The sequence below is a fragment of the Microcebus murinus genome, chromosome 2 (genome assembly GCF_040939455.1).
Source record: "Microcebus murinus isolate Inina chromosome 2, M.murinus_Inina_mat1.0, whole genome shotgun sequence".
In the NCBI taxonomy this organism is placed as follows: Eukaryota; Metazoa; Chordata; class Mammalia; order Primates; family Cheirogaleidae; genus Microcebus; species Microcebus murinus.
The window spans coordinates 29,737,299-30,023,302 of NC_134105.1; the positions used below are offsets into that span (position 1 = coordinate 29,737,299).

The window sequence follows — 286,004 nt, forward strand, 5'->3', positions numbered from 1 at the left end:
TACACTTAATGTTGGGATGAGGAAATTTTGTTAATGCCAGGAGCAGAGGACTGAGCTAACCATTCTCCCTAGTTCACAACCTACTTTTATCATTGGCCTGTGCAAGGCCCCTCTCTTATTTACTTATTCATTTTTATGCTCATTTACCAGTTCTCCCTTTATTAAAAAACTCTCAAAATATTTTGATATGTATATGTACATATTCTTATAAAATATGACTTCTCTGTCATAGGGACATATTTTCAACATATTTTCCTTTATTTTGTGGGCTGTATTTAAAATTTTTGTGCACATTATTCTCTAGACTTGCTATTGTTTTCTGCCTTTTCACCTAGGGTTCTATACTTAAGATCTGTCTGTGTGTGTCTATGTCATCTGTGTTTCTGCCTTCTGTCCTCTATCCTTAGAGTGCCTCTGCCATGTTATCCTCGTCGACTTCCCCAGTGACAGCACACATTGAGGCTGCCTCTAACTCTCCATCACGACAGATGGTTCTGAGCTGACCATCTTTATGTGTGCCCACTACTGATACCATCCGACAGGTCTCTGGGGTAGATACCCAGGACTGGCTGAGCTAAAGGAAAATGCAGGGGACCACCCTCAGAGAGACCATGACTGACTTTCTTAACTTCCTTCCAGATGTGCCATCTGATCTGTTCCCAGCAATAACCAAAATGATCTACTGTGACCACCGAGGCTTTCCCACTTCGAGAATCCACCACCTGTAGGAAGAGGGAAGGTTTCCCATGTTCCCATGAAAGCTGTGACCCTCTCCAATGACCCCAGCTCTGGAATTTACCAGGTGGCAGGGTTTGGAAGGTGATTGGTGGTCTACATCTTACACAACTATAGACATCTGATTTTTGGATATTTTAAAAGTAGACATACATGAGGTAATAATTTCCATAGAATAAAATGTACTCATTTTAAGGGTATGGTTTGATGCATTTTGATAAATGTATACACCCATGTAATCACCACCATCCAGATATAGAATATTTCCATCATCGCCTCAAATTCCTTTGTAATCCTTTTCAGCCAGTACCTCCACCCACCTCAAATCCTCAGCCAACACTAATTGACATTTTGTCCCTATAGATTAGTCTTGTGTGTTCTAGAATTTCATTTAACAGTATTTACCCTTTGTGTCTGATTTCTTTCTTTTTAAACTAAGCCTAAACTGAACAGATGATTTCTTTCATTCAGTATGCTGTTTTTGCAACATATCTAGTTTGTTGACTACAGTCCTACCTTGGCATCAGCAGGGAATTGATTCCAGGAGCCCCTCGGGTACCAAAATCCCCAGATGCTCACGTCCCTGACATAAAATGGCACAGAAATCGCATGTAAACTACCCACATCCTCCTGTATACTTTAAATCATTTCTAGATTACTTATAATACCTAATGCGATGTAAATGCTATGTAATTGGTTGTTACACTGTATAATTTTTACCTGTATTATTTTTTATTGTTGTATTGTTGTTTTTATTGTGGGATTTTCGTTTTTGTTTTTTCCCCAGTATTTTCAATCCTTGGTTGGTTGGATCCCCAGATACGCAACCCATGGATAAGGAGAGCCGACTGTATTGTCAGTAATTCATTCTCTTTAGAGCTGAGTAGTATCCCATTATACTACTATTTCACAGATCGATTCTGCTAGATTGCTAGATGTGACAGTTATCAATGTGTTGCCTCTGCACTCCAGATCTACCCTTCACGACTGCTGTCAGGATGGCATCACCCCTTTGAAAGCCTTTCTCCTTTGCAGTGAGAACAAGGCTGGACTTTGTCAGTAGGTGGCGCTGGAGGGACATTGCAGGAGGAAGAAACTTGTCCTGGAGTCAGTGTGCTCCTGTTTTGCTGCTGCCAGAGGCACATGCACGGGGGACGTCTATTAGCGCTCTGCTCCAGCGTGCTAATGCCAGCGAGCTCACAGCCCCAGCCCTAGCCCTGTGCCCACCTCCTACAGCCTTCCTGACGTGGACAGTGCTCAACCCCGCCCTGCTCTGGGGCTGAGCCGCCTGACACCCTGACTCCCTTGGGTGCGCCCAGCCGCCAGCCAGAGCCCACCCGCCGCTCCCTTGGAGGGTTGTTTCCAGTGGCCCTCCAGACACCGACACCATGACTCCCATGCCTGGCACCGTTCTGCCTGCAAGTAAGGACATGCTTGACTCTCGGACTCTGTGCACACACCAGCCAGCCTCTCCTGGGCATGTTGCCTGCTTACCTGGAGACTCAAGACCACGTCTGGGCTTGGCAACCCAGCACACTTCACATCATAGTACACGTTTTCCAACAGTGTTCAAATCCCAGATTTAAGGAGAGGGCCCCTTCCAATTTGTTGCTTCCTTGGCAAGTTTCCTGACCCTTAGGATAGTCTAAAGACTCCAAAGAGTTCTTTTTACACCTTCATAGTTGCTCCCCCGCTTGAGTTAATCTTTTTTAAAAAAATAAATTTTATTTTATATTTAAGGCATACAACACGGTGTTAAATAAGATACGTGTACATAATAAAATGGTTGCTACAGTGGAACAAATTAACACATCTATCATCTTACTTCCTCTCTCCTCCACCCCCTCCCCCAGGGCAAGAGCAGCTATAATCTCATTTAGCAAAAATCCTAAATACAATGCACTACTATTAACTATAGTCCTCGTGTTGTATATTAGATATTTCAACTTGCTCATCCTATATATTTGCTACTTTGTATCCTTTGACCTATATCTCCCCATTTCCTCTCCACCCCCCCCAACCCTGGTAATCACTGTTTTATTCTCTGTCTCTGTGTGTTTGACTTTTTTTTTTTTTTTTAAGATTCCACATATAAGTGAGATCCTTCAATATTTTTCTTTCTGTATTTGGCTTATTTTGCTTAATGTCCTCCAAGTCCATTCATGTTGTGGCAAATGGCAAGATCTCTTTGGATTTTTTTTAAGACTGAATAATATTCCATTGCATGTGTGTCACAGTTTCCCTTCATGTATTGTTTCCGTATCTTAGCTATTGTGAGTAATGCTGCAGTGAACATGGGAGTGCAGATGTCTTTACAAGCTGGTTTCCTTTGGGTATATACCAAGAAGAAGGATTGCTGGGTCATATGGTAATTCTATTTTTAATTTCTTTAGGAACCTCCATAATGTTTTCCATAATGGGTACACCAATCTACATTCCCACCTACAGTGTACAAGAGTTCCACTTTTGTCACACCCTTGCCAACACTTGTTGATTCTTGTCTTTTTGATAATAGCTTTCCTAACATGTGTGTGGTACTATCTCATTGTGGTTTTCATTTGCATTTCCTTGATGATTAGTGATGTTGAGCACCCTTTCACATACATATTGGTCATTTTTATGTCATCTTTGGAGAAATGTTTATTCAAGTCCTTTGCCCATGTTTTAGTTGGCTTATATGTTTTTTCATATTGAGCTGTATGAGTTGTTTACAAATCTTGGCTATTAACCCCTTATCTGATACATAGTTTGCAAATATTTTTCCCAATCTGTAGGTGGCCTTTTCATTTTGTTGGTTGTTTCCTTTGCTGTTCAGAAGCTTTTTAGCTTGATGTAGTCCCATTTGTTTATTTCTGCTTTTGTTATTTTATTTTATTTTATTTTTGAGACAGAGTCTCACTGTGTTGCCTGGGCTAGAGTGCCATGGTGTCAGCCTAGCACACAGCAACCTCAAACTTCTGGGCTCAAGCAATTCTTCTGCCTCAGCCTCCTGAGTAGCTGGGACCACAGGCATGTGCCACCATGCCCGGCTAATTTTTTTTCCATATATTTTAGTTGGCCAATTAATTTCTTTCTATTTTTAGTAGAGACGAGGTCTTGCTCTTGCTCAGGCTGGTTTCGAACTCCTGACCTTGAGCAATCCACCTGCCTCGGCCTCCCAGAATGCTAGGATTATAGGCATGAGCCACCATGCCCGGCCTGTTTTTGCTTTTGTAACCTGAGCTTTTGGTGTGTTATCCAAGAAATCACTACCAAGGCCAGTGTCAAGAGGATCTTCGTGTATATCTTCTTCTAGGAGTTATATGGTTTCAGTTCTTACATTTAGGTCTTTTATTCATTTTGAATTGGTTATTGTGTGTGGTGTAAGATAAGGGTACAATTTCATTCTATTGCGTGTGGAAATCCAGTTAATTTTTATATTAAAATTTCTTTATTCAAATTACTGTGTGGCTTTTATATTCTGATTGAATCCTAACAAATACATTAGACTTTTGTATCATTTCCAATGTGGGGCTATTACGAATGAAACTTCCTTGAATATTCTCATTTTTAGGTGTACATATTTTTTCATTTTTTCTGATAAACACCTAGGAGTGCAATTGCTAGGTCATGTGATAAGTGTATGTTTACCTTTGTAAGAAATTGCAAAGCTGTTTTCTAAATTGGTTGCACCAAAAATGCTGCTCCACATCTCCACTGACACTTGATATTGTCAGTCATTAATTTTAGGCATTCTATTGGGTATGCAGTTCCCAGATGACTAATGGTGATCTTTTCATGTGCTTATTGATAATTTATCTTCTTTGTGACATGTCTGTTTAAATCTTTTGCCCATTTTTACTTGTGTTGTCTTATTATGTTGTTATAAGTCTTAAATGGTATCTTTAAAAAGAGAAGAAATTTTCATTTTTATGAAATCCAATTTATCTTTTTATTTTAGGGTTAATGCTTTTTATATTCTAAGAAATTATTGTCTGTCATAAAGTTGTAAAGACTTTTTTCCCCTATATTTTCTCCTAGGAATTTTCTAATTTTGTTTTTATGCTTATATCTGTGATCCATTTTGGAGTTCATTTTTGTTCATAGCGTGTTTTTTCCATTTAAATATCTAGTTGCAGCAGAATTTGTTTAAAATATTATTGAATGACTTTGGCACCTTTGTTGAAAATTGATCTGTGGATTGGGTATGGTGGCTCATGCCTGTAATCCTAGCACTCTGGGAGGCCTAGGCAGGAGGATCACTGGAGCTCAGGAGTTTACGACCAACCTGAGCAAGAGTGAGACCCTGTCTCTACTAAAAATAGAAAAAATTAGCCAGGTGTAGTGGCATGCACCTATAGTCCCAGCTACTTGGGAGGCTGAGGCAGGAGGATCACTTGAGCCCAGGAGTTTGAAGTTGCAGTAACATATGACGACACCACTGCTCTCTTCCCAGGGTGACAGAGAGAGACTCCATCTCAAAAAAAGAAAATCAATCTATCATGTGTAAGTCTATTTCAGTACTCTCTGTTCTGTTCCATTGATCTATATGTCTATTCTTAGGCCAATGTCACCGTTACTTTATAGTAAATCTTGCCATCAGGTAACATAAGTCATCCACCTTGGTTCTTTTTCAAAATTGCTTTAGCTATTCAAGGTGCTTTGCATTTCCAAATAAATTTTAGTATCAGCATGTCAATTTCTAAGACAAGCCTGTTGGGATTTTTATTGAAAGTGTAGGCCAAAAGGTCACTCCATGGTATGGGCTATACCTGAGGAGAGAATGTATGAGATGAAAAAAGAACAAATGTTTTATTATTGCTTGAGCACAAGTTAAGTGCAACCTAAATATTTGTATATTAAAGCTTAAGGTACTTTCTTAAAGATGCCAAAAGTGCAATAAGGTCATAACTGCATTTATCATGAACACTAAAAATGTACATTTTTTAGTGAATGTGCATTAAACTGTAAGAAGGCTTCTGGCAATTGTAGATCTAGTTTGATGTTCCCCAAACTGCATGAGATACATGCTAAGATTACAAATAAAAATTTGGGGTCAGATTTTGCCATTAAAAAAAAAAAAAGAAAGTGTAGGCCAGGCACAGTGGCTCACACCTGTAATCGCAGCACTTTTGGAAGCCAAGGCAGGAGGATTGCTTGAGGCCAGGAGTTCAAGACCAGCTAGGGCAATATCCAGAGACCATGTCTCCACAAAACAAAATAAAAACATTAGCCAGGCATGCACCTGTAGTCCCAGCTACTCGGGAGGCTGAGGCAGGAGAATTGCTTGAGCCCAGGAGTTTGAGGTTGCATTGAGATATTATAATGCCACTGCACTTTAGCCTGGGCAACAAAATCACCTTGTCTCAAAAAAAAAAAAAGAGAAGAGAAAAGAAAAGAGAGGAGAGAAGAAGAAAAGAAAAAGAGAAGATGGTGTACTGAATCTAGACATCCTTTTCTTATTCTTGATCTTAGAGGAAAGTGTCCAGTTTTCATCATTAAGTATTAAGTATCACATTATTTCTAAGTTTTTCCTTTTTTTTTTTTTTTTTTGAGACAGAGTCTCACTCTGTTGCCTGAGCTAGAGTGCTGTGGTGTCAGCCTAGCTCACAGCAACCTCAAATTCCTAGTCTCAAGCGATCATTCTGCCTCAGCTTCCTGAGTAGCTGGGAGTGCAGGCATGTGCCACCATGCCCGGCTAATTTTTTCTATTTTTGGTAAAGACAGGGTCTCGCTCTTGCCCAGGCTGGTCTCAAACTCCTGAGCTCAAACGATCTGCCCACCTCGGGCTTCCAGAGTGCTAGGATTACAGGCATGAGCCACTGCACTTGGCCAATTCTAAGTTTTTCATAAATGGAATTTTTGAGGTTAAGCAAGTTCCCTTCTATTTCTAATTTGCTGAGAGGTTTTTTTTTTTTTTTATTATAAGCGAGTATTGAATTTGGCCAATTTTTTTGTGCATCTATTGAGATGGTTCTATGGTTTTCTCCTTGTTTTTTATTTGTCCTATCATTCTTTGTTCTTTTTTTCATTTTTCCTACCTTCTTGTAGATAGTGTATTTTTAGTATTGCATCTAACTCATCTCCACTATAATAAGCTTCTTGGCTAACTGCTTATATTTTTATTGTTTTATTTCTTTTTATTTTCAGTGTTTATGCATCTTTTCTTTTCTTCTGGTCCTTGCCTCAGGATACTCTGTGCATCTTTAATCATAGTCTACCTTCCAATAATATTATACTTCCTCAAATATAATGTAAAAAACTTACATCATATACTTCTATTTATTCTCTCCCATTCTTTATGCTATTGTTACCATACAATTTTTTTCTACATAAGTTAGTCACCCCCTAATAAATGGCTATTGTTTTTGCTTTAAACGGTTATCTTTTAAGAAGTTAAACAAGAAGTATTTTATATTTACACACATATTTTTGGTGCTCTTAATTCTTTTGTATCGATCTGAATTTCCATTTGATATCATTTTCCTTCCACCTGAATAATTTGCTTTAATTTTTTTTTTTTTTTTTTTTGAGACAGAGTCTCACTTTGTGAGGATAGAGTGAATGAGGCTAGCCTTTGCCTAGGCTAGAGTGAATGCCGTGGTGTCAGTCTAGCTCACAGCAACCTCAAACTCCTGGGCTCAAGCAGTCCTACTGCCTCAGGCTCCCGAGTAGCTGGGACTACAGGCATGTGCCACCATGCCCGGCTAATTTTTTCTATATATTTTAGTTGGCCAATTAATTTCTTTCTATTTATAGTAGAGACGGGGTCTCGCTCTTGCTCAGGCTAGTTTCGAACTCGTGACCTCGAGCTATCTGCCCGCCTCGGCCTCCCAGAGAGCTTTAATATTTTTTGAAGTGCAAAATTGAGGGCAACAAATTATTTCAACTTAACCCAAGCCCTAAGAAATCACTAACTACATTTTATCTCTATAGATTTGCCTTTTATGGACAATTCATATAAACAGAATCATACAATATGTGATATGTGACTGGCTTCTTTCACTTAGCATAATATTTTCAAGGGCATCCATGTTATAGTATGTACATCTTCCTTTTTATTGCTAAATAATCTTACATTGCATGGACATGTAACATATTTATCCATTCATCAGTTGATGCACATCTGGGTTATTTCAACTTTTTTGGCCATAATGAATAATGCTGCTAGGAACATTCTTGTATACATTTTTTTTTTTTGTGGACATATGTTTTCAATTATCTTTTGCATATACTTAGGAGTAGAATTTCTGGATCTTTTGATAACAATGTTTAACCTTTTTTTTTTTCTTTTTTTTTTTTCCTTTGTCTCTCCGCAATGTTTAACCTTTTGAGGAACTGCCTAACTGGTGTAGCTGTATCATTTTACATTTTCAGGAGATTCCAACTTCTCCACATCCTCCCCGTCACTTGTTATTACTCTTTTTTATTATGGCCACCCTAGTGGGTATGAAGTAGTATCTCACTGTGGATTTGATTTGCATTTCCCTGATGGCTGATGTTGAACATCTTTTCATGTGCTTATTGGTCACATGTGTATCTTCTTTGGTTAAATGTCAATGCAAATCCTTTGCCCATTTTTAAATTGGGTTGTTTGTCTGTTTATGATTGATTTGTAAGAGTTCCTCATAGAGGCAATAGGGGAGAACCTACTTCCTTGCTTCTTCCAGCTTCGAGAAGCTGCTCACATTCTCTGGCTCATGCTCCCCTTCACCTTCGAAGCCCTGTAATACTGCACCTCTTTGACCATTCTGCCGTCACGTCTCCCATGACCACAGCTGGGAAGGATTTCCCACTTTTAAAGACCCATGTGATTAGACTGTGTCCAGATCATTATCCGAGTTAATCTAGGGTAATCTCTCCATCTCAAAGTCCTTAAGATAATCACATCTACAAAGTCCCTTTTGCCATGTAAATTAACATTGTCACTGATTTGAGATGAAAATGTGGACATCTGTAGGGGGCCACTATGCTACCTACCACACCACCACCACCAATAAAGCTTCAGTGAATATCCTTGTACATGTCACTTTAATGGATATCTATCTATAGATTTACTGGTCATAGGGTCTGCATATAACTGGACCAGGTAGTGTCAGAGGTTGCTCTCCAAAATGGCTGCACCAACCTACGTTTTAAGCAGAATCTGAAGTTCCTGTATCTCCATGTCCTTGCTGTCATTTGGCATCATCCAGCTTCTTCATTTTTGCCACTCTTTTACATGTATAAAGTTATGTCTCATTATTGCTTTATTTTGCATGTTAATAATACTAAAAGTTTTTCCTTGCCTTTAATTCACAAAACTATTTATCTTATATTTTCTTTTATTAGCTTTATATTTTACCTTTCAATTTTAGATCTATTAAGCATCTAGGGCTTATCTTTATATCTTGGTGTAGATAGGGATGCTTTCTTTGTCCAGGTAGTGAAGCAGTTTTCCTAGCATATATTTAAACAATCCATTTCCCCTGTTGTTTTAAGGTATTTATTCCCTTTTTTCATGTATTAATTTTCCAGATACACAAGTGCCAATCTTTGGATACTCTCTTTTTTTCTTAAACACAAGCTGATCTAGCCATTCATGGACTTGTATTACTGCATATAATTGTAAATTTAATGCTTAACCACTTCAGTACGGCGCTCACTGGCCTCGAAACCTTGCCCACAGCCGGCACTCATAGTCTGCACGGTAGTTTGTGCTGTGCATTGACGATGAATCCGTTTTGCTCTTGTGTGATGAGGAAAGCTTTAAAGCACTGAAAGCTTGTTTTACTTTACAGGCAGCTTTACTTGTAATGTAAATCAGAATAGGTAACATATACATATATGTTTTTATTACGCTATTTTTAAATGTTCGCAATTTTATTTTGCTAAAAAAGCTGTAAAAGTAAAAGCTTTTGGCTGTCAACTGAAGTCGATGCTCGGCTGTGCGCCTTCATATCACGGCTGTAGGCTAAAGTCGCTGTGTGCATTCATCTGTAGTTATCGACTATAGTCAACGCTCGTGCCGAAGTGGTTAAAATACTAACTGAAGCCGGCGCGGTGGCTCACGCCTGTAATCCTAGCTCTTGGGAGGCCGAGGCGGGCGGATTGCTCAAGGTCAGGAGTTCGAAACCAGCCTGAGCAAGAGTGAGACCCCGTCTCTACTATAAATAGAAAGAAATTAATTGGCCAACTGATATATATATAAAAAAAAAAATTAGCCGGGCATGGTGGCTCATGCCTGTAGTCCCAGCTACTCGGGAGGCTGAGGCAGAAGGATTGCTTGAGCCCAGGAGTTTGAGGTTGCTGTGAGCTAGGCTGACGCTACGGCACTCACTCTAGCCTGGACAACAAAGCGAGACTCTGTCTCAAAAAAAAAAAAAAAAAATACTAACTGAAATTTCAATTAAAATTACATTGAATTTATGGATCAATTGGAGAGAGTTACCATCTTTATATTAAACTGTCTCATCCAAAAACAGGGAATGTCTCTTCATTTATTCTTTTTTTTTTAAATTTTTTTCCCTTACATGTTCCTACGGATTCTAAATTTATTCAGATCAACTCTTTTATAAGAGTTTAAAAGTTCTCTCCATGGAGATCTTATATATTCTTAAATAATCCCTAGATACTTAATAACTTTTATTGCTATTGTGGATAATATTTACTATTTATTGGCTTTAGCTGTTATAGGAAATACAATTGATTTTTGTTGGGTGATCTTGTATTCACCAACCTTGCTGAATGTTCTTATTAGTTCTAATAATCAATACTATTTTAAAAAGTAGGTGGTTATCAAATTATCTATAAATGATAGTTTTATCTCTTCTCTTTCAGTCCTTACACCTTTGTTCTCTTTATGGCATTGGATAGGATTTCCAGAACTATGTAAAATGGTAGCACTGATAGTGGGCCTCCTTCTATTGACCTTAATCTTAAAGAGATTGTGTCCACATTTTTTCTATTAACATAATATTTGCTGTAGGTTTTTTGGTATATGACTTTTATCAAATTAGGAAAGTTACCTTCTGTGTGCTAAGTCTTATTATGAATAGGATTAAACCTGTTAACAAGCAAAGACATTAGGATAATTATATAATTTTTCTCCTTTAGTTTATTAATGTGGTGAATTACAATGATGATTTTTTTATAATGGACCATCCTTGCATCCCTTGGATAAACACTACTTAAGTATGATATTTTACTTTCTAATACGCTGTTGTATTTTATAGTTTATATTGAGGATTTTCACATCTACTAAATTCTATTTCTCTTTTCTTAATATTTACTCTAGAGATTTTAGAATGGATACTTAGGAAGATCGAAGTTACTCAGTATCTTTTATCCTTCTCAAGAACATTCCAAGGACTAATTTACGTGCTGCTGTTTGTCAATATTTAGGAGGAGGCATCCTCCTCCTCTTTTTAGTCATGAGGACTATCTTTACTTTTACAAAGCATGACTTTAGTCATGCTTATCTTTACTTTTACAAATTAAAACATTATTAGAGTTTTTACAATCTGTGTATGTTATTATCTACTAATATTTTAAATCTATTTCTTTGTTCACTTTTCCTTCTTGCATCTCAGCCCTTCCATCTAAGATCATTTCCCTTAGTAATAGAGAACATATAGGATTTACTGTGCTTCAGGTGCTGTTCTGAGCACTGTAAAACATATTATCGGGCTGGGCACAGTGGCTCACGCCTGTAATCCTAACACTTTGGGAGGCCGAGACAAGAGGATTGCTTGAGCCCAGGAGTTCGAGGCCAGCCTGAGCACAAGCAAGACCCTGCCTCTACAAAAAATAGAAAAAAATAGATGAGCATTGTGGTCCCAGCTACTCAGGAGGCTGAGGCAAGAGGATTACTTGAGCCCAGGAGTTTGTGGTTGCAGTGAGCTATGATGATGCCGCTGCGTTCTAGCTCAGGCGACAGAGCAAGACCCTGTCTTAAAACAAAAGAAAAATTTTATCTTATCTTAATCCCCCAATAAGCCTGCAAGGTACATACTGTGCTCTTTCTGTCTGAAGAACATCCTTTAGAATTTCTTTCTTTGGATCTCAGTTTTTGTTGTCTGCCCTTTTCATTTTGTCTTCTTTTTGGAAACAATTTTGCTGAATAGAAGCATAGAAATTCTTAAATTCATGAGAGTATATGCCAGAATCCTGGCGAGCACCAGAGTTCATGTACTAGACTCAGTGCTTCTCTAAAGGAATGGTGCCCAAGGGGACTGCAAAGCCAAGAGCCAGAGCCAAGGCAGTCCCCCTAGAGGAGGTCCCCCTAGAGGGCTCTTGGGATGGAGGATGCCAGTCTTGTGCCAACAAGCACGTGCCAAGACAATGCTATCTTTCTTTATCCGTATTCTGTACCCCCAAACCCAGCCTTAAGGGGCAATGGTTCTGCCCAGAAATTACTCAATGTTGACATATTTTTCTTCCTCTCCATGAGGAAAGGAGGGTTAGGGGTGCTCCAGGAGTCCACAATTGATGTAGTTCACAGCACTAGAGGTGATTGCTATTTATTAATTATATTGGGTGTGGCTGAAATAAGGGAGACTGACCCAGCCATATGCTGTAGCAGAGCTGCTGGACCCAAGAGCTCAGAAAGAAATGAACAGTGGGTCAAGAGCAGTGGCCTTAGCCTCTGTGGAGTCTCGCTGTGGAGCCGCTTACCCTTGTGGAGTCCATGGGAATAGAAGGCTTTGAGGGCCTGGAGGCAGGGATCTTGGGAGACACAGCCAGAAGCTGCCTGGACCAAGCAGATTCCACAGCCCAACGACATTGCTTTGGCAATAGAGTTCCCCAAATAGGAGTCAGAGCCCCATGTCACAGCTTTCATGCCTTTTCCGGAGATAAACTGCTCTCTCCTGCCTCTCAACCAAGGCACCCTCTTCCTCCTCCTTTTAGTCACCTGGAACCCTATTTTCTCTCTCCTAGAATTAAGAACTGTCTACAGAAAGCCACACGTGAAACCACTTTCAAAATGACTTTAATCATGTTTTGCTGCCCAAATACTGTACATGCAGAAGCCATGTGAAGAATTTTCTCCCAGGGGAATTGGCAAGAACGTTGTATGAAACAGCCGGCAGTCCCTCCCAGCTGTCCACCTGCCACCCAGGAACCACAAGTTTGGAAAGATGCTGCACATAGAAAATGTATAGAGCACAGATATAAAAGGCTAATTGCTTCTTATCTAAACAGTGTGCTTGTCAGTCCCTATCAGCTATCTTCTCTCTTCGCAGGATGCATTTGGAAATTCTAAAAAAAGGGGTTCCCACCTGCTGTGAGTTTACATGCTGAAGGAGTTGGTAGAGCCATCAGGCCTGCTTTCCCAAAGGAAGCAGCCACTCTGCCTTCTGGGGTGATGTCTGGTAAAAGGCATTCTGGAGGGAGAAGTGGTTTTAAGGAGCAAAATATTTTGAAAGGAACTAAGTTCTCTCTCTCCTCCCATCACAGAGCATTTCCTTTAAAATTCTCAGATCTTCAACTCACCCACTGATACCACCCTAGAAGCAGAAATGAGGAATGACCTGGCCTCATCTGCTGGTGGGGACACTGACCTAACTCAGGGTGCAGCTGAGTCTGTGACATCACATCAGCACCTTGAAAATTGTCCATTGTAGATAACCCTTAATTATCTCTCGTCATTACACAAGCGTAAAAGAGGGAGGACAAACCACGAAGAGGGGAAAGCAGGGTCTGTTAGGATTCCCAGAGTTCTTGTCAGAAGCAGCATCTGGGCACGGACCAGATGAAGACCTGCGCCCAGTGGGGGCACCAGGGGCTGGAAGAAACCAGCCCATGGAACCGGGCACCAGGTGCACCAGGCTGGCAACCCTCATCAGCTCCGGATCAGAGACTTTTAAAACCTGGAGGGAACCATGGAGCAACTGGCAAATGCTGATATTGCAGATGAGGAAGCTGAGTCCCAGAAAAGTGAGAAGTCTTGCCCAAGGTCACGGCTTCTGGCAAAACTATACAGAACAGCCTTTGATTTCTCATAGCCAGCTATCCCTTTCCAGGCCATTGTCTATGGGGCAGATGCTCAGTTGCCCCTGAAATTCCCAGGTCCCATTTCTGGTAGCCAAGCTGTCTGGGACCCAGACCCCAAGAAGGGTCCTGGCATCAGCGTGAACTCCTTGGGAGGCCCAAGGCCCTGTCCTTACGGGCCAAGTTTCCAGAGCCCTGGTTTTCCCAAAGCAGAAACACTTATATTTTTCAACGAGCACCTGCCCCACGCCAGTCTAGGCCCCAGAGAGAATGCAAGTTTCTCTCACTGATGTGGCTTCCCTCGCAGGCACAGCCATGCCGGGCCCACAAAAGCCCAAGCTCAGGGTTGGGGGGAGGGGGAGTTGCTTTGCTACATGGAAAGATTAAGCCCTTTGTCAGAGAACAAGGTCCCACCATCGGGCACGCCAACATCTGAGCCACATTTTGTGCAGCTCAGCCAGCGGAGTTGGTGCCCAAGGAGGCCAAGTTGCTCTCTTTGGCATCACTGACATTGCTCTGAGATGCTCAGGCACGCTTTCAAAATAACCCTTTCCCAGCCAGACCAGGCCAGTGCAGCCCCTGCCAGGCCTCGCCTGATTGTGGGGGGCTCCCCTGCTCTTCAGGCATGCTTGTGTTGCCCCAACCTCTTCTGAGCTAAGCGAAAAGCAGACTTGAGAGGGAGAAGGCAGGGGATGTGTCCACCTTTTCATCTCCTCCCTGATCACTCAGTGAAAGACAGTCCAGTAGAGTAAGCAGCATTTTAAAGAATCTTATGTGTCAGGATATTGGAGAAGAAACTTCTGAGGAGAGGAAGAGGAGGGTAGGAGGCGGCAGGGAAGCAGGCCTCTTCTTTTCCATCACCCTGCGGCCACTGCAGAAACACTGCTGGACAACCTCCTGGCCCCGAGTGACAGGCCATCTCTCCCCAAGGTGGAGAGCAACTCGTCTACAACATCGAGCGAAGGCAGCAATAATTTCTTGCAGAGTTTGCACAGTGCTAGAAGCAGTCAGAGGAACACAGAAGAGCAGCCTTGCTAAAGCCCTGCTGCGCTCTGGGCTGAGGAAGGTGGGGAGAGTATGAGGTATTAGGAGCTCTGGAGCCCCAGGGGAAGAGGAGCTCGGCATCTCCTGGGCAGCAGGGCCTGCAGGAGGGACCCTGGCTGCACATCAGGGCTCCGGGGAACGCAAGCTGAGATTGTGCTACATTTCATTTCCAAAGAAATACCCTTGGAGGTCTTTATTGTCTTTAAAAATGGAGGCTTCCGCTCTCCTCAAGGCTGGCAGTAAAGAAGAGGTCAGGCATGCTGCCCTGAGAGGTGTCATGCCCCCAGGAGGCCTGGCTTGACCTCAGTGCTCTAACTGGCAGTGATTCCACGAGAGATGAGCTCCATGGGTGCCCTTTCCCTGGAGCTCCTAGGTTCTGCCTCAGCCCCACGAAATGCTGGCATTGCCTGGGACTTGCTAGTCCCAAGAGCCTCCTAAGTGCTCCTTTCCTCATAGAATTGGGTGGCAGAAGAGATGGGGTAGGGAGGAGTTTTGGAGATGGTTCTTTTTGAAGGATCAAACTCCCCTTGTCAAACCAAAACTTGGCTCCTTTTACTGGAGCCTGCCTCATACCAAAGCCCACTGCAGGAAAAAGGAGTCTGTGAAGAAAGTGGGGCAGACTGAACAGACTACGAAGACAGATGCTCTGAGTCACCCATCACTGTCCCTGCCCACAGCCCAGCATCACTGCAGGGCCACTCTTGTCTCTGTCACATCTGTGATGACCCTCCTGACTAGAGCAGATGGAATGACAAAGATTCCCATCCTGTAACCACTGCAGGATTTCATGTGGGGTGAGGGGACATGTCGGGAGCCAGGACACTGAACCCAGCAGTGAGTTGGCCCCAAGGTAGAGAGAACTCTGGAGGGATCAGGCTCCTTCCTTCCCCACCATCCCTTCCTCAAAGAGCACATGCTCTCCCAGCCCAGGGAAGGCCAGGAATCACACCTGTGCACGCTCCTCGTCTGGGACAGACTAGCTCCAGAGTGGCCTCTCGGACAAGCCTCTGCATCCAGGATGCTGAGAAACTCTTAAATTCAGCCACTCCCATCGCACATGCACAGCAGCCTCACACATCCTCACCCTCGTGGGGGAAATATAGGTGGGGATTAGTAATTTATTTGGCGAAGAAGAATAATTCCCCAAGGTCAATTTGGAGAGGAGTTACCTTCCATTAGCAAGGTGGGACAGTGGGGTGGCCCAACGCCTGGCCATTCTGACAGCTGGGGATTGTAGGCGGGTCAGCCCAAGTTACCAGCACATCAGGCCCCTCCTCTGGCCAGACCCTTCCTTCCCTGTGCTAACTGCCCCCCAGAGTCAAAGGGCACTGTGGCCTAGAGCTGCCCAGTGGCAGCCATGCTGCTGGGCAGCTCCCCACCTTCCTGGACCCCTAGAGAGAGGAGAGTATTGTGTTGGTAGCCCCCATTTCCTGGGGGTGACTATACAGTCTGGGTATCACCCTTGGTGATACACTAGCAAACATCTACGCTACCCTGCAGATCACTAACAATCCCATCACTCCAGAGATGTGGAGTGTTTCCGTACCATCCTGAGAGCAACTGCTCTACAGGTGAATACCTCACAAATAGGAGATAAAAATACCCTTTTGCAAGCGAGTTTCCTCCCCCCACTAGGGTCAAGGAATACAGAGCCCTTTGCCCCACTGGTAGGAACACGAGAAAGGCATGCATTACCCAGTCTGAGCACTGGGACTGGGGAGAGCATTTCTGCTAAAAGAAAAGCCAACCTGGCTGCCTTCCCCACTCCTCTATGCACACTGTGGTTCTCTTCTCTGACAATACCAGAATGGAGGCTCAGGTGGGAGACAAGCCCAGGAGCTAACTCTGCTTCTTTCCTTCCTGCCCTTACCCCCTCATGTCCTGTGGGCAGGACAGGTGGGGTCCTGGCTTCTCCTAGTTTCCCTGGGAGGGTGGTGACTCTGGCTTCAGCCTAACAAGCAACCCTGCCAGGCAAGGAGGCCCTTTGGGCTGAGATGGCCCAGGCACCACCCCCCAACTTTGGTTATGGATGGAGGCCCAGCACCAGGCTGAGACCTCTCCACTGCTACCTGGGGGGCGCCTCCCTGCCTCAGGTACTTGGGCCACAGTCATTTTAGCACTTGGGGATGGTGTCTCAGGAAGAGGGAGAAAGAGAGCTTTCCCCCAAGCCCTGAACCCAAGGGCTGCTCTGCCCATCTCCTGGGCAACCTTTCACCTTTCACCCTAGAGCCCGAGGAGGGAGAGGGACAGATTTGGGCATCCCTGAGCCAGACGTCAAGATTCCCAGCAAACATACCTCACAGGGGGTCCAGCCCAGGCACTGGTCCCCACCAACAGGGCCCAGCGGTCAAATCAAGTCAGGGTATGAGTAGCTGCGAGAAGCTCCAACCAGACAGGGTGGGGGAGAAAGCAGAGGCAGGCAAGGTGCCTGGGCAGGCCACTTTCTGGGGCAGTGGTGGAGCGCGAGAGGACAGGGAGGCCGAGGGGGAAGTATTGCTTATACAGAGCTGGTGACGGTGGCAGACTAGAGTCCGGAGCCAGGCTGCTCATGGAGCCAGAAGGCTGGAGCCCATGTGAGTCTGAGCTCCCAGACAGGGACCCTGGTTTGGAAATGAGCAAAACATAGAACCGCAAATGAACAATTTCATGCAGCTAATCACAAAGGTCAGGCAGGATTCTCAACGGTGTCTCAGAACAAGTCAGCCGTAGCCTGGCTTATTCCAGCAGAAAGCCCTGCTCTCAGCACCTCCTTACCAAGTCACATCCTGCCAGGCATGAGCCCAGAGGGGGACAGGGCCACCCTCAGGGCCTAGAGGGGACTGTCTGCTTTGGCAGGTAACATCCCCTCTGAGGCTGACCTCCTGGTCCCGCTGGGAGAGCTCCTTTGGCATGTTGGAGAGGAGGAGGCTTGAAGAGATAAAGGAGATGAAGGACAAATGCTCAGGGGGCACCTGGCCAGCTGCCCTGGGGACTAAGACCTCCTTGTGGCTCACTGTAGGAAGGAGGTGGTTCCAGCCCCACAAAGAAGATGGTCTCCAAGCCCCAGCACCCCGCATCCTCTGCCTCCCCCGGGGCCCTGGCCAGGGTGCTGGATGGCATGCTACATGCTGCAGGACACATTCAGTGGACAAAGGAAGAGCTGCCCGAGCAGCTCACATGGGGAGGAGGGTGTGTGGGGGGGTTCCCAGAGGGGCCTCGGTATGGCCAGCTGCAGTGGGTGCTACATTCCTCAGGAAATAGCAGCGGTGCTGGGAGAGGCAAGGGCGGAACAAAAGACAAGACAGAAAACAATGGGGAGACCACCAGGAGCGGGCACGAGCAGGAACACGCAGGCGCTGCTCTGGTTCCTGAACACAGCAGGACCGTCCAGTGGCCACATCCACCGCCTCCACCCCTGGAGACCCCTCAGGGTGAGTCATGTCCCCACCACACTCCTTTGGGTTTCTTTTCAACAAGACACAAAGAGACATGAAGACATTTCAGCCCATGTAGTCACCAGGTCTGACTGTACCCAGACAGGTGAACAGATAGAATGTGGACGGACACACACTCACACACACACACACACACACCACAGTCTCCACTGCCAGCTGGGACAAGCCCAGTAGCCAAGAGGCATGCAGCAGGACAGGGGGCCAGAAAGACATGGAGACTATGTACAGGGGAGGAGGTGGGGTCAGCAGGCACCCCTTCCCACACCACCATCCCAGCCTCTCTTCCCGACATCCTTAGGAGCACGAGGGACTGGTGGCACTCTCCAGGGAGGACTGGGACAGGCGCCTGGTGAGGGAGCCGAGCGTGGAGTCTGCCACTGAGGAGGTGGGGAAGAGTCTGTACCAGCCGGCGACCGCAGCACTCAGGTCCAGCTCATCCAGCATGATCTGGGCCATGCCCATGAAGCACTTGTGGTCCATGCGGCCATAGTCTCCCCAGACGATCACCTGCCAGGAGGAGAGGAGGAGAGGGAGGGACTGAGCTCCTTCCCTGACTCCAGGATGGGACAGTGGCCCCAGGAACCTGTAAGTTTCACCTGGGCACAGAGGGGACAGAGAGAGCCAGGACTCAGACTGAGTCAGGGCAACAACTTACTGAGCATGTCACATGTGCCAGGTGTGACCCTATGGACTTTATATTCGTCATTTCAATCGTTACAGCAAGCCGTGTAGGGCGGGTGCTGTGTATTATTACATCCACTGAGGGGAAACTGCAGCTCAGAAAGGTTCATTAACCCAAAGAGACACAGTAATTTGTGGCAGAGCTGGAATGGACGTGGGTGTGTCTGACTCCACAGCTTCCAGCATTCCCCACGACAGCGTTCCCTCGGAAGGGGCAGACTGAGAGTCCAGGACCTGGATCACAGCGCCAGCCCTGCTGCTGGCTCGCTGTGGGGCTGCATAAGCCACTGGCGCTCCTCGGCCCTCGGTGTTTCTGCCGTAATGTGTGAGAAGGGACAGGTTAGCCCGGTGGTTTTCACACGTTTTTTTTTTTTTATTGGTGATTCTTTTTTAAACAGACACCCAAGACCATGCCCCACTACCCCGGAGCCCTCAGGTTCTGCAGGTCTTTAAGTTTGCAAGTCCAAGGGCCCCTACCACAGAGCCAGCTCAGCCCAGAGGAACAGGCCTGCATGAGAAGTCAGACGGCCCAGACAGCCCCGGCTCTAGCCTCTTATCTGCCACCCGTGTGGCCTCAGGCAAGACCCACAGCCACCACGGCCATGTCCGCTAATACTTGCCGAGTAGCATCTAGGTGCCAGGCCCCGTGCCAGGCCCTCTACGTGCCATCTCTCGTTTAATCTTCACTACAGACCACCTGCAGCTAGCGAGTGTTGGGCTGGAGTTTGAACTCAGGACTGAGCCCGGAGACAGAGCCAGCACTGTGCAATGTCCTCACATGATCTCAGGTTCTCCACCTATGAAATGGGCATGATGCTACCTCTCTCCTGGGACTGTCATGAAGGGCCAACAACACAAAGTGTGCAGAGGGTTTGTTACTCTCAGGTGGCTGAGATGAGTCACTGGCCTGGGTTCAACTCAGCTCTGCTGGTTACTAGCCTGAAACCTCAAGCGAGTCACCTCATCTTTCTGAGACTGTTTCCTCGTACGTAAAGTGGGGAGAATCATAGCCATTTCGCAGGATCATCTCGAGGTTGAAACAAGGCCACATTTGGGAAGCACCTAACGCAAAGCCTGGCGCTGAGCAGATGTGCAATAAACGTCAGCACCAGGGGAAGCAGAAGGCAGCGGTCAGACAGGTCCTGGTTCTACCCACCAGCTGTGCAACCTGGGGAGCAATTCGTTACCCCCTGAACCTTGGTTCCCTTATGAATCGGCTGGAGACAATAACACCTCACTGGGCTGTGGAAAAAAATGGGTGATACAAATCAACACACCTGCACAGTGCTTGGCACAGGAGAAATCATAAATGAAAAACTTGAAATTGCAACAACTTCCAGTCTTTGAGAGCCTGCCCTGCCCCACTTGCCTGTGACACTTACCTGTAGCACCTTGCCCGGGGGCCCCTCGTCAAAGAGCAGGGCCTGCTGGTACAGTGGATCACAGGTCTTCTTGGCCACCTTTGTCTTCTTCTTGGCTAAACAGGCCCCATTCTCAAGCAGGTAAACCTTGATATAAGTGGCTGAGGGACGAGAACAAGCATGATGGGGAGGGGTCCAGGAGGGACTGCTATGGCCCGCCCTGTCCCTGACCTGGAGGTGAGCAGGGTGCATAGGACGAGCCAACCAGTGGACAGCAGATGGGGGAGGCAACCAGAGCACTGACTTCTCCACCCTCCCCTACCCCACCCTAGTCACTGGCTGTCCAAGCAAGCTGTGACTCCACTGTCAAGAACACTGATTTTGGCCAACTGGGAACTTGCTAGACCCACAGCCTCCCTGCCAAGGACCCCATTTCCAAAATCCCTCACCTGGGAGGGATTTGGAGCCTGGTTTGGGAGTCAGGCCCCGAGCTTCAATCACTTCCACCTCCAGCTGGCCACTGCGATCCATGATGGCAATGTGCACGTCCCCTGTGAGGGAGAAGAGGGTGAGTCCACGCAGAGCCAGGCCAGGGCGGGCCAGCCCGCGCCATGCAGAACACCAGTCTGCGGAGGATGCTGCATCATTCTTGGAAAGGGAACAAGATGGAGCCAACCGCATGTGCCAGACCAGCTCTCGGGAGATCACTTTAAAGTGGCTGAGAGATACTTTGGTAGGTCCCTTGGGGTGGGGTGGGGGCATGACCCTTAAGGGGCAGGCTTGGGTAAAAAGAGACCACCAGACTCCCAGCTAGGTCTGGCTAACCAGGAGGCTTCTGTTATACTGAGCAGAATGGCAAGTTTGGGGACAGAGCTTCCTGTGTCAGGTAGACAGGAGGAAACCTGGGCTCAGTGGCTCTTTTTCGCCTTCCTCTACACATATGTTGAGCAAATATCGAAAGGATGTCAGTATGAAGAGATGCCGAGCTACAAGACTGCACAGGACATGAGGTGCCACCTGACAGCCAGGACCTGCTTGCATGTTGCCAGCGGAGGGCGGGAAGGCCAGCAGGCTTCCTGTGTGCAGAGAGCTGAGAACGTCTCCCTGCACCCGGTGACAAGTTAGGTGTTCCCACAAAACAGATTATCTCGCTGGGGCAAGATCTGTGTGTGGAGTCACATCATTTATCTGATTTCTAGGAACTCTTAGCTCTGTTCAACATGGGTTGGCAGAATTTGGAATTACATAGTAGCTGCTCGGAACACAGGGAAGTCCTTCAAAGGGGCGCAGGATCATATGCCTGATCCAGAAAAATTAAATGGGCCAGACTTTGCGTTTGGCCACCCATTTTAGATTCTCTGAGCCATCATGGCATTGTTTGTGTTGGGGAAGATGGGAATTTACTACTTTCAGGTGATATCTGGAATTCATCCCCTCCATCCAGCTACTCCTGACCTCTTCATGGGGGAGGGGGAAAGGGAAGGTCCTGGGAATTAATGTCCTCGGCTCACTATAACAAGCAACGGCTAGGCCGGGCGCGGTGGCTCACGCCTGTAATCCTAGCACTGTGGGAAGCCGAGTCGAGGCGGGCAGATTGCTTTGAGGTCAGGAGTACGAAACTAGCCTGAGCAAGAGCGAGACCCCGTCTCTACTATAAATAGAAAGAAATTAATTGGCCAACTAATACATATAGAAAAAAATCAGCCGGGCATGGTGGCGCATGCCTGTAGTCCCAGCTACTTGGGAGGCTGAGGCTGAGGCTGAGGCTTGAGCCCAGGAGTTTGAGGTTGCTGTGAGCTAGGCTGACGCCACGGCACTCACTCTAGCCTGGGCAACAAAGCGAGACTCTGTCTCAAAAACAAAACAAACAAAAAAACAAGCAATGGCAAACCTGTCCTTCCCATGATTGGACACCAGGGGGCACCACACACAAACATTTCAGGCCACCATAGTGCATTAGCCAGGTGGAAGTGGCTGGCTCTGCTTACTGCCTCCCAGCCCGTGGCTGGGTGGCTGGGTTGAGAGCTGGGAGAAGCAGCTCCCCAGGCCCTTAAGAGACTGGAGCGAGGGCTGGGAATTAGCCAAATCCAATCCAAGGGCCGGATGAGAGCTGCCCCTCACCCTGTGAATGTCCTGTGGACCCCTCTTCCAGCAGTGGGCACTTTTGAGGGCAGCGCAGGGCAGAGCATCCTGCCTGGAATGGAACCCCAGTTCCACCACATGACTCATAGCAGGGCATTGTCTGCACTGGCTTCCTCATTTGCTGAGGGTCAAAGGTCAAACACGTCCAGATGAAGGCTAAGCAGGGTGCCTGGGTCAGACACTGCTCAGGGCAGACTGAAGGGGAAGGAGTGGAGGTGAGGAGGCAGCTCTGGGGAAGCTAGGCTGGGGAGGAGCTGCTGGAAGCCAACACAGCCCGTACCTAAAGGAGGGAGTGAGGATCCTTCTGAGATCTGGAGAAATAAGCAGCCAAGAGGACCATGTGTAAAATTCAGGAAGCACAGTCAGCCCTCGGTATCTGGGGGTGGGGGTGGTTCTGGGACTCACCTCCCCCCACCAAACCCATGGATACCAAAAGCCATGGATGCTCAAGTCCCTTATATATAAGGGCATAGTATTTGCATATAACCCATGTGCATCCTCCCATATCCTTTTTTTTGAGACTGGGTCTCCCTATGTTGCTCAGGCTGGTCTTGAACTCCTAGGCTCAAACAATTCTCCTGCATCAGTTTCCTGAGTAGCTGGGACTGCAGGTGTGAGCCAATGCACCTGACTCCTCCCGTATACTTTAAATCATCTCTAGGTTGCAGTCATGTCACATAACGACATTTCAGTAAATGATGCATCACATATATGACAGTGGTCCCATAAGATTATAATGGAGCATATTAAAAAACCTGATATATGGCATTTGATATTGGTATTGCAGATCAAGTAGGGGAAGTGACTGATGTTCAGTAGTGATGCTGGGATATTTGACTTTCCAGATGAAAATATATATATAAATGAAAATCTATATACCATCTAGGTTTGTGTAAGTACACTCTATGATGTTTGCACAATGACAAAATCACGTAACAACTTGTTTCTAAGAATGTATCCCCATCGTTAAGTGTGACTGTCCTTATATCTAACACAAGGCCTACAAATCACTTCATTTGTGTGGATTTGACATAGCATTTGGCATGCAACAAACTCAAGTTTTGCTTTTTGGAACTCTGTGGAATTTTGTTCCCACCAAATGTTTCCAATCCAAGGTTGGTTGGGTCCATGAATGTGGACCCATGGATGCTGAGGGCTCGCTGTACTTCGCAGCTGCAGAGAGAAGGGGTGAGAAAACGACTAAAAGGCTTGTTCTATGAGGAGTAACCAGTCAAATTAGCCACAGTGCCGAAGGAGTATATTGAAATACTTCAAGCAAAGCATCTAAGAGGAGCCCAAGAAAGTGTTGTGAGATTGCAGATTCCCATTTTACAGATGAGGAAACTGAGGCTCAAAGAAGGGAGGCAACTTGCTTAAGGTCACACAGAGAGTTGGTAATAGAATAAACCGTGGCAGCCAATGCTGTGACATTTTTGTTCAGCACTTTACGCCCGGCCGTTAGCACTGCCGGGCACACAGTGGGCGGTGGGAGAGGGGGCGAGTGTGTGGTGAAGTGACGGAGGGGACGTGCTGTGAAAGCTGCTGCAGGGTGGCCAGCTGGGAAAGGCTGGGGCCCGTCGTGCCTCTGTGATGGGGGAGGGGTTGATGAGTGTGCCACTAATTCCTCCTCGCTGGCAAGAACGCCTGAGTGAGGACTCCGTTTTGCTGCTCACACCATATCACGCAGGGACCCCATTGCCCCACTCACCCTGCCCTCAGCAAGACTCACCCATGGGTGGCGTTGCTAGCGTCTGTCGCCCCACAATCTGGGCTGGGCCCAGCCCATCCAGGAAATCGCTGAACTGGCTTTCGGCCCCCAGCCGGGTGGTGGGGAAGATGAACCTGCAGAGGAGGCAGAGGGGCACATGAGGGTGTCAGGGCAGCCTTGGGGTGGGCTGTGGCTGGTGGGTTTCGGGGCTCTGCCCCTGGGGCACTGGGCACACCCCTCTGTGCCTCAGTTTCTCCTCTACACAGCATTGAGTATGCTACTCTGGCTGGGGGCAAACAGAACTGTTCATTTCTGCACACTACAGAAAAATAATTTGATGTCACTAGAGAAAAGAGACTAACAACTACAGACTGATGATGGTATTTAAGCCTCCAGCCCGGGGGGTATCTGAGGTGACTCTTACAAGGCAGGGACTGTTAGACACCTGTGTCCTCACTGGGGGATGCCAATGACAGGAACCAGTGACTTGGGCCAGACATTTCAATGCCTGAAACAAGTTCTAAGAATGGAAGTTTGAGTTGACCATAAGTTTGAAATCCAAGTCAAACATGAGGTGGTGCTCCAAACAGCACCTGAGACCCAGACGCCACAGTCGCAGGGTTGGGATGAGTGGCAAGCGATGGGGGCAGGCCTGGAAATAGTAATAAAAACTGACAGTGACTGAAAGCTGGCCGGGTGCCCACACTGCACTAAATGTTCCATGTGCATTATATCATGGAATCCTGTGTGATAGGAGCTGCCATCCAATTTCACAGATGTGAAAACAGAGGCTCCAGAGGTCAGAGACTGGCCTCACCTACAGAACAGAGATGATGCCCAAGTCATAAGGTTATGGTGAAGATTAGGGCAGATGGTGCATGAAACATTCCAGACAACCAGAAACCACTAATTGGTAGTTATTGCTGCTGCTGTTTTAGCATCAAAGGAAACACGCTACTTTTTCATGTCCCCAAGCCTAGATGTACTGGGTGTGGCCAGCAGAGAAAAGACAGATGAGGGAGGGTTGGCCCAGGTCTGCTCAGGGGCTACAACGGAACAAACAAAGTTCTAAGATCTCCTAGAATGGCCAAGCTCCTGGCTAGAGAACTAAAAGGCTGTCCAAGAAAGAATCCCCTACTGCACAGTTGGCCTTGAGTTCCCCTTGGCCAGTGACAGGCAGGGAGGGAAGAGCAGGCTGTGTATACTTGTCAGAGAGAGCCTGCGTCTCCTCGTTCCCCAGGAAGGGGCTGTAAGGCCCACCCACTTTTATTGGCCACAGTCAATAATAGCCTGATATCACATTCTTAGGACAATGGGATCTGAGAAGGTTAAAGAAAGAAACTTGGTCTTCTGAGGTTGCAGAATTGTAGTTTGGTATAGAGAGTGTAGGGACAAAGGTTACAGAGTCAATGGCCTTCGGTCCAATCCTGACTCCATCACCACTGAATGGCTGTGACCTTGGGTGGCTACTTCGCCCTTCTCTGCTCCTTCAGTTTCTCCACTTGCTGAATGGAGATCATCATATGATGCAGATCCCAGTGGCCAATGCCCCTGATCTGATCACAGCCAGTAGATCCCAGTGTAAGGATAGCTAATCTGAGGTGCCCACGGTGCTGGCCCCATGGTGGGACCCTATTATATATGAATGCTAGCGAGTACTCATGTTCATGGAGAGCAAATACAGCAGAGAGACACACAATCGCTGAATCTAAGTGGTGGAGCCCCAGAATCCTGAGCCGGGAAATCACTGGGCCTTGATGAAGCACAAGCGAAAGATCTTAGTCATACAGCTATAGTTTCGTAGATTTAGAAGAAATCGGGTAATATCTAACCCAGTGACTTGCAAATTTCTGACTGCAACCCACAGGTAAGAAAAAGATTTAACATCATGACCCAGTATAAATCTATGCATCTGTACATAAAAACCTGAAACAAGGGTCACAAGGTAATTAATCCTTACCTCGCAGGATACACCTGAGTTATCTATTTCTTTTTCTAATGCTGGTTTTGACCCACTAAACCGATTTTACATCCTGCCTATGAGTCACCATCCAGTTTGAAAAACACTGATTTAGTCCAATCTCCTTCCCTAAGCTCCAAGCAGGGCTACTTGTGAGAACTCCACTCAGCTAAGCCACAATGACGGTTTCAGATTTAAAAGGAATTTAGGATCACAGTTTCCTTTCCACACTCTCCACTGGAGCAGGGCAGTATGTAGGTGGGAGGCAGGAGGCAGGGTCCCTTCCTGAAACATACAGAAGGAATGAACTGCTCTGGGTCCCTGGGGTATTCTATGGGGGTGATAGGAGGGCCTGGGGCCCAGACGCTGACTGTCCAGGGGAGGGGGACAGACGGAGGCAGAGACTAGAGGAACCCAGACATCTCAGCTGGAAACCAAACAGGGAGATTTTCCTGCCCTGCCCCCTGGCCGTGACTGGGGGAGCAGGGCGGGCCGGGACCGTGGCGTGGGCTGCACGCACGTGCCGTCAGAGCTGTTGCTGTTGGTGCTCCCGTCGGTGGACTCCCGGCTGCCCTGGCGCGTGACCCGATTCCGCATCTCCACAGCGATGCCCGTCTCTGTGCTCCGGCGGATGTTGCTGCGCAGCTTCTTGCTGGCCCCTTCTGTGACCCTCGCCCCAAGCACAAAGAGGGAACAAGGTCAGATCACAGGTGAGGCTTCTCCAAGAGCCCTCCCAAAGTCACCCTCTTGGGAGGGGCAGCACGAAGGGCTCTGAGTGGGGACGTGGCTGAGCTGCCCTCAGAGCTGGTCTGCAGCCTGACACGTGGTGGCCCTGCTCAAGGCAGTGACACAGACAGAGCAGACCAAAGGACGGCTGGAGGCAGAGTGGGCATGGCAGCACTGGGGGCCTCGCCCTCATCCTCGCCAGGCTCCCCGACACCCTCCTTCCCACCTGAGTTCAGCACTTGCCCCCGAGCTTAAGTGCTCTTCCTTCCTCCGTCTTCTAGAAAGTTTGTCTTCTCTGGGATTCCCTCTTCCTGATATCCTCATAGACACTATCATACCCAGCCCCCACAACTCACCTCTCTGATACCTTCGCTGGCCCCATAAAACCCCCCACGTGAAGCCTGACCATTCTCAAAGAGACGCCTTCTCGATGGGGGGTGAACACGGAGAGGGAGGGGTGCAGAGAGGCCATCAGGGAAGCAAGACTGAGCGAGGGACTGCTCGGCTGACCCAAGCCGACTCTGGCTTTGAGAGAAAGGGCTGCAGGAGAACCCAGCCACTGCGCCGGGAGAGCAGAGGCCATCTCCCTGCACATCCCGGCGCCTCCCAGCCTTGCAGGGAACACGGGGCACTCTCTCTCCTAGCTGCGCATCATCCTGCCTGGGTTTCCATGGCAACCTGCTCAGCATTGCAGTGTGGTCCCTCTAGACACCCTCTCCTCCTGAGGGCGGGGGTTTGGGGGGTTGAGGGTTTGCAGGGACTTCCCCACTGAAGCTTGGCTGCTGGAGGAGCTTGGTGGGGAGGGAAGTGTGCTCAGATAGGAGCTGTACCAAAGGAGCCATTTGCTGTCGCTGGTAAGAGGCCAAGCAGATTAAGAGTGGAGTTGCCTACAGGGATGCGGAGAGGCCAGGGGCGGGGCAGGCAGCACAGCCCCTGAAAGCAGTGTGGAGTGGGGAGCTGGCTACCCTAGCGGTTCCCTCTCCCACCACACCCAACAGTGGGTCAGGGAGGGGGTGTTCACGACCCCAGCCTGGGAAAAGGGGTGCCCTATTCCTCCTGCTTCACCTACTTATCTTCCAGGAAGTCCCCGATGGGGGAGGGAAGGCCAAGAGGGCCAGGATCACCAGCGGATGGGATGGTTGGGGGTGAGGAGGAATGTCTTCTCTGAAATTGTCCTAGCTTCCAGGATACTGGAATAGCTATCACATCCAGGAATCAATGAGACCACCAAAATGTCCATTTGTCACACATACACACGCAGAGTCACCTTAGCTCACACATATTTCTTTCACACGGACAGGCATAAGCAGACATATATAAGCATCAAAAATCACCTATATGAATACAGTAACCTATAAGATCATGTGTATATGTCTACAACAGTCACAGTCACACATGGTCCTAGCAGGTCCTAGTCCCATGGACACAGGACATACTCCATTGCAAACACTCAGGTCAGGCGCGTGTGATCTCCACATCATAATGGAGTTGAACCTGTCCACTCAAACACTACATTGTGCAAACCCACAAATGGCGTGTGACCCACCACACATGCAGAGGCCTGGGTAATAATGGTGGGTGTGGGGGGTCTCTCCCTGTCCCTGGTTCCTAACTGCCACATCTTGTCTAACACAGAAGAACAGATGGGCTGTGGGGGCTGCAAATCGCTCCCCCATCCCCATTCCCAACACACACCCTCATCCAGAGCCTCGCGATCTCACGACCCCAACCATCCTCTTTTAGAACTTCTAGAAGCTTTGAGCCATTTGGGAGCAAATCTGCCTTCTTAGATAAGACATGCCCAACCCAATGTGGGCCCCGAGTGGGGAAGTCACAGAATCCTGGAATGTCAGAGAGACTTTGGCCACCCACCCCCCGCCTCTGCAATTTCACAGATGGGGAGCTTGGAGTCTAGGCGCTAAGAGAGCTGGGACTAGACCCCAGGCCCACAGACTCCCAGTCCACTGACATGCTACTTCCCATTCCCCTCCCCATCCCCCATGTATTTGAGATGTGATTCAGAGGAGGTTACGTTACATGTCTTCAGGGGGAGGAGAAAGGTCTTGCAATCTCAGAGAAAATCCCTCTACTGGCTTCGCATGTGTTCTGGCTCAAATTCAGTTCATCTGGGGAATAACTTTATGTAGCCTGTCACTCTAGAGAACCAGGCCCAGTTGCCTGCAATAATTCTGTGGGCCCAGAGACTGAAAGACTCCAGGAACCATCCCATCTGTCCCATCACATACAGGGGCGGGCAGCCACATCTGCAGCAGCACTCCCCAGGCACCTTCTGGAATGGCCCTGAGCCCTCTCCTCAACCTGACCTGACAGAGAGCCCAGAGCCCAGGACAGAAGAGACGCTGTCCCCGGTACTGAAAAGATGAGGTCCATTTGGGCAAGGGCTGAGACAGCCCAGGATGGCCCTGTGTGGATCCAGCCTATGTCCTGGACCTCAAAGCTCTTATGTCACCCTCCTCACTGGTTCCACAACTTCACAACTTAGGAAATGTTAGATCTAGAAGGAAGCTGACAGAGAGCACTTTTAGCTCCATTTTACAGAAGAGGAAACTGAGGCCCAGTGGGAAAGTAACTTTCCCAAGGTCCCATAGGAAGTGATGGAGCCAGGACTAGCCATCTAAGGTGTCAAGGTGAGGTTTTGTAAGTCCAATCTAGGGTAACATGAGGAACAATCTGGAAGGGTGCAGGCAGGAGGCAGGGAAGCCAGAGAGGAGGCTGGTGCAATAGCCCAGACTGGATATCATGGCCCCTGAGAGAGGGCAGAGGCTCTGAAATGAGGGGGGAAGGGCAGGGCTCTAGCTAATTTAGGGTCCAGATAAACTAGGAGGAAGGAGGCTCCTAGGAAGGGTAGACCGGAGCCCTGAAGGCTGGGCCCAGGAGAGGAATTTCTCCCCACTTCCCACAGCCCAGCCCTGCAGGGAACTAAGCCATCCCCCCTGAGCCTAGGGGGATGCCCTTGTAGGCTCTTTCCCAGAACAGCTTTCAGGGCCAATGTCCAAGATGAGTCCACCCCATACATCCCTCTGGCACCAGATTCTCCCACCCAGGAGGGGGCTCCGAGCTGGGACACTCGGAGAAAAGGCCTGGGAGAAAATTAAAATGGAGAATAGGAATTATAGATGGAGAGGAGTGTGCTTACAGGGAAGGGGCCGAAGTGTGGAGGCAGAGAACTCACTTCACATGGGCTCTGCTGTGTGACCGAGGGTAATAGTAACAGCATCCACACTTCACTGAATCTAAGATGTGCCAGGCACAAGGCTGGTGCCTTCGCATACCCAATCTCATTTAACTCTTGGACGATCCTGCAAGGCGTGTATTATTTTCCTCATTATACAAAGAAGCAGACTCAGAGAGGTGAAATAGCTTCCCCCAGTGACCCAGCTAGTAAGTGGCAGGGTGTGGCTCTTGGGAGAGAACTTGAGGTCGTTCTCCAGGAACATGATTCTCTCCAGGCTTTGGATGCCTCAGCGATAAAATGAGCACACCGGACCAGATGATCTCAAGGGACCCCTCCTGCTCTGACATTCAGCAATTAGATGATTCACAGAGACCTTCAGTTAGAAGAGCATCTGGGCAGTTCCCCCGGCTCCAGGCACCAGGCATCAGTCATGCCCTTACAGACCATGGAGACAGGGACCCAGAGCCCCGTCATCATTCATCTCTTCTCAAGGTGAAAGGTCTTCCTCGTGTCTGCCCCAATCCCTGCCTGCTGGCGGTAAAGTCTCAACAGATCACCAGAACGTCTCCCGATGACTCAGGCCCCTGCCTTGGCCTTGGGAGACCGTCCCTCCAAATCACCAGGCATGAAGAAGGCTTTGGGTCCGAAGCTGAACCAGCTGGAATCCTGGGTTTAGTCCCCTGGAGCCAGACTCCTGGGTCCAACACCTCTGTGACCTCCCGATCTTAATCCCCTATCCCTAATCCCACCCTTGGTCCTATCCCAGCCCTCCTTGCCCCAGCCCAACTCCAGGATCCCCACATCCCTGCCTCCCCAACTCCCAGGCACCAGGACTACACTGCATGTTCCCAGAGGCCACACCCACCCTAGGACACTGATGATCTCAAGCCCCTTCCCCATCCAGCCTTGCCCTGTGCCAGAAACCATATCTCAGCCTGACTGCTGGAAAAGACCAGCCCACAGGCTGGGGAGGGCTTTGTAAATATCTATTTTAAGGCTTAGAGAAGTCCCCCGCCCCCAGCCCCAACTGGAAGTCTCCATGAGCGTTCTCCCCAATCCCCCAGCGCCCTGCCCCCTCACTGCCATCCAGCTGCCTATTTGAAGGTTTCTGGGGAAGTTGTTACTCTGAACAAAATAAGCAAGAAGAGATTTTAAAACAAAACCAGCTGGTGTCTGGGCTGATGCCACAAAGTGAGGAGGTCTTGGCTGGGGAGGGCTGGCCCCTCTGAGATGCGGGGTCTATATGTGTGGCTGTGTCACAGGTGGTCACCCACTCTCTGAGCATAACTGGGACTTCTGTGTCTGAGCAAGTATATCATATTGATCAGGATGTAGGTGTTAAGGTATGTGCGAGTGAGGTTGTATGAGATACGACCGTACATGTGTGATGTCTTTCTGTGATCTGGGTCTGTGCGCCTGTACTCAGAGGACTGTGTTTATGTGATTTGCATGACTGGTTTTATTTGTGACTATGTACAGAGCAAATGACTGTACTGTGCTTTCCTGGAAATATGGGCGGCTTACCTGAGCAACTGAACCCTCTATTTATGTGGCTGTACAAGCCACTATCTTTGTGTCTGTCTCACTTGTGACTTTGTAATATATACGTGTGACTACATTTGTGTGGCTACTTGTATTTAGGAGACTTGGAGATTACAGGTGACACTGAGTCTTGTGAATGCATATGTCTGTAAAACTCTGGTGTCACTTAGCACAGTGCCAGGAACATATGACTGTTTCATAAATGATTACTGACAATAAGTCCAGGTGTGGAGGCAGCAGAGCATAAAGAAAGGTTAAGAGCATGGACTGGAAAGCCCAACTGCTAGGGTTCAAATTCAGGCTCCACCCCTAGCTGTGCAGTCTGGGGCATCTGACTTCCCTTCTCTGTGCTTTGGTCCCTGCCTCATGGAGCTGCACGAGGATTGAGTGAGTCAGTGCACAAGCTGGACCTAGCACAACAGCTGGTCTACAGGAAGTGCTACAGTGTGTTTGTGGGTGTGGGAGTGCAGACCCACCATGACAGTCCCTGCTTACTCTGTCATTGCAAAGTGACCCCCACCCCCACCCCTTGATGTCCCATGCCCCCTCACCAGGCTGGGGCAGCTGGAGTGTGCTCTTGCTCCACTGAGTCAGGCCCACGATGGCCACCATCTTGGCGCCCAGGCTGCTGCGCCGCTTCTTGGCAGTGGTGGTCCCAGTCCCGCCCCCAGCTTGCTGGGACGCACAGATTTCACCGCTGATGCTGGAGCTCCGCACCACGTTCCTGGAGGCCCCGGATGAGGCTGGACCTGGCTCCCCGTTAAACATGGTCCCTGGGGCGGCAGGACCTCTGGCAACTCTGGAGGTGGGTGGGAGGCAAAGGGGTCCCACGTCAGACCTGGGTGACTCTACCTCAGCCACCCCACTTCCTAGCTGTTTCCAGTCTCCTTCCTATGGGTCTTTAAAAATAATTAAACTGATACTGCAAATACAATTTTATATCCTGATATTTTTCATTTAACATTATATCATAAGCATTTCCCAATGTCATTATCACTTTGTATCACTGTGTATAAATGGTTCAGTGCCACCATAACATTCCATTGCATAGAGCTAGCACAATTGACTTACATATTTCAATACACTTACCTCGGAGATCAGGTCCAAGTTTCTCCCGTCTCTCTTTCCTTTAAATAATTACTGCAACAAATACCTTTCTATACTGATTTTATCTGCTCATTTCCTTAGGGTTGATTCCTAGAAATGGAGTGACTGGGTCAGAGCTTGTGGATACTGCTGGCAGCTTCCCCAACATCTGTTCCCCCTTCCTGATTCCTGACACAGGTTTTGCCCAGGTACCACCCCTGCCTTGTTTTGGAGGCAGTTCCTTATTAGTTTAAGAAAATCTGAGAATGGCGTTCGCCTTGGCAACTCTTACTTGTCCAAGGATGGGAATATTTGGATTCTATGCTTACAGAGAGGTGGGAGGCTCTCTTCCTATCTCTCCCTCTATCTTTCCCTCCTTCCTTCCCCCACCCCCATGAAGACCCCAACCCTAAGATGAAGCCAGGGTAGCTGAAAATAGCCCAGCACACAAACAGAAAGGCTCTCAGGCCATACTTGGTCTACCAGTTATGTGAGATGATATATTTTCCATTGTCTAAACCAGTTTGAATCAGAGTTCTCTATTATACCCAAAAGCACCCTATCTGATACCAAGGGCATAAATGTGTTTTGGATTCTTGAAATATATTACCAAATTCCTTTTGACAATATAGAAATTTATACTCCCCATGACATGCATTCAACAAATATTTAAGTCCCGAAAATTCCCAGGCCAGTGCTGACTGCCAAGAATATAGCAGTGAGCCAGGCCGACTTGGTCCTGCCCTCCCAAAGCCTCCAGTCCAGGAGGGAGGGAGACAGTAAATAACTAATTATACAACTAAATATTTAATGAGGGTTATGGTAAGTGCGAGGGAAAAGGAGGACAGAGGGCTCTGAGAATCACTCTGGGGGAGGGGGGACAGCAGCGCCAATGGCTCTGTTTTGAGCAGAGGTAGGATCTGCAGCTGTCAGCCTCGACAACTGGGCTGCAGAGGCCACTGCTGCAGGCGGCCTCCTCGGCTCGGGCAGAAGCTATAGAGCCAGACTCTCCAGGCTGCCCTGCACCCAGCAACTTCCTCGCTGTGTCCCAGCCCCCAGTGCTTCTCCTGGGGCAGCTGCCCATCCCCGCGGGTATGCTGCCCTGAGGCAGTCTGACTTGTCAAAAGGACAAAAAGAAAGGGAGGGAAAATGGAGGTGGGAGAGGATTGGCACCACTCTGGCGGATGAGGAAGACAGTCTCCAGACCATTGAGAATGGTCACCGGGTCTCCTGGTCAGCATGGCTCCTGCCTGCCTGGCAAAGTAGAGCTGCAGAGGGGATGAGTCAAAGCTTGTTTTGCTTCTTTGTGACTGTCTGGACGGTTCTAATACACCCCGTGACATTGCAGAGCCCCAGATTATATTTCTCCATCCTCCATCAACCTTGTAGCTAATGGAAAGTCCCCCTAGACTTTGGCCTGCGATGATCTCTTCTCTTTAGTTTCCAATTCTGGTGCCAGTTGGTGGTGTTTTTTTCTTTTTCTTTTTTTTTTTTTTTTGTGTGGGGGGGCGGTATCTGCATGGTCTTTTGGTGGCAGGCAGAAGACTGCTTGTCTGAGAGTGTGGCTCTGCCACAGGGTCAGTCTTTATAGTGTTTCTGTGAGCCGTGTAGTTATCTCTATAGCATAGATGAGAAAACTGAGTCTCAGAGAAGTAAAGGATTTGCCCACCCTACCCAGCTAAGAAATAGCAAAGCCTGGACTTGAACCCAAGCCTCCTGTTTCCACAAAGAAACAGACATGCTCGGCAGCCCCTGCCCCTGCGACCCAGAGCTCGGCCAAGGATGTGGACCCATCCTCCAGGCTTGGGCTCTGCCCTGGGTCCTGGGCTCTTTGAGAAAACTGCAAGGAAAGTGTCTATTATGAGAACACCCCTCTGGCCCAGGTTCCCACGGCTGGCCTGAGCATCTCAGTGGCAGCAGAAACCCCACGCAGACCAGAGCTGGAGAAGCAAGTGCTCCCTTCCCGCAGCCCCCAGGAAGCTTGAGAGCACCATCCCAGGGGTGAGAAGGGAAGGGGGTAAGGGACAAAATTCCTGATGCTGCCAACCCAGGGGCTCGTGTTTCCTCATGAATAATAAACAGAACTGACAAGCAGATGGTTTGGCATCCAGGACTCTGCACCATCCAGAGCGGTTTTCTCATCTTTAACCACCCAGGGGGACCTGGAGAACTGATAAATGCTTGGGAGGGCTCTGCCTGCAGGCCACTCCCCAAGGGGACAGGAAGAGCCAGACCCAAAGCACTGGACCCAAGTCCTAAGGCCTGACCCTCTGGTCTAGGAGTCCTAGGGCACAGCCTTGGGAGGGTTAGGAATCAGGACTTGGGATTAGAATGTGAACAGATTCCCTGTGTGAACTTCTCTGGGCCTCGGCTTCCCCATCTGCATGTAAAACAAAGGGGTCAGATTAGGCAATCTCTGAGAAGCCTTCTGACTGGGAGGACTGAGTCTATGAGTGCATATTGCAGAGGAGGGCTCGGAAGTGGGGCTCCAGTTCTTTCTCTGGCAGCCAGTCCAGCACAGGAAGAACATGCCAGAGATACAGACAGGGCCACTATAATAAAGGACGTCCACTGCACAGCAACCCCTGAGCCATCAGACCACAGGGGTGGGACGGGGAGGAAGTAGAGAAGGGACAGACTGTGGGGGGCCGGCAGGACACAGAACACAGCATGGCACATTAAATGGTGGTGGTTCTAAGCAATTGCAGCCCAGGTCATGGCACCTGAAGGAAGGAACCCTCCTACAATCTCAATGGGTCACAGAGACTTCACTCTGAAGTGCTCTCTGCTGACTCCCAGCTGCTACTAGAGCAGTAGAGAAACCTTGATATGATTTATCCTCCAGCGAGAAGGGCTACTGCCCCAACTCCTGTCAAAACTCCATGCCAGAAGATATCTTCCAAGCTCCCCAGGAATAAGCCTTGTGTTTTCTTTTCAGTCCTTGATGTTTGGCCTCAACCCTGATGTTTCAGTATCCTAAGGGCTCTCCAAACCCTCTCCTGAATCCTGACTACAGCAGGTTTCAGGGTCCTACCAGACCACCCTGGGCCCCTTGGTCCCCTTGACTATGTGTCTAATCAGATAATGAGCCTATTTTTGAGAGTCAGATTCCAATCCAAAGCCCAAGATGAACCTATCTACCCAACCATTCAACAGGAACGACCAAGGAATCTATCACAGGGTTATGGACTGTTAGGCTAGAAGGGATTGCAAATAACTGAGGCTCTTACCACCCCTCCCTATTCTCCATCCACAGCAGACATTGCTAATCCATCTCTCTTTCCCATCAAGGTCAGACTGAACCTCAGAATCCCTCTCAACACAGTGTTCTAGCACCAGCTAATGAGAACCAGCTCATGAGCTAAAACTGACTTGTCATCTCTATTCAAGCTGGGCCTTTCATTTTGCAGAGTGGAAAATCAAGGCCTAGAATGGGGAAGAGACACACAAGGGTCACACAGAAAATTGGGAGCAAAACCAGAGCTCTAGCTGGGCACAATGGCTCATGCCTGTAATCCTCCTAGCACCTGGGAGGCCAAGATGAGAGGATTGCTTGAGGTCAGGAGTTCAAGACCAGTCTGAGCAAGAGTGAGACTCCATCTCTACTAAAAATAGAAAGAAATTAGCCGGACAACTAAAAATAGAAAAAGTTACCCGGGCATGGTGGGGCATGCCTGTAGTCCCAGCTACTCTGGAGGCTGAGGCAAGAGGATTGCTTGAACCCAGGAGTTTGAGGTTTCAGTGAGCTATGATTTTATCACTGCACTCCAGCAGGGCAACAGAACAAGACTATCTTAAAAAAGCAAAACAAACAAACAAAAAAACCCCTTGAGCTCCAAACTCCCAGGTTCCACATCACCTTTCATGTGCTCCCACCCCACCAAAGAAGAAAATACAAACTCACCTAACTGATGAATCAGAGCTTGGTGTTCCGCATCACAGGGGGCTGTGCTCCTCCCAACAGCGCACCCCTAGGGCATCTGTACAAGGCTTCAGTCAACTTCTGCCAAGACATCAAGTTTTAAGAAATGAGGTGAAGGTAATCAGGGCAGGCTCCAAGGAGAAGGTGATATGATAAGAGGGTCTGGAAGGGAATGGGGACTTAGAGGAGGGGCTAGGAAAGACATCTGCCCTCAAGAGCTTCCAATAGCTTGTGAAGTAAAAAGATAGATTTTGGAGAGTTTCTCCAAAGTGACCTTGAGCTGTGGGACCTTGAGCAAATCATTTAGTCTTTCTGATTCCATTTCCTCCTTTGCAATACTGTCCAAATTCCTGGGTCCCCTAGTCTGCCTTTAGGCACTTTAATGCCAAACTGCTAAAGTCCTACAACTTTAAGATCTTTAACATATGAGGGACTTATCCAGGACCAATTTCCTCAGGAGCTATTCTTCTTCCATCCTCTCCCTGACTAAGGGGGTCTGTGTCCCTCCCCAGAAACTCTGTGCCATGCTTGGGGGGTCACTTCTAGCCAGCCATGTGACCCTGAGCAAGTCGTTCAGCCTCTCTGAACCTCCGTTTCCTCTTCTATAAAATGATCCTAATCACCACCTGGCCATGCCTCTCCAGGTGGGACCTGGATCAGATGAGATGGTGAGGAGCAGGAAAGCAGAGTGGATAAAAACATGTGCTTGCAGGCAGACAGGTCTGGAACCTGGATCTGCCACTCCTTAGCAAATCCCCCGAGCTACCACTCCTCATCCCTAAAGTGGGGAGGATAATGTCTGCTTTAGGATTGTTAGATAAAATATTACCAAACAAGGATTGGTACATGCTAAATGCTCAGTTGGGCAATTATTATTATTACTAATAACAGTGCCTTTGTAAATGGTGAAGGATTGGCCATGTGTTCATTCTTACTGGTCTGGAGTCCACACCAGGTACAACCACTTCAGGGGATGGTCCAGAGACTAACAAGGTCATCTCCCACTGCAGCCCTGGGCGCTCAGAGTAAGTGCAGGACCAGGGTACCCGCACCTCTCAGTTGAGGTGGGAGGTGGCCCATGAACTGTCCCAGCATGTCAGGTTCCAAACCCTTGCTGGATGCTGGCTCTGGCATTTGAGACCCCTTCCCCAGGCCCAACCCAGCACCAGGACTGCCCACCGCATCACATGTGCCAGTCTGTGCCCTCATCAGAGACCAGTGCCAGATGGTCAGTGAGAGCTTGGGGGGTGACAGGGGTTGGTATGTGGTGGGAGAAGAGGGCTGCACCAAGGAGGCACACACATGTACACGCACCCAGGGGAGACACAGGGCACAGAAGTTCAAGTGTGTGATCACATACCATACAGACCCACGCAGATGACATGCACTTAAAGACACAATCACATGTACACAGATATGTGCACACACCCCCACAAAGACACTCATCCACACAAAGGCATACAGAAGCAACCACAGGGACAGCCACAGGCCATCACAGACTCTCACGTTTGCACACATCTGCACACACACACACCCTCCCCTCAGCCCCGGCCAGGAGGGGCAGGAAGAGCCCCACAGCTTCAGTGGGCAGGGAGCAGGAAGTCCCTTACCGGAGTGAGCGGGGGTCCCTTGGCTGAGGCACACACACCAGCCCTGAGCAGGCCCTGTGCAAGCTTGCACACACACGCTCACGCCCCAGCCCCCAGTCTCGCCCTCCTGGCCCCCATCCCTGCCAGACCGGACAAAGGAGCTCATCGCTGAGGTTTGTGGTGAGGAGATGAGAGGCTGGCAGGGAGCAGCTGCTGTCACCATGGCTACCAAGCTGACCCACTTCTCCTCCACCCAGCCTGGGCCACCCAGCCCAGGCAAGGCGGCGACAGGCAGCTTTGGGCAGGGTGGGCCCTCTCCCGTCACCTGCAGTAAAGGGGCAACCCTCTGAGGGTGTGATAAGGGATGAGCTGAGCACCAGAAAGGCGGGGTCCTGTGCAGGGAGTCCATACAGACTCCAGACATCCCTTGAGGAGCACAGGGTGCTGAAGGCATGGCCCCCGCGGGAGCCCCTGGCTTCCCTCAGCACGGGGACCTCTGGCCTCAGGGAGCCACATGGGCCCTTGCTACATTTCGAGTCACAGTTCTCATGGCAGTGCAGGGAGTGGGGTTGCCAGGCCCCAACCTGTGTCCCCCAGACTCTGAGGACTCAGGACACCCAAGGGTGAGGCAGACCCAGCACCTGGTGAGCCCTGTCTCCTATTCAGAACAAGGTTCCTGAAGGCAGGGCTCATCCCCCACCCTCCAACTGGGGGTTGCTGGGGACATGGCCATGCCTCCTTCCCTGGACAGGGTTGCCAGTGCCTTCGCTCAGCCATGGGGCTCCTGAGGACTTGGCTGTGTGTCCTCCCTTAGGACCTGGGACTTAGAGGAACAACACAGCCTTTAGAGAGCTCTGTCTTGGGAGAAGACAGCCCATGAGGAAGCAGAATAAATCACACCCACTGGGCACCCTGCCATAGCTTCCCGTTCCTTCAGCACAAAGGAGAAGCCCCTCACCGAGGCCCATGAGCCCACAGGACTTGGCCCCTGTCTTCTCCCATCTCCTAGCTTGTGCCGTGCCGCTTGCCCCTACTCTGTATTCCAGCCACACTTGCGCTCTTTCATTCCTCAAAAGTGCCACTTTGTCCCCTGTCTGCTTGGAATGCTCTCCCCCAGCCCGCTCCCACCTCCACGACTGGAGGACTCTGTACTTTCCTGTCGCTCCGCCTTTGAACCTGGCCAATCCCTACTCTTGGCTCACTCCCAGTTTGAAGGTCATTTCCTAGGAGAGCCTTTCCATATGAGGTTAGTTACTCCCTGCACTCTGCACTGCCCCTGCCTGTTATGGGTTGAATTGTATCCCCTCCCCCTGCCAAGCTGAGGTCCCAACCCCCAGTACCTCAGAAGGCGGCCCTGTTTGGAAATAGGATTGTTGCAGATGTGATTAGTGAAGTTGAGGTCATGCCGCAGTAGGGTGCATCCCTAATCCAACATGACTAGCGTCTTTATAGGAAGTTGGCCATGTGAAAACAGAGACACAGGAAGAATGCCATGTGACAATGGAAGCAGAGATTGGAGTGATGCATCAACAAGCCAAGGAATGCCAAGGATTGCCACCTGTCACTGAAAGCTAGGCGAGAGGCATCGAACAGATTCTCCCTCACAGCACTCAGAAGGAGCCAACCCGACAACACCTGATCTCAGACTTGTAGCCCCCAGAACTGCGAGACTATAAATTTCCGTTGTTTTAAGCCACTCGGTTTGTGGTAGAATACTTCGTTCAAGCCGCCCTAAGAAATGAATACACTGCTGTTCTTAACTTGCTCAGTGCCTGTCTCCCACATCCCACCCCCTGGTTGCGAGCTGCTTAAAAATAGGAACCTTGTTATCTTCTTCACCCAGAATCTTTAGTACCTGGCGCAGGTCGGGCATATAGTAGGGCTCTGTAAATATTTACAGAATGAATGGGTGGCAATCTAATACATTAAATAGCAGTATTTATAGATGGATACTAGACTTGTGAACCATTTTTATTTTCTTCATGTGACATATTGTGTTTCCTAAAATTACTACTTTAGAAACTGTATTAATGTTATAACAAAGAAAAAAACCAGAACTACATATTTTTATTTTCGAAATATACATTAAAATAACAGGCCTTTTCACCAATGTGTGTTTTGTGAAGAGGGAAAATTTCTGCTATATGCTTGATAACTGCTTTTTTAACTGATTGATTGATTGTTCCTCATGCCATTAGAGCACTCTCCAAAGTCACATTTACAGAGTTTAAGCTCTGGGGCCTTGTGGAGTATAGATTCTGGGTGGGAAGGATCCAGCCAGGGTACATGTCCTTCTTAGCCACCTCCACCATCCACCATAGCTTGTGGGATTTGGCCAGATATGGCATCTGTCTGTCACCTGACAGGGGCTGCTACAGTTGGCATTTGAGAATACCACCATCCCTAGCCAAAGCCCCTCCAAAACAGAAGCAAGGTCCTGCCTTCAATGACCACACTGTCCAGTGCTTCTCAAACTTAAGTGTGGGCCGGGCGCGGTGGCTCACGCCTGTAATCCTAGCACTCTGGGAGGCTGAAGTGGGCGGATAGTTTGAGCTCAGGAGTTCAAGACCAGCCTGAGCAAGAGCAAGACCCTGTCTCTACTATAAATAGAAAGAAATTAGTTCGCCAACTAATATATATAGAAAAAATTAGCTGGGCATAGTGGCGCATGTCTGTAGTCCCAGCTACTAGGGAGGCTGAGGCAGGAGGATTGCTTGAGCCCAAGAGTTTGAGGTTGCTGTGAGCTAGGCTGACACCACAACACTCACTCTAGCCTGGGCAACAAAGTGAGACTCTGTCTCAAAAACAAAACAAACAAACAAACAAAAAAAAACATGCACACAAACCACCTGGGGATCTTGTTGAAATGTACACTCTGACACCATAGGTCACAGGTGGAACCTGAGGTTTTGCATGTCTAACAAGGTCCCAGGTGATGCCCAGACTGGTGGTCCATGGACCACCTAAGGCACTGAGAATTAAAGGTAAAATAAATACTCTGGCTGTTCTGCAGAAGGAGTGAACCCTTCAGGATGGGGGAGACCAGAGAAGGTATCACAAGGAAATCCACTACGGAGCACCTCAAAAGACAGGTGAGGTTTGGAGAGGCAGAGGTGGCCCTGAAGGAAAGAGGTAGAAACTAGTGGGAAGGCCCCAGGGAGAATATGTCATGTTCAGAGGCTGGCGACTAGGGCAGTGCGGCTGGAGCAGGCCGTGCATGTAACTGTGGGGAGAAGGCTGGAAAGGTAGGCTGGGAGCAGCCAATGAAGGGCTCTGAAAGTGGGGATGAGAAGCTTGGCTTTCATCCTACAGGAGTGAAAGTGACATGATTTAGATGTAATGTTTTATGGAGAGCAATCTGACACAGAGTACAGAATCAGACAGAAGTCTGACAGCAGGCAGAGCAGCCAGAAGGCTGCTATATCCACACAGGTAAGAAGGGCTGCGCTGCTTCAGACAATGCAGTGTGAAGAGGGAAAGGGCGACCAGGAGTCATGCATGGGGTTAGGGGACTGTCTAGAGTTAGTGAAGGGACAAAGTAGGGGAGAGGGAAAAAATGAAATTCAAGGTGATCTGCAGGAAGGATGGGGGCTGACAGGTGCCATCAACAGGGCTTCAGGTCTGAGAGGGAAAAGCTGGCTTAAGGAAAAGATGAATCCCATTTTAGTTATGACTAGTCTGAGATAATACGGCATCTCCCACACGGAAGTGTTGGGCAGGTAAGCAGATCCACTAGAGCTCAGGGGCGCAACACGGGTGGACAAGAATTGGTGTACTCTCCAGAGAGAAAAGTAGGGTGTGGAAAGGAAGAAGAGTGCCCAGAGGAGAGCACGGAGTGAGGAATGGTCGAGAGGTAATATCCCCAACAGTTAGAATTAGGAGGAAAATGGAATACACTGAGAGAAGGAGAGTCAGTGGTTAAAAGTAGGAGGGGAACTCAGAGAGGATGTCATGAGTATACTGATGCCCAACCCGGAGGCCCCATAATGCCCTGGTATAGAGACCAGGGAGAGGCCTGCCCAGCCCAGGATGCAGAAGGAAGGCAAGGAGAGCACCCTGACTCTTCCCTAGTGGGCAGAGGAAGCCCAGGCTGGAGAAAGAGCACAGCTTGAATGGGGAGCAGAATTTAGAATGGAAGAGAAGGGGGCTGCATCTCCTGGGAGGCTCTGGGCTGTAACAGGAGCCCAAGGGTCCTAGGGCTCCCAAGTGCTTATTCTAGCTCAGCCTTAGCACAAGAAGGGCCAATCCCCACACATGTAAGCACACGCACACTTGTACGCCCACATGGCTACAGAACCCCCACGGCAGAGCAGGGGTGGTCAGGGAAGAGGTCTTTGGATCAAAGCCTTATGGCAAATGAGCACATAATTTATCATACAACAGGGGCCCTTTGGAGAGTGAGCAGAGACACTACTAACAATCACACCACAGGTGAAAATTAGGACTGCACCAGGCAAACCCAGCCATATGATTACCCTAGCTCTGGGGGATACCAGATCCCAACAAGATACCCATTCGGTTCCTGTGCTCCCACGTCCTAGATGGGGTGGGGGCCTGACAGACAGCGGTAGGGACAGGCAAGCTTGTCCTGAGAGCAGGGGCCCTGCTAAGGGTGTTGGTGGTCGGGGCAATCTCTCCCCCTCCCTGGCCCACCCTCTGCTGAGCACCACGCCCCTAAGCAGCACCACGGACAGCGGCCGCGGCTCGCCCCTCCCCTCCCCTCCCCTCCCCTCCCCTCCCCTCCCCTCCCCTCCCCTCCCCTCCCCTCCCCTCTCCAGGGCCACCGCGAGGCCAGATCAATATTTCATGCGGGGAAGGGGCTCCGGTTACCAGCCCCGCGCCAAGCCGGAAGGCGCCGCCAGCGCCCACTGCCCGCCCTGGGGACCCTCCTCAGGAACCCAGCACAGCCTTGTACACAGCCCAAACACCGCCCCTCAGACGCGCACTGCATTCCCTGCACCCCACTCCACCCTGACCCTACCGGGGCACAAAGACCCGCGGCACGCCACACACCTTCCCTCGGCCACTCAGAGCCAGACACACAGCTGTACAGAGATGATGACGTACGCAAAACAACAGGCACACACCACACCCAGTATGCAAGCCACCTAGACAGGCGCTCAAACACACACGCACACACACACACACACCATATGCACCACAGACACACATGGCATGGAGATGCCGGTACCACAGACTCACATGCACATCACACACAGGCGCGAGACGCCCTGCCACATGCAAACTCACACGCTGCACAAAAACTCCCTCACAGAGAACCTCAGACACGTCACATGAAGATATATTCACCACGGACGAACATACACATCACCCACGGTGCGCACACACACACAACATGCTCTCATAGACCCTCAGACATATCTAGGAACCACAGAGCTTCATTCACCAGGGATACATATGTACATCACAACATACATCCAAACTTAAATTCTCTAATACACACATACACACATACACACACACACACACCATGGATACACAAGCACACGGCCCATACTCTACCAGGCCTCCCACCCTCTCGGTGCCCAGGCTGTCTCCACTGTGAACGTGGGACCAGGGAGGGAGCAGACAGGACTTACCTCCCTCCCATCTGCCTTTTCTGCTTTGGCCCTGGTCTTGGGCTCTGTGGATAAATCCACTATGTCCTCAGACGCCTCTCGGGGATCTGCTGCGAGTCCCCAGGGACAGGTAGTCAGCACAAAGGGGCAGGTAAAGTGGGGAGCAGGAGAAAGGCAACGCTTGAGACTCCAAAGCCTCCTGGCTCACTGTCCCTGGGCCCCAAGCTCTGAGGCATGAAGCTCCAGGGACAGCCTCACCCTCATCTGCGGCTCTCAAAGCCTCACTGCTCCCTGGGACTCCAGGACTCTAGGAAGCCTCGAGACCTGCGTTGTACCTGGGGACCAGGAGAACTGTGGAGTCTGCAGTCCTGCTCTCCCCAGGAGGTCTCAAGTCCTGGCCTCAGAGATGGGGGGCATCTTACCCCTCTGCAGACACCCCCTCTTGATGAGCCCCTCTCAAGCAGGTAGTGAGGACAGTGGCACAAATTCTGTCTGCAAGATAATCATGGTAGGATTCTTCAAAAGAAACCCAAGCCAAGGCCCAAGGTGAGCAGAGGGAAACAGGCTGGCACAGCAGGGAGAAATGCCCAAATTTGTCAGGTAGGTGGAAGGACCTTTAAAACTATCTAGGCCAACCGTGTGTATCTCTGACATTCCTGTAGACTTTCCAATTTTGCATTATCCAAGTAACACTGGGTGCCACATCAACAATTGCTGCCAAATCTGTATATTCCTGCATTGCTACTCATTATTTTCTTTAAATTGACACTTTTAAGTTAAATGCAACTATTTTAAATAGAAATTTTGTGTTGCCACTATAAACGGAAAGCCAATATCACTTTTTTCTTTTTTAAAATTTTTTCGACTTTTAGACAAGACAATATCACTTTTAATAAATAGAAAATGACAATAAATACAGTAAAAACAAAGCTATATTGTTAAATTTAAGCTACATGGAGTTACCAGCCAATACTCCATGCCTAGTCTCAGATCTCCCCATTAGAAAAAGAGGGCAGCAAGTGTTGGAAAACTGTTAAAGACACACTAGCAACCTCACTGATAGTTTCTCCCTGGGACAATCTCGGATTTGATAGAGTTGAAAGGGAACCAACTTTCTCACTGTGTGCACTAGTGCTATGCAATGGCAGGTCTACGAGTCACTGAAAATCATCTCGGGTCGCAATCCACGTGCTGGGAAGCTCTAGGCTTGTCCACTTCTTGCAGAAGCTTGGGCACAGTTTCCAGCTAGCACCCTATTGCCACAGTTGACCTGGTAATAACAATCCTTTAGAAATTGCTCAGTCCTTTCCTATTTACCAATTGTCATCACAGCCACCATCTAACATGAGCTTAACAGCAGGAATTATCACGTCCATTTTTGAATGAGAAAAGTGAGGCCCAGACAGCTTAAGAGACTTGTCTATAGTCACACAGCTACACAGGGTAAATCCACAAGTAGCAGACTTGACTCCCACCTAGATGTCTTTTCTACTGTCCCTGCATCCATCTGTCCCACAGTTGGGAGCCCTTGCTCCAGGCTGGCCCTGTGCTGGGCAGTAGGAAAAGAGGAAGGATGGTAACCTATTATCTGCCTGTAAGGCCCCCATAGTCCCAAAGGGAAAACAGGCAAATAAGTAGTAGAGATTAAAAGAGATTAAAAGCTTTAACTCTGGAATCACATTGCTGTGTGTCCCTAGCTTATAAATGCCACCTCTCTGAACCTCGGATTCCTTGTCTCTAAAATGGGGACAGCACCCATCTTATAGGGGGTGAGGATAACATATGAGCACAGTGTATGGCACAGAGTAAATGCTAAAAATATGCTTATTACCAGGGAAGTACAAAGAACAGAATCAATATATATAAAGGATGACTGACTGGACGGAGTGGGTAGACATGGTATGGTTCTTCACTGAGGAAAGGGATCGAGTTACATCTTACAGGATGAAGACGATTTTGGTAGGAAAAACTATTGTGCTTATGTCTTTCTCCTCTCTCTCCCTACTCCAAAGAAAAGTGAGAAAATTCAGGGCCTCATCTCCCTCTCTCTCTTCTCAGGCCTCTGAATGACATTTGACAGGTTCTTCAGAGCCTGCTGTGGGCACTGCTGCCCTAGGAAAACACTCCCCTTTAAGTCGCAATTCCAGGTCCCTATCGTCCAGGTGCTGTCCAGATGGAAGGTTGGGGCTCAAACCCAACTGACTGCACTCACCTTGGCACTCTAAGAATTCCAGCAGCTGTCATTTGAAGTACTTGCCCAGCTAACAAAGACTCCTTTTCTCTGAGGTGAGCACTGATAGCCATGTTCACACATGTCTGAGTTTGTGATCCTTCCTAGTAGGCTACAGTGGATTGGACCAGGGCAAGCACCTAGCCCACTCATAGCCAATCAGATTCTCTCCTGGGAGTTTGGGATTGGATCTGCCATGCCCTGAGTTCTATCTCTGAATGTGGCTGAAACTGAGGGACACGATACAGGAAGCATAGGTGGCTTGGTGCCTGAAAAAGCAGAGAAATCCAGCCTGCGAAGACACAAAGGCAAAGGTGGCCAGTGGAGCACCGAGAACGGCTGCTTCAAAGTTCACCTTCCCGGCGCTAATGTATTTCCTTCCCTCAGTTCCCAGGAATCCCCTGTGTCCTCATAATAAACCCTTCTTTATTACTGAAGCTGGTTTGAGTGGGTTTCTGTATATAAGCAAAGACCTAATTAAGACAAGAGAGAAGCTGGGAGCCGGAGGTACAAAGATGAACAATCCTGAAAAAAATAATCACTGAGCCTGCGTTGGAGGAGCCCAGTTTAGTGGGAGACAGCACGTAAGCGACGTAGACTCCGTACAGATGTGGGCTCACTCTGTCCAGGGAGGGGCGGGAGGGTTACAGGCTTCACAGCGAAGGTAGCAGCTGAGCTGACTTTGAAGAATTAAGGACGTTCTCCATGGAGACAAAGGAGGGCTGAGGAGGCAGTACAAGCAAGGGAACAGCAAGTGCAGGTGCACAGGGACATAAACAGCCTGGAGTGTTGGAGGGACTGCCGGGAGTTCAAAGAGCAGTGGGGAAGCAGGGGAGGTGAGGTTGGCCAGGCAGTCGGCGCAGGTCATAAGGGGCTTTGAATATCATGATAGGAAGCGGAGGCCTTTTCCTGTCAGCAATGGGGAGCTATTGAAGTATTTTAAGTAGCAGGAGAGGACAGGGTCAGTTCTATGTTTTAGAAGGATTGTTCTGGGACTGTATGCAGGCCTGGAGGCAGAGAGGCTGGTTAGGGTGCTGCAGCAATGATTCATCTGTTCTTTTCACTCACGGAGCAACTCCCTGGGCACCTACTATGTGCCAGGCCTAGGCAGAACAGGATTCCTGGCCCGACAGAGTTCATGGTCCAGCAAGAAGGAGCGATGACGGAAAAGCAATTCAAGTGTGCTTAGTGTCATGAAGTATGAGGTCCTGTGGAGGGGGGAGGAGTTTGTTTTCTGGTTTTTAGGCTTCCCTCCAGAAATGACGTTCAAGCTGGTATCTATGCGGAGGATAAGTAGGAGTTAGCAGGGCCCCAAGAGGGGGCGTGCATTCCAGGACTGGGGACAACACATATGAAGCCCTGCAGCTTAGGGAGAGGGAGAATGGTAGAAGACGATGAGAAAAGGTAGGCAAGGACCAGATCACACGGAGCCTTGGAGACTGTGTCAGTGAGTCTGCCTTTGATTCCAAGAAGTCTTGGAAGGGTCCTAAGCAGGCAAATGACATACAAACATTTATCTAAAGAAGATCACTCTGGCTACAGTGTAAAAAATAAAATGAGGTGGGGCAAAAACAGAAATGTCAGGAGACCAGGGAAGAGGCTGTCACGGTAGCCCAAGTGAGAGCCCTGGTGGCCTAGAGCAGGGCAGTGGGCAGCAAAAGAGCCCAGGGGCTGGAAACAAGGATTCGGGAGAGCTAACGGGGCTCGCTGAGGATTGGCTGTGGGATGTGGGGGTGAGGACGAGGGAGGTGTCCAGGAGAACTTCCAGCTTTCCAGCTTGAGCAAGTGGGTGGATGATGGCACCAGATAAGCTGGGGCCGCTAAAGGCAGAGCAGGTGCAGGCAGGGAGCAGGGGACCTGGGTTTGGAGCTGAGGCTGATTGTCTGTGACGCATCTAAATGTAGTCCAGAAAGCAGTTAGCTCTGAAGGTCTTGAGCTCAGCACAGATAAAGTCAAGAGAGTAAAGGAGATTACCTGGGGGGAGGGGTTGGGAGGGGAAAATACAGGGAGAAGCCACGTGGGGCAGCTTTGAGGAGCCATAGTAGCAGGGACCTTGGGGCAGAGTGACCAGGGGCTCTGAGCTTGGAAAATCGGAATCATGAAATCCAAGGGTTACCTTCTCTTAGCTTGAAAAGCATCTGGCTTTGGCTCTCCTCCTGGCCAAGCTCCACACACTTCCCACTGCCTTTTCCTCCCCCTGGGCAAACTCCAGCTTATCCTTCAGACCCGGTTCAGGTGGCTGCTCCTCCTAGATGATGACATCCCTGGTACTGGCCTGTGCTCTGCTGTTGGACAACCCAGCTTTGAATCCCAGCTCCACCACTTGATAGCTGTGTGACTCTGGAAACAACTTAACCTCAGTTTCTTCATCTATACAATGGAGATAATAATAGTACCTACCTCCTAGGGCTGCTTGAAGATGAGCCTGTAAAGTGATTAGCAGAGAACTAGCACACAGTAAGCACTAAATAAATGTTACTATTATTAACATCCCGCCCACCTTGGGACAGTTAGTCATGCCCTCCACCTAAGCATCCTCCACTTAGGAACTATTTGCAGGTCTGCATCTCTCCCTGCCTCTTCCTACCCCTGCCGACTTGTGGGGCTATATAATATGCAGGGCACCTTGTTCAAAATCACTAAGAATTTTAAGACGGTGATAGCAAAACATTAAACCAAGTGTAGGGTCCTAGCCACATGGCCCTGTGTGGCCACAGAACTCTTGAAACCAGCCCACCCCAGCCAACCGTGGGCCTGGCCCAGAGTAGGTGCCAGCCGCAATGCAACAGAGCAAAAATGCCAACTGACGTTGAGATGGGGCTTTATGATTTCCATCTAGAATTTCACTTTCTCCTTCCCATAGAGAGATAGCATCGACTCCATGTCACAGTTGAAGACACATGAACTGCAGAGCTGGGACATGAATACAGGCCAGCCTGGTGCCAAAGCCTTGCCTCTTGCCCTCTGGCAACCTGGCCCCAGGGGCTGAGCTTTGTCAACAAGGCTGTGCTGCCGCTGGGCCCAGAGAGAGGGAGCTGGAGGGACTGGGACTGGCCCCCTCCTCCTGGGGCAAGCTGCGTAAACAACCGGCTCCCTGGGGCCAAGGCTGTCACACAGGGAAAGGGTGTAGGAGACGGCAAAGGGTCACTCTCAAGAAGGCTCTGCCATAGACTCCAGCCCACACTTTAGAAATTTGACTCTGCTCCCTCTGCTTAAAATGCTCTAGCGGCTGCCATGGGCCTCAAGAGAAATTCCCAAGTCCTTAGTACCCTGCTAGACCCCCAGGTCAGGCCTGGCTGTCCCGGGGCTCTGCTCTCCCCCCACCATCACCAGGGCCTTAGACACACTGTCCGCCTCCCTCTCCCCTTCTTTGCCTCTTCAACTTCCTAGCACCCTTCACATCTCAGCTAAGATGTCACCTTCTCCAGGAGCCCTTCCCAGACCCCAGAGGGGAGGAAAACACCTCCAGTGGTAGACTCCAGAGCCTCCCGGAATCCCTCCTTTCAACACTTGTCACATGTGTAATTACCTGCTCTGGGTCACGTCCCAACTAGGGCAAGGGCCGCCTGGCTCACAGAGCTTGGCACATCGGAGGTGCCCAGTGGACTGAAAGCATCATCCTGCTACAGAGGCAGGAGAGCCATGCATTCTTCTCCCCTTCTCTCCATGACGCCCGGACCCTCCTTTTCTTGACCAGGCTTCTTGAGCTCAAGGTGTGAAGAGCCCAAACTTGCAAAGGGAAGAGAACCCCCATAGAGTATGCACCCTCCCGCTGCCAGCCCTGGACCGGGTGCTGTACATCCAGTTACTACACGCAATCCCCTCACTGCCTTCCTGATGTGGGGGATAGCACGCGTATAAATTATTCCTATTTTCCAGAGAAGACTAAAGCTCCAGAGTTGAGGTCACCTGCCTGAGGTGGTAACAGGTCGGCAGTGGAGGACACAGGATTTGAACCCTGGTCTGTCTGATGCCCAAGTAGCTGGTCTTTTCTCTGCCTAAGACCACACAACCCCTGTGACTCACCATTCCTAGCCAGAGAGCAGTTGTGTCTAACCCATGGCCGGTTCACACATCCCAGCCAGCAAAGCTCTCCTGTCTTGTCGCAATATACCAGCGTAGGAGACAGCCCTCTGTCAGTGGGAGCCCGTGTAAAAGTCACCCCTCCCCTGGGTCAACAAAATGCCAGTGTGAAAGAAACACCCCCAGGTCAGCCAAACACTATGGAGGAGACACCCCCATTGAGAACAAAATGCCAGTACAGGAGACGCACCCTGCACCCCAAATCAGCAGAATGCTAGCGGGAGGGACACTGCCACAGCGCCAAGTGTCTCTCACACTGCAAAAGGGCCATGACATGGGATGGGGGTGCACACAGAGAAAGTCCTCCAAGGAGATGCTCCCAGGGTGGGAGGAGGCAGAGGCTGCGGCTGGGGAGTGGGGCAGACTCAGGTGAGAGTTCTCACATGGCACTAATGAAATCAACCACTAGCCTGCCCCCCCCACCTCCCCAGGGACCCTCCAGGCTCCAGCTGATGCAATGCCCAGGCCAGATAATTGTTTTCTTCCCTCCTTAAAGGGCCAGCTGCTATTGCAGCTGCAGACATCACCCAGACCCCTGACAGACCCTGCAGAGTTCAGCACCTGGGCAGGAAGACAGGGAGCCCAGAGAGTAGCAGCTTCAGGCCTGGGCTCCACAGAGTAAAATCCAATTAAAGTCCAGAGACTAGAAGTGTCGATGAGCAAGGAGGGAAGGAGAGAGAATAGTTAAGCAGTGACACAGACCACATGCCCCGAGGGAAAGGGACCACGGTCCCTGCTGGGTCCTCAGCACTTGACTCCTGCACGCCTGCCCTAGCAGTACTTGGCACAGGGGTGGTTTGTGAGTTCAGCAGTTACCTTCTGAGCTCCCCTGAGTGCCAAACACTGTGCTAAGCAGCTAAAATCCACCATTTCATTTACTCCTTCCAGGGACATAGGAGGTAGGTTTGTTTTACGGAAAGGGATTCAGAGAAGGGAAGTGATTTCCTCAATACCACACAGCCAGGAAGTGGCAGAGACTGGGTTTGAGGCCGAGTTTAGCTGACTCTGGGCTTCATACCCTGCAAAGGGCCAGGTAAGCGTATAACTTCAGGGCTGGAAGTCCCTAAGCCAGGCAGCCAGACAGAGTGGCCAGAGAAGGGGTCTCTAGGCCCTAAACAAACTCTAAAAAGGCATGGTGCTTGGTTTAAGCACAGGTTGCACTTGCCCCCTCTCCAGCAGGCCCCTGCCCAACACGCCCCTCCCCAGCCAAAGAATTCCCCATTAGGGTGCCCATATGCCCCCAGGGACAGTTGGCAGCTGCCTGATTACAGTCTAATTGGTGGCTGGCAGCAACTATGGGGATGGCTGATTAACCTCTTAATCACCAGGTCCAACCCAGAAAGACCCTCGACCTCCCACCACTTCAGGCCCCAAACCCAAGGGACCTAGACGTAAGAAGTCATCATGGGTAGAGGACAGGACCAAAGGGGCAGCAGCCTTCTTCCCTACACTCAGACAACACCTTTAGGTCTCAGGTTGGACACTGACATTCTCCCAGGTTCCCAAGCCCCCTGAAGGGCCACATTCAAACAGCCCCCAGGTGGCAGCATCAGCCAGTGCCCCTTGTTCTCTGGCCTTGGGTATGGCATTGCCCACCCAATCCAGGACCACAGGAGCAACGGGCTCTTCCTGAGCTTTCAGGACGAGGACGCTGTGAAGAAACCCACTCCTGAGGACTGGGTTGTCCAGAGGGGATGGAGGTATGGGGTCCAGGCAGCCAGGAGGCCAGCTAGGGAATATATCCTCCCTATGAATGAGAGAATGCCCACCAAGGGTCTTGCCAAGCCTCCCTGAACCCTGGGCTCCCCACCATGCTATTGACCACTGCTTTTCCTAGCTTCCCAGAAACCCCTCTCTTACCCCCCCCCAAGGCTGGAGTGAGCGCCACCCCTTTTCTTTCATGGGTGGGGGGTTCTCTGGGCACCACAATGGTGTCACATTGGGAGGAAAATGTGGCCGCTTCTCAACCAGGGCACCGGCAGGAGGGAGAAGGCAGGCTGCCTTCCAGCTCCCTTTCCAGGAGGGATCTAAGCACTTTGCAAAATGCCATGCGAGGCAATGCTGTTGAAGACCAGGGCCCCAGGTGCTCTGAGCATAAGCAAAGAACTCAAGACTCTGAAGCCCCTACCCCATTTTCCAGGTTTCCCCCCCCCCGCACCCCATGTCCCCCTCTCACATTTCAGCCCTCGCCCCAGAGCCCTCACACACACTAAGCTCATCCCCGGGCCCCCAGCGCCCCAGACCCTCCCTGCACACTCACATCCCTACATTGCGCTTCACGGCCAAACCCCCTCCCGTGGTCCCCCAGACCTCCGCAGCCCCCTCCCCACGTCCACTCCCAGGCGAGCAAGGCCTACTGACTTACCCGGAGGTGGGGCCGGGGTCCAGACAGGAAGGGGGACTCCGCAGGCCGAGGCGGCTCCGCAAGGCGGGGCAGGTGCTGCCCCGGGACCCCGCCCCGCGGACCCGGCGGTAGGCGCGGCCCGGCCCCAGGCGGGCGCGGACTCCGAGTGGGGTAGGCACGCGGGGCGGGGAGGGGCGGCGAGACAAGCTCACGGGGGCATCGCCCGCCACGGGGCCGGGCAGCTCCGCTCCGCCCGCCTGCGCTGCCGGCTCCGCAGCAGACACCGTTCTCAGTCGCCGCCGGGTGCAAAGCCCGAGCTCCGGCTGGCGGGAGGCGAAGAGGGAGGCGGGGCCTGGTGGGGGCGGGGCCTCTGCTGCGGGGCGGGGCCATAAGGACAGGGCGGGGCTAATGGGGCCGCCTCCTGGTAGTGGGCGGGGCCCAGGGAAACAATCCGGGTTCGCCTGGTTGGGGGAGATCTATGTTAACGAGCCCTTGAAGGGGGTGAGCCTCGAAGGAAGGCGGTCTGTGGACGCCTCAAATCTTTCGATGCCCCTGGGATGCTCCTGCCTCCTGCCTGGCCCCCCTCTCCACCGCCACCCCTATCTGTTCTTTCTCATCTGTCCCTCCCTTTGGGGCACCTCCCAGGATCTCACTGGCACCGCGGCGCCCCCTGCCCTACCCTGGGCTAGATCCAGGAACGTCAGATGGTGAGAGAAGGGAAAATGACTTACAAACATTAAGTCCACTTTATAGATGAAAAAACCGAAGCTCAGAGAGAAAAGACACTTAGGTGCCTGCTATGAAGAAAAAGACTTCAAAATGTCCCTGTCAGAGGATAAGGGAGTAGAGAGTGTCCTACCCTGAGACCCAAGTTAACCTCCTTCCCCTGTTCCCTCTACTTCTCCTAGGAGTGGTTTGCAACTTGGGGCGATTTTTGCCCCCCAGGGAACATTTGATGATGTCTGGGGACTTCTTTGGTTCTCACAACTAGGAGTTGCTATTGGCATCTCATGAGAAGAGACCAGGGATGCTGCTAAATCCCTGCAATGCACAGGACAGCCACACACCAAGAACTGTCCAGCTCCAAATGTCAACAGTGCTGAGGTTGAGAAACTTTGTTCTCGTGACTGGCATCTGCCTAAATGAACTTCCAAGTGGACTTCCTGAGTCCTGGGTTCCTCAGCAGCTTGGGTCTCGAGGGGGATACCGTATAAAGTCTCTCCTAGGGTCATGGCTGTCCCCAACTTATGTGTTTAACCTTTGTTGGAACTGGTCAATTCTACTCTTGGGCTCCAGTGTTTTAATTCCATTCATTTACAGAGAGGACAGACAGTATTATTAATATTTGCTAGAGGCAGGTAAAATGAGTAGCTGAGGTCATGAATTAAAATGTGAATGAGGAGTGGGCAGGTGAGGGGAAAAAGGAAAGTTATTGGGATTAAAGGACCCTCCTGGAGACAGCTAACTCTGTCTTCTACATACCCTTCATCCTATTTCATCCTTGTCACCTGGAATATGAGAAGGGTAAGCTGAGGCCCAAAACTGTGGACCCAGCTTTAGACTGGGTCCCACAGTGCCTGGAGGGGGAGCTGAGACTCGTGACTTCATTTTACTTATTAAAGTTGTGTTATCATCTGATCTATATCAGGCCTAGGCCTAGAACTAGGGACTGTGTGGTAGAATGGTTGCTGCTCGGGAGCAGCAAGGGGGATTAGATTGGGGGAGGCAAGATGGAAGCCAGGGAAGCGCCTGGAACAATGAGGGAGGTAAGGACACGGTGAGTGGAGCCCAAGGATGTGGGAGAGGGGAGAGGAATCGGGCTCCCTCTGTGCTCCTCCTGTGCCCCTTTCACAAAGACATGTAAGCTGGGGGCTCCCTTTGGAATCATGGTCCCTTTGAATATCTGATGAAAACTTTGGACTTTCTCTCCAGAGAAATGTGCAAACGTACATTTTGCATATAATTCCAGGTCTCCAAAGTTCAATATTGACTTCCAGAAAGATTGGGTGGGAGATGGGGGGGCTATTAATTCTTAAGTGGGTATAGAAGAATAAACAGGCAGGAATAAAACTCTAAACAAAAAATAATGAAAGGCCGGGCGCTGTGGCTCACGCCTGTAATCCTAGCTCTTGGGAGGCCGAGGCGGGCGGATTGCTCAAGGTCAGGAGTTCAAAACCAGCCTGAGCAAGAGCGAGACCCCGTCTCTACTATAAATAGAAAGAAATTAATTGGCCAACTGATATATATATATAAAATTAGCCGGGCATGGTGGCGCATGCCTGTAGTCCCAGCTACTCGGGAGGCTGAGGCAGGAGGATCGCTTGAGCCCAGGAGTTTGAGGTTGCTGTGAGCTAGGCTGACGCCTCGGCACTCACTCTAGCCTGGACAACAAAGTGAGACTCTGTCTCAAAAAAAAAAAGAAAAAAAAAAGAAAAAATAATGAAAAGGAATTCAGCTTACCTGATATTAAAACATATTATAAAGTCAATATATTTAAATCAGTATGGTATTGGAGTAGGACTAGACAGATGGTTGGAACAAAATGGAGCATAGAAATGGTTCCAGCCACACAAGGGAATTCATGTATGAAAAAGATAGCATTTCAGATGAGTGAGGGGAAAGACAAGCCTTTCAACAAATGAGTGGAATAACTGGCAAGCCATTTGGGGAAATAGAAGAAAGCTCTGTCCTGGCTGGGTGCAGTGGCTAATGCCTATAATCCTAGCACTTTGGGAGGCCAAGGCAGGAGGATTGCTAGAGGCCAGGAGTTTGAGATCAGCCTGAACAACATAGTGAGACCCCATCTCTGCGAAAAATAGAACGTTTAGCCAGAAGTGGTGGTGTGCACCTGTAGTCCCAGCTACTCAGGAGGTTGAGGTGGGAAGATCGCTGGAGCCCAGGATTTGGAGGCTGCAGTGTGCTATGATTGCATCACTGCACTCCAGCTTGAGAGACAGGAAAAAAGAAGGAGAATAAAGCTGTATCCTTACCCTACACTGAAATAAATTCCAGGTGGAGCACATATTTAAATAATAACACCATAATGCATCAGAAGAAAACATGAGTGAATGTTCCAATAACCTTGGAGACTTTCTAAGGATGATGAAACCTAGAAGCCATAAAAGAAAACATCAATACATTTGACTATGAAACTTCTATACAGAAGAAATGACCATAATCGAGTTTGAAAGACAAATGACAAACTTGAGGGGATAAATCCTCGCTCTCCACTCTGCTTGTTCTGGCCCGCCAGCCCCTCCCCAGAGCCGAGACCAGGACGCGCAGGAGGGACTGCCCAGGCTGAGAGTCGAGACCAAGCACATGGCAGAGGCTTCTCCCGCGGAGTCCTGGCCAGCGCCCACCTGTTCAGGACCGGGAAGCCCCGGAAACCCCAGCCTGGCCATCTGGGTCCTCAGCAGGTGCCTTAGCACTGCCGAGCCAGTCTGCACGGAGGTTGCTCACCATCTGGGCCCTCACGTGGCCATCCTGAGAACTGCAATCCTCTGTTCCAGCTCATGCGCCTTCCTGACGTTAAAGAGAGAATTTTTTTCCTTAAAATAAATAACAGCTAATTTTTGAGGGAACTAATCATATTCCAGGCACTGTGGTAAACACTTAACACAGAGCATATCATTTGACCTTCAAAACAACTCTTCGAGGTAGGTCTGCTGTATTAGCATCTGCGTTTGACAGACAGGGAAACAGAGGCTTGAGAGAAGTGACTTACTTGTTCAAACTCTAGGTGATGGCACGAGGATTTAGTGTCCCATTTCTGGCCTCAACTGTTAATGTGATAAAGCAAAGCCCTTGGGAAAACTCAATAAGACAAACTTTTTTGAAGTTTACCTTGATCCAGACTTTGTACCAGGTGCTAGGAATTCAGAATTGAGGAAAACCATCATCAGGGGTGACAGCAGAGAAACACTACTGGTACAGTGAATCCCAGACATGGCATAGGGGCAGAGGATAGGGTGGAGAAGCAGGGAGGGCTCCCAGAGACGGTGTCCTTGGAGCTGAGTCGCGTGGAGTGAGGGAGAGGTGGGGGGCAGGCCTGTACTTAGGAAGGCAGGAAGGAGGACAGGTGGGGCTTGGGGGAGGAGCCGAGTTTGGGCGGTAGGTTGGGGAATGCAGCTGAATAAAATACACCAGGACCAAGCTAAGGAGTTTGAGAACGGTTCCACCTTTCAGTCGACTTGGTCTAGGGGTGCCCTGCTCTGGCAGCCCAACCTGGCTCTTTCCTTCTAGATTCTTCCTACCCCAGTTCAAGGTATACCTGGAAATCTGAGAGTCACTCTTGACTGCTCGGTCCTCACTTCTATCCACTTCATCCTCAGGGCCTCCCTCCTCCACACTTCCCAGGTTCACCCGATTCTCTCCATCCCTAAGGCCATTCCCCAGTCCAGCCTGCCCTCCTCTCACTCCTGAAGTCAGCTCCTGCCGGTGACTTGGTCTCACCACCTCCAAACTTCCACACGAAAGAACTCCTGAAGCAAATCTGACCACATCCCCTCTCCTATTGAAAACACTTTTCATTGATTCATTCAGCGAATATCAAGTGAGTATTTATTATAGGTTGAACACTGAGAAGACAATCATGAGCAAAACAAACATAGCATTTAAAGCCTATTGGGGTGACAGACATCAACCAAATGATACCCCTAAATAATTACATAATGAAAACTGAGACTCGTGCCATGGTGGGCGGGGAGCCTGACCTAACAAGGGAGATCCTGGGATGCTCCCCAAGGCAACACATCTGAAGTTTGGAAAGCAGTCAGCCGAGTCAGTGAGCCAAGGATGGGGTAAGAGCTTATGCAAAGTCCCTGAAGTTGCTTCTCTGAGTCTCAGTCTCCTTATCTGCATAATGGTGATATTTAAAGTTGTGAAGATTAAATGAGTTAAAATGTGTAAAGTCCTTATAAGAGGGCCTAGGACATAATAAGGTTTCCATAAGTGTTAACTATAATAATAATAATTATTATTTTTAAAAGTACAGAGCCACTGGAAGTCTTTCAGCAAAGGAGTTAAATGAGAAAGTAGCATTTTAAAAAATGACACTCCAACTGCAGCGAGGCAAACGGATTGGTACAAGGAAAGAGCAGATTGGGGGGAACTAATGAGGAGACCTTTGCAGAGGTCCATTAGAGCCGTGGGGCATTTGGTCTAGGGAGGCCAAAGGAATTGAATTTTGTGGTTTGGGTGGTAGACACTACTGGGCTTGATGTTTTATTGGTGGTGGGAAGCCGTAGGAGGGAGTAAGGAGGACTCTCAACTTTTTGGTTCCAGCAGCAGGGTGGGTGGTGATGTCTTTCATGAAGAGAGGAAAGCCTGGAGGATGACCAGGCGTGACAGAGATGCTGAGTCCAGTTCTGTATGTGTTAGATGCTGATACTGTGGGACATCCCAGATGAGGGGCTACATAGGCAGCTGCTTCGTTTTGGAGTTCAAAGGAGAAATTGTGGCTGGAGGAAAAACCTGAGAGTATTCACAAATAAGTGATAATTGAACCACCCTCACCTCACCTGTGAAATGGCAGGAGGAAGGAGATAGCTGATGTTTTTTTTTTAAGGCAGGGCCTTGCTCTGTCACGCAAGCTAGAGTATAGTGGTGTCATCATAGCTCACAGCAACATCAAACTCCCGGGCTCAGAGATCCTCCTGCCTCAGCCTCCCGAGTAGCTGAGACTACAGTCATGCACAACCTTGCCCAGCTAATTTTTCTATTTTTTTGTAGAAACAGGGTCTTGCTCTTGCCCAGGCTGTCACCAAACTCCTGACTTCAAGCGTGCGCCCAGCCAGTTAGATGATTTTAAGGCTTCTTCTGGCTCAAACATGTGTAGGATTCCAAATGTTGAGGTCAATAGGACCCCAGACACAGAGAAAAATTGACATGATCTGAAAGACTTGGCAGAACCTCCTTGGAGACTATTTGTTATTCTTCCATCTATCTTTTGCTGAGCAGCTACTGTGAACCACTTGCTATCCTGGGGATGAAGGGTAAACAAGACTCAGCTCCTGCCCTCACGGAATTCACAGAAAAGGCAAAGGTCAATTACAAAATTGTATCCCAGGTGCCTTAAGGCAGACTCGGTAGACCAAGTAAGGAATGCTTCCATGAGGAAATGACATCTAAGAGAAGACCTGAAAGTCACGCAGAAGCAAGCTGTGTGGGGAATCCAAGGCAGGGAGGGCTGTTAGTGTTGTTTCAGTGTTGATATTTTAAAGATCATCCTCCTCTTGCATTTGTCACTTTGGACTCTACCCATATACCCTGAGAGTCCATTCTAAGAAAAGAGGCTCAGGCAGTAGTGGCTGTATTTTTTAGGTTCTGTTGAATTTGCCTTCTTCTCCTAGATCCTGCTTTTTAGTGCTTCCCTGGCTTCATCTTCACACTCCCTGCCAGGGCTGAGAATTGGGTCCAGCAAGTGAGGCACCTGGGGTACAAATGTAGGGAGGTAGTCGCTCTCAGGTTCTCAGTGTGCTCCCTGCCCTGCTCCTGCTCACACCCCGACTCCAGCCTTTCCTAGGGCTAGGTGCTCTGCTCTTTGCATCTTGCTATTCCCACATGTGGTTTTGTCTGTTTACAATGAGCTCCCTCCATTTGCCTGAGAAAAGCTTGCTCACTTGCTGAGCTCAGATGTCACCACCTCCTGGAAGTCTACTGCTTTCCTCCATCATCCCTGCCCTCCTCCCTAGGCCAAGATGGTCCTCATGCTCTAACAGCATGGTAAAGACTGCAGGGCACAGTGGTTAACAGAGCAGGCTTTGGCAGCAGAGCCCTGCTGTGCTATTGATTATCTGTGAACCACTCTCTGAGCCTGTTTCCTTCCACATGTGTGAAATGTGGTGCTGACTTCACAGGGGAGTTGTAAAGATTAAATGAAGAATTGTATGCAAAGTGATCAGCAGCGATTGGTACATGGTGCTCAGTAAGCGGTAGCTATTGTTATCACTTTGTGTATACTTCTTCTAAAGGGCTTGTGTATTATAATTAGTTTCTGTGCCTTTGTTTTTACTATGTCATAAGTTCTTCAGGTTAGGGGGCATGAAGGGGGGGAGATATTCATGAATGACATTTAGCAGGCATTAAGACATGTCTGCTGAATAAAGGAAAGAAATGACAATTTCATGGGGGAAAGTTCTGGGCAGGAAATCTGGAACCTTGGGCTCCAATCCGTGATGGTGCAGTTTCTGCCTCATTCACATCCACTTTAAGGAAAATCCGCCCAAACCACAACCTGTTGGAGTCATGCCTTAGACCACATGGCCCCTCTAGCCTCTAGACTTGAGCACATGGGGCCAACACCTAGGTCAAGGGTCATCATTTCATATATTACCTCATGACCTCTGACCAATGGCCTATGCTATGGTTTGGATGTGTAACACATGCCTGACAAAGATGGTCAAGGAAAAAATAATAATAATAAAATAAAATAAAATAAAATAAAATGTGTACCACAAAGTTCATGTGTTGGAAACTCAGTCCCCAATGGAGCAGTGTTGACAGGTGAGACCTTTCAGAGGTGATAAGGTCATGAGGGCTCTGCCCTCATGAATGGATTAATTCTATTAATTCAAGTGTGGGTTAAATTATGGCACAAGTAGGTTCCCGATAAAAGGATGAATTCAACCTACTTCCTTCCTCTCTCCATCGCTTTTGCTCTCTCACTCACTTGCCCTTCTCCCTTCTGCCATGGGATGATGCAGCAAGCAGTCCCTTGCCAGATGCAGGCCCCTTGACCTTGGACTTCCCAGCCTCTAGAACTTAAGAAATAAATCTCTGGTTTTTGTAAATTACCCAGTTTCAGGTATTCTGTTATAGCAGCAGAAAACAGACTAAGACAGCCTAGTACAACAATCTGAGATGGGCCAGTTAGACCCTCTCTTGAACCAAGAAACAGAAAGAAATTGTCAGGTGGCAGAGGAAGTTGAAGTAGAGAGGTCAGTAAAGGCATGTGCAAGCCCAGATAAGAGGGGGAAGAGACCAAGAGGAAGCAGAAGGCTGAGTGTCAGCAGAGGAGAAAGGAGCAATCCTATCCGGGGATGGAGAGGGGGTGAGGAGATAAAGATAGTGAGACCAGTGAGTCCTAGGCCTGTACCTTTCCTGCTGGCCTTTCAATCCCAGTTCTTACAAGAAACTCCTTTGTATTTGAGCTAGATTAAGAAGGCTTATGTTCCTTACAGCTCAATAGCATTGACTTTACTGTGTTATTTTGGCAAGTCCCTGCCCTTCTCTGGGCCTCAGTTTGACTAGATTATCTCTAAGGTCCTCTCCAGATCAATGTTTTTTTTGAACATTGTATAGATGGAATGATTTTTAGGTTGTTGGCAGCTGAGTTTAGTATTAGTTACAGAGAGACATCCTGGCTCCCAAAATAGCTTGGTGGCTGGTTAAAGAGCCTGTTAGAGGCTCCAACACACACCTGGCTTTGAACCGGAGACCTGCTGATGCAATCTGCCTCCCTCTTTGATTGTATCTTTTGTGGGATCACGAAGGAACTGAGAACCAGGGCTGGTGTTTCTCCAGTATCTTTTGGCTGCTGAATGCCCTGCCTGCCCCCTTAATACTTTCCTGGACCCAGCAGCTCAGGGGATTTCATTGCCAGGTCTGCTCCAAAGAAAGTGCCACTCCAGGAAGAATCTGAACAAAGAAAGTTTCCTTCTTTGGCATTAAGATTCCTGCCTTCCAGTTGTTTGGTTCTGAACCTGGCCCTGCCTTGATCCTCCCCAGCTAACAGCTATGTTGAAAATAGTACTTCCTTGCTTTTGTACAGTGCTTTGTACTTTTCAGAGCATTTTAATGCTTATTGTCTTATTTGATATTCACAGAAACATAGGAAGGGTGGGCAAGAAGGAGAGGTAGAGGATACCTATCACTTCTCCCATCCCATCCACCCCCTTAACACAATTTATTTAAAAAGATCCTTTTTTTTTTTTTTTTGAGACAGAGTCTCACTTTGTCGCCCAGGCTAGAGTGAGTGCCATGGCGTCAGCCTAGCTCACAGCAACCTCAAACTCCTGGGCTCAAGCAATCTTGCTGTCTCAGCCTCCCGAGTAGCTGGGACTACAGGCATGCGCCACCATGCCTGGCTAATTTTTTCTATATATATTAGTTGGCCAATTAATTTCTTTCTATTTATAGTAGAGACGAGGTCTCCCTCTTGCTTAGGCTGGTTTTGAACTCCTGACCTTGAGCAATTTGCCCGCCTCGGCCTCCCAGAGTGCTAGGATTACAGTCGTGAGCCACCACGCCCAGCCTTTAAAAAGATCTTCACAAATTATTCCTCTGCTCTTCTTAAAAGAGATGGAAATATTCAGATTGAGTTTGATTAAGTGACTTGCCCAAGATCACAGAACAGGTTAATGGCTGAGTAGGATCTAGAAGGTTTCCAATCAAAGATCATATCTAATTCTTCTTCTCAGGACTTGCCTAATCCCACCTTGCAAAACATTACTGGTGATGGCAAGGGACCTCAAAGAAAAGTAGTGTTCTTGGCACTTATGTCCTTTTGGGGCCTGCAGGGGTTATTCATAATCTTAACTCTCCACTTTATACAGAGACTTAGCTACCCCACAGTGGCTTGGGTAGTACCAGGAGGCCATAGAGGTAAGCTAGGTGGGATGTAAGGGTTTTGTAACAGCTCCTCAGGTATTGGCAAGGATAAGTGCTATTAGAAGTCTCAGTTTTTGTGTTTTGATTACAGAGCCCTTGGTGGAGGGTAAGACAGAAAAGGTTGAAAGCCATCAGTGTATCCCTCCATCAGCACCTCTAAAAAAGATGAAGAGGTAATGGCCTCTTCCCTTCCTCCCCCCTAAACTCTACTCTGCAACAAGGACATACTTTCCTGGCCACTCTGTTTTGGGACCCCTTGCCAACTGTACCCATTGCTACACTCCCACCTGGTCATTCCAGAGCCCATCCCTCCCAGCCACAACACAGAGTCAAGTTATCTTGGGAGGCAAGCAGTCAGCACTCCACACCCCAGGTCTAATAGTTAGAGGCACGTGTGGAGGCAGACGGGAGTAGGCAGCTTCACCAGTGTTTGCTCCAGGGTCAGCCCTCACTCCTTTCCCAATGCCCCAGCTGAGAGCCTAGTGTGCTGCTCTTATGCCATTGCCCAGCCCAACAACTGCAAACAGCCTAGCTGGGAAGTTAGTAATTGCGGTCAGTCTATCCCATGGCCAGGGCAACACTGTGTCAGCTGGGGTGAAGACAAGAAAATAGATGTGCTTGGAATTTCAAACAGAGGGTTTTTATTTCAAAGGACTGGTTAGGAATGTGTTAGAAGGCCTGAAGGAGCAAAGAGTGTAGGGTGGGGTAGAATAGAGATTGGTAGCCGCAACTTCTACCACCCCAAAGCCTGGAGGATCAAACAGGAGGGTGTTACTACACCCAGAAGTGCACTTGGTGCTGACACTACTGGAGCACTGTTTTTGCAATGATGCTGCTAGCAGAACTGAAGCCTGCAGCTACCCACTGCTGCCCTTCCATACCACCACTACTGGAGCATGTAAAGTTGTCCACCACCACCGCTGGAATTGCTGACGTTCTCCAAGCCCATAACTGCCAGCTGCTGCCAGAGTTTCCAGCAGAGGCAGATGTGGAGGCAAGGTGGAGGCAGGTGTGGCCCCCTTTCAACTCTTGCTTCTTCCTTGAGTTAAACCAGAGTAGATGTGGTTGGATGGGACAAGAAGCAGAAGCAGGGCCTAGAGATGAACTCAGTAGAAGGGATGACGAGCTTGGCAAGAAGGCAAGTAGTGAGCATGGAAGGGAGAAGAAGGCATCAAGATTGGTATGAATGGAAGGAATTAGAATTTTGAGCCCAGAACTGCCTTGGTTAAGCTCCACTTTTGAGCCTCCTTCTGCTTCCTGGCTCCCAAACCTTTGCTGATGGAGCCTGGATGCTGTGCTAGCTTAGGTTCAACACCAGTCTTGCCATTTCTGAGCTGGGTGACTTTTGATAAATTAAATATCTTCTTTAAGTATTCTTATCTGTAATATTAGTCTAATACAACCTAACTCATTGAGTTGGTTTAAAGATTAAATGAGGTCAACATATGTTAGCTCTCACATATTGCCAAGGCCTTCCCCCAACCTTTCACAAAACTTTATTCCCCATCTAATAATAATTACCACAGTGATCACTTGTTGAACAATTCCTCTGTGCCAGACAATATGCTAAGGATACAAACACGGGTTTCAAGCCAAGAAGGAGTCCCTGGCACCTTCTCACTGCAGAATTTTCTCCCTCTAATGACTTAATTCACATTATATTACAGAATGTCTACTATGTACCAGAGAGTAGACTGGCCTACTTACATTCATTCATTCAACAAATGTTGATTAAGTACCTACTATGATCCCAGGCACATACTAGGTGCTGGAGATACCAAGATGCACTTAGCCCTGAACCTTGAAGGACTTACAATCTACCACTCTGTAAGTACTATGTAATGAGTATATATTCTTTCCTTGTGGGTTCCTTGATTTGGGCAACCCTACCTTTGGCTCTAGACACTATGACTGACAATCTTTCTCATTCTGTTGCTCTGGCTTGACCTTGGAACTCTACCTTCAGGACACACCTCTGAGTTCCCACTCCCCATGTGGCTACCAGGATTAAGAGAAGAGAAAATTTTTGCATTCCTAATCTCTGCCTGCTGGGATTCCCCTCCAGAGGAAAGGAATTTAGCAGATGTCCCAAACCTAGGTGGATAGCTGCTCTGGGTTTTACCCCATCACACTTTTGACACTGCTCTGTCTTAATTCACTAATAGTTTCCTAATTGCCAATCTAATGCATTCTTTGACCCTCTGCAGATCTTTTGTCCCTTTCTCTCTTTGTGGTATCACATACCGCTGAATTTTCTTTACATTTTTCACCTCTCTAGCTCAGAGAGGTTAATTAAATAGAGCAGGGACTCAACCCCAAATCAAGCTGACTCCGAAGCACATGCTGTAGCCAATACTCCATCCTGCCTCCCAAGGTGAACCAACAATCTAGACCTGTGCTGTCTAATATAGCTACATGCTATGGTTTCAAAGTCCCTTCAAAACACACATTGAAATTTAATTGCCATTGCAATAGTGTTGACAGGTAGAACCCTTAAGAGGTGATTAGGTCATGAGGGCTCTGCCCTCATGAATAGATTAATGCATGATGATGGGTTATTGAGGGAATGGGCTCCTGATAAAAGGACAAGCTTGGCCTCCTCCCTCTCTGTCTCACACATGCCTGCTTCCTTGCCATGTGATACATTATGCCATATTATGATGTGGCAGGAAGGCCCTCATCTAATGCTGAGCAGATGCCTGTGCTATGCTCTTGGGACTTTCCAGCTTCCAGAACCATAAGTCAAATAAACTTCTTTATAAATTACCCAGTCTTTAGTATTGTGTTATAACAGCAGAAAATGGACTAAGGCACCACATGTAGCCATTTAAATTTAAATAAAAGGAAATTTAAAATTTAATTTCTTGGTTGCACCCACCATCTTTTATGTGCTCGATAGCCACATGTAGCTATTGGCTACTACATTGAACAACACAGATATAAAGCATTTCCATAACTGCAGAAAGCTCTATTGGCTAGCACGGGTTCTGTCCTCTGACCTCTTCTCTTTACCCTCTTTCCCTTTATTTATTCTCAGGGAGTGGACAGCCATTGTTTGGTCTGTCCAGTCCTCTACTCTCACTTTTCAGGGACGTGTTGCTTTAGCCTCTGCCCTCCAGCAACCTTTATTCACAGGATTACAGTGGATGCAACTATGTTTATGCATAACCCTGTTACCCCTCCACAACAATGTTGTTAGGTTCAGTGGTTGACATTTGGCCAAAGCTAGCCCAAGCAGGAGCTCTTCCTCTCCAGAATTTGGAATTCAGCCTAAGAATCTAGTCACCTAGATGATCTTTTGAATGGAGGCAACCTGATAGGCATAAGTAACCATGTTTTCTATGATATAGATTGGGAAACCTGGTTTTCAGAGAGAGAAAGAAATGGCAAAAGAGTTATGCATATTGGGGAAAGTTGGATCTAAGCATTCAGAGAGTGTCAGGGCTCTGTCTCCCTCACTTTCTTTGAGCTCTGCCTTCCTCTGTGATGTGTTCATGCTCAGGCAGGCACTCTTCATGAAGTGGGAGTAATGACCACTCTCAGCCACTCATGGCCTAAGATCTCTAAAACAAAAGCCCTATCTCCCCTATGTCTACATTTCAAAACTTTAGGAAGGCTTTGCATTTCCTAGTTTGGGTCATGTGCCCATCTCTTGAGAAACTATGACCTGTCTCAGCAAAGTTTCCTAGAAAACAAAGCCTGAAGAAGGGATTATGTGCTAAGGCTTTATGTGGGAGGCACAGCCCCGAGGCAGTGAGAACGAGGAATAAAGGAAAGCAGGATGAGATGGAAAGCAATGCAAGGAAATGTGTGCTGGCTACCTGGCTACTTCACAATGAGCTGGAAAGAAACACAGCTAGTCTCTTTTTTTTTTTTTTTGAGACACAGTCTCACTTTGTTGCCCAGGCTAGAGTGAGTGCCGTGCCATCAGCCTAGCTCACAGCAACCTCAAACTCCTGGGCTCAAGCGATTCTGCTGCCTCAGCCTCCCGAGTAGCTGGGACTACAGGCATGCACCACCATGCCCGGCTAATTTTTTCTATATATATTAGTTGGCCAATTAATTTCTTTCTCTTTATAGTAGAGACGGGATCTCGCTCTTGCTCAGGTTGGTTTCGAACTCCTGAACTCAAACGATCCGCCCGCCTCGGCCTCCCAGAGAGCTAGGATTACAGGCATGAGCCACTGCGCCCGGCCCACAGCTAGTCTCTTGACAGGTACACCTACTGGCCAAGCATAATGTCTCCAGAAAGGTTATATGGAGAAATCATGTCTTGAAACAGTCCATCAGAGGAGGGAAGGGAGAGTGGATTGTTTTATCCTGCTCCTTCTTGTTTCCCATTGATCAGTTTGCTTCAAGGGTAGATAAATTCCCATACTAGGTTGCTTCACTGGCCCCTTCATCAGCTGCTGAGGAAGCCAGATCCCACAATCTATGAAGTGGTATGTCACCAGGGTCTGCAATTTGAAGAAGAAGCCATAGACCCCACGTATGCAACTAGCTGGCCTCAGGCAGCAGAATGTGAGGCCTCACTCAGACGTGGTCAGCAATGTCTCTGGTTAAGGTAAACCAAGTGGCTAATGGTCTGGGAACCAAATGGCCCTGAGAGACTCTGAGGAGGCACTGGGCCAAGATGTGGGGATCATTATGATTGGTCAGATTGGGTCATGTGCCTAACCCTGTGGCTGATGGAGTATAGGAGATACACTATGGTAGGAAGCATCCTGTCCTCCCTCCCCTCACGTCAGTTCAGATCCTCAGGAAATCAGACACCAAGAAAGGATAAAATGCTAGAAATTTATTATGAAAAACACCTGTGAGAGAAAATGGGCGTGTGCAGGGGAAGACTGAGAGAGCCATCACACAGCGATGCAAGTCTGACCCTACATGAAGAAGGGAGGGAAAGGAGTTCTAAGTGGAAGTGTCTTAGACCACAGTGAGGTTCTAAGGAAAGTTTGGCAAGGCTATTGAGCAGTCCTTGAGTCAAAGTCATCCATCAGAAGAGTATCACTTATTCCAGGAACAGGCCTATCTTAAAACACCTATTGTGCTCAGTTGTTGGCTAGGAGTTGCCTATGGGAAGTAAGGCCTCAGTGTGAAGGGCAATGGATTTCATAGCTCAGGAGCTGGACTGCTGGTAAATTAAAATTCCCCTAATCAGAGATCTGAGAAGTGCATTCTCGTGGCCACACACCCTCAAAACCCAGCCTACATAGAGATGAAAGATACGTTCTACAATCTAAAAGAAAGAAAAAAGGTAGAGTGCCATTACCAGTTGAAAGGGCAAGGGGCATTGAGCAGGTAAGAGAACAAATGTCTACCCCATAACTTACAATGTGTCTCTGGTAATTCAAACTTCACATATCCAAACCTGAAATCATGAATTCTCCACACTCTGACTGGAGACTGCCATCTTCCCAGGTATGAAACACCCTTATTGTTCTTGTTCCCCACCCCCTCCTCAATAGCCAATCAATGGTCAAATCCTTTCAATCTTACCTTGGCAATATCACCTCTGCATCTGTATGTATGTATGTATGTATGTATTTATGAGACACAGTCTTGCTCTATTGCCCAGGCTAGAGTGCTGTGGCATCGGCCCAGCTCACAGCAACCTCAAACTCCTGGGCTCAAGCAATTCTACTGCCTCAGCCTCCCAAGTAGCTGGGACTACAGGCATGCACCACCACACAGGGCATATTTTTCTATTTTTAGTAGAGACAAGGTCTCACTCTTGCTCAGGCTGCTCTGGAACTCCTGAGTTCAAACGATCCTCCTGCCTCGGCCTTCCAGAGTGCTGGGCTTACAGGCATGAGCCACCACGCCCAGCCATCCTCTTCCTTTTATTCTCATTGCTGCTGATATGTTCAGGCCCTTATTACATTCTGCCTAAACTATTGTGGAAATTTCCAACTGGTCATTTCACAACTCTATTCCATCCTACTCTCTCTTCCAGATTTCCTTTTTTTTTTTTTTTTGAGACAGAGTCTCACTTTGTCGGCCAGGCTAGAGTGCTGTGGCATCAGCCTAGCCCACAGCAACCTCAAACTCCTGTTGCTCAAGCAATCCTACTGCCTCAGACTCCCAAGTAGCTGGGACTACAGGCATGTGCCAACATGCCTGGCTAATTTTTTTCTATATATATTAGTTGGCCAATTAATTTCTTTCTATTTGTAGTAGAGATGAGGTCTTGCTCTTGCTCAGGCTGGTTTTGAACTCCTGACCTCGAGCAATCCACTAGCCTCGGCCTCCCAGAGTGCTAGGATTACAGGCGTGAGCCATCGTGCCCAGCCCCAGATTTCCTTTAAACATAGTATAGACCATGCCCTTTGAAAAAACTTCTACCATTGAAAATATAAAATGGTGCAGCAGCTATGAACAACACTATGGTGGTTTCTTAAAAAAAAAAAATAAATAAACATTGAATTGCCATGTGATCCAGCAATTTCACTTCTGGTTATATACCCAAAAGAGTTGAAAACAGGGACTCCAACAAATACTTGTATACCAATGTCCATAGCAGCATTACGCATGTAGCCAGAGGGTGAAAACAACTCAAATTTCCATCAATGTATGAATGGATAAATGAAATGTACTATATACAAACCAAAATGCTATTCAGCCATAAAAAGAAATGAAACTTTAGTGCATTCTACAACATGGATGAACCCTGAGGACATTATGCTAAGTGAAATAAGCCAGACAAAAAGAACACGCATTGTACGACTCCATTTGTACATGGTTCCTAGAATAGTAAAATTCACAGAGACAGAAAATAGAATGATAGTTACCAGAAACTGGGGTGGGAGTGTGTAGAAATGGGGAGTTAGTGTTTAATGTGTACAGAGTTTCAGAATGGGATAATGCTAAATTCTGATAATGGTTGCACAACAAAGTGAATATACTTAGTGCCAATGAACTGTACCCTTTAACATGGTTAAAGTTGCTTAAAAACAAAACAAAAAATTTCCACCACTAACTTCCCATAGCAGAAAATCCCAGAGCCTTAATCTGACCATAATATATCTTTCCATGTGATTCTTCTTCCTTTCCTTCCCTCTTGCTCTATACTATTTTTGTCAACTGATCCCTTGCTTCTGTTTGCTCTAGTGGCTGCCTACACATGGTATGCTCTTCTCCAATTCTACTCACTTTTCAAGACCAGTCTTTAAATGTTACATCCTTGTAAATCTTTCCTGAACTATCTCCACTATTTTGTACTAAGTAGAAGTAATCTATCCCTTTTTTGAACTCCAAAAGCTCATGAACTTTATCTTTCTTTAGCACTAACTGCTTTTCTTTTGGGTCAATGAGATAGTGGGGTGTGGCTTAAGGAAGTCCAGCTGGCTGTCTAGACAGGTCCCTCTACAGGTTAGTCCTGTCTAGACAGTTCCCTCTAAGGTTAGTCCCTCTAACCTTAAGGAATTTACCATCATCCCAGAACTGGTCATCAACCTTGCAAACTAAAAAGCCTAATTAAAAAAAAATTTTTTATTTGAAAGATAGAGTCTCAACTCTACCACCCAGACTGGAGTGCAATGGCCCAATCATAGCTCACTGTAACCTCAAACTCCTGGGTTCAAGCAATTCTCCTGCCTCCGCCTTCCAAGTAGCTGGGACTATAGGCACGTGCCACCATGCTTGGCTAATTTTGTTTGTAGAGATGCAATCTTGCTGCATTGCCCAGGCTGGTCTCAAACTCCTGGCCTCAAGCGGTCCTCCCACTTTGGCCTTCCAAAGTGCTGGGATAACAGGTGTGAGCCACTGTGCCTGGCTGAGAAGCTGGATTTTAATAGTAAGCAGAGAGTGGAACCATTTCCCAGAGGGGCTTTTGTATTCACTAAGCTCACATAAACTGGTATTTATATAAAATGGAATCCAACTGATTAATTTACAATAAGAAATACAATTATCAAAAGAACTGGAATCCTCTAGATGGCAGATCACTAAATTCTGTCCCAACCGGCAAAACATTTGCTGGGTGAGCATAATATCACACCAGGAAAGCATGTTGATCTTAAGAAGCATTTCTTAGCTGAGGCAGGGTGAGACACTCTCATGCACTACAGGATGACATGGACAAAGAAATCCTGATGCACAGGTTGGCTTGACTGAGACAGGGCTTAGAGGGGCAATGGTAGTGCTAGCCTCTATAATTGCTTTGTTTGGAGATGTCATGGCTGATCAAGGTCTTTGGTTCACAGAATCTCTCTCCAAATAGGATACAGAATGATTAGTTGACAAGATCAATTAGGCTTCTGTGTATTAAATTACAATCATATCTGCCTTCTTGAGATTCTTCCCATATTACTTAGATCAGGATTTGGTTTGTTTTTTGATCATGTTTGTAGACAAGCTCTTAGCTATCTTCCATGGATAGCTACTGTGTTTCCCTGAAAATAAGACCTATCCATAAAATAAACCCTAGCAGGATTTCTAAGCATTTGCACAATATAAGTCCTACCCTGAAAATAAGACCTAGTGATGGGCGTGGCTATGCGGCATATCTGCACAACCCATGCATTTCGTCACATTGCGGTAAAGAAGATGAGCAACCCTTTTCATCTGCCCCATCGTGACTGCTATTATCCTAGAGGTGACAGGAAAGGTGCAGCAGCCTCACCAACAAGGTCGGCTCCCCCTGTCAGGTCTGGCCATCCTGTGCATGCTGCAAGCTGAGGAGGCTTTGAGGGGAAAATAACACATCCCTGAAAATAAGCCCTAGGGTGTCTTCTTGAGGAAAAATAAATATAAGACCTGTCTTATTTTCAGGGAAACACGGTAATTTCATGGTTGTATTAGTCAGCTTAGGCTAGCTAGGTTATATTGCAGTAACAACCAACCAAAACAATCTCGATGGCTTACAGTAACAAAGGCTTATTTCTTGCACACATGACATTATATTTCATGTGGGTCAGCTGTGGCTGTGCACATCTTCCTTCTTGGACCAAGGCTGAAGTAGCTCTATATGACATCTGCTCTCTCATGGCAGAGGAAAAATAATATGGTAGAATCATGCAATGGCTCATAAGTTTCTGCTCAGAAGTGACTTATACCATTTCTACTCACATTTCATTGATCAAAACAAGGCCAAACTTGATGACATTAGGGTGAGAAGTCTCTCACCCTAATCTTCTAGGGACAGGCCAGATATGGAGGGGCAGAGAATATTGATAATAATACAGACAAGTCTACAGCAAGGATTAATTTCAGCATGTATGTACCAGTATGATTGTTGTTAGTTATAATACTAATAAATTTTGAAATACTTTAATACTATCTAGTAAATAGCTGTTATTCCAAGCCTTCTGACAACTCCCTCTCTTGAGGTCCTCTGGAATCCACTGTTCTCAACCAGCAACTGAAGGGTTAAGACCTAGCAAAGGGGGATACTTATAGGACCCTACTTGGACTTCTAATCTATTTGATCAATGCTTGAGCACTATTTGTTAAAAACACTTAAATCACTTTTGGCTAATTTCTACTAATAAGTAGATTTTTGTTAGTTTAATTCTGAGGGCAACCTTATTTCTAGGCTCTTTTTTTTTTTTTTGAGACAGAGTCTCACTTTGTTGCCCAGGCAAGAGTGAGTGCCGTGGCGTCAGCCTAGCTCACAGCAACCTCAAACTCCTGGACTCAAGCAATCCTGCTGCCTCAGCCTCCCGAGTAGCTGGGACTACAGGCATGCGCCACCATGCCTGGCTAATTTTTTCTATATATATTAGTTGGCCAATTAATTTATTTCTATTTTATAGTAGAGACGGGGGTCTTGCTCTTGTCCAGGCTGGTTTCGAACTCCTGACCTCGAGCAATCCGCCCACCTCAGCTTCCCAGAGTGCTAGGATTACAGGCGTGAGCCACCACGCCCAGCCTAGGCTCTTGAATGGAATCTGACTGTAGCTCCCATGTGTAGTTCAATACTTAATTATAGGGCGACTTCCGGGGCCCCGCTCTTGGGGCCCCAGAACCTCGTCCAAAATAAAAAAAATAAAAAAAAAAATAAAAAAAAAAAGGAAAAAAAAATACTTAATTATAACAATAATCACTAACTTGTGCTGCTTCCTACACATTTTTACATATCTTTGGCAAGTATAGTATATGCAGTATTTTCGCTCTATAGGTATTTGTAGAAAAACTTACCTAGCTTTTCTACTCATCTAAGTTTATCTTTCTACAGTTGCAACATACTATTTCTCATTTTGAGTCTCTCTTATTTTTATTTTTTTAGAGACAGAGTCTCACTCTGTTGGCCAGGCTGGAGTACAGTGGTGCAATCATAGCTCACTGCAGCCTTGAATTCCTGGTCTGAAGCTATCCTCCTGGCTCAGCCTCCCAAGCAGGTGGGACAACAAGCACACATGCACCACCAAGCCTGGCTAATTAAAAAAATTCTTTGTTGTAGAGATGGGGTCTCGATGTGTTGACCAGGCTGATCTTGAACTCCTGGACTCTAAACAATCCTTCCATCTCGGTTGGGAAAACAGGTGTGGGCCACTGTGCCTAGCCTGAGTCTCCCTGTTCTTAATTTTATGTTCTTAATTCTTGATTTTTTTATGCTATTTCTCATGTACAAAAATGTCGTTATTATCTCCAACTTATTTATAACACTTTTTTTTTTTGTAATTTACAAAGCATTCTCACATTATTTCAATCTCCCCAACATTCCCAGGAACTAGGAATTAGATCATCTTACAGATGAAGAAATTGAGACTTGGTGAAGTCAGGTGCCTTATAGTTAGTTAGGTTCTGTTCATTCATTCATTAAATACTTATTGAGTGCCTGAAGTGAGATTTATTGAAATTGGATTTGAAAACGTTTTCCTGAGTTCAAGTCAAGGGTTTATTGTTCCATTATTCTCAATTACTTTATTACCAGCGTCATAAACCCAAAGGAAACGAATGATAATAGTGTGTTGATTTTATTGTGATTTGTAAATTCAAGGATATCATCAGTAGAGGCAGTACCATTTCTCTCTGTGCTTGCTACCTAATGCACTAAATGTCTCACTGTAGGTAATTCCATTCAAAACTTATTTGATGAACGTATCTATAGGTTTTGAAGTTATTCAAATTGGGTTTGGACATTTACTAGCTGTGGAGCCTGGAACAAGTTACTTAACCCTTTCGAGCTCCAGTTTTATCATCTGTAAAATGTAAATAATATTAATGCGTTTAGACTAAGTGGTTGTAGAGATGAAAGAGGTATGAAAAAGTAGATGTCCACTGTAGCTGTGATTTCCAACTGTCTTTGATAAACTATTAAACTCTGCATTCAAAATGAGAAAGACAACTTCTACGTCGACATAAGGTTACCAGCTAACTTTTACTATTCTTTATTCCGGAGATATCACTTTACAGGTTGGTGTTAAATGCCCTCTTTTGTGAATTTAAGGTGCTAGCAGCTGTCTTCTTTAACAGCGTGCTTAATAAGCACGCCTATGTCGTCTTCCTCCCCAGATTAAAAAAAAAAGAAAACCTTCAAAAACTATTCACTAAAATTCAACTGTACACACAACAGACTGGTATCCACAAGGATAGAACGCCCTACGGAGGTCACCAGGCAACGCCTCCGGATTCTCTGAAAGGAGGCGGGGCCCCAAACTCTCAGATCTCATTCTCTCTCACGCGGTCGTCGACCCTAACCAATTCTCGCGAGACTTTAAGCAACTCCGCTTCTACGCATTACACGATACTGAGAATCGAGGCGCCAGGAGAGGGGGAGGGGAAGAGGGGAGACGGTGCAAACGGCGTGGCCGCCATCTTGTTTGTGACCCCGCTTTGCGCGCGCTCCGTTCTCCGTGACGCAGGCTTCCCCCTCCCCTCTGCCGTGCCCGGGCCTCTGCATTGCCGGACTCCGCAGGAGCGCGGGGGCGGTTCCTGTTCTTCCCTGGACTTCTGAGCAGAGGCGTGTGAGTGTGCGGGAGCTTCTGTGGGCAGGAGGGTGAGAGGGAGCGGCGGCGGGGGGAGGGGCAGCGCTTCCCGCCTTCGGCGGAGACCTCACTTCCCTCGCGCGGCCGCTGCTGTAGTTCGGTCCGGCCTGCCCGCCGCCATGTTATGTCCCCGCCGGGCCCGCCGCTGTCGCCGCCGCCGCGCTCGTGGGGTCCGTGCGCCTAGTCGGCCCGGCCCGCGGGCTTTCTCCCATTGGCGGAAGGCGACAGCGGGGGGGCTCGCTCGTGATTGGTCGGTGGCGGGGAGGCCGCGGACCTGGCACCTTATTGGTCGCGCCGGCTCCGGCCTTGGGGGTGATGAAGGAATCTGAGGCTGCGGGGTTAAGCGCGTGTTGGGCATGGGCAGCTGGGACAGTGACCCCTTTTCGCGCAGGCATGGGTTGGAGGCTGGGGACGAGCCTTAAGGGAGGAAGAGAGCGTGATGGCCTGGCTGGTGCTTTGGGGGGTAGCCTGGGGTATGGCTCGGAATGGGGGACACTCCTAGTTTTGGAGGTGACCTCTCTGATACATGCACAGCCGAAATGAGAGTGTGCAAGCCCCTGGGGTCCCAGGCATGGAAACACCGAAACCCAAGTTACAGGCTGAAAGGGTCTTCGAGATTCAGGGGTGCTGGACTTGGAGTGTGACCCAGTTTGAGAATGACCCTGAAGGCCATGGTCTGAGTGCATGGTATAGGAAGAAAGGCATCAATCAGGGCTGGGGACACATTTGAATGATAGAATCAGATCAGGGATTTTGCTGGAGAGTGCGAACATTTAAACACTGAGGCTTTGGTGAAGCCCTGGAGTCCAAAGTTACCTGATCTGGCATGTGATGTGAGGAGCGAGCAGGTAAACAGAGAGGGATCCTACTGGATAGGTGTGCCAGATCTTAATTAACTGAATGCCAAGCCTAGGAGGCATAGCATTAAGTAGTGTCAGATCTAATATGAGAAAGTGTGATATAGGAAGCAGTTTGGGGAACATTTTCTGGCTTGGGAAGTATATTAGGAGAGCAGTAAATAAGTAGATTGAGTCTCAGGACCGTGCAGTCGGTTTTGAGATGTTATATATGAAATTCTCTGTTCTAGAAGGAATACAAGTCATGGCTGAATTTCCAAAGCTACATTTCTAGCAAGTGTTAGGTACTTAGCAGTTATTTGTTGAATGAATAGTTAGGTTCCCCTCTAAGAGGAAGGTAGCTACCCAGATTTTCTGGATCTTGGCTCATTTATATCCTTGTATACATGCCTAAAAATACACCTGTTCTCATATGCACTTTTAATTTTTTTTAAAAAAATAAGCAGCTCCAAGGAGAGAGGGAGAGTCCTGGTAACACTGTGAAGCCTCTGGGTCCATTTATGTAAACCAATAAATTCTCTTTTTTTACTTGAACCTGAGGTAGATTTCTGTCACTAAAGCTAAAAAGTTTTGACTAATACAGCCTCCACTTAATGTTTTTCCATAGTGTCAAATCTGCTCTTTGTTGCCTCCAATAAAGATTTGAATTCCATAAAAAAAAAAAAAAAAAAGTAAGCAGCTCCAAATGAAAAGAAACTACTGCATAGCTTCTTGCATCTTTCGGTAACAGGATTTGTCAATATTTCTGGTTCATTGATTTTTGGGTGTTAAGAGTATATTTAATAGGAGAGTATAATTAATAAGAATTTGCTATACTTTTCAGGGATTCAGACCACAGAATTGTAACCATACAGAATATGGGTTCTTTTTTTTGTTGTTGTTGTTGGAATGGCATAGGCAGAGAACAGAATATGGGTTCTTGAAGTAGATACTTAAATCATATCCCTTAGTTTCTTTTTTATTTTATTTTATTTTATGTAATTTATTTATTTATTTTTAGAGACAATGTCTCGCTCTTGCTCAGGCTGGTCTTGAGCTCCTGACCTCTAGCGATCCTCCCTCCTTGGCCTCTCAAGAGTGCTAGGATTACAGGCATGAGCCACCGCACTTGGCCCATATCCCTTGGTTTCTAGAGTGGAAGGGAAGATTCACAAAGTAAATAGCTGGACCTTTCCTGAACCCAGGTAGATAATGGGTAAAAATATGCACAGAAACTTTAAGAATCTACATTTTTTAAAAATCTTCAGAATATTGCTGACGTAGTCTTTCTGTATATGGAAGTATTAATAATATATGCCAAGCAGTGAGGAACTACCAAGTGCATAGTGTAAAGAGCTCATTGGGGAGGTTTTTCAAGCATCACCAGTTAGTTCCTTATGTCTCCAAGTACCAGGACCTATCCAAAGAAGGCCTAGTTCCTTCTTCAAATTGTGGGATACTGATTTCTGAAACATGCTTATCCTGAATGATGTGTAGAATTAAAACTGAATGTGACAAAATATTTGCAATTCCAATTTTGTATGGAAACTTTTAAATCAGGTTTTGAGGGGAAACGAGTGAATTGGAAGTCTTGATAGCTTTATGTCTTGGTGTGATTAGGTGAAGGTTCCCCTCCCCCTGCTTTATTTGCAATAACATTGCAGTGTGAAACGTAGAGTTAAAACTACAAGCGGAAATAGGGCTTGCTGTGCATTTTGTGCATTGGTCATCTCAGCCTTGTTTGGCTCAGTCATGAAGTTAACCAAATATGAAGAATGTGATGGCATCTATAACTTAGTTTGCATTTTACTGAGTCTAGACAAGGTTGCAAAAACAAGCATATACATAAATCTTTTTTATTTAGCAAGCATTTCTTTTTTTCTTTTTTTTTTTTTTTTAAGAAATGGGGTCTTTCTCTGTCACTCTGGAATGCAGTGGCATGATCATAGCACACCGCAGCCTCGAATTCCTGGGCTCAAGTGATCTTGAGCCTCCAAAATAGCTAGGACTACAGCTGCGCCCTGCCACACCTGGCTAATTCTTTTTATTTTTTGCAGAGACAGGGTCTTGCTCAGGCTGGTCTTGACCTCCTGGCCTCAAGCGATCCTCTCACTTCAGCCTCCCAAAGTGTTAGGATTACAGGCGCGAGCCTTTCTGCCCAGCCAGCAAGCATTTCTTGTACAATGTGCTCTTCAGTGCCATTGACTATCTTCATTCCACAATAGCCCCTTACACCTGTGGCCACCTTGTTATGCTCTGGAATTGACTACCCTGGAAATGTTGAACTCTCAGGATGTCTGAGTAGGTCTGAATTTATGTTTAAAATTTGTGAACCTCAGCTTTGTCTTCAAAGCAGAAATCATACTAATGCTTTATATTTTTATAGATAATGTCCATGTAATCTAATTTAACACATTAACTGCCCTGTGAGTTGTATTTAGCTCACGCTAGTTTTGAGCCCCAGGCCTGGTGAAGCATATGTAACTCATGGTGCTTCATGTTGTGAGCCGTATTGTTACAAGTGTTATAGTGGATGGTCCTGAGGACAAACCGAGCGGCACATGGAGAGTGGCAGAATCAAAGTTTATTCGCTCCATCTACCTGATTTTTCCTGCTTTTATTAAGTTGGTGTGGTCCAAGGGGTGGGATATCAGGTGACTAATGCCTGCCTGGTAATAGGTTAGTATTATGTTGATGCACCAGGTAATAGGTTCAGTGTTAGGCTGATGCACCAGGTAATAGGTTAGTTGATAGGCCAGGTAATAATATTATGCTGATGCAGGTCTTCCCTGAGGGGTAGGGATCTCAGGTGGCTGATGTGCTGCCAAGTAGTAGATGGGGGTTTTCCTTATCAATGTGAACTATTTTTCAAATTGCATATAACTCACTACAGAAAACAATAAAAAATAACAATTTTTTTTTTTTTTTTTTTTTTTTTGAGACAGAATCTCGCTTTCTTGCCTAGGCTAGAGTGAGTGCCATGGCGTCAGCCTAGCTCACAGCAACCTCAAACTCCTGGGCTCAAGCGATCCTCCTGCCTCAGCCTCCCGAGTAGCTGGGACTACAGGCACAAGCCACCATGCCCGGCTGATTTTTATATATATATATATTAGTTGGCCAATTAATTTCTTTCTATTTTTATGGTAGAGACGGGGTCTCGCTCAGGCTGGTTTTGAACTCCTGACCTTGAGCAATCCGCCCGCCTTGGCCTCCCAGAGTGCTAGGATTACAGGCATGAGCCACCGCGCCCGGCCTGTTGTTTTTTTTTGAGACAGAGTCTCACTCTGTTGCCCAGGCTAAAGTGGTGTGGCGTCAGCCTAGCTCACAGCAACCTCAAACTTCTGGGCTGAAGCAATCCTTCTGCCTCAGCCTCCTGAATAGCTGGGACTACAGGCACCATGCCCGGCTAATTTTTTCTATATATTTTTAGTTGGCCAATTAATTTCTTTCTGTTTTTTGGCTGGTCTCGAACTCCTGACCTTGAGCAATCCTCCCACCTCAGCCTCCCAGAGTGCTAGGATTATAGGCGTGAGCCATCGCGCCCGGCCAAAAAATTACAAATTTTTCATTAAATTAAAAAGGATTGTTTGTTTTCGAAGTTTTTATTCTATTTTTGCAATAAAAAGCTGTGACCCCAAGGAGAAAAATTTTTTTCCTACTGTGGCAGTCATTGTGTTAATTCTTATAGGAGATATTTTCTGTTATCTCATTTATGCTTTATACGTTATTCATTTGGCTAAAACTGATTTGTTGTACTAGAGAAGATACAAGATAATTTTAACTGCATTTTATTTACAAAGAAATGGAGGCAAAGTGAAATGAAGAGGCCACGATAGATGTCTTTTTGAAGCAATTTTGAAATTCACATTACATCTTTTTTTTGTGCCAATTTCTGTAATAACACATTTTATCTTTTAGTTCGAAGGTACTGAGTCCCTAAGGGTCTATGTCTCAAACTCAGGAATAATATCATAGTTAGTACTTTTATTGAGTGCTTACATTGTACCAGTGAGGGTATAAATGTATTACATATTTTCCTCACATACTGTACTATTACCACCCTAATTTTTACATGTGAGAAAACTGAGGAGTTAAGTATAATAATTTGTTTAAGGTCTCACAGCCAATAAGTGGCAGAGTCCAGATGCAGACATGGGTATGTAACTCTAAATTCTTACCTAATTTGTGGAGCTCTTACTCTTAAACACTGTGTTATCTTGATACCACAAAATGTTATGGGAAAAGAAAAAAATCCTTTTGTCCTAGCCCTGGAAGTGACCTTCGGTTTTTTCAGGCATATCTTTTGTGCTGAGGCCCTAAAGAGTGAGATGACCTTGACAAGGTCACTTAGCTATGCAAGGGCAGGGCCAAGTCTTGCCAGATCATTGGATTTCCAGAAAGTGCCATTCTGATAAATAGCATTGCCTCTCCTTTGGAAGCATTGACTTGATGGGAGAGATGACTTTAAGTGACAAGTTTACTTCCTTCACAGGAGAGAGAATGGCAGAGGACGTTATTAGGGTCACAGATGACCTTCTTGAGGTTCATTTTAGCCTCAGGCATACAACTTAGGAAGAACATTCCTTAGCTAGCAAGTTTTTCTTTTCCATTCTATTTCTTGTTCTCAGAGGAAACTGGTTGTGAGTTATCTGATGTCTTATAGTCTCTCTTTTCATTTTGTTTATTTAGTTTTTCATGCATGCACTCTGACAAGTTAGGAAGGCCACAAGGTCATTTTAGTATTTTCCTGCAGAGACTCAAAGCACCAAACATAATTTAAATAGATTAATTAGAGGAGGAAATGGATTTTAAAAAACTTTGGCCAAAAAGTGCCCTTGGGAGGGGGCAGCATAGTTGCTGATTGGAGTGAGACCTAGAAAAGAATTCTGTCTCTGCAATGCATTTACCCTCTCTGTGGACTGGGGCAGATTCTTAACTTCTCTGAGCCTTAGTTTCTTACTTGGTAAGGTAGCAGTAATAATATCCACCTTATAGGGTAATTATGAGAAATGAATACAGTAGCATATGGTAGATGCCTGTTACTGAGAGAACTTTAGTAAGTAAGAGAACACATTTTCTTTTTAGAACAGCTTATCTGTCCTGACAGCCAGTTAGTGCTTCCTTGATAAGGAAGGAGGCCTTTTGTGATTTCTCTGTTATGTACAGTAAGATTTCCATACAGAAGAACAACCACTTGATGTGAAAAAAAGAACATAATTTAGTTGTACTGTTGTGGTTTAGGAGCTGATTTTCAGTAGGCTAGTGTGGGGTTAGTCTTTCTTTTGAATGCACAAAGTAGTAGGATCATTTGTTTCAGAGAAAGTTGTCTCCTGATCTTCTCTGTTAATCCCCAAGTATTCAGTGGTATTGATTCTTATGAGATGAAAACTTTTTCATATTTGCTAAATAGCAATGATTATCAAAATCACAACAGTGGTGGCCAGGTGTGGTGGCTCACACCTGTAATCCTAGTACTCTGGGAGGCTGAGGCAGGAGGATTGCTTGAGCTCAGGAGGTGGAGACCAGCCTGAGCAAGAGTGAGACCCCATCTCTACTAAAAATAGAAAAAATTATCTGGGTGTGGTGGCAAGTGCCTGTAGTCCCAGCTACTTGGGAGGCAGGGCAGGAGGATCTCTTGAGCCCAGGAGTTTGAGGTTGCTGAGAGGTAGACCGATGCCATGGCACTCTAGCCCAGGCAACAGAGTGAGACTCTGCCTCAAAAATAAATAAATTAATAAAATCACAACAGTGTTAACATTTTGACCAGAAGGAGAGATTTGCATCATTAGTCATTTTTAATTTTTCTAATTGTAGAAATTATCACTTGAAGTAGTAATGTTGATTTACTTTGTGTGATTTGTAGTCACCAGGGTAACATTTTCTTTGAAGTAAGCAGAAAGACAACATTGTGGAATGGTTCAGGGAAAAAATCTCTCTGCCTGCAGAAATTTTTGCCAGGTTGCAAGATTTGCTGTGCTCTTTCCACACTTCTCCATGTTTTAGCAGTGATAAACCTGATAGCAATGAGACAACACCTGCACTCATTTTCAATATGGGGGTTGTATTTTCCATTTTGGTATTTTGCTGTCTGCAGACTGATTAATTCTAAATATAGTGTACTTTCTTTTATACACTGAGAGCTTTCTAATGGATAAACTTTAGGTGTAGTTAAGAGAGCTGGACTAGAGTGTAACCTTTGCATTTGAATGTTTCTAGTAGAATAGGTTTAAACTAAAGGTTCAAATATCTATGTCCACAGTATGTAAAGTGTCTTATTTAAATGAATATCCTCCATTTAAAGTCAGTAGTATATCCTTATTAATAAGGGTCAAGAATTGTTCTATTCTTAAATACATTCAAGAGTATGAATTGTAAATAATGATTTTGAACAGTGTTTCAATAAGAAGAATAGCATGATTTATAGGAAATGATATTATAATATATGTAATGATATATTTTGTATCATGTCATTGGCTTAAATCCCTAATTACTGTTATTCCTGTCCTCAGGAGCTGTAAATTGTCCAGGAATCTATATGAAGTGAGATTTTTTGCCCAGTGTTAAGAAAATATCCTTTCTACACTGGCATTATCCGTTCGTTTTAAAAGAGAAAAGATAAAGGGCTAATAAAGTACATACTATCTGTACAGTTGAACATCCTTGTCATTTTTAACTGTCTTAAAAATTATTACTTTACCCTGAAGGTAAGTAGCATAGAATTTGCTCATTATCAAATGACAAAGTTGGGGCCTTTTAAGAAGCAAAGCATGCTTGGTTGGCAATAATTTGGGAGGCAAAGGATTGCTATTTATGGTGGTATTTAATGTCATTTTCAGTAGTACTAAATTAAAAAGGGAAATGCCATAATATGTGTAAAACTAACCATTTTGGAAGGTTGTCAGAGTAGAGTTGCCTTGAATCTTTTCATTCCGCAAAAATTTGTAAGTTGGCTTAGAGCAGCATTTCTCAAGCTGTTCCGTTGAACATTAGTTCTATATGATGCTAATAAGTATCCTTAGGTGATGAGGAAAGGATCCTTGACAAAATAATGGCCAAAGTGAAGTACATTTCTTTAATGCAGAATCCTTATTCAGAGCCTTTGTGCTCCTGTGCCTTACGACCCTTCAAGATGGAAGGTACATTATGCAGTGTCACTTGAATTTATTTGGTCATGGAACTCTGTAAGAACCCCTAATAAACATTTTAATGTTATGACTGGTGTGTAGTGGAACCCATTTCATAGTTTATGAATAAACAAATGAATCATTTTGTATAGGATAGCTTGGCCAGTAGTGGAAAAGGACTTTTCTGAGAACAAGATAGATCTTCAAAGTAACATAGACTCTTAGGGATGAATGTGACTTCATAGGTCATCTAATCCAATTGCCAACAACAATGATAATAGTTGTAGCCATCATTTTTTGAGCACTTGTTGTTTATCAGGCACAGTGTTGTCATTCTACATGCATTATTAACCACTGAATATTACTGATTTTTGTCGTCTTAATATTTCTCATTCATCTAGTTTTCAACATCTTCTCTACTACATTTTCCAGTAACCAGATTACTGCAATATGCTGTTTTCCCTGTCATTGGGCTAGAGTGCTGACATCGTCCTACCCTTCCCCCTTCTCTAGCTTATTCTCTGTGTACCCAAAATGATCTTCTAAAAGCGTAATTCTGATTTTGTCAATCCCATAGTTAAAACTCTTTAGTTCCTTACCATTGTTTTAGAATAAGGTCCTAACCTGTAATCTCAGCCAAGGTGGGATTTGGGAGGCTGAGGTGGGAGGATTGCTTGAGGCCAGGAGTTCAAGATCAGCCCTGGCAACCTAGTGAGAACCTCTTTCTACAAAAAATTTTTAAAAATTAGCCAGGCATGGTGACACACACATAATAGTCCTAGCTACTCGGGAAGCTGAGGCAGGAGGATTGCTTGCATGCAGGAGTTTAAGGCTGGAGTGAGCTATGATCACATCATTACACTGTAGCCGGGGCGAGAGAATGAGATTCTCTCTAAAAAAAATCAGAATTAAAAATTACTTGAAAAGAGAAAACACTTCTAATATCCTAGCTTTGTTCAACTGTTTACCTTTTAAACGTCTAGCCTCTTGCCTCTGGGCTGCTTCTGTACCAAACTACAGCCCTTCTGGGAATGTAGTGCTCCCTTACCCATGCAGTTTGCTTTGTCTTAGTAGACTTCTATTCTTAGGATTTTAAATCTCCCAAGAAGCCTCCTCTTACCAGCTGAAACTTAGGTAGGGCCTGGGTTAGGTACTCTGTGTATGTCCTCCAATAGCATGATTGCATTTGCCCATGTTAACTCTTAACATACAGCATTATGATCGCCTGTTTTAACTCTTCTCTTTCTTACAATAGACTTTAATCTTCTTGATAAGGACTGTGTCTTGTTTAGGATCCCCAGAAGTAATTTAGCACAATGCCTATGCTTATAAGTATTTATTGAACAAATGAAATTACCCTAATCCTTACAATATTGCAAGATATTTTACAGTATAGGAAACTGGCCTCAGTGGGGTTAAGTAGCTAACAGGTCACTCAGCTAAAAAGTGGTGAAGAGGGATAAGACTCTTAAGTCCATCTAGCTGCAAAGATTGAGCTTGTTTTCCTGCCACTGCACATGGCTGCTGTTTTTCATCTTGTCTTTACATATCCCTATCAAGTATTCAAACAGCCTGTGTTTAAGAACCCTATCCATAGCTTCTGAGGCAGGTTGTGCCATTTTTGGACAACTCTGAGAGCTGAAGTAGGTCCCTCCAGAATAGTTTTCCATCCCTTAGCCTTAATTTTTGCTTTGGAGAACATAACTTATTTTTAAAAAACAAATAATACAGAATTGATAATCTACTTAAGGTCTCATTTATTAATTTTTTTTATTTATTTATTAACCATTTACTGAGCAACAGTGCTATGTTCCTTTATTCTAATGACATCATCACTCAAAATGTTTCTGGGCTTTTTTGGAGGATTATCTTCATAACTTCTGTCAGATTCTTTTGAAATATGTCAACATTTTCTTTTGGTTTTTTAATCTTGAAGGTGAGTTTGATTTGGGAAATAGCTAATAGTTGTTTAGGACCAAGTCAGGTGAAGGACATGGGTCAGAAGTTGTATTCTGGCAGCCCTTGATTTTCTTCTATTTGATTATTGGGTTTTTTTTTCCCCCTTTAATTTGAACCAACATCTAAAATGGAATTTTGACTTGACATTAGAACAATCTGGCTTTTGCTTCTTTTAGAGAATCTGAAGTTCTTACTGCAGTGGACTGACATTCCTACATAGCCCTTTTCAGTTGGAGCTGAGTAGTGGTTGTTCCTTTAGATGGGACACACATTCACCAGTTCTCAATCCCTGCCATTCCCTGTTATTTCACTGACATTATGGGTAAGGTTGAGTTTGATTTCTGTCTTTGTACTGAGCACTGGAAATAAATGTGGATATAAATAAGACACTATTGCTGCCTTCAGGAAGCCTTTCTTTGATATAGCAACATGTTAAAAAAGTAGTTATTAATATGTGTAAGTGCTATATTCGTGTGTATATTTAGATATTAATTGAGCACCTGCCACATTCCCAGGTTAGTATGCTGAGTGCTTTCACTTATTTAAGCCTCAGAACTCCTGTGAGTTGATGTTATTTTTTCCATTTTATACATGAAGAAATGAGCTCATAAATGGTCAGTAACTTGGCCAAGATCATATAGCTAGTACGTAGGTAGCTATAGCCCAAAAATCAGTCTTCTGACAAAAAGCATCAGTTCTCACTCTGAATTTGAGAACATTGAAGCTTGAACCATGTAACCAGAGTTACTGGTTTTGTCTCACAGTGATCTGAGCATTTAAGGGTGAGAAGATGCAATTGTGTGGTGTAGAGGACTGCTGAGATCCAGGACCAGGGAAGATTGTGAGTTGGAATCCCAGAGATTCCAGTCCACAGTAATGACAGGCTAGAGAGAGAAAGCTATAGTAAGGGAATGGTTTCAGCTGTCAAATGGAAATTCAAGGATAATTTGAGTTCTCTTCCCACTGTAGCTTGAATTCTACTAAGGTGACTGTTGATGAGCAATGGTTGTTGAAGTGTTTTTCTTACAAACTGCTAAGAACTAATAAAAACTATACTGAAAACCTTCACAAAGTATCAAGGGACATGATTGGTTTAATCTGATACATCAAAAGTAGAGTAGAAGGGGAGACTTTTGGAATAATAACCAGACCTTGGCTGAAATTGGTGGTGAAAGGCATGGATTTCCAGCATAAAAACTGGGGAAGATTTTTAGAAGTACCTGGTAGTCCTCTGGTACTGATCTTTAGGGCTAAGGAGTTGCTTTCTGCAGGGTATGCTAGAGATAGAAGAGATACATTCCCTCAAAATAGCTTTAGGGCCTTAAGCAGGTCTTGTCCCTCTCTGAACCTTAACCTGCTGTAAAACAAGGAAGTTGGATTGGATGACATTTAGTACTTTCTACTTTTCAGTGCTTATTCAGGCACTGCACAGTACAAGTGTATTAACTCATTTAATCCTTACAATGGCGCTGTCATATAGATAGTGACAGTTTTACATTATAGATGACAGAACTGAGGCTCAGGGTTAGTCCGGTCATACAATTAGTAAGTAGAGTCAGAATTTGAAACTAGCGCTACCTGACTCCCAAGTGCATAGTTTTACCATACTGACACTAATTAATAGTGAGGTTGCGAACACATTTTCACTACTCTTCTGTGCCTCCCCACCCCCAGCCCTACTCCTCTGATGAGCTTCTTTGCCTCCTGGCAGCTGAACGGCCCTCAGTGTTGTGGGGTTAAGAGAGGCAGTAGTGTGGGTAAGGCACACAACTGGCCCACTGGCCTTCTCCCTTCTCTTCCCAGGCTGGGAATAGATATTCAGAATCTGTGATCCAAACCTGTCTTGCTCTGTAGCTTAGGCTGGGGTGCAGAGTGGTGTGATCACAGCTGACTGTAACCTCGAACTCCCAGGTTCAAGCAATCTTTCTGCCTTAGCCTCCCAAGTAGCTAGGACTATAGGCATGTGGCACCACACCCAGCTAAGTTTTCTTATTTTTTATAGTGATGGAGTCTCTCTGTGTTGCCCAGGCAGGTTTCAAACTTCTGGCCTCAAGTGATCCTCCTGCCTCAGCCTCCCAAAGTACCAGGATCACAGGTGTGAGCCACTGTGCCCAACCCTGATCTAAATTTTTGAGAAAAGAATTGTAATATTATACCTGTAACTATGTAGCTTCAGGAACCACCTTGTAAGGCATCTCGTTAGCATATCCAAACTCTTATGTGGATATCATAGTGAAATTGCCTCACAATCTCTTAACATTTTAAAATCTATCATTAATTTAGTTGTTAGTTGTTTCAAGTCCTTATAAATTATAAATGTGATTTGTTACTGGTTAAATGTTCCTAATAATTAGTAATAAAATTTGTATCAACTTGGCCAGGCACAGTGGCTCACGCCTGTAATCCTAGCACTTTGGGAGGCCAAGGTGGGAAGACTGCTTGAGGCCAGGAGTTCCAGGCCAGCCCAAGCAAGAGCAAGACCTCATCTCTACAAAAAATAGAAAAAAAATTAGCCAGGCATGATAGCTCACACCTGTGGTCTCAGCTACTCAGGAGGCTGAGGCAGGAGAATTGCTTGGCCTGGGAGTTTGAGGTTGCAGTGTGCTATGGTGATAGCCACTGCACTCTGGCCTTCATGATAGAGTAAGACCCTGTCTAAAAAAAATAAGTTTGTATCAACTTGTAGGGTACTGTTTTGTCATATCCCTAGCTAGGTCTCTAACTGGCAGACAAAATTTAACATTAGTCGAATTTCTAATTTTTATTTATTTATTTAGAGACAGAGTCTCCCTCTGTTGCCCATGCTTGAGTGCCATGGCGTCAGCCTAGCTCACAGCAACCTCAAACTCCTGGGCTCCAGTGATCCTCCTGCCTTAGCTTCCTTAGTAGCTGGGACTACAGGCAGGCGCCACCATGCCCGGCTAATTTTTTCCATATATTTTTAGTTGGCCAATTGTTTTCTATTTTTAGTAGAGACGGGGTCTCGCTCTTGCTCGGGCTGGTCTCGAACTCCTGACCTTGAGCAGTCCACCCGCCTCGGCCTTAAAGAGTGCTAGGATTACAGGTGTGAGCCACCTTGCCCAGCCAAATTTCTAATTTTTAAATTAGTGAAGTTGGATAATGGCTTATGTTATCTGTACATATGTAGCCCTTGAGAATTTCCTTTGATGTGCCCTGAGGTGTTCCATGTCTTGGTAACCAGTGTTGTACAGTAAAAGGAGTACCAGTCAATGTGGGACCTGAGTTTGAATCTAGATGTATGATGAGGGACCAATTATTTAACTTCTTTGAATCTTACTTTTTCTCACATGTAAAAGGAAGTTACACTTAGAGTTAGAGTGGTAAAGCCTAAAATATACCTAGCACAGAACCTGGCAATAGTTGGTGTTCAGGAATTATTTCATTGTGCGAAATGAGTAGAATGTATGTAGAGAAATTAACATGGCAAGGTGGGCAGGGTGTGGTGGCTCTCGCCTGTAATCCTAGCACTCTGGGAGGCCCAGGTGGGAGGATCGCTTGAGGTCAGGAGTTCGAGAACAGCCTGAGTAAGAGCGAGACCTGGTCTATACTAAAAATAGAAAAATTAGCCCAGTATTGTGGTGCATGCCTGTAATCCCAGCTACTCAGGAGAATGATGAAGGAGAATCACTTGAGCCAAGGAGTTTGAGGTTGCTGTGAGCTAGGCTGACGCCATGGCACCCTAGCCCAGGTGACAGAGTGAGACTCCAAGTCAAAAAAAAATAAAAAATAAAAAAATAAAAAGAATATGTAATATCACAAGGGGATAGGACAAATCATCTATTTCAGGGCCATGCTGAATCTCTGCATATGCCAAGGATGAGTTCTCATGTAAGGTCAATTGAGGAATTTCTAGAAAAGATCTCATCTACCAGGCAAAACACTGTGTTGTTTGGACCTAGGATACTCAGTTCTGATGGGAGGAAGAAGATCTAAGGAGAATGTTAAAGGCCTCAGGTAATGGTGAGATGCTTGTTGGATTTTTTTTTTTTTAAAGGGCATGTTAATTGATTTCCCCCATATTAGGAGCTACCTCTTAAAATCTAAGCAGTTAGGTCCAAAATCCATAAGCAAATCTTTGACCACCACTGGTGAACTTCAGCACCCCTGGAATATCTTCAGTAACCACAATAAGTCAAGTAAGAATACTTATTTCTCTGCTGAGATGAGCACTGCTGCTTATTCTTGAAACTGTGGTAGAAAAAGTTGTTTATCCTCTGATATCAAACATTAAAAGCTAATCAGCAACATTTTGTGACTGTCATAAGTAAATTAGTTAATCTGTCAAACTCTAAAGTGCTTTTAACAATACACAGTGGGTTCTCTATCCATAGATTAAACCAACTATGAATTGAAAATATTTTTTTTTAAAAAAATTACATCTCTGCTAAACATGTGTAGACTTTTTTTTTTTTTTTTTTTTTTGAGACAGAGTCTCACTTTGTTGTCCAGGCTAGAGTGAGTGCATCAGCCTAGCTCACAGCAACCCCAAACTCCTGGGCTCAAGTAATCCTACTGCCTCAGCCTCCCGAGTAGCTGGGACTACAGGCATGCGCCACCATGCCCGGGTAATTGTTTCTATATATATTAGTTGGCCAATTAATTTCTTTCTATTTATAGTAGAGACGTGGTCTCGCTCTTGCTCAGGCCGGTTTTGAACTCCTGACCTTGACCAATCTGCCCGCTCTTGCTCAGGCTGGTTTTGAACTCCTGACCTTGACCAATCTGCCCGCCTCGGCATCCCAGAGTGCTAGGATTACAGGCGTGAGCCTGTAGTCTCCCGGCCTGTAGACTTTTTTTCTTGTCAGTATTCCCTGAACAATACAGTGTAACAGTTACTTAGTATTTACATTATATTAGTTATTATAGGAAACCAGCAAATACCTGTAGTCCCAACAACTCAGGAGGCTGAAAGGATCCACAGAGCCTAGGAGTTAGGCTGTAGTGTGTTGATCCCACCCGTGAATAGCCACTGCACTCTACCCTGGGCAACACAGTGAGACTCTGTTAAAAAAAAAAAAATAGGAGTATGTGCATAAGTTATATGCAAATACTGCACCATTTTATATCAGGGACTTGAGCATCCAAGGTTTTTGGTATCCACTAGAGATCCTGGAACCAATCCCCTGTGAATACTGAGGGACAATTGTATTCAATGATCTCCCTTTGCCATCTCTCCTCCCTTATCATTATATTTCTCTCTTTGATTTCTGGTAGACTTTTTAGAAATGACACTGCCTTTGCCACTAACTTCATACATTACCTGAAAATTTTTCTAATTGGATTAGTTTGTGTTTTAAAATGAAGTGTTTTGCTGTGTTACTAATCTGTGATTTCAGGATTACCAGTAACAATGACAGATGGATGCTTTTTAGAAATTCTGCAAACTATTGTTTGGCCTTCGGCATCACTCTTTGTTAGTGTTAAAGAAGCTACATTTTCTTTGGGTTAGCCCTACCCAGTTTTCTTTTTCTTCTGTTAATGCCTCAACAGAAAACTGAAGATAGTCACAACTTTCCGACCTTGTGCACATTGCTTTTCTGGTTTACTGCCATAGGATACTGTAGCAGTATCATACAGACATCTTTGATGGCCAATCAGAAGCAGTTAAATTACCTTAAATTTTTTAAATGGAACTCAGGCAGCCAATAAGGAATCCTGTGGGTGGGAATTGTAACAGCCCTTTCACTTGGTTTTAAGAACAATTCTAAATTTGCAGTATCCTGTTTTGGAAGTACATGATGCCCTAGTGCATCTGCTATATGCATTTGCTGGGCATTTCCAAGCCTTAAGTTCCCTGTAGTTTGAAGGCTGAATCTGACCCCTGTTCTGCTTCTCAAGGTAACTTTAAAACAGGAAGTGTACAAAAGAGGTAACTGATGACGTGAACAGCCAATCATGGCTTTGTGTTCTTAGCTGATAAAGCAGCTCAGCCAATGGGACCACTGTGGAGGCAAGGTTTGGTGTCAAATAGCATGCTAGATTGAATGCCTTTGACTGTTAAAGTGGAAGGAGGTTGCAGGGCTTCATTGGAGCCTCGGAGTTTTTCACTGAGGCAGGGGTCAGCTGAAAGACAAAGAAAAATGGCGAATAGTTTGCTGGGGGGTGGGGGGACAGCTGTTCGGGTTTTCACTGGAGTGGACATTCCAGACTCAGGTTTCTTCATCTCCTGCTGCCTTTTGTTTCCTCCGTCCTTTTGGGGGGGAGGGATAGGAGTGACTTTAATTCTCCCTGTCCGAGGAGATATAAATAACTACATTTAAAATTAATGCAGTTCCCGGTAAGTTTAATTCTTTGTTTTGTGTTGAAATGATAGAAACTGTTTAGCTTCAGAGAGTGTAGACAAGTTGCACTGTTTCAGAAAATGGCCACTTTACATTCCATGCATACCTTTTGGTGCACCTAGAATACCTTGCTCTGTTTAGATTTTGCATGTCCTTCAACTAGGATTTCTTTTCCTAGTTCAGTATTGACCAGATCAGATACATGAAGAAAGGATAATCATTTTTCAGGGGCACACAGAAGCAAAGCACTTTCTCTTTGCATTGGGTAAACTTAACTGTTTTCCAAATAATTTTCCTTTGTTCAAGTGCACTGAAGCTTTCCTACAGAATAAGCTGAGTTATTGTAAGAGTTTTTCTATTTCCATGCACTTTGTTGACATCTGTATTTTCAGAGATGGAAGCAACACTATTGCTGTTCGAAATTTGTGTAAAAATATGATTTGCACTGATGCAGGGTCTGATGGTGAAGGCCCACATGCCAATGTGAAATTCTCCCATAACTTCCTTGATTTACCTGTCTGCCTCTAGATTCTAATAAGTACTAATTAATTTAGGAATAATCTTTGTTTTAAAATGCACATTTTAGCTTAGAATGCTGGTTAGAAACATACTTATCCACTCACATTGACAGTGACAAGAGCAAATCTTTATTCACCAATTTCACACATTTTGTCAGGTGTTGATTTGGTTCTTTAGAATGATGTGAGCAAAATGCTTTTCATTTTCTGTATGAAATATTTAAAATCCTAATTTACCTGCAGTTTGTAAATAGGAAAGTTAAGAGTACAGGCACACTATCTTTTGCCCTTGATATATTTTTTTCCCCTTTAAGGATATGAAGCTAATGTAGGTTGCTAATTAGTAATCAGTCAGTTCTTGTGAATAGTAAAATCTTCAGTCCCATGTACTAAGATCTATAATACACCTGATTTTAAAAAGCAATTCTTTGTTTTCTTTTTATTTGCAAGTACGAAATGAAGGTCATTGGAACATTTCTGCAGCAGACTCAGTGTGGAGCAGTGAGCCAGCAGCACTCAGTCTCTGGATAGGGAAAAGGAGCAGGCCTTGTTAGGGAAGTTTCAAGGGTGTTGATTTGCCTTCCCTAGCTTCCCCTCTACTAAAGGATTTACCTGAAAGGATTGATAGGGATTTAGATTTGGGGCTTTTTGAGTTACAGTGGTATAGCAGTCAAAGTTCCTGGATGCAGGCCTCTGTCGTTGCTTGAAAAAGTGACCTTGAAAAACTGCCGAGGAGTTTAAAGATTGAAGGACAAAGTTTGTTTATACAGATTTAGACTGAAAAGCTCTATTTAAGATGAAAAGAGACTATACTTCTGATGTTGATGTTGAGTGGTTAGTAGGAGTACCTTATAGATTCAAATTAGGAGTTTTCAAGCAATAAGACAATAGGACTGCATTCATTCTCTCTCCCACTCTGCTCAGTTCCCTCCCCCTAACAAAAATATTCTAAATCCTTTTAGTATGATAGTTGAGTGAACTGCCCAACAGATTCAGAATTCCTTGCATGCTACCTTGTCTTCTTTGTAATCTAGTGGGTTCTTACTGAAGGATAGTATTTTAGGAGTTCAAATGGTATTTGTGAAACTTCTTTTGGGAGATTGGAATACTTATATAAGAAAATGTTAATTCTGTGAATTTAAGTCCTAACAGAAAGAGTATGTGTTAAGGATTATATTTTAAGAGATAATTATTATTTTTTTTTCCTTTTTTTTTTATTTCGGCATATTATGGGGGTACAGATTTTAAGGTTTCAATAAATGCCCATTCCCCCCCCCAAAAGTCTGAGTCTCCATCATGACCATCCCCTAGATGGTGTGCAGAGAGATAATTATTTTAAGTTTATTTTTTACAAGTCATTGATTTATGTTACTGATGATTCCAGGTTTTATGTATGATTTAAAAAACAGTTGTAGATACTGAATGACCTATTGGCCCTGGGAGGCCTGGAGCAGGGGAGGCAAAAGTGAAGATGGGGCACAGTATGAGGCCGAGGTAAAACTCTGTAAATTTAATAACTTTATGGGTTTAGCTTCTTGGAAAGATGCTCGGCCACTGCCTCTAGTTGAGATGCTTCATAACCTTTTTAGGGTCATGGACTCTGAGAGTCTGACCCACTACCTGGATGCACATGGCCATGCCTGTGCAACACCTCAGGTGACTAAGATGTTTTCTAGTGTATTTCGAATAGTGTTTGTATGATCTCCTCCTATAACACTTTAGCCAGATAAATGTTCTCCAGAGAAATGAAGAAAACTTTACTTCCACAAATAGCAGAGATCTTCTAGGGCTATCACTTGGGCTGTAGGTGGTTATGTATATGGACGGGTAGGCTTTGCTGGTGTCTGAGATTGGGACATTTATTTGCTCTGATTGCAATCTTAGAGACAGCATGGTACAGGCCATTTAAAGTCAGTAAACCTGTGTTCAAATCCCACTTGGTTCTATCACCAGCTTCGTAGGCTTGGGCAAGTCAGCCATTTAGTGTTAGCTTCCTCACATGGAAAAATGGGACCTAAAAATAGCACCTTCTTATTTAGTGGTGAGTCTTGAATGTGATCTTGTATGTCAAAGTGCTTTCAAATTGTGAAGTGCTATACAAATATTAGTTGTTGTTAATCCAGACTATTGGGGATGAAATGTTTATGAAGATAGATGTGGCATCAAAGAAAAAATGCCACTATTTTAATATATTTACAAAGGAGTTTGTTTAAACCTGACACGTCTCTTTTTAAACTTGTTCCACATGCCTTCACCTGCATCTTCCTATTTATGCTGACATGACTGTATCTATTTAAAGCATACATTGAAACCATCAAACCTTTACCCATCAAGATTCCTATGAAGGAATTTTGACCCCTTTGTCGAAAATGGAGGGCCTTACAGAATAAGATGAAATGAGAATGCTGATTTTTTAAAAAACTCTTAATAGATTTAAGAACCTCTCAGAATAAAAACTGTGAGTCTGTTCTGATTGGATTCTGAGATTTGCATTATAATGCAGGTAAGTTGTAATGGTTGCAGATGTTTACCAAGCAGAGGTTACAGTTTTAGTTTGTGCACCAAATGTTTATAAAGTAAACTGGAGTCATTTTTTTGGTTTGCTTTGTGGTCATCCTTTCTGTCAGTTTCCAAGCTTGAGAGGTAGTTACACCATGCAGAGGAGTAGCAAGTAAGTTAATGTTGGGATGAGTACTTTAAAAAAAAATTGGTCTGTCATCAAAAATCTCAACTCTGGCATAAATTTTACACAGTTGATACTTATTGTAAAATACTTTTCTAACATAAGTGGCGGAAATTCATGGGGATTTCTTTCACCCATTTTACATGCATAGTGTTGTCTATTTTTAGGACTTCCTTTTTTTCCTCCTGGGGTGGGGTTGATATTTTGTGATCTATTTGATTTCCTGTCCTTATTAAGTCACTTCCTCTCTGGCATGGTCAGTCAGCGTTGGTATCTACCTCCTTTGTGTGCACTGAAAGAATCATATTCAGACAGAATGAGGTTTGGCAAAATTGGTGTTGGCCTTATCAAACAAAATTCCATTTCCAGGGATGGGTATATTTCAAAACAGCAATCAAGGTCACTGTGGGCTTTTGTTCCTAAAAAAAGATGAGGTTTCCTTTTAAAGAAGCTGTATACTTTTATGAGGGCTTCAGTAACCCAAAAAGCATTCTTAAAGCTGATCATGAATAAAATGATTCTTGCCCATCCCTATCCCCCAAAATATGTGCATACAGAGTTCAAATACTACCAGATTAAGTAGATGGGAATCATTTAGGGATCTAGTCTAGTTCCCTTCTTCTTCTTCTTTTTTTTTTTAATTTTTTTTATTTTTGCGTATTATGGGGGTACAAGTGTTGAGGTTACTTATATTGCCCATGCCCCCCTAAAGTTCCCTTCTTATAAAGTGGGGAAATTGTGGCCCAGTCAGGTTAGGTGTTCTAATCCAAGTCTTACAGCTTTTTAAGACTGGCCAGTGCAAGTTCAGAGATACGACTCCCACTCAACTTGTTACATGTTTCTTTTATTCCTCTAGGTTGTTTTTACTTTTTATTTTTCATATTTCTCTTCGTTTTGGTACATCTGTGTAGGTTGCAGTTTGAGCACAGAAGGAACAGAGAGAAAATGGGTCATGGGAGAGGTTCGGAAGTCCTTATGTGTGGAGTCTGTTGGTTAGAAAGTCTGCTGTGGCAGCAGACTTAGTGTCCCCTGTGGGATCTGAGATCTCTTGCCTCAGCCAGTTGCTTATTCAGAAAGCTGAGAATCAGCTAAGAAACTAATGGTGCCCACCTGTCTGAGGTGTCCTAGAGAGCTGGGTTACTTTTATGCATTATAAAGAAGTAAACTAACATATGAACACAACATCTGTATGTCAGTTAGTGGTTTTGTTTTTTGTTCATACATTCAAAAATAAGAACAAGTTGGGCTTGGTTCTTCAAGTGAGTCAGACTCCGGGGTCATTTTAAGCATTTGACAAGACTAAAATAGGAATCATTTTCTATATATGCCCCAAATAATATCTTAACTATATCAACTTTACTCTTTCCCACCAGCAAAGTGGCATTTCTATATGTGCTTGTGTGTGTTTTGTTATTTTTTGTATTCTTTGATAGACCATGATATACTTGAAAATTCTTAATTTTTCTTACCGCCTTCATATATTTAACAAGTTACAGTTTAATGAAAGAATGAGGGCTTGAATGATGTAAGTTATGTAATATTTAAGTCCTGAAATGTACTGTAACTGAAAATTATAATAGACACAGCTGGATAGTATATACCTCATATCTGCATTTCCCAAAAGTTTAATTATCTTTTTAGTCTGTTCTTTTTGCTACCTCAGTATTGTGCCTAGCTCTTTAGAACTTGTCAGATTCTATTTACATTATCACCCTCATCTTCCTGCCTTTCCTTTGAGCATTCCAAAGCCAGGCCCCATTGTTTGATGATTGACCAAAAGTTTTTCTCTACTGAGAGTATTTATTATAAATTAAATTACAGTCCAGCACTTGCAGTGGAAAAGGGCAGTTGAAGGATAAGAAATGAAGGTAAATTCCAGTATAAAGGAAGAACTAAATAAAAAAACACCTAGTAAATGTTTAACTTGAAAGTGGCATAACATAGTTTGTGACCTTGTGTTCCTTGGTTCAAAGGAAGAAAGAAGACCAAAATAACCACAGCAAACAACAGTGCTAATTCAGTTGGTTGTCCTTTTTTCTTGGAAGTACTATCATTTTGTTCTGTTTACATAGTTTCAAATTACATAGAAAACTAAAGGGAAGACCTGCTTGATGGAAATATACAGACAGAATGAATTTTTCCTTTATTTCCCTAAGTTGTATAGTTCTTACCTTCAAGGAAATACTACAGTTGGATGCTGTTTACACGTCCTTTCAGTAGTACACTATGCATCCATATCTTTATGTAGAGAATTTAAAAATGTATACAAGTAAAATTTTACTCCAGGATCTAACAATCTGGTAGGGGAGACTGATGATGTGTATCAATTATTGGAAACTGATATGGAAAGTACATGCAAAATGCACACAATTCACAGGAGGAGAGACTGGCTTAGGAATGAAAGGCAGTTTAACCGGGTGTTGGACTCAGGGACAAGGACATTTCAGGCATGGGAAGCAGCAGGAACAAGGTCATGATTCAAAAAGTGCAGCTTGGACTGAAGAGAGCAGTAAATGATCTACTCTGCTTAGAGCAGAAGGAGTTGAGTTAAGGACAGGAAGGATTTGTGAAGAAGTATGGAGAAATCTGCCGGGGTGCGGTGGCTCACACCTGTAATCCTGGCAATCTGGAAGGCCTAGGTGGGTGGATCGTTTGAGCTCAGGAGTTTGAGACCAGCCTGAGTAAGAGCAAGATCCTGTCTCTACTAAAAATAGAAAGAAATTAGTTGAACAACTAAATATATATGGAAAAATTAGCCAGGCATGGTGGTGCATGCCTATAGTCCCAGCTACTTGGGAGGCTGAGGCAGAAGGATTGCTTGAGCCCAGGAGTTTGAGGTTGCTGTGAGCTAGGCTGATGCCATGGCACTCTCAAAAAGAAAAAAAAAAGCATGGAGAAATAAATTGGGTCAGATGTTGGAAGTCCTTGATTGTCAGGCTAAGAAATTTGAACAGTCTCTGCTTGACATTGGTGACCATTGGAGATTCGGGGTAGTAGACTGATGTGGCATTATCAGAACTGGGCTTTTTTTTTTTTTTTTTGAGACAGAGTCTCGCTTTGTTGCCCAGGCTAGAGTGAGTGCCGTGGCATCAGCCTAGCTCATAGCAACCTCAAACTCCTGGGCTCAAGCAATCCTGCTGCCTCAGCCTCCCGAGTAGCTGGGACTACAGGCACGTGCCACCATGCCCGGCTAATTTTTTTTTCTATATATGTTAGTTGGCCAGTTGATTTCTTTCTATTTATAGTAGAGACGGGGTCTCACTCTTGCTCAGGCTGGTTTCGAACTCCTGACCTCGAGAATCCGCCTGCCTCGGCCTCCCAGAGTGCTAGGATTACAGGCGTGAGCCACCGCGCCCGGCCAGAACTGGGCTTTTATAAGATTTATTATGCATCCTTATGTAGAGTAAATTTGAGACATTAGAAACTGTGAACAATGTAGTCAGTTTACATACTAGGTTCACAACCCTTATAGTAGGATTGTTAAGAGGGTTAAAATAGGTAATATAGTAATAAAATAGTAATATAAAGGGCTTAGAACTGCACCTGGCACACCGTAATCATTAATGAGTATTAGCTGTAATCAATATCAACATCATTTTTATTATTATATGGAGGTGATGTGAGGGTCTGAACAGAGGCAGTGGCAGTATGAAGAAAAGTCAGAAGATGGATACTGTTGGACACTGTTATTACAGAATTTAGCAGTTGATTAGAATTGGGGAGCAAAGGAGAAAAAGGCTCTGAGATTTCAAGCCTGAGTGACTGGAGGGTACAAGCAGAAAGTTAGGAAGAGCAGGTTTGGGGAAAGAAGATAGATTTAATGTGGGGCTTGTGGAATTTCAGTTCCAGGTAGCTTTCCAGTTGGAGAAGTCCAGCAGGCAGTTTGTACATGCAGAATTGGAGCTTTGGAGAAATATCAAAATTGGTAATGTATATTTGGAATTTAAGATCATGGAGATTATAGCTGAACTGGATGAATGGGAGAGAATCAAGGGAGAGAACAGATAAAAGAATAAAGCTACATGTCAAAGATGGAAACACAAAAAGGTCTGACTCTAAAGTTGAGAAATACAGAAATAAGCATGGCGGTATCCTCTAGATCAGTGTTTTCTAAGATTTTTTGATTGCATACTCTTATCTGAGTGTGCAGCTTCCATGTGTGAATTAGTATGCTTTACTCTATAAAGTTGTTCATTTTTTGAGTGTTAGTTAAACTAGAGAATTTCTATTACTCCCTTTAACCGTGCATACGTAACAGGGTAAAGGTGTCATTGTTAGCCTACATCTTCCTCAGAATATTTTAAGTACCATGCGTGATACATGATCTTGTGACAAGTTAAACTAAGTGAAGGCATCAGTATCAGATCATAGGTTAAATATTCAAAAGCTAATATTAACATTTTCTTTGTGTGCCTTGATAAGTAAGAGATTAGAAATACTGCCCTAGAATCTAGTGGCCTCCACTTGCTCTGAAAACATACAGATAATTCCTTGAGATTAGTTTGTATATACACACACACACACACACACAACGCATCTCCATTTGATGCAAAGGCTAGATTTTGTTTTTTGAGTTTCATTGGGCTTAATCTTACTGATATTAGCTTTGTAAAGTCTCAAATGGCAGCATCCTGCACAAAGCCAACCAAAGATACATATGTAGGAATTTGGCAGCATTTGCTTAGCAAGTAATTTATAGTCACATGATCATGATAGCACCAATGAGTAGCACATACAGTTAACTACCAGGAATGGTACCAGCCTCATCTGTAGGATCTAGCAGAATTTTTAATATAAGGCAACTATATTTAGCTTCTAGGCTAAGTGTGTTGTAATTATCTTCACTCTAAAATAAAGGCAATAGGAAACTTCACTAGAGAAATAGTGGTAAATATCCAGCCATCTTACCTGGTTATTTATATCCTGAATGCCATGATTATTTTCTCCTGGTAATTATGGTTAAGCAATGTAATAGCAATGTTTATGTGAAGCATAGTACTTCACAGTTAATGGAGTGATTTCATGCTCATTCTTTTATTTGCTATTTACCTAATATAGGTAGGACAGAAGATTATTATCTCCATTCTGAGGATGAGTAAACAGGAGGCAGAGCCTAGTGACACAAGCCGTTTATTCCTTGTACCACACCTTGTTACTGAGTATGAAAAACAATCTATAGCTCTGTCCATCTTAAAGGACTGATTCCTCCTCCCACCTTCCCTTTTCCTGTAGTTGCTTCTCCCCTAAAAGGCTCACATCTTTTAAAAAATGGGACTTCCCTAAAGTTTTCATAGACTCTTACATTATATGACTGCTTAAGAAGCTGATCATGAAAGGAGTAAATTGAATTACCTTTAAATTTTTGTCATAAAAGGTGATCACAGCCAATTTTCTTTTGAGAACAAAGCACAGTACAAATAGATAGGTCCTGTTGAACATTACCAGTGTTTTAGGAAATTGTCTTTCATGAATCCTAAATTCACTAAGGTCACATGAGTGATTGAAGGACATTTTCCAAATATAGACTTTTAGTAGGTATTCTGTGGTGTTCCTTAGCTATGCAAATGCACACTCTGGTAGTATGTATTGGGCAGCTCCCAAACTTGGGGTCTTGTCTTCAGCCACAGAGATTGGTGTTTTTAGATGAGTCATGGTGTTCTTAAATAATCAGTTGCTTTAGATTTCCTAGCTGTGATTTATATAATAATCCTTGCTTTATCCCTAGTGAGGTAGAACAAAAGAATTCTGATTTCTTGGAATGATGGCTTGATAGTTAAAAGAATATCATCACCATGTTCTAAGTGTAGCAATGGCTACAATTTTGAAGCGCTCCATAGAATTTAACCAGATGATTCCTCCTGTAAGTGTACAGCTGTGGAAATACCTCCAACAGGGGGCTGGGCTAAGACTGTTCTTCTGAACTATACTGAAAAGATAGAAGGCCCCCAGAGGGTGAACCAGACCTTTCTGTCTCCACTATTGGTGATTAGATGGTCAATTCCCACTCCTTGGAGGCAACTGCAGTTTAACACCTTTGAAATCTTAACCTTTCTTATTTGAGCTTTCCACTTTGAAATGTGTAAGAATCTGACATCTTGGCATTTTAGAGTACTTTTTCCAGGAGAATGATCAGGAAAACTAAAGGTATTAATAAAAAGGCTTGGTGGATTTCTGTTCCAGCCTGAGAAAAGCTATAGGTAAGTTCTTAAGATTTTGGTCCTCTGTTGAGTTATCAATTCTCAAGTAGGAGAAGAACATTTGGTGAAAGAGCATAGAACTGAGAATCAGGGGACATGGGATTTAATTCAAGCTCTGGCATATACTTGTGCTGTGACTTTGGCCAAGTTCCTCAGTCTACCTGGTCAGATGGGAATATTAAACAAATGAGATAATTTGAAGCTCTTTAAAAAGTATAAAGTATGTAGAAATGTAAGGGATTAGCATAACCATTTAAGTTGCTTTGCACTCCTTGAAATGGTCTTTACATTCTTAGTTCTTGACAGCTGTATACATGGAGATAGAAGATTTAGGATTTGGTTGCCTTGGAGGATTTGTTTCTTTTTCCTGCTTGCTTCTTTCTCTCTTTCCTTTTTCTTTTTCTTTTCCCTTTCCTCTTTCCTTCCCTCCCTCCCCCTCCCTCTCTCCCTCCCTCCCCCACTCTCCCCCCTCTCCCTGCCTCCCTCCCTGCCTCCCTCCCTGCCTCCCCGCCCCCCCCCCTCTCTCTCTCTCTCTCTTTCTTTCTTTCTTTCTTTCTTTCTTTCTTTCTTTCTTTCTTTCTTTCTTTCTTTCTTTCTTTCTTTCTTTCTTTCTTTCTTTCTTTCTTTCTTTCTTTCTCTCTTTAAAGATTTAAATCAATGATAAAAGACACTAAGCAGAGTGCAGAATTCACTGTATGTCTATGAGTGAGCAGAGTCGATACAGCCAAGCTCATATTGACATTCTTATAACGCCCTCTAGGTTTTTAATTGAAAATTCTCTCCCCTGCCCCAATTTTTAGACACATTAACTCACCAGCATAATCTTCCATTTTTCTGTGGCACCTATGATTAGATAATTGTCTCCATTTGTCCTACATCTTCTAAAGTAGAACAGGTTTCTCTCCATCCCCACTCTTTTGACTCTTCATTGAATTACTGCCCAAAAGTTATTGCACTACTGAGCATAGATACTTAAGAAGGAATTTTCGGCTGGGGGCCGGGGCTCATGCCTGTAATCCTAGCTCTCTGGGAGGCCAAGGCAGGCAGATTGCTCAAGGTCAGGAGTTCAAAACCAGCCTGAGCAAGAGCGAAACCCGTCTCAACTATAAATAGAAAGAAATTAATTGACCAACTAATATATATAGAAAAAATTAGCCAGACATGATGGTGCATGCCTGTAGTCCCAGCTACTTAGGAGGCTGAGGCAGCAGGATTGCTTGAGCCCAGGAGTTTGAGGTTGCTGTGAGCTAGGCTGACACCATGGCACTCACTCTAGCCTGGGCAACAAAGTGAGAGACTGTGTCAAAAAAAAAGGAATTTCCCCATTTGCCAGTTTCAAAGAAAAGAACCCAGAGGGAGGCCTAGGATATGTGGGGGATTAAAATAGTTCTTGAGGCGCTTGTGTTTGTTCATTCAGTAGATGTATATTGAATCCCCACTATATATAAGTAATGTTTGCGTTGAGGTTGTGCCAGAAACAAAGACAGTTACATGAGAACTATGGAGAAGATAGGAGCATGAAAATTTTAGGCTTAAAAAGTAATATGCCAAAAAATAATGTGCCACACAAACAAGTATAAAAAAAGTGAATAAATACACTAATTGTGGAAATAGATTTGATTGTGTGCCAGGGAGAAAAAAAATTTAGTTATTACTGATTAGTGAATGTGTATACAGTATTTAGTTTAATTTCTTTACACTTGTACTGTAAAGCAGCAGTCCCCAACCTTTTTGGCATCAGGGACGGGTATCATGGAAGACAATTTTTCCACGGACTGGGGTTAGGTGTCGTGGGTTGGGGGAGGGTTGTGTGGAGCTCAGGTGGTGATGGTGGTCCATTTCCTAACAGGCTGTGGGCTAGTACCCAGCTTCAGCCCAGGGATTTGGGGACCGAAGCTGTAAAGGCAAGCTTTTTACCAATATTATTCCAAAAAACCTTAAACATTGGTTTCAATCTATGAGATAGTCTCAAAATTCCTGCTTTCCAGAACATGTTACCTTCACTCCAGGATCTTGGATAGAGATGGAAATAGGCAGAACTGTCTTCAGAGCTCAAAACAGAAACTTTTTTTTTTGAGACAGAGTCTCTGTTGCCCTGGCTAGAGTGCCATGGCGTCAGCCTAGCTCACAGCAACCTCAAACTACTGGGCTCGAGCAATCCTTCTGCCTCAGCCTCCCGAGTAGCTGAGACTACAGGCATGTGCCACCATGCCCGGCTAAGTTTTTCTATAATTTTAGTTGGCCAATTAATTTATTTTTAGTAGAGATGGGAACTCCTGACCTTGAGTGATCCTCCTGCCTCAGCCTCCCATAGTGCTAGGATTACAGGCATGAGCCACCGCACCAGACCCTAAAACAGAAACTTTTGGTTGGGCAGTGGGGCCAGGTTGGATGGGGAGCTGCCTAGACTCCAGGTTTCCTCTGCTCTGTAATAAATTATAAATAAGATTCCTTCTACAAGGCAAAACAGCCACATATTCCTAGCTTATAAAAGTCTGAGGTGTCCAAGGAGACATGGTCTAAGAATTTAAATGTTTTTGGATGAGTCTGCAGGGAAAACCTACATAGCTATTGATCACTTAGATTCTCAGGGATTTGAATTTGGAGCATTCCCAGTCATTTCTAGTTTGAGTTCTTTGCTTATTTAGAACTAGTACATTCATTCTAAATTTAATATTAATAGTTTAAAGAGCTTTAAAAATTATCAATATTTCATGTTTATAAAAGAGATAAGAGAAGATCTTTCTCTATTTTAATAGTATTTCTATGCATCTGAAACTGGGATTTTAAAGGAAACATGTTAAAGACAAAGTAGTCTAAATTATAGAGTGAAAGAAGCTGTTTGGGTCACTTACTGTAATATATAAAGTGGATTGGTCTAGGCTTGCTACTCCATCTGGGCCTACCAGGCCAGTAGTAGATGTCTTGTCTAGCTCCAAACAGTAATGATGATATGATGCCATCTGGCATTTGTATGAAGATTGGTATTTTTTGAGGTCTTTTAACATGTATTTTCCCACTTTTGTGCTGGAACTATCTTGCAGGGTGCTGCTATAGGTGAACAGAGAAGTTCCTAAGAAATTAAAGTATTTGCCCAAGATCATAGACATACAGAAGTTAGTTTGCCAGTGAGCAAGAAACCCCAGGTCCAATACATTTCCTTAATGTATTTACCTTGTACTTGACCACCCCCCACTGTTCTCAGCTGAGTATTTATTCATAGGTATTGCTGACCCACCTAGAAACTTAGTAAAAGGGAAGGATAAAATAGAAAAGAGTGATAGCACTAAAAGAGAAATAAAAAAAAAATGCATATATGATAGAGCTAAGGATTTGAGTCAGTGATCCAAGCTGTGACTGCTCATCTCCTGAACAGTTTGAATATACAGATACTTTAAAACAGTGCAAAAAGTGGGAATGAATAAGTTGTAATAAATCAAGAACAGAATTTTAGATATTTCGCATTTCAGACTCCACTATTTATTGTATTGTGATCTTGACTAAGTGACTTAAGATACCCATCCTCAGCCTTTTCTGTAGAATTGTAATAATACTGATTAATTTATCACTGAGCTAAGTGAAGATCAATTGAGGATAATGTGTGTGGTATGTAGTTTATTAACTCTAAAGCTCAAAGTTGGCATCTTGTAAACATTCTTCACAATCACACTTCTCACCTCTCCCGGACACACAAACACAGAACACTGGCAGATACTAGGCAGGAGGTTATTTGTGAATCTCCAAAGGGACCCAGTAAGCAAAATGGCTCTTTGTTTTAGGATACAACTTAGGCTACAGCTACTCTTTCTATCTCTAGCTCATATTAGAGTCCCTTTCAGACTTAGGGCTTGAAAAACCAGTTACTCACCATTCTTCCTGCAAGAATTTATTTACTCTCATTACACTAGAGGGTCAAAGAGATTAACAGATATTTTTGTGGGGCAGAGGGGGCTGGCCCAGTTTACTTCTAATGGAGGCTAAAGAGGTGAGGCAGGCAGGGGAGCCACATAACAGTTGTGTGATCTAGGACAAGCTTCTCAACCTCTGGTGCTCAGTTTCCTCATCAGTAAATACAGGATAAATAAAATACCTAACAGTGCTTTACAACAAGGCCTAAATATTATCTAACCATTTTTATTTTCTTTCTTTTTTTTTAGAGACAAAGTCTCACTCTGTTGCCCCGGCTGGAGTGGAGTGGCATGATCACAGCTCACTGTAAACTCAAACTCCTGGGCTTAAACGATCCTCCTGCCTCAGCCTCCCACCACGCCTGGCTAAGTTTGTGTATTTTTTGTAGAGAAGGGATCTTGCTGTGTTGCCTAGGCTGGTCTTGAACTGCTGGCCTCAATTGATTTTCCCACCTCAGCCTCCCAAAGTGCTGGGATTAGAGGTGCGAACCACCATGCTGGGCCCTTGACCCTTTCTCTTTAAAGGGCCAGATAATAATTTAGGCTATGCAGGTTTTAGGGTTTCTGTTGACTCTATTGTTGTAGCATGAAAGCAGCCATAGACAACATAGACTAATGAGGTTTGCTGTCTTCCAGTGAAACTTTGTTTGCAGAAACAGGCTATAGCACAGATTTGGGCTGTGGCACAGATTTGGCCTGTACGCTGTAGTTTTCAGACCTTTGCTATAGATAGTATTTCAATATTTTGGTTCTTTTTCTCCATATGCAAAAGTACTGATAGTGTTTTATTGCTGTCATATATGCAGGGATGGTTTAAGTTTGAGCATTAATGGAAGAATGAGAAAGAAAGTGTGTGAAGATGTTGGATACCATCTTCTGTTCCATAGAAACAAGTTTTAGAGAATGTTCTTTTCATGCCTTTCCGTCACTTTTACTAGTTACTGTGCCTTCATTTTTTTCTAGTTATACCACAACTTTATTATGATCTGGCCCCTGTTTCAAAGATTCTATTATATTAGATAGCAAACAGAAACATGTTTTTGCTTTTGAAGGAAAAGTGGCTCTCCTGTGAGTTTGAAAATATGTCCGTTTGAGCAGATCTTTAAGGAGAGTAGTGTGCAGCCAATTCCAAGCCTTAGTCTTTTGGGGAAGCATGGTTTTCTAGTAGGTGTTTTGAAAAACAGCTTTATATGTAGCCTCTTAGAACTAGAAACACACACAACCTCAGAAATTGAACTGTCATTAATCAGAGTTGGGGAAACTAAGGCTACACTGTTCATTCTTGTACTGTAATAGTGGGGACTATGTAATAGCCTACCAGTAAGTATGACTATCTGGTACCAAGCTATGTAAGGGTTTTAACTTAGGTAATAAGGTTTCTGGAGCTAAACTCAGTGCTTTCTTGTTTAAGTAGAAACCTTAAATGAGCTTAAATAAAGACTACTGAACCCTCTATTCTCTCTAGTCACCCTACCTTCCCTTATATTCATTCATTTATTGCATCATCAAGTAGTGAAGTGTAGGAGTTTTCTCCCAGGCCACTGGAGACCCCTTTGGTATATGTGTTCGATATACATCGCTCCTGGAGTGACTTAGTGGACTGGCCTGAGGCCATCAGCTAGTAGGCAACAAGCAGGCCAGTGCACAAACATAGGCCTTTTAATTTTCAGAGCAGTGCTATTTTTCTCCTGAAATTGTCAATTTCCCACTGGTTTTATAGTGGAAAACGTAACCCTATTTGAGGCTTGAAATGCATTTTAGCCATTGTGATTGATAATGACATATATCCTAAGGTCCATCTGTATAAGCATGAGAACCAAATTGTCTGTGGGTGGAATTGTCATGTTTTGAAAGTTTCAATTCTCATTTAGTTTTTGCTTTTCTTTGTAGTTGGAAGGAATATCTAAAATAGCAGGTACATGGTTTAAATCCTACCCCTTTCTTCCTCATTCATCTGTTTATTCGTATTGATATTCTTGTTTTCTCTATATCTCTCACTCACCATTTAAAATAGAACATCCCACCAATTTTAGCTGATTCAAATGAAGAAAACTGGAACTAACTTCAGTAAATACCTGAGCAGTGTTGGAACATTAAATGCTTGTGATGGTGCTGCCCATAGGGCAAAATGCAGGCATACCTTAGGATATTGAGAGTTTGGTTCCAGATCACCACAATAAAGCAAATATCTCAATAAAGTGAGTCACACAAAATTTTTGGTTTCCCATTACATATAAAAGTTACAGTTACACTATAGTGTAGTCTGTTAAGTGTGTAATAGCATTATGTCTAAAAGGACACTGTATATACTTTAATTTTAAAATACTTTATTGCTAAAAATTGTTAACGAACATCTGAACCTTTAATAAGTCATAATTTTTTGCTGGTGGAGAGTGAGGGTTGCTGACTGATCAGGGTGGTGGTTGCTGAAAGTTATAGGTTGGCTAGGGCTCTTTCCTTTCCTTCCCCTTCCCCTTTCTCGTCCCCTTCTCCTTCCCCTTCCCCTTCTCTTCCCCTTCCCTTCCCCATCCCTTCCCCTCCCCTTTTTTTTTTGAGATGGAGTCTCTGTTGGCAGGCTAGGCTGGAGGCTTGGGTGTAGTGGTGTGATCATAGCTTACTAGACCCTCAAACTCCTAGACTTAAACAATCCTCCTGCCTCAGCCTCCTGAGTAGCTGGGACTACAGGTGCTTGCCACCACACACGGGTAAATTTTTAAAAATTTTTGTTGAGGCCAGGCACGGTGGCTCATGGCCTGTAATCCTAGCATGCCTTGTAGTCCCAGCTACTCAGGAGGCTGAGGCAGAAGGATTGCTTGAGCCCAGGAGTTTGAGGTTGCTGTGAGCTAGGCTGACGCCATGGCACTCATTCTAGCCCGGGCAACATAGTGAGACTGTGTCCCCCCCAAAAAATTTTTTTATTGAGATGGGGGTCTTACTGTGTTGCCAAGGCTGGTCTCAAACCCCTGGCCTCAAGCAGTCCTCCTGCCTTCACTTCCTAAAGCACTAGGATTATAGGCATGAGCCACTGCATCCACCCAGCCATGGCAGTTTTTAAAAATAATGCAGTTTGCTACATTGATTGATGGTTCCTTTCGTGAAAGATTTCTCTTCAGTAGCTTGCTTTGCTGTTATGTGGTGTTTTACCTATGGCAAAACTTCTTTCACAATTGGATTCAATCCTCTAAAACCCTGCTGCTGCCTTATCAACTAAATTTATGTAATATTCTAAATGTTTTCTTGTCATTTCAACAGTGGTCACAACATCTTCACCAAGAGTAGATTCCATCTCAAGAAACCACTTTCTTTGCTCATCCATAAGAAGAAACTTCTCATCTAGTAAAGTTTCATTAAGAGATTGCAGACTGCGCTTCTAGCTCTAGTTCTCTTGCTGTTTCCACTACATCTGCAGTTACTTCTTCCACTGAAGTCTTGAACCCCTCTAAGTCATCCATAAGGGTTGGAATCAACTTCTTCAACACTCCTGTTAATGTTATCATTTTGACTTCCTTCCATGAATCACAGATATTCTTAATGGCATCTAAAATAGTGAATCCTTTCCAGAAGCTTTTCAACTTACTTTGCCCAGATCCATCATCAGAGGAATTACTATCTAGCAGCTGTAGCCCTATGAAATGTATTTATTAAATAATAAGACTTGAAAGTTGAAATTAGTCTTTGATCCATAGGCTACAGAATGGATGTTGTATTAGTAGGCATGAAAACAACATTCATTTTCTTGTATATCTCCATTAGAGCTCTTGGGTGATAGGTGTATTGTCAATGAGCAGTAATATTTTGAAAGGAATCTTTTTTCCTGAGCAGTAGTTCTCAATGGTGGGCTTAAAATATTCAGTAGAGCATGCTGTAAACATGCTGTCGTCTAAGCTTTGTTGTCTCATTCATAGAGCACAGGCAGAGTAGATTTAGCATAATTCTTAAGGGCCCAGGATTTTTAGAATGGTAAATGAGCACTGACTTCAACTTAAGGTCACCAACTGAATTAGCTCATAACAAGAGTCAGCCTATCCTTTGAAGCTTTGAAGCCAAACATTGACTTCTGCTATGAAATCTTAGGTGGCCTCTTCTTCCAATAGAAAGCTGTTTCATTTACATTGAAAATCTATTGTTTAGTGTAGCCACCTTCATCGATTATCTTAGCTATATCTTCTGGATAACTTGCTGCAGCTTCTATAACAGCACTTGCTGCTTCACCTTGTGCTTTTATGTTATGGAGATTACTTCTTCCCTTAAACCTTATGAACCAGCCTCTCCTGTCTTCAAGCTTTTCTTCTGCAGCTTCCTCACCTCTCTCAGCCTTCAGTTGAAGAGAATTAGGGCCTTGCTCTGGATTAAGTTTTGGTTTAAGGGAATGTTGTGGCTGGTTTGATCTTGTATCCAGACTACTGAAACTTTCTCCCTATTAGCAATAAGGCTGTTTTGCTTTCTTATCATTTGTGTGTTTACTGGAGTAACACTTTTAATTTCCTTCAAGAATTTTGCCTTTGCCTTCACAGCTTGGTTTAGTGTTTAGTACAAGAGGCCTAGTTCTCGGCCTCTCTCAGCTTTTGACATGCCCTCAGTAAGCTTAAATGAGACAAGTGTGACTCTTCTTTCACTTGAACACTCATAGGCAGTTGTAGGGTTATTGTGTCTCAGGGAATAGGGATGCCCAAGGAGAGGGAGAAAGATGGGGAGAAGGGCAGAGAGGGAAAGAGAGAGGGCGATGGCCAGTCGTAGAGCAGTCAGAACACCCACACCATTTATGGATTAAGTGTTCCATTTTATATGGGTGTGGATCATGGTACCCCAAAACAATTATAATAGTGTGTCAGAGATCACTGATTATAGGTCACCATAACAGATATAATAATAATGAAAAAGTTTGAAATATTGGGAGAATTACCAAAATGGGACACAGAGACACAAAGTGAGCACATGCTGTTGGAAAAATAGTGCCAATAGACTTGCTTGAGTTGCCACAACCCTTCAATTTGTAAAAAGTGCAATATCTGCGAAGTGCAGTACAGTGAAATGCAATAAAACGAGATATACCTGTAAAAAGCATGTCACCTTGTGAACAGAGGAAGACATGATCAAAATACATATCACAAGAGGGGTGAAGAAGGTAGGTACATCGAACATAGGGAGAAGCTTGTTGACATATATTAAGTTGGAGACGCAGAAATGGTTGGGGATCCTCAGCCCAAAAGACCTAAAGGCTGCAAGTTGGATTGGGGAATGTTAAGGGAGAATGATGATACCAGCATTTAAATTTGTTTTTCAGTCAATGCTGGGCTAAGGTATATTTGTTTACATAATACTCCCATTTGACAGTGAGAACATTATTTTTAGGGTAAACTTGAGTGCCCAGGTTGGGTCAGCTCTAGCACAGCAGGTCCTCAGATAACATCATTTCATTATAATGTTGATGAGAAAAAAAAATTGATTCCTGACCCGGGGCCACTGTCTGTGTGACATTTTCTTGGTCTCCCCAAGTCTGTGTGGGTTTTCCTTGATACTCCAGTTTTCTCCCACATCTCAGAGATGTACAAGGTCAGTTAATTGGCATGTCTGAATCATCCCAGTCTGAGTGTGTCTGGGTGTGTGTGAGTGTTCTCTGCAATGGAATGGTGTTCTGTCCGAGAAGTTTCCTGCCTTGTGCCCTGAGCTGCTGGGATAAACTCCAGCCACGTGAGACCCTGAACTGGAATAATTAGATAAATAATTACATTACTTGTTTTTATTAATCTTCCTTAACTGTATGTATAGCTGGCATTTGTTTGAGTGTTTAATATTAGAAGTGTTTTGTTTTTTATTCTTGTTTATATCAGTTAGCCTGTGGTAAAATTGGTTTCATTATATGTTGTTTTGCTTATGTTGCAGTTTCCAAGAACCTATTGAGGACATTAAGGGAGGACTTACTGTACTTTAATGGGAGGCAACATTAGTCAAGAATTAGGCTTCATTTTAGGGAAGCTTCCTGTGGTCTGTTTTCCTTGAACAGTGCTATTAGATTTTTAGGTATTATCTTCCAATAACATCTATTTGGTTTTATTTACTTCAAAGAACTGTATTGTTTGTTTATATTATAAAAGACTTTAGTATAAAGAATGATGTACATGCCACAGAATAGAGAGCTAAAGCCTAAAGGTACAGAGTTTTAGAAACCAGGTAATAGTGCAATAAAACTTTAAATTTCTTTGTATTTATGAGGCTGGTAATTTTGATACATCCTATTCCACACCAGGCATATCACTAAGGGATGATTTGGCAAGCATGGTACCTGGTGAAGAGCAAGAGTTTGAGAGATTTCCAAGAGAATCTTAACTACTTCAGTATGGCGCTCACCGGCCGCGAAACTTTGCCCACAGCCGGCAGTCACAGTCCAAACGATAGTTTGTGCTGTGCATTGATGACGAATGTGTTTTGCTCTTGTGTGACAAGGAAAGCTTTAAAGCACTGAAAGCTTGTTTTATTTTATAGGCAGCTTTACTTGTAATGTAAATATCAGAATAGGTAACATATACATATATGTTTGTATTACGTTATTTTTAAATGTTCACAATTTTATTTTGATAAATAAAAAATTAGGAAAGTCATATCACGGCTGTTGACTAAAGTCGATGCTCGGCTGTGTGCCTTCATATCACGGCTGTCCGCTAAAGTCGCTGTGTGCATTCGAATATAGTTGACCTTGGTACCAAAGTGGTTAAAAGAGGAGCACTTCCCTTTAGGGATGTTTTAAAAACTCCTGAGGTCTTTTTCTTCCTTTCTTTAAGAATAATTAAGAGTAACTGGATATTAAAGTAACAGCTAAACTAGATTCCACACTCTTCGAGTGGTCTGATTGAATCATCATCTTCATGATTTTCTTATCTTTTTATTAATGGATGGCCAGAGGTATTTAGCCTCCTCTTATGTAGCAGTTGTCATTAATTTTTCAAACTTTGCTAATCTATCCTGGTCACATTTCTGAAGAAGTTCAGACTTTCAAAAGATTTACACTTGGGAATGGTATGCCCTCACGTTTCCAACTTTCTAGTCTGTCTAGCAGCTTCCAGGACCTTCTTGGATGTGTGTATATGTCCTTTTTGTCATTCCCTGTTATCTTAAATCCACTTCAGGAAGTCAGCTTCTGGTAGATTTCTGATTGTAGTCCTTTTTGCTTTAAGTGCCCGGAGAGAGCTTCATTTATTCTGAGCTTCCTAGAATAGTTTGTATAACCATTTCCTTTGGTTGTTGAGGTAATCCCAATACGCCCATCTCGGGGCCAAGATTTCTAATATGCCCTTTTTCTCAGAAAGGCCATACCCAGCTACTCTCTTGCCCCCTCACTCAGGAGTAATTAGTTGTTAGACTGTGCTAGATGCTGTGAGGCATCCAGCGATGAATTATATGCAGCTACTACTCTCAAGGAACTTGTATCCCAGGAGGGGAAATAAGATATACGCATTAATAATGATTATACAAGGTAATGGTGAGGGCAGAAAGAGAGGTGTAGATCAAAGGCTCTTAAGGTTCACAAGAAAGGACCACTTCCAGGTAGTAACATTTAGAGAAGACTTTGTAGAGAGATACCAGTTGAGTTGAACATTGTAGAAAAAATCTTTTTATGATGGACTTTGATTCTTCGCTTTCTAGTTTTGGAAAACAGATAATTAAAACCATGTAAGTTAATAGATACTGGAAACTATTCAGCACATCAACTCAATCCTTAAGTCTTTATTAAACAGATAGCCTTATTCAAGTATTTACAAAGTAATTAATGAACATGAATAATAAATCTAATATTAATAATGAATTATATTTGGGAAATTCTATATTGCATTTCTCATAAGAATGATCTAAGCTAACATGGCTTGGTCTTAAGACAGTTTTGTCCTTGGTCTTAAGATAATGTTTTCCTTGTCAACTTTATATAAATGTGTAACTTTATCCAGTGTTAGAGATATAATTTGGAATGAGAAGGGTCCTGGAATAAATTTCTTCTTACTTTTAAATACATGCCTTCTGTTGTACCTTAGAAGATGAACCCAGCACACTTTCCATGGGCTGTAGATGTTGTTAATGGGCTACTTCTGTAGCAATATCAATTCATTTGCAATTAATACATTACTAAATTAAGAGGTGGGCAGGGTGTGTGGGGGGTGCAGTGGCTCACACCCAGCACTTTGGGAGGATAAGGTGGGAGGATCGCTTGAGGCCAGGAGTTCAGGACCAGCCCAGGCAGCATAGCAATACCCCATCTCTACAAAAAATTTTAAAAAACCACCAAGCGTGGTGATGCATGCTTGTAGTCCCAGGTACTCGGAAGGCTGAGGTGGGAAGATTGCTTGAGCCTAAGGAGACTGAGGTTGCAGTGAGCTGTAATGTCACTGCACTCCAGTCTGGGCTACAGAATGAGACTCTATCTAAATAAATAAAATAAGAGATGATGATTAAGGTTGCTTTATATTTTTTAATTTGTTGGAGTGTTTGGCCAGGAAATTTTGGTTTTGTTTATGATTAGGTTTTTGTTTTTAATAAAAGAGGTTTATTTGGCTCATGGTTCCGAATTGGAAGATGAATGGTTAGGTTTTATAATTTTAGTTAAATCATGCCTCCATGAGAAAATATCAGACCACTAATTTGTTTTCCATAAGATTTTTTGCTTGACATTTGGTGTAATTTTTAAAGTTCTATGCAAAGAATGGATCTGCTTTAGGGGAAGGCTTTTGAATAAAAGTACTCACCTTTTCCAGGAATTTACGATAACAATTTATGTTCTTCCAAAAGATACTACTAATAATCTCTGCAAAGATGCTAGAAAACATACTTTAAACCTTTTTCTCTTTTTCCTTATGAGAGGATCTTGTATCCCTGATAGGGGATCTTTGTCTTTTGAAGTCAGGAATTTATAAGACGAGGTTGCTGGATGGAAAAATCATAAAGGCTGTAACTCTAAATTGAACGCTCAGATGGAATTTCACTTGTAAATTAAACTTAATGCATGTAAAGAAGAACAGTCAGAGCTATCTAAAGATGGGAAAGAATGTGTTACCAGTAAGCCAGTTTCCTAGAACTGGAGAGGGAGGTGCTCAAATTTAAGCTGAATGACCACTTAAGGTAGAATGGGGTTGAGGGGAGCAGAGGGTGAAGAGGAGCTGTGAGCATTGTATAGAGGGATGGGCCTGAGTGTCTCTTGATGTCTTTTTTTCAGTCCTAAACTTCTGTGACGCAGTAAATCTAAAGGACGTTATTATTGACTTTACATTATTTGCCATTATCCATTTGGAATTTTCTAATGGAGATGAGCATCTCAATTTTAAAACTTACCCTTTAATACATTTTCAATTCCAGAAAAATGTGATAACGTCTGTTTTGTACCCAACTCCCACTTACAACAGTGTGTGGCTCTGAGCCAGCCAAAGATTCATTCATGATCTATTGACTACACAGATGTTTGGAGACTGATCAGAGTTTTCTGATAATTATTTTTATTTCCAGAAAGATTTTTTTTGCCCCATTTTTAAAAAGTTAGATTGAGTCTCACTGTCTTCATTGTTATGAGGTAGGAAACTGTTAATAAATAAGTAAACTTCTCTAGATTACCTTGATTTCTTTATTCTCAGTACATTTGAGAGAGTAAGTAATGTATAGGTCATGTGCATGTGGTAATAAATGAAAATGTCACAGGAGTTGAGTTGAGGGAATCTTACTCAGTTATTTAGGACTCAAGATTTTATCTAGTCAGTTCCAACTATGATTCAACACTTCCTTTAACTCCCTTCAGAAACACCAAGATCATATTGCATCCCAGGTACTTAAGAGTTTCTGTTGATGTATAGAGAGCTGTTTATAGGCCTCCAGCACCAGAAATTGGCTCCAAACCGTTTCCCATTACATCATCACCCACTGATGTCATTACAGAGTGAAATCTGCTTTGAAGATTGTACTCTTGTTTTCTTTCCATTTCTTTCCTCTCATCATTTCCTTTAGAAGGAAAAAGAAAAGAAAAAAATTAGACCTCTGGGACAATCCCAGGTAAACATTTAAGAGTGAATTGAACATCCACACAGACTAAACCTAAAGTTACCAGCCTTCATTCCATTCTACTGATGGAGAGTGATCAGCTCAGCATGCATCCACATGGAGTCTGGAAAGTAACACACTCGGTCATGTGATACCTGGCTTTGGTGCTTTTCTTTCAGCCCCTCAGAATTAGTTCTTAATGACTCACATAGCTCTTTGCCAGCATCCTGTCACTGGCATGTTAAACCTTTTCAAAAAATTCCCTTTTTTGAAAAGCGAATTTCTATTCCCCAGAATAGAAATTCTTAGGAGATCACTAAGTTTCTCATTCTTTGCATTTAATTAAACTGTTTCTTGCAGTTTTTGCAGATAAGCAGTTAAGCCATCTGGAGTTGGGTTCTGTTTTTTTTTTTTTTTACCCCCCCCCCCCCCATAAATCTTTTAAGACATTACAATACAGGTTGAATACCCATAATCTGAAAATCCAAAAACTGAATTGCTTTGACATCTGAAACATTTTGAGTGCCAACATGACATTCAAAAGAAGTGTTCATTAGAGCATTTTGAATTTTGGATTTTCAGATTTAGGATGCTAAGCTGGTAAGTATAATACAAACTTACCTCTAAATCCAAAAAATCTGAAATCTAAAACACTTCTGGTTGAAAGCATTTCTGATAAGGGATTCTCAACTTATATTATCTACAGTTACAGCTGATGTGGGGATCCTTACTCATCTTCCTTCCTCCATCACAAAGCAGTTGACTAAATGCAAATTCTGACCCTCTTCTGTATCCTTATTTTAATTCTCCATTGTTTTTCAACTATCTTTAAAGCTTCCAGTTGCTGGTATGCTGTGTTTGGCTTTATGCCTAATAGGAAGGTTCAGATTAGGAAAGAACTGGCAAGTAGTTTCAGTTCAGAGACTTCATGTTACCTACTCAATTATTGGCCTAGTGTTCAGCACTTTTATGTCCTTTAAGGCAGATTTGCTTGAGATTAGAAAGAATAATAATCATCAGTAGTCCTAGAGACATGGGACCTCAGTGTCTAAAACTTGTCTTTTTTTTTTTTTTTTTTTTTTAAAGAGACAAGGTCTTGCTATGTTGTCCCCAGGCTGGCTTCATACTCCTGGGCTCTAGTGATCCTCTCCCTCAGATTACAGGTGCATGCCTCATGCCTAGCTTGGCTCCTTTTTTTTGTTTGTTTGTTTTTTGTTTTAAGACTTTAGGTTTACATTTCTGTATGGTGTTAATCACTGGGGACCCTTAAAATGTTTGCTGAAGGCTGTGTCATGGAGGATGAAAAGCCATAGAGAACTTGAAAAAGCTTTGCAGGAATTGGCATTGAAAATTATGGACTGAACTAAGGCACAAAATACTTTCCTCACCCGACCCCTGCCCCCAGAAGAAGTTTTTTTTTTCTTTTTTTTTTTTTTTTTTTTGGGACAGTTCTGCATGTGGACCCCAGAAGAAGTTAAAAGCCCTTGATTCACATTAGGATTTCAGTTTGGATTTCTAGCAACTGTGAATTTTCTAGTTGGAGCTCTTTGATAGTCTCTGTGATATAAGCTAGTAGAAGGAAAAACTTTCCTCTAAATGTTTGTGTTAAGATTTAAGTCTGTGCTAAAAATCTCTTCAGCACAATTATATACCTTGTCAGACTGAAGAATTGCATGAATCAGTGAAAACATCCACAGAAAAAGATACAAATGACATGCCTGGACAGAAAGTCTGACTTTATTATTTCTAATGTGTTTTGTTTATGTGCTTATTTTCAGTTATCGAAATGTCCACAGAAGGAGGATTTGGTGGTACTAGCAGCAGTGATGCCCAGCAAAGCCTACAGTCCTTCTGGCCTCGTGTCATGGAAGAAATCCGGAATTTAACAGTGGTAAGGAAGATTGTGAAACTTTTTAGAAGAGTGTAAAGAGCTATGGGATGATTAACTGAAACTTAGACTAAAAACATGCTTAATTTCAAGCACATTTACAAAGGCATATTCATTCCTACCCTGATTAGGAAAATGAAAATATAATTTACCTTAGGTGAGGTAACTACAAAGGTGTCTTTTATATCTTAGTGGCTTTCCTTAGGCATGTGGGTGTATAGTAGATGCTTTGACTTGGGGGTAGTTTAATGTGAGGCATATCTTTTAGGAAATGTAGAATAGCAGAGATCTCACCTTCCTTCAGTAGCTATAGCTCATTTCTTAAGCCTCACTTAATGGCCCTGTCAAATTTCTAGAACTTGGTGAAAACCATTGGGCAATGTATTCACCAACAAATCTGTTGTGAGCCAGGTATTCTTTCTGGGTGTTAAAAGATACATTTAGATCAGGGTTTCTCAATAGTAACATTGTTGATATTTGGGGCCAGATAATTCTTTCTTGTAAGGGGTTGTTTTGTACATTATGGGATGTTTAGCAGCATCCCTGGCCACTACTCACTAGATGCCTGTAGAAAAGTCTCCAGACATTGGCAAATGTCCTTTTGCGCTAAAATCACCCCCTGTTGAGAACCACTGGCATAGAAGAATCCAGTAGAACCCTGGCCTTGAGGAGCTTACAGTCGGTAATTATAACCAGAGTCATTTAGAGGGCAGGTATTTATTAAATACTTGCTGTGTCAGGCACAGTGATAAGTCTTGAGGCAGTAAAAGTCAAAGTGCTTTGGAAGCACAGAGGATATTTCTCTCTGGTAAGTTAGGGAAGGCTTTAAGGAAAGGGAACATTTTTGTTGGGTCTTGAAATATGAGTAGGCATTCACCAGATAAAAAGGATAGGATAGTATATCTTGGGCAGAGAATAGGGCATGCGTAAAGGCATGGAGGCCCAGAATGGAGGGCTTTATGTTTAGAGGAACATCAGAAATTCAGAGTGGCTAGACATTATTGTGTGGTTAGTGGAGGTTGAGGGTAGGAGTAAAGTATGTGGTATGAGAGTGGTAGCAGAGGGTGAGACAGGTTAGAATTGGAGTATTTTCAGAATGCAGTGTCATATCCTGAATGATGAATGTTCCATTTGGTGTCATTTTAGCAAATACTGAAGGAGCTCCCTGTGTTGGATGTGTCATTCCTGCCCTGGAGGTATTAGCATCCTGGCAGAACAGACACTAAATTCCTTCCTGATATAGGACTAATGTTGCAATTCCTTAGGGTTAATGGTGTTTAACCTCTGATATACAAGGTCAATTTATTTGTTCACTCAACAAATATATACTTTGCACCTCCTGTGGCTATGCTAGATACGTGGATCCAGTAGTGAACCAGACAGACAAGATCATTGTCCTCATGGAACATACATTCTGGTGAGATAGGCTATAAGCAAGTAATGAATGAAATAAAATATTGTAACTTATTGTGATAAATGCCCACTGACTTCAGGGAATTCATATTTTAGATGTACCTGGGAGTCCTGTTTGTTTATATGGGGGGTTTTCAGCAATTGAACTTGGCTTGGCCTTTCTTAGAGTGTTCAGAGCGAACTTCCACTGGAAAGTCATTGTTTCCTTCCTCTAGTCTAAAGGTGGTAGTTACTTATACTGACTCAGATATAAAAGAGAAGGGAGGAAAACTGAAATTATAAACTTAAAAGTGTAGTGTTTTGTTCATATTTTAGGGGGATAATCTCATGGTTAAGCTTATTGGATTTTAGTTCTGTGGTCAGCTTGGTGTAAAACTAATGCCCTCCTGGAGCATGATGGGACTAGGCCAAGGCAGCAAGTCTGTATACCAGCTTAAGCCCAGAGACATAAATCCAGAATCAGGCAAGTGGCCAGATAAACTCTGGAGATTTAAGCTCAACACTTAACTTTTCTGCATTTTGTTGGGCTTTGAATTTTATTTTATTTTTTTTAGTAGTGGTAAAAAAAAAAAAAGCACATAAAATTTACCACCTTAACCATTTTTAAATGTGCAGTTCAGTAAGTGTTAAGTATATTCATGAAATAATCTCCAGAATTTTTTCATATTACAGAACTGAAATTCTGTACTTACTAAACAACTCCAGCCCCTGGTAACCACCATTCTACTTTGTGTTTCTGAATTTGACTACTTTAGATACCTCACATAAATTAGAATCATATAGCACAAATGGTTTTGCCCCACTGTAAGCTAATGTAAGTGTTCTGAGCATGTTTTAAGGTAGGCTAGGCTAAGCTATGATGTTTGGTAGGTTATATATTAAATACATTTTTAGCTTAGGATATTTTGAACTTATGATGGGTTTATCGGGACATAACCCCATTGTAAGTAGAGGAACATCTGTATTGGTCTTTTTGTGACTTTAGCTTATTTCACTTAGTGTGATGTCTTCAAGGTTCATCATTCATACCACATTTTGTTTATCTGTTCATATGTTGATGGACATTTGGGTTGCTTCTACTGCTTGGCTATTGTGAATAGTGCTGCTATGTACATGAGTGTGTAAATATTTCTTCCAGACCCTGGGCTTTGATTTGTAACCTACTTGGTTTACTTTTCAAGTTTGATTGCCAACAAAGCGGATTCTGGTGTTGACCAAATTTTAGTACCTAGACATCTAGTTTATCAGAAGTTAAGGCCGGCGCGGTGGCTCACGCCTATAACCCTAGCACTCTGGGAGGCTGAGGCGAGTGGATTGCTCAAGGTCAGGAGTTCAAGACCAGCCTGAGCAAGAGGGAGACCCCCTGTCTACTATAAATAGAAAGAAATTTAATTGGCCAACTAATTTATATAGAAAAAAATTAGCTGGGCATGGTGGCGCATGTCTGTAGTCCCAGCTACTCGGGAGGCTGAGGCAGTAGGATTGCTTTAGCCCAGGAGTTTTTTTTTTTTTTTTTTTTTTGAGACAGAGTCTCGCTTGTTGCCCAGGCTAGAGTGAGTGCCGTGGCGTCAGCCTAGCTCATAGCAACCTCAAACTCCTGGCTCAAGCAATCCTGCTGCCTCAGCCTCCCAAGTAGCTGGGACTACAGGCATGTGCCACCATGCCCGGCTAATTTTATATATATATTAGTTGGCCAATTAATTTATTTCTATTTATAGTAGAGACGGGGTCTCGCTCTTGCTCAGGCTGGTTTCGAACTCCTGACCTCGAGCAATCCGCCCGCCTCAGCCTCCCAGAGAGCTAGGATTACAGGCGTGAGCCACCGCGCCCGGCTTAGCCCAGGAGTTTGAGGTTGCTGTGAGTTAGGCTGATGCCATGGCTGTGAGCTAGGCTGATGCTCACTCTAGCCTAGGCAACAGAGTGAGACTCTGTCTCAAAAAAAAAAAAAAAAATTAAAAGAGAATTACTTTGAGGGTTTCAGTTTTGGTTCAGGTTTTGTGGGTGAAGAGAAAGATAAAGAGGAAGTTATCTTTACTCATTCTTCTATTGATGACTAACTAAAATTTTTCTCCCGTGACCCTTGAGAAAGACTCCTAGACTTCTGCTGTGCTGTGTCTTTTACATCAGATACTTAGAACAATTTCTGGTGTATAGTAGATGCACAATAAATATCTGAATGAATCAGACTCTTCTACTTCAAATTTAGTGCAAAGCAATATCAGTTCCAAGTTTGGGTGAAAATGAGGTCCAGTTAAGTCAGGGTGACTTCTCTTTGTATAACTCTTATTTTCCTGTCTGCTCAGGACCACAATACACGATGCTTGTTTATGGCCAAATGTTTTAGTATTTAGTCTGTGCCTTTCCAGAGCTCAACATTACTTAAAACCAAACTTCATGAGATATGTCAGAGCCTCTTAGGTTGACACCTAAAAATGTCAAACAGATTTTTAAAAATCCATCATGTTTAAACTATCCAAACAGAAATAAAACTTATGAGACTATTCATAAGATGTTGTAGTCTCTAAGACTAGAACACAGATTGTTCCAAAAACAAGTAATGAAAATTTGCTAGGTGATATTTCATGATATGTTGGAAATACTGTCCTCAGTCATTTTGGTCTGAGTCCTGTAAAAAGTTTCTCTTTCATCTCGGCTTGCTCTCATAACTATTAAGAGCTCTGTAACTGTCCAAAAATCCAAGTGGTATTCAGCTAGAGTTGAAGTTGGTTAAAAACCGTATCAAAATGATTGTGTACCAAAGTGATTATATAAAATACTATATGCCTGCTGAGCAGAACTCTGAGAACAATAAGTAGCAGACTTTTTGGTGTTGAGTTTTACCCTACTGGGCCTCCTTAAAAGTAGGGAGGACAAAGCTAACTTTGCCTTCTTGGAGACGATGATGCTGGATCTTGAAAAGAAAATCTATTCCCCCACTAACTTATTCTCTGCATCTCATTCAGCCTTCACTTAGCTGTAATTTAATGCCTGGGTCACTTTCTTTTAACTAACAGTTTCATCTTTTCATTCCTCAGTGCCTCCAGATTGGATGATGACATTTCTAACGTTACAATTAAATCAGATAACCATTTAAACAAGAACTTGGTGGTAAAGATTGGTGGACTGTTACAAAATAGGTCCTGTGATGTGCGAGCTCTTGCTGTAGAGCAGTGCTTCTCACACTTTGTGTGTGTGGTCCACATGAGGGAAGATCTTGTTAAAATATTGATTCTGATTTAGTAGATTTGAAGGGGAGCCTGAGATTCTGCATTTCTTTTGAGTTCCCAGATGATGCCATTGCTGGCAAAGTGAGGTCTAAGGACATCACTTTGAGTAGCAAGGCTTTAAAACAGTGGTCCTTAACCCTTAGTTGTGTCATAGTCTCTGGGGGAGCTTTCAAAAATATGATGCCAGGACTCTACCTACCACTTAGAGTTCCTGATTCGGTTGATCTGGGAGTGGAACTGAGGCATCTTGTTTTTCAAAAGCTTTCCAGATGATTCTGACATGCAGCCAAGGTTGAGAATCATTGCTTTCAAGAGATTTAGAATCTTGACTTTGCTGGAGTGCCTGACGAGGTAGGCCTGGAAAAGATTTCTCATCATAATTTGAAACTCTGGATGTTCCTTAGTGCAGCCTGAGACCCATTGACTTTTCTTTGGCTCCAAACTCTCATTGAATGAATTCAAACTTGAATTCATCTTGAAACTCAGCAGTTTCAGATGGCAGCATTTTTAATATAGTTCTTTGGCTGTGGTCAGGAACATGAGAAAGAATACTCTGAGAGAGAATCTGCTCTTCTGCTTGCCGATATTACTCCCCAAAGTAGAAAAAACTGTATGTGTCAATTGTTGTTCTACTTGGATCAGCATCTGGAGAAGAAGTTAAATATTACATCAGTTGCATGATTGCCAGTGATGTGAGGAGCATGAATTGAAAGCCCATTTAGTGGGCCTCAGTCTACTGATAGTGGAGGGTCTCCCCTCTCCATCAAGCTTATTATAAACCCTTTCTTGTGACTGGAAAGCTTGGATAGGATCATAGAAAACTGGGGATTGTTGGTGGTGATGAACCACACACACACACGTCTCAAGATCCACTTTTCACGTGCTGCCTCTTGAGATCTCTAGGTTTGGGGAACATGGAAAAGTAGTTTCTCACAAAAGAAAAGGTTTGGGGTAGGGGGCGTAAAGCAGAGCTTTTTTTTTTTTTTAATTTTTTTCCTCATTTTACACACCTGCAAGGTGGAAATGATATAATCTCTTTATTCTTGACTCTTGTTGCTTTTGATTAAAGAATAGTCTCATAGAAGCTGAGCACGGTGGCTCACACTTATAATGCCAGTACTTTGAAATGCTAAATAAAATGAGAGGATTGCTTGAGGCCAATAGTTTGGGACCAGCCTGGGCCACATAGCAAGACCCTGTCTCCACAAAAAATTTAAAACTTAGCTGGGTGTGGTGGTGCATACCTGTAGCCCTCTCTACTCAGGAGGATCACTTGAGCCTAAGAGTTCAAGGCTGCCGTGAGCTGTGATCACACCAGTGTGCTCCAGCCTGGGCAACAGTTGAGACCCCATCTCTTTTATAAAAAAGTCTCACAGAACTTCTAAAGTAATATTTTACTTGTTCAAGTTGGAGAAGGAGGTCTTATTTATCAGCTTTGGCTTTGGTTAAGCAATCATGGAACAATCTTGTGGAAATTATAATATTAAACAACCAAGTCAAATGAGAGCACACATGTAAGAGAGTGGTCATAATCTCTGTCATAATTTTGTGCTCATCATGGGAGGCCTTCCAGAAGAATTATCATCCCCAGTCTTCTCTTTGGGATTTCTGTGTAGCATCTGTGTAGCATCTTCTGTGATATGCCACACAAGAAGGAAGACCAGTGATTGATTTCTGTGATTAAACCTTTTAAAAAATTTCTTCAGGATCTGGCCCCAGTCCAGCATCCTTTTTCCTGCTTCTCCCCTTTGCACTCAGGTCATATATCTAAGGCTTTAACAGGCTGGGTTTTTTGTGTGTCTGTGCTTCTGTGCTTGCTGTTCTCGCTGTCTGAATAACATTCTCATACTTTTTCAACAGGCAAATTCTCAGTATCTGTTACACACGATTCAGATGTCATCCCCTCTGTGGAACATTTGCCACCTCCTCTCTCTCCCCGAGCCCCTCATTGCTAGCTGGTTATTCCCTTCCTTGTGTCCCTGTGAGGTTTTACACTCCTCCCCACCCCATATGGGATAGGGGATAATAACGTTTTTATGTGACTGTCTCTGACAAACTGTAAGTTCTTCAAAGTAGGAATAGATTTGTATCTTTTGCATAGTAGTAGGTATCATACGTTCACTATTAGTTGAGTTGCTTGAAGGAGTAAATCAAAGAGGAGGAGAAAAAATAAGAATAGAATCAATATACCCTGCTGTCTCCTTTTGGTGAAATTTTAATAAGTTGGACTTCTAAGTCTCTGGCACTTCAGGGTTAGTTTAGTAGAAGCTTCTTGGAAAATCTTGATACCTAATTTGGAAAAGGAAAAGATGAAAAATTAGTTTTTGCAGATTGTAGAGCTGAGTGGTAGCCAAGGAGCTTGTTGGGTTTGTTGTGACACGTTAGATGTCTTGGTGTACATTTTATCCTAATAGTTGCTTCTTTCTGTAATCATAAAATGGATTCTGGGAAGACTAGTGATGTTTTTCCAAAATGCCTTCTTTGACATGTATTTGCAGTTTTCTGTTGGTCTGGGGAAAATAGTTCACTTATGCTTGTTAATTACATCATGTCTCAAATAATAGCTGCTGCTTCCATAATGTGATGATGCAAATTCCCAGGTGAGCGTATTGGGTTTGGTGAGTCATATTTCAGACCACTTATAGAATCAATCATTTGACACCTAGTCCCAGTAGAGATTTTGCTGATTTTAGCTAATCTCTGCCTTTGCACCTTTGTCTTCATTGCAGCTCTGAAACTCAAAATTGATTTTTATTTCTAGAATTGCATCCATCCTTGGGCATGTGTTTAAAAATCAGTAGTTTCAAAATAAGACAAAAAAGGGCCTAAATGGCAAATAATTGAATAGTCCCGGTCAAAAAGCTTTTTCCTAAATCCCATTCACGGTCAGGTTATGTGGTTCTCCCCACCCCAGTCCTGTTTGTTAAGAAAAAAGTAGCAGAATTGTTCCTAAAAGGCAGCTAATAAATTCACCCTGACCCTTTTCGCATACCTGTCTACCTCTACCCTGAAGCAAATTTTGGAGACTATGCCCTTGCTGTTGTGATGAGAAAGCAGCCTCTCCCCCCATTTCTATTGTCAGGTTAGAGCAAAGGTCATAAATGGCCAGTTTCAGCTATAAAAAACTATAGGTCACTGTGGTCAGGTATTGCTGGCACTTGCCCTTATAGTCTCTGAATGGAAGAAAAACTGGTAGTTTAGAGGAATGCCCAGAGCCAGAAATCTCATTTTAATTTGCATATTGCAGACTGGTAAATTGTCTTAGAAGAAAAGAAACTATTCATAATATACCTCTATATTGTGCTGAGGCAAAGAACCTGATATTGTTTGGGGCTACCTTTCATGAGGGCACTGTTAGAGGCCGTCATAAGTTTTTCCTAAAACCCTTTAATTGTTTGAAACTGCATGGGTTAAGTGAAGAAGAATTTTGCTCTGGAGCTTGCACTTTCTTCATTTCACCTACCTCCTCTCTTGTCATATTTCCTAAACTATGCAGAGTGTTTCCTGCTGCCTGTTGTGTTCTGCCACCCTGTTGATTGTCTCCACTGTTTACACACTTCTTGTTGCCATTTCAGAAAGATTTCCGAGTACAGGAACTCCCACTGGCTCGTATTAAGAAGATTATGAAACTGGATGAAGATGTGAAGGTGAATTCACATTCATTTTTCTTATTCATAGTGAAGCGAAAATCATGGGTAGGTTATTGCTTATTTTTCTAAGGTTCACAGTTTAATTAAGCAAAAAACAAAAATATTGTTACTCTCTGTTGCTTTTTTATTTCCTGTCTAAACTTGTTCAGTGAACTAAAATCAAAAGCTTTAGTTATTTTAATTTTTATCTCTGAAAATTAGGAGGTATCTGTTTTTTTTCCAAATGTTAAAAAGATAGTGTTTGTTTTTTGAATCAGGTGATATCACTTAATTCTTTTTATAGTGTAGTGTAATCATGTATCATCAAATCAACAAGACAGTGTCATCATCTTAGAATCTTATTACAATCTATAGTTTGTTGATCTGAGCTCTAATAAATTTTTGATGACATTGTACCTTTTCTAACCTTTTCATCTGAGTTTCTTTTATATGAATTACACTTACTAGAGGGTTTACTTGAGATTGACCATTTCTATATTCCTCCTTTCCCTTTATAAATCTGAGGGAAAGAGTAACTCTGTCTCTTAACTACACAAAATTAATAGTCTGTTGTATTTGCACAGAAAGTTATCAGTTTATAGCAGTTTTCTCTTTTATTAGCGCCTTTCCTTCTCACAGTGAGACTTGATAGGATAAGAATTATTAGTTCCATTTTATAGACATAGAAATAAACACAAAGAGGTTAAGCGATGCACCAAGACTGATAGAATCAAGATCCCATTTCTCATGTACTGCTTCTTTAACTCCAGAGCTCTTCCTGTGGCTCTAGCCTGCATAGACCACCTCGCCAAAGGTATAGAGCATTGTTTGACCAAGAGCTTGAACTTTGAAGTCAGACACATCAGGGCAGCTTATGTTGTTAGAGCACTTACTATGTGCCAAGCCCTGTGCTGGTTACATAGATTATCTCATATGATTCCATAATAAAACTGGAAGGTTATTTTCTTTTTCAGTATGTGAAAAATAAATCCCAAAAGGAAGGGAAGCCTGAGGTTTTACCTAAATCCATTGGCTCTCAAGCCCATTATCTTTCCCCATAATGTCCCTCCTTTGATGAGAACTGAAACTCTGCCACTTACTGGCTCAATGGCTATGGGCAAGTCACTGCACCTCTTGTAAACCCTAGTTTCTTTGAAAGGCTATGATGAGCGTAAGAAAGTGCCTTGCGCAGGGCCTGGCATGTGGTAGGTGCTAGATAAGTAAGTATTCTTTCTCCTGTTACCTGCTTTATTCCTTACCTACGGATTTCTTTTTCTTTTTATTTTTTTTGAGACAGAGTCTCACTCTGTTGCCCAGGCTAGAGTGAGTGCCGTGGCGTCAGCCTAGCTCACAGCAACCTCAAACTCCTGGGCTAAAGCAATCCTACTGCCTCAGCCTCCCGAGTAGCTGGGACTACAGGCATACACCACCGTGCCTGGCTAATTTTTTCTCTATAAATTAGTTGGCCAATTAATTTATTTCTATTTATAGTAGAGACGGGGTCTCGCTCTTGCTCAGGCTGGTTTCGAACTCCTGACCTTGAGCAGTCCGCCCGCTTCGGCCACCCAGAGAGCTAGGATTACAGGCGTGAGCCACCGCGCCCGGCCATATTCCTTACTTATGGATTTCTTTTGCTTTGGAATATCTTAAGACCACCACCATCTCATTTTCTGACCCTTGCTCCATTAGTCCCATATGAGGCAAGAAACAAATTGACTGGTTTCAATGACATGCTGGTGATTGACAGGGAGGGCCTACATCTGTTGCAGATGATCAGTGCGGAAGCCCCTGTGCTATTTGCCAAGGCAGCCCAGATTTTTATCACAGAGTTGACTCTGCGAGCCTGGATTCACACAGAAGATAACAAGCGCCGGACTCTACAGGTAATATTACAGATTTACATTGGGAAATATAGGACAAGCAGCATCTTGGCCTGCTTCTATTGTGTGACTTGGGACAAAAGATTGTTCTTACTTAGGCATCTGTCAAGCAGACATGTAATTGGCATCTCCACTGTTGGGAGGCAGACATACCTTATAGTCATGGTGGTAGAATTTCACCACCAAGATTCTTAATTTCCCATTCTCTCATGGTTTTCACAGCTCAGTGACTAAACCCTAACCCCAACCCCAACTCCAACCCCAAACCCTAACCCCTAACCCTAACCCCAACCCCAACGCTAACCCCAGCCCCAACCCTAAACCCTAAACCCAGACCCCGACTCTTCACTTGATGAGCCTTCACTATAAACAGAAGTTCAAGTAATAGAGTATTTACCTGTTTCTAGATGTTAACAACTTCTGGTTTGAGCCTGGAGAGATTCTATGAAAGGACAATCCCAGGAAGAATCCGTAATCTCACTAATTTCATTAGCTTTTTTTGTTCCTTGTCTGCCTTCCTGGGAATCCTTTTCTTCCTCTTTTTTGTTTTATTTTGTTTTTGATCCAGCAAATCAACATTCATATTATATGTAGAACCCTTGGTCATTGGCTCTAGAGACCCTTGCCTAAACAGCCAGCCCCCACCTCTTGGAGAAAAGGTCTCCCAGGTATAAGAGGAATGGTGTGATAGGCATAAAACAGGGATAGTATTTTAACAACAAAGCTAAGAAAGTAAATTATGTTTACTCTGCTTGTTTCCTTTTACCTACAGAATTGAAAAATGAATGTGTTTATTTTACAAATATTTATTGAATACTTGCAGTGTGCCAGGTACTGTTATAGGCTCTGGGTTAATAATATACAAAACAGACAAAAATTCCTATTCTTGAGGAGCCTGTATTCTAGTGTAAAGATTTATGTACTTTACTATATGAAAATTTTAAAGCAAGAATAAAACAAGAAAAATATTGAACTCTATTGAATGGCAATGTATGTTGAAGTCACAAAATTTAATTTATGCTGCTGTGCAGTAAATCTGTGGGTCTGGAGCGATCTAATTAAAGTTACCTTCAAGATCAATTCAGATTAAAAAATAAAATGGGCAAAACACTTGATCAGCCTTTCAAGAAAGAAGATATACAAATGACCCAATAAGCCTATGAGAAGGTATGCAGCATCATTAGTCATCTGAGAAATACAAATTAAAACCATAATGAGATACTGGTTTACACCCACTAAAATGGCTAAAATAAAAAGACTGACAATACCAACTGTTGATGAAGAAATGGATTGTCTGAAACTCATTTATTGCTGGTTGTAATGTATAGTGGTACAATTACTTTGAAAAACTATTTGGGACTTTCTGATAAAATGGATTCCTACTTTATGACCCGGTCATTCCACTCCTAGGTATGTGCCCAAAAGAAATGTGGACATTCTTATATAAAAATATTAATAACCTTATTTATACTAGCTAAAACATATAAAAGGCATAAATAACCTTTTTTATACTAGCTATTTGAAAACAGCCATCAATACAGGAATATATTGGGTCATTAAATATGAAATGTCTGATTTTGAATCAAAAATGTAGCTTATTATATCTCAAACAAGAAGCAGTACAATCTAAGTATGTGTTAACTATTGACATAGTTTTGCCATCTTAATAGTGCTTGTTTATGCCATCAGCGAAGAAGCCTAGAGAGCGAGGGGCGATGAAATTGCAAAAGGCGTTTTCAACTGCTTGTTGAGAATTGAATATTTTTCCTCGCAAGAAGTGGTCCAAAGCCTGGAAGAACTTAGTTGGTTCAAGGTCTGGTGAATACAGTGGATGACAGAGTTTCCAAGTCCAGGCTCCATAGTTTGAGCAGCATTGTTGTTCATGCAACATGTGGTTGAGCGTTGTCTTCCAAGAAGATTGGCCTGTCTCTACTGACCAATCTCAGCTGCTTAATCACAAGCATCCTCATCATGTCATCCAACTGATTGGAGTAGACATCTGCCGTAATCAATCTTGACCAGGTTTCATGAGGCTATAGGGGATAATAGCAGTATTGGACCACCAAACAGACACTATTAGCTTTTTTTGTTGAATATTCTATTTTAGACTGTGTTTTAGCACTTCATCTTTATCCATCCATTGTGCCAAACACTTGCAGTTGTCAAAAAGAATCCATTTTTCATCACACATCACAATACAGTGTAGAAATGGTTCACCTTTATGTCGTGACAGCAAAGAAAGGCAGACTTGGAGACAATTTTTCTTCAGATGTTTGTTTAATTCATGCAGTAGCCTCTATCCAGCTGCTTTGCCTTGCCGATTTGTTCCAGATCGTCCAATATTATTGGAATAGTATCATCAAACCTTGCTGCTAATTCACTTGTAGGTTGAGGTGGATTTGCTTACACTACAGCTTTCAGCTTGTCATTATCCACCTTGGTCTCAGGTCGCCCATGTGGCTCATTTTCAAGATTAAAATCACCAGAACGGAACTTCTCAAACCATCACATACTATGCATTCATTAGCCACATCCTTCCCACATGCTTTGTCGATATTTCAAGCTATCTGCATTGCATTGGTTCCATTACAGAACTCACATTAAAAAATAGCATGAATTTTTGACTTATCCATGGTTTCACAAATACTGCTCTAAAAAAAATTAGAAAGATAATGACAAGCCATAACATGCATTTGAAAGACTGAGGATGTACCTTCACAATAAAAATAAAACAAGTGTCAAAGTGAAATGTCAGTGATACCAACTGTCAAACGTAGTACTCAAGGAAATCAGACATTTCATACTTAATAACCTAAATATAAACAAATTCTGATATATTCATAAAATGGATTACTACTCAGCAATAAAAAGAAACTATTGCTTCATACAACATGGATGAATATCAAAAATAGTATGTTAAAAGAAACCAGAGGAAAAAATTACACAGTGTATGAAACCATATACTGTCACCACCTACAGTGATAGAAATCAGAGTTGTGGTTGCCTTAAATTTATTAGAGTTTGGGGCAGGGGAGGGAATTAACTGGAAAAGGTTATAGGGAACTGTCTATTTTCTTATCTAGGTGTTATCTACTTGGGTTTGTCAAAATCCATCAAACTGTGATTAAGATTTCTGTATTTATTGAAGATGAATAGTAACTCAATAAAATATTATTAGCATTAAAAGCAAATTTAAGATTTTAGAAAGACCAATTTAAGTATATCTATGCTTCCAAAATGCTCTAGAACATTTCGTTGTTTGGAGGTGATTATAATATTTTCCCCTTTATTCTACCCATAGATAAACCATTTAGATAGATTTGAGTAAGTGACATTATTTAAAAAATGTGACACTCTTAAATGAGTCCTGGCAGTCTTAAGATGTGCCCTGCTTCACTTGGGAGGGTTTATTATCAAGCTGGTGGTTGGCAAGAAGGGTAGACTGGAGTTTTGCATTTCAGTGGCATGGGGCCATAACAGATACAAGGGAAGGAAAAAACAGAAAATTTCCATCCTCTCCTGTTTTGCTTGATGAGTCACCTTCTCTTAAGGTGTGGTATATAGAGGTTGCCAAGGATTTCTGTTAGTGTATTGACTTTTCCCCCCAGCATTTTATTATGAAAATTTCAAGCATAAATAAAGTTTATAGTGAATACCTGTATACTTACCACCTAGATTCTACCATTAACATTTTACTATGTTTTATTTGTTCAATTTTCATTTTGTTTTATTGTCATATTTATTCCTCTATCCATCCTTGACGTCATCTACTTTTTTCTATTTTTTCTCTCTTAACAAAAAGTGTTTTTTTTTAGAGATAGGGTCTAATTCTGTCACCTGCACTAGAGTGTAGTGGCATCATCATAGCTCACTGCAGCCTCAAACTCCTGGGCTCAAGCAATCCCCCCACATCAGCCTCTGGAGTAGTGCTACCACGACTGGCTAAGTCATTTATTTTTAAGTGCATTTCAAAGTTTACTTTCCCCTAAATACTTCAACATGCATATCATTCACTAGAGTTCAATGCTTTTTCCTGTTTTCTTTTGCTTTAAAATTTTCAGTAAAATACAGAAATCTTAACTATACATAATATATTGGTTTTTATTAAAACTCTTTTAATTTTCTTACTGAAAGAAAAGGAGTGGCACACTTGGAGAGAAAACCCCATTAGAGTAGGCCTTGGTTTCGGTATCATTAGTCATATGACGCCTGTGTTCTCTGCCCACCCCAGCCTCTGTTCTAGGAACTTCAGTCTTCTAATATTCGTATCACATGAAACCACATTTAAGCCATGGATTTCTCATTGCAATTCTGAATTGCAATAAAAATCCAAAACAAAAATCATAGCTTTGTGGGAACTATTGACATATACAAATCCAGTGACTAGAAAATGTTGCAAAAAATTGTTGAATTAGGATTTCATCTAAGAAATTCAAAATAGATTACAACTACTTGTGAACCAGAGACAAAATAGTATTTATGGCCTAAAAAAGGTTGCAAGATTGAATGATGTCTAGCTTTGTTAACCACATAATGACCAGAAACCTACCTGTCTGTTGAGATTGCTATATTTGTATTAATTTAACTGAAGGATGATAATTTGACATTTGTGGGTAGGGCCTTAGTTGGGACAGGATCAAGCAAGAATAATAGTGGTTGGAGGCTCAAACATCCTGTTTTAAAGCTTGAGTTACTATATCTCTTCTTTGTTGATATTTGTCCACTAAGCCCGATCATTTGAAGTTTATGAGAGTTTCGTTGTACTTATTTCAGCTATAGACTTGGCCATGAGTATTAGTTTGGCTTAAAACTTGTCATCGTATCTTACTTGGAGGGTGTAAAGCCAGGTGAACTAGTTTCTCCCCAGGCTAATTTTTCACTCTGCTTTTCTTTGTTACAGAGGAATGATATCGCCATGGCAATTACAAAATTTGATCAGTTTGACTTTCTCATCGATATTGTTCCAAGAGATGAACTGAAACCTCCAAAGCGTCAGGTGAGCTGGAAGGGCACTGCTGTTGCTGCTGACTGAAGAGCACTTTGCACGTGGTGTCAGATATGCTCCTCCTCTCTCAGCACAAGTCATTTGCTGTTCCTTTTGTTCCTCTTCTCTAGACCAGATTCATCCTTAACATCGCCTTCTGTTACTCATTTTGGATACTTTTAACTCACTGCCTTTGATATGATATTTCAGTGAAAATAGACAAAATGAAGATTAAAAACTTAGTTACAAATGGTAAAGTGAAATTCGTTTCAAGGTATCTTAGGAAGTCTATCAGAATTCTTCATCTGGGATGGGAGAATATTCTCAGCAAGTTATAGATTTTAGATTTTTAAGAAACAGCTTCTCTGGGTATACAGTGGTATTTGGAGAGAATGAACTTAGTTTTCTCTTATTTTGTGTTGTGTTTCTTTATATAGTGCCCTGGCTGCACACTAGAATCACCTGTTGAGGTTTAAAAAAAATCAGTGCCCAGACTCTACCTACTTCAGCTGAATCAGAATCTGTAATGATGGGGCCCAGGAATCAGTATTTTTCAATAAAAACTCCCCAGATGCTTTTAATGTGCAACCAGATTTGAGAACCACTACTTAAACTGTCTTCTAAGCAATCACAGAAAGAATGAATGTCTCCCTTCTTCTCTCTTCTGCCTGCCCCTCTCCAAATCAATTGGTTTTTTTAGCACTTTGGGTGCATATAGCTCTCCATTGTGATTGTAAATAAACTCCAATCCTGTATAATAGCTCATTGTTTTAGGCACGCAGATTGCATGACTCACTAGGTGTAGTAGAGACACTTGGGAAATAGTGACAGAGTCTCACAGGAGCAAAGTTGCGCCTTGTTCTGCTTGCTTTACTTTTTAATAAATTTGTAAGTATTTTTAACACATTATTTCTTAGTATATTATCCCTAGAAATAGAGTCATTCAGTGATACCCATTCTCCCCCTGCTGGCCCATATTAATAAGCAGTCAGAGAAAGTATAGGAGAAGTGGGCATTCTAATCACCATTTATAATTCTGACCCTGTATGGGGGCCTTTGGATTAGCAAGCCCTTTGTCACCTCCTTACTATAGCAGAGTGTGCCTCACTGCGTCTCCGTTCTTTCTGGGCAGTCTTTGCTACTGTAAACATCCTTGACTGGAAGCTGTAAGGTGTTCAGAGGAGCTTTCAGTCGGATGTTTACAGCGGCAGGCTGCCACGGTCATCCCCAGCTGCGCATTGGCTTTGAAACATTACAGGTTCGTGCCCATAAGCTCAGTTCCTCCTCTTGGGGTGCTTCCCTCCTCTCTGAGAAGTCACAACCACAAGAACTCAGACCACTTCTCTTCCTTCAGAAGAAACAGTATCACACACCTGCTTTCCTTGATGGAATTTTTTTTCTCCTTGTGTCTATCAGAAGTCCCCTTTAAAAATAAGATGTTGAGTTCTCTAATGAAATCAGGCTTTGCTCATTCTCATTGTGCTACCTCCTTGTTCTCTGTGGGCTGAACCTGCTGAATGGACTGGCTGGAGAGAAGGGTCACATCCTGTCATTTCCTCCAAATTCCTCGGTGCCTATGGTTCTCTGTGTGTCAGACAGCTCCTTGTTCCATCCTAGCTGGACTTGAAATGCTGTGATCCATCTCCTTTAAAGTGTGTCTAGCTGAAACAGCTTCTTGCTGCCTGGATTTAGTTCCTTGTAGGTGTTCAAGCCATTGATTGGCATCCTATTCGGCACAGCTGCTGCTTGGCCTTTAAGGTTGAGATTGCTGCAAGCCAGCCTGAAATTCTAAGATAGCATTTTCAATCCTCTGTAGACACGAAGTTTTCCCAAGCTACAAATTGGCTGGCACCTCCTAAAGTCCTTTAAAAGCGCCTACTCTCCAAAACTCACCCTTTCTGAAGGAGGCAGCAGTTCACTCTTGCTACTGAAGCAAATGCACTTTTTCTCCTTGTGGCTGGCTGCACAACACTATGGTGATGGCTCTGGGATCTGATGCTGCTCATTCTCTGGCACTGTTTGTCAGACTCAGCTTCTGAAAAGATTGCAAAAGCAAGCCCTCTGGTTGGGGAGGCCACTGCTAAAGTTGAGCAAGTGCCCCATTCTGGATTGATCTGGTCCTTAAGGGAGTGTTCTAGCACTTGGGGTGATCTCCCACTGCTGGGAAAAGGAACTAGCCAGAAATATTGAGTTGTGGGTGTAAGGCCCTTGACTTCTCAGAGATGCTTGGGAATTTCTCTTATTCTTCAGGGAAGTAAGTAAAGATTATTTGAAAATAGAAGGTAATTGAGGCCTGACTTCTGCCCCACTGAAGCTACGAGTTGAAAGTTCCTGCCCATTGAAATGTCATTATCTTTTCACCCATTTCTAAACCAAGCATCATTCCCTTACTGGCTTGACTTCCATTGGCAGAATAATGAGTCTTTATAATGCAGAAGAACCTTAGATGTGCCTCCTTCTGTTCCAGTGATTTGACAGCAGCTGGGTCTTGTCCTAATAACACTAACTTAGGTGCCACTACTTGATAGTCACAGTGTCCTAGACACTGCCTAGTTAACATACAATCTAAGAGGATATAGTAAGCAGTGCAGAAGGAGCTCTTTACCTGTTCTCACAGGCTTTTGGCAAGGGGTATTTTGACTTCTGGGAGGGGTATTTAAAGGATTTGCTTTTTGTCTGGCAAAAAGACCACATTCAATGCTAGATCAGCTTTAGTTGGGGATAACTGGAGACAGAACAGTCACAGGTCAGGGCTAGGAAATGCCAGTGTCTCCCTGCTCCCAGATTTCCTACAAACGGTTCTGGGGCTCTCGGTCCTCTATACTCTCTCATTACCCAAGAGCTTTTCCAAGTTATGTCTGGACTTTAGCGATTTGTGTTTTTTATAAAATAAGACAGGAGAACTCAGTGGAAAATAAACACATTGAATTGGTTTCAACCGCTTTGAAAAGTACAGGTGGCCTCTACTTCTAGGCTGAAAAGGGTATCAGTATTTTATCCCTGCCACAGCCAAGACCTAGTTTGCTAGGCTGACCTTTATGTATATAAATGCCAAAAGTTGAAGTTGAAGTGGAGTTGACATTGTCACTTTTAAATTGTTCTGGAAATTGAGATGTAGATGAAAATAAAAGGGGATTTCCTTTTTCTTTGGCCTCAGCATAATCATGTTGGTGAAAACTGTTTGGATCTGAAGCACAGAATATATTAACCTAGAAAGTTGGTTTATGTTTAAGGACTTGCTTAGAAACCCAGAATGTTACAAGTATCTCCCTAGGCTGAGTGGATGGCCATCAGGAAACCTTGTCATGTAGAGACCCACGCTTCTCAGAGGCTAGGTATTGATAGTACTAGTTTTAGTATCTTGGCCCGCAGTTATCAAGCAAACAAAAGAATACCCAACCCCATTTGCAGGGGACACCAACTTCTCCCCACACTATGGCTACAGAATCCTAGAAGTGTGGCGAAAGAGAATTTAGGACTCTTTCGTATTGGTAACAGCTGTTGGGTTCAAGAGACTAAGTCATACCACCAACTTGGATTCCGATAAGTACTTTCCAGCCTCTGTCTGCCTGTCTATCTCAATCCATACATCATTCAGCAGATACTTATTGAGTGCCTACACAGGAGTAGTGGGGATGGTTAGGGGCAAGAGAGAGATGGGGTTTATATTTTAGCAGGCCAGGCAGTATATTTGACATGCCAGTACAAAGAAGTATAATGAGAACAGTGCTATGGAAACACAGTTCGGGGCACCTAACCTAGTGAGGGCATGGACTCAGCACCAACTTGGTAAATGTCACTTTGGGGCACTTTGAAGCAGTCCACAGGGTCTCTCTGTACCTTGAACAAGTGTCTTTTCCTCTTTTCTGGAACCTGGCTAACTGCCCAAAACAAGGAAGTGATCAAATTTAGCTAATATTTTTACTTAGCTAGTCCAAAGTGTGGTTGTATGTTTTTGTTTTTTTTTGTTGTTGTTGTCCCAGACAAGGTCACCCACGTGTCACAGGTCACTCCGGATCAAACGTCGATCTCTGTGTCAGTGGTCAGGGGCCGACCAAGCCCAGACCCTGTGGGCTGTAACCATGCTGTAGTGTGTGTAAACATCCTACACTCTCAGCTGTGAGCTCAAGGTGGCTGGGAGAGGGTTGTTTACTCCTTCTGCCATGGAAAACATCAGCTGAAGAAGGAGCAGTCTCTTCACTCGGCAGATCGGACAGAACGCGACCTCCCTAGTCAGCCAAGGCAGTACCCCAGTGGAGAGCTGTCCATCAGGCCCCCTGGGTTGCGCTTCTGTGGCTAAGTACAACCAGAACCAGATGTGACGCTGGATAGACATTTCATCAGTGACCACAGAGCTTTCGATGTGCTGTGAAAAGCTGGGTACTTGCCTACCAGTGCTCTCAATCCTGACATTTGATTCAGAAATTCCAGCCTAGGAAAATTCCTGTTTCGCTTTAACCTGTTCTGTCCCCTCCTGAGGTGGTGGGTATAAAATAAGAAGAGTGCTGCCTGTTTGGGAGTTTGGGAGCTGGCCTGAGAGGCATATTTGGGTAGCATCTTCCAATGCTTGCAATTAGCACTGTTCTCAGATCACAGACCTTTACAGCATTTATTGACAGGCACTGCTGGTGCGTGGTTTTTAGTTACGATAATTATTTGCCCGTTTGCAACTCATCACGCAAAGGGTGATTACTCAGTACTTGAGAAAATTGGCTGTATGTTTTGTGAAGCCTATAGAAGAATCTGTTATTTTTAGTTTGATTTAGCACAACTGGTCTCTTCGAATTCCACTCTCCTTTGGCTTCAGATGTGGAGAGCTCAGCATTCAGCAGGCAACTGCACATGGCCTGTTTGGGGGAAGAGTGGAAATTCACTGTGGTGGCTGCTGAGTCGGTTCTTTTTCTCTTACCTGCCTCTCCTTCCACCCCACAGGAGGAGGTGCGCCAGTCTGTAACTCCTGCCGAGCCCGTCCAGTACTACTTCACGCTGGCTCAGCAGCCCACTGCCGTCCAGGTCCAGGGGCAGCAGCAAGGCCAGCAGACCACCAGCTCCACGACCACCATCCAGCCTGGGCAGATCATCATCGCACAGCCTCAGCAGGGCCAGGTCTGTGGGCTGCAGAAGATGCCCACCCAACAAGAGAGCGCCTGCTAGGTTTGGGGTGGGGAAAGCTTGACTAGGTTAGAGAGGCAACCAAGTGATTGCAGGGTATGGAAATTGAAGTCTGGAAACCTGAGCTTTTCCCCAGATTCAGCTGTTGAGGTGAAATGTCACCTTAATTTTTCTGGACTGTGTTTTTCTCATAGGTCAAGTGAGGACAGTACAGTGAATAAGATGTTCTCTGGGATCCCTTTGAGCTAAGAAATTATAGAAGGAAAAAAAATCTCTATGATGCCCCCATGAAGAGTAGTGGGATCTCTGTAGGAGGTGTTTTAAATGGACTCCATACCTGCTGTCCATATCTAGGCCAAAACTAATTTGTGCAATTAAGGGGAAATTGGATGTCATTGCCTGCTTGCACACCTCTCTCCTCTTTGTCATTTCCCTGTCCCATCATATCTATGTCAGGTAACCTTCTCTTTGTACCATAGTAGAGAGGATTCTTTCTTTCCCCAGTAGTATTGTTGTGAGAGTGATAACATTCATGTTTTGGGGGAGGGGGTCTTGAAAGACTGCAGAGAACTATGTGCTGTGAGCTCTGAATCTAAATTCTCTGTCAATCATTATTGTATTTCTTCATCAAACATTGAGCATCCCCTGTGGATAAAGTCCTATGAAGTCCTATGCTATGTACTGGGGATACAAGCATGAATAAAACAGTCCTTATTTTCAAGGAATTCACAATCTAATTATGGGTACAAATACTCAAAGGTTATACCACCATGTGGGAAGTGTAAGGCATTCTTAGGATTATGTACAGGGAGTTAGGGGAGCACATCAAAAGGAGAACCTAACAAAGATGTGAGGGAGGTAGTAGAAGAGGAGGTGGTCAAAGACTGTTCCCCAAAGGAATAATATGAGTCTTAGAGGGAACAATGGAAGGTAATCAAATAAAGCGTGAAAGGATGATACTGCCAGTAGAGGGCATGGCACAAGCAAAGATTTGCAGTGGGAAACAGTTCTAGGGAGTGATAGGAAAGTAGAACTTGATTAGGGGAACTGATAGGCAGGGAACACATCCTGGATAGCCTGTGTCTTTTAGTATGGAGCTGGGTTTGCCTAGAAGAAAAAAAATTGGGGTAGAGGTGGATTTAAATATTAATTATGATCTTAGGCTTTATCCTCTGTTCATTTATTTATCCATACAACAACATTGAGGTCTTGCTGTATGCCAAACACTGTGCCTAGGCAGGAGGGATTCAAAGATGATTGTAGCTCAGTCCCTGCCTCAGGGTGTTCACTGCACCATGCTGCCTAAGGCACCTTTGGGTAATGCTTGTGCCTCTACAGTGGTGAGAGCTTTACCTGCCAAAGGCTTTATCCCTTCACAGAGAGAACTTCAAGGGAGTCTGCCAAGCCTGGATCTGATTGGCTGATCATCCTAAGAAGCTCATGGCTGTTGTGCCCTGACAGCAGGGCACACCATACGTGATTTGACAGCTGCCATGCTAACACAAGCCCTCATTTTCCTAAAGTGATTTAGAAATACCTTGGAAATCCTCTTGGGAAAATTGGGTTGATATAGTACAGTGATGAGTTGGCAGCATGCATGTTTTTTTTAGTCAGCGAGAATTTCATCTGTCCTCTTCTCTGCCAACCCAAACCTGCTCAGCGTGGAGCTAATAAGGCTTGTGAGGACAGTGAAGTGTTGTACCCACCAAGCATCTCTTTGGCTGTTGTTACGCTGTCCCGCTGCTACAGGGTGGCCTCTTGTTGTCACACCTCCCTGGACCTGTAGTGATAGCTGTTTCAAATTGAGTCCAAATATCCTTTGCAGGATAGAATATATATTAAAGCAAAGTTGTAAGGAATGCATATTTTGGTAAAGTGACTCCTGTGTTTTTTGTCATAAATTGGAAACTTATTTCTGGAGGTTTGGAGATAGCCTGAGTTAAAAATTGCAGTACAAGAATGGAAGAGATGTTCCTGTCGTCCTAGCCTATTGCATGTACTTTTTACTCAGAACAGTCTTCTCATCCTTCTTCCTACCCTCCTCCACTTTACAGTAATATGAGGTTATTAAGTATGAAATGTCTGATTTCCTAAGTTTGACAGTTGCTATCCCTGACGTTTCACTTTGATGCTTCTTGTATTGTTTTTATTGTGTAGGTACCTCCTCAGTCTTTCAAACATAGGTTACAGCTTTGATTATCTTTCAAAAAAATTTTTAGAGCAATTTTTGTGAAACCACAGATAAGTCAAAAATTCATGTTATTTTCAAATATGAGTTTTATCATGGAACCAATGCAATGCAGACAGCTAAAAATATCAACGAAATGTCTGGGAAGGATGTGGCTAATGAATTCACAATCTGTGGATGGTTTAGAAGTTCTGTTCTCGTGATTGTAATCTTGAAAATGAACCACATGGGCAACCTGAGATCAAGGTGGATAATGATGAGCTGAAAGCTGTAGTGAAAGCGAATCCATCTCTACTTATGCGCGAATTAGCAGCAAGGTTTGATGTTACTATCCCAACAATATTGGACCATTTAAAACAAATCATCAAGGTAAAGAAGCTGGATAGATGGGTTCCACATGAATTAAACAAGTGTCAGAAGAGAAATTGTCTTGAAGCTTTGCCTTTCTTTGCTGTCATGACATCAAGGCAAACAAGCCATTTCTATACTGTATTGTGATGTGTGATGAAAAATGGATTCTTGATGACAGTCGAAAACATTCAGCACAATGGTTGAATAAAGATGAAGCACCAAAACACAGTCCAAAACTGAATATTCATCAAAAAAGTTAATGGTGTCTGTTTGGTAGTCCAGCACTGCTATTATCCACTATAGCTTCATGAAACCTGGTCAGTCAATTACAGCGATGTCTACTGCAACCAGTTGGATGAAATGATGAGGATGCTTGCAATTAAGCAGCTGAGATTGGTCAGTAGAGACAGGCCAATCTTCTTGGAAGACAACACTCAACCACATGTTGCACGAACAACAATGCTGCTCAAACTACGGAGCCTGGACTTGGAAACTCTGTCATCCACTGTATTCACCAGACCTTGAACCAACTAAGTTCTTCCAGGCTTTGGACCACTTCTTGCAAGGAAAAATATTGACTTCTCAAGATGCAATTTAAACACCTTTCATGATTTCATTGCCATTTACTCTCTAGGCTTCTTTGCTGCTGTCATAAAAAAGCTATTATTAAGATGGCAAAACCGTGTCAATAGTTAACACATACTTAGATTGTACTGCTTCTTGTTTGAGATATAATAAGCTATACTTTTGATTTGAAATCAGACATTTCATATTTAATGGCCTAATAGTAATTTCTACTTAGTAATCCCTTGAATCTCATCTATAGTTCCCAGAATATGTTCCCTTCTCTTGTAACTATAGATGCATAGTCGTAATATTCAGTAGACTTATGCAGTCTGAATTAAGAACATCAGAGTAGCAACATCAGTTGAAGTCCATGATTCATTGAGACTCCCAGAGTTATCTTATTGAGGTGATTCTTTTTTTTTTTTTTTTTTTTTGAGACAGAGTCTCGCTTTGTTGTCCAGGCTAGAGTGAGTGCCGTGGCGTCAGCCTAGCTCACAGCAACCTCAAACTCCTGGGCTTGAGCGATCCTTCTGCCTCAGCCTCCCGAGTAGCTGGGACTACAGGCATGAGCCACCATGCCCGGCTAATTTTTTTCTATATATATCAGTTGGCCAATTAATTTCTTTCTATTTATAGTAGAGACAGGGTCTCGCTCTTGCTCAGGCTGGTTTTGAACTCCTGACCTCGAGCAATCCGCCCGCCTCGGCCTCCCAACAGCTAGGATTACAGGCGTGAGCCACCGCGCCTGGCCCTGAGGTGATTCTTAATTCAGAGTGGGGAGACATCATGTCCGAATCAGTGTCAGGGGTCAGTAGTACAAGTGTAGTTTTTAAACTTGGCTCCACCCACCTTTCATCACTACCACCACCAGATGAGCCAGATATGCTGGGTTCACTGCTTTAGGTAATCTGTAAAAGTCATATCTAGGGTTGAAGTTTTGAGATTTGAGGGAATGATTAACCCTTTTGACAAATTCATGTCTTTACCATCTCTCAAAAGAGTATGTTTCATAAGACTACAATCCATTAAGTGTGTGTGAGAGACACAGGACCTGTCAAGCCATATACATAAGACAGAAATGTCTTAAATCTGAGACTGCCATTTTTAGAAGGTTAAGGTTCTTGCTTTAGTAAATTCTGTTGATCTGGTGTAGGCTTAGTTAAGAGTTTAGGTTTTAATGGTGTTTACTCTCTGGGAAGTCACGCTGTGGTCCAGAGCAGCCATCTGGTCAGTGTGGGCAGGAGTCATTCTGCTGCCTGAGGGGGGTGAAAGCCTTGCACAAGGGCCAGCTTCAAAGATGTGCCCATGTGCTTTATTTTCCTTTTAATGTCTTACATGTGTAAGGAGTGCAGGGCCCTGAACTTACTAAACTCCTATTGACCCCACTTTCTATTTAGTTTTGCCCTCTAAGTTCACCTGCTCCAGACTTGACTTTGGCCATTTCCCAAGTAAACTGTCATGATTTTGACAGTTTGATTTGATTTTTTTCTGTACCGTGTATGCCTTACCATCACTGAATGGGCTGTGAAAAGTTGCAACATTTGAGGCATAGAGATTTATGTTTGGGGCCCAGGCAGATACTCTGTACTATGAGCCTAGAAATCTGTTTGGCTTTCCCATCATTCGTTTCAGAGAGTAACTTTAGTAATGCTCTAAACCCAGAGGACCCTGTAATATTATAATTAAGGGTAAGATGAATTTAAGCACTAATAAAGGGGGTTTGCTTCTGGTTAACTGCTCCTTATTAACCTTTTGTCAATCCTATGGGCTCTGAGCCAGAGCTCATGCAGCTTTCTCATGACTCTTTCTTCTAGACCACACCCGTGACGATGCAGGTTGGAGAAGGTCAGCAGGTGCAGATTGTCCAGGCCCAGCCACAGGGTCAAGCCCAACAGGCACAGAGTGGCACTGGACAGACCATGCAGGTGATGCAACAGATCATCACTAACACAGGAGAGATCCAGCAGATCCCGGTAAGCCCTGCCCTAAAGGTCTGCATGCTCCCTTCACAGCTTTATAAAAGAAAATACTTAAAGATTTTATATATACATACACACAGTAGTGTGTATGTGTTGTTTTTAACCCATATTCTCATTACCTCCACTATCACAACTTGCTTACTACGTTTACTCCCTGCTTTCCTTTAGTCCAGGTTCAGGTTCACCACAGTGAGGTAGCTCCTCTCTATCTCTCCTCTCTCCGGCTATGCAGAGAAATCATTGTAACCACCATCCCATGCCAAGGCTCAAAGGCCCGGTGAGGCAGTCTTGTCTTTTGATTAGCAGAGAATAAGAGGGCGGTGTATAGGGAAGGCCATAAATACACTTGTTGCATATTCATGAGTCAGTTCCCAGTGGAGCCTGCAGCAAAGTGTATTTTTGGCTTTCATTTAACTTATCCATTCCTTCATGAGGACTGCTGCTTCCTGTGTGTCTTGAGGGATTTCATTTCTTAGATTTGTTGGCTTTTTTACTTGTACTTGTTCTTTTGTAAAATATATCCTTGCCTTAACACTTGTCTGTATAATTGGTCATTTTGCCACCAAAAACTAGAAAGTGAGTGAAATGGAGCAACCCTTGTATTTCCTGCCCCTTACCCTTCCTGTTGTAAATGTAGGCAGGTATGGACTCATTTGGAGTTGGCAAACCACTCCCTCTTTGAAAAAAGCTTGAAAAGTATCCTCACTTCAGTTTAGGAACTGTTCTTATTAATAGAGTAATAGGCTAAAAGAAAGCTTAGGACAATGGTGTGTGTCTCTCCCACACACATATACATGGTGATACCCATCAATTCCAGGTGACTGAGCTCTGTCTTGGCTCATTGTTTCAGCCACCAACCCCAAGACTTCTTGAATCCTTCTCATTTTTTCATGTGAACGCACAAAAACAAATTCATTTAAGCCAGAGAAGAGTTCCCACTTTGCAGAAACTTTAACCCTCTGGGGCACAGGGCCTTAGCCCAGAAGATTTGTTGCAGAATTCACAACCTCATCATCAGCCTTACTGAGACCAGTGAACCTCATTCACTGGTCTCAGGCACCTTCTGCAGGAGTCTGCATTTCTAGACTTTTCAGGCATCTTATTAATAGTGCTTGTAATAGTGATGAGCTTCAGGAAAGAAACATTGCTTTCCTTTAGAAAACCTAAGAGGCAGGCTTATTAGCTCTGTATTTAATGTAAAAAGCTGTGAGACTCTTTAGGCTGAGGGGTGGAACCTCCCCAGATGTCTTAACAGAAGCCTAAAAGGAAAGCTTCTTGCTTCTGTTAAAGAATGGCTTGGAACCATTTGGCTCACAGCTTTTCACTCACATTTGGGTTTCTGCAAGGAGCTCTTCCCAGCTAGAAAGTGTTAAGTCCCTGTGGCTATCAGTGCACCTTCTCCCACTCCTGGGACAAGGCTTTAGTCTTTGATCCTGTGAGCCTTACCTAGAGTTCTGGTGACTCATGGGACCAGCCATCATCACTCAGCAGATGAGGTTTCCCAAGCATCCACCCTGCTGCCCTTATCCCCACAAGCCACTTGACATTACTACCCAGGAGCTGCATGATAGAATTTGGTGGGGAATTCAGGCTTGGCACCACAACTTCCCCAAAGCTCCTCTTGGCATATTCTCAGGAAAGAAATGACTGCAGGTCACAGTATTCTTGCCCTACCTCCTTTGAACCAGATTCTTAATGGTTTAGATTTTGTCTTTCTGCATCTTGCCTCACATGGGCCATTCTGGAATAGTCTACCAAGAACTTCAGAGTTAGTTTTTTATTGGTAGTTTAAGTCCTTTGAGGTTGAATTTTCATAGAAGCAATTTAACATTGCATTTAAGAGTACAGCTTTATCCCATCAGCATTTTCCTTACAGAAGTAAGATTCTTGTGATGAAGTCAGCTTTTGAAGGCTAGAGGAAAATTTGCTCCAGGGTAAAGAGGCAAGACTAGCCTGTACAGCCTCAAGAAACTCCCCTTTGCAACATAGGCAGGCTGGGTAGCTAGGGAGGGTGGTTTCTGGGGTCCCCAGATGGAGACAGACCAGATCTGCCCATGCTCTCAGAACTTATTTGATTTGATTCCCCTAAATCAAGGGTGTGAATGTCTGCAGTCCTCTGCTAACCATTATCCCTGCCAACCTGCAGTTCCTCTCACGTTGTAACTGCTTTGGTCCTCTCTTCATCCCTAGCTCAAAGCACTAATACTTTCATGGTACACTGGAGCGTTAAGAGCCTGAGTTAAGGCTTTTAGCACACAATTAAATGCAGCATGTGGTATTATTATATTATCTGAGATTTAATCGGAAGCATGAGGGACTCTAAGGGCACTTTTGTAGCTTTGGTTTCCCATGATGGGGTTTTCTGTGAAAGGCTTATTGATTCTGCTTCCCTTTGGGAGGTGTTTGGCCAGAAGCTAGTGCTGAACACTAAGGATCCTAAAAGTCCAACAGACCCACATTGGTCCTGGCTCTTGGGGACAGAGATAGTAAAGCAGGCCAGCTCCCAAGATGTGCAGCATGGGACTGGGCAGTATGAGGGCTCTGGTGCGGAATGATGGACGTCTGCTTTGGGCTCCCAGTGGACACTGGAACTCTTCACAGTATTGAGAAGTATGGAGATGGAGGGGAAGAGGCCCACACTTAAGGTACAGGCATTCTGACAATATCATACAGGCTTTGAGGTATGTTCCTAAAATAAACTAATCAAACAGCCAAGAGCCAGCGAATGATGAGCATGCAGCCATGCTGTTCTCATGTAAGTGACAAGATCTCTTGGGAGTTTTTCACAAAGTCTACTCGGGGAACATATCCTTTTCTGTGTTATGTGTCTTGTGGGGTGGGGATTTTGTGTTTTTGCCTATTTTGACCTCTGTTGAAAAGGAACTTTTTTCAGGGTAGGCTTCTTTGGAGAGTTTGAGGGGTAGAGGGCAATCACCATCTCTGGTCATGGAAAGTGTGCCTGGTTGAGATTGTGCTCAGTCTCTTATAGCCTCTTTGTCTCTGCCCTTGCCCTAGGTGCAGCTCAATGCCAGCCAGCTGCAGTATATCCGCTTAGCCCAGCCTGTATCAGGCACCCAAGTCGTGCAGGGACAGATCCAGACACTTGCCACCAATGCCCAACAGGTATGTGTCCCAGAGACACCAGGCATGAGTTGGAGACCAGCAGTCGCTGGCTTCTGGCTCAAAAGGAATGTGCAGCACACGACTCACTTGCTTCCTCTTGCTTCAGCTAGAGGTACCCACCTCCACACCCTTTATATCCGTTCTATAACCCAAGGGAGAGATTGGGGGGGGGGGTAGTTTGAAGATTGGATTCAAAGTATGTCTCTTACCATCTAGTTCTTGAGGCACAAAGAAATGCAAGTTAAGAGAAGTCTTGAGGGTGCCTGAGAGAAGCCTAATATGTGTGCATGCACATCAGACCGCAGCAAGCATTTGCAGACTGCCTAATCTTCAGGCCGAGTTTCCATCTTTAAACCCGGATAACTGTCATGTTCTGGCACCTCCTGTGGTCTTTGGAAAGCTTGCTTAGATTTTACCCTGACTTCCTCATGCGTCCCTACCCAGAAAGTTTGCCCATCTTTTCTCCTCCTGTGCCCTACAGGATGAAGGCTGTGAGTCACAAAGGCTAAGGGGGATGCCTCTCTGGGCCTGGGGGTGTTGAGGGACATGGGCGTCACTGGCAGAGGATGGGGGGAGCTGGTCAAAGGGAGGCATTGTTAATGGATTCTTTTGCCTCAGACCCAAAAAAAGCAGCAATCGTTTAAGAGCTGGACCCGTCTGGCCCAGTTGCATTTCTGGTGATGTATCTATTGACAGTGGTGACAGAGCTGAGTTTGTAGAGCAGGTCTCCAAAGATCTCATTTGGGAAAATGTGAGGAATGAGCCAAAAGCAAGGCTTCTGAGTTCCATATAGTCTCTGGGATCGTTAAAGGGCCCTTTCCATACCCACTTCCCGCCTACCATAAGGACTTGGGCTTTTCTATAATTTCCTTAGGGCTCACTGACACTGAGTCACATCTTAAGATTGGTCATACCCTTGGGTCCCCTCATCCCTCTCTTTTTTTAATCTTGCAAGATTCTTCCCTGGGATCCAGAAAACTTTTCATGGCATGGGAGTGGGAGGAAACGAGAAGGAAGGGTTCTTTGGTTTCTCAGAGGTCAGTTTTGGGACCAGAACCAAAGGCAGAAAGTGGGGAGAGGAGGGGGAAAAGGAAGAAGTGGATGCCTGAGGTCACTTAAAATCTCTGTAAAAACAGGTGGTGGTGTTTTTTTTTTTTTAAGGCAGAATTCTCACTCTGTTTCCCCAGCTAGAGTGCCGTGGCGTCAGCCTATCTCACAGCAACCTCAAACTCCTGGGCTCAAGCAATCCTTCTGCCTTAGTTTCCTGAGTAGCTGGGACTACAGGCATGCACCCCCATGCCCGGCTAATTTTTTCTATATATTTTTAGTTGGCCAATTAATTTCTTTCTATTTTTAGTAGAGACGGGGTCTCACTCTTGCTCAGGCTGGTTTCAAACTCCTGACCTTGAGCGATCTACCACCTGCCTTGGCCTCTCAGAGTACTAGGATTACAGGCATGAGCTGCCGTGCCCGGCCAAAACAGGTTGTAATTGTGACAACGTGTCACCTAGTAGGTGCTCAATAAATGTTTGTTGAATGAATGCTGAATAAATAATATGCAAATGGAATTTAAAGGTAAATTAAGCTTTTCTTTTCAGCTGATGTGAATAGCCATCCTGCTGGTCACAGGGCATAGTTAACTTTCTTATCTATGGAGGAGTATTTTCCATCTATCTTAGGCTCATTTATTTATTCTGCAGACATTTCTTGAATACTTACTTTGCATGGGGGATGTAAAGACAAAACCTAGCTCCTGCCCTCAAGCAGCTTATAGACTGATGGAAGGAGAAGAACCCAAACTAAGAAACAATAGTAAGAAAATATCATGAAGCCCTCTCATGCCTGTCCCCTTTCTTACTCCTGATAGCCTCATGGGTAGGCCTGCAGGGTGGCTTTTGGCCACCATGAGGACACTTGAGAGGACAGCCCTTACCTTGCAGGCTGGCTGTGATGACTCGAGATGGTGCACAGAGGATGTTACCAGTCTGGTGTTCCTTAGATATGCACACGTGCACGTTCCAGTCCTCTTTCTAGTTTACCCAGCTGCTCCCAGCAGTTGTTATTATATATATGATGCAGTTCTGCATGTCAGTAAATTTATTCTAAAATCCATTTAAAATCCTCATGTAACGGTTTAAGTACATGTGATAAATATTTTCCTTGCTCCTCCCCCCCTCCCCCTTTTTTCTCCCCCCTCCCTTGGCCCAGAGGGCTGCACATTGCCTGTCTCGGAAAAAGTACTTCATAGGTTTGCCATGAGGACTGCCAGGGCCAAGGCCACTTGCTTGCCAGGGTGTTTCATATTCCATTCAGATAATCTGGGTGATAAGGGTTTGGTTTGGAGCCCACCTTCCAAGAATGAAAGGGACCACTCACCACTTCGCCCAATGTTTTGCAGTCTGCCTTCACTAACTGAAGGACTCTTAGGATGTCTACCCCAAACCATAGCACATAGAAGCTAGGTGTTCTGTTTGAGCCTCAGACCTTCAGGTGAGTAGGTGATTGGGGGGCATAGGTGGACCTGAGAGAGAGATGCGTTCTGGGGGGATTTTAAATGGATTTTAGAATAAATATACTGACATGTAGAGTTGTATTATTACATGCTCCAGGGTTCTTGGTGTGCCTATGTGGTGTCAACTCTTTGGGTAGCCATCAGTGCTAGGAGATTGGGAATGACCCTTACCTTCCTACTACTCATCCAGCACCTTCTGGGCACAATGTGTTGTCTCACCTGATCTTCACAACCCTCTCCTCGGTGGTGGGCTGGTGGGCCCAGACCCTTGCAGCTGACATGCCTACTTTGCCATCTTGATTCCTACAGATTACACAGACTGAAGTCCAGCAAGGACAGCAGCAGTTCAGCCAGTTCACAGATGGACAGGTAGGGTACCCACCCTGGGCAGGGGCAGAGGGTGAGGAGTTGGGGGGCAGGGTAGCAGGTGATATCTGCATTTGGATGGTTAGGGCAACTGTCCTATCCTCCACTAACAATAAGTGGACAGGAATCATTCAAACAAGAACAGTCTTTAAATCAAGGCGCATATGCTTTAGATTTATAGACTTGTGGGAACTAAAAATAGTCTTAGACATGTAACCCAAATTGCCATTTTACAGATGGGTAAACTAAACCCCAGAGATGGGAAGTGCCTTGTCCACGCTCATGCAGCTGTTCATTACAGAGCCAGGACTGGAATGTGAGGCTCCTATGTCCCTCTCTAGGACTGTTTTTTTTCCCCTAAGCCATGATGCTTTTTTAATAGCATGGGCTATTTGAAATGCAGAGAACATGTGACCTCCCAGGCTCTCTCGGTTCCTGAAATTCAGTAATATTAGACCCATGCAAGGAAGGCATCTTCCCTTTTCCCTCCTGCTTTCCTCTCACAGTACAGTCCCAGAGACCACTGGGCACACAGTAGGACGACACACCCACACTTGTGCTGTCTGCTGCCCAAAAGAGGAGAGCTAGCATCAGAACTCACCTCTGGCTTCTGCTAGCACCACATGCTAGGCCCGCATGCCAGGGTTTCTGTAGGGTTCTTGTTTTTTTTTCTCCCACACAGAGTCTTGCTCTGTTGCCCTGGCTCAAGTGCAGTGGTGTCATTATAGCTTACTGCAACCTCAAACTCCTGGGCTCAAATGATCTTCCTGCCTTGGCCTCCCAAGTAGCTAGGAGTACAGGCATACGCCACCATGCCTGGCTAATTTTTTGTGTTTTATAGTAGAGACGGGGTCTCACTCTTGCTCAGGCTGGTCTCAAACTCTTGAGCTCGAGTGATCCTCCCACCTTGGCCTCCCAGAATGCTAGGGTTACAGCATGAGCCACTGCACCTAGCCGGTTTTTGGTTTCTTTAGGGGGCACATGAGAAACCAAGTGGCCAGTTGGCCCTAACCTTCCTAAGTGGCTGTGTGAGCTTCATGGGTCTTGGCTGTAGTGTTTAATACCAGGCCCCCTCATTAGCAGGGCCCATGTCGAAAATGCAGGTTCAGTATAGTATTCCTGAGTCAGATACTCTGAGGAAAGGAGGAGAGGGGGTAATCCTACTGCCCCTGACAGTGAGGATTACCAAGAGTTGGGGAAATGCTGACTTCCAGGCTGCTGGTACAGTGGTTCGAATTGCTTGTGTTTGTCACAGAGGAACAGCGTGCAGCAAGCTCGAGTCTCTGAGCTAACGGGAGAGGCAGAGCCCAGAGAAGTGAAATCCACAGGAAATTCAACTCCCTGCACCTCTTCCCTGCCCACCACACACCCCCCCTCACACCGGGCTGGTGCCTCCTGTGTCTGCTGCTCCCAGCCCCAGCAGAGCTCCACATCCCCTCCTCCCTCTGACGCCATGCAGTGGGTGGTGGTTGAGGTATCTGGGACCCCCAACCAGCTCGAGGCCCATAGGGAGCTGCATGCCCCTCTCCCGGGGATGACCTCACTCTCTCCTCTCCACCCCTCGCAGCAGCTCTACCAGATCCAGCAAGTCACCATGCCTGCAGGCCAGGACCTCGCCCAGCCCATGTTCATCCAGTCAGCTAACCAGCCCTCCGACGGGCAGGCCCCCCAGGTGACCGGCGACTGAGGGCCTGAGCTGGCAAGGCCAAGGACACCCAACACAATTTTTGCCATACAGCCCCAGGCGATGGGCACAGCCTCCCTCCCCAGAGGACTCGGCCGACCTCAGCGCCTCCTGCAGGCTAGGACACTGGTGCACTACGCCCCACGCCTGGGGGCCAAGATTCTCCAGCAGAAAGATGCAATATTTTTTGTTTCCCTTTTTCCATTTTTTTTCTCCAAGGAATCAATATTTCAGTATGTTGAGCTGTGTGTCCAATGCTATGAAATGAAAATATTAAATAACATATTTATGGCATTTTCTTAAAGAGTGTGGTTGAAAGAATATTTCTCCTTTTGTTTTTCTTTTTTGGTTCTCACTGCCGCTTCTTTTTAGGAGCAAATCTCCCCGGGGTGTACCATACGGTATTTCTTAACCCTTGGAACAGCTGCTGCCCCCAAGATTTGCCACCTTGTTCTGCCCTCAGAGTGAATTAGGTGAATGTGTGTTCCTTTTTCACTAGTGTCCTCTCCCTACCCCCTGCATTCACCCCAGACCTCTGTGTATTTGCACCCAGAGGCCATGGCAACATTCCTTGCATTTGAGAGATGGACTCATTCCCCATGGAGAGTGGATGGTTTCATTCCCACACCCTTCTCTCCCAGGGACCCAAGGAGACTAGAACTTTGTGCATTTTCTGCCCCTCCACCCCCAGCCTTTATTTTTTAGATTCATTAAAAATTGTGCTAGTCTCCTTTGCTGCATGGACTTCAAACTGCATGAAATGCAATAAATCTCATTTTAGATAATTAGAGTCTGGGTTTCTGTGTCTGGGGGCATTCATGGGGCCACTTTGCTTGGGAAAGGCGTGGAAAGGTTCATTTGTCCTAATATTGTACGGTATCTGGGAAGGAGGAGTCACCCTTATGAGAAAGGGGATGTCAAAAGCTAAGGTAACTTATGTCATATATCTGATTCAAGGTGAGGTCCTCGGCCAATTTTAAAAGTGAACCTCATCAGAATATGTTTGCTGCTCAGAGATGTCCACCCACATGGTTTACTGGACTCCCACACGTGTCAGATTGAGCTGTGTCTTGCTTAGTCGAGGGTCAGAGGGACATCTCTCATGGAGAAAGCTGGCTCTGTGCTGCAAACAAGAAACGGGATAAACCTCTCCAGTCCTGCCTGGCACAGGCTGGCACTCTGAGTTGCCTGCTGTGGCCATGCCCATTACTAAAGGCATGGCATTGGCCATGGAGAGCAGCCCAGGCCCCTTGTCAGGCAGCAGATCACAGGGGTTCTCCAGCCAGGGCCTGCTTCCTGTTAAGTGAAGCATGGGGAATAGAAAAAATGTCCCACTTCATTGGCCATAGAGTGATGAGCCGCCTTTCTCATCTCTACCATGTCATCCTTACAACTAGAATGAGGACTGTTGTCATGGGAAGAGCAGTGAACTGGGTGCCAGGAAAAGTAGGTAGGTATAGACTGCCATAAAACCATAGACAACTCCCTTGTCTTTGAGACTATCTCAAAAGGTGAGGTGGGAATGGGGGAAAGAGGCTTATATTTGATGATTTTAAGTCCGAGCCAGATACTGTTATGATTCCCTCACCAAATATCCCCTACTCTAAACCATGGGGGTAGGACATGGATTGGTTTTCAAGAATGAGCAAAGATTCAGATAACACTCCTGCCCCTCTGTTCTTTCTTCTTCCCAAGAGATGACCCAGATCTCTTGGATCTATTTAAATATCTTGCCCAGATTCAGGTCTGGTCAGCTCTACCCTTTACTGTCTGGATTGGGGTCCTGTTGACTGTGTCTCCTTGATGCTGGTAGTTTATAAAGTACTTGGCCATCTATGTCATCTATTTCATTTTAATTCATTTACTTAAGTGTACCTTACCTCATTCCACATGAAAAATTGAGATGGCTTGCAATGAAAACATAACACATGAAATAATAAAATAGGACAAATACAATTGAGTAGGAAATCAGGATCATAGAAAACCAGAACACAAATGTGATGGCCATAAAGACCTACCTAGTTGTTAGAATTGTTTGGCCCTGAGCTTCCTGGCCACCAAAGCAAAAAGAGATGAGACCAGGGTGAGGGATTCACACTATGAAAGAAATAAAAATAACATTGTTTTGCAAAAGCAGTCTTCTTAGTTTTGAGGTTTATGATACCGTGGTAGTCTTTCAATGTAATCAGGGTAGATAAAGCAAGTGGTACTGTCACCATGAGAAGTCAGTAAGTCAGCCCCATATGTGTCTGACTCCCAAGTTCAGTCCCCTCCTCCTATATCCAGTTCTCTTCACCTTCAAAATCTCTGGACATTTCTCTAAAGGAGGTCATCTGGCTTTCCTGTACCCAAACATGTCTTGGTGAGACATCATACAATAAGCAAGTTTTCACCGATAGCCATGTGCCCAGCCCCAAGTGCAGAGAATGCCAGAGAGAGAAGGCAAGTGTGTAGAGGGCCCTGGTCTCAGAAAAGGCAGGAGTCCCACTATTTCAGTTCCTGGCATGCTCTGTCCCACCTTGCTGCTCTTTGACTTGTTCATGATTGGAATTTCAGGCCAATCAGTGGGTTCCCATTTTCCTATAGACTTGCATTCTTGTTTTGGAGATGTTTCGATCAGTTGTGATTGGTAGGCAGCTTCCCTGCTGAACACGTTCTCTTTAAATTTTTCTGCCAGCAGGGCCCATCCTGGTGTAAACAAACCCTTTGGTGCAGCCCTAGAGAGCCCCTATCTAATACCCAGCGCGATCCCCTTACATCCGGAACACTCTTTAAACCTTTTTCCTAGCACTTGCAGCATCGTCCTCTGATGATCTTCAGAATGACCCTGCAGGGGAAACAGGAAGAGGGATCATGATCCCTGTGTTACAGATGGAGTCATGGGAGGTCTAGTGAAGTGCAAGTGACTTGCCCAAGGTCACTTCATGAATTAGGGGTGGAGGTGAAACCAAAACACTGGACTGACACCCCCACTTCCCACTCTGCGCATACACAGTTGCTCTTGGGCCAAGGGTGATATGTATGTGTGTATAAAAAAGAACAAGGCTTTACTAAATGTGAACTGTCTCCTTTTCCTCAGCTTCCCTGAACCAACTGGCCCATCCCTGAGAACATATAGAATAAATAGAGCAATTAGGTCTGGTCTGAGGACAGCTGGTAGTTGGGATAACTTTCCCAAGGGGCTGATGTTGGAGATTGGAGACCCCTAGAATTATGAACCACTATCTGGCTGGCTTCCTTGCCAAGGCCACAAGGGGGCAGCATGCATCCCTCACCTGAGTCTTGGAGGTGGCCTGTCCCACCCTCATCTCAACTTGAGACAGTTCTAGGAATTAAGGGGGGTATGACATGACTTTCTCAATGGGTACTAGAACTCTAGCCCCTTTCCTGATCAGACCCTAACCCTTTGAAAGGAGAGGCTTCCCTAGGATAACAGCGAGGACTAGAAACACTACCCTTACCAGGGTATTGCACCAAGGTAGGTGGTTAGATTTGAAGAACTTTCTGACAGCCCAAGTTCATTCAAGGTCCTTCTTATCTTTCCAGCTTTGTTTCTTCCCATTCTCTCTTCCCCACCACCCCCTCACTCTGTGTTCCTGTCACACCCAATTACTCACTGGTTCCTGAACTCACCTCCGTGTTTTCTGAATGTGCTGGCCAATGCCTGGAATGCCCTTTTACTTCTTTTTTTACTTATTGATCTCCTGTCCATCCATCAAGGCCCAATTTAAATGGCTCTTGCTGAGAAACTTCTAATTCCTGGGGCAAAGTCAGCGAAGACCTCTTCAACTTCTACAGCCTCTATTGTTAGAGTTCATATGCACAGTTATCCTTTGACACCTCTTGCGTGTCAGACATTGTTTTGAACATTGTGAATACCGCTTTAAACAAATCTAAAGAGGTCCCTGCTATCATGGAGCTAATATTGACTATTGGGTTGAGGGTGAGAATGGGGGAGATAGACAATAAACACAAGACCAGGTTAGGCTCTGAAGAAACCCCCTATCCCTCTGTTAAAATCTTCTGGTTTGGGCTGTCTTCCTCACAGGTGGTCCTCCTCCAGTTCAGGGTCATCTCTGTTCCTCTGGAGCCCAGCACAGGGCCTGGCACCAAGGGGGTAACAGTAAGTGGTGAGTGGGTGAATGAACAAACCCATCCCTGCAGCCAACACTGCACACGTTCCCAGCTCTGCTCGTCTGCTCTCACCGTGACTTTTGTTCTTGTTAACAATTTTTATTGAGCTCTGATAATATGCTAGGCAGGGGTATTAGATGGAGATTATCATTTTAAGACATTACTGGAAAATGCTTCTAAAGCTTAGTGCCTAAACGGATTCTCATTTCATCTTTATATCAAATTAGGTGCCCATTTTATAAGCAAGGAATTAAGGCTCAAAGAGATTAAGAAATTGCCCAAGGGCACCAGCTGGTTGAATGGAGCCAGATGCTCCAAGAAGGAGCTCTTATCCCCAGTGGTCCTGTCCCCTCTGATTCATTTCCTATAGAGAATGAAAGTTCTCTTCCCCACCAACCCCGAGGTAGGACCTAACCTTTGCCCCACAGCTCCAGGCATCTGTAGCCCTCTCTATGGTGGTATCTGACCTCCCAAGAGAGGACCCTAATGTGGAGGTCAAGTGCCCAGTCACATGAGCAACTTGGCCGTGGCCTTTTCAAAAGCCCTTAGAGCCAGGCTACTACCATGCCCCAGGAAGAGGAGAAGGAGGACAGTAAGGCTGGCACTCAGAAGGGAAGAACCTGAACTGGGCCCCTATTGGGCCAGGCTGGGCGGGGCTCCTCTGTCTGCCTGGTGCTGAGGAGAGATGGGAAGCAGAGCCCAGCCTCCCTCCCTAGCTCTGAGCCTGGAGCCCCTTCCCTGAGCCCATCACATGTGAGCTCCCAACCCCTCCCCCAGTCCCTGCACCTCTCTCAGTGAAAGCCTGTGGAACAGAAGCTTTCTAAGATCTTGTATGTGTCAAAATGTCTTATTTTGCCCTCTCATTTAAAAGACAGTTTGGCAAAGTATCGAATTCTAGGTTCACAGTTGTTTGCTCTCAGCACTCTGAAGATATATTCCATTGTCTTTTGGCATCTGTTGTTGCTGATGAGAAGTTTACTGTCAATTCAATTATTGGACCTTTGTAGATAAGCCATCTTTTCTCTCTGGTGGCTTTTAGAATTTCCTCTTTATTCTTGGTAGTCTACACTTTGACTACAAGGTGTCCAGATGTAGTTTTGTTTGTTTTGTTTTTTACTAGGCAGTCTGTGGGGCTTTTAAATCTAGAAATCCATCTCTTACATTTGGAAAGAGCTTAGTCACTCCAGTATCTCTTTCTGAAATGAATACATATGCTGGGGTTTCTCATTCAATCTTCTAAGGTATCTTTTCTTTCATAAGTTTAATCTCTTTATTGTTCTATTCTTCATTCTGGAGGATTTCCTATTCTGGCTTCTAATTCATTAATTCTCTCCTCAGATATATTTACTAAGCCATCTATTGATTTTTTTAAAATGTCAATGACTTTAGTTTTCATTTCCAAAATTTCTAGATAGTTCTGTTCATTTCTGCTGCATGTTCCTGTTCAATATCTTTCTGTTCTTGTTTTATAGATGCTATTTCTTCCTTTATCTTCTTGAAGATTTTAACTATATTTAAACTTCCTTTCAGATTGCTCGGTTATCTCTAGGTCTTTTGGTATGAGTTCTCCCATGAGAGATATCTCTCTAAAGGTATCGTGCTTCTAATATGTTGTGAAATGTATCCTCGAGATGATTTTCAGCACATTTTCTGACTGTGCTTTGAGATATGGAGGCTACCCTAAGGGATGATTTCTCAGTTATGTGTGCTCAAGCGGTGTGAGAGTGTGCCGGCCTCAAACCAGCTCCTGCTTTAGTGTCTTGGATTGTGATTTTTGCATGGCATGGATATCAAATCCTGAGCCCACACCTCATGTAGACAGGCTAAAGTGTCATACTCATATGGGTACTCTTTCTACCTAAAGCCAGAGCCAGGTGACTAGCAGGCAGAGAGATTTTAGTCTTGTTCATGGCAGGCAGCACTTTCCTAGAACCAGCTTTAAGTAGGGAGCCTACTGTATACCCCTGCCACTGACGGGCTCTGCAACTGTATTTCCTGCCCCTGCTGGAACACTGATCGCTCCCTCAGCTTCAATTCCTGCTTGCCATCAGGAATCCCATCTTGTTTATGGCCTTAAACAATTTCTCATTCTTGCTTTTGAGCTTGAATATGTATTTTCTTTTAAAAGTATCCAGCATTTACCTTGAATATCTAATATTTCAAATAGGGACTTCAATAAGTGATTTTTTTTTTTTACAGTTTTGGCAATTTAGAGTCACAGAAAGATGCTGAGGGGACCCCTCTCCTGACAAACTCCAAGCCCTTAGGGTGGCTGGTTCTCTCTCCCAGGGGCATCAGTAAGCTTTTTCTTTCTTTCTTTTTTTTTTGAGACAGAGTCTCTCTCTGTCACCCAGGCTAGAGTGCCGTGGTGTCAGCCTAGCTCACAGCAACCTCAAACTCCTGGGCTCAAGCAATCCTTCTGCCTCAGCCTCCCAAGTAGCTGGGGCTACAGGCATGTACCACCATGCCCGGCTAATTTTTTCTATATATTTTTTAGTTGTCTAGCTAATTTCTTTCTATTTTTATATTTTTAGTAGAGACAGGGTCTTGCTGTTGCTCAGGCTGGTCTCGAACTCCTGAGCTCAAACTATCCACCCGCCTCAGCCTCCCAGAGTGTAGGATAACAGGTGTGAGCCACTGCACCTGGCAAATCAATAAGCTTTTAATAAGCTTGACCTGGATGAAGTTCCAGTCTCTGAGCCTCCCATTCCTGCCACACCTCTTTGGAGCCCCCAATCTCCCTCAACCCCTATCGCCCTTACCAGGTGTCATCTGCTTTCTCAACCCCTTCCCTGCTACCAATCTTCAGTCCCTCCTACTCACATCATCTCCCTCCCTGAGCTCTCATCCAAGTTGCTCCCACCAGGGGAGCATGGAAGTTCTTTTCCATTGCATACTCAGCAACTCAGAAAAATCCTTCTTCATTTTTCAACTAACTCCACTGTCTCAGTGGCTCTCATGGAGAACGTGGAGCCTAACAGCAGGAACACTGTACTGTGGTCTTCTAGGAGCTGGGGTTAAGAGGAAGAATCCTGAAGGCAGAAGAGGAGCAGTGCAAGAAAGGGATGGCTTTGACCCTCATTTCCATGCCCCCTTTTCCCTCTGTGTCTCCTCCCTTGGGGCCCCCCTCCAGCCCTTAAGATCAATGGGGGTTCACTTTCGCTGAGCTCAGCGACACTGCTCCCTCCTCACTTCCTGTGGCTCTGAGCTGACTGGCTAGGCCTGGTTGGTCTAGGCTGGGGACAGATCAGGGTGATGGGGCAGGGAGAGAAACTGTCATCTGCTGGGTGGCTTGAGTCCTGTGTCCTTTCTGGGCTGCACAAGGAAAAGGAAGAAGGCCTTTCGCTCATACCCTCTCCTCCTGCTCTCAGTGGAGGTGGAGTCCCAGAGGTGAATAATGTGATGCTGTCACCCTCTGAGCACCCTCTACTCCAGTCTCCTCCTAGGAAGCCCTCCTAGACTGAGAAGAGCTGCTAGGGCCAGGGAATTTCCATAGCATCTCCCTCTTCCACCTCAAACACACACCTAAAGAGTAGTAAGATGATTGGTTCATATTTGTGCAGCTCCCTGCATGATCTGTGACTTTCTCACACATTATTGCATTCAGCCCTCCTGATAGCCAGGGAAGATGGGAAGCGGTGGAGTGACTTGCCCAAGGTCACCAGCTAATCCAGAGGGAGAGGCAGGACTGGAAGCCCAGCCCTGAGTTGTAGTTCATGCTGTTTCTGCTTCTGGCACTGCCAACCTCCCCGGGTGCTGGTGCTTCCCGCTTCACCCCTCCTGAGCTCTCCTGTAGGAAACCACAGCCTCTGCAGCATGCCCAGGCCCGAGCCCTGGCTGGGCTTCCTGTTTTTTATCAGGCCAAACTGGACCCTTGAACCTAGCATTCGAGGCCTCCCATGTCCTCCTGGCTAAGTTTGCTCTTGCTCCCCCGTGCTCTGTAACATCCTCCCCACCCCAGTAGCCACCCCTGCACACACTGCAGCCCAGGGGTTATGAGCAAGACAAGTGTCTTCACTGAGCCTCAGTCTTCCTGGGCTGTAAAATGGGGGTGTGAACAGTATTAAGTCACGGGGTTGTTGGGATGCTGAAATAGACAATGTAGATAGAGCATCCTGCACATGGCTTAGCAGTTAGCATGGGCATCATTCATGGGAACTGCAGGTATTATTAGTTGTACTTCTCTGAACCTCTCCAAGTTCTCCCCATTCCTGTCCCCAGGAAGGCTCCCTCTGTCATTGCCTGTGAGGGCTTCTCCCTTATCTGTCCTCTAACAGCCCTTAGAGCTGTAAGAAAGCCCAGGGGGTTTCAGGGGTACACGGAGGGAGAAGGAGGCAGGTGGGTGTAACCCAGATCCCCTTACCCCAATTCAACCAGAGCACCTTTGTTCCAAAGCTTTTCACACATTGGGGTGCTACCTTATGATTCTGTCTGTAAAATGGGATTCCATTGCTGAAAAGGTCTGACAACCGCTGACTTAAGTCACCCCCTCCTACTCCAGGAAAGGAATCTGAGCCTTTGATTTACCTGGGGTCACAGTGAAGTCAACGACAGGCTTGAGCCTAGCCAGAGAGACCAAAGTCCTAGGTACTTCCAGACCTCAATGCTTTTCAAACCTGGAAGTCTCACTCCCTGGCAGGCATGAGTTCTAGAGAACAAGGACTGGCTGTGTGTGGTTCCCCTCAGCCCCCAGCTGATCCCAGCACTCAGTGCCCAGCAGACAAGTGCCAGCCAGGGGACAGCACAGGTCACGGACAGTTCTGGGTCACTAACGGGTTGTGCGTCCCTAGGCAAGTCTCCACACCCCCTTGAGCCTAAGTTTTCTCATAAGCAAAGGGCTGCTCTTTGTCCCTAAAGGGACAAGACCTGGCACACAGTTGGTGCTCAGCAAAAGGGAGCACTGTCCCTCCCCACCCTTTCTCCCAATCAATACCTGCTCCTTTGGTGGACCAGGGGGACAGTGATGAATAGCAGGAGGTCTTGGAGCCCTGCCCCGTCTTGCACAGATGGGGACCTTGAAGCCAGAGCTGGGAAAGGACTTGCCCAGGTGAGAGTGAGTCTCAGAGAGTGAGTCTGGGCAGAGTGGGGACATTTATTTGGGCAGTGTTACCAGGGAGGGAGATGAGGGCTTGGGCATGGGAAGGAAGCTGCTGAGGGTGGGGTCAAGGGAACAGGTGGGAGAGACAGAAAGAGGAGGATGGGAAACCGCACTGTCCCTTCCCATCCCCTCCAGCAGAGGGGCTGATTGAGAGAGCCTGAGACAGCTGTCTGCTCAGAAAAGTGTCTTAGTCACTAACGGCTACAGTGGGGAAAGTCCATCCTCCCAGTCATGCCCTGGGAATCCGGATGGGGGCAGGAAGGCCACCAACTGACCCTAGAGTGGCCACCTGTCCTCTCTGAACTGGACTTTCTCCTCTGTCTCTTCCCCTCCCCCCCAACATGCCAACAAAACTTTGCTGTGGCCTCCTAGAACCATCTCCGCCATCCCTCCCACCCCTTGGGAAGAGTTCTGTGTCCCTCCATTACACATACGCCTGCAGGAGAAACAGGCCTCTGTGCCCTATGAAAGTCCTTCCTGAGATCTAACTTCCATTCCTCTAGCTACAACCACAGTCTCTTTCCTCCCTCTGCTGCCTTCGAATGGGTAATCTGGAGCGAGAGTTGGAAAGATGATGAGAGACCCTCTCCCTGTAGTGACAGCTCCTCACAAGGATGGGAAGGGACCTTTGCAGTCCCCCAGCTGGGCAGAGAAGCGTGGGGTCCAGAGGTGATGCTTAGCTTGAGGATCAGATTTCCCAGAACAGACCCAATTTCAGCTATTCTGGGCAGTGATAAGGGAAACCTGAATTCAAGTTCCATTTCTGCCCACAGAAGAGACTAAAAAAAAACCCAAGAAATACCCCCAGGCCCCTTGCAACTGCCTGCCTTTGCACCATTCATGTCCCAGACCTTAGTCCCACCCACAGGCCCCACGACTGAGGAGGCCCAGACAGTGCCACAGCGGCGAAGGCAGTGCCATGTATTTGGGGGCTGTGTGCTATTTTCGGCTTATAGGGAGAGGATGGTTAACTCAGCATCCCTCGTGGGGCCCTAGGGCCCAGAAGCCTTCCCCAGCCACCAGTAGAGGATCCGGGCATAACCCGCCCAGGGGCACTAGGCTCTGGCCCTGGGCACACCTGGAGCCAGGAGCAGTGATTCAGGTCAGACCCCAGAAGGCACCCCAGATAGGCAGAGGGGAAAGGGTCACTATGGGGTAGGGGTAAGGGCCAGCTGCCAAGCCCAGCTTGGGGACCCCCAGTCCCTGCAGCCCCCTCCCTGCCTGCCCACAGCCCTGCCTCCCTCCCTCCCCGCAGGCGCTCAGCAGATCAATGCTGCCTTTGCTGACAGCTGAGAATCGAGCTCGCCTTCCCGCCCCCTCCCTCGCCCCTCCCGCTCGGCTCCGTCCCTCGAGAGCCTCCCGGAGGAACCGGGAAGAGTTTGCTGTGGAAGCGCTTCACCCTGGGGCAGGGCCTGCAGAGGGAGCGGCTGGTGTGGCAAGGGAGGAGGATCCAGAAACCCCAATTACCACCCTGTGCAGGGCTGGAGGGCTAAGGGGAGTCCGCCCCTACAGCTAGCGAGATAGAGGTCGGGCACTAAGAAGCACTTTGTCCCTCGGATAAAGTCTCTCCTTCTCTGGCTGGGATTCTGCGGGCCTTTAGGGCCGAGGGTGACCCCCCTCCCCCCGCTGGCTCAGAGCTTACCTCCAAACACCCCATCTGCCCCGAACCTGGGTCCCTGACCTGGAGTGAGACAAGGGAGGGCTTCCACCCAGGGAGGCAGGCAGCTGGGCCCTGGATCAGGGGAGGCTCCTTTTCGGAGCAGGGTGGCCTAAGTGGGGGGCTCTTCCCCCATCGTGAAGGGAACTCGGAGACTGCAGTCGTGGGAGGAACACTGAACACACCTGAGGCCCACCGTGTCACACACTCTGATACAGCTCACGGGCACCAGCTGATTCAGCCGCAGCTGCACGCCCAGCCACACACAGCCCGGGGCACACTTTAAGCATCCCGCACAGTGGCACAAAGGGCACGACCCCGAAGGGCACAACTCATGCTTACACCACGACTCCGCAGCTTGCACATCCGTCTTTGCATCCAGCCACAGCGTACCCACGACCCACACCTTCACCGACTCACTCCCACCACCTGGCGGACCCACAGCCACCCACGCTGCACGCACAAGTAGACACTCCTCCAACCATTCACACCCAAACTCCGCGAGACGCCGCGTCCCATCCTCGGCCGACCACGGCCACAACTCCGCTCTCCACGCCCGCTTTCCACAGCCACACGCGCGGCGTCCCAGCCCCGGCTGGCCTTCAGGGCCACACTGACCCACGCCGCGGTGCACACCACTCGCACACGTCCAGCCTCCCGGCCCCGCGCGCTGCCCCCGCCACGCGGTCCGGCCCGGGCACCGACTGGGCGGCTCGCGCGGCCCGTGCGCCCTGCCCCGCCGTCTTCTCCCGCGTCCCCTCTCTCCGCCTCGCCTCGCTGGCTCGCTCGCTCCCTCCCGATTTGGGAAGGCGGCCGCGGGGCGGGCGGGGGCGGGCGGGGGAGGGGCGGGGCGGGGGAGGTTGACATGTGAGCGGCTAGCCAGCGGCAGGTGGAAAGGCGAGCGGCATGGAGCGCGTAATAAGAGAGTTGGAGTCGGAAAGAGCCGCCCCAGTCGCCGGGGAAGCGGGCGGTCAGTGCGGGCTCCGGCGGCCCCCAGGCTCCGAGCGCCCGCCCCCGGCCCCGGCGCGGCCCCGGCCCGGCCCCTAGCCCCCGCCGCCCGCGCCCGCCCCGGGCCGCCCTGCCGGCCCCGGGTCCGAGCCATGCGCCGCTGAGCGCCCCGAGCGCGCCCCCGCCCCGGACCGTACCCCGGCTCCGGCCTCCCCCCGCCCGGCGCCGCCCATGGCCGAGGCCCCCCCGCGCCGCCTCGGCCTGGGCCCCCCGCCCGGGGACGCCCCCCGCGCCGAGCTGGTGGCGCTCACGGCTGTGCAGAGCGAGCCGGGCGAGGCGGGCGGGGGCGGCTCCCCGCGCCGCCTCGGCCTCCTGGGCAGCCCCCTGCCGCCGGGCGCGCCCCTCCCTGGGCCGGGCTCCGGCTCGGGCTCCGCCTGCGGCCAGCGCTCCTCGGCCGCGCACAAGCGCTACCGCCGCCTGCAGAACTGGGTCTACAACGTGCTGGAGCGGCCCCGCGGTTGGGCCTTCGTCTACCACGTCTTCATGTGAGTTTGCGCCCCCGCGCCCCCTTTCGTGTCTCTGCCATCCTGCCCCGCGCTGCCCCCGCGCCAGCCTGGGCTCCCTGGGGACGGCCGCCCCGCCCTGGCTCTGCCTTCTGCCCCCCTGCCCCGCGGCCGACCCTCATCTCTCTCCCCTCAGGCCCGGCCCCGTATCTGATGCCCCCTGATCCTGAGCCTGACCCTAACCCCTGATGTCCCCGTCCTGATCCCTGCTTGACCTCGCTTCTGACCTCCCCCCACCTGACTCCTTATTTCCATCCTGATGGCCAAGCCCTGCTCCTCTGTCCCAGGCGCTCCCACATCCCGCATCCGGCGGCTTGTCCGCGTCCACTCTGCGAAGTCTGGAGCCACTGAAGTGGGTTCCCTTTTCCTCTTCCCCACCTCTGCCTGCCTGTGTCCCAGACACACAGAGGACCCCTTGGCCCCCACACGCTTTGTCACCGCCTCCCCAGCTCTGTAGCCGTGATGGGCTCCCACCTGGGCTCCCTTTGGAGATGCCTCTCTCCAGGGACGGCCCCCAGCCCAGCTCAGGCTGGCCCCTGGTTGTAGATGTTTTGGGGTCCCTGTGGGCCACCTCGGCCCTGACACTCTTGTGTGCTGTGTTCCACTTTGTCTTCTCTCTGTGTTCTCCTCCACCCTCAACTTCCCAGTGTGGCAGCAGCAGCCACCCTGCCCGCCCTGCCCGCCCTGGCGGCTCAGCCCAGCCCGCCTGCCTTGCTGGCCAGCGGCACCAGGCCTGGCTCTGGGCACTGGGGAAAAAGAAAGCGGAGAGGGGTAGGTTTGGAAACACTGACGCTGCAGGCCCCCTCCTCCCCCTCTCCAGGCTCCTACAACTTTCAAAAACACTGACCCCTCTTGGATGTGCAGAGTGAATTTTGGCAGCTCAGGGCTCCGTCTTGGGGGATGGCCTGGCCCAGTCGGGAACATGAGAGGCCCGGCGGATATCAGTTGAAGGGTTGGGCCTGGCGCTGGGACGCTCAGAGGTGCCCGTGAGAGACCTCCAGTCCCTGGAAAATGTGCTGCTATTAATCCCTTCTGACCACAGTCAGAGAGGGCCCTCTGATGTTGTGGTCTCCTGGTGGTCCACTGCCTGTCCACCTGACTGTCAAGACAGTCCTTCTACTTGTCTGGCTGTCCTTCTGTCACACTGAGTTTCCACCTGTAAGTTGGCTTGTCTGTGCATCTCTCCACCTGTCTGTCTGGCTGTCCTTCTGTTTGTCTGTTTCCATCTCTCTGTCCATCTGTGTGCCTATCTGTCCATCTGCCTATCCACCTGGCCACCTGACTGTCCACTCTTTTTCTACCTGTCTTTTTCCACCTGTCCTTTGGTCTGAACTGGGCCCACAGAATTTCGAGGTGAAGGGGTGGGAGATGCTGGCACGGGGAGGGGTAGAGGGAGGGAACTATCAGCCATTAAGTACCTGGAGGCGCAGCCTTAACTTTGTGCAGAGACTCTGGCTAGGCTAGGTGGGGTCAAAGAGTTGGAATTGTTAAGGACGTGAGTTCAAGCTTCTGGTCGGGGTCAACGGTTAGGAGTAGCCCAACCCCTAGTGCCCACTGGGGAGGCTGGATGAATATTTGCTGCTACGGAGAGGATGTTGGAGTGAGGAAGGTTCAGTGCTGGTGGAGTTGGGGCGAGGGGCAGGGGACTGCTCACTAAGCGTGGTGGCTGCACAGCCCAAGGAGGGTGAGACACTCCGCAGAGAGCGACTGTGCCCACCATGGGCTCCTTTTGCGAGGTGACTTTTCCACTGCCTGGCTGGGCCTGGAGAAGCCAGTGGGCTCTGAGGTGGGGGTCCTGAACGCCAGGCTTGGCCTCTCAGCCCCCACAAGGGTCACTGGAGGTAAAGGACCTGCTGCCATTCTCCTGGTCAGCTGCTGCTGGTGCCTCCTCTGGAAGGGCCTCCCCTTCCTCTCCAGGAGCTAAATCCACTGACACCTTTACCCCACATCCTGCTGTTTCAGGATGCCAGGAATGCCCTGGCCAGGGGCTTGCTTGTCTTAACCACTTGTCCCCAGGAGGCCAGGACCAGGCATTTCTTGGGAGCTCCAGGGGAGGAAATGAGGTGTGAAAACATCCCAATGCTAAGGGATCTCAGGGAATTGGTCGTCCATCTTGGAGGTCAAAGGGGGCTGCAAGGTCAGGAGCCTCTCCTCTTGTGTGCTCTGCGGCCTCAGATTGATCACTGGGCCTCTCTGAGCTTTATGTTGTCATAGTGGGTAGAAACCCCAGCCTTGTGAGCCTCCCTGTTGGATCAGGAAATGGGAAAGCGCTCTGTGAACTGCATGCGCCTGAGTGTCAGAGAGGGTTGTTATTATTGGGGCTGGGGGAGGGGCCGCACAGAAGGTCTCTCCTGTTCTTGAGGAGCTCCAGATGTGGGGTTTCTCAGTCACTCACTGCAGGGTCTTGTGCATTCTTGCCAGGAAGTACTTCCTGCTATTGGACTTCTAGCCCTCTCTGTGCACTTTTGATCAAATCCTTTCCCCCTCCCCAGTCTTCCTCAGAGGCAGCCCAAGCGAGGGGGGCCACGTGGGTACAGTTAGCCAGGATCCCCTTCCCAGGGACGCCGGCTGTGGCAGGAGGGGCCCCAGCAGAAGAGCCTGTGAGAGAAGGGCTTGGGAAGGACAGAGGGAGCAGAGGTGAGCAGGCAGGTTCGCCTGAGGGGACAGCCCCCCCACACCTGCCAGCTGGGCCCCACCAGGCCCCACTCAGAACCTGCACCTTTCTGGCACCTAGGGCTGGGGTATGGCCCAGAGGACAAGCCCTGATACAGCCTCTCCTGCCAGCAGCTGTGGCCTCTGGGAAGTGAGAACTACTGACTCCCGTCTTCTCCCTGTTGAGATCCAGAATGAGGGTCTCTGGGTCCCTCCTCGAGCTCTCCCTCCTTCTCTAGGTCCTCAGTCCCACCACCAAACCCCAAAGCCTTCCCTGTGCCCCAGTCCCTGATATAAGCCCTCAATTCTTCAGAGGCCCTGCTCCCTGAATTTTAAGAAACACCACCTTGCCGCCATCCTACTGTCTGAGCCTTGGGAGGATGCTGGGGCCGCACACCCTCACAGGCTGAGCAGCGCACCCCTCTCAGAGGCCACACCAGCCTCCCTGGAAGCCAGAGGGCCGGAAGGGGCTGAGCAAGACCCCATCTCCCGCCAGCCTCTCCGAGGTGCTGGGAGACTCACGCTCACTGCTCCCAGCCCCCAGCTGCCTAGCAAACTCTCTATGTGAAGCTTTACGGCTCTGTAAACATCCTCCCTCAGCCCTGTCCCTGGGGTCAGAAGCTGTGGGAATGGGGAAAGAGGAGGTGGGGGCAGCTCCCGGGGCCCCCTCGACATCCCCCACTGACCATCTGAGAGAGAACATCGCCTGGGTTGCAGATAATCCCAGCAAGGTGTACCCAGAACCCTCAGGTATCCCTGCTCGGTCAGTCCTTACATTTGACAGCCCCACTTTACTTGTGAGACAACTGAGGCTCTGAAGATCAAAATCACATGGTAAGCAGATGCAGGGGACTGGACCCCAAGACTCTTGACTCTCTGTCCAGGACCGTTAACTGTTCCCTGCGGCCACCTGGCCAGGCTCTCTGAGGTTGAGCTAGAATCTCTGATGGTGCGTGCAGCACGGGCTACGTGCTGAGCATGCTCTATAAACTGCTCTCACTGCGACCTTCATCAGCCCTGCTAGGGGGGGCACCATTGTCCTCCTCATTTGACAGATGAGGAGATGGAGACTTAGGAGAGGTCACTCAGTGAACGTGGAAGGGCCTCGGCCTAGAGCCGGGTCTGACTTGGAGCGGTCGTTCTCTGCAGCTCAGCCTCAGCCAAACCCAGGCTCCTCAGAGCCGCGCGCCTGTGTCATCCGTCTCTCCATCCCCAGCACCCGGCACGCAGGCAGCAGGGTGGGCAGTGATCGCATTTTGTGGATTTGAGTGGAAACTTCCAGCCTCACCCAATGTGGCCACACTTTTGATGCACACACATCTCCCCGCTGTGCACCCGTCTGAATGTCTCGAGTACACGCTCACTGCGACACTGACACACATGCACAAGCACACATGTGGCATGCATCCAGCGAAAAGGCATCGAGTGCACAGCTGCCCCTGCCTTTTCCCCAGCTTCACAGACATGTAGCCAGAGACACACACCTGGGCCTGTGGCTCCAGCCCGGACCCCTAGGACAGAGCAGATGGCTCCATTCCTTGAGTGTTTTGCCTTCACTATCCACAACTGCAGGGCTGCCCTTGTAGGTCTGTCTGTATTTGTGTGTCCACCCCGGAGGGCAGCCTTGGCCTCACGCAGGGGAGGGTGGCTGGCTTCCTAGAGCTTTGCTGGCCCTTGCTCCTCCTGGAGGGCCCTCTGAGGCCCTTCCATCCAACCTTGCGGGGTACCGCTGGGTACACCAAGGCACAGAAAGGGACAGATACTCATCTAAGGCCCTGCCTAGTGAGTCAGTGGCAGGATGGTGCCAGGAACCCAAGCCTTTTGCCTCCCAGATCAGGACTTTAGATAACAATTTCTCAGCCCTCGCCAATCGGGAAGACTGATGCTCTAAGAACTTTGCCTTGTGACTGGGAGAGTCTTTGAGTGCCACTCAAATTGTTCGTGCTGCTGTTTTTCAGCCTGTCCTTTGCTTCAATCTTTGTATGGAGCAGGGAGAGACCATACTATTCCTAAACTACCTCACTCCTCCCCTTTTTCTCCCTCTTACACCCCTTTGCTCCCTTCTCCCCAAGTTCCCCTTTGGGGTCCCAGGGGCAGGTTAGAGCTCTCTCGTGGCCTGCCCACCCCTCCCCAGCTCCACAGTACATTCATTCTTGCCATTGAAGACATCCTGCTGGATGTCTATCTTCAATCCCTGTTGCTGCAAAAGCCTATATGCTTGGAAGGTTGGAGCCAGGAGTGTTTCAAGAGGTGATTATTCTTGGGCTGATGGCAGCACTTTGAGTGGGTAATTAATTTAAGGTTCTGTGAGCCAGTCAAGGGAGCTGGAACTGCCTGAGAGCAAGGAGAGAGGAAGGATCTACAGAACTGGCCAAGGTCCTGCCCTTACCCTGAAAGGAAGCCATGCAGGGAACTCCCCGGACCTGGAGCCGCCCACATGAGGTCCCCCACCTCCCTGCACTGATGTGGGTCTTCGGGCAAGTCCTTGGGCGAGTCCACTTCTCCATGGGTGAGGGGGCCCAGCAGGGAACTCTGAGTGTCTGCCCTGGGGCAGCCCTTAGTGTAGGGGTTGAGAGGCGGAGGGTGGGGGGAATAGTGGGGACTTGAGTTTAGAGCATGGACGCCGAGTCTGACGGGTTTGGGTTCATTTCTGTTCTACCCTTAGCAGTCATGTGTCCTTGGGCAAGTTACTTAACCTCTCTGAGCTTCATTTTTCTCATCTGGGAATGGGAATAGTAACACCTGCCTCTAGGATTGTCAGGATTAGATGAGACACTGTGCTGGGCACAACCGTTAGCCATTACCCTTGTTATTATTATATTGTTGTTGTCATCATCATCCTTTTCCTCTGGGGCGAGGTTTGACAGGTGGCCCTAGCTCAGCACGGTGAGTATGTCTGGGTGTGCCCGGGGTGGCAGGAGGGGCACCGTGAGGAGGCTGCAGAGCCCGCGGGGCCACTGGCCTCCTCTGCCTCCTGTCACCAGGCTCGGAGAGAGGCCTGCGTGTGGCTGCGAGCGTGCCTGGGGAGGAGGTGTGTGCCAGAGTGTCATTATGAGCCCGAGGTTTGGACCTTGTTGTCCACCCCTGGCAGCTGGCCTGGCCCCAGGGAGATGCAAGTGGAGCCGTGGCTCTCAAAGGGACAGCCAGGGACTCCTGGGGTAGAGGGGCACACGCCCACCTTCTTCTTCTGAGCAAATCATCTCAGGGAATGAGGAGAGGGAGTCCCAGAGATTTAGAGATCTCGGCCCTTACTGGGAAGGTGCCCACACCCACTGTATCCCAGTCCCCCCAGCCTCAGTATCCTCTTCTGTAAAATGGGCCTAACAAGAGAGTGGACCACTTGGGGATGGATGAGAGGAGCTGCTGTCTCAGGACCTTGACTCTTGTAGAGTTGGGGGTGGGGAGTTCCTCTTCCAGGACCTTCTCCTGGGCTGCCTCAGAGGACAGGGTGGCACTTAGAAGGGCACCCAGGAAGCTGCCTGCCTCCAAGAGGGGCTCTGAGAGGCTGGGGAGAAGGAGCTGATCAGACCTTGGTGCCCCCAGAGAGCCCCCCGCCCCAGGACTCCAGGCTCTCTGGGCAACTCTGTCCCTGGGGCAAGATCTGCATGCCCTGGGGCTTGGCACCTGGGGAGGGCAGCCCCAGGCAGCAGACTAATTGGGCTGGGAATCCGTGGGCAGTGCCTGAGGGAGGGAGGCAGAGGGAGCGGGCAGCTCAGCGATGCCTTCCCTGGTCCTTTCCCCCTGGAGATTTGGGGAGCCATGGGTAGAGCAGGGTCTCTGGCCTAGGGGCTGGAGGGAAATATCGGAGTAAGCTCTCCTGAGACGCCTCGGACACTTTGGGGCCAGGCAGGTGGGACAGAGGGAAAGCTTGCTGGAGATAAATGAAGCAGAAGGGATGGAGGTCAGACAGTGGGAAGGACTGCCCAATAACCAGGAGGTGGAGTGAGATTCCCTGAGGTACTCTTCCCACACTTGGACACCCCTGTCTAGCTGGGCCAGACAAAATATTTGCTCTAATGGTCCCTATTAAGCGAAGGACTGGCTCCCCTCCCTACAGTGTGAACGACAGGGGGTAGATGCCTGCTCCCCCTGAGCCCAACTTGGGGGCTGGGCAGGGATCCGATCAGGCACCCACGGCTTTGGGGCAGTGGTGGGGAGGGTCACAGGCTGCACCTCCTCCACTCTTCCTTCCCTGCTGCTCCTCTCTGGGGCCTTGGCCTGTCCAGGTCACTGTCTTTGGGTTTATTTTTGCTGGGCTTGTCTGTCCCCCGGGAGGGGAGGGGATAGGGAAAGAAGGAGGGAGAGAGGGAACAGCTCTGTCAGCATAATCCCCGGGCGCCTCCGCTCCTGCCGGTCTTGGCCCAGCTGCCACCCTCTGCTGGAGGGACCAGCCCCGGGCACAGTGGGGATCCAGACCCATGGAGCTTCCTCCCTTGTGGTCAGGGCCAGCAGGTCAGGAACACGCCTTTCTGCCCTTGTCTTCTCTCCATACATCCCTGCTAGGGAGCGTCAGAGCTGGAGGGACCTCGGAGCATGAGCAGATCCACAGACTTCATTTCACAGATGGGGAAACTGAGGCGAGGAAGAGGGACCTGATTGCCCAAGGATACAGCTCACATGGGGGCCTTCTGCAACTCTCCTCATAATGCTAGCGAAGCTCAGGAGGGTGCCCCTGTTCTCTGAGAGGAAGGTGCAGGCCCTCATTCATTCACTCATCTCGTTTTTCCAACCTCTGGGCATTGGGGGGAGAGACAGAACGGGGCAGGAAAGTGTGACCCATGGCCCAGCAGAGGGAGGGAGGTGCAACCTGGGGGTGCAAGAAGGCTGAGGGGGTTATCAGTCCTATACCCATGCCTTTTATACTTAAAATATACTGGTTGGGCACAGTGGTTCACACCTGTAATCCCAGAACTTTGGGAGGCCAAGGTGGGAGGATCGTTTGATCTCAGGAATTCAAGACCAGCCTGGGGTGCTCGCTTTGGCAGCATGTATACTAAAGTTGGAACGATACAGAGAAGATTAGCATGGCCTCTGCATAAGGATGACAAGCAAATTCGTGAAGTGTTCCATATTTTTTACATGATTAATATAAAAAAAATGAACAAACAAAAAAAGAGACCAGCCTGGGCAACATAGTGAGATCCCATCTCTCCAAAAAAATAAAAAAATGCAGTTAGGCATGGTGGCAAGTGCCTGTAGTCTTAGCTACTGGGTAGGTTGAGGCAGGAGGATGGCTTGAGCCCAGGAGTTCAGTGAGCTATGTTCACACCACCGCACTCCAGCCTGGGTGACAGAGGGAGACCCTGTCTCAAAAAAAAAAAAACCCAAAAAACAAAAAACAAAAACCACATTAGTCCTATTTTCTAGACAAGGGGATTAAAGCACAAAGAAGTTAAATGACTTGCCCAACCATCAACAGAGCTGATGGGGTAGAGGCAGGGTTCAGGTGCAGAAGGCGGCTGCCCGGGAGCCACGCACTCGGCCACTCGGCCACTCGGCCTGCTGCCCTGCGCAAGAGGCCCAGCCTGTCGCCCTTCCTGCTTGGACGTGCTTCCCCTTGGCTGTCCTCACAGCCACCTCTGCCCCTTCCCTCTTGGTTCTGTCAGAAGCTCTGCCTCCTCTCTCTGCTACTTGAATGTCGAGGCTCTGTCTTGGGTCCTGTTCTTGTACACAGTTTTGGGGGTGGTCTCCTGCAGTCCTGCGACAGCAAGGGCTGCCTCTGTGATGACAGCCGTGCCTCTGCATTTCATGCCTGAGCCTCCTGCGAAGCCACCTGCTGCCGCCTCCCCTCCTTATCCCCTGGGGTATTCCCCGGGCACCTCAGACTCAGCCTCTCCCCCAGACCTGCCCTCCTTCGTTGGCCCACCTGACAGCGACTCCCCCACCCCCAGTGCCCAAGTCAGAAACCCCCTCCCCACAAGCACTCTTTGCTCCTCACCTAAGAAATGACTCAGTGTCCCCAGGTGGTGTGCTGTTTAGTGCTCCATGTGTTCTTCTGCCTGTGTCCCCCTCCCCTGTCCCACCCGCCCATCCTCAGTCCCAGCCTGGGCACCACCTCTTCTGGAGATGCTTCCTGCCCACCTCACCCGCGGCCAGCTCTGCCCAGCCAACCCTGTTCGTCTTGGCTTTTCCGCACTGGGCGGTGAGCGCTGGGCGCGTGGGGGCTGAGCACTGTGCTTGGCACATGGTTGGTGATGAGCGGATGTTTGCCGAGTGAAGGATGAAGGTGGCATTGAGGCTGAGTTGTAAGGGTAAGAAAGGCTTTGCCAACTGGAGAGAAGTGGAGAAAGGGCCCTTTGGTCCTGTGTGTGGAGACACCGAGCCGGAAGCGCACACCGGGTTGGGGGAACAGTCAGAGCAAAGGCTGTGAGACGGGGCCTGTCTCCCTAAGCCCTGTGCCCCAGACATGCAGCACCAGCACCTGGGCCCTGAGGACCTCGATTGTCAGGCCTCACCCTGTGGGTAGTGGCGGTTGGCTGACAGGGCAGGGCAGGGACACTGGATGGAAACCAGGGCCTGACTGATCTGGGCAAGTGCTCTGCAAACACTAGGCCGTCTGGTTCTTCCAGTGCGCGCTATGTGGAACTGTTATTGTTCCCATTCTGCAGGCAAGAAACTGAGGCTCAGAGAAGCAAAATAACACACACCAGGTTACATTGTTTGTCTGTGGCAGCGTCAGGACTTGAACCCACGTCTGTGTGATTGCCAAGTCCAACCTCCCAATGCTTGTCCAACTCGTCAGCAGACCCGTGGCAGTTTTTAGTGGCCTAAGGCAAAAGCTAGGAAAATAAGGACAGTGTGGTGACTCTTTCATAAAGCTAAATTTATTCCATTTAAAGACTGTCTTTTAGTAGGAAATTATGTCCTTTCTTTTATGAAATGATGGGCTGGGAATTTTTAAAAAATTGTCCTTACTTGGCAAAATAAAAAGTTGACATACTTATGCAGTCCCCAAAGTGTTTTTGGAAATTTTACCGGTGCGTAAAAATCCCTGATTCTGGGCGCCACCCTGGCTCCTCCCTGCGGAGCTGCGGGGCCAGAGAGGGAGGAGTCGGTGGGGGCGGAGAAGCCTCAGCCCCTGCCCTCCCTGGAGCACAGCACGGCCAGCACCAGCCAGGGCTCTTTCCCAAGCGTGGGCTGGTGGGGGAAGGGTCAGCCAGAATCGCGAGTTAAAGGAGCACGGGACCAGGAGTTGGCAGGCTGGGGTTCACCTCCCGCCTCCGCTGCCTAAAGGCTGTGTGACGCCAGGCAGGTGACTCAACCTCTCTGGGGCGCCAGCTTCCTCCACATAGAAAGACAGCTACATCTCTACCTGCCCACCTCACAGGGCTGCTTCCCCTACAGCAAGGGCATGGTGAACTCCAAAGAGCTGTGAGGAGCAGAGGCTGCCACTCCTCAGGGGTCCTGGGCCCCTCATCTCCCCCTGGACTGTACTGGCCCACAGGCTCCCTAAGAGCAGGTTGGCCAGACTAGCAATTCCTTTCCTCAGGGCGGCAGCCCAGGGCCGCACCCAGGCTGGAGGCAAACGGGGAGCCCGCTGGAGTTCTCAGCTTGCAGAGGTTGTCATTTAATAACAAGATTCATAGTCTAATCTCCGCGGCTATTGTGCTAAATACTTTTCACACATTGCTTCACTTAATCCCTCCAAGAGCCCTAGGAGGCGGGTCCTCTCATTATCCCCATTGCGCAGAGGAGGACACTGAAGCTTAAAGGTTAAGCACGTGCCCTTGTCACACAGCCAGTAAGTGGCGCATGCCCAGGAGGATGGGAGTCTTCTGGGCTCAGTTCAGACAGCCGAGTGCCAGGAGAGCCCAAGTGTGCAAGGAGCCTGTGACGTGGGGGGGTGGAGCGGCCTGCAGGGTTGCAGTGTGTGTGTGTAATGGGGGGGACAGTCATAGTGCAGGTGGGGGCACGGGGTTGGGGCAAGAAGGCAAGAGACACATTCCTGCGTGGCAGCTTCCAGCAGTCACTTCCCCCTCTGAGTCTCAGCCTCCCGCTCAGCTCTGGCTCTCACTAATAATAAAGATAATAATAGCAAATCCTTCCTGAGCATCGATCCTGTGCCAGATGCTGCCCTGAGAACTTGCCATGCCTTCTCTCACTTTTCCCTCTTAACAACCCTGTGAAGTAGGTACAATTGTTATGCCCATTTTTCAGATGAGGAAAATGAGGTGCAAAGGGTTTAAGTAACTTGTCTGAGTGTAGGTAGCAGGCCCAGGATTCAAAGCCCAGAAGTCGCTGTAGAGGCTGTGATCTCAGCCCGCTAGCTCCCCCTGACCGTGTCTGTCAGCTGCCGGGGGAGTGATGTGAGGAGCAGTTGAGCCTCAAAGTCCAAAGTCCTGCTCCCACCCCAGTTCTGCACCAGGGACTCATTGGTTCCCTCTAGCTCTTTCATTTGGGAAGCCTTCCCTGGAAGTCCCTTGGGACCAAGCCCTGTGCCAGACGCTGGGGACAGAGCAGTGAACCAGACCCTCGCCTGCTCCCTGGGGAAGATGGGCCAGGAGGCTGGCAGCTACCAGGCAGGGTGTTAAGTGCCATGTCTGAGCAGCACGTAGTCCTGCGGGAGCCCAGCATCGAAGGCCAAGCCCAGCCCCAACCTGGGCAGGGCTGGGAAGGCTGGGAAGCCTATACTGAGATCTGAGAGATGAGTAGGAGCCAGTCAGGCAAAGAGGAGCAAGGAACAGTGTTTCAAGTAGAGGGACTACCAGCAGCGAAGACCCAGAGGTCAGGCTGAGCGGGGCATTTGCAAAGAATAGCAAGAAGCCAGAAGAGGCAAAAGGTGTCCAAAGAAGAGGCTGGGACGTGAGCAGGGCCAGGCGTGACGGTGAGGGGGCCAGACTGAGGAGCAGCAACCTCCTGAGAAGAAGACAGGAAGGAACTCAAGTAGGGAGTAACACGTATTTTAGAAACTCTACTCGGAGACTGGCGAGGAGGAGGAAGGACTCCGGCAGGGAGCCCGGGGGAATGCCATCAACTTGGCTTCCCTTTTTCCTCTGCTTCTCCCAGGCCCTGGCCCCCCAGTGCCTTCTCCAGAGCTGCCCACTAACCCTGCCCAGGGCCCTGCCTGGCCCGAGCCCTCGGACTTTGCGCATAGGGAAAACTCAGCTGCTTATGCAAACCCTGGCCTGGGGCGAGGTGTGTGTGGCTGAGCTGGGGGTGCCTTGGAAGCAGAGCGGGTGGGTGCAGGCCCTGAGGCTGTCTGGAAAGGTAGTCTGGTGTCCATGGGGGCCCTTAGAACAGTAGCCTTAGAACAGCCCCAGGAGAGCACCTAGGGATTTGGCCCAGATAATGGCGGGGTGCTGTGGAGGAGGGCAGATTCCAGGCGGCTCGGCCAGCCCCAGCTCTGATCTCCCTTCTTTCCTTGCAGCTCAACAGAGTGTGGAAATCACTGGTCTCGCCCAATCCCCTCCTTCTTCTGTTGAGGAAACTGAGGCTTAGAAGAAGACAGGGACAATACTTAGGTCAGCAGTGAAGCCCAGAGCAGAACCCAGGCTGGGTCCAAGCATCTTAGTTGTCCCCAGCAATGATAAACCAGTGACAGCCATTCTGCAGAGCTTCCTGGAGGCTGGCCTGGGCTCAGGTCAGCTCTTGGGCAGGTTTTGTCACATCTCAGAGCCTCAGCCTCTGGGTCCAAAATACCCCTCGTACTGGGAAGGAGGTCCCTCCCCCACTTGATGTCCCACAAAGCACTTTAAGGCATGCCTGGTCCTTTGTGGGGTTTAATCATTGTTTGCTCAACGAATCCCACTGAATTCTCATAACCACCCTGGAGGAAGGTATCACTCCATTTGGTGCTGAGGCTCAGACAGGAGAAGTGACTTGCCCAAGGTCATTCCAGAAGTGGCTGAGATGGGGCTGGAGCCTAGGTGTTCAGGTGCCTGCCTGTCTAGGACCCCTGCCGGACACAGCCCCAATTTTGATCCTGTACTCTCAGTGAAAATCAGCTGGTGTCCCAAGCAAGACCCATCAGTCGGCTGGGCAGGGTGTGTGTGTATGTGTGTGCTGGGCTGGGCTGGCCCACTGTGGGAACTCGGCTCACACCAGCCCCTGTGCCCCGTGTTTGGACCTGGCTGCAGCTGCTGCCTCATGGGGAAGGGACCTTTCCACTTGTCCTCCTGCATGAAGCGTTTTTTTTCCCCTTGGCCTGGCTGGCTGGGGAGAGGAGCTGGCTGTAGCGTGACCATGAGGGCACCTGCCAGCCTCTCCTTGATGGGGTCTGGCCATCTAATGCCCTTCACATGACAGGCATGGGGGGGCACTGGGCTGGGAAGAGGGATTTGCACCCTCCTAATCCGGGGGCTGCAGCCCTCCCCCTGTCTTGGCCAGAGCCATGGGAAAGGTTTGTCCCTGCCCCATGCCCAGTGGCCCAGCTCCGATCCCTGGCACACAGCCAGCTCCTCTGCTTGGGGCCTTCCCCTGTCCTGTTCATGCTCCCCACCCCCCTACTATGTGAGCAGAATTAGGACGTAGGGAGTCAAATGCTGGGCACTTGAGGCTGCTGGAAGTGCAGCGCTATGCAGCATTTGGGGCTGAAATTAGGGGTAACGTCAGGGTGGCTTTGGGCCCATGTTGGGGCACAGCTGGGGAGAGATGATTGGGGTGCAGAGCAGAGTGTTTGGGGCTAATCCTGGGCCACCCCTTCCTGGAGAAATTTGGCTACAAGTCAGGGAGGCAAATGTGTGGGCCATGCCCCTCCTCTCTGGGCAGTAAACATGGCCGTCGCCTGGGAGACGGGCCCAAACATCCCGGCCCCCCACGGTTATTTATACCAGGACTCCCTCTCCTTCTCTGGCCTGGTCTGGCCTCTCGATCCACTCCTGAGCCGGGCGACCTGAGTCTAGGGTCCAGCCCCTGACAAGGCAGGAGGCCCCAGCAGCAGGTCTGCTCACATCGCACCACCTCCCCGAGGCCCATCCCATTGGAGGCCCTGGGTCTTGTGGATCAGAAATGAGCTGCCAGGCGTTGGGTAGTTCACGGAGGCCCAGGCCCGGGAGAGAGGCAGGAGACCTGGGATCGTGCCCTGGATTTGCCCTGACCTGTAGCGTGAGTGCGGTCACTGGCATCTCCATAACCTCAGCTGCCGCCTGTGTTCGGTAGGGAGGAGGGTCTAGATGAGAGCTTTTCAAACTGTTCTAAGCAGTAGATATGGTTCTTTAAATGAAACTTGACACAGAAGCACAGTATGTAAAGCAGATCAAAGCAGGGCTGCTCTGGGTGGAGTTGAGGGTAGGGGCCCAGAATCTTGCCCACTCAGCCTGAATGGCCCTACGTACCAACCTGGGGGATGCACATGGCCCTCCTTGTTCTAGAACACATTCCAGGTAACCCTGGAATTCTCTGGCCAAATACTTATGTCTACTTCCAGGGCTTGCACATGCCCTGCCCTAGTTCACCCTCCCAAGAGCTGTCTGTGCTCCTAGGCCCAAGGGCAGCTGGTTGCAGGGAGTATGGCTGGATCCTGAAAGAGCAGCCTGGGCACTGAGGAGTGGACCCAGTGCCCCTCCTGGGAGGGGTGGGCCCAGTATGGGAAGAGAATCTGAGGACAGGAGGGTAGCAGGAGCTAGCTCTCTCCTCCCTGCCAGATTCCGGCATGGGACTCCAACAATTTCAGTTCCAACCTGGCCTTCCAGATCGTTATAAAGGTATGTGTGTTAGAAAGGATAGAACATATTTTATTTAACAGCTTGTTAACTTCACTTAAACTTTTAAATATTTAGCCTCACAGTATGTGGATTTCCATTGGTGCTCTCTGCCCAGCCCCCGAAGTGTTAGGGGAGCACGTGCATCAGTCCTCCTCCCACTCACCTCTGCAGCAACCCCAAGGCAGCCTCCCCCAGAGCTCCCAGGCTTGTTGGGGCAGTGCAAGCTCACTGGAGCTCAAGGCCCTGGTGACCCGGGTCTTCAGTTCACTCTCTGAACGTCTGAGTTTGGACTTGGGCCAGCCTCAGGGGTGCAGAGGAGTCAGACTGGCCCTGCCCTAGAGGGATGGATCTCAGTGAGGGGGTGGGAGGGGAGACTGAGGCAGGAACAGCCTCAGCATGGAGACTATCACAGGACACAGTCACAAGGGGCCCTGAGGGGGCTAGGAATGCTAATGGGGGGGCTGTGGGAGCTCTTGTCCCCAAAGCAGATCAGGGATTCTTGGGGTTGAAGGCAGCCAGCTGAAGGAGAGGAGAGAGCACAAAAGTCACCAAGGTAGACAAGAACAGGGTATGGGGAAGCAGAGTGTGGCATGGTGCTTAGGGTATGGACAGCCTCAAACACTAGTCTAAGGAGCTTGGGTTTTACATTGTAAACAGTAAGAAGCCATTGTAGGATTGTAAATGAGGGAGGGGCTGAGGAAGGGACACTCAGACTGGGAGGTAAATGGACTAGGGGTGGGTGGCGGAATTGTGGTGGTCAGTGAAGAGGCCGCTAAAGGGAGGAGGAAGTGACCTGAGTCCTGGGCTGGCCAGGAGTGGGGAGTTGGGGGCTAGGAAGAGAGAGGTGATCTTAACTTTGCATTGTGGGACCACATCTTCTACTCCCTCTTCTTTTGTTCTGTCTAGGTTCTTGTCTCCTCCTGCCATTCCACTGCCCTAAGTCTCCAGGCTGGGGAGAGGGCACTTCATTCCACACCTCCCTCCCCAAAGCAGACCACTTCACACAGGGGGCCAGGTGGGAGCCCACAGTCATAAAAGAGGCTTTTCCCAGCTTACTGGACCTGCTCATTTATTCATTTATTCATTCACTCACCCAATGAATATTTATTGAGAAGCTACAATGCACCAAGCCCTGTACTAGGTGTAGGAGAGAGAGCAGTGAACACCAAAGTCTCTGCATCATGGAGCTTACATTATGAAGGGTGGGAGGACCAGAAACTGTCTTTGGTGTCCACCCTCTGGCTCCCTGTGCCTGTGTCCCTCGGTGCCAGGGATGCCGACCCCAGGGACCACCCATCTCTGTAGGAAGAGCCTGGGCCTGGGGGTCAGGACGTGAGCTCAAACCTGTTCTTCCCACTGATTCCTGACCTTGAACCCCTTGCAAGTACCTTTTTGGCTCCGGTTTCTTTGTCAAGTGGGGCTAAGGAGGTGAGACGAGGGAAAGACCCTCAGCTCCAGTGTCCTCCATTGCTGGACAACTCCTTCGCCTATGATGGGAAGCCGAGGGGGGCCAAGGATTCAATAGTCTCATCATTATCAACACGCAATAATAACAATTGCTACCTATTGCGTTCCCTGTGTGCCAGCCTCATGTATCTTCTCAATTTGTTCCTCACAAGCAGCTCTGTATGGTCTTCTCTCCCCATTTTCCAGATGAGGAAACTGAGTCTCAGTGAGGTGAAATGACTTGCTGAAGTCACACGTGAAACTACCAGACTCTGGGAGTCCTTTAGGACGGTGCTGCGAAGGTGCTGTTTGGCACCTGCCCCACCTGGGCACTCAGCCTTGGAGTGAAAACCCAGCCCTAGCGCCCCCCCATTCCCTCGGAGGTTGGCACCACCCCGAGCCTGGGCACTGAGTCCTGCGACCCTGGCCAGGCGGTACCAAGGGCCAGCTCAGGCCAAGACTCAGGGGCCTTGGCACCTCTGGGTCTTGGGGCGCTCAGTCCTCGCACCTGGGCACTAGTGGGTGGGCGAGCACCAGGCAGTCGGGGTGTCACGTCCCCCCTCTCCGCCCCCGGCCTCGGGACGCGGCGGCACCTTCACACTTTCCGCTTGGCCCGCTGCTCGCCTTTCAGGCCGCGGCGTTTTCAATTGTTAATTTGGAAACGGAAAAAGAAGCCGGCCAGGCGGGGGAGGCGGCGGGGAGGTAACCGGAGCCGCGGCGCCGCCCCGCCCCTCCCGCTCTCGGAGGCGGGGTCGGAGAAGCCCCGCCCCGTCCAGGGCTGGTCTGGAGCCACGCCCACCTCCAGGTCCCGCCCCTGCCGTGCCCCGCCCCTTCCAGTTTGCCCCTCCCACGCTGAGAGGCGGGCCGGCCGCGCGGACCCCAGGGCACTGAACCCTGGCGCCTCTGCAGAAAGGGGACCCTGCGGGGGAGAGGAGCAGAGGGCCGAGCGGGGGAAGGAGTCCCGCAGGAGCCCTCCTTCCAGAAACTCCTCCCTTTCCCGAGGAGCCCTGCCTGGTGTCAACCTCCTGTGTCCCGAGGTGAACCCACGCCTTTCTGCAACCTCTCTGTGCAGGGTTCATCCGCTCTGGACCCCGGCCTCCAGTCTGCGTGAGACGGACTAAGAAACAGTCCCAGACAGGGACACTGTGCTTGCCCAAGATTATGCAGAGCTGAATTCAAGCCCCGTTCTTTTGACTGTGATGCGTATAGGAAATTTCTTCCTCAGTTAGAAGAGGAGGGGGCATCAGGACCAGAGATACAATTTGTCCCCTTCCCCCAATCTTCAGCACCGTTTCTGTGGTTAATAAGTTATTGGAAGTTCTGCTTTGGTCTACCCTGCCTCCTCCTTGCTATCATTATTCAATTATGGGAGAGTTTTGGAGGTAGAAGGAGGTCCCTCTAAACTTTCCTTGCAGGTGAAATGTAAAAGACCCTCTTCTGGAGACTCCGGAACATTGAAGTCCCTGCAGAGTGGCAGCTTCATGAGCTGTCCAGGGCCTGACTGCCCACTGGGGAAGCTGGAATCACCTGTCCCAGATGGAGCAGCGAAAAATAGGCCCCTCAAAGACCCCCACCCAATCCCTTCCTCCTGCTGAGGAGTAAGCTGAGACTCAGTTTCCCAACTCTTTAGCTGACTGGTGACAGAGTCAAGACAGAGGACTCGTGAACCCAGGTTTCTAGCTCTCTCCACACCCCTGTGCTTCCACTCTGCTGCCCCCAATCCTGACACCCCTCTCAGAGCCACCAAGCAGGCTCCTGCCTTTCAGAGGACTCTGGCTCAGCTGGAACTGCAGGCTGGCAGCCTTTCCCTTTCCAGGCTGAGGAAACTGAGGGGTGTGTCTGTGGATGTCCTAGCTTCCAGCTTAAGATCCTCCCAACATCCCTTCCACCTTAGCTGTGGAACAGGCCCAGAGAAGCTGAGTTCCTGGCCTAAAGTCACACAGCAAGCTTTTCCTAGCTTGCAGGGCCCACTGGATTCAGTCTGGCTGGTCCTGTATTTGGGGTTCCTACTGGGAGCGAGCCTCTCAGGGCAGCTGCAACTGGCTACCCCAGGTGTGGCCTGTGAGTTTGCATGCTGCTTTGCTTATTAGTCATGAAGGAATTGAAACCCCTCTCTCTCATGTCTCCAAACCACCCACTGGGTGGGGTCCTGAATGGCTGAGTCTATAGAGCTTCCAGGCTGAGCTCAGTAGTGGCACCTGAGCTCTGCAGGGGGCCCCACCCTCCCCAAAGCTCCTGTTCTACCCTGTCAGCTCTTGTTGGTGCTTTCTCTGCTCTGGGTGTACTGAGAACCAAGTGGCGGGGACTAAGCTCCTTCCCCTGTTTTAGAATCTTCCCTCTCTTCTCCTCCCCCACCTTAGTGCACAGGTTCTGCTGAATCAGAGCACAGAAGGCTCCTTGGAAGTGACCCTGACCCCTCCCAAGCTCAAGTAGCTGGGGAACTGGGCAGTCCTCCACCCCAGTGCTGCCCAATTACACACACCAGGAAGGATTGGGACAGGTCCCATCCTCGCCCCAGGATGAAGGCGTTCTTGAGGAGGAAGTGAGAGAAAGTGCCTGAGTCCTTCTACGGAAAGAGGAGAAATGAAAGATTACCTTAGGGACTGAGAAATCTAGGGGCCAGGCCCAGCTGTGTCTCTGATCTACTATATGATCACAGGTTGGCCAGTCCCCTCTAGGACTCAGTTTCCCCATCAATAAATGTGAGGATCGGTTGATCTCCAAGGGATCTTTCAGTGCCAAAATATAGCCAGTATCTGATCACATCTTGCCACCTCCCCTTCACCTTGTACAAGCCACCATCATCTCTTGCTAGGATGATGCTATTAGCTTCCCAACTTACAGTGGGGCGTCATTGCTCCCCCTCCCCCATGGTCTGTTTTCCACTCAACAGCCTGTGTGATCTTGTGTAAACATAAGTCAGACAGAGCTACTCCTTGCTCAAAACTCCTCTCACTTGGAGTAAAGGCCAAGATCCTGACCATGGCCAGTAGAGAGTCCACTTCTCACCTCCACTGCCTCCCTGCCTTCACCTCCTACCACTCTCTCTTTGCCCACTCTGCTCTGGGACCACCCCTTTCTTGAAGGTTCTGGAACACACCAGGCACTCTTCTGGCTCGAGCCTTTTGCACTTGCCTTTCCTTCTGTTCAGAACTCTTTTCTCCCCCTGCCCACATGGCTGAAATGCCACCTTATCTAAACTGCTATCCCTGACCACCCCCTGTAAAATAGTCCCCCCACTCCCATACTTTGTCCCCTGTCCTTTTGTCCCCCTTTTCCACGTAATTTTTCTCCATCATCTGACAATTTGAACCTTTACTTGGTTATTTATTATCCATCCCTCTCCCAGAATGTAAACCCCATGAAGGCAAGGATGTTTTCTGTCTCTGTGCCTGCCCCATGGTGAGCACTTAGTGAATAGTGACCAAATGAATGAATGAATGAGTGAATGAGTGAGGGAGTGTTCTGTGGCTGTAGGCCCTGTGGATCCCAGGGGCTGCTGCCTACCCTGGTTTCTTCATATCCCTCCTGCTGAGAAGAGGGTTGAGCTGTGGAGCCAGGTGGGGGGCAGCAGGGTACACCCGGGAGGGGTTGGTGACAGTGAGAGGTTGCCTAGCACTCTCTCAGGAAACTTCTACCCAGCGCTCATTGGGTAAAAGTGCAAAGGACAGAACCCTACCCTCAAACAGTTCTCAGTCTGTAGGAGGCAGATACTCACACAGGTACATTCCACAGTGGAGGTGAGCATAGAGGTGGGTGGGGTTAGGGGACATCAGGTCTAGGCTCCCACCTATCCCTGCCTCCTGCCAGGTTGGAGAGGGGCAGACACAGCATGGGGAGGAGTAAAAGCCCCGTGTGCCATTGTAGGAGACAGAACCATAACATAGTGCCAAGTGCCAGGTTGGGCATCGGGTGGAGAAGAGCAAGGTGGCCAGGAGGATAGGGCCTTCCTTGCACCATGCCAAGGAGCTTGGTTGGGCCTGAGCCTGAAAGTCAGTGGATTTCACACTTTTAAAAAAAGCACTGAAGCTTTTCGCTCAAATGAAACCTTATGCCAAATCTAGCATGTAAAACTCAGCTGCTCAAATCCACGGGGAGCTGCCCAGTGGAATAGAGGGAAGTTTTCCACTGGATGTCTTGTTTAAGTTTCGCAAATCCTGGCTGCCTATATCCATCCCTTAGTTCCCCTGCTTGGCAACTTTGATGGCCTCCTGCTTGGAGCCCCACGGCTCCCTGCTTGAGGAGTCAGTGCTGCCTGGCCAGCCCCTAACAGCCCCTGCTCCTCCTCGTCCACCCTGGGCTGACGGTCAATGTGTTGCACCCACTTACCTGGTGCAGCAGGTGGTCTGGCTGTGGCAGAAGGAAGCAGAGAGAACAAGTCGGAAGTCTGGGGGCTGGTCCAGGCGGGAGAGGATGAAGCTATCACTCATCAAATACCTTGTCTAAAAGACTCCGTCTCCCATGTGCTGGTGGGACGGAGACTGTTCAAGCTAGCTCGAGAAAAATTGGCATGTGGGGCTGGAGGACAGCTATGGTAAGGAAAGAGAAGAACTCTGTAGAGGCTTCGTGGCAGGAAGCCCATCTAGGATTCAGGGACTGGAGAGCAGGAGATGAGGTTCTGGGGTGTGCAGTCTCATTGCTGCTCCTCTCTGCCCTTCTGCCAACTTTTCTCTGTGGTTCTTAGTTCCATGCCTGAGAAAGACAATCTGATTGGTTCAGTCCAGCCTGTGGGTGGGCCCTTCTTGGGTCAGTCTCCAGCTCTGGATGAATCAGCGATGGCCATGGGAGCTGCATGGAGCCATCTGCAGGGCTGGCACGCAGTCTGGGCACTGCAAAAGGGCCAGCTAAGGGCTAAAGGGTGCTGCAATCCAGCCTGTGCCCAGGGGCAGGGCAGCCCAGAGAGAGGACGCCTGTTTCTAATGGGTCCATGTAGAGAGGTCAAGTTAGTGTAACTTGTCAGGCTAAAGGGAATGCCTTTTTCTAATAGGCCCTCCAAGACAGGGCATTTTTTTCCTAGTTTGTACTATGTGCTGGCGGCTGCTGTCCCTCTAGGGACAGCCTCAGAGAAACTAGAACTGAGCTGGGAGCCAACACTCCTTTACACCCCACTGCTGGAGAGTTATAAGGCTGAAGGGACTTTAGCCGTCACTGAGTAGTACCCCACGTTCGTGTTGTGGACAGGGAAACTGAGGCTCCGTCAAGGCCTCATCCCAAGCCCCGAGCCCCTGTGCGGGCCTCTGGCCCAGAGAAGCAGCAGCAGAGGCAGTAGCCCTGGTGTGGGGCCCTGGGTCACGTGCTCTTGCTCCCTTTGCCATATTTAGAATCGCTGGATCAGGGGAAACTTCTCCTCCCAGCCCCTGAGGATTCTTGGAAAGAGCCTTGCTCTGAGGCCTGGCTTACTGCTCCTCCCCTTTGTCCCCCTGCAAAAGAAAGTAAGTGCCTGCTCTCCCGAGAGAAGCCTGGGGCCCTCCAAGCCACACTGCACCCTTTGTCAGGAAGTGCCTGTCAAGGCTAGCTGAAGTCCCTTTTTTGGTATCAGCTCTGTGCGGGGGAGGTTTAAAGAACCCCCTTCTGCAGCAAGGTGGTGAGGGCCACAGCTTCTGCCCTCCAGGAACCTTGGCTGAATGGGGACAGATGCGCCTCAGGGTCTCCCAGCTGAGGGAAGACAGAGCCCTGCCTTTGAGGCCCTGGTCTGGGGAGCAAGACAGGGGTCACACACTCCCCAGGCTAGATACAGAAACCAGGGGGCCCACTGGTGGCCGGGAGGCCCCAGACACTGGCTCTGGCCTGGGTGGGGTGAGGGTCACTGGAGAGAGGGAGGGAAGGAAGGAGACCCAGAGAAGGATGGGGCAGAACCTGGATCTGCATTTACCTTGGCTTGGTCGGGGGTCCCCTGTTCCCACACAGGCAGCTTCCTCCCTGGATAATCACACCTTAAAAACAAACAACAAAAACTAAACAAAACCAACAAATGCATGTGTTGAGGACCTGTGAGTGTCCAGGTCTGTGCACTCCTCTTAGCTGTTGGGGATAATGGCCCCGTGCTCCCCTGGGACTCCTCTCTGGGGCCTGGTCAGCTCCCTCTGCCAGCATCCATGCTCCCCACCTCTTCAGGTGCCCCGGCCCCGTTGCCCACCTCTGTGAAGGCCCACCGTGAAGAAGGGGGGCCTTGCCTCTTCTTCACAGAGCCCCTGAGCCCTGCGAGGATGGGAGCTCTCTTGACCTCCTCCCCTCCCCCAGCCACCTCTCCCACCTGGTCCCCTGCCCGCTGCAGTGGAAGCTGGAGGGTCCTTTCTGCACAATAGCAGTCCTACCTGGCTCCGGCTCCGGCTCCGGCCTCCCAGCTTCCTTGGGGATTTCAGCCCACTGATCGCTCCTCTCTCTCCTGCATCTTCAACTTCTCCTTCTCTCCTTCCACTCTGGCTTTTTCATCTTAAAAAGAAAAAAAAAAAAAAGATTCCTGGTGGCCCTTACCCTCTCCAGCTACTGATCTCTGCCTCTCCTCTTCGCAGTGTCAAAACGGCCACGTCTACACTCACTGTCTCCACTTCCTCACCACCCATCTCCCTTTCTCACTTCATCGAGGCCTGCTTTGGTCCTCCCCACCCTCTGAGGCTGCCCTTGCCAAGGTGCCCAGTGACCAACATGTCACCAAATCCAGAGGACATTTTTCAGGCCTTATCTCACTTGACCTCTTGGCAGCACGATTGTCGACTCCCTCCTTGAAACACTTTCTGTGCTTGGCCTCGGACGCCTGTCTCTTCTGCTTTCCCTCCCATCTCGCCGGCTACCCTTCTCAGTCTCCTCCCTCTGTACCGCTGGGGCTCCCCGTGTCCCCACCCAGACTTTGCCACATGCTCTCTGGACTGTCTCTGCCGCTCCCATGACCTCAGTCACCACCTCTACCCCAAGGCCCCCAATCTGCCTGTCCAGCCTGGGTCTCTCGTCATACCCACTGAGTGTCTCAACATGTCCAAAAGGGAACTCGCCACCCCACACCTGCTCCACCACCAGAGTCTCCCCTCTCCCACGAGGTCACTCATGGCACCTTCATCCATCCAGTGCCCAAACCAGAAATAGAGGAGTCATTCTGTCTCACTGTCCCCATTTCCAACTATTCACCAAGTCCTGCTTCCTGCAGCGTTCTCCAGCTGTGCATGTCCCTCTATTCTCTGCTGCCACTGTCCTGGCCCGCGCCACCCTCCTCTCTCATCTGAATTACTGTGGCGCCTTCTGCTTGGTTTTCCCCATCAGTCTCAACTCCTCTAATCCACACTCCACACTGCCTGTCCTGAAACGCAACTCAGATTATGCCATTCCTTCTCTTAAAACCCTTCGATGAAGCCCCATTGCCTTTAGGATAACTAATGTTCAAAATGCCTGAGAGCGCCACCCAAGGCCGGGATCTGGCCGTCTCTGGATCCTCGACTCCCCACTTCGCTTTCGGCCCCCACCAGCCAGAGCTACTGACCGTCCTGGGCGCCTGCAGACTGCCACATCGCTGCTGCCTGCGCATCCTGCCTCCTCTGCCCGGGGCACCCCCCCTCCACTAGTCACCTCCTCCAAGAAGCCTCCACCGATCCCTCCACTTTGACTGTCCTGATGCCTTCTCACAGCTCTCCCCAATCCCCTGAGTACTCTGTCATCACCTCATCCATCGTGTCACCACTGAGTTGTGTTCTGTGTTGTTAGCTTCTTGAGACCTGGACTATTCATTTCTGGCTTTATGACAAACCTGGCTTAATGTAGACGATAACTAATGTTTCCAAAGTGAATGTGACCCAGAGAGGTTAGGTGACAACCTCTTTTCTGCTGTGAGATTCCCTGCCATCTTCCCCTCCATCATACCCCATCTCTCCAGACTCCCAGCCTCTGTCCTTACAGGGACATCCCCAGAGAATCTGGAGCTAAGCTGATGACCAACCCTCGCCCTTCCACCCCACTGCTGTAGCGTCACAAGGCTGACGGGACCTTAACCATTGTTTGGTTGTCCCTCACCCTCACATTGCAGACAGGGAAACTGAGGCCCAGAGAGTTAGTTTGGCTGGTGGTCCAGGTGGTCTTGGGTTCAGGTCCTGACCTTATGACTTTGGACAAGTACCTGTTTCCCTGAAAACAAGACCTACCCATAAAATAAGCCCTAGCAGGATTTCTAAGCATTTGCGCAATATAAGCCCTGCCCCGAAAATAAGACCTAGTGATGGGCGTGACTATGCAGTGCATCTGCACAACCCATGCATTTCATCGTGAGCAGTAAAGAAGACGAGCAGCCCTCCTCATCTGCCCCATCATGACAGCGACTATCCCAGAGGTGGCGGGAAAGGTGTGGGCAGCCCCACCAACAAGGTCGGCTCCCCCTGTCAGGTCCCGGCCATCCTGTGTGTGCTGCAAGCTGAGGCTTTGAGGGGAAATAACACATCCCCTGAAAATAAGCCCTAGGGTGTCTTCTTTAGGAAAAATAAATATAAGATCCTGTCTTATTCTCGGGGAAACATGGTACATTTCTTTCTGTTGTTCTTCTTTTAAATAATAGCTTGATCAAGATATAAACCATAAAATCCCTCCTTTTAAAGTGTACAATTCAGTGTTTTTGGTATGTTCACGGAGTTCTGCAGCCATCATAGTATGCCCCTCGGAGCCTCCGTTTCCTTATCCGGAAGCTTTGGGTGGTTATGGTTCTGCCCCACAGGGCTGTTGTGAGACGCGATTAAGAACATGCATGTGGAGAGCTTGGCACGGTGCCTGGCTGATAGGAAACCCTCGGCCAGCAGGAGCAGTTATGGTTATTATTTCTCATCACAGCACCAGACCCACCTCCCCAGCAGGGCTCCCCCACCCCCACCCGCCTGTGCAGCAAATATGCAAATGAGGAGAAGGCAATGCCTGTGGTTGTTTAAAAAGCGCTGAGTCGGCTGATAATTGACTCAGCCACAGCCACTCCCATCTGCTAAGCCGGCATTCTCAAAGTGTGGTCCCAGAACAGCGGCATTAGCATCACCAGGGAACTCTGTAGAAATGTGGATTCTCAGGCTCCACATCCTACTCCCTGAATCAAGAGTGGGGGCCCAGAAATCAGTATTTTTAACAAGCCACTAGGCAATTCTGATGCCCACTCTAGTTTGAGAGCCGTGAATCTAAGCAAACCATTCATTTTTTCACCCCTAATCTTGCTCCCTCCTGAATGAGGCAATAGTTGTGGAATGGGTGGGGGGATGTAGACAGGAAGCCAAGCAGCACCCACCTGACCCAGCTCTGCCTCCTGGGTGGGCAAAGGAGGACATGGGCCCCGCATTGCAGCAAGACACAGTCAGTGTGCTCCAGAAAGTGGCTGCCAGTCTGGCCTCTCTGCGGGGGAGTTTAAAGAGGGATCCAGGCCAGGCGGTTCTTATGTACCATCTATTCTTGCATATATGGGGAAGCCAAGGCTCCAGGGTGGGGGGCAGAAACAATCCTTAGACAGTCCTTATTTGTCATACGCATCAAGCCACACACTGGTTCTGGCAGACACAAGCAGACCCAGCTCAGGGGCTCCTTCACTCTGTCTTCTCCACCCCGGATCTCCAGATCTTCAGATCTAGCCCCAGCTCTGCCACCAATTCGCTGTGCGATCTTGAGCAAGTCTGTCCCTCCCTGGGCCCGTTTCCTCATCAGGACGATGGGGATAATTATTCAGGTGCCTGGAACACAGGATGCTCCCTGTCACACCAAGTACGTCCCTGCACATGTCCTGAGCATCGAGGGTAAAGAAACTCCCAGCCAGGGGATTAAGGCAGCGGGAGGTGAAGGTCAGGGGCTTCGTAAGCAGCATCCGCCCAAGGTTGCTGGCCAAGGTCAGAGGCACGTCTGTCTTCTTAGGAAAGACACTCGGGAGCATGACAAGTTAGGGATGGGGGAGCTTTGGGAGCCTCTTCAGTTGCTACAAACTGGGTCTTTAGTGACATACATGGTGTTTCGATGTTCATGTAATGTGAATCCTGCTATTCATTTACTCAGTCTTTCAACAGTGTTGTGAAATCCACCAATCATCACACACCTCACCCCTGCCAAATGGCAGAGGCCAGTGTAGCAAATGGGTGGGGCAGCATTCAAAGTGGGCTTTTCCTGTTTGCACTTTTAAGGAAATATGTCTTAAAATTTATATTTGCTTGTTATTGCCCAAGCAACCCATTTATATTCTTAAAAAAATTAGGAAATACAGATAAGTGGAAAGCAAAACTAAAGCCATGTCACTTCATTTTGCCACCAGAGATAAGCCTTGCTGGCTCTTGGTGGCTATATAAAAAACATGTGTATTTTAAACATTGGGGTCATACTGCCCTTAACATTTTGTAATCTGCTTCTTTCACTTAGCCTATTGTGAAGTGAAAACTTTATAGAATGTATAACTATTTTTTTTTTTTTTTTTTTGAGACAGAGTCTCGCTTTGTTGTCCAGGCTAGAGTGAGTGCCGTGGCGTCAGCCTAGCTCACAGCAACCTCAAACTCCTGGGCTCCAGTGATCCTTCTGCCTCAGCCTCCCGAGTAGCTGGGACTACAGGCATGCGCCACTATGCCCGGCTAATTTTTTATATATATATCAGTTGGCCAATTAATTTCTTTCTATTTATAGTAGAGACGGGGTCTCGCTCTTGCTCAGGCTGGTTTCGAACTCCTGACCTTGAGCAATCCGCCCGCCTCGGCCTCCCAAGAGCTAGGATTACAGGCGTGAGCCACAGCGCCCGGCCCAGAATGTATAACTATTGACAGGGTAAGAAAAGTGTTGAAAAAAAATTTTCTTGAGGCCAGGCGTGGTGGCTCACACCTGTAATCCTAGCACTCTGGGAGGCTGAGGTGAGAGGATCGTTTGAGCTCAGGAGTTCAAAACCAGCCTAAGCAAGAGTGAGACCCTGTCTCTACCAAAAATAGAAAAAATTAGCCAGGCATGGTGGTGCATGCCTGTAGTCCCAGCTACTCGGGAGGCTGAGGCAGAAGGATTGCTTGAGCCCAGGAGTTTGAGGTTGCTGTGAGCTAGGCTGACGCCACAGCACTCTAGCCAGGGCAACAAAGTGAGACTCTATCTCAAAAAAAAAAAAAATCTTGACACACCTAGGAAGCCCCAGCGTGACCCACTGCTCCCTGAGGTTCTGGGGTCAGCTGAGAAAGGGGACTGGGGGTGTCTGTCCAGGGCCATGCTGAGTGCCCATGAAGTCAGGCCCTTCCCTGGGGAGGGAGCTAGATGAGATGACCACAGGGAGGGACCTTCCAGTCCCAAACCCTGTTCAGGGCAGTCCCCATCCAGGTGGATGTGGCTGCTGCTTTTTCTGTGGCTAATTATTGAGCACACGGAGCTAGTGCTCTCCCCTCCTGCTCCCCATGCCTTGCCTCAGTGCTGACTCAGCTCTGGCTGGAACTGGTGAAGGGGGCCTGTTCTCACTCATTCATTCCAAACACTCTGCTGCCACCTGCCACCTGCCTTCTCCAACCAGGAGCATTCGCTGGGATGCAGCCCCCTATCCTGCCCTCTAAAAAGGCTGGGAGCCCCTGTCCTAGGAGGCATAAGTGGGTCAGGGTAGGGCCGTGTTCATTACATGCCGTCCTCCCATCAGCCCCCATTTTACAGATAAGGAGACTGGCTCAGAGAAGGCAGGTGACTTTCCCAGGGCCACACACACAAGCAGGACTGGGATTCAAACCCAGACCTCTCTGACCTTACGGCCACCCTGAAACACGAACACAAATAAAGCCACGTAGAAAGTGACTTGGGCCACATGCAGGGAGGGGGAAGTTCTGGAGAGGGGACAGTGGGGTGGGGGCGAGGAACCACTGGGGGGGGGGGCTCCTCACAGCAGGTAGCATCTGTGTTTGCGTAGGGGTGAGGGGTGAGCAAGTCTCGCAGGCTCAGAGGGTGAAGTATTCACTATTCACGGCAGCGGTGCAGAGGTGGGGAGATTCTGGGGACATTTGGGGAAGGCCGGTGGGTCAGTCCAGAAGGAATGTATTCCAGAGAACCCATTCCCTCTGGAGTCTCTTCCTGGCCACATGTGTGTTCAGCATGCCCCCATCCCAAAGAGGGGTGCTTCCTGGAGTCCGGCTCATTCCCCTTTGCTGCGTCTGCAGACTGTACCCTCTCATCCCGCCCCCCTCATCTACTCGCCTACTGCCAAGGCCCCGGCTTCTTTCCTATGCCCTTTGTCCTCTCCTGTGTACTGGGAAACTGGGAACCCTGGCTCTAATCTCAGCTCTGGTCTGGACATACCAGGAAACCTTAGGTGAATCCCTCTCCCTCTCTGGACCTCAGTTTCCCTCAAATGTACAATTGGGGATGATGGAAGTATTGGATAAGTTAGGATCTAAAGTTCCTCCCATTTCTAAACATCTGGTTCTGGGCCACTCTGTAGCTTCTCACTGTCCCCAGGGAAGTTCCTGGCCTCGATGGCCCAGCTCCACACTGCCTGGTTCTCCTCCCTATGCCCTCTCCCCCTGCATCCTTCCCTCCCTACCTGTCCTTCCTGATCCCCTGTCCTTTGGTAGCTGTCTCGTTATTTAATTCCTTAAGAGCCCATGAAGGCAGAGGCAGTTGTCCCCATTCTGCAGGTGAGGTCATGCTCCTGCCACTTTGGTGTGCATGGGGGAAGGGGGTCCCTCCTTCAACCACTGACCTCCCCTAAGCCTCTGGGACACTTCTCCCAAGACAACTTAAAACCGAGCTAGGGGCTGAGGCCACCACTTGTGGGTGGCTGAGCCTGGAGGAACCCCCAGCCTGTCCGTTGCCACTGCCAGCCCAGGCACACCTGCCACTCACGGTGGAATGACCAGTTCTCCGAGGTGCAGCCTGCATCAGGGAGCACTCCAGAGGGTTGTAAGGTGTCCGTGAACTCAGCAGCATGAGGTTTGGGGAGTGCTGCCTTTGGTGGCCAGCACAGAGCCGTAACTCTGGGGAACTCTGATTCTGATTTCCAAATAATTCTCCTCAAATAATGCTTCTTTCCTCCCCTGACTCAGCAGCCCCCTGCCAGAAGCTCCTTGGCTGTCCTATCCCTCCAGCAATCTAACCTTTTCCCTCATGCTGCAATTACAGATTTTTGCTGGTCTTCAGCTGCCTGGTGCTGTCTGTGCTGTCCACTATCCAGGAGCACCAGGAATTTGCCAACGAGTGTCTCCTCATCTTGGTGAGTGTCGGGAGCCCAGGTCCGAGGGGCCCGTGTAAGGTGGAGAGAGGCTTCTCATACCATGACTCAGAGAGCAGCTTGCTGTGCTGTGTTCCCTGGGCTGGTGGCCACCCCTCTCTGGGCATTGTTCCCACTCTATAGTATGTGTTGGGGGACTGCCTGCCTCTATGTGAGGGCTTATGATGGGCCCAGAATAGAAGAAGGGAGTAGGGCCCACCCCTTCTCAGGACAAAAACTGCTAATGCCACTTGTGGTGGGTTATAGTTTAGATTAGGTGATTGTTTTTGTTTTTGTATTTTTTTTCCTAAACAAAAAACATCCAAAAACCCAGCCAGGGTTAGGGAGTCTGAGATGTCTGGGAGAGGGAGGGCAGGTTGAGGAGCAGAAAAATCCAGACAGCTCATGGGGGTAGAAAGGGGAGGACAGACTTGGGCCTTGGTCTCCTTGGAGGGCCTGGAATGGGCCACCTGCCTTCTGTAAATCCTCCTCAAGTCCATCCAGGTGTAAGAACCTCCAGGAGAGGGGTCCGAGAAGGTTCTGGCCCTCCGCCCCAGGGACTCCTGGATGGGTTGGCACTGTGACCAGGGCCCTGGTTCTGGGAAGTGGGGACCAGAACTCAGGCCCCTGGTCCCACAGGAATTCGTGATGATTGTGGTGTTCGGCCTGGAGTACATCGTCCGAGTCTGGTCGGCTGGATGCTGCTGCCGCTACCGAGGATGGCAGGGCCGCCTGCGCTTTGCCAGGAAACCCTTCTGTGTCATCGGTAATAAGGCCTGCCCTGCAGGACCTGGCCCCTGACTCGTCACCCTAAGCAACAGGGTTGACATCTTGACCCCATTCCTGACCCTGACCCTGACCCTTGGCTACTGACACATTCAACAGACCTTTCCAATCCCCCGCGACCCACGGCCCCAGAAGTCCCCGACCCGGGTGGGCTGGCTCCCTGGCGCCGCCGGCTGTGACCTTGCCACCCCCGCCCCTGCAGACTTCATCGTGTTCGTGGCCTCAGTGGCCGTCATCGCTGCGGGCACACAGGGCAACATCTTCGCCACGTCTGCACTGCGCAGCATGCGCTTCCTGCAGATCCTGCGCATGGTGCGCATGGACCGCCGCGGCGGCACCTGGAAGCTGCTAGGCTCGGTGGTCTACGCGCACAGCAAGGTGAGGCCCGCGTGCCGTCTGGGGAGGAGCAGAGACGGCAGGGCCTGAGAGGAGCTGGGGTGGAGTGGTAGAGAGACTAGGGACAACGCAGCGGGTGAGGCCAGAGACTACCTCCGCGAGGGAAGGGCGTGACCAGGACAAGGGGGCGGGGCCTGAGGGGCGGGGCAAGGTGGGCCGGAGCTGGGCGGGGCGGAGCCTAGGGGGTCAGGACCAGACCAGGAGGCGGGGCCTGAGAGGGCTTGCCCGTTTCACCTGGAAGCTTCTGGGTTTGGACTGACTACTAGCACAGCACGGTGGGAGTGAGCTGGGGCGGGAGCGGGGGCTACTGTCGGGCCAGATCGAAATCTGAAAGGGGGCGTTGGGGGTAGGCAAGGTGGCCTGGGGTGGAGACTGAGCCTGCCACCTAGAGAGTCAAGGGCAGGCCCCGGGGTCCTGACGGTTTCGCGAAGGCGGGGCAGGGGTCCTTGAAGGGAGGAGCTGAGAAAGAAAAGCAGCAGATTCACAGCTGGGGCGCTCCAAGAGCTGCGGTGTTTTACCCCCTTCCATTCTGGGAGCTCCCACCTCTCCCGGGCTCAGCGCCCCTCACCTCCTCACTCCCTCTCCTCGCCCTGCAGGAGCTGATCACGGCCTGGTACATCGGGTTCCTGGTGCTCATCTTCGCCTCCTTCCTGGTCTACCTGGCGGAGAAGGACGCCAACAACGACTTCTCCTCCTACGCCGACTCGCTCTGGTGGGGGACGGTGCGTGAGGGTCTGTGCAGGGCTGCTCTTCTGCCTGGGGCTCTGCCTAGGAACTTCCGACTGGGGGTTGAGCAGGCCTGTCCCTGCCCTCTGGCTAGAGTAGGACTCCTGAGACCAGACCCTATGGGAGCCCCCCAACCTGTGTAGTGGACCTGCTTGTGCTCCCACCTAGCCCCCCACATCAAGCCCTTGTGACCTGTGCCCCTTTCTGCTGTCCAGCACTGGAGAGGGCTGCCCCTAACAGCCCCTGTGGCAGGTCCTTGTAACCAACTCCCATGGGTGACCACCGACCCTTTCCCTAATGATCAGGCTCACACCAGCCTGTGTCCCCAACAAGCTCTTGCAGGTGGCCCCCATGACCAGTCCTGCAGGTGACTTGTTTGTATCCCCAGATTACGTTGACAACCATCGGCTATGGTGACAAGACGCCGCACACATGGCTGGGCAGGGTCCTGGCTGCCGGCTTCGCCTTACTGGGCATCTCTTTCTTTGCCCTGCCCGCCGTGAGTTGCCCTCTGCTGGGTTGGTGGGGGAGGCTAGGAGCGGGACCTGCTCAGCCCCTGTCACAGATTTGCCTGAGTAGCCTGGGGCACCTTGGTGGGCACAGATGGGGATACCCTTGCAGCCTCTTGTTGCCTCCAACTACTACATTGCCCCAACCGTGCCCTATCCCCCAGGGCATCCTGGGCTCTGGCTTCGCCCTGAAGGTCCAGGAGCAGCACCGGCAGAAGCACTTTGAGAAGCGGAGGATGCCAGCAGCCAATCTCATCCAGGTACAACATGCCCAGGATGCCCTGTGAAGAGATGTGTGTCAACCCTGTATGCTGACCCATGTGTCCCAGACCAACTGTGACTCTACTTTGAAGCTCAGAGAGGGGGTGTGGCTTTTCTGGGTCACATGCCAAGCCATAGACAGAGCTGGGATGCTGAGATTGTCAGAAACGTTCCCCTGCACCACATGCCCAGTTTAGGGCTGACCACGGCTGTCCCACTGCCCAGCTCCAGGCCCCACTCTACAGGGCCTGGAGAGGGGTGGAGCCGGGACAAGAGGCCCCAGGCCCCTGGAGGAGAGCCAGTTCTGCCACTGGTCAGCTGTGCAGCTCTCAGTAAGCCTGCTCCATTCCCAGAACCTTCATTCATTCATTCATTTACTCATTCCATAAACACTCATACAAATGAAACGAACATGGTCCAGATTGGGTGTTTAGGAACCTCAACATTTAGTGGCTGGGTGGGCAAAGTTGAGCTGGCTAAGGAGACAAGAGGAGCAGCCAGAGGGGTGGCTGGAGAGCCAGGAGTCTCCATTTCCCTTAGTGTCATGGGGTGTTCTGACCAGTTGTGGCCTGAGGCCAGGGCTTTTGATTTTCTGTGATCCTGGGACTAGGCCTTGGCTTTTTTCTAGTCAGGGGTGTGTGCAAGAGAACTCCTTGCAGGAAATGGCTCAGGGATACCGGCATAGCCCACCCTGCCTGCTCCCCAACATGCCACCTTCTGGCCCCCAAACCCTAGCCTGACTCAACTCCTCCTTATCTCTCCTCCCCAGCGTGGAACCCTCTCCCCATCCCTGCTATCTCCAACCGCCAGCCTAGCCTTTTCTTCTTAGTGTCCCTTGGGGCACAATGGCCACTGTCCCCTGGGAGCTGGCCTTCCGAGGGCATTGTAGGGGCAGGCGCTGGCACTGGCCATGCCGAGAGACAGCTGGTATTGTGGTGCCCATAATTAATGAGACAGCTCTGGCAGCTGCTCCCTAGCCCATGCCAGGGGCCTAGGCAAGCAGGAAGTAAAAATATTCCTGTCTTCGGAGGACGCCTGGCTGGTGAGGTCAGTGGTGGCAGCCCCTTAAGGACAAGAGGCATCCAAAGAAGGGAGGTATCCAGGGCCCAGTTCTGCTTTGTCCCACCTGGCAGCTTCCATGCCTCCCTGCCCTCTCTGATGGCCACACTCACTGTCCGTCCATGGCTCTCTTTACCTGGAGATGGCCAGTCTTTCCTCTTGTCTGACTTCCATCCCTCCTGCCTCAGAGGAAGCCCTGCAGGTCCATGGATCTGAGGGATTAGTAGGTGATGCTCTTTCCTCCCTTCTTCAGTCCTTAGTATTCCTGTGGGCAGTGACAGCAGGGGAGAGATGGAGTGGGGTTATTAGTAATAATAATTCGCTCAGTCAGCATTCATTCCCCAGACATTCACAGACACGCGCCACACACTGTATTCGCATTGAGGATACAGCAGTGACCACGACACAGTTTACAGTGTAGGGGGAGACATTAATCTAATACACAGTGAATAGATATTTATCAAATGTGATAAGAAAACAGGAGTGCTTTACAGGAGAACTTGTTATTAACTGAGCTTGGCATTTAGTGTACATTTGTCCATTTAGTCCTCACAACTTCCTGTTAGGGAAGGAATATTAAATCCATTTTACAAGTGAAGAAACTGAGGTTTCTGAAGCTTTACTTAATTTGTCCACACTAGTGAGGGGCAGAGCTGGGATTGGAAACCCACATCTGCCTGACAACAAAACCCCAGCTCTTAACCCCTACATCTAAGCCCCTGGCGCTGATGTTGCTCTGCTATGTCACCTTGGGGAAGTCATTTCTCTCTAGGCCTTGATTTCTTGGCTGGCCCTGCTGGTGGCTATGGAATAGGAACTAGCCTCTGGCTCTGGGTGGCTCTCAGCAGGCCCAAGGACTGGGTTCTTTCAGGGGCAGAGGGCTGGTGTGGGGCCGAGAGGTATCACTGACACCCCATTTCCCCATGGCCCCATACCACCAGGCTGCGTGGCGCCTGTACTCCACCGATACGAGCCGGGCCTACCTGACGGCCACCTGGTACTACTATGACAGTATCCTCCCATCCTTCAGGTAGGTCCTGCTGGGGGATGGGAGTGGGTGGGGGACAGGCAGTAATGCCCTTTGAGGGCAGATGGCTGGGACTCAGCCCTGTAGGGCAGGGAGCGGGTGATGGCTCCCAAGGAGGCATTTTGGGCTGGCTCCGCAGACCCTATATAACTCAGAGCCTGGAGTGTCCTCTGTCCCACTCTGCTATGTCCAGGGAAGGGTGGACACTGGACACAGGTGGTGGGTGAAGCCCTGCCCCACGGCTGAGGCCCGGCTCCTGGAGTGCCTGGCCGTCCGCATGCTCACCTGTAGGTGATGCCACCCACGACAGCGGTGCAGCCAGCTCATCAACCCTCAGTCTTCATTCGGGGACAGTGTTCGCCCTGACTAACACTGGCCTGGCACAGTGCAGCTGGTTGGAGAAAGTGTGGAATGGGCAGGAACATGTGTTCCCCATTTAGGTGCATGGCCCCACCCCACACTCCACACGTGAATATGTGCTCACTTTTACTATGCCAGGCAGTGGCCTCAGGGCTCAGAAGTGGGTCTGCCCCACTGGCCCAGGCCGGGCTAAGACTGAATGGGGTGGCTCCACGCAAGGGATTATTAATAGCATCACCAGGGTGCGTGTGGCCAGGTGGCTGGCCAAACACTTGGGCAGGAATGAAAACCACGGAGCTCGGCTCAGTCCCATGGGCAGGCGGGCAGCAAGTGCGCGGCTGGGCCAGGATGCTGTGCTCAGCGCTTCTGTGGGTGTCTGTTTTGCCTCATTAGTTCTCCAAGAGCAGCTGTTGCATGATCCCACTTGACCCTGCACCTGGCTCCCCCCTCCCCACTCCCTCCTAGTCCCAGGGGCTTCCCCAGGGAGGAGCAGGAGGGAAGGGGGCTCTCAGCATCACATCAGCACGCCCCCATCTCTCCACCTGGCAGAGGCAAGCTCCCACCTCAGAGACGGGGGTGTGGCTGGATTAGAACCAGCCTCTTTCTCCAGGAGTAGCCCCAAGGGCTCCAGGCCAGGCATGGGGAGTGGGGCAGGGGCTGCTTTGTTAGAAATATGATGTGTGTGAGGGGTGGTGGGGGTGGGAGGGTGGTCTGGGTCCTCTGGTAAGAGTCACAGAGCCTAGTGTGGAGATGCTAGGCTCCATGTGGTCCACTGGGCCTCCTACTCCCTGGACCTCAGTTTCCTCATCTGTACAATGGGACAGCAGGCCCAGGGGAGAGGGGAGATACTCTCCTTGGCTTATGGCAGCAGGAAATGGTCTGGAGAGTTAGGAAGAAGCTGCAGGCCCAAGATCCACTCTCCAAGAACCCAGTGGCAGGAGTGACTGCCATAGCGGAAGGAAGCCAGGCTAGCCACCCTCTCAAATCTCCCTCCTCAGCCTCAGTCTCCCCTTAAAATCCAGAGGCAGATCTGGAGGGTAGGGTTTCAGGGCTGCCGCAGGCCACTGGCGGGCACAGCTCCACACCAGGCAGTCGGCTCGGTGAGCAGAGTGAGCTGGACTCGAGCTCCTCCCACTCGCTGCCTTGTGGGGGTGCCCTTGAGTTGTGCCCAGCCTTCACGACCACGCCTGGCATCCCGGAGGACTCCCAGGAACTAAATATAGAAAGGTGGGGAGGAAGGCCAGTCTCTCCCACTCCCCACCCTGTCCCCGCCTGGCCCGGGGCATCGAGGAGCACCTCCAGAGAGGCGGGCCTGGCAGGGTCTGAGCTCAGGGGCTCCGCGCCCACTGGGTGAGAGGGTGGCGCCAGGACAGGACCCTGCCTGCTGCTGATGGCGCCCTCTCCTGCAGAGAGCTGGCCCTCTTGTTTGAGCACGTGCAACGGGCCCGCAACGGGGGCCTACGGCCCCTGGAGGTGCGGCGGGCGCCGGTACCCGACGGAGCGCCCTCCCGTTACCCGCCCGTTGCCACCTGCCACCGGCCGGGCAGCGCCTCCTTCTGCCCTGGGGAAAGGTAGGGGCCCCCTGGGGCCGCCACCTCCTCTTGCTCTTCCTCCTCTTCTTCCATCCTCTGTCTCATCCTCTCTCAGACCTGCCTCCAGCCAATACATGGGTGTCTGGGCCTGTTTTGGGGACTCCTAGGCCTTGTTATGAGGCCTGGGTGGTTGTCATCAGAGGGCCAGACAGGTACAGACTGAGGGCCTCCCTGGAGAGGCCAGGCTGGACTCACCTTTTTGTCACCTGGGGCTCCAAGAGTCTGAGTGGGAGAGATGTCCACACCACCCGTCCCATCACCTCCTCTGTTCATACCATTGTCCTCTTTCTTTCTTTGTTTCCACGTCCCCTCACTCTTCCATCCCTGCACCCCCATCCCTCCTGGGAAGCTGGAGAGAGGAGGAGGCCGCTGGCCACAGGTGCTTACGGCTCAGGTAATCGTGGGCACCGCCCTGGGGTGTGAGGGCAGGGACCCCCTCCCCATCATGTTGCTCTGGGAGGGGCTGGACTGAACTCGCCTCTTGGAAATGAGATTCCGGCTGGAAAGAGAGCTCTGTGACTAAGACCGTGTAGGACCTGCGTAAACGTGACCAGCAACTAATGCTCTTGTCTCGCGTGACCCTTGTTCATTGCTGAGCCCATGGGGTCCTCCTGGGACTCTGTTTGCATCCTTACTAAGGTCACTTTGGTGCTCTCAACAGTGTCTTCCCCTTGACCTGTCTTTCCTGGAGCTTTTGCATCTTGAAAGAAGAACAAAGAGAAAACGTGCTTACCCCCGCAAACGTTCACAGATACAGGAGTTTCAGGCATATTTGGCTAAAGGAAACCGTCAAATTAGAGCATGGTCAAGTGGCTGCTCTTCTGGAGGTTTAGCTTTGAGGTCAAGGGTTCCATCCGCTTCATTTCTCCCCCATCCTTTACCCATCTCTTTGTGTCATCTTCACACGTCCTCCTGGAACCAGCCAGGGGGACATCCGGGTCTTGAGCCTCAGTGTGGTTCTGAGCCCCAGGCCGGGAGCAAGGGCTGGGAGATGAGAGGGAGGAGGTGCCGTGGAGCTTGCCTCTGCCACCTGATGCTGTGTGTCCCTGAGGAAGTCATCAAGTCACTCTGAACCTCTGTGTCCTGGCAGAAAATTAGTGACATTCAGGCTGATCAGGGGCTCTGGGTTCTCTGAGCTTCTGGACTGGAAAGGTCTGGGGAGGCGTTCTGGTGCAGAAGATGCAGGGAGCGGCAGCCTTCCCTGTTCTGGGCCAGGGCTGGACAGGAAATGGGTAGAGAGGGAGAGCCCCTCAGGTCTGAGACTGGGGGGATGGGACGCAGGACCAGCCAGGCCAGGCTGGGAACTCCCCGGTAGAGAAGTTCATGGTGAGGCCTGACCCCAATTCTCCGTCACTGCCCGAGGGCACCGTTGTTACCCGCATTCCTACCAAGCCACTGTTTATAGGCAGAAACTCAGAAGTTTCCCCATTCTAGCAACCCTGCCCAGGGGTTGACCTGAGCCAGGGACCTCTGTAGCTTCCTGTTCACTCTGGTCTCACCTTGCCTGAACAGGCAGGCACTGGAAACAGAGGTTAGCCAGGAGCCAACACCTGTACCGCCCTCCCCAACTTCTCTGGGTCTCCGAGTCCCCCAAGGCCCAGGAACAGATTACTGCTAGGGGCTTGGCCAGTACTAACTCCCAGCCTTGTGTCTGTCTGCCCTGGAGGGCTTGTGTGTCTAGGACTCATGGTGACGGTGATGGAGTGTCCCTTCTTTCCAGGGACTTAGGAGGCCAAGCTACCACTGCTAGATTCATCACCACACTCAGGCCAAATGGCCATATCCTTAACCATGGCTGTCTTGCCCCTATGGGGTAGGTACCCTACCCAGGATAGCCCCCCTCCCCAAACACACACATATACACTCCTGGTTGGTCATACCTCTGGTGGTGCTGAGGATGGACCCAGATCGAGCACGTTCACAGGAAGTGTAGCTAAAGTAGCAGGACTTCCTGGGGGCTAGCATTGCCAGGCAGTGACTCCCCTAATTAGGGTTTTGCGATGAGTTTCTGAAAGCATGGTCTCCTGACCTCCTGCATCAGCATCCCATGGGGTGTTTGTTCAAATTGCAGATACCTGGACCTCTCCCCAAGCCCTCAGGATCAGAATCGCTGGAGAGAGGCACAGGCTTCTGCATATTCAACACGCTCCCTAGGAGATCCGTATGCAAAGTGTGAGAACCTCTTCTTCCTGGGGATGGGGCTGGAGGACGATTTAGGTGGGGATTCTTCTCTCCCACCAGCCACAGGAGGCCGGCCCCATCCTGGCAGTTCCCCACACCCTGCCCATCGCCCCTTTCCCACTAACCTCTGTTCGTGTCTTGTTCTCAACTTTCCAGCCAGATGTTTAATAATAAACGGAGTTTCTTTCGGATCCACGCCAGCTGGAGACCGAGGTACCTCCTCGCCTGCTCCTCCGGTCCCCACTCCTCCTTGCCCCACCGACTTCAGGGGCTGGAGAGGGGGACAGGATGGGCCAAGGACAAGGTGCATGTGCCTGCCGCCTGCCGTCTGCCTCGGGGCCCCGATGAGCCCCTCGCCTTTCTGGGGATGCCTCTGCCAGGGCTGGGGCATGGGCCCGGTGTGCCAGGAGGGGCACTTGCAGGCACCGTGGGGATGCGTGCTGGCTTTGCCACTGACCCCCTGTGTGATCTTGGCCAAATCGCTTCCCCTTTTTGGACCCCAATTTCCCATCTGTGAAATGGGCAGGTTGAACTAGAGGCTCTCTGAGGGTCTTTCCCACTCTGACTTTGGCCAGGCCTTGGGTTTAGCTCCCTGTCTGCCTGCTGGCCACCTAGGGACCTAGCAGGTGCCTGAAGGAGCTGGGATTGGCACCTCCTTGGCTAACTCCAGAGCCCCAGCTCTTTTGGCTGCATCTCCACTGTATTACTTGGTACCTGCCCTGTGCCAGGCCCTGCTCTGTGCACCAGGGATGCAGAGATGAATAAAACATGGTCCCTGGAGACTTGCAAAGAGTAATTGCAGTTCGGTGCCATGAGTGCAGCAAAAGGAGGGGGCAGAGGGGCTGTGGAGCTTGGGTGAGGCACGCAACCCAGGGGAAGGGTTGAAAGCAGCTGGTGGCAGGGAGGGCACTGCAGGCTGAGGAAGCGGCAGGGACCTGGGCAAGGAGGTGAGGGAGAGAGGGAGCACACAGCGTGGGGAAAATCGGCAGCCCAATGCAAGCTTCTTCCTGTTGGTGCGCCTGGCAGCCTGGGCTCACGGGGTCTTTGGTTTCCCAAAGGTGCCTCTGGAGCCTTGCGGGTTGGTAAGCTCAGAGCTGGGAGATGCATGAGAGCTCCTGGCTGCCCGTGTGTGCTTCTGCCGAGAGGCAGTCTTTCTCAGAAACGTGGGTTCTGGACCACAGCCTAGCCACTACTCGCTAGTCACGCGTCCTTGGGTGAATCACTTGACCCCTCTGTGCCTCAGTTTCCTCAGATGGAAAATGCAGATGATAATAAGATCTCCTTCTACTGAAACTGTGCCTACCTCCTAAAAATGTTGGCCTCATTTGACTTGGCATGTTGGCCAGTGAAGATCTTACTTACTCGAAAAAATAGCTTGGAAACCATGGCTATAGGCAGTGGGGACACACCAAAGGGTTAAGCTGAGGAGTCTCTGGGCCAGACCTGCCCCTTTGCAAGCCTCCTTTGGCTATGGAGGGCATGAGAGGCAGGAGGGCACAGCCAGGGCAGGGCCAACAGGGAGGCTGTTTGCACTGTCCCTGCAGAGAGGGTTGGTATGTGGCATCAGACACATCTGCCTCTGTTTCCCCAAGAACTTGGCCTTGGCTGGCAGATGATGAGTCAGTTCTTAGAGAAATCCCTTGTGGTAGTGAGTACAGGGCTTGGGTCGAGCAGGGCAGCCAGAGCTTGCCCTCCCCCTAGGACAGTCAAGCCCACCCATCCCTCTCCCAGCCACCAACAGACTCTTAGAGCAGAGTTCCTCAATCTTGGCACCATTGCAACCTTGGGTTGGATAATTCTTTGTGGGTGGGGCTATCACATGCAGGGTAGCATGTTTAGCAGCCTCCCTGGCCTCTACTTACTAGATGCCAGCAGTACCCCACATGTGACAACCAAAAATGTCTCAGGCACTGTCACATGTCCCCTGGGGGGCAAAATTGCCCCCAGTTGAGAAGCAGTGCTCCAGACTCTATCCTGATTGCTTGTCCCAGAAAAAGAACAAGTCCCTGAAGTCAGAGAAAACTGGGTTCCGGTCCTTGCTCCGTCCCATAGGGGCTCTGTGACTTTGGGCAAGTCATTTCACCTCTTTCCTTATTTATACAGTAGGAATGGTAAAGATGGAGCCTGCCACACTCAGTGGCTGAGAGAGCTGAAAGAGCGGAGGCAGACAGGACCCTGCATGTTCTAAGGAGCCAGGGAAGGGAACGAGATTTGGGATGTCCATGTGTGCCAGGTTTCTTTCCATTTTCTCTGAGCTTTTACACTCAGGGAGGCCGATGTATGCCATTTTCTGGGTCCTGCCAAGGGAGCTGGAATCCAGGGCCACTCCTGGGAAAACAGTGCCTTCTCGCATTAAAATAGGAGCCCATGATCTCTGGCCTGAAAATTACAGAACCCCGTAAACCAGGCCAGAACCTCTCTCAACCATCGCAGAATCAGAGCTGGAAAGGGACCTTTCAAGGCCTCTAGTGCAAGCCCCAGACCCCTTCCTCCAAAAGTGCTGCTGAGTACAAGCTCAGCCTTGCTTGCACACTTCTCATGACAGGGAGATCATCCCCTTCCCCAGAACACCACTGGAGCCTTATGTGCTGGGTGCGGGGATGTGAAGTCCAGGCCCTTGAGCAAAGGGTCAGGGCCTTCTCCACCCCCCTCTCTTCCTCTCCTCCTTGGAGGAGTGTGGGATGGGGTGAGGGTTTGCACGGACTAGGTGGGGTTGGGGTGCTTGCCGGCATGAGGAGGGCCCAAGGAATGGCTCTGCGGAGGAAAGTTTGGGAGAGCCAACCTCAAACTTTGATTGGGATCTTTGGGATGTGTTGGTGGGACCGTGGCCAGCAAAGAGCATGCTGGATTCGGGAGCTATCCCCATCCCTCCCTCTTGATATCCTCAGGGCCCCCATCCTTGACATATAAACCTCTCCCCTCTGGGCAGAGGCCCCCACCCCAAGGATGGCCCTACCTCCTGCCACCTTCCCGAAGGTGCCCTGGTTTCGAGGTCCCCTCACCTCAGCACCTTGGCTCTCTACCCCGACTCCATGCCCTGGGCATGGGGACCCCAGCTCCCACCCAGCACCGAAACCAGAACCTCTCCTCTGCTCAGCCCTGGATCTGGAAGTCCCTGAGAATAGGTGACACAGACTTCTCCCCCAACCCCTGCCCCACCTCAGGCCTCCTCCAAGGCTGGCCGGTGCTCTCCTAAGCCAGGGCTGGTGGAGACCACTCCCTGCGGGCACCTTCTGCAGGGGTCCTCCAGTGGCAGACCACAGCGGGGGAGGCAGCGGTGACACCAGAGGGCATGGGAGGGAGGGTGTTTGCATAGGTCCTATTCAAACAGTGATAGCATGGTCCGTGAACCTCTTGGACACAGAGTTACTCTACCAGGTACTGGTTAACCGGGGCCTGTCCTGGGGAACCTGAGGCCTCCCCTGACCTGTCTTTTTCCAAGGTTTGGGGATGCGGTGGAGAGTTGGGTGTGGGAAGGGAAGTCTAAGCGTGTACAGACACGCACATGTGTGTTCACATGCTCACAGATATGTGTAGTGCTGTTGAACTGGGAGTTTAGTAGGCAGTATAGGGGTAGAGCTTTAAGGGGTAATCCAAGACCTCCCAGGACATCAGTCCAGGCGGGCAGAGCTCAGGCTGGGGAGACCACAGAAGAACAGGTTATCAAATATAGACCCTTACTGGGACAGCAGGCACCAGGCATGTCCTGGGCATACTTGTGGGCCCAGCAGCTAGACTCACAGGGCCAAGGCCCTGAGCAGGCCATCACACCACACACTGCCAGGGGCACCATTGCATGGAAGTCTTTGTGTGATGGAGACCTCATTTGGCAGTGCACTGCCTGCACAGCTGTACCAGGTCCTAAAGCCCTGACCTGACCAATGTGGGATCAGGTAGCTGCAGCATCAGGGAATGGAGGAAAATATCAATTGACACATGTACATACTGCCAACATATGATATGTATACACACTGGTGCCTGTGCACCTACACTGTCACGTGCTTGCACGTGCACACACACACAGACCCTCGACTCCACACAGCCCGCCCCTGTGCACAGTGGGGACTGGAGGCCTAGCTCAGTGTGCACGGCCAGGTGAGCTGCCGACCCTCAGCAGCCTGTCTGTGCCCAAAGGGGTCGCCACCTCCACCCTCTGCCCACTCACCTGCGCCAGGCCCAACTCCCCTGTCCTGTCTGTCTCTCTGACTCCCTTCTTGGGTTTCTCTCAGTCCTTTCACTCTGACATCTGTCTCCTGTGTACCCCTTATCTGTCTGGGCAACTATGGGTGGGAGGTAGGGGTGGGAAAGGGGTCTGCTCCAACTGACACTGAGTCAGCTTCTTGTGGGAGTCAGGGCCCCCCTCACCACACCCTGTCCCATCCCAGGAAGTCTCCATGTGGTTGGGGAATCAAGACCCAATAGCCACCCCTAGGTCCTAAGTCAGCTTTGTCCCCACTCACCCCCCACCCCCAGCTCTGGCTAACTTGGCTCTCTCCCCACCCTGCCCTGCCCTGCCCTGCCAGCAGTCGGATGGGCATCAAAGACCGCATCCGCATGGGCAGCTCCCAGCGGCGGACAGGTCCTTCCAAGCAGCACCTGGCACCTCCGCCGATGCCCACCTCCCCGAGCAGTGAGCAGGTGGGCGAGGCCAGCAGCCCCACCAAGGTGCAGAAGAGCTGGAGCTTCAATGACCGCACTCGCTTCCGGGCCTCTTTGAGACTCAAACCCCGAACTTCTGCTGAGGGTGAGCCCCTGGGGGTCTGGGGCCCAGGACCCACTGAGGGTGGCAGGGGTGGGGACAGTCTGGGCTGAAGGCAGAAAGATCTGGCTCTAGTCTCAGCTCTGCAAGTGATTGACCACCTCTGGGCACCAGTCTGCAAGATGGGTGTCAGACTGAGAATCAAAGGGAGGCTGGCATTTGGTAGTGGTTAGGAGCACAGGCTTTGGGGCCAGGCTGCCTGGATATAAGCCCTGGCTCTGTCACTTATCTTGGACAAGTGACCTAATCTCTCTGGGCCTCATTCTCCTTATTTGTAAAATGGGGACAATGACAGTGTCTACTTCATAGGACACAGGATGATTGTGAAGATTAAATGAGATAACCCACAGAAGGTGAACAGGAGACTGTTGAGGATATAGAAAGTGCTCAGCAAAAGCTAGCTGGTGACAAGTGTGCCTTGGAAGGAGCAGGAGCCCCTGCTTGATGGCCCTGACTGTGTACACTCCACACTGGATTATCTCATTTCCTTCTCCCAGCGACCCCGGGAAGTGGTTCTGTTTTCATCCCCACTTTACAGACAGGGACACTGAGATCTCCCAGCCCATACGTGGCAGAGCTGCTATCCTCAAGCAGGTCCGTCCAGCTCCAAAGTCCATGCACTCTGCCTGCCCCTCCTCACCCAGCCTGGCCTGAAGACATGAAGGCATGGACCTGGTGGGGTCACTTTTCTGAGTTCTAGCTCTGCTCGAGACTTGCACTGTCTCGGGCAAGATCCTCCCCACCCTCCCCATTCCTCTGTGCCTCAGTTTCCTCTTCTCAAAAATGACCCCTGGGTCATTTCAACCAAGTCCCCAGAAGACCTCTCCCAGCTTTGACATACTTTATGTCCCTGGTGGAGAAAGGTCGGGGTGAGTGGACAAGGATGGAAGATGGGGACAGGAAGCCCCTTTAGCCTTGGAGGGAGGGGATCCAGCCATGCTGTCTCTGCCTGTGCTGTGTCAGCCCTCATGATAATGCTGGCTGACAATTCAGAGTTCAGAGAACCCGCAAAACCACTGGGAGGTGCTGACCCATAGAAGCCTGGGCATGGCTGGTGCCTGGGACCACCCTTTACTGTGCTGGAAGCTCTCTGGTCTCCTGCTCCTTGCTCCTGTGGGGTGAAGATAGCATCACCTCTGTGCAGCTCAGGGCACCAGCCTCAGAGAGGCTGTTTGTCTTACCCAGGGCACAGGGCCTTCCCCAGTTGCAGATCTGGGTATGGGATCCAGCCCCATGAGCTGCAGGATAAGACTGTATGGCTGGGTACATGTGAAGGCATCAAATGCCTTTTCTCTGGGGCTCACTGTTCTGCATGATGGGACCAGTGGGGCTTCCTCCAGGACTTTGTGCAACAAATTTGCCCCGGCCAGATCAGCTGTGCCCTAAACTAGCTCCTGCTCACTTGGCCACAGGCAGATGTTTGCCCTGTCTGGCATAGGGGCAGATGGGCATACAACACACTGGGGTTTTCTGCCCTGGGTAGGGTAGTGAGGGGCAGCAGCCAGGGAGGCAGGAGCCTGGTCTGCCCCCAGGAAGCTTCTGGGCCCTCTCTGGGCCTCTCTCTTCTTATTGAGGCCTCTGATGGTGGCTTGGCATGTGTTGGTGGTGGTGGGGTTGAGAGTGGACCACTTGGGCCGTCTCTGTCTTTTCAGAGGGCCCCTCAGAGGAAGCAGCAGAGGAGAAGAGCTACCAATGTGAGCTGACGGTGGACGATGTCATGCCTGCTGTGAAGACAGTCATCCGCTCCGTCAGGTGAGACCAAGGCTTGAGGTGAGCACCCGCTCTGTCTGCCACCCACTGCTTCCCATCTGGGCCTGCCCTCGTGGCCAGGCCTGGCTTGCTCCCGGCGTGCCAGCTGCTGCCCTCCTAGAGTGCAGGTGGGGCGGGGGAGGGTGGCATCTGGCTCCCAGCAGGGTTTGCTGTGACCCGTCATGTCTAGAGGGCCTGGCTCCAGCAGGGTGGCGGGAACAGCTGCCCATCACGGTCCTTCTCCTCGCATGCACAGTGTCCTCCCGGTCACTCCTTGCTCTGCCTCTCCTCTTCCCTCCCCTGCCTCTGGGTCTTGCCTGCACCAGCCTCTCTTCTTTCTCTCTCCCCGGCTGTGTGTCAGTGGCTGCCTGTCTCTCCAGGGGCCCTGTCTTGTCCACTTTTCCCTGCATCGCTCTGTCTCAGTCTCATCTTTTTGTCCCTCTGTCTCAAACTCTCTCTCTTCTTGGGTGACTTGGCCTCAGTCTGTCTATTTCCCCCAGGACTTCTAGAGCAGTGCTTTTCAAACCACTGGTTGAGATAGTTTGAAATCAACTTGGTGGAATCAAGTTAGTGAGCTCTGATCAGCATATATATATATATATATATATATATATATATATATATATATATATTAGAAAGTATCAGAATGCATCTCTCATATGAAGGGTAAATTATGAAACTTAGACTACAGTTATCTGTGCATGTGTGTGTATATACTTGTTTATTACATAAAATATAATTCTTATGGTAGGTCTTGGTCCAAAAAGTTTGAAAGCCCTTGCTCTACTGGCTGTCTCCCTGCCTCGACAATTAAGAGGGGACCAGAGTCTTCTGAGCCCTTTGGCCATGGCCTAGGCATGGCTGTGGCCCCCAAGCTCCTTGGTGTGGAGTCCTGGCTTAGTCTGTCTCCAGCCTGCAGCTGTAGCTACAGAGACCCCCTGATCCCTGGCCTTATGGACTCACCTCCTCCCTTCCCTGGCAGATGCACCTGCCCACAGCCTCTGCTGTTTGTGTTCCTTTTATTTTTTAATCTTTTTTTTTTTTTTTTGAGACAGAGTCTCACTTTGTTGCCCTGGCTAGAGTGCCGTGGCATCATTGTAGCTCACAGCAACCTCAAACTCCTGGGCTCAAGCAATCCTGCCTCAGCCTCCTGAGTAGCTGGGACTACAGGCATGTGCCACCATACCCAGCTAATTTTTTCTATATATTTTAGTTGGCCAATTAATTTCTTTTTATTTTTAGTAGAGATGGGGTCTCACTCTTGCTCAGGCTGGTGTCAAACTCCTGACCTTGAGTGATCCTCCCGCCTTGGCCTTCCAGAGTGCTAGGATTACAGGCATGAGCCACCGTGCTTGGCCTTTTGTGTTCCTTTTAACATCAGAGTCTGCTGCGTACTCCCCATCCTCTCCCCAGAGTCTAAGGCCGCTTCTCACCCCCTTTTCATACAACCTGTCTTTTCCCTCCATGTGACCAGCATCTGGGAGTGCCAGAGCTGCCACCTGACCTAGGTCAGCTCTCCTTGGCCACCCCACACACCCCTCACACCCAGCATGCCCCTAGCCTGCTCCTCCTCCTGGGTCCACACTTCAGGCAGTGGCACCAGAGCCCACTCTGTTGCCCAGGCCCTGGGAGTCATCCTGGGCTCAGGAAGCCTTTCAGTCCCACCTCCTGAGTTGCTCAAAGCTGTCCCCTGTCTCCACCCCACGGCCCCTCTCCCCACTTAGGCCATCCCCTGGAGCTGGTTTCCCTGTCCACGACTCTGCCCCCCAGGGTCTTCTCTGCATGGGCTGGCAGAGCGGTCATGCCAAAGCAGAATAAATGACACACACACACACACACGTCCAGGGATTAAGGGCTCTTCAAAGTACACCTGTAGCCTCCTTGTCAAGGCCAATGTCCCTCCTGTCTTCTCATATGCATCCCCTGCCTCCATGGATTAACCCTTTCCATCACCTCCCTGTTGCTGCTGCTCTGGGGTAGCGAGGCTGGGAGACCTGGCAGAGGCTGTTTGTGGTGACCCAGACAGGAGTTGCCCTGGTGCTGGACAAAGGGGTAGCAAAGGGAGAGAGAGGGGCTGGAAACGAATCTGCTGCTTGAACAGGCCCTTCCCTCTGAGACCCCCTCTCTCGGCAGGATTCTGAAGTTTCTGGTGGCCAAAAGGAAATTCAAGGAGACGCTGCGACCTTACGACGTGAAGGATGTCATCGAGCAGTACTCTGCAGGGCACCTGGACATGCTGGGCCGGATCAAGAGCCTGCAGACTCGGTGGGTGCACCAGTCCCCAATGCAAGAGCAGAGTAGAGAGGCAGTGGTCCCAGCCCAGCAAGAAGTCTGTGGACCAGAGCCCTGAGCCCCCTCAAAGTCCCCTACTGAAGCTGGGGTTTCTGGCCTGAGCCAGGTACCTGGCTTGTAGCACTAAGGCCAGAACCCGCAGGGCACCGGGCTGGGGGCTTTGTTTAGAATGATTGTTTCCTGGACCTCAAATAATAGGTATAAAATAATTACTGACCTCCCATCTCCCAAGGGGATAGGCAAATTGTTCTCAGTGCCCACTTCTTGCCTCTGGAATCCTCTCACATCGCTTCTCTAGGCCCAGCAGTAAGAAATGATCCTCATACCAAGATCCAAGTCAGCTATGCCTTGCCTTTCTCTCCAGGCCTGTATTTTCACTGCCCGCTCATTCATTTATTCACTCAAGAGATAATCTCTGGGCATTTACTACTTACCTGATAGCAGGGATATGGTGGAAAGCAAAATAGAGTCCCTGCCCTCATGGAGTTTTCATTCTAGCGGGAAGAGAACAGATGATAAATAAGAAAAACTAGAATACCTCAGATGGTAATAAATACTAAGGAGAAAAATAAGGGTTAAAGTATTGAGGTTTGCGAATTTAAATAGGTGAGAAGGTGATTTGAGACCAAATGGAAGGAGAGGGTACAACCAGACCTGTGGCTGTTTAGGTGAAGGGTTTCCAGAGGGAATGGCACGAGATGGCTGTTCATCCAGGATGAGCTACAGGCACTGGAGGGAGGGCTCTGTGCAAAGGACTGCTAAGATCTGAGTTATCTTTTAAAAGGCTCACCTGGGTGCTGTGTAGACTGTAAGGAAGGAAGGGTGAAAGCAGGGAGACCAATGAGGAGCCTACTTCAGACATCCAGATGTGGGGACTTGGACTAGGGTTGCAGCTGTGAAAGTGGAAAAAGTGGCCAGATTCTAGGCATATTTTTGTAAGTAGAGTTGACAGGGTTTTCTGATGGGGGGGGGGTGGTAAGAAAGAAGAGTTCAAGGATGAAGCCAGGATTTTTGGCTTGAGTAAGAGGAAACCCCGAGTTGCCATTTATTGACATGGAGAAGGTAATCCGTGGAGCAGGTTTCGATCGGGAGAATTGGGAGTGTGCTGGGTTTGTGATGCCTGTCAGACATCCAAGTGGAATGTGTTGGTCTCCTACATTAATGTAGGAGTGTGAATTCCAGAGGAGAGGTCTGGGATGGAGATGGCAGTTTGGTGCCAACAGCCTATAGAGGAATTGAAAATCAAGGAACTGCAGATGTCACCCTAGTGAGTGAGAGTAAACAGAGAAGAGGTCCCAGGACTGAGCCTTGGGTCCTGTAATGTTTAGAGGTTGTGGAGATAGAGGAGGATCAGCCAAGGAGACTGGGAAGGAGAGGTCAGGCAGGGAGGAAAAGAACTGGGACAGGATGGTGTTTTGGAATCCAAATGAAGAAAGTGTTTGCAGGAAGAAGTGGTGATCAGATGTGTCGAGTGCTGCTTATAAGTCAGGTAAAATGAGGACTGAGAGTTGATCATCAGATTTAGCAACACGGAGTTCATTCCGGAGCTCGACAGCAGTAGTTTTGGTGAAATGGTGGGGGCGAAAGCCTGACTGGAGTAGGTTTGAAAGAGAAAGGGAGGAAAGGAACTGGAGGTAGGGGGTAGAGACAACACTTTCAAGAATTTTGCTGCAAAGGAGAGCTGAAAACGAAAGGTGAGATCAGCTGGAGCCTTGTCCGCTTCATAACTCGCGTTCCCACGTGTCCCCCTCCCCCTTCCCTGGCCCAGCATTTCCCACGGCTCTTCCACCAGGCAGTTGCTTTCCTTGTCATGCTTGTGCGTGGTGCCTGCGCTCGGCCAGTGAAGGGCCCCAAAGCAGGGGCCGGTCCCTCCGCACTCGGCCTCCATTTGGCAGGGCGCCGGCGCCCGCCCTTCCCTCCGGCGCAGGCTGTGTCTTCGCCTTCAGCGGGCGCCCCAGGATTCTCGCGGAAGGGAGGGCGGCGTGTCTGGGGCCACTCGACGGTTCCCTTTCCCCACAGAGTGGACCAAATTGTGGGTCGGGGGCCCGGGGACCGGAAGGCCCGGGAGAAGAGCGACAAGGGGCCCTCAGACACGGAGGCGGTGGACGAAATCAGCATGATGGGCCGCGTAGTTAAGGTGGAGAAGCAGGTGAGTGTGGGATGGAGTTTCACTGGGGTGGTCGTCGACCGAGAAGCTCTGGAGGGCTACGGGGACCAGACAAGAGGAGGGCGCGCTTCTCAGAGCAGCAGCCCTGCGCATGGGCCGGGAAGGCGCCGGAGTCCCCTGTCCCGCCGGGCGCCGCCCCACAGACGAGCCCCGCGTCCCGGGACCGCCCGCTCCAGCCACAGCATCCGGATAAGCCCGCCCTCGCCGGCTAGGCCTCGCCCCTAGGTTGCTGCTGCCTCAGATAAACCCTTCTAAATTCCCCCTGCTCCATTCAAGTCCGCCTCTCGGTCGTCCGACTGTCTGACGGACAGTCCCAACCGATCACAACTGAATTTCGCCCGGGGATTGTGCCCCAGCTTCCCAGCTGCGCTCCTCTCTCCCCCGGAGCCGCACGCTCAGTCCGCGCTCGCGCCTCCCAGAGAAGCCCCGCCCCGCCCCGCCCACGGCCAGCCCCCCCCGGCCAGCCCCCCCCCCGACTCCGGCCCCGCCCAGGTCCCGCCCACCCACGCCGGCCCCGCCCAGGTCCCGCCCACCCACGCCGGCCCCCGCCCAGGTCCCGCCCACCCACGCCGGCCCCGCCCATGCCGGCCGCGCCCCGCCTCCAGCCGCGCCCCGCCCCCAGGTGCAGTCCATCGAGCACAAGCTGGACCTGCTGCTGGGCTTCTACTCGCGCTGCCTGCGCTCCGGCACCTCGGCCAGCCTGGGCACCATGCAAGTGCCGCTCTTCGACCCCGACATCACCTCGGACTACCACAGCCCTGTGGACCACGAGGACATCTCCGTCTCCGCACAGACGCTCAGCATCTCCCGCTCGGTCAGCACCAACATGGACTGAAGGGTGTCTCGGGGGCGGGCAGCACACGGCCAGCCCCTCGGCCTGGCGCTCGGACCCGCCCTCCGAGGCCTCCGGACTCCTCCGTACTTGAACTCGCTCCCTCGCGGGGAGAGAGGCCGCACGCAGTATTGAGCTGCCTGGGTGGGCGAGATACCCGCTGTGGGGCCTGCTCCCCCACCTCAGGAGCGTGAGATGCCAGGCCGCGCCGAGGGGCCGCAGCGGGGCTGTCGGGCCGTCCCGTGCCCTGCCGCTCCGTCAGGGCCCGACATGACCCGCCCGGCAGGGGCACTGCCCGGGGAGTGGGAGCGGGGCGCTGGGCCCTGGGCCCTGACCCAGCCCCAGCTTCCAGCTATGCAAGGTGAGGTCTCTGGCCCGCCCTTCGGACAGAGCAGGGAAGCCCTCCCGCCAAGTCCTCGCCCCACTTGGGGGTGGGCCCAAGATGCCCCTACAGGTACCCACAAAGCACAGGACCCTGCCACAAGGCAGGTGGGCACCATATATGCAAACTATGTTAAATATGCAACTTTGAGGACCCCCATGGGGTCGCTCTGCCCCTCCCCCATTGGGAGACGGCCTCCAGCAGTAGCTGGTCTCAGGCTGCTTGGCCATAACCCTAACCCTATTCTCTGGCTTATCACCCGTCCCCACCCAGCATGGGGCCTGTTTCTCCCTGCCCTCTCCCAAGGGCAGTGCCTGGGCCTTCCCATTTGCAGGTGTCACCTCCCAGGGGCTCCCCCTTCCGGCTCGATGTCCACTCTTCCACCTGGCTCTCCAGACACCTTTGACATTCAGCACAAATTTCTATATTTTCTCTAAACCTCCCAGATAGTACTCCATGGATGGTCACACAAACATGGCCTCTTAGTGTCTCCAGACATGCAGAAAGCCTCCCACACACTGACACATACAAGCACACACACTTGGAGACGTGAGCACAGGGCCACTCAGCCTTTCCTGGGCCTCTACAGCTGACGTCAGTGCACTGGCCTTGCAGGATGGTGTCCACTGAGAGGAAGCCCCCCACTCTATCTGGGCAGGAGAAGGAGCTTTGAAGTGACCTCAGGTTGCTTCAGTCCCCACCCAGAGCTTTACCAGATCCTCTTCCTCAAGATCTCCTCTCTGGTCCAGGAGCCCTAACTGCTGCCTCTGCCTGGCCCTGAGGGCCCTCCTCAGTGTCCCCACAGCACAACTTGGGCCTAGGCCTCTGGGGGATGGACACCACTGAAGAGGCCGTAGGCCTGCCTCTATCCAGGCTTGCCCCTTCCTAGTTGCTCTAACTCCCAAAGAGAATAATAATGCACCTAGCAGCTATACCTGCTGCATCTGCCTTTCACATGCACTGTCTGACCTTTCTCCATACCCCACTTTTCACTTCAGCTGGCAGCCCTGCATCCTGGCATAAGCCTCCATCCACTCCAGGTCCCCAGGAACACTTTCGTATCCCTACCCCTTTGTTCCTCTTCTGCAAAGCCAGTGCAGGTAGCAGGAGGATGAGGGGTAGTGGACCAATGGCAACCCTCTGTGGCTGAGGCCAAGCTGCCTGCATCTCATACTGGGGACCTGCATGCACCAGCACCAGGACTTGGGTTGGATCTTGCTCAGCCCCATGGTGCCCAGCCTCTGCCCCAACATGCCCTCTGCATGTGACCATCATGCCCTGGATGGAGCTATTCTGGCTCACCTCACCACACTGCACTGTCCCCAGAGAGCCACCCCTCCATCCCTTCAGAGACAGAGGTGTGGCGAGGAGCAGGAGAATGGGATTACCCTATGACCAAAGGAGACATGGGAAGAAGCCCTCCCTCCTTCCATGATCGAGGTTCCCCCACCAACCCGGTTCTGGGATATGCAAGTACCTCACTTTGTTAACTTATTAACTTATTGGTTTCATTAAAGTTTTCAGTAGGAGGTGGTTGGTCTTGGTTTTGTTCAGTGGCTGTGGGGTGAGGCTCCTGATGTGGGGGTAGGGACAAAATTTGTGAACAACAAAAACCCAACACCATATGGCCTAAGCAAAAAATGAAACTTATTGGCCCAGAGAACTGAAGAGTCCAGGGGATAGATTTGGCTTCACACACAGCTAGATCTAGATGCTTGAATGTGTCAGAAGGCTGGCTGTTTCCCATCAGCCTCCCTTTACAGCAGGCTGGCCTCTCACAATGACCAGTGAAAATGAGTCCCACATTCCTAATAGTTTGTATCAGTAGGGTCCAGTCAGAAAAACAGAAACACCACTAGGTTTTTCAGCAGAGAGAATTTACTCTAGGGAATGGGTTACACTGATGTAGGAGGGTTGAAAGAACAAAAAGAGAACACTGTGATGACAGAGAAAATGACTGCAGGATGCAGCTACCACTCCTAGAGCTGCAGGAATATAGGCAAGAGGTTGGGCTTATCAGAATCCACAAGCTTGCAGAGGGGGAGCCCTGGAGTTCTGGGGCTCAGATCTGAAAAGGGGGTGTTCTTTGGCTGGTGCTAGTAGTTCTGAGGGGGTATGAGGCTTATCTGGGAGTACAGGAACAAAGCTGAAGCCAGGGATCAGCTATTGCCACCTGGCTGTTACTGATAAGGATAGGAAGCAAAGGAGGAAGACAGTCTCCACTTCTCCTGCCTCCCAGTGTTCCCCTCATGCCCCTTATTGTGAAAGCCAGCTAACAAAAGAGTAATGAGGGATGTGGTTTGCAGAGTCCCAGCCCCAGTACCAGAGTTAGAAGGCTGCTCTTGGAACTGCAAGACAATAGTTTCATAGCCAGCACAGACCACGCCTTTGGACACTCGGTATTCATACACATCAGCCCACCTGTACGTTAACCTCCATATAACAGTAGCTTCCACCTACTAAGATGAAAGTGTCCTTTACATAAATGCAGCCATTCTATTCTCTCCCCCAAATGGGAAAAACAAAGTCTCACAGTCCAACAGATGTATCTATGTCCAGGAGTTAGTCACTGCGTCCATATTTGGGTGTTAATTATTCTTCTAATTCAATTACAATCTCACCATGCAACTAAACACTAAAGTTGGTAATCATTTACAATCTTTATATAAAAGAAGGGGAAAAGAGGAGGGAGGAAAAAGTAAATTACACAACACACACACATCCCAAGACAGGAAGAAAGTATGCATGGCTGCAACAAACCTCTCTCTGGTAACTGGTCACCATGCCATAGGATGTACAACTTCATTTTTCCACTGCCCTTCCACATTCCCTGTACTCTCACCCAACACTTCAACTGGTTAGGGTTCTTTACATGGTGGAGTGGATCCAATCATCATTCCTGAAGGGTCTGAATCCTCAGTGGTCCTGCACAGGTTGGGGTGCCGTAACTTCTCATTCACTGTTACTGTTGTCCATGGAAGTATTAAGAAGATCCTTAGAGAACCCCTTGGGTTCCAGACATCGTCCTCCTTACCCTGTGCAGCAGCAGCCCAGTTTCCCCTTGGTGATGAGGACCAGCCAAGCAGTGAGTACAGTAACTCTTCCTTTGCCTGTTGGTTTAGTGGCATGAGGAGTCCCAAAAGGCCAGGTGGAAGTTGGAACTTCCAATTCGATGCAAACCATGTTGGCTTCCTTCCCTTGAAAACCAAGATCTCCAAACTTGCAGAGCTCAATATTGCAAGGGCCAGAAGCAAACGTTTTGTGGGTGGCTGTAGCAGGCTGAACAATGACCACACAAAGATAGCAAGTCTTAATCTCTGGATCCAGTATAAGGAAAAAGGGTCTTTGCAGATGTGATGAAGTTAAGGCTTTTGACATGGGGAGATAATCTAAGATTATGTGGTGACCCCTAAATCCCAGTCACAAATGTCTTTTGAAGACAGGCAGAGGGAGATCCATAACACAGAAGGGGAGAAGGTGATATGAAGATGGAAGCAGAGATGGGAGTGATGTGGCCACAAGCAAAAGGAATGTCAGAAGCCACCAGAAACTGGAAGAGTCAAGGGATAGAGTCTCCCCTGGAGCTGTGGAGAGAGCACAGCCCTGCTCACACCTTGATTTGGCCCCAGGGAAACTGATGTTGAACTTCTGGCCTCCAGAACTGTGAAAGAATAAATTTGTTTTATTTATTTATTTACTCGAGATAAGGCCTGGCTCTGTCACCCAGGCCAGAGTGCAGTGGCATGATCACAGCTCACTGCAGCCCTGAATTCCTGGGCTCAAGTGATCCTCCCACCTCAGCCTCCCAAGTAGAAATTTCTGTTGTTTAAGTTTATAGTTATTTGTTATGGCAGTCACAGGAAACTAACATGGTGGGTCATTTGGTGTCATACACAGTGAGAGAAGCCACTCTTACTACCTCCCATGGATTCCTGGAACCTTATGTTCTGGCTATGTCAATGAGGATAAGTCCTGCCCTCTCAATGATGGAATTGACCTGGCACCAGGTGGCTAGGTGGACCCCTGCAGAGGGATGACATATTAGCATTTGTTTCTGCTGATGGGCAGGTTGGATGTGCAGTAGCAGCATTAGCCAGATCAGCCTTGGTGAGGTAAGCCCACGTTTTTGAACCCATAAATGGTCTCTATTCTGGCCATCATGACCACATTGTACATGGGCATATTGAAAAACACCAAGAGACTGGAGAAAGAGGCTGACTGACAGCCACAGAATATGCCATCTTGTCCACCTCACTATTGAGAGCCCCCTCTGCCATGCATGCCTTGTGGTGAGATTTCACTTGGAATGCAAATATCTTCACATTGTGTGTCATTTCTGAAAGTTCATCTAAATGCCTTTTCCAGTTTTCCTTACTACCAATCCTCCAATTATGTGCTGAGACCCTGACTGTCCAGCCAAACCATTACACATAAATCAGTATAGATCCATATTTCTTGTCACCTCTTGATCCAGGCAAAATGGAAACCCAAAAGTGTTGAAGGATGAGTAGGATTTGGCCAGGCCTGGGAACTGGGGTGCTGCTGTTGGTGGTGAATGTTCTGGCTAGAAGGCATAGCATGTGCAAAGGTCCAGAGGCACCAGAGAGCGTGCTACATGAAATGAACAGAAAGAAATCCCTATGGCTGGACCCAAAGAGCAACGGAGAGAGTGGTGCAAGTGAAACTTTAGAATTAGAGGTCAAAGTTTGCAGGATATCATAAATCCATTCCAAAGAGACAGAACTTAAATATGAAGACAGCAGGGAGCCAATGAAAGATTCTGATTAGAGATCGCACTGGGGTAGGTTTGCATTTAGTAAGTTTTCTTCCTAGAATGGAAGACAGATTTCAGGGAGCAAGTGTATATGTAGGGAAAGCAGGTAGGAGACTACTGATGCAGTAACCTGAGCAGGAGAGGCTGGTAACCTGAAAAAGTCCCCTGGCATTTCACTAATTGAGTAAATGTCTATTGAGCACCTGCTGTATGCCAGACCCTGGCTCAGCACAATACACAGGATGAACAGGCGCAGGAGAACAGGCTTTGGCCCTGAGGTCATCCGGCCTCTGGGGGAGACAGATGCACAATGAACCAATGCACAAGCCACTGTTTGTCTTCTAAGTTTGTCCGGCTCAGCAAGGAGGGTTTGCAGGTGGCTATGGGAGTTCCCAAACTGTCATCAAATACGTCCTTGAGAACAGATACGATTTTAGCCTGGCATGTCATTTATCTATTGCTATGTAACAACTTATCCTAACACTTGATGGCTTAAAACAACAGCTGTTTCATTTACTCTTGATTCTATGGGTTAGCAGTTCGGGCTGAACTCAGCTGAGCAGTTCTCTTGGTCTCGCCTGGGGTCATGCATGTGCTTGCAATCATCTGGCATCTTTACAGGGGCTGGATGACCTAAGAGGGCCTTACTCACATGTCTGGTGTCAGGCGTGGGCTGTCAGCACCCCCTGGTTGGTAGCAGGCAGGATAGTTTGTCTCTGCTCCACGTGGCTTCTCATTCTCCAGTAGGTTAGCCTAGGGTTCCTCACGTGGCAAGAGAGCGAAAGTGGAAGCTGTATGGCCTCTTGAGGCCCAGGCTCAGAAGCTGTCCTAAGCAGCCTGGGACTACCATGTTGCAAGGGCTCTGCTCCCCTGCATGGGTGTTCTGAATATGTTGCAGCTTTCACACTCTGGAAGATCAAAAAAACTCCATGTAGTATATTTCTCAATGTAGATAATTTTGTTTTTCATGGACCTTTGACAGTTCCAGTTGTTAAAAAGTCTTTGATTTCCCTCTGAGAAGTCGAGGGGCACATCTTTTCCTACCACCTACCTCTGTGTGCGATGGGACTGTGACAGCTTCCACTCCGGTGGCCGGTCTGTGTGGACTGCCATAACAAATACCACGGACTGGGAGGCTTAGCAACAGAAATTCATTTCCTCACAGATCTGGAAGTGGAAGATCCAAAAATCAAGGTGTCAGCAGGGTTGGTTTCATTTTGAGGCCTCTCTCCTTGGGCTGGAGAGGCTGTCTTCTTCTGGGTTTGTATATAGTCATAGTCGTCTGTGTGTGTGTACATGTCTGGTGTTTCTCTCTGTGTCCTGAGCTCTTCTTCTTACAAGGATGCCGTATTGGTTTAGTGCTCACTCTAACTCCCCGTTTTAACTTAATTGCCTCTTTAAAGGCCCTATCTCCAAAGGCAGTCACATTTTGAGGGATTGGGGGTTAGAGCTTCACCATATGAATTTTGGAAGGATACAATTCAGGCCATAACACCTGGAGTGTGAGTTTGACCTACCAACTTGGCCACCTTTCTGCTGTAAATGCACAGGGGCTGAGAGTCACTCTATTCCAACTGGGCAGAGCTGGATAGATATGTAGACATCACAGAACCAAGTTGTTTGGAAAAAAATGTTTTTAAAGCCCAGAACCTTTGCTACAACATAACCTATTTAGAACCCCAATGTATAACATATACTCAATGCAACCAAAAATGGGGACCTCCCAGAGAAGTAGCCTCAATTCTCCCCCTGCATACACATGGAGCATGTGTCCAGCATTTTGTTGCAGGCAAAATAAATCAGATCTGTCTCCATGATGCATTCTTTATTTAACTATCGCAGTAGACTGTATTCTTTGTCTGAAAGCCTTCCTTCCTCGCCCTTGCCAAGGCTACACTTGTGTGGCATATTCTTTTTTTTTTTTTTTTTTTTGAGACAGAGTCTCACTTTGTTGCCCAGGCTAGAGTGAGTGCCGTGGCGTCAGCCTGGCTCACAGCAACCTCAAACTCCTGGGCTCGAGTGATCCTTCTGCCTCAGCCTCCCGGGTAGCTGGGACTACAGGCATGCGCCACCATGCCCGGCTAATTTTTTATATATATATCAGTTGGCCAATTAATTTCTTTCTATTTATAGTAGAGACGGGGTCTCGCTCTTGCTCAGGCTGGTTTTGAACTCCTGACCTTGAGCAATCCGCCTGCCTCGGCCTCCCAAGAGCTAGGATTACAGGCGTGAGCCACAGCGCCCGGCCCTTGTGTGGCATATTCTTGCCCACCTGTCTTATGGTGGATTTCCTGGAAACAGATTTGGAGGCAGAGAGTTGTGTGCAGAGGTTTATGAGGGAGTGTGCTCAGGAGAGTCATCTATAAGAAAGGCGGGAGGCGGGAATGGGCAGAGGGAGAAGATGATCTACTACATGATGTCAACTGAGGCATCTGCTGATTGTCCAGAGCTCTGAGCTCAGATAGCACTGCAGAGTTGTGCCAAATTGAAGGAAGGAGGCAGGCCTTTGTTTTCCTGCATCAGCCAATCACTGGCCATGACTTTGGGCAAGGCAGTTCTTTACGGCCAAGGGCAAATTCAGTGAGTGACACAGTTGTGATCCAGCAGCAGATTCCCAGCAACTGAAAATGGTTATGTAGGCCCTGAAGTGGGGGGCTCTGGGTGGAGCTCCACGGCTCCTCTACCCCACTGACTTTGGCCTTGGCCATGGGATTTGTTTTGGCCAATTGAATGTGGGTGGAAAGGACAGTGTGCCTGTTTCAAGCTGAGGCCATAAGAGGCATGGCAAGTTCTTCCACCATGAGAAACCTCAGGCAGCTATTGTTCTTTCATCCTGGGTCCAGAATGTAGATATGTGGAAGGGCCCTGAACTAGACAAAATTCAGGAGTCCAGCCTGGCCCAGCCAGCACCATCTAAACTGCAGTTGACCTAGAGACTTAGGAATGTTAAATTACATTTTGTTTTACAGGCCACTGAGATTTTGGGGCTTGTTTGTTTCACAGCATTATCACAGCAAGACCTGACTAATACAGCTAGTAAATTGCATTACTTGAAGCAGTGCAGTAGATTTACATTACACATCACAAACGATTTTAAATCTCCTTAAATATCTTTGGTTTTGTCCCAGATGGCTTCTCTGGACACCAGACACTTTCCCTTCTCTTTCTTTCTCTCTCTTCCCCATCCCTCTCCCCGAAACAGGCTGTAAAATGAATGGGAGACATGGAGGGTTTCCTAGAAGAGGTAGGAAGATCTCTGAGAAACAGATACCCTGGCAGGAGGATCCTGAGGTCCGAGATACAGGCTACCCTGCCTGCTCAGAACTGGGGTGTGGTCTGTCCTTACTTCCCCCTCACTCCTGCCAGATTCCTCTGTAGCTCTTCTCCTGGACTCCAGGGCCACTCCCCTTCCCCAGGTGTGACTTCAGCTCCTGGAGGGCAAGAAACACATCTGTTTCTTGTTTGTGGTCATCACCGTCCCCAGCACACAGCTGGGCACACAGGTGATTCATAAATGCTGGCTGGAAGGGAGGGAAGCAGGGTCACCTGGGACTGCTCATCTCTCCCACCTGAGAATCTTCTCCGTCCCTGCTATGTGTCCCCACGGCCACAAGGCGCCAGTAAAGACCTTAGCTTTGTGTTGCAGCTCCAGCCTGGAGCCAGGAAACGGGCTGCACTTTGGGGGCCAGGACACCCCACTATGAGGGCCCTTGAGTTAGGCTCAGCATGTCTGGAAGAAAGATCGAAAAGGGGGTGGCAGAGCTCAGCAGTTCACAGGTCGAGCCATGAGGACTCCAGGACTTGCCTCAGAGAGGAAGGGGCTGTGTTCTCTGCCCTTCGTTCATTCATTCTGCAACTGCTGGTTCCTCTCTGCCACATGCCAAGTGCTGTTGTAGGCGCCAAGGTCACGGTGGCTCTCCCCAACTCACAAAGTCCCTGCTCACATGTAGTAGACAGTAGATTACTGTCTAGACAGAAAATAAACAAAAACCAAGATAATTTCAGAGGGTGATAAGTGCTGTGAAGAAAATAAGACGGAAATGGACAGTGACATGTTGGAGTGAATGGTCAGGGAGGCTGAAGGGGAAGGAAAAGGCTTCATAGAAGTCAGGGCTGCCAAGGTTCCCAGGAGCCTGCTGGTCCAACAGCTTCATTTTGCAGATGGGGAAACTGAGGCCCAACAAGCAAGCCAGTGCACAGCCCAGAGCTGAGCCCAAGTCTCTTGAGCCCCAAGCCTGTGCCTGGGTGGCCTTCCTCCCCTCACATCCCTAACCTGCCCGTGTCATCATGGCGGCAGAAGCAGACACGGGGTGCTCTCAGAATGTGGGCGTTAAAGAGGGATGGGGAAGTCCCAAGTGCAGCGAACAACACGAGACAACACAATAATAGTAAGGAAGTCCCACAGAGTTCTGATTTTCCCCTTGCTACAACTTTGACGCTTTTTTTTCCCCAAATAAATATTACCCATCAAATTATTTTCCAAATTTTGGTTTTGATGTCTCTGCTTTTCCTGTTTGAGGGATGTGACCCTGGGAAAGTCACTTCCCCTTCTCCGTGAGCCTCGGTTCCCTCATCTACAAAATCTAATCTCAGCTTTCCTGACCCCAAAGTCACGGCTCCGTCCAGCCCGTGTGAAGACCACAGGCGCGCACGCCCCCACCCCCAGGGCTGGCCTGGTCTGGTCCCTCCCTCAGCTCCCGAGCTTGTCCCTGCTGGCCCACCCCAGCCTGAGTCTGCCCACAAGCCACACTGAGTCTGTGCCACAGCCACACTTGTTTGGAGACTCACAGTGCCCGCGAGGTAGGTTTGGGTTTGTTGTCATCCCCACTTTGCCAACTAGGAAACTGGCTCAGTGCCGGAGAGGGCTTGCTCAAGGTCATACAGCCAGTAAGCGACAAGGCCAAGATTTGAACCAAAAGTTCCATCCAACTTTCTCTATTCAAGGCTCCCATACGAAATGGCTAAAAAAAAAAAAAGCCCCCAATTTTGGTGTTTGGGTAACTGAGCTTCTTTCCCTGAAAATGCATTCACGTATCTCTGTGCCATGTGCTGGTCTAGGGAGTGTTGGTGTGGTGCTGCCACCATCAGAGCAAAGAGGGGTATTGCAGCCCATCGCAAGCAGGTGTCACCCAGGCCAAACCCAAGAGAGCTAAGTCCAGTGAAGAGCCCAGTAAAGAAGCCCTGGATTGGGGTCACTTGTCCCATGGAAACGCCGAGGTCCAGAAAGGTCACTTACACACACCATCTACTTTGCCGATCCCAATTTCTCTTTTTCCACTTCCCACTGACCCATGGCATCCTGACTCCCACCTCTCCACTCTCCTAAAACCGCTCAGGCAAAGCCATTTTTGACTTCCTCGTTGCCCAACTGAACATTGTCTTCAGCAGCGTCAGGTAACCAACACTCGCCACTGGGAAACACTTCCCTGGGCTTTCCCATTGCCTTCCTGCTGCTTCCCATCCTACCCCCACCCCCCACCCCGTCTGCTCCTTCTCAGCCTCCCTCCAAGGTTCTGTCCCTGGCCACCTTCTTTCATCACTCTGCACCATCATTCCCATGGCAACCATGGATGTGCTGATACCTCCAAAACATGCTCACTGTCAGTCCAGACCTCACTCCTGAGCTCTGGATCGGTTTACCTGGCCCGCTCCTCCTAGACATCAGTCCCAGGTGACCCGACCTGTCCAGTCTGATCTTATCCTACTCCTTACAACCTGCTCTTCCTCCTAGGTCCCACCTCAGGGAAGAGTCATCCTGTCCCCCAGGCCACACCCCTGGGAACCCTTTTTGGCTCCTTTATCTCCTGTAGCCCCTCTTCAGCAGGTCATTACTGAAACTGCAGGATCCGTTCCTATCTGCTTTCTCAGTAGCAGAACCTCCAAATTCTACTGAGATACTTGAACACTCAGAATAACGACTACATTTCTGAGCCTCTTTTGTGGTCAGATGTGGGCAACTTCTGGAAAGAGCACGTCTCTTCTTTTTTCCTTCCTGGAGGGAATGTTGACATGGTAGCTGAAGCAGCCTTTTTGGATCATGAGGTCTAACCCAGGAAGGACAAAGCAATCAGGTGCAGGGGCCTGGACACTGACACTGCGTCACCACACTACCTGCACCGCCTACCTGGTTCCTTTTACTTAAGCTACTGTGACTCAAAGCCATACACCTAATATCAAGTCATCTAGATATGACACATACTAAGTGCTCACATGGTGGAATGGATGGGGTGGAATAGAATCATTCATTCAGTGAAAGAACACTTATGGAAGACACTGTGTTCCATGTTTTCACACCAGATTGCTCTTCAGGCATATTATTTCTGTCTCTTTACCATTTCTCCCATCTACCCCACTTTGCCACCACTTGTCACAGGGCCCTCAACACTGCCTGAATCAGTGTGACAGCCTTCTCAGGGCTCCCCATTTCCCCAGTGTGCCCCTCTCAAATCCATTCTACTCACAGCAGCCAGAGTGATCTTTCCAACACAAACCTAACTCTTTTTCCACTCTGCTCATATCCTCGATGACTCCCCAGCACCACCAGGATCAAGTTCAAGCTCCTTAGCCTGCCACCCAAAGGTCACCCTCTTTGACCCTTGCCTACTCTGAGCGTATCCCTTGCCCCTCTGACCATCCACCCTACACACTAACCACTCTGGACTTGCTGACTTTCCCAGGAAAGCCTTATTCTTTCACGCCACTTGGCCTTTGCACACGTCATCACCTCCCTTGGAATTTCCTTCTTTCATGTGCTCGTGTTCCAATTCTCCCCATCCTAGTATGTGTCATGAACCGTGGTCATTGCTTCCACAGCAGCAACTCATCGGTAAGTCCCCTTACTTTCCCCATTTTACAGATAAGGAAACTGAGACTCAAAGAAGGAAAGGGAGTTGCCCAAGATGGGCATTTTATAGTGATGACTGAGTGATATCAAATCTACTAAATTCCAGCAATTCTCTTTATATAGGACTCAGGCCTCTGACATCTTCCCCACCCCCACCGAGTGCCCTCAGGCATAGACTTGAGCTCTAATCTCAACTGAGCCACTTGTTACTACCACTCGCTGTGGTGGAGGCTGCTGGTTGTCCACCCAAATCCATCCTTTGCCTCTTTCATAGTAACTGAGTTACTGACGACACAGGGTTGCCAGCTAGAAACCATGTTTCCCAGCCTCCCTTGCAGTTAAGTGCAGTCATGTGATTAAATTCCTGTCAAGGGAATCTGAGTAGAAGTGATGTGTGTCACATGGGCCTTAAACCATTGTGTGTGCTCACCTGCTCAGTTTCTTACTCCTGAAAGCTGGACACGGAGGTGTCCATGACCCAGCCTCCACTCTGCAGATGAAGATAGAAAAGAAAAAAATGCTGAGCAGCCATCTTGGCTCATAAGGTCGGGATCCTGAATAGTAGAACAGCAAGAAGCAGGCAATCTGGGGCTGAATGACTGGGTGGAACCAACAGGAAATATTTTCTGCTCTTTAAGCTGCTTTAAAATTTTTCTGGTTCCCTTTGTTATAGCGACTGAGCTAATATTTAAATATCTCTTACTACGTGCAAGGTACTATCCTAAGTACATTAAATATTTTAACTCAATAAATTACTAGCAAGTCACTTTCTACCACCTTTGTGAGCCTCCGTTCCCTCATCTCTATATAACCTGAGTACCAGTGCGCTAAGTTAGATTACGAGAGTCAGATGAGATATAATGTCTATTAATATTATGAGTCAGTACTGAATGACCTAACAGACAGACAGCTCATGTGTTTAAGGCACTAGCTGCAAATTTGAAAGACTTTGATGTGAAGAAGAAAAGGAGGAAAAGGAGGAGGAGGAGGAAATAGGCAGCCACCCCCAAACTTTTTGGCACCAGGGACTGGTTTCATGGAAGACAATTTTTCCACGGATGGGGTGGGGGGTGCAGAGCTTAGACGGTGATGCGAGCAATAGGAAGCAGCTGCAAATACAGATGAAGCTTCACTCACTCACCTGTGGCTCACCCTGTGATGCGCACCCCTTTTTTTCACCCCCCTCCCCAGTTTCATGGAAGACAAGCTTTCCACTGACGCTGGGAGGGGAGTGCAGCAGAGCTCTGTGGCCTGATCCCTAACAGGCTGCAGACCAGGGGTTGGGGACTGCAGAGATAAAGCATTACTATTTCAAAATAGTCATGGGAAGATGAAGAACTATTTGGATTTCCTTACACTAATTTTACAGCTTAGTAGTATTTTATTTTGAATTGCATATAGGGGAACAGGCAAACTTACCCAAACTACATGGGCTGTAAATGAGGGCAAGGTGGTTTCTCAAAGGAATTTTGGGAAAAAATCTTTTACCAGGAGAAGGGTGACTAAATCCTGCGAGGCATAAACAGCAGATATCCACTTCTGCCTCTGGGTCTTTCTCTGCAGGCTGGAGAGCTCTGTCCTTCTGCCATTTGTGTGGGGCATGGTTTGAAGTCATTCCCTCCCACCCTGCACCCCTTCTCTGGGTATGTTAGCAGCTACTGCTCACTCAGCACTGATGCTACTACGTGGGAACAGCTCTTGCTTGGGAACTTCCTGCACCAGGCACTGGGCTGAGCGCATGTCAGCCAATCGCTCATTTAATCCCATCTGTCGGGTGTGTGCGCATGTGAACACAATTTAGATTAGAAAGAAAAACAAAAACAGGGCTAAGCGTGGTAAAGTGGCTTTGCTAAATGCCACATCCATGGTTTGGAGCCAGAATTGAAACCCAGGTCTATATGACGCCAAGGCCGGGGATTGTCCCTCAGGCCGGCTGCATCTGTCCGGGTCGCGCTCTGAGTGCGAAGTCTGGGCCGCAGCGCAGTTCCACAGGAGTCTCCGGCTATTCCTGAAAACCAGATCAACCCTGCCTTTAGTTTAAATCCAGAAGCTCTTGAGGGAAAAATAGAGAGATTTTATGACGTAAAAATTAATGAAAGGATTAATAAAAAAGATCCCATGTATAAAGTTAAATGACCAGATACAGATGAGGAGAGACCATCTGAACACTCTTGAAAGACAAAAGTCTTCTATTCGTAATGTATAAAGAGTTCTTATCTGACACTCTACAAAAAAGACACCTGCACTCAAATGTTTATAGCAGCACAATTCATAATTGCAAGGCTGTGGAAACAGCCCAAGTGCCCATCAATCCAAGAATGGATTAATAAAATGTGGTATATGTATACCATGGAGTACTATTCAGCTCTAAGAAACAATGGTGATATAGCACATCTTATATTTTCCTGGTTAGAGCTGGAACCCATACTACTAAGTGAAGTATCCCAAGAATGGAAAAACAAGCACCAGATATATTCTCCAGCAAACTGGTATTAACTGAGTAGCACCTAAGTGGACACATAGGTGCTACAGTAATAGGGTATTGGGGAGGTGGGAGGGGGGAGGGGGGCGGGTATATACAAACATAATGAGTGAGATGTGCACCATCTGGGGGATGGTCATGATGGAGACTCAGACTTTTGGGGGGAGGGGGGAAATGGGCATTTATTGAAACCTTAAAATCTGTACCCCCATAATATGCCAAAATAAAAAAAAATAAAAAAATAAATAAATAAAGAGTTCTTATCAACTATTACAAAAAAGACAACCCAGTAGAAACATGGGCAAGGACATGAACAAGTAATGCATAGAAGAAGAAATACAAATAGACAATATCTTTACTGATAAATAAATGGCAATTAAATGACTTTTTTCCATTTAGAGAGGTAAACATTTAAAAAAATTGCTAATGTCCAGTGTAGTCTAGGGTGTGAGCCAATGGGCACACAGACGCAGCCCTGGCAGGGAGGTCGTTGGAATCAGTCACTTAGGGAACTACTTGGCAGGAGCTGTCACAGCTCTATTTGCTCACATCTTTTGATCCAGTAATTCCCCTTCTAGGAATTCATTCTACAGGGATGTTCCCACAAATTATCAGGGGTAAAATACACAAAGATGCTCCCTGTAACATTATTTGTAACAGTGGAATTTAGGAACCAAGCTAACTGTCCATCAGTAGGAGATGGTTAAGTAGATTACACACAATGCAGTCATTAAAAAGAATGGGGCAGAACCATATGTACTGACAGGGGAAGAGTTCCAAAATATTTTAAGGGGGAAAATGCAGCCATATAAAATATTATAATCCTGTTTATACAAGAAGGGATGTGTATTATGTATATGTATGTAACATATATGTAATATTAATATAATGCAATCATTATGTGTACCTGTGTGGAAAAACTTGGGTATTTCTGACCTTTCACTTTATACTTTTTAAATTGTTTGGAAATATTTTGCCTGGGAGGATTGCTTGAGCCCAGGAGTTTGAAGTTGCTGTGAGCTAGGCTGATGTCACAGCACTCTACCCAGGGCAACAGAGTGAGACTCTGCCTCAAAACAAAACAAAACAAAACAAAAACAAAAACAAAAATAACAAAAAATAAAATAAAGAAATATTGGGCCTCAAGCATGTATTACTTTAGACTAAAAACAATATGTTTATTTGAAAAAAAACCCCTCACAAACAATAATTGGCTCATATCCTCTGTTGGGCCAGGTGGTCTGGGTGGCAAGGAGGGGGACCTACGGTCTGGGTGAGCCCATTTTATGGCAAAGCCCCAAGCCATAGCTGCTCACTAGGAGGAGGCACAGGAATGAGCCCCTCTGGAGACCACCCTCTAATGAGCTGTGTAGGACTTCCTGCTCCATTCCTGGACTCACCTCTGCTCCAAGGGGTATTTGGACTTAATATTTCTGGATGTCCTCCCTTTCCCACTGTACAAATCAGAAAAATCTTTTCCCAAGAGCCCTGGGCAGTTTACTATTGTCTATCTATCCCTTGTGGGGCTGTGTGTTGTTGAATAGATTGCTTAACCTCTCTGAGCCTTGGCTGCCTAGAATGAAGACACCCACCTCCTGGAGTCACTGTGAGGACTGAAGGGGAAAGTGCCCATCAAGCCCACTGCCCCCCAGTGCTGGCCACCACCAAGGGAAGTGTTGCATTTCCTTCCCCCCCTCCCTCAGTCCAGCCTCACTGCCTCCCAGCACCTGTGGGGTAGGAGGGGCAGGGAATGTGGGGTCCTCATCATACAGAGCTTAGAGAGCTCACATGACATGTCACCGTCACAAGTTTGTGGCTGTTTGTGGCCTAGATTTCAGAGCTCCCAGCTCCATTACTTGGACTCCAGACCCAGAGCCTCTTTCAACCTCGGCTCCAGCTTGGGGCCAGGGCAGCGGCCAGTCTGTCCAGCACTTCCTAGTACCCACTCTGAGCTACATGCGGGGTGGAGGTGGGGACGATGGTGAACCAGGTTCTGTCCCCAGAACGTCACAGTCTGGTGGGGGAAGACCCCTCACCAACTCTGAAACAGGAGCGACTAGGCCTTTGCTATGGGAAAAGGCCCCGGGAGGACATTGCAGGCCAAGGAAACTGCATAGGCACAGGTGGGGGCCTGGAGGCCGAGGATCATCGTGTGTGAGGAGCCTGGGCTGGCTGGGACGAGGCTCTGTCCTCCTCGTCCCTGTGATCATGCTTCCCTGCACCCGCTCCGTCTGAGCAGCTCACAGGGAGTTTACTCACTTAACATCACCTTGGTTTATTCTCACGAGAAGCCTGTGGTGTCCCCACTTGACACATGAAGAAATTGAACTTGGAGTAACCTCCTTTATTTCTTCTACCTGTCAGGGCACACTTTGGGCCGTGGGTCTTTATCACTCCCAGTGCCCCAAACTATGTGTCTGCCCCACGCTGACCCACATCCCAGCCTTTCATCACTACCAGCCTCTGGACCCTGAGCTGCTCAGCAGTGCCCGCCCGGAGCTCTCAACGTGTGACTCTCCATGGCACACTCCAGGCTGGCCAGACCTCAGGTCCCAGAGCGTGTGCAGGGCTCCTCTCCCCAGACAGCTGCAGGGCAGAGGCCATGGCTGTTCACCCCAAACCCACCGCGACCAAGCAGCACGGCACCATTTGCAATGTGCTCTCAGAAATGTACTCTCATTTGAATCCTTGCACACACGCTTCTGACTTCAGATTATTCTCCTCATCGCATGGAAGAAGAAAGAAGAGAAAAGGTCCAGTGACTTTTCTGCATCTCACAGCCACAAAGTGGCAGGCTAGGTCTGGGACTCTGCTCTCGTTCCACGAGGCTCCAGTTGTTGGCCCGACCCAGCCAGCCAGGGGAGGGGAAGGGCCCCGGAGAGCCCAGGTGGACGTGCTCACTTCGCCGCTTATGGGGTGTGACTCTAGCAACTCACTGTTTGCCAGTTTTCTGGCCTCTGGAATGGGGACACACTACCTAGCAGTGCTATTTACAGGGCTGGGCGGCGATTCCGGGAGAGGCTGGAAGAGAAAGAGGGAAGAGCACCCACTGGGCACTCCCGGTCAGTTCCCATCACGCCTGCACACAGTAGGCACTCCACAAGTACTCACTTGGTCTTACAGCTGGCGTTACTCCTGACCCAGCACTTCTAACACGGGGTGGCATAGAGTTAGGCAAGGATGGATTAAGGATTCAAGAGGATTATTTAGTAATCAGCTAAACCACTTAAGCTGCCTGGGAAAAGACTAGGATCAGACTGTTCATTAATTTATTCAACATGACTGTTGAACACTAAGCTGACCCGGAATGATGATGATGGCGGTGGTGGTGGTGGTGGTGTTGGCAGAGCTCAGTTATTGAGAATCTACTATTTACCAAGTACTTTATATACATTCTCATCACATCAACCCTTTCAGTTGACAGATCTTAAAAATGTTTTTGGTTGTTCTGTAATAGGAAGGTGCTAGTCAGGCCTGGGACTGAGGGGAGGCAAATGAGATACCCAGAGCATAGAGTTGAGGAGGCACCTGTGGTTACCACTCTGCTGACTCCTGCGTCACCAGGCCCTGCCCCAGTGCTTGTGGTGGGCACTGGGATGTGCTGCCTGGAGCCCCCTGCCGTGAGGCCATCGCCCCAGAGGCTGGAGTGCTGCCAGCAGACCGTCTTCCCCTGGCAGCTCCTCCGGGCCCATGGGTCATGCCACTTCCCGAGGCAGCCCACAGCTAGGGACTGCTGGGGGCAGGCGTGGAAACTCAGGGCGACCTTGCAGGGCCCTTCTAACGGCAGAGCTCCCTGCGAGGCCCGCAGAGGCTCTTAGGGGCCTGCTCTGTGGCTTTTTAGCTCACTTCTGCTTCCGTCCCCTCCCTTCCGCAGGGGCCGATTCCCTAATAAACCTCTGGCAAGCGAATGCCATCCCAGAGGCTGCTTCCTGGGGAAGCAACCGTGATCTGCAACTGTGTCACTGTTGGGGTGACCCCTTTCTAGCTGGTTAAAACACAGCCTACCTAAAGACTCGAATACAAAGGTGTCCCCCAAAAGCCAGGGCTTGGGGATCATCGCACCAGCTGCGAACCACACTGTTCTAGACACTTTAGCTGCCTTAACTCATTTACTCTCCACAGCACCTCCGTGAGGCGATACTATTAGCACCCACATGTTATAGATGAGTTCAAGAGAAGTTATACTTTTCTGGAAGGAAAAACAAAAAACACAGACAGCTTGGTGATAAAATCTAGTCCACCAAAAGATAATTCAAAATAAAGAACATCGGCCTGGGGAAACACTGGTATGAATAGAAAAAAACAAAAAAGGATGGAAGAATGTCTTGTCTGTGTTCTGACTGGGTCCCCAACCGTCAGGGAGCCTGACTCCTGCTCCCGAAGACCCAGGCCAGGGATGAAAGTGAGCTCCACAGGACCAAAGGGGCAGAAGGTTGCAGTGGGAGGGTAGTCCAGGAAAGAGGTTCAGGACATCCTGTTAGAGTCACGGGAGGTGGTGTGACTACTTTAGGAGAACCAAGACTCAGAAGGTTAGTGATCAGCTTGAAGCCAGGTAACTATGATAGTAACAGCTGCTTTAGAAGCTGGTCCCCGAGGCTGCCAGACTACAAGCCCACTGCTCTTTACGCTGCCCTACATGTGCTCTCTTCTCCCCTCCAGCTGCTACAGTCAGAATCCTCCCAAAAGGGGGCCAGGTGTAGTGGCTCATGCCTATAGTTCCAGCCCTTTGGGAAGCTGAGGCAGGAGGATTGCTTGAGGCCAGGGGTTCAAGACCAGCATGAGTGAAAACAGTGAGAACTCCTCCCACCTCCCACAGCTCCCAATCTCCCAGTCTCTACAGAAGTAAATGTTTTAATTAGGTGGGCGTGGTGGTGCATGCCTATAGTAGTAGCTGCTTGGGAGGCTCGGGCGGGAGGATCTCTTAAGCCCAGGGTTTGAGTCTGCAGTGAGCTATGATTGTGCCACTGTACTCCGGCCTGGGTGACACAGTGAGACCCAGCCACTGGAGAAAAAAAAATCCTTCAAAGAGGATCAGGGATCTGGGGATCCAGGTGGGGGGCTGCCCCAGTCTCGTATCAGCAGGGCCTTTTGGAGGACAGGAGGAGGAAACGGCTCCACAACTGGACTCCCTCCACTGCCCCTACCCCCCTTAACTCTGAAAAGAGGCAGGTGTTGGGTCTCCATTGTTATCCCTTCCATATGGACAGCACTTTAGAGTTTACCAACTGCTTATCAACTCATCGCTGAATTTGTTTCTTACTTATTGTGAGTTTTACTGCCTTATAAAGTAGTAGGGCAGGAATATTAGCCCCATTTTAGTGCAGGGGAGGGCGGGGAACTGAGGCCCAGAGAGAAGAAAATCAGGGCAGTGTCCAGCTCAGAGCCAAACCCTCCTGCCTTAATCCAGCCCCTTGGTGTCTGTCTCTGGCCTGGGGTCCTGGGCAAAGCTGGGGTCAAACACTGGCCTCTCTGAGCCCAGAGCCCTGGCCAGCCCCTTCCCAGAAGCCTCTCTTCCTTTCTCTCTTCATCTGGGCCCAGAAGGCCCCATGATCTTAGGGGAGACCTTTATTCATTTGCCAAATACCTCCTGTCGCCCACTCCATGCCCATCCTGGTAGCTTTGGAGCTGGTGCCAACACAGTATGCCCTGAGAGAACTCATGGGTTGGTGGAGAGTCACATCAACAAACAAGCTTGGCACAGGAGCAAAGCCCAGGCCCTGGGGACAGAGGTGGTCTCGGCCTCGTGTTCCTTTCTAGAGAGTATCTGGAATCTGTTTTCTCCTAGAGAATGCCCCACTGCCCAGCCTAGAGCCATCCACAGCATCTCTGACCCGGCCTTCTCCCTGCCTTTGGTCTCTCATTTCCTGCCTTTCTCCCACGCCCCCAAAGCACCTAGGGATCTTTCCAGAGAAAGTCAACAGCAGAGGCTGGTGAGGAACTCATGCTGGTGATCAGGACTCTGAGACCAAATCCTGCCAGGCCTGGGCACACTCTGCATCCCTCATCTGCAGAATGAGCACTGTGCTTACCTCACAAAGGTATTGTAAAGCCATGTGGTCGTTCTTGTCCCTTCTCGACACCCCATGCCTTCCATGTACTGGTGTGCCTCCCTGCCATTAAATAGGCTCGTCTCTAACCTAAAAACACATTCATCACTCAAGGCTCTCTGTTCATCACATCAAATGTCACTGCCTCTGGGAAGCCTGAACTGACCCCTACTCCAATGGGCTGAAACTGCTCCCCCTCTAGGTTTTCCTGCTTGGCCAGTCTGTTTTCGAGACCTCACCACAATCTTCCTTATACCAAGATTGGTTTATTTCCAGGCCTTTATTTCCACCTACTCCACCTAGACTGTGATTCCAGGTTGGCACAGGGCCTGGAATAAAACTAGCACCAATTCGTAGAATAATCACCGCCATCACGAACCGAGGGCTGCCTAGGTGTCTGGCACCGTGCTAACGGCAGAACAACCCCCTGAGGAGGCTGGGACCCTCTCCCTCTGAGGAAACAGCCTCAGACATCTGAATGGATGGCAACTTGGACAAGGGAGAAGGTCACAGTCCAAATTCAGGGCTGTCTGAATCTTTAGGTGCCTCTTGGTTCTCCGCCAGAGCACCAAGCTCCCCTCACCCTAGGATCTTGGGAGTCCAGTGGTTACCTCACCCCTGGTGGCAGACTCTGCCTTCCAGGTTATGACATAATTGTGCAACTCCCCAGATATTTTCGAAAGAAACTGTTGGTTTCCTCTCCCGGGCACTGCTGGAGACCGTGGCCCCCACCCACCCGGGGTCTTCAGCAGCCTCAGGACTTTGGAGGCTAAATACAGTCAGGGCTTGGGGTGACAAGGAAACGAAAACGGCAGGACTGTAAAGTTTTATTTTGGTTTTGGAGGCCAGATGGGGCACTGCTCCACGGGTCAGGGCTGTACAACCTCCGAGGTGGGAGGCGCAGGGCCCAGGCAGCGGGGGTCGAGGCTCAGTGGCTGGTGGCTCCGGGGACCCAATCCCGGTAGAGTGTGGCACGAGGAGAGAGGGGGAGTCAGCCAGAGGCCTGCAATGGCTCAGATTGGGAGGCGGGCGAGGAAAGAGAGAGAACACACAATCCAAGAACCGAGAGTCCGAAAGCTGGGCCAGTGTCCTTCCCTTTACCGCCGAGGCTGGGGTCAGAGAAGCGAAGCCAAATTGTCACCCCGCAGGAGGCAGGGCCTGGAGAGACGCCAGGCGTCCCAGCTCGGTGCCGGCTCCGCGCTCAAACCCGCCGTCTCCACCCTCACGGAGGGTGCGTGCGGGCCCCCTCGCTGGGTGCGGAGTCGGGCGGGCGGTCAGCAGCTCACCGAGCCGGCGGGCGGCGCTGCCCCCAAGTCCGAGAAGCAGTCGAACTCGCTCTGGCCCAGGAAGAGCTCGGGCAGCTCGCGCACGCGGTGCAGCCCGAGCTCGAGCTCCAGCGACGTCAGCGCCTCCTCGTCGATGAGCTCGGCGTCCATGCCGCCCAGGGCGAGCGCAGGCGGCGGGGCCGCGGCGGCGGGCGCGGGCTGCAGGCCCGGGGGCCCTCCTGGGGGTACGGGGGGCGCGGTCGCGCGGCCGGGGTACAGCGTCGCCGCAGGCTGCAGGTGCGCGCTGCCCGCGGCCGGCGGCGGCACCGCCGGAAAGGGCTGGAAGGAGGACGGCGGCCCGAAGGCCCCGAACGCCAGGGCCCCGGGTGGGGGCGGCGGCGGCCCCAGCAGAGCCCCCCGCGGCCGCAGCCCGCTGTCCAGGCCCGGGCCGGCGTAGGGCTGCAGAGTCCGGAGCGCGTGAGGGCCGAGGGCGGGCGCGGCGGGCGGCCTCTGCACCAGGCGGTAGCCCTCGGCGAGCATCAGGTGGTCGGCCATGGCGGCGGGCCCGCAGCCTGCGCGGGGACGGGCGGGCGGTCAGGCGGGCTCCCCGGGCCGGCTGCTCTTCTACGGCGGGAAACCCGGGCACCGTGCCGTCGCTGCGGCGCAGCCGGGCAAAGGGAAACCAAACCCGGATCGTGTCCCTGCCCGGTCCGGACGTACCGAGCTCCGAACACACGCCCCGCGCACCCACCAGGTAAAGCTCGGAGACCTCCACGCCGCGCCCCCGGGCTTGGCGAACACTTATATCCAGAGGCGGGGCCTCCCCGCCCCCTGGCGCTCATTGGCTGGATGAGACGCTTCTGGATGCGCCGCGCGCTCCTCGTTCCAGGTCTAGGCCACGCCCCCGCATCAGCCACGCCCCCAGTCCCCAGACCCCGCCCCAGGCCATGAGTGCGGCTATGGGGCGGGGCGTTTGGCACTTTCCGAGGGGCTCGTCTGGCCTTCAGGGCTCAGACTGGAGGCTAGGTTTGAACTCACCAGAAGGTGGGGTGGGAGGGCTGGAGGTTAGGCCCCCCCAGAATTGCAGAGTCTCAGGCCCACCTAATCTCTTAATTTTCCATATGGAGAGTCCCCAGGCTCAGTGGCCAAAGAGTTTTCCTGGGAATACACAGCAAAGCCTTGACAGAAGCGAGACTCGAACCCAGGCCTTGAGATTGCACAGCTACACTGGGCACAGGCACCGTAGGGTTGCAGGGTCCCCATGAGAGGTCAGCTGTTCATCCCCATAACCCCCAGGGGAGCCAGTTGCTGTTCCTCTGGCTCCCACCGTGCCTTGTCTGTTGAAGCACGTACTGAGTTGTTATTAAAGTAATTTATGGGCATGTCTCCTGAAGGACTTGTTCATCTTCTTATCCTCAGCACTTGGCCCAGAGCCTGGCCCAGAGCAGGCTTTTAGCAAGAGTTGGGTGAATGAACAAAAGAATGAATGAATTGTAACTCATTCTGCTCCCCTGGCTTTTGCTTCTCCATCTGTGGAAAGGAACAACAGCAGCCCTTGGCCCCCTGGTGAGGGTTAAATGAGGGGATGTGTCCAGAGTGTCCAGCACAGTGCCTGGCACATCGCAGATGCCCAAAAGTGTCCTCAGATGAATGAAAGGCTGGATTTAGTTCTGTCCCTAAGGACCTTCCAAGTGGGGACTATCACACCTTCCCCTTTTAACAATAATAATAACTTTTATTTATTTATTTTTTTGGTGTTTTGCATCCTACAAGCATCTCCTTGGGGGCAGGGCATGGATTACCAGCCCCATTTTGCAGATACTGAGAGGCACACAAAGAAAAAGTGACTGTCCTGGTGTCACAGGCAGCCAGAGTTAGCATGTGAAGGCCATGTGTTTTCCAAGTCTGAGCAACTGGAGTCTGTGCCAGTGGCCAGGACCCAGCCTTCTTGAACCTTGCCCTCCACCCATATGACACTCCCTCCCTTCTGTGACTCCCCTTTCCCAGTACAGTCCTTGGTACTTCCTGGAACTTGGGTTTATCTAGTTGGTGTAGAGGGGAGAGCCCTACAGTGAGAGTGCAGAGGCCCAAGTTCTAAGTGTGCCTCTGCCACCCACAGGTGTGTGACCTCCACCACCAGCAGATTGTGACTATTGGGTGTTGGGTGTGGTGGGGGGTGGGGCTCAGCTTTCTGCTCAGTGAAAGGGTGATGGTGACCCTGCCCAGGCACCCTGAGAGCTTGTAGGAAGTCACAAATGACCGTGGGTGTGGTCACATTTCTACAAAGTGTAAAAGCTACACACTGAAGTTGAGTCCCCTGAATCTCTCTCTCCAATTAAGGTTTCACATAGAAATCCCTAAACCTGCAGTACCTCAGACTCATCTGGAGACGGGGGAGAGGAACAGGTGGGTGGGGGCTTTGAAAAAGACAGAATCTCCAGCCCCACACTAACCTCCTGACACAGATTCTCCCAGGGTATTTTTGAATCATAAGAATCTGTATTTTTAAAAAAATCATTCTGACATATTTGGTCCAAGGACATCAACATTTGAGAGCTCTTGCACCACCAGACAATTTTCCTTTTAAAAAATGTGTGTGTGGCTAATGTTTAAAAAGTTCTTTAATTTAGACAACAAATATTTATTGAGCACCTACTCTATGCTAGTTTATCTACTAGTGGTTTTTATGCTTTCAAGGTCATGTACGTCTCTGAGAAGCTAATGGAAGCTACAGAATCATGGTCACAAACTATTACCTGTAAACTCAGTGGGTTAACAGATCTGGAGATGGGGGTGTCCATGGACTCCTCGGGGGTTCATGGTGTCTGGGTTAAGAACACCTGTTAGATACATGTAAAGAACAAACTAAGTAAAATTATGATCCCCATATTAGAAAGTGATAGGTACAATGGAGAAAAGGAAAAAGAGAGTGGCAAGGAGATTGGGGTGCAGGGAAGGGGGAAAGGTTGTGGCCTTGCACAGAACGGTCAGGGTAAGCCCTGGGACTGTGGGGTTTGAGCAGAGATGTGAAAGAAGAGAGGATTGTCTGGGCAGAAGTAGTCCGAGCAGAGGACCAAGCTCCCGAACACTAGAGCAGCCCTTCTAAAACCGCAGTAAGTACCAAGATGTTAGCACTACCAGGGACTTGTCAGAAATGCACATTCTGGAGCCCCATTCCAGACCTGAATGGGGCTTAGCCATGCGTGGTTTAATAAGCCCTGCAGGTGATTCTGGTTATGGACCTCTGAGAGAGGGTAAAGCCTCGGGGCAGGTGTGAACAACAGCCCAGAGGGAGTGTGGGCAGCGGAGTGACATGATCTAACTTGTGCTCCTCTGGTCGGAACTCATTTGTTCCCAGTGTTTCCACGAAGTGCTTCCTCGCTGCTCCTTGGACTTCCCAAGCACATCACTCCTCTGGGCTCTTCCCTGAGACAGCCCCACTCCTTGACTTTGTTCGGACCTCCATCCAAAGGTCACCCCTTAGCGAGACCTTCCCTGACCACTGTCTGTCCCTCTCTAGCCCCTCGCCCTGTTTTGCTTTTCTTCTTAGCACCTACCACCCCTTGGCATTATATGCACACATAATGATGTTTTGGTTAATGATGGTGGTCCTATGAGATTATAATGGAGCTGAAAAAATTCCTATCACCCAGTGACCTTGTAACCATTGTCAAGTCACAGTGCAATGAATTACTCGTGTGTTTGTGGTGATGCTGGTGTAAACAAACCTACTGTGCTGCCAGTCATATAAAAGTATAGCATGTATAATTATGTATAGTACACTTGATAGTGGTGATAAATATGTTGCTGGTTTATGAATTTACTATATACTTTTTTGTTAGAGTGTATTCCTTCTACTTAAAAAAAAAGTTAACAGTAAAGCAGCCTCAGGCAGGTCCTTCAGGAGGTATTCCAGAAGAAGGCATTTGGTAGCATAGGAAATGACTGCTCCATGTGAGTCGTTGCCCTTGAAGACCTTCCAGTGGGACAAGGTGTGGAGGTGGAAGACAGTGATATTATGATCCTGACTCTGGGTGGGCCTAGGCTGATGTGTGTGTTTGTGTCTTAATTTTTAACAAAGAAGTTTAAACAAAGTGTTATAAAAAAAACCCAAAAAAACCTTATAGAGTAAGGACATAGAGTAATTATCCTTTTTGACAGAGGAAGAAACTGAGGCCCAGAAAATGATTGGAACTTGCTGAGGAGTGTGTGTGTGTGTGTGTGTGTGTGTGTTACAGTCATGGTTGGAGGAGACATTTGTAGCCCTCAAAGCAGAGCCCTTCCCGCTGACCCAAGCTGCTTTACCCTGAGCCATGCCTTTACACACGTGAGTTGACAGGTACTGGTGGGCCCCGGGGGCCATGTTGTGCCACCAAGTAGGGATGCAATCCTTCCCTCTCCTTCCCTATGTCCAGCCTTCCTTTTGAGGACACATCGGAGGAGCCACCCAAAGTGGCTTCTATCTCCCCCAAAGGCTCCAGGTCCTGGCTGGCAGATGCCTGACATGGCACCTCTTGGATTTTGCCCCTTGCTGGCAGCCCCATTTCCAGCACCCAGCGAGGGGCGAGGCTCAGACAGGCCTCAGCAAACACTGTCCATGGACTGGCACACTGGAGGGCGTGGGAGAGGTGCCTGGGGAGGACCTTATTCTAGAATCTCTGAGTTGGCTCCTTGGCCTGTGGCTGAGCCCCCTCCCTGCTCCCATCCCCAGGCAGCCTGGCAGATTTGGCACCCAAACCTGGACACTTCTCTGATGCTGAGATCAAGGTGACTGCCAGACCCCTCTGTTGCTTTTTCTCTAGGTTGCAGAGGAGGTGGACATTTCTACCACATCCCCTAAGGGTCATGTCCTCCCAGATACCCCAGCTGATGATCTACACCATTGCGCCTGATGCTCAGGCGACAAGAGTGAGGCGACAGCACCTAATGGTAATAAGAATAACATTACCTAGCGTTTACTGACTATTTAGAGTATCCCGGACATGGGCTGCATGCTTTACAAGTATTATCTTATTTAACCCTCATAAAAAACCTGTAAAGAGTTACCGCTGTCATTCCCATTACACACAGAAGGAAACTGGGACTCAGAATGGGAAGTGACGTGTCCAAGGTCACACAGCTAGTGGTAGAGGAAAGGTGTGCAACAGCTCTGCTAGCTGCCTCCCAGGGGGCACTCTCCTTCCCTCCCTTATCTGCATGCCAGGCTCACTCCTGTTCAACAGCTCCGGCTCTTTCCTCTGCCTGCTCACCCCAAGCCTGCTTGGCCAATTCCCTCACCTCCTTCAAGGCTTTGCTCAAATATTACCTTTCTCTTATCCTGATCACCCTATTTAATTGTAGTGGTTTCCAAATATGTCCACAAATTCTTTGGTACTCCTCCCTCAAATTGCCCTCTTTGAATGTGGGATAGACATAGTGACTCACTTCTAACAAAGAGAATGTAGCAGAAGTGATGGTGTCACTTCCACAACTAGTTCATAGAAGATATTGTGGGTTCCTCCTCGCTCTCTCTCTGGAATCACTTGCTCTGTGGGAGGTTAGCTGACATTTTGTGAGGACACTCAAGCAGCTCCATGGAGAGGGACAAACAGCAAGGGACCAAGGCTTCTTGCCAACACCTGGGAGGAACTAGAGCCTTTTGCCAACAACTGTATATGTATCTTGGAAGTGGCTCCTCCAGCCCCAGTCAAGCTTTCAGATGATGGTAGCCCAGCTTACTTCTTGTTTGCAGCCTCATGAGGGATCCTGAGCCAGAATGATCTAGCTAAGTTACTCCTGGATTCCTGACCCACAGAAACTGAGATAATAAATGTTTGTTGTTTCAAGATGCTAAGTGTTAGGGTAATTTGTTACATAGCAATAGATAACTAATACAGTTGTTCCTCAGCATCCATGGAGGATTGGTTTCAGGACTCCCCGTAGATACCAAAATCCTCTGATGCTCAAGTTCACAATATTAAATGATGTAGTATTTGCATATAACCTATGCATATCCTCTGGTATCTTTAAATCATCTCTAGATTATTTACAATATCTAATACAATATAGGCAGGTGTGGTGTCTCAGGCTTGTAACCCTAGCATTCTGGAAGGCCGAGCCAGGAGTATTCTTGAGGTCAGAGTGTAAGACCAGCCTGACCAAGAGTGAGACCCCATCTCTAAAAAAAAGCAGAAAAATTAGCCGGGCATGGTAGTGCATGCCTGTAGTCCCAGCTACTTGGAAGGCTGAGGCAGGAGGATCGCTTGAGCCCAGGAGTTTGAGGTTGCAATGAGCTAAGATGATGACACTGCACTCTGGTTGGGACAACAGAGCAAGACTCTGTCTCAAAACAAACAAAGAAACATGTATTAAGCCAGTCTGTTGCATTAAAAAAATAACAAAAAAAAAAAAAAAAAAAGAAAAACAAACAAAGAAACAAACAATATCTAATACAATTTAAATGCTATGTAAATAGTTGTTATACTGTATTGTTTATGGAACATAATAAGAATAAAAAGATCTGTGTATGTTAAATACAGATGCAATTAAAAAAATATTTTTTTCCATGGTTGATTGAATCCACAGATATGGAACCCACAGATACAGAAGGCAGACTGTGTATTAAAGAGCAGCCTGTCCCTGTTCTATCTCCCAAATGGACTTATCTTGCTCTACTTTTAATTTTTTCTCAGCATTTATCTTCTTCTAACACAGTAATTGACTCACATATTATGTTTAACTGTTTATCTCTCCTCCATTAGACTGTCAGCTCTACAAGGGGAGGGAAAGCTTTGCCTGTTTTATTTAGGCACCCAGGACAGTGCCTGACACATCCTGTTTTTCATTAAACATGAGTTGTCAATTTAAGATTTTTGTTTTGGAAAAGTTAATAGGTGAGAAAGAATTTGTGTCTTAAAATCAATAAAATACGGTTTTAGGTGCTCCCAGTATTAGAATGTAGAATGACAGATGCTGATTTTACTTAGGGCAGCAATGTGCCCAGCCAAAAATTAAACACATTCCTGGCCAACTAGATGTGAGCAGAAGAGGCTGGGTGGGGCTTCCTGGAAAGCTCTTTAAAAACAAATGGAATTATACAGAATAAGTAAACCCACAGAGGCAGAATGCAGATTTGGTTGTTGCCAGGGGCTGGGAGGAGGGGAGGGTGGAGAGCCACTGCTTAATGGGTACAAGGGTTCCTTTTGGGGTGATAAAAATGTTTTGGAACTAGATAGAGTTGATAGTTGCACAACATGGTGAATGTATTAAATGCCATTGAATTGTTCACTTTAAAATGGTTAATTTCATGTTACGTCAATTTCACTTCAGCGGAAAGAAAAACAAACAGAAGGATTCAGCCAGCACTCAATTTTTGTGCTTTGCATTTCCTTTCCTTCCAGGGAGGAGGATGTGATGCCTGGGGGCAGCCGTGGTTTTGAGCATTAGGACAAAACAACAACAACAACAACAATAATAACAACAACAGCTTACATTTAGAGAGCGCTTATTATGTGCCAGGTACTATTTTAAGCTGTTTACATATATCAACTCGTTTAATATTTACAACAACCCTGTGAGGAAGGTACTGTTATTTCCATGTTATAAATGAGAAAACTGGTACAGAGAAGAAAAATGATGGCCCATGCAGAGGATGACAGAGTGGAATCTAGCTGATGCCCAGCCCCTTCATGTACCATGGGACCTCTGTGGCCATCCTGGATTCCGACCTCCGTCTTCTTAACTATTTGAGGAAAACACTCCCTATTTAGTTGAGCACCTATAGCCAGGTTTCTATTGCCCGCAGCCTGAGATTCAAAGCTAGGTGTGAGAGATGTCAGTGCACGTGTACCTAGTAGCCCCTCTGCTCTCATAGTCTGCAAATCAGTTAGCAAGTGCCTTTTGGTCTCCTAGATGCCAAGGACAGTGGCTTTCTTTTTATTTTTTATCTTTAATATAATTTATTACAGAGGTACAAGTGAGAGGAATATAGGAAATTTTTGGGTTTTTTGCTTTCTAGTACATTATTTTTTTTTTATTTTGGCATATGATGGGGGTACAGATTTTAAGGTTTCAATAAATGCCCTTTCCTCCCTCCCCCTACAAGTCTGAGTCTCCAGCATGACCATCCCCCAGACGGTGCACATCTCACTCATTATGTATGAATATACCCATCCCCCACCCCCCTGCCCAATACTCTATTACTGTAGTACCTATGTGTCCACTTAGGTGCTGCTCATTTAATACCAGTTTGCTGGTGAGTATATGTGGTTCTTGTTTTTCCATTCTTGGGATACTTCACTTAGTAGTATGGGTTCCAGCTCTAACCAGGAAAATATAAGATGTGCTATATCACCGTGACAGTGGCTTTCTTGAAGGTAGAGGTGGCGTCTCCCTTTACTCTGAAGTGTGATGGACCAGCACACGAGGGAGACGTTCCCAGGTGTAAAGCAGACATTAAGTGGGGAAAGACACTGTGAAGGAGCCAGACGTCACGGGTGGTCAGGATCCGCACAGATGAAGGAGGCATGGAAATGGGCTTTCTCAACAAAAAGCACAGCTTTGGGGTGAAAGAACCGAGGTGTGAATGTACAGGGTGAAGTTCAGGAAGTACTAGTTGGTGGGTAGGGCTAGAAAAATGGGCATTTGTTATCTGGAGAGGGAGAGTTCAGTCCTCAAAAGTCAGGACTCATAACATTGAAAATAATCTGTGCAGAGCTTTCTCCATCTTCTCACTGCAACCCAAGAAGAAGGCAGGAGGTGTTCCTCCCATTTTGCAGAAAGGAATTGAGGTTCAGAGAGGTGGCTCAATGTTGCCTAACTAGCAAGTGGCAAGGGTGGAGCTTGAACCTGGGTCTTTTAACTTCACATCCTACACTTGCCTGCTCAAGCTAGTGACTGTCAGCATGGCTCTGTGGGTAGGAGGGACCACAGAAGTGTTCAGAGCAGGAAAGAGATGTTCCTCCCATCGGAACTTTCTCTCTTGCCAGTGGAAAGGATAGGATGGATTTGAGGTGAGCTGCTGGTTTATGGCAACAGACTCAATCATTCATTTAAAAAGCACTTGCTGAGCTACTACTGTGCACCAGGCATTGCTTGACATTGTGGAGCTCACAATTTAGTGACAAGGGAATCAAGAACCAAGTGAAAAATAAAACAATTGCAATGTCAAGGGCTAGGAAGGAAATAAGCAGGGTGGTGTGAACTTACTTGAGAAAGAGGGTCAGGGTGACAGCAGGTTGAACACTGATGGAGAGGATCCACTGTGCCAAGGACAGAGGGAAGGTGTTCTGGGCAAAGAAGCAGTGTGCAAAGCTTCGGGTGGGGAAAGCTGGTTGGTCTGAAGAACTGGACAAAGGCCCTGAGTCTGGAGGGTGGTGAGCCGAGGGGTTGGAGCATGTTTCAAGTGGGATGGGAAGCCACTTGAGGCAGGAGTTCCCCTTTGGTACCCCTTCAGGACCAGAGCCCCATGACCCTTTGGAAGAGGGACATTAGGAAGGGGAGGAGGGGGCTCCACTATCTGCTGTGGAGTCACATTTGATGGAAGGGGGCATTAAGTTCTAAAATCAGCATGTAAGGCAAACGTCACATGTAGTCCTTAAGAATTCAGTAACGGCCGGGTGCGGTGGCTCGCGCCTGTAATCCTAGCACTCTGGGAGGCTAAGGCGGGTGGATCGTTTGAGTTCAGGAGTTCGAGACCAGCCTGAGCAAGAGTGAGACCCCGTCTCTACTAAAAATAGAAAGAAATTAATTGGACAACTAAAAATATATAGAAAAAATTCACCGGGCATGGTGGCGCATGCCTGTAGTCCCAGCTACGCGTGAGGCTGAGGCAGCAGGATCACTTGAGCTCAGGAGTTTGAGGTTGCTGTGAGCTAGGCTGATGCCACGGCACTCTAGCCCAGGCAACAGAGCGAGACTCTGTCTCAAAAAAAAAAATTCAGTAAGGGACTTAATCCAGCTACATTTTCGTGTGTTCAATCTTAATAGTAATAGATATGTTTGTAGGTACTTTATATAGTAATATACAGTATATGAAAAAGCATATACTATATAAAAAGCACATATACAAAAAATAATTTAACATTGTTTTTAAACACATAAAATAGAGATGGAATGACTTGGCTCATGCCCATAGAGTAGTGTGTGTGGGTTGAACATGTGAGTAGGTGACTTTCTATAATAGACACTGGTGGCGCCCGGTCCCGGTCCCTTTTCCCAGCTGCCAAGTTGTTGGCTGCCAGTGATCACAGCTGCCCCTTCTCTTGAGAACTTCACTCAGCCAAACAGAAGGCTCCCCTCTTTGCCACCCCAGCCCCTGCCAGTCCTGGATGAGTGAGGGGCACAAAGACCAGTCCCTTTGCCTCAGGGGGCAGTGTGAGACAGTCGGGGTGAGACAGACTCTCTGGGGCATTGGTGCTCTAGAGCTCCTGGGTCAGGCTGGGACCTGTTTGTCTTCCCCCTTTCTCTTCCCTCCTCCTCTCCTCCTGAGAGCTCTGCTTCCAAGAACAGGCCTAAGACTCTCCTTTGAAGTGTGTACTCTTATGAGCCAGGCAGTTGATGTTCATTGTCTCAATTAACACCCATCCTCTGAGAAGTGTCCCCTTCATCACTTTACCCGTGGGAGTCCCTAGTTATGCTGTGTGACCCACCCTTCCTGGCCATAGCCCCCTGTGCTATAGCTGATCAGACCAGGGGCACCCCAGGCTGGGCCAGATTCTTCCTCCCAGGAGTTTAGAATTGAAACTGAGAGACAGCGGCCAGCCTGAATGAGGCTGGGACAGTTACACACAGACCGGGCCGTGCAGGGCAGCCAGCCTTCCCCACAGGGGCCAGGTCAATGGAAGAAGCCTGTCTGCAGAGGGAGACTAGAGCAAACAGTGAGGAGGAAGGGGAGAGAGAGGGAGGCAGACAGAGAGGGAGTCCTGCCTGAATTCCTGATGGCTTTCCAGGCTCCAGACCCTCGCAACGCCCTCTGCCCTAGGGTCCAGGAGGTGCCCTGGTCTTCCTGAAACAGTCCTGATTTTGCTCAGATAGCTGGAGAAACACAGGAAGTGTTGGCTGAGACCTATTTCATAGGTGCTAAGAAGGACGCTCAGGGTAAATCACCAGCTCATGGGAGCAGCCAGAAATGGATGGACCAGAACTCGGAGCAGGTCTGGCTCATCTCAAGATCCGGCTCCTTCTGCTGCCCACCCCCAGTGCTCATGTTGCCCACTGTGGACAGGGCTGTGGGCATGCGGGCGCTGCATCTCTGAGCATCTCAGCTTTGTCCTGGCACACGTTGCTTCCCTGGGCCCAGGAATTCCTGAGCTGCCTCAGAAGGTGTCACCTCAGCCTGGAAGCTGCTACTTCTAACCTGGCACCCATTGATGTCCTGTGAGAAGATGGTGGCCTGTGCCCAGCTTGCTTGCCAGGCTCAAAGGATGGCCCAAGAGCCCTTGCCCCTCTGATTGCTGTGTAACTGGGACTCAGAGACCTTGCACATCTGTAGGAGGGGGAGTTTCCTCACCAGCACCACCCTTCCCTTAAGAATCAGGCTGATAAACAAGTCAGTGCTAAGCCCAAACCAGGCAGGATTAATCATTTCCTCCTCCACGCTGCTGCCGCATTTTGGGTCTGAGTCATTTCCACATCCCTAGTGCCTAACACAGTCCCTAGCACAAAATAGGAGAGGGGGACATTTGCTGAATGAATGTCATTGAATCTTGCACCGTTGGATGTTGTCCACTCGGTCCACTTGGCAGCACTGTAAGCAGCATGAAAGTAGAGCCAAGTTTTACTCTTTGATTTGGGAAGAGCCAGGATGGTGCAGTGCAAGAGTGTGAGCTCTGCAGACACTCAGGAGTCCTGGGCTTGAATTGAAAGCTCTGCTTCCTAAGGTCTTCAAATCTTAGGCAAGTTATTTCTCCTCTCTGAGCCTCAGTTTTCTTACCTTAAATTGAGGGTGATAATAACAATGATCTTACCAGGTAATTAGGAGGATTAAACGAGATAATATAGCCAGGCATGCTAGCTCACGCTTGTAATTCTAGCACTTTGGGAGGCTGAGGCAGGAGGATAACTTGAGACCAGGAGTTTGAGACCAGCCTGAGCAACATAGAAAGACCCCATTTGTATAAAAAATAGAAAAATTAGCCAGGTGTGGTGCCACACATCTATAATTCCAGCTACTCAGAAGGCTGAGGCAGGAGGATCTCTTAAGCCCAGGAGTTTGAAGTTGTAGTAAGCTATGATGACACCATTGCACTCTAGTCTGGGCAAGAGAGTAAGACCCTATCTCAAAAGAGAGAGAGAGAGAGAGAGAGAATACTAAAATTTCCATCCCTAGTCTAGCACAAAGTATTAGCTCAGTGAATAGTAATTTTCTCCATTCTGGTATTTCCCACAGTACCTGGCACATGGCAGACGTCTAGTAAATGCTGGGTCAACTTCAGGCCACCATCCAGTCCCGGTTAAGCTATCAGCTGACTGCAACTACACGAATGAACCCAATAAATATCAGCAGAAGAATCACCTAGCTGAGCCCAGCCAAAATAAAGCATATAGAATCATGGGCTAATAAATGATTCCTGTTTTAAACTCTAAGTCTGAGGTTGTTTTTATACAGCAAACACTAACTTTTACAATGAAGTTATAGGAAGAGCTGGGATGGAGCTCATCTTTAGGAGCAACTGGAACCAGGAGTCTCTTGCTCTGTTTCTTTTGTCTTTGCTTTTTTCTGCACATTAGCTTCCTTCTCTTTCATAGCAAACTGATTTTCTTCATGGTGCAGAAAACATGGCTGAGTTTTATACCTTGCACTTTCAGCTAATGGAGAAAAACTGACTCCTTTCTCTGCATCTGAGGTCTAAAAATCCCTGTGAAAAAACTCATTTTCCCAGCTTGGGTCAAGCACCCCCTTGGACCAATCAGCTGGTGATGGGGTTGGGAGGGCATGATCACAATGCACACTAGATGACTCATGCTGAGCACAACTATATGCCAAGCACTATTTTAAGGCTTAACATGAGATAATTGACTTCATCCTCATGATACAACAATCCTGTCAGAGCTATCATCCCTACTTTGAAGTGAGGAAACTGAAAACTAAGCCACAGAAAGGTGAAGTAACTTGCCCAAGGTCACACAGCAAGAAAAAGGTGCAACCAGGCGGTCTGACTTCAGAACCCACATCCCTAATGACAACAATGCTCTGCCTCTCACATTGAGTTCCTGGGGGGGCATAAAATAGATTGACGTGACAGGTAGGCAAGATGGAGGCACTCCAAGAAAGGAACTAGAATGCTAACCCAGAGAGGGGAAGCTTCCAGGGGCCCTTAATCACACTGCCTTCAGATCTCTAAATGACTGTCTCTAGGCAATTAGAGTGGATAGTTCTGGGTCATCTCAGAAAATGAATCTAAGATCTGTGGGTGGACACCACTGGGAAGTGGGTTTCAATTCAGTGAAAGGAATTTCTTCTGAATCAGAAAGGTTAACTAACACTTGAGGTCATACAGGAAGCAACTGGCTGAACTGGGGTTTAAACTTATGCCTGAAGGAGGGCCCTGATCTTCATTTCCTTCTCAAAATGTGGGAAGAAATATTGGTGGGGGTGGGGCAGGGAGAAACCGAGCCCATATCTGAGCATATCTTGTTAAAGACCTGCTATTTCCCTGCAGATGGATGCTGCTGTGTGATCTCCAGCTACCCTGTGGGTGTGACTCACCTCCTTGGCTGGCGTGTAAATTCCCTGGGGTGTAGAGTCATGTGTCCTCTTGAGTGCCCAGCCCAGCACTGTCCTGGCTGGGACCTATGAGATGTGTAAGTGCAGGATTCCCTGTGGTTCTTCGGGTGTCCCCCAGCCTGGCTTAGACTTGGGGGGCAGGGTCAGCCGAGGCTGGAAGGCTCAGCTGGGGGTTTCCTCTGGGTGGTGCAGCCTGGCGCTTGCTGGGCTAGAAGCCAATCTGGGAAGGAATTTCCCAGTTACATCTGAATTCTGTTTTCTTTGTGGAGGGAGAACAGCATTGGAAGAAGGGCTCTGGTCCTCATGTCCCCAGCAAATAGCCTGAAAGAGGAAGAGGAGAGTGGGGTGCCTTTGTTTGGTAGGAGGAAGCAGCGCTTTCTTTTCTCTCTCTTTCTTTTTTTTCTTTTTCTTTTTTTTTTTTTTTGACAGAGTCTCGCTTTGTTGCCCAGGCTAGAGTGAGTGCCGTGGCGTCAGCCTAGCTCACAGCAACCTCAAACTCTTGGGCTCAAGCGATCCTCCTGCCTCAGCCTCCCGAGTAGCTGGGACTACAGGCATGCACCACCATGCCCGGATAATTTTTTATATATATATCAGTTGGCCAATTAATTTCTTTCTATTTATAGTAGAGACGGGGTCTCGCTCTTGCTCAGGCTGGTTTTGAACTCCTGACCTTGAGCAATCCGCCCGCCTCGGCCTCCTAAGAGCTAGGATTACAGGCGTGAGCCACCGCGCCCGGCCTCTTTCTTTTTTTAGTACTTTCTCATAAGGTGTCAGGGTTCGATGGTTCCCTCCTGGGATGAGAATAAGACCCCCACACCCTCAGAGCTATAGGTGCCCAGGGAAGAAGTTTTGGTTTAGCTGGATGACCATCAATTCTTTAGCCAGTACTGTGTAATGGAAAGATCAATAAATGTGAGTCACATATGAAATTGGAAATGTTCTAGTAGCCACATTTAAGAAAGTAAAGAGCAACAAGCGAAGTTAACTTTAATGACAAATTTTATTTAACCCAACATATCCAAAATATTAATAGTATCATTGCAACATGCAATGAATATAAAAGGTATTAGTGAGATATTTCACATTTTTTGAACCAGATATTTGAAATATGATGTATATTTTATAGCTCAGTTTTGATTAGCCACATACCAATTGCTCAGTAGCAACACGGGCTAGCGGCTGCCATATTGGACAGAGCAATTTTAGACCCCGGATTCTGGGTATGGAGATCCAGAAGTCTCAGAATTTCTACATCCTAGGATTGCCTTTGGAAGGACTTCAGGGTCATCTGGGGCCATCAAAATGCTCATGGGACAGTTTTGGGGAGATTCAGTGCTGAGGAAAGGCATGAGGCGGAGATGAGCAACCTGAATGTGTAAACTCTCTGGGCCTCAGTTCCTCATCTATAAAATGGGGACAGCAGTCCCCATCCTGCCCCCCTGGCAGCACTGTTGCTCACTTGTTCTTTAGTTCACCAGTGTAGTTCATCTACTCAGAGTGCCAACTATGAACGTGGTGCTAGGGCTAGGGTGACCCACTGTCCAGCTTTGCCTAGGACTGAGGGGTTCCCAGGATGCAGGACTTGAAGTGCTAAAGCTGAGATAGCCCTGAGCAAACCAGGGCAGTTTGTCAAAGAAATATACAAAGAAATGACTTTCCTCAAGGACACCAGCTACTCCGAGCAAAGCTGATATCTGCACCTGTGTGTCCCAGTCTCGGATAACTCCCCTGTCTCTCCAGCCTCCTGCCAGTGGAGACGGGTTGCTGACAGCCAGCATCAAGGAAAAAAACAGGGGCAAGAGGGGAGGCAGGAAGACACCGTAAAGAGGTAAAATGTACCCTTCCCTGGCAGATGTCCTCTGGTTGGCCACCTTTTCATTATCTGGAAGGAACGTCACAGCCAGACACAGAGCAGGCAGGAATTCTTTTGGTGACTCTCCAAACCTGAACGCAGACTCAGGCCTACCCCCTCCCTTATGATTCTCCTCTTTTTCCATACTTATTGCTGGCTATGACGAGCTAGACCCTGGCTTGTTTGTGACGGGCTACAAAAATAAGAGACAGAGGCCCTGGGGAAGACAAAGCACACTCAGATTTCCGGGGGAAGGAACAGACAGAAGCAGCACTGGGCCTCAGGGTGCTGATGGTGGAGGATGCAGGGAGAAGGGAAAGGACCTCTAGCCAGAAGGTGAAGCCCAAGAAAGGGCCAGGCTAGGAGCTCTCTCTTGTTTTCCCAGGGCCATGGATGCTGCTGCTCTTTTTCCTCCCCGACCCAGACTCCCAGGAGTTGCTGTGGCTTCCCATGCAGGAAAGGAGATTCCATTTTTAAAAATCTGTCTTCCTCAGGCCGGGCACGGTGGCTCATGTAATCATAGCACTCTGGGAGGCCGAGGTGGGAGGATCGCTCAAGGTCAGGGTTTGAAACCAGCCTGAGCAAGAGCGAGACTCCTGTCTCTACTAAAAATAGAAAGAAATTAATTGGCCAACTAAAATATATAGAAAAAATTAGCCGGGCATGGTGGCGCATGCCTGTAGTCCCAGCTACTCAGGAGGCTGAGGCAGGAGTATTGCTTGAGCCCAGGAGTTTGAGGTTGCTGTGAGCTAGGCTGATGCCACGGCACTCTAGCCTGGGCAACAGAGTGAGACTCTGTCTCAAAAAAGAAAATCTGTCTGCCTCGCCTGAGTTCCTAAGAAGACCAGCATGTGGTGGGTAGCCAGTGAAGGTCTGTTGGATGGGTGAAGGAGAATGAGGAAAGAAGACGAAGGGGACATCAAGCTGAGGCCAGGCCAGCTGGAGCACAGAGCACAGGGATTGGTAAAGGGGCAGGAAGGGAACTGGTATGTCCTGAGCACTTGGCTGTCACCTCACCTGGAGAATCTCATTCACTCCTCCAATAGTAGTAGGTAGGTAGTACTGCCTCCACTTTACAGATTTAAAAAATGAGACTCAAAGAAGTTCAGTGACCTTCTGGGGTCGAAGCCCGTTCTGATTTCAAAGGCTGATCTTTTGAGTGCTTTCTGGCATGTCCTTAGCCAGCTATTGCCAAGAACTCAGCAATGACCAAGTTCTTGGCAGAAACCCCCTTTGGGGAGAGAAGTCCGTGTCACCAGGAGTTCCTGGTGAAGTAGAGGGTTCCTGGAAAGGCCTCCTGAAGGTCACTACCCACTGGGCTTGGAGATCACCCAGTCACATCCTACCTCCTAAACCCGAACATCACCAAGGTATCTCACCGTCTTCCTGTTCCCAGTGCCAACAGCTCACATGGGGCATCCCACCCCGTGGGCAGGAAACTTTCCAGTTCCCAGAGGGACCAGGCCAGGCTCTGATGAGGCTCAAATCCCCGCCACCCGGCACAGACAGGCTGACAAACTGTCCTGGTTTGCTCAGGGCTATCTCAGCTTTAGCACTTCAAGTCCCGCATCCTGGGAACCCCTCAGTCCTAGGCAAAGCTGGACAGTGGGTCACCCTAGCCCTAGCACCACGTTCATAGTTGGCACTCAAAAATGCTCTGAGTAGATGAACTACACTGGTGAACTAAAGAACAAGTGAGCAACAGTGCTGCCAGGGGGGCAGGATGGGGACTGCTGTCCCCATTTTATAGATGAGGAACTGAGGCCCAGAGAGTTTACACATTCAGGTTGCTCATCTCCGCCTCATGCCTTTCCTCAGCACCAACTCCCCAAAACTGTCCCCCGGGCATTTTGAGCTGCTCACTGGGGTGAGAAGCAGCTGGGCAAAGAAAAGGCATTCGGTGTCTCTGTGCCCATGCTAAGCTCGAGGCTGGAGGGACCTTGAGAGAGGGGAGGAGGGGGACGCTCTATTTCAACCGCACAGGGAACAGCCTCGGTGGCCCTGCCGAGCTTGGTGGGTTCAGACCTTGCTTCAGCCACTTCTAGCTGTGTGGCCTTGAGCAAGTGACTTATTCCAGCTTCAGTTTCCTCACCTGTAAGATGGGAATACCATAATGATGCCCAGCTCCCGAGGCTGTGGCCAGGATTCCCTGAGAGAACGCACGGAAAGCACGGCCCACAGCGTCCGGCACGGCGTACGTACTCCAGAGATGTCGGCTGTGGGTGTTCTTCTTACTCGCTGCCACAGGCACTAACTGCACACTCACTGCGTGCTGCAGCGGGAGCTGCTTTGGAGGCAGGAGTCTGACATCCCATCGCTGTGTGGCCTTGGCAAGCCCCACGGCTTCTCTTCCACTCAGTCTGCGCATCTATAAGATGGGGCTTGCCTCAGTGGGGTGGTTGTGAGAAGTGAGCTCGTGCCCACTCAGATAGGTCTAGCTCAGAGCAAGTGCTTCATAAATGAGCCATGTCTCCTCCCCGTGCTCGCCTAACCCTAGCCGGTCCTGTGGGGCATGTATTAGTATTTCCAATTTACGGAAAAGGAAACAGTCGTTAGGAGGTACTCAGAAAGCGTTTGTTCAGGGAATAAACGAACCAGCGAGTGAGAGAGCCAGTGGGTAGGTGAATGAATGAACGAACGAGAGACGAGCGGGTGCGAGAGCGAATCCTGGCGGGCAGGGCGCCCGAATCTCTCCTCTGCACCCCGGGCGCGTGGGAGCCCCCTGAGTGCTTGGCCACGCGGCTTCCCTGGCCACTGGGGCTGCGGGCCCGCCGCTGCTCCCCACCCGGGAGTGGGACTGGGAGTTAATGGGCGCGCGGCGCTTGGCGATCGGGGATGAAAGGTCCCGAGCGCGCAGCGCGGCCCAGTAATTAGCCGCCGGGTGCGCGGCGGGGCGGGCTTATCGCCCGTCGTGGCCTCGCGGGCGGGTCCCCGACGCGGCCGCCGCCGCCGCCCGGGGCAGAGGGCACGGCGGTTCCCACGCTCCGGCCCCGGCCGGGGGCGTTCTCGGGACCGCGTGGCCGCGCTCGCAGCCGCCGCCGAGGCCGGGCTGTAATTAGGGTAATTGCGCCGCTCCCCGCCCGGGGCAGCTCGGGACCCCGCTGCGCCGCGCTGGCCGGGGAGGGCAGGGGGCAGCCAGGCGGGGGCGCCGCAGTCCCTGGCGCAGCCCGTTCCTCCAGGCAGGTGAGTCAGCACGCCAGGGTGGCCCGGGCAGAGAAGGGGGCTTTGTGGGGAAATGAGGGAAACTAGCGATGGTGGAGCGCCTACTGAGCGCCGAAGGCTGTGGGTTAGGCTGCTCCATCTCTGCTCGACATTGGGGTGTTGACTGGAGTAGCTGAGAACGTCTGAGCCTCCCCGTGGCGTCTGCCCCAGAGAAGGTGGTCAAAACACAGAATAGCATCCTAATCTGCATGGCAATTTAACAGGTGGGCATTAGGAAGCCCCGAAGGGTTAAGTGCCCAAGATTCCATGCCGGTACATCCATGCTTTGGGAAGGACGAAAATGAAGACCCTGTGCCCAGCAGATGCTGATCTTGCTCCCTCCAGCACCTCGATTTTACTATACCTTGAATCCCACCCTAAAGTCTAGCCCTGGTCCTTAGGTTCTTGGCAGGCCTCACCATAACCCCAGAGCCTCATCACTGATACAAGCCACATGAAATCCTCCTGGAAAAGGCAGGTTAAAACGAGATGATCCAATTTCAAGATCCCATCTCTAATCCTAAACCCAATCTGAACCTTTACCCTGCTCCATACCTGACTCCCAAATTAATCTTGACCTTGGCCCCTGCCCATGTCTTCAACCTTCTCCTCCCCAAAGATCCTCTGCTACTCCTCACACGGCCGCAGATACCGTCCTTTCAGCAGCAGTTTCAAGCCTCTGGGTCTTTGCACATGCTGCGGCCTCTGGCTGGGATATCTTTTTACCATGGCCACATGGTGAACTCTCACCTTTCAAGGTCCTTGGCAGTCCCTCGTGTTCCATTTCCAGCCCTGTGCCACCTTGTCCCCTGAGTTCAAGTCTTCAGGCTCTGAGCTCTTAGAGGGTAGGGTCACAGTCTGCTGGAAGTAGAAATTGGAAGTAGAAACGATTGTGAATGAGTGAGTGAATGAATGAGTAAGGGAATGAATGAGTGAATGAATTATTGAGTAAACAAGTGAATACCTATTCTGAGCCTGAATCCTTATGCCTCTCCCTGGATTCCTTCCCAAGTGGAAGACCAAGGGAACCCCCTGCCCCCAGGTTCCCTGAGATTGTTAGTTCTGTGTGTGTATGTGTGTGTATGTGTGTGTGCTTACACAGGGACACACATGCACATATGTGCATATGCATTTGAGCCCTGAACTTTGAATCAGACAGTCTGGGGTCCACTCCTGGCCACAGTGTTTACCAGCTGGGTGACCTGAATAGATGCCTTCATCTCTCTGGGCCTCCAAAAATGTGGTAACCATAATAAACCCTGTCATAGAGAATCAGCTCTCATTCCTCTGTTCATTCATCCTCCCCAGAACCCCTTGCGTGCAGCAGGCTCAGTGCTGTAGGAGGGGGTGGAAGGAACACAGTCTTTCCCCTCAAGGAGCACCAGTGAGGGCAGAAGGCAGGTCTGCAGGGAAGGGGGACAGCCCCTGGGTGGAGAGGGAGGCTTCACAGAGGATGTGAGAATCACTCCAGGTTTGCTGCTGGACAAGTCAAGGCAAAGGCAGCCACATGTTCAAAGACAGCAGCTGTGAACAAAGGTTCCCTATTATTGCTGGAGGATGAAGTGGGAGGTGGGGGTGGTGGCAGAAATTGGGGCCGCTGAGGGTGGCAGAGACTGGATCAGGAAAGGCTTTGGGGGCAGTCTGCGAAGTGTGCACTTTATCCTGTAGGTAATGGGGAGCCATTGCAGGTTTGGGCAGGGAAGACTAGCAGTGTGGAGGACAGCATGGAGGTGGCCATCGTGGGAAGCTGGTGGGGCAGCACAAGGGACATAAAGGGATGTTGGTGTTAGCTAACCTTTACTGAGTGCCCACTATGTGCCGGGCGCTGTTTAAATGCTTTAATATTTTGATTCATTTAATTCCTGTAGCACCTGTACAAAACAGGTTATTTCATGAAGCCTTTTTCCTTCTAGAAATGCCATCTAGGTACTAAAGTCTCTCACATTTCTATCTCTAGCCTGGACCTCCCCTCTGAACTCCAGACCTATGTGTGCAACAGCCCACTGGCCTCTCTACTGGATGTCTAATGGGAGCATAATAACATCCGCATGTCTAAGAATGATCTCCCCAGAGATCTCCCCAAACCTGCTCCTCTCTCTGTCTTCCCCATCTCAGTAAATGGCAATTGCATTCTTCCGGTTGCCCAGGCTAAACACTTTGAAGTCATTCCTGTATCCCTGTCCAACCCCACCCCAACACTTTTTCTCACTCCCACATCCAATTCATCTGCAGATCCTGTGGATTCTGACTTCAGCAGATATTCTCCATCTGACCGCTCCTCACCTCCCAACTGCTGTCCCCTGCCTGGACAACTGCAGCAGCTCCGTTACTGACTGGCCTCCCTGCTGCTGCCCCTTCCGTCCATATGAAACAGCTCGTGTGATCTTACCCATAAAGTCAGATCAGGTCCCTCCCCTGCTCACATGTTTCCATCCCCCTAGAGACAAAGTCAAAGTCCTGATGATAGCAGAGAGATCCCAACGTGATCTAGCCCTTCTCTCCTCCAGCCACTTATCTGACCTCTTCTTCCAGACTCTTCCCCCGACTCTGCCCCAGACACACGGACTTCCTTGCCAGTTCTCCAACAGCCCAAGTGCCCATTAGCCTCAGAATTCTTGTACTTGCTGTTCCCTCTGCCTGGAATGCCATCTCCCCATAGATCATGTAATTTTCTCCTTCAAATTTCTGCTCAAATGTCACCTTATTAGCCAGGCCCTCCTTAACCATCCCATTAAAACTAACAACTCACCTTCCTCCCACCCATGTACTCTCAGCCCCCTTCCCTCTTTATTGTTTATAACACATATCTCCATCATCGGAATAGTTTTATATATTATATTTTACTTTTTGGTTTATTGTCTTTCTCTCCCCTCACCACACTAGAATGGCAGTTCCATGAAGACAGGGATGTTTCTGTATTTGCTTCACTGCCACATCCCCAGAGTCTAGAGTATTGCAGGTGCTCAATAAGTTCATTTGGATGTTGGATCTGAACCTCATGATGAGGTTTGATTGTCGAATATGCACCTTACAGGTGGAGAAATGGAGGCATGAAGAGGTTAAGTAAACTTGCCTAAGATGGCACACTAGTAAGTGGTTACAGTGGGATGATGGGCCCGGAATATAGGCAGTGACAGCAGTGGGGCAGGACAGGAGGGAACTAATGAAAATGAGGACCTGCCAGACGAGCTCAGATGACTGGGCCCCAAGTCCATGGGCTTGACTGCTGCTGCCCCAGGGGGTGACCTTGATATTGTGGGACCTCTGGGAGTTGACATGAAGGTTAAATGAGCTTAGACTTGAAAATACATTGTATATGTAGTGAAAAGAGATTTTCTTTAAAATCCCATGAATTTTTAATTTCCAGCAATTTTCCTGGCCTTCCCCACCCTTGATGCTGATGCATTCGTCTCTTCTAAGAGAGGCAGATTCAGCAGCAGACAGACACTGGTCCTCATCTTCAACTTTCTAGATGGACATTCTGAAAGAGGAGAGCAAACATGACAATGTCAGAATACAGAATTCCAGTTTAAAGACCTACATGTTTGGGAGAGGTAAAGAGTTTTTCTGAACCCCCAAACTTCCTTTTAAATGTCAAGACCTGGAGTCTGGCCAAGTAGGAGCGTGGACTTTTTACTCTGAGCCCTGGAGGGAGGGAAGGGAGGAGGTGGAGCAGTGAAGCTCAAAATTGAGGGTGCCTCAGAATCAGCTCCAGGGCTTGTCCCAACAGGGCTGGCTGTCTGGGCTCCACCCCCAGAGTTTCTGATTGGAAGCTCCAGGGTGGGGCTAGAACATTTGCATTTCTAACAAGTTCCCAGGTGACAGTGACCACACCTTGAATAGCCCTGACGTCAGGGATATTCTCAGGAAATGGCAGGCTGGCAGAGCCCACCGCCTCCAGGATGGAGATGTGAAGATGGAAGCCCAGGAAATGGAGGGTGTAGAAATGCTTGGAAGACTGCGGGCAAGAGGAGAGCTGGGTTTAGAGGACATGGTGTGCAGCCTGCGGCCAGGAGCCCAGTCACGGGCAGCAGAGGCCAGGGGACTTGCCCAGAAGGCAGGTGGGACGTGTGCATCAGCGGCAGCTGCAGAGGGTAGACACCCAGGAGAGGAGACAAGGCTGGGAGCAACACTGGGATCAGAGACCCCTTCCCCAACCATGAGACTGTCAAAACTCTCAATTCCACCCCACTTTAGACATCACCCTGGAGAAGAGATGAAAGAGGGTAAGAAACCCTGGTAAGATTGAGCATTTGCCTCCAAAGAGCCTGAGTGGACCTGGAATGGCACAATGTAGAATTTCTTGCCAAAACTTCGTTGCTCAACCCCTCTGCTCCTAGCAGGGCACGAAGAAGTGGCCCTGAGTTGCAGCGTGATGGTTAAGAGCACAGACTGTGGAGTCAGTTCCTTGCGATGACGCAACCCTGGGCAGGAGACACCCTCTCTGAAGCTCAGTCTTGTCTAATGTACATCGAGAATGAAAATGTCATAGGATTGAGAGGTTTAAGGGAGACCACGCAGGCAGTAGAGTGCAGAGCCAGTGCCTAGCACAGAGCAGAGACTCAGTAAATGGTATTTATTATTATGGGTTTATTTAAAATTGTTTGCCTGCTTCATTTTTCCTTTTCTCTTCCTCTTTTCCGAACTACTGGCACCTACTAAGTCCCCGACTTAGATTTTGCCTCCTTGGAACTCAGATCTACAAGGGGGAAGCAGACAGGTCAACAGGCAGTTCCCAGCTGTGGGCGGGTGCGGTGTTGGGGTAACCCTGGGGACAAGAACTCAGAGAAGCCTTCCCCAGGGATGAGAGCTTGTTTAGCTGGCTTTGTGAGGCTCATAATAAGTCAAAAGAAAGTTTTAAAAGGAATAGTCACACTTGGGAAGGAAAGAGTGAAAATTATAAAATTTCTCTCTTAGTCAAGGTTCAAACATATAATTCTCATGCATAACAATTCATAATGGGAGGCGGGAGAGTATGGTCGACTTCAGGATCAGAAAGAAACGGAGTTGGAACCCAGACCCTGAGGTTTACCAAAGTATGTGACCTGGGGCTACTTACTTAACCTCTCTGAGCCTCAGTTTTCCTGATGTGTAAAATGAGACTAAAGATAGCTACTCAATATGAGTTCGTGGTAAGAATTAAAGGAGGCAGATTATGTAAAGCACCTAGCGTATATTTATTTGCTCACTAAATCTGAGTCCACGTCTGGAGAGTGGATCAGGGCTGTTTCCTCTCCATCCTGTGTCCAAAGTAGGGCTGTCACTTTCTGTCTCTTCCTTGGTGCTCTGGATCGTGATGAACCGATGACACACCTGTCTTCCCTGCCAGCCTGGGCTCTCCTTGAGGACGGGGTCTGATTAAGGGTGTGTTTTGTGTATCGTTTTGCTCTGGGAGGTACGTACAGAAATGTTCATAGCACTGTTTGTAATAGCCCCAAACTGGGACGTCCCAAATACCCATCGACAGCAGACTGTGTAAACAATTGTGCTATATTCTCCAGTGGAATGTTACACAGCAGTGAAAATGAACGACTTACAACTAATACCATCCAGGACTCTCAGGACTATGATACTGAACCAAGAAAAGCAAGTTACAGCAGAATATATTCAACATGATTCTTATATACACTTTATAAACATGCAAAACCAAGTTGTATTTTTTACAGATGCAAACATAGATGAGAAAATAATTTTTAGAATAAGGGAATGATAGACACACAATTCAGGATAGGGGTTTCTTCTAGAAGGAGGGAAGGCCCGGGGCAAGGAAGGGCAGATGGTAGCACGGAGGTGGCTGGGCTGGGGGAGGGGTGCAGGAATGTGGAAGAAATTGCCTATTCATTTTTTTTTTTTTTTTTTTTGAGACAGAGTCTCACTTTGTTGTCCAGGCTAGAGTGAGTGCCGTGGCGTCAGCCTAGCTCACAGCAACCTCAAACTCCTGGGCTCAAGCGATCCTCCTGCCTCAGCCTCCCGAGTAGCTGGGACTACAGGCATGCGCCACCATGCCCGGCTAATTTTTTATATACATCAGTTGGCCAATTAATTTCTTTCTATTTTATAGTAGAGACGGGGTCTCGCTCTTGCTCAGGCTGGTTTTGAACTCCTGACCTTGAGCAATCCGCCCGCCTCGGCCTCCCAAGAGCTAGGATTACAGGCGTGAGCCACAGCGCCCGGCCTACCTATTCATTTTTTTATGTTGTATTTATAACATAAATGTTAAAAATAAATTATAAAAGTATTTTTCTGGCTGGGCACTGTAATCATGCCTGTAAACCTAGCACTCTGGGAGGCTGAGGCAAGAGGATCACTTGATCTCAAGAGTTTGAGACCAGCCTGAGCAAGAGTGAGACCCTGTCTCTACTAAAAATAGAAAAATTAGCCAGGCATGTGCCTGTAGTCCCAGCTACTCAGGAAGCTGAGGCAGAAGGATCGCTTGAGCCCAGGGGTTTAAGGTTGCTGTGAGCTAGGCTGATGCCATGGCATGCTAGCGCGGACAACAGAGTGAGACTCTGTCTCAAAAATAAAGAAATGTTCTGTACTTACTCAATACTTAATATAACAGGGTGATTTCTCAACTAAGCAGCTTTCGAGGAAGGGACCCACTGGGACAGGGAGGATGTGAGTGGCCCTGAAAAAGGAGCCACTTGTGGTTATAGGGCCTTGGGGCTATAGGATCTGCTCTATGAGGAAGCAGTGGGGACATGTCCCTCGAGAAGAGCCTTCCCTTTGCTGTAACTCCACTATCATCGAGGGACTCTCAGGTTTCCCTTCCCAAGTCCCTGGATCCAAGAAAGGAGGGGCCCAGAGTAGGAGGGAAAGGATAGGTGTCCACCCCAATGAAGCACTGGGTTGGCTTCTGAGTTCACATCAGGGGCCTGTGAATTTTACTGCTTTCTGGAGATCGTACCTTTAGAAGTCCCTGAGAGCCCTGAGTGGAGCACCTGGTGCACAGTGAATGCTCAGTAAATGTCCCTTCAGGAAAAGGAAATGTCCTCATAGCATGATTCCCAGCTCCATGCCAGCATGGGGGAAAGGACACTGTGTGACTTTAGAGGCTGGGTTAGAGGAAGCCTGGTAGCTTCTGCCTTGGTCTCTTGGAACGCTGGCTTTCGCTGCATGTGGAACCCAAATTCAAGTCACCAGATTTAATCTACAGCAGCTTTTCAAGAGCTCAGTAACTGGCAAATCTAAGATAGAGGACGTATTCTACGGGGAATTTCCTCCAATGGACAGGGCGCTTCTCTAGGTAGAAAGTTTCCCATGGTGCCCAGCCCTGGCATTCCAGTGACAGCGCCCACTCCAGCTCCCATGTCTGAACTGCAGCCTTTCTGAAGCCCAGATCCTGGGTTCTGGATTCTGGATTCCGGAGGGAGTGGGCTGGGAGTGGGGACCCAGGGAATTGCTCGGGGCTTTAGTTTAGGAATTTCTCCCCAGTGGTGGGACCCAGGCAAGTTTCCTTCCCTCCCTGGGCCTCAAGTTCCTTATCCCCCCTTAACAATGGGGGGGGCAAATTGCTGTTCCTCATGGGGTGGCTGCAGGGGACAAAAAGAGACGATGTCCACAAAGTGCTGGGACAGTCCCAGCTCAGGCAGAGGTTAGTGAAAGGTGCCTCTACTTCTCCTTCCCCAAACTTGAGGGGATGAAGGTGGGATTTTCCTGATCAGAGTCAAGGAGGAGGCTTAGAAGCGGGCAGTGGAGCCTTCCTATTTCCTCCGGGTCTTCTTCCTCCTCTATGCACCCCACCTCAGCTCCCCTCTCCTTCCCTCATCCCACTACCCTGTCCCCACCCCACCCAGCCCAACTTCTCCAGCTTGGTGGCTGTTGGGGACATATCCTTGTGCAGTGTGATAAGCTTTCAGAGCCTCTCGCTCAATTTTTTTTTTTTTTTTTTGAGACAGAGTCTCACTTTGTTGCCCAGGCTAGAGTGAGTGCCAGGGCATCAGCCTAGCTCACAGCAACCTCAAACTCCTGGGCTCACGCAATCCTGCTGCCTCAGCCTCCCAAGTAGCTGAGACTACAGGCATGCACCATCATGCCTGGCTAATTTTTTCTATATATAATAGTTGACCAATTAGTTCCTTTCTATTTATAATAGAGACGGGGTCTCGCTCTTGCTCAGGCTGGTTTCGAACTCCTGACCTTGAGCAATCTGCCCGCCCTGGCCTCCCAGAGTGGTAGGATTACAGGCGTGAGCCACCGTGCCCGGCCAAATTTCTAGAATTAAAACAATCACAGATCAAAAGCTCCTTGAAGGACAGGGAGGCTGGATGCTCCTGAGACAGAACTCTGCCATAACATCACAACCACCTGCTATATATCTTTGTTCTACCACCCTCAAAGGGAATGGGAGCTGTGGCAATGTACAGGGTGAGTGTGCATGGACAAAAGGGACTATCAGGACCTTTAGGGTAGCTTACCCTGAGTTTAACACTAGTCCCTGAAGACATAATGCCACTGGGGTCCATGAGCCTGGTTTCTGGCTTCCCCACAGAACACCAGGCTGGTCCACTATCTTGATGACATCATGCTGATAAGACTAGGCCCTGGTGAGCAGGAAGCAGCTGACACCCCAAATCCCCTGGTAAGAAACGCTCATGCTGGAGGTGGGAGACAAACCCCACAGAAGTTCAGGGACTGGGACCTTAGTGATGTTCTTGGGGGTCCAGTGGTCTGAGGCATGTCCTGTTTTCCTCACCAACGCTTGGTATGGTCAGTCTTTTTAACTTTAACCACTCTAGTGGAGACATGTAGTGACTCCTCATGTGGCTTGGATACACACTTACCTAATATTAGTTGAGAATCTTTGCGTGTCCTTATTTGCCAACCAGATAGCTTCTTTGGTAAAGTAGATATTTTTCCCATTTTTAAATTGAGTTACTTATTTTCTAATGATTCAGCTTTGAAAGTTCTTTATATAATCTGGATACAAGTTCTTTACAAGATATATCATTTACAGATATTTCCTCCTAGTATGTAGAATGTCTTTTCATTCTCTTAACAGTGTCTTTCAAAGAGCAGCCACTTTTAATTTTTATGAAGTCCAGTTTATCAATTTTTTTTCTTATAAGGATCGTGCTTTTGGTGTTGTATCTAAGACATCTTTGCCTAACCCAAGGCTCCATGTATTCTCTCCTATGTTTCTTCTATAAATTTTATGGGTTTAGGTTTTACATTTAGGTCTATAATCCATTCTGAGTTAATTTTTACATATGATGCCATGAGTAGATGGAACTTTTGAAATTTTTATTTTTTGCTGTTGTTTGTGTTTAATATATGGATCAGCAATTGTTCTAGCACCACTTGTTGGAAGACTATCCTTCTTCCATGATGTGCCTTTGCATCTTTGCCCCAAATCACTTACACATATAAGTGTGTATTTCTGGACTCTCAGTTCTGCTGTATTGTTGTATTTGTTTATCTGGATGCCAGTATCACACTATCTTGATTACCGTAGCTTACTCTATTCCAAGACAAAGGCATAACTGATAAAAAGAGAAAATTTTTACTGTACATTTAATATATATTAATGTGTGTGTGTTTTAAATAAGCACTTGCCAAGAAATAAATTTTATTTTCCTTGGAAGGTTGGGAAGTTACATGTCCCCTACCTCAGTTCCACCTCTAGGTGTTGTCTGATCAGGACTGAAGGGAATGGGATTAGAAAACCTCTCATCTTCTAGAGGCAATACTTTTCTTAATATGGCCCAAGATCACTTTAGCTCTGTGGTGGTTACTGTTGACTCACTTAAAGCTTGCAATAAACTAAAAGCCCTTTGTTTTACAAGTGATCCTACTAAGCCTGGTCAAGTCAAACCCTTTGCACTGACCAGTGTGCACTTTATATTACATAGTTTTTGATTAGTAATTATGTGCCTAGCCTCATTCGAGGTACTTCACATAATGAATTACTGTTATGGCTACCACGTACTGAGCACTTTTACTATGCACCAGATATTGTGCTAAACACTTTGCATACTTCATTAAAGCCTTACAACAACCACTTAAAACAGGCTTTATTAGCCTCACTTGATGGTTGAAGACATTGAGAAATTTAGGTGTGATGTTTTTTCCCAGATTATCAGCCAATAGGTGGCAGAGCCAGGAGTTGACTTCAGCGCCCATGCTGTCCTGCTTCTCAGCTTGCAGAGGTGAGGAATCGAGGCTCAGAGAGGTTAAATACCTCACCCAAGGTCATACAGGTGGTGAGTGATAGACCAGTGGCTATGTGGGCCAGGTCTGCCCGCCACCAAAGCTGGGCTATTTCACCTCTGCCCTTGGGAGACAGAGTGCTTGTAAAGAGTCTTGAGCATGAGTAGGTCTGGGGCAAGTCACCGAGGCTGGAGTGATGACCCCTACCGTATGTTAGGGACTTTTAAATTATAAAGCACCAACCAAATGTACGGGGGTGTCATTACCATCATTGCCGTTATCCTGGCTTGCCAAGCCTATTTTGGGAGACTTTGAAGGACGGCCTTCACGGTGTCAGTGATTGATTTAGCTACATGATACAGAAGCCCACTCCAGCTAGTTTAAGAAAAAGTGTAATTCGGTAGAAGGAGGCAGGGCTAGCTCACACGTCTCAAGGGCAGGCGAGTCACACAGAACCTCACTGCCTGGACGGGCTCCCTGGGCATGCCCACCTTCTCCTGTGCTTCTGTCAGAGCACTGGTTTCCTTCTTCTCTTTCAGATGAGTGTCCCAAGTGTGTCTCCTCAGCGGTCCGTCTACATTTCCCAACCCAGGCTGGACCTGCAGCTAACTCTCCGGGTGCTCCTTGTCCTAACCCCAAAGCTCAGGAATCTGATTGGCCCAGTCTGGCTTCTGGAGAGATTCCCTCTGAGTTAGGTGTCCACCTCTGCCCCACCAGCCGGACAAGAAGGGGCTGGGCTGCACTGAAGAGGCAGGGACCCAGGAGCACCACCCCTACTGGGGGGATCAGAAAGGGGCTTGTGGGCAGAGCAGGTACAAAAGAATGAACTACTTCAGTTTGGCCTACCCTTGAGACCAGGAGGAGGCCAGTTTGGTCACATTTCTGCCCAGTTATTTCTTAGTGCCAAGCTTCTTCAGGGGTTAAATGCTTTTATCTGGTATCCTAGTGTCTCTACAAACTCTGGAAGATTCTGAGAAAATCCAGTGAAGTATGTGTAACTCATGCTTTTGGGGCTGTTTAAGGCTCCCAGGGACTTGCCGACTTGTCTTAGTCCCTGACAGACCAATCCCAGGGGACCTCTTGTCTTGCCTTCCTGAGTCACTGCTTAGGCTTAGAAACATGACAGGTACATTTGTTGCTTTCAACCAGCTACTTCTCCACTGATCCCATCTGGTCTCTGTGTTTTCCTTTGTGGGTGTGACTCTTTGAATCATAGACTTCTAGAATGTTAGGATGGGAAGATCATTGCGTCCAAATGCCTCCACCTCTTGGCTGTGGAGACTGAGACGCACAGAGGGGAGATGAATGAATGCAGATATACCCAAAGGTGGTGCAGGGAGGATTTTAGGCGCCAGGTGGAGAGACATGTTATTGTAACAGCTATGTTTAAACAAACTACACTAGTGTGTAGGCTGAGGCTAAATCCATTTCCATAAAATAGTCAAATAAAGAAAAACGTGAAGTAAAAGAGTCTTACAAGTTGTATTGGATAAGATAAAATGATGAAAGTATAGGAGAATGAGTGACGTTTGGGAAACACCACATTGATGAATGAGTGAGTAAGTGAATGGATGGATGAATAAATGAATAGATAATGGAGAACATTAAAATCTTTAGGATTCGTTTTCTTATAGACTCAGAAATATTCCCCATCCTTGCATTTCAAGTCAGAGAATCATCGTGACTCCATGAAACACCAGCCCCACCTCCACAGGTGCTAGGCTTCCTAGGAGGTAGGACATGAATTGTTTACTGTGCTGTTCTCTTTTTCCCAGTCAGCAAATTCTAGCCTCAGGGCAACTGAGTCTACCTTTCAAGGTGAATGTCTTGGGCTCTGGTTGCCCCGCCCCTTCTGAGCTGCTCTGACCTTGTTCCTTCTTAAAGTAGCAGATGGGGTCTTTGGCTTCCCACGGGGATCCCGAGTTGTAGCCTTCTTGGCAAAACCCTAGGCCCAAGCCAGTGAGTCACAGAGGGGAAGCACCCCCGGTGGAATTTGCACAGGACTAACGACTTTGGGCAAGTCCCTTCCCTCCTTTGCTGGAACTCAGAGGCTTCCTCTGATAAACAAGAGGGTTTAACTCCACTTCATTGGTATGTTCATTCAATAAACACCTATGGAGTTCTTGCTGCATTCCTGGCATTTGCTTAGTCTGTGGGCAGAAAAATAGAGTAATTGGGCTCAGTGCCTGGAATAATCCCAGTCAGGCGGGGCGGGGGAGAAGGCACATACGGGCATGTAATTACAGATAGTTTGGTAAGTGCTGGGTGACGTGGACAGTCCCTGCCAGACCTGGGATCCCCAGAATGTGTCAGCCCAAGAATACATGAACAACTTGGCTAGGTCATGGGGCTGCATCCAGAAAGGGGTTGGTCCGGGAGGGTGAGGACGGACCTGGGCCCAGCTCCAGATCCTTCCTCCATCTTACAGCAAAGCCAGTGAATGTGGACTTTGGAGTCAAGCAGATTGGTGTTTCAACCCCAGCGCAGACACCAGCTAGAACTAGAAGCTGCACTCTCTGGGCTTGAGTTTCTTCCTTTATCAAAGGGGGATAGTTCCCCCAGGCCCCCAGGACTCGAGGAGGCTCCATATCATGTAATGTCAAGAGCTTGGCACAAGGCCTGGCACATAGCCTGGTTCCCCCATCCAGGCAGGAGGTGGGGGAGTGGACTCCCCCCCTCCCAACACACGCACCTCTTGCCTCCAGTGTCTGGCCCTGGGGCAGGCGCTCTTGCCGGGGGCCTCTTGCTCAAGAGGTCTTACCCCAGCCCTTCCTTGACCCTGTAATGCTCTGGTGGGCTCTCCTCTTCCCAGGCCAGAGCTTTGCCCCTGTGTTTCTCTGCTTCCAGAACTGGCTGTGAACTTGGTATGTGCCAGAGACAGGGAGGAGACTGGTGGGGCTGGGACTCCTCTGGGGAGGGCCTACAAGGGCTGCAGGTTCCCTCCTCTGTTCCCAGCAGTGGGTTAGCATTGGAGCTGCCCTCTCTTGCCCCAGAACTTTCCCAGGACAAGATGACATCCTTCCTCCCTTCTTGGAGGCAGGACTGAGTGGCTTCCTAGAAAAAGGCAGGCAGGACAAGCCTAGTATCACTGTCAGACACACCCAGGGGAGGGGGAGGGAACCAGGCTGGGCAAGAGGATGGGAGCAGTGGAAGGAACAGGTTCTCCCACGTTCTTGGCAGGCCCCAGGATTCCAAAGCACTTTCTGTTTTTGTCATTGCCCTGCCAATCACATACTCTGCACCAGGCTCTCTGGAGCACCAAGCCCTTCCACCTGCACTTCTCATTCTTTACAACACCAAGAGATGGGTGCCAGTGGCTCTGGGTTACAGATGAAGAAACCGAGGCTCAGAGAGAAAGAATCACATGTCCAAATTTGGAAGAGCTGATAGAAGAGAACTAACCTTTCACTGATAAGCTGCTAAGAGCAAGGTCCATTCCAAACAAGAATCATTCCTCTTCTCAATAGCCCAGATAGGTGCCCATTTTACAGATGAGTAGACCCAAACTCACACTGGTAAAAGCACTTGCTTGGGGTCCCAGAACTAGTAAGCTCAGAGCCAAGATGTGAGCCTGGATATGTCATGCTCCGGGTTCCACTATGATAACCTTCCTTCTATGTCATAGGCCAGGAAGCTGAGACTCAGAAAAGTTCCCACCACGCCTCAGGTCATACCACAAGCAAGTGGCAAAGCTAGTTTTTTTTTTTTTTTTTAGGAAAAGTAGTTTAATGGTGGGTTTTTAACCTCTTCTCTCACTGAGGTCCCCTTCTCAGTGGAACTCCCACACCAGTGCTCTTCCCATGCCTGCTGGGAGGTAGCAGACCCTCTCTGGAGGGCACCCACCCAATCTCCATGTCCTTACCCTCCTGGGAGACCGGCTCTGTGTCTAGGCCTTCGTAAGCCCATCACATGTAAGTTTATAAAAAGTGGGCAGAACACTGTACTGTACTGGCCTCTTTCCTAGATGCCATGGGACCAGCACCTTCCTGCCCTATAGTTAAATAGTCCATTAAATAATCTCTTGCTGCTGGCAGAGAGGAGGTGCTGCAGCAACAAGCCCCTGCCTGGGCTGGGCGCCTGAGCCCCAGGGCCTCCACCCTGACTGGATCTGGGCTCCACAGGAGTGGCCAGTCATGGCCTCATCTCAGACCTGGCCGGTTCCAGGACTCCGTCCACAAACAGACGGCGAGTCCAAGTGGGTTATGCTGGCATCAGGCACAGCCATGGATGGGGGTCAGCCAGGCAGCAGAGCAGGCAACTGATGGGTTGCAGCTCTCACCCAAGTCAGAAGGACGTGAGGTTCTTTTTTTTTTTTTTTTTTTTGTGTCTAAGGGCAACAGGCAGGACGTGAGGTTCTTGATGGCTCCGATCTCCAGCATCCGCTTAATGGCCAGGGCCTCCTGGGAGACATTATGGCCGGACCCCGCCATGGACTTGAGTGTGATCTGCTCGTAGTAATGAATAGTCTGCTTCTTGTTGTAGGCGTCTGGGTAGCCAAAGCCAGCGATGTGCACCAGGTCACACAGGTGGAGGGCCAGGGTGATGGCCAGCAAGCCTGTAGTGGGCTTCTGCTTGATCTTTCGTAGCTGCTGCATTGGCAGGCTCAGCAGCTTGTCAGCCGCGATCTCCATGAAGAAGGGGTTGAGAATCTGAATCTGTTTGGGGTTGACTTCCCAGATGAGGGGAGGCTGTCTCCAAAAACCTTTTCGCACCCGCTTCTTATCGCTCAGGATAGTCTCGATCCAGTGGAAGTCCATCGCCTTGAAAGCCACCAGGACCAGAAGTGTGTCTGGGTTGTTTTCCACTTTGGGGTCAAAGTGGGCAGATTCAGGGTAGAAGAGACGCATGGTGGTCTTGGAGCCCACATCGCCCTCATAGCCAGCCACTGGGGCGTTGTTCAGTCTGATGACCACATTGTACTTGTTGATGGTGTCTCCCAGCGAGCTGTTGCACAGCCAGTGCCCGTTCCCCACCACCACGCAGCGGCGGCACTTGAGGCTCTGGATGCTCTGGGGCACGGAGTGGCTGGTGATGGCTAGCACTTGGAGGAGCAGGTCTTCACTCCCTTTGGTCCCATAAGGCAGCTCGTAGGCAGACGGTGTCTTGACCCAGAAATAATCCTTAAGCTGCAGGAAGATGGGCTGATCTCGGGAGTAGTTGCCAAAGAGCTTAGAGGCCTTCCTCTCTGCCTCACCCTGGAGGCACGGCTCCCTCTTCTCTGGGATGGGAAAGTAAAAACTGTCCTCTCGGGAGATGGAATACCACACCATGACGACCAGCACCAAAGCCAGCATGGCCAGCAGCTTCCAGCGGGACTTGCTGATCATGTTCCTCAGCAGGCAGCAGGGTTCCTGGGGAGAGCTGTCATCCTGGCTGCCTGGCGGTCCCGCCAGGGCCGGCCGCAAAGCTAGTTTTGAACCCATGTCTGTCTAACTCTGAAACGCCTGCCTTTCCTGCATGCCACCTTATCTCAATAAAACCTTTCTCATGGAGTAACTGACTGATACCAAATGACTACAAATATGTCTCAAGGAGATAAAGACTCAGGACAGAAAGGGCCAGGAACTATTATCATTATTATCATTAACACTATTATTATATTAATTGCTAACATAGCAGGGTCAACATTTATACTGTATGATTCAGAATTGCAGGAATAAAACTTTTCTTCTACAACTGAACCCAACTTGATCACAAGTCCCCTTCCCCTGACTTATTTCTGGGTCAAAGTGTATTCTCTTTAAGATGACTAAGTACAATGGGTAATTGTGTATTTTCTTTTGCTATAAAGGACTTTTGGGAGCTGGGCATGGTGGCTCATGCCTGTATTCCCAGCACTTTGGGAGGCTGAGGTGGGAGGATCACTTGGGACTAGGATTTCGAGACCAGCCTGGGCAACACAACGAGACCCCGTCTTTACAAAAAGTAGAAAAATTAGGCATGGTGGCACATGCCTATAGTCACAGCTACTAGAGAGGCTGAGAAGGAAGGATCTTTTGAGTCCAGGAGTTTGAGGAGCCACTACACTCTAGCCTGGGTGATGGAGTGAGACACTGTCTCAAAAAAAAAAAAAAGGCCATTTGGGACAATTGGTAAAATCTGAAATAAGTCTATAGATCAGATAATAGTATTGTATAATATTAATTCTCCAATTTTGATAACTGTATTGTGGTTACATAGGGTTATGTCCTTGTTTTTAGGAAATATACATTGAAGCATTTACAGGTAAAGGGGCATTATGTTGACAACTTTTAAATACTTGAGGAAAAAATATACACCCACGTGTGCACATACACATAGAAGAATAAAGCAAATGTAGTAAAATGTTAACATTCAGGGAAATTTAGATGAAAGGCATCTTGGAATTCTTTGTATTCTTGCAACTTTTCTGTAAATGTGAAATTATATTAAAATTTTAAAGTTTAAATTTTTAAAATGTACTCTTTTTTGGAAAAATAGTCAGTTCAGGATCTGAATTTGCTGTTAGGGTGGCTTGTTTTTCTTGGTGCAGCAGAGGAGCCTTATCACACACCAACGGCCTTGGGCCCGCACTCTGGCCCTGCTGGCCCTGCTGGCCCTGGCACTCTTTGGCCCTGTCAGCTCTCCCCATGGCTTCTCTGCTGGCTTTGGGCCCACACATACGTCACTCCTGAAGTCTACGGTCACCGTGTCTGTTGTCAAGGCCGTGCACTCTGAGTCCTCCTCATCCTGACCCAAGGCTCTTGCAATCGATGTGTTATCAGGGCTCAAATATGCGCAACTGGAAACTTCTGTTGCTTAACCGTGACCCACAGAGGCCTCCTGGCGAGCAGACACTCATAAGAGTCAGTCCCATCAGGAAAACAGAAAGCAGGCTGGTTGTTTTAAGAGAGAGAATTTAATATAAGGAATTGGGTAAACTGTTTGACAACTGGCAGAGCAAACAGGGAGACAGCAGAGGTAACTGCAGGACACAGACGCCAGCCCGAGGGAGGGATAACAGAGGAAGAAGTCGGGATTATCAGAGCCCAGCAGAGCCAGAGCCCGGGGAAGGCAGCCTGTGGCTGGTGCTGGTGCACCCGAGGGGCCACGACCAGGCTGGCTCTGGGAACGAGGGAAAACCCAGAAACTGGAACCAGGTGCTGCGGGGACCAACTGCCACTGCCAGGGTGAAGGGCGGCTGCTGAGGCAACGCTGACTGGAGGGCACAGCAAGCTGAGAGTTCACATCCTTCCTCCTGGGACTGCTCACACTCTCCAGTGCCCCCTATGGCCAGGGCCTACCCTGGAGGCAGCCGGCAAAACAGACAGGGGTGGGCAGAGCTCCTGCCCAGCATCACCAGAAGGAACACAGACGGGAGGGTCTGTTGCTGGGAGCTGACGGTTAACAAGGTTAACAACTGGCGCAGGGAGAGGGCTGGGAAGTGGGGTGGGGCTGGGGCAGAGAATGTGTGGCCTCACGGCCATTCCACCTCCTGGACCTCTGTGAGGTAGTGTCCTTTCTAGAACTCTGGGGTCATCTATCAGCGTCCCGTGGGTATGCACCCTGGGCAGGGCCCAGACTCCAAACCCAGGGGCTTACTCTATTTTCTCTCAGTTTCTCAGCCCATCCAGGAGGAGTTCCTTGTCTGACATGAGACATCACCTACCCTATGACTTCAGTAAAAACTTTTACTCTCTAGGTCATCCGACTTTCATTTCTTGATATTTATTTATTTAGACAGAGTCTCCCTTCTGTTCCCCGGGCTAGAATGCCGTGGCGTCAGCCTAGCTCACAGCAACCTCAATCTCCTGGGCCAAAGTGATCCTACTGCCTCAGCCTCCCGAGTAGCTGGGACTACAGGCATGCACCACCATGCCCAGCTAATTTTTTCTATATATTTTTAGTTGTCCAGCTAATTTCTTTCTATTTTTAGTAGAGACGGGATCTTGCTCTTGCTCTGGCTCCTGACCTTGAGCGATCCACCTGCCTCAGCCTCCCAAAGTGCTAGGATTATGGGCGTGCACCCAGCCCATTTCTTGGTATTTAAAGAGAAGATTTTGAAATTCTGAAAAATTTTTCCTCTCCTGTATACATTGACTCTTATAGTTGAATGCCTGGATCTTTTCTTCTTTTTGACCTTGATCTTCTTTTTGACCTTGTTTGTTTTTTGTTTGTTTGAGAGTTGGGGTTTCATGCTGTAGCCCAGGCTGGAGTGCACTGATGTCATCATAGCTCACTGCAGCCTCGGAGTCCTGTGCTCAAGTGATCCTCCCGTCTCAGCCTCCCCAGCAGCTGGGAATATAGGGGAATGCCACCATGCCTGGCTCTGAATGCTTGGAGCTTTGAGATATTATACTTTGGACTTTTCTTTTTTTTTTTTTATTTATTTTGAGACAGAGTCTCACTTTGTTGCCCAGGCTAGAGTGAGTGCCGTGGCGCATCAGCCTAGCTCACAGCAACCTCAAACTCCTGGGCTTAAGCAATGCTGCTGCCTCAGCCTCCCGAGTAGCTGGGACTACAGGCATGTGCCACCATGCCCGGCTAATTTTTTCTATATAAATATTAGTTGGCCAATTGATTTTCTATTTATAGTAGAGACGGGGTCTGGCTCTTGCTCAGGTTGGTTTCGAACTCCTGAGCTCAAACGATCCGCCCACCTCGGCCTCCCAGAGAGCTAGGATTACAGGCGTGAGCCACCGCTTTCTTTAGAGTCTGACATTCAGTGCTGAACAATGACATCATTCTCTCAGGCTATACTCCACTGCTCCTTTCTTTAGACAATGAGTAAAGGGCCATTAAACAGCAGCAGCAGCAGCAACAACAACAACAACAAAATGTTGGTGAAGAATAAAACCCTCCATTAAAAGACTTCAAATCATCCCCTGCTCTAACACGGACTGAGTACTAACTACATGCTTGGCACACGCTAAGTGCCATGGCCACCATCACGTTGGTCCTCCCACCAGCCCTGTGAAGGAGGCGTGATGGTCGCTTTGACGTCAAGGTCTGAGCTGTTCCCCACTGTGCGACACCACTTTTCTGGAGTCAGTTCTAGCCTTTTACCTTTCGGGAAACTGAGGCCTAAGAGGGAGCTATGCAAACCAGTAGTGAACACAAGTTCTGGAACAGTTTAGCATTGGGCGAGTCACCTAAGCTCATTTTATATAAAATGGGCATGTTGTGAGGATTTGAGATAATAGATGTGACGTTTTGGGCGCAGTGCCTGGAAAACAATAAGTATTTGATAAATAATGGTACTATTGCTACTAATGACAATAATTAACCTTTATCGACTGGTTACTGTGTCAGGCACAGGGCTAAGCACTTTCCATGTGTTAGTTATTTTATTAACATGATAATACGCAGTTTCCCTTCAGGCTGGAGCACATGGGCCTGCTGTCTCTCTTCCCATCCAATCCTGCTGAAAAACTTCAAGCTTTGGTCTTGTTCATGCTGCCCCCCAACCCCCGGTCATAGCTCTGAGTGCGAATAATGTCAGCCCAGAAGAGGAAATCCATTGCCCTGGACTGTATACATCCACCCGGATCCTTGGACACGTCTACGCAACCTAGTGCTTTTTGTTACATTGTTGCTGTTGGTTTCTTTCATCCAGCTACTTGAGTGTTGTCTAAACTGCAGTTCCCAACCTTTGTAAGAACACTTTTGTTTCCTTGATTCTTAGTTTAATTGAGACATTTGAAGTTTTTTGTGATTTTATTATTCTTTTATTTTGAATTGTTATTTTGAAATGATTTTAGATTTATAGAACAGTTGTAAAGATGGAACAGAGATTTCCCATCTGCCTGTCACCCATCTTCCCTTAATGCCACACAGCACGTCAGTCAAACTGAGACAGTGACATTGGCACAACACTATACACTACAGACTTAGCTTGTATTTCACCAGTTTTTTCATTAATGTCATTTTCCTGTTTCAGGGTTCCATCTTGGATATCATGTTGTGTGTGGTCATCATGTCTCCTTGCTCTCTTCCAATCTATGACAATTTCTCAGTCTTGTTTTTTCATGACCGTGGCACTTCTGAAAAGTACTGGTTAGGTATTGTGTAGAATGTCTCTGAGGCTTTGTCTGATGTCTCTAGTGATTAGACTGGAGAGATTATCACAGAGGTGAACTGCCCGTCTCCTTGAATCACATCTGGGGATATATAATATGGACATGACTAGGAACCGGTGGTGTTAACTGTAATCACTTGGGTAAGGTGATGTCTGCCAGTTCTCTCCATTGTAAAGTTGCCACTTTCCCTCTCTCCACACTCTAGAAGCAAGTCACCAAGTTCTGCCCACACTCAAGGGGAAGAGAATTAAGCTCCACTTCCCAGAGGAGGAACATCAGAGAATTTGTGGACATCTGTTAATATCACTATGGTAATTAATATTTTGAAGAAAACACTTTGAGGCTATACAAATATTATATTTCTCCTTAACACGTCACCCACTCTTTCAGCATTTATCAGTGGATCTTGCCTGCAGCAATTATTAATGTGCTATAGAATACTTATTAACAACAACAAAAAAGTGCCACCTTATTCGTTGTTTGAGAAAATACACGATGTTAATAAGGTATCGTGAAATCGGTTTTTGTATTGGATTGACCACAAAAAATCTACATGGTCTACATGAATTTAAAATCTATCGTGTTCAGGGCTGATTCAGAACTGAGACCCACCACGGTAGCTATATTGGCTCTGAATTATTGAAACACTGCTACCCATACCCGGCTCCAAGTCCTACTCCTTCCCAAGTCTTGAGAAACCTCACCCTGTCTCTCCACAGTTAAACAACACCCCCCCCACCCCCCCACACAACAGCTTTTCCAGACATTTCAGTTGTGAGTTCCTATCAAAGTTTCATTACAATCTTGCTGCCAGGGAAAAGGTCCAGAGATTCACTCCTGGAAGAGACATTTTATGAGAAAAGACAATGGCTAGCATAATTATTATTAGATGAATAAGAAATAGCAAATACTGCCTGTTATCAGTAAACTGAGAACACAGGCTTTAGAAATGGGCTTTGGGACAATTGCTCTCATTCACCACTCTCCAGTAACTAATGCAGCAACACCTGGCACAGGGCAGGACATCTCACCTCTCACCTCCAGCTTAGGGCCAGGGCCGGCTTTCAATTCTGACAGTCACCGCTGTGCTGGGATGGTTGATAAGCACTTTGAATACTTTGAACAGTCTTTGAATAGTCCAAGTCTTGTGTATACACACAAGACACAGTAAATAACCAGCCTACAATTTGGTTCAGGTACAGTTTGATTCTGTTCAGAGAAAGCCACCTTTAGAGCCAGGAAGAGCTGGTTCTGAAAACCAGTATTGAATACAAGTTCTAGAACAACAGTCTAGCATGGGGCAAGTCACTTAAGCTCACTTTATATAAAATAGGGATCTTGTGAGGATTTAAGACAATAGATGTGAAGTTTTTGGCACAGTTTCTGGAAAAGAATAGGTATTTGACAAATGGTAATGCTATTAATAATAATAATGGCAAATATTTATTGGCCAGTTACTATGTTGGGCACAGAGATAAACACTTTACATACATCAATTATAATTTTTTTTAGTTTGATCCCATTAAAAAAATTATCATTTGTAATCGTGCAGAATTGCCTGGAAGGACACAGACTGGCTGCAGTTACATATGTTAATTATTTTAATCCTCACATTGATTCTATGAGTTAGTTGGCTTTAGTATCACCCTCACTCTGCAGATAACAACATTGAGGCTCCAAGAATTCAAGTAACTCATTTAAGATCACACAACTAGAACATCACTGGAGCTGAAATTCAAACCCAGGCAGCCTGACGTTAATATCTCTATAATAAACATACACGGTACACGTGAGAGCCCACTAATCCCTTTAGCAACTCTAAAGCCTTCCAGAAGTCTACAGCCTGCAGATTGGGAGCTCCTGCTATAGACTTAACAGGGACCTTTGCCTACTTTATTTAATAAAACATTTCTGACATCAGCAGAGTTGGATAGTTATTTTTATAACTTTATCTAAAGAGGAAGGCAAGTCAAAAGAAACAAACACTAATATTTTAAGATATGTGGCTGGCAGGGTATGACTGTTCAGAAACGGTCGTTGGACAATACTTCCCCCCACAATACTGCCTCAGGGTCCCCATCTGAGAATTACCAGTTGCCTACCAGTTTCTCAGTTCTGGGCCCTGTTTAGACGCAATTCAAGATCTATTGTTTAAAAGGAATTGCCTGGCAGGGCGCGGTGGCTCAGGCCTGTAATCCTAGCACTCTGGGAGGCCAAGGCGGGCGGATCATTTGAGCTCAGGAGTTTGAGACCAGCCTGAGCAAGAGCGAGACCCCCGTCTTCACCAAAAAAATAGAAAGAAATTAGCTGGACAACTAAAAAATATATATATAAAAAGTTAGCCGGGCATGGTGGCACATGCCTGTAGTCCCAGCTACTCGGGAGGCTGAGGCAGGAGGATTGCTTGAGCCAGGAGTTTGAGGTTGCTGTGAGCTAGGCTGACGCCACGGCACTCTAGCCCGGGCAACAGAGTGAGACTCTGTCTCAAAAATAAATAAATAAATAAATAAATAAATAAATAAATAAATAAATAAATAAATAAAAGGAGATGCCTGAACTTTTCAGGTTGAGAACAAAAGAGGCTTACTTCTACCTAGGATGACCTGGGACACTAAAAGGCACACACTGAGAGGTGACCAGGACCCAGTGTGGTGCTGGGGGGTGATTCCCGAGAGTCTGCTAGAGCGAGGAGTGCCTCATTGGAGGGTGGAGCCACATGGCAGTGCAAGTGGCATCAGATGACTGACTGATGGGCTTTCAGACTCTTTCCCCATCTTGGGAGTTAAAGCCGAGCTGGTGCACCTCACCCGGCTTTTAGAAGCTGTGGCTGTTCCTGAATGACCCAAAGTGTCAGAGTGTTGGGGAAGGGAAGGCACTGCCCACAAAAGGTGATCCTGGACATTGTGCTAATCTAGCCAGACGTGCTCAAGACTCTTTAAATTCAATTTGGATAGGCCGGATGAGGTGGCTCATGCCTGTAATCCTAGCTCTCTGGGAGGCTGAGGCAGGCGGATTGCTCGAGGTCAGGAGTTCAAAACCAGCCTGAGCAAGAGCGAGACCTCGTCTCTACTAAAATAGAAAGAAATTAATTGGCCAACTAATATATATAGAAAAAATTAGCCGGGCATGGTGGCACATGCCTGTATTCCCAGCTACTCGGGAGGCTGAGGCAGGAGGATTGCTTGAGCCCAGGAGTTTGAGGTTGCTGTGAGTTAGGCTGACGCCACGGCACTCACTATAGCCTGGGCAACAAAGTGAGACTCTGTCTCAAAAAAAAAAAAAAAAAATTCAATTTGGATAAAAACATTTAAAGCACCTTGAGAGTTCTTTTCCAGCACAGAAGTACAACAATGACCTCCTGCCACATCACCCCTCTAGGGGATGGTGACGTCTGGAATGGGGACTTGGCAAGAGTCAGCACCCTAGATCACCAGGTTTTTCTCGTCCCCATCACCCATCCGTGCTTAATTTACCAGGAGCCCACAAAGCCCCTTTGTATGCAGCGAGGTGAGCACTGGGCAGTTGGAAGGGCCCAGGCCTGGCCGGTCCTCTGAGTTAGCAGAAGGAACAGACAGAGGCACTTCTACTGATGAGACGGGAGCCAGGAAAAACAGAACCAGAAGGAAAAATAACCTGCCACCAGAAAGCTCCAGTCTTATGGAAAAGCAGTATCGCATTTGACAATCGCTCATGTGACACAACGGGACTTTCATTATTCATTGTGTTTCGAGACAAAAGGTCTTTCTGTTTCTGCTTTATCCTCAACCATTTTTAAATGATCTGGACATGGAAACCCATTTTGAGTGCCCCAGGAGCAAGCCTCTGCTGGCTACTTGTGTTCACTCTAAAGGAGGGCCGTCTAGCACTTCATCCAAGCCTCCGGAGCCTATCCGGGCCGTGAAGCAGTAGGAGGTAATGCCAACTCACCAGACGATTTCATCGGACGACAGGAGACTCCCCTGCACACCGCAGAGGAAATCTGAACAGAAGTGCTGATTAGATGCCTCTGTTTTCTCTTCCTGCCCCCAGATTTTCTTCCTGGCTGCCAGCCCCCATCCCCTCTTGCCCCTCAGCCTGCCTTTGCCCGGCTCCCTAGCGCGAATCTTCCACTGCTCCTCCACCCCTGGGCAGAGCAATGCAGGGCCACCTCTCTTCTCACCGCCAGCCCGTCGCACTCCCTCCAAGCCCAAGAGCCTGTTTAGGAGCCTTCGCAGCTGCTTGCGCTGGTTTTGCCTGTGGGAGAAGGAAAGAAATAATGTTTCTGTGTCATGGGGATTTTTTTCTATCCCCTTTTTAGGGACATTAGTAAACATGTCCCTTTCCCCCTCAAATCATCAAACATACAGTCTCTAGAATTTGAAGGAAGAAGGGTGCTTCAGTGGGGTGGGCTCCTGGTTTGGATCTGGTGACCTGGGTCAAGCTGACCCTGCTCAGTCCTGTGTCCCAGGACTGGTGCCCCGCTAGGTGCACACAGCGCTTGATGAGTGAATGCTCTCAGGCAGGCCAGCTCGCTTGCTTCTCAGACTCAGTTTCCTCACTTGTCAAATGGGAACAATAATCTCTTTCCTCCCTGCTTCTCACGCTTGCAGTGAGGATCAGATATGTCGATGGACCTAGAGGCACCAAGGAAGTATAAACAACTAAACTCCTCGCTGAGTCCTTATGACCAGCAGCCTTCTGCAAAACTAGCCTTTGGGTGTCACCGCCTTTCCTCCCTCTTTCTTCCCTTCTGGATTCATTTTTTTCCCCTTTTCCTCAGATTCTGTCCCCTTTCCCTCGGCCCCCACCACCCCCAACACGAAAGAGGGAGGAAAGGGGACGGGGAAGAACACTGATTTCTAGTCAGGAGCTTTAGGAAGACATGGAGGAGGTGGTTGGGGGTGGGCAGGGCATCCCACAGAACTCACACCAACACCGAGCCCCCTGCCTGCCTTCCTGGGCAGTTCTCCATGGGCATCAGAGAAAGTCATCACTTTGTCAGGAAGAGTGACAATCACTGCCATCGTTACAAGGCCTCCCATTCCAGCCATCCCTCCCACAACTGTGGGAGGGCAGGTGGTAGAGTTCCTTATCCTGGGAAACAGAGTCGAGGCCTCTAGAGACCAGGTGATTGGTATCCAGTACCCCAGAATGACTGTAGCAGATGAGAACCCAGGAGTTTGCCCCTAGGCCAGTGGGCATGCCTGTGCACCGCACTGCTGCTCTGGGGACCAAAGCTGTCCAGTGACTCCTTCTGGGTCCTCTCCTCCCCTCCACCGTCCTGGTCAGCTAAGATCTGTGACTCTAATTCTTAGTCCTGTGATGTCCACTTTCCAGATATTTTTGCATTTTTTTTTTTTTTTTTAGAAAGAATCCTACTCTGTTGCCCCAGTTAGAGTGCCGTGGCATCAGCCTAGCTCACAGCAACCTCAAACTCCTGGGCTCAGCGATCCTTCTGCCTCAGCCTCCTGAGTAGCTGGGACTACAGGCATGCACCACCATGCCCGGCTAATTTTTTCTATTTTTGGTAGAGATGGAGTCTCACTCTTGCTCAGACTAGTCTTGAACGATCCACCTGTCTCGGCCTTCCAGAGTGCTAGGATTACAGGCGTGAGCCACCATGCCTGGCCCCCAGATATTTTTGGAACCCACCCACTCCTGCCGATTTCCATCGCCACCACCCAAGTCCTGGGCCAGGGCCTGCTCTGCTCTTCCAGGTCCACTGCAGTGGCTGTGGACACCAATGAGGCATCTTCCTGGCTGCAATCGCCCCTTCTTGAGTAGCATGGTTAGCAGTGGGACTCCTTTGCCACGTCTAGTCTAATGTGGCCCTTTTCCCTGGCATAATGGTTGGTACCCAGGTATCCCCTGGCCTGGACGGACCATTCAGAGTCCTTCACAAAGCAGATTGTGGATTGCTCCCCACCAACCAGACAGGACACGGAGTGGGCGGAAGCAGGGGACAGAGGAAGAGGCGGGACTGAGAACTCACTGGTGGACTTGGCAAAGCAGCGGTCTGAGACTGCACTTGCGGAGGCAGCGTCAGAGCGCCCGGGCTGGGAAATAGTGGGGAGCATGAGAGGGAGAGCAGGGCCAGCCCACATCTGAATATCTCGGCCGAGGGCAGGAGAACCTGCACAGCTGGACTGCGTAAAGAAGTGGGACAAAGAGTGGTTTTCTGTTTGTTTCTGTTATTAAGGGGAGAGAAATCATAGCGTGTGTGCTTTTGAGAATGACCCAAGCAAGGGGGAAATTAGATGACTCCCCAGCGAGGGGGATTTGCTGGAGGGATGTCCCTACGCAGGTGAGAGGGTGGGCCTGGAAGTCCCCATGGGAGGGGCTAGACTTTGGGAGCTCAGCTGGTTCACCCCCGGGAGCTGGGGGAAGGCAAAGAATGTGAGCGCTTGTGGTGGGAGGTTGGCGGGCTGGTGGGGACTGCTGTGTTCACAGTGGCCTGGGAGCCCAGGGAGGGCAGGGGCAGGACAGTTGAGTGGGTGGGTGATGGCATGGGCCAATGGAACAAAGAGAGAAGACAGGGCTGGAGGAGCGGTCTGAAGAGGCCGGGCTCACTGGGCACGTTAATGGTGGAATCCTTTCCCGGAGCACTGTGCTGTCAGTGCGGGTCACACCTGTCCAGGTAAGCCCTGCTGCCTTGGACGAGGCTCTCGCCCTGGGGTCCTCAAACTTTTTAAACAGGGGACTAGTTCATTGTCCCTCAGACTGTCAGAGGGCCGGACTATAGTTTTAAAAAAACTATGAACAAATTGCTATGCACACTGCACATATCTTATTTTGAACTAAAAAAACAAATGGGCAAAAACACCTGCATGTGGGCCGCGCTGTAGTTTGAGGACGCCTGCTGAGTCTCACCCTTTCTGTGGCACCCTGCCATGGAGACCATCTTCCATCATCCCTAATGTGTGCAGGTACTTTATAGTTTCGAAAGCATTTTGCACACAAAAGCCTCTTTGGACCCACCCAGTTTCTACCCGGGATGAGGATATAGCTATTTCCATCTTTCACATGAGGAACCCTAGGCTGGAGAGGTTGCAGAGCCCGGACTTAGGCCCGCCTGGTCCTCTATTCCTGATCCAATCAATGCTGTTTCCAGGAAGCCAGGCTGCTGCTGCTCTGGGTCAGGCCCTGCAGCAAACTGTGGGCAAGTCAACAGCCCTGAGCCCCAGCAGCCCTGCCTGACTCACCCCTCGCCCCCACTGCCCTTTTAAACCAATGCCGGGCTGGCCCTCTGTGGCATGCCACTCCTTAGGCAGGGGCAGATTTGGGGACTATCTCCTCTGGTCATGGGCAGAGCTAGCGGGGAAGGCCCTTGCAGCAGAGAGACCAAGAGGGCAGCCCAGTTCCTCCCCAAGTTGCTTCCACCTGTGGGCTTGGGTGCTCCAAGCCCATGGGTGTGGCCACCCTGGGGCCAAAACAATGCTGCAGGCTGGCACCGCCTGGGACTCGGTGTTCCCACCCTGCTGCCCAGGTCCCCTCGCCAGCATGCCTGGCTGCTCCCCAGGGAGCAGGGCAAACAAGCCTCTATTGAATCCCCACCGAGGCTAGAAGAATGCCCCTTTGTTGAGCATGTCACCCTCCTGCTCTCTGTGTCCTTGCCCGCAGGAGAGGCGTTCAGGTAGGAAGCGGCTGGGCCACAGCTCCTTCCCTAGGGGCCCAAGGGGGCAGGAAGCGCAGGACAGAGCCCTGCCCAGCTCCCGGAGGACACCTCCACTCCCACCCCCTTCTCTTCTCCCCGCTGCGGCTTCCCAAGCTTGGGCACCCTTGTGCATCAGCCTGGCCACCCCCCATGACTCATGGGAGGCCCAGCCCCACAGCTCTCAGTGTTTAAATTCACCACCTGCGTGAATGGCCACTGCCCCACACGCCCCACCAGAACGGGAGCCCAACACACTGAGGCTGTGTCCTTGTGCCCAACCGGGACCCGAGGCCTGAGGAACAAATCAACTGACTTCTGCCAACTGAGCCACCCCCTTCCCAGCCACCCAGGCCTGGGCCTTGACCAGCCCACACCTGGTCAAAGTTCTGCTGGTTTTGAGAAGCCACCTACATTCCTCAGCCTCCCCAGCCTCCCCAGCTGCCTCCCATGTGACCTCTCCTTCTCTGGCCTGGCCTTCCCACCCACTTTAGCCCTATTTCTTGAGCTTATACTATGTGCCAACATTGCTCTAGGACCTGGAGGTGCTCCAGTGGATGAGGCAGGACCCCTCCCTCAAGGACCTCGCAGACAGGAAACATGTACGCAAATGAGTAAATTGTAAAGGAACAAAGAGTGTGCTGAGTGCTCTGAAGAAAGTCACAGGAGTCAAGGGAGGGGGGAATGTTGGGGAACATGTGTGGGGGAACAAAGGTGGCCACCAAGGTGGCGTGGGCACAATGACAGGAAGGGAATTGCGGTCCCAGAGGAGGGGCCGTGGTGAAGGGTTTATATTTTCTGCAGGGTGTGACGGGGACCTGCTGTCCTGCCAGTGCGCTGTGCCCCTTCCTGCTCCTGGGCCGTGTCCCACTGGGCTCCTGTCTGATGCCCTCCCCGGGCCTCTCCAGCGATCCCCGCCACGTTGGGGTTTCAGGACCCAACGCCAGTCGTGCCACCATTCTGCAGCTGTCCTTGATTGCTCCAGACCACAGTCGTCTCTCCCCCTCTGAATTCTTAAGGTGCTACCTCTGCTCTTGGGGCTTAATTGCTCAGACTGTTCAAGTTCAGCTTCTCAGACATGACTCATCCCCCACCCGAGTCCCGTCACTGTGCCGGTGCTACACGAGGTGACTCCTCCGAGCCTCACCACCTGCCCAGGAGATTCGTATCATGCTCAATTTTTAGAGACAGGTGAACCGAGGCTTCGAGAAGTTAAGCAACTCCTCTATGGCTTCACGAATAAGGAGTGGTGGAGGCAGGATTTGGATGGACAGTGGCACCTGAGTCACTTACCGTCATTCTTACAGGCCTCAGCCACTTCTGCCTTTAGGTAACTTGATCTTGGTGTTCAGGAGCCCCAGGCCCACCCCAAATCTCCTTCCCCATCTTCTCTTCCGCATGACCCTCTGCTCTCAGGGACCATCGGGGCAGGCACCCTGCCCTTCCCTATGTCCCCACACCCCTCCTCTCCTGCAATGGGTTCCCACAGGGAGCCACCAGCCATCCCGTGAAACTACAGCCCAGTGTCCAGAAAAGTCGCCATCCTGTAGAGTGGTGTTATTGTAAACACAGCTATTTCTCCCAGGCACGTGCTGTGATGGGAAGAGTCTTAAAGGCCTTTGCTACAGAGACTCTTCCCTAGCACCAGCCCATCTTGAACTTTTCCTTTCTTGGTTAAGTTCGGGATGTCAATGACAACCATAAACACAACGCTAGCTATTTTACTGAAGACCTGCACACGGAAGGAATCTGCCAGGTGCTTTCTGTATACTACCTCTTTATATCCGAGTAACAACCTTAGGATGCAGCTTGGATTATTATTTGTAGTTTACAGATACAGAAACTGAGTCTCAGGCAAAGCAACTTGCCTGAGGTCACAAAGCTAATAAATGCTGAAACTCAACCCCCAGCTCCAAGCCGAGGCTGGTGGACCTTTAAGTCCTTGATCTGAACCTCTGCAGCCTAGTTCTACAACTAGGAGACAGGTCACAGGCAGTGGGTAGGTGAGGACTTATTCCTGGGGCTCTTCAGAGAGGAACGTTACAGCCCGGGAAGCCCAGGGCACTGCGAAGATGCTGGTCTTGATGTCAGCAATCTGGGCCCAGGAGCTCTGCCCCCTCCCAGCTGTGCATCCTTGCTCACATTGCGTACCCTCTCTCTGCCTTCATTTCCTCGGCTGTGAAATGGGATGGCAGTAAGCTCACTCTCCCCAACCTGCCATGAGAAGGAAGCGCGATGCTGCCCGTGGACGTGTCTTGAGGCCCTGGAGCACCATGCTCAGGGGATTATTATCCATGCCCTGGACTTCTAGAACGGGTGAATAGTTGGAGAATCAGGAACGGCACTGGGGCAGGGAGGAGAGGAAACTGTCGGATCAGGCTTTCTCTGGGTAGAGAGAGGCAGGTGAATGTCTTGCTCAGCCAACCTCACATGACAAGAGGAACCTGCTAACTAGGTCACCTTGCAGTAGGAAGGAGCTATTCCGGGATCCGCCTGCAGTTGCAGAGCAGGAGCTGGGAGCTGAGCTGGGCTATTTCAGGGGTGCACAGAAAGCTCATCCAAAAGCTCTGTCTTGGATCCCAGCCCCGCTGTGGGCCTTGGGCCTTGGGAGGCCCTAGTGGGCACTATGCTAGTGCCCTCTGCATGGCTGCCCTCAGGTAGGGGGTGGTGCAATCTGAAACCATGATAGCACGACCTTCTCGTCCCCTGGGAACCACCATCCCAGCTGTGGGCGAGGATGGCGAGACACTAGACTTGCACTTCTAGCCCAGTTGGGAGTCTCAGCTCCTGAATACAGTAGCCTTACAACAGTGGGCAGTTTGCTCTACCATTCTGGGACTGGGTTTCCTCACCTGTGCCCAGGGATAATAGTGCTTATGTTCCTGGACTGTTCGAAGATTAAATGAGATAATGATGTACAGCACCAAGCACAGGGTCTGGCCCAGACGAAGTGCTTGATAAATGCTTATTGTTCCCAACTGAGCTTCTGGGCCATTCCACGGTGTAGTGGTGACTGTGGGGAGGACAGAGAATTGCTGGGCATGCCTGGAAAGAAGGCTGCACACTGTGGGCTGGGAGTGGGGGTGGAGGGGAGATTATGCTGGAGGAGTTCAGCTTTTGAGGCCATGGATTTGGCTTGACCAGCACAGTAAAGAGAAGGATGCTTTTGGAAGGAGCCCTGGGGACTGAGGTCAATTTGACCTGTGGGATAATTGCTCAGTGCCATGCAGGTTAGGCAGGTGTGTCTTTGTCTCTGAGTTTCAGGTGCCTTGTCTGCAAAATGAGGTTGTAAACACTTACCTCCTGTGCCCTGGCAAGGAAGAAGTAAGGTGATTAACCATAGCCTTTATTTAGCACAGCGCCTGGCACCTAGAAAGTGCTCAAGAAATGCCAGCTATTGTTGCTATTTAATCCTCCCAGCAACCCTATGAAGAAAGTGTTATTATCCCTAGTTTATAGGTGAGGAAATGGAGTGGCAGAGAGATTGAGTAATTTACCCAAAGTGTCACGGTGAAAACGCACGTTTACTGAGATCTGAATCTAGTCTGATTCTAGGTTTTGCACTTGTAGCTGCTACTCCCCATGCCTGGCATGTAGCAAGTGTGTGTGAGCATGATAAAGTATGTGCAGCCGTGCAGATGCATGAAGAGTGCCCAGCATGGCGGTTACCCAGTCAGAGGTCAGTAACGGGCAGCTGTTGCCACTTAGTTATCCTTCTCATCATGGCCGTTGTTCGGGGTTTAATTGGAAATTACAAAACTTCGGAGTGGCTGCTGAAGGGAGAGAGTGTGCTAAGATATTAGAAAAGGCAACAATCCCAGTCTCAAGGGACTTGTCAAAAGGAAGAGGCAAAAAACTAGAGTCATAAGCAACTTTTGTGCAGTATTCTCTGTAATTATGAAAAATTGGGGAAAATGTGAATATCAAACAATAAGGGAGTGGTTACATAAATTGTGGTTGATCTCCGGTGGAAAATTATACATTCATTTAAAACAGTGATAATATGTCTCAACGTGGAAAATGTTTATGTAATTATGATTACAGGAAAAATGCTGGATATAAAATTCTATTTCTGCTTTAATTATACCTCTATTAAAATATCAACTGTGTAGAGAATTGCTGGGAGAATATGCAAACAGACGATGTGCTGAGTGCTGGAATTGAGGGTTTCTCTTTATGTAATTGATTTAATAATTCAACCATAATTTACTGAGCACTTACTAAGTGTCAGTCACCCTGTTGGGCTTCGTTACTAGTGTGGATTATATTAGGCTGCAGAGAGACAAAGAAAAAAGAGATTTTATTGCCTCTCAGAACATTCAGGGAACAAGCAGTCCAAGCCGATGTGGCAGCGTCAGGGTGTCAGGGCTGTGGCTGTATCTGGTGGCTCTGCCATACCTAGGAGGTTCCCTTTTCCACGTGGTCCTAGAGGGCACACCACCGCAGCCACATTCCAGCCAGCTGGGTGAGCATGGGAAGGGGACAGCATGTCCCTTCCTAGGAACACTGTCCCTTCCTGGGAAAGGTCTCACTGAAGTTGCTCACATCACTTCCACTCTTATGCATCAGTCAGAACTTTGTCACTTGGCCACTTCTAGCTGCAAGGTAGCCTAGGACATGTCATTACTTCGGCGGGCCATCGCCTAGCTAAAAACAGGTCCCTATTAATGTAGAAGAAAGGCGGACAGCAGTAGGGCACCTCGGCTGCAGCGTGCCAGACTAAGCAAGGCGAGGCCACAATCCTTGTGGAGCCCCTGCCCAGTGCAAGGGACGCACACATGCAGAAATAATTACAGGGCAGTCTGAGAAGCGCTGTGATTGGGCTCCAGGGTGACTGGGGGCAGCATGATCAGCACTGCCTGGAGGGGCGTTAGCAGCTCAATCTCCCATAAAGATCTTCCCGGGAACAAACCCAGCCCACCTTTGTACCACATGGCACTGTGCTCTCGCCCAAGACCTGATTGATCTCAGCAGGACGAGGGACACTTCTGACCTAAGCCAGGACTATCCAGGGCCTCCAGGAGCTTGAATGGAGTGGAGCGATGCAGCCTCTGGGGTGACCGCCCCTGAAGGCAGTGGCTTCTACTGCAGCGGTCCCTGGGGACATCCTGGATCTGTCCTTCGTAAGGACTGTTTATTCAGCTCCTCTTCCTCCAGTCTGTGAGGTGCCTCGCTGGCCTCCCAAGAAATCCATCACCAACTATTACTTTGTTTTGGCTTATGGCAGTGACTTGAGACCAAAATAAGCTGAACCAATGCAGGGGGTTGGGGTAAGTTACAGGCAGTTTCACTGATATTCGATTCCAAGCAGATTTCTCTCCACTGGGTACAGTGAGAAGCAGGCAGGTTCTAAGGAGGGCAAAGGGGAAGGTTTTCCAGGCAGAAATCAGCAGAGTATAAATCTGGAAGCCTTTTGTTTCTGTTAGCACTTTATTGATTATGCAACAAAACGACCATGGAGAAGAGAACATGCTTAACAAGGACACGCGCAGGACCGGAGTGGCAGCTGCGGCGGCCTCTGGGTGCAGGTGCTTTGCCCTGGGCCCCTGGGCACACCAGGAGATCTCTCTGGACCTGTTTCTTCAATTCTAAGAGGAAATCAAGAGTATTTAAACAAATGAAAACCTCAGCAATATCTACAAAAACTTTACAACGCCCCTCTCTCCAGGCCTGGTCCACCCTCATGATGCCATTATCAGTCCTTTCTACCCCTGACCCCCCTGAGTTCAACAGCAGCTCCCAGGACCTCGGCCCCCACGCTGCCTCCAGCGTCCACGCGCCTCCCCGCCAGTCTCCTCTTCACCAAGCCCTGAGCCGCTGCTTTGCCTCCCAACTGGCCGGCCTGCTGTTATTTTTGTCCCCTTCCAATCTGTTCTCTACAAAACAGCCAACACGATCTTTTAAAAATCACATCAAGCGAAAGAAGCCAGTCCAAAAAGGCTACATACTGTAGGATTCCAACTATATGATATTTTGGAAAAGGCAAAAACTATGGAGACAGGGAAAAGATCAGTGGTTGCCAGGGGACTGGCGGGAGAGGGGATTCGGTGGAGCACAGGGGGTTTTAGGACAGTGATACTATTATTCTGCATGGTATTGTAACCGTGGATACGTGGGCACACATTGGTCCAAACTCATGTTCAACACCCAAAGTGAATCCTAATGCCAACTATGGACTTTAGTTATAATAATTTATTGGTTCATCTACTGGGACAAATGTACCACACTAATGCAAGATGCTAATAATAGGGGAAATTGTACGTATGTGTGTGCACATGTGCACAGTAGGAGAGAGGGAACTCTCTATACTTTCCACTCAACTTTTCTGTAAATCTAAAACTACTCTAAAAATAAACCCTATTAATTTTTAAAAATTCAGATCATGTCATTTTCCCTGTTAAACACCCTCCAATGAATTAGCCAGGCATGTTAGTGTGCACCTGTAGTCCCAGCTACTTGGGAGGCTGAGGCAGGAGGATCTCTTGAGCCCAGGAGTTTGAGGTTGCTGTGAGCTAGGCTGACGCCACGGCACTCTAGCCCAGACTGTATCTCAAAAACAAACAAACAAAACTCTCCAACGGCTTCCCATTGCGCCTTGAAAAAACGTAATAAACTATGTCCTCTGGCTCATGAAACCCGAGAGATGCCTTGCTGTCTCCCTTCACTGATGACACTCCACCCCGGGCTCCTTTCTGTGCCCCACACACGCCCAGTTTGTCCTCATCGCAGGGCCTTTGCACTCGCTGCTCCCTCTGTCTGGACACTCTTCCCCCTGATTTTCAGATGGCGGATTCCATCTTATCTCGCAGGTCTTAGGTAAGTGTCACCTCCTCAGAGAGGCCATTCCTGATCACCCGTCATGAGCAGCCCCAGTCAGTTGAAACGCTGTGTAATCCTACTTTAACTCGGCACCAATCACTGGCTATTTTTCTTGCTTGTGCATTTGTGTCCTCATTTTAGTGCCTGGATCTCCACTAGAATGCAGTTGCCATGGGAACAGGGGTCTTCTCCACCCTCTTCATTGCTGTATTCCCAGCTCCTAGAACAGTGCCTGACATATCAAAGATATGCAGAGATACTTGCTGAGTGAATGAGAAAGTGAATGAATGGGGGAGGGGGGCGGGTATATACATACATAATGAGTGAGATGTGCACCATCTGGGGGATGGTCATGATGGAGACTCGGACTTTTGGGGGGAGGGGGGGAAATGGGCATTTATTGAAACCTTAAAATCTGTACCCCCATAATATGCCGAAATAAAAAAAAAAAAAAAAGAAAGTGAATGAATGAATGAATTTGTTGAAACTCACTCAAGGCCCTGGATAAGCCATGGTTTGTGACCCCTGGAGTCTCACAGTC

The 286,004-nt window shown here is 48.2% G+C and overlaps 4 protein-coding genes, 1 non-coding gene and 1 pseudogene across 17 annotated transcripts; 3 read left to right on the top strand and 3 right to left on the bottom strand.

The window, feature by feature from the left end:
* Positions 1 to 12,667: 12,667 nt before the first annotated feature.
* RIMS3 (regulating synaptic membrane exocytosis 3) lies at positions 12,668 to 52,607 on the bottom strand. 2 transcript variants are annotated; one of them, XM_012735806.3, is made up of 9 exons: positions 52,335 to 52,607; positions 36,471 to 36,569; positions 32,570 to 32,677; positions 32,032 to 32,279; positions 26,537 to 26,678; positions 24,078 to 24,190; positions 20,656 to 20,757; positions 20,228 to 20,367; positions 12,668 to 18,671 (listed from the first exon to the last, which is right to left on the bottom strand). In XM_012735806.3, exons 4-9 carry the CDS (start codon positions 32,246 to 32,248, stop codon positions 18,459 to 18,461), a joined length of 927 nt encoding a protein of 308 aa, XP_012591260.1. In that variant the 5' UTR covers positions 32,249 to 32,279; positions 32,570 to 32,677; positions 36,471 to 36,569; positions 52,335 to 52,607; the 3' UTR covers positions 12,668 to 18,458. The 2 variants fall into 2 exon arrangements, with proteins under 2 accessions (XP_012591260.1, XP_012591259.1); XM_012735805.3 differs by lacking the exon at positions 32,570 to 32,677.
* A 21,010-nt stretch (positions 52,608 to 73,617) lies between these two features.
* NFYC (nuclear transcription factor Y subunit gamma) lies at positions 73,618 to 149,081 on the top strand. 12 transcript variants are annotated; one of them, XM_075997070.1, is made up of 11 exons: positions 73,620 to 73,834; positions 103,632 to 103,864; positions 115,172 to 115,284; positions 123,497 to 123,616; positions 125,320 to 125,433; positions 130,331 to 130,426; positions 135,347 to 135,520; positions 140,447 to 140,605; positions 143,627 to 143,734; positions 146,556 to 146,615; positions 147,868 to 149,081. In XM_075997070.1, the coding sequence occupies exons 3-11, from the start codon at positions 115,180 to 115,182 to the stop codon at positions 148,297 to 148,299; spliced, it is 1,368 nt and encodes a 455-aa protein (XP_075853185.1). In that variant the 5' UTR covers positions 73,620 to 73,834; positions 103,632 to 103,864; positions 115,172 to 115,179; the 3' UTR covers positions 148,300 to 149,081. The 12 variants fall into 12 exon arrangements, with proteins under 12 accessions (XP_075853199.1, XP_075853185.1, XP_075853174.1 ...); XM_075997079.1 differs by lacking the exon at positions 103,632 to 103,864 and having other exon boundaries at positions 73,621 to 73,834; positions 147,868 to 148,086; positions 148,180 to 149,081; XM_075997090.1 differs by lacking the exon at positions 103,632 to 103,864 and adding an exon at positions 145,435 to 145,546 and having other exon boundaries at positions 73,622 to 73,834; positions 148,180 to 148,314.
* Positions 149,082 to 160,364: 11,283 nt separating this feature from the next.
* KCNQ4 (potassium voltage-gated channel subfamily Q member 4) lies at positions 160,365 to 212,130 on the top strand. The gene is made up of 14 exons (XM_012735816.2): positions 160,365 to 160,678; positions 189,493 to 189,583; positions 190,220 to 190,346; positions 190,569 to 190,744; positions 191,359 to 191,484; positions 191,877 to 191,987; positions 192,162 to 192,257; positions 194,259 to 194,347; positions 196,114 to 196,275; positions 203,001 to 203,221; positions 204,889 to 204,988; positions 207,119 to 207,250; positions 209,297 to 209,426; positions 210,067 to 212,130. The coding sequence occupies exons 1-14, from the start codon at positions 160,365 to 160,367 to the stop codon at positions 210,277 to 210,279; spliced, it is 2,088 nt and encodes a 695-aa protein (XP_012591270.1). The 3' UTR covers positions 210,280 to 212,130.
* On the top strand, positions 168,318 to 168,424 carry LOC142869702 (U6 spliceosomal RNA). The gene has a single exon (XR_012918276.1). It is a non-coding gene; the product is annotated as a U6 spliceosomal RNA (small nuclear RNA).
* Positions 212,131 to 231,616: 19,486 nt separating the features above from the next.
* CITED4 (Cbp/p300 interacting transactivator with Glu/Asp rich carboxy-terminal domain 4) lies at positions 231,617 to 232,858 on the bottom strand. The gene has a single exon (XM_012735744.2). The coding sequence runs from the start codon at positions 232,623 to 232,625 to the stop codon at positions 232,080 to 232,082; it is 546 nt and encodes a 181-aa protein (XP_012591198.1). The 5' UTR covers positions 232,626 to 232,858; the 3' UTR covers positions 231,617 to 232,079.
* Positions 232,859 to 265,188: 32,330 nt separating this feature from the next.
* Positions 265,189 to 266,350, bottom strand: LOC105855060 (CMP-N-acetylneuraminate-beta-galactosamide-alpha-2,3-sialyltransferase 4 pseudogene; annotated as a pseudogene).
* Positions 266,351 to 286,004: the final 19,654 nt, after the last annotated feature.

Coding starts and splice junctions, on each gene's coding strand:
- RIMS3 (XM_012735805.3), bottom strand. CDS start 32,248: ATGTTTAACGGGGAGCCAGGTCCAGCCTCATCCGGGGCCTCCAGGAAC. Junction 24,191..26,536: donor AGCAACAGCTCTGACGGCAC/GTGCGTGCAGCC, acceptor CCTCCTCTGCAG/GTTCATCTTCCCCACCACCC. Junction 20,368..20,655: donor AGGCTCCAAATCCCTCCCAG/GTGAGGGATTTT, acceptor CTCGTCCCTCAG/CCACTTATATCAAGGTTTAC.
- NFYC (XM_075997070.1), top strand. CDS start 115,180: ATGTCCACAGAAGGAGGATTTGGTGGTACTAGCAGCAGTGATGCCCAG. Junction 140,606..143,626: donor GAGAGATCCAGCAGATCCCG/GTAAGCCCTGCC, acceptor CCCTTGCCCTAG/GTGCAGCTCAATGCCAGCCA. Junction 146,616..147,867: donor GCCAGTTCACAGATGGACAG/GTAGGGTACCCA, acceptor TGTTTGTCACAG/AGGAACAGCGTGCAGCAAGC.
- KCNQ4 (XM_012735816.2), top strand. CDS start 160,365: ATGGCCGAGGCCCCCCCGCGCCGCCTCGGCCTGGGCCCCCCGCCCGGG. Junction 190,347..190,568: donor GAAACCCTTCTGTGTCATCG/GTAATAAGGCCT, acceptor CCGCCCCTGCAG/ACTTCATCGTGTTCGTGGCC. Junction 204,989..207,118: donor ACAGTCATCCGCTCCGTCAG/GTGAGACCAAGG, acceptor CTCTCTCGGCAG/GATTCTGAAGTTTCTGGTGG.
- CITED4 (XM_012735744.2), bottom strand. CDS start 232,625: ATGGCCGACCACCTGATGCTCGCCGAGGGCTACCGCCTGGTGCAGAGG.